Raw genomic sequence first — 243,793 nt, 5'->3', positions numbered from 1 at the left:
GAACTATGGCTACATCACTGAAACATGAACAGCACCTCTTTACGGGCGACTGCTGAGAGAAACAGCACACATTCAGGTAGCTACATAGTTGAAAAGTCAGTTTCATTATTTTATGATTATGTATCATATGATTTACTTTAATATGAAGAGTCCATGAAAAGGACAATTCCTCCCAATTCTATAGCATCTTAGGCTTTCTAAAACACTTGCACACAATGAAAGGATGCTACAGAGAAACAAAGAAGGGGAAAGAAAGCAGAAGAGGAAGAAAGTAAATTATTCTTAAGAGACTTTTTTTTTTTTTTACACTGCACTGTCAAGAAAGACAGGAAGTCAATATCTGAGTATATTTCAAGAAGTCAATATCTGAGGATATTTTAGGGAACTCATTGTCAGAGGTTAGGAAATTGAAAACCATAATATTCAGTTAACTTACAGATTTCTGAAAGGTTGGATCAGTCAAGGTGATCACAAAATAACACTTAGCACCTACCAGTACAACTTGTTTTTTGCTTCTAGGGTAATAAACATACCAACGGTAGCACACACGTTTGGTAAGCCTGTCTAGCATTCATTTTCCCCTTCTCTTTCTTTCCTCTGCTGAAAAAACAATCCTTTTAAAATACAGGCGGTCTTTTTGGGGCGCCTGGGTGGCTCAGTCGGTTAAGCGACAGACTTCAGCTCAGGTCACCATCTCCCAGTTCGTGAGTTCGAGACCCCTGTTGGGCTCTGTGCGGACAGCTCAGAGCCTGGAGCCTGTGTCTCCCTCTCTCCCTCTGCCCCTCCCCCACTCATGCTCTGTCTCCCTCTCTAAAAAATAAATAAACATTAAAAAAAAAAGAGAGAAGAAAAAAATACACGTGCTCTCATTCTTTCCCCACCAGCTTACGTGCTTTAAGGAAGGCTGATCCCACCCCTAGCTCTAGAGCTCTAGGTATGGGTCCTGACTGGCAGGTCATCCGCACATGTTTGCCACCTCAACCAAGTGATTGGTTCCAGGGTGAGCATGTGATCCAAGCCAGCCCAATCAGAGGAATCAGAAGATTCTTTCTCAGAATAGTGGCATGAATCTCTTCTTGCTCCCAAACCCAAAGTAAGCTAGGAATGTGTAGTAGGAGGGGCTGTTGACAGCCATCTTTGACCATTAGAAGAGTCAGGTTTAGATTGAAGCTTGCCAGGCAGAAGAAAGAATGGAGCCACAGAAAGGACCTGGGTCCTCTAACTGGATGGCTTAAACCAACCCAAAGGCTTAATCTGCACTTGAAGTTTTCGGCTCTGGGAGCCAATGTAATCTCCATTTGGCTTGCCAGTTGGAGTTGGGTCTTCTTTTTCTTGCACTGAGAACCTGTGGGATATCAACAAAAATATTCTTCTGGAATGAAAATATTGCTTGTGAGAGACACGACTGCCTTTATGCAGCATTTATTGACCCCTGAGGCTGCCAAATGTTTTCCACGTACATTGTGGCATTGAAGCTCGCACACCATCCCTATTTTGAGTTGAGGAAACTGTGACTAACACTTGCTTGAATAGTCAGGGTAATTAATGCTGGTTGCTGTAACAAATAACCCTCAAATCTCAGTGGCTTAGCATGTATAAGTTTATTTCCTGCTCACATCACAGTTTGAAGAGAAGCAGGTGGCTCTCTTGGGCAAGTGTCCTTTAAGTGATGATGCATGGGTTTGGCTCACTTCCCCGGTGTGCCTCTGGCGTCCTGGATTGCTTTGCTTCCAATGGTGCGGATACAGAAACAGAGAGTGTGTGAAAAATTACTAGAGATGCTTCTGGGGCAAGGCCTGGAAGTGCTGCATGACTTCTGCCCACATCCCATTGGCCCACATCCCATCCCACAGAACTCGGTCACATGGCTTCCCGCTGCAAGGGCGGCTGGGAAATACAGTCTTCCTTGGTGCCCAGGGGAAGAGGGAGAGTGTCTGTCTGTCACCCTTGTGGAGGGCCGTGTGAGGATGCTGCCTACACAGCGTGTAAGCGGAGCCTGGATTCTAAGCTAAGCATTGCATTCCTATGGTCTTCTATTTCTCCTGCTCCCCACCCCCTTTCTCCCCTCCCCCTCCCCCTCCACACATTCATGTTTCTTTAATACCCTTGGTAAGTAGCTACCGTGCTTATGTAAAGATCAATTTGTATTTTTTGCCCAGTATCTTCTTAAGGAGGGGAGAAACCTCCATCCTCCCTGGCATTTGGTAGAACCACAGAAGCTCTTACAAACTCACAGACGTGTTCACGGCATGATAATGTATATGAGGGATTGATCATTCACTTATCCTCAAAGCAGATGGACTTTATAAGGAGAAGTGCTCTGTAATTCAGACATGACTGTGAAGAATAAATCAAATTTCTCTGTGTACTTAGGGGAGAAAGAATTACTCCAATGCCGCGTCTGTGGCTTCAGGTCCATTTACTGAGCCCGCAATCCTGCGCCATGACCACCAGGGGGAGCGCTAGGCCTATCGCCGTGCAAGCAGCTATTTTTAGAGGCTGCTTCTAGCCTCAAGGAAGGAGCCAAAGAAATAAAAGACCATGATATATATATTTTTTTCAAACCGGACCAACTTATAAATTATTTGTGAGTCCAATAAAAGGCAATTATCAACATTTCCTACTATTTCAAGAGTAATATATTCTACGTTAGAAAAAGATTCAATTTATTCCATGGCTATGATTCAGACAATGGAAACTGGAAGCAACCACAACCAAAAAAAAAAAAAAAAAAAAAAAGATTGTAATCCTGTGTAAATCTCTGTCTTTAAAACCCAAATCAGAGGATGTGAATTCTGGCTCTGGTGGGCATGAGATACTTGCCCTGAGGCCGTGGAATGTGATGGGCTCGGTCGAGGTGTCTGGAGAAGGGGGCTTGTGTGCCTGTGCGTGCCTTTCCCCAGCCCGAGGGTGGTCAGTCAGAATGATCTGGCCCAAACAACTGAATAATGAACATTATAAAATTATTTTAGGAAGTATAGTTTTGTTATTTTCAGCTCTACAGACATACAGTATAATGGGGCTCAGAAGATCCTGGCTGCCATCGCCGGGGTTGCTGTGTTTTTAAAAAGAGCCCTTCGGCCCTCCCCAACCGGTCCACCAAGCGGCACTTTCTTTGCCAAGCAGCAGCATGGTATCATGGGACAAGCGTGGCGCCTGGTTCCAGAGAGTCAGAGCCCGAATCTTGCCTCTGTGAAGCATTAAATGTGAGAGTGTGGGCCGATTAACCTCTCTGCTATTCAGTGTCTACGATCCTCATCTCACAGAATGAACATCAAGATGAAATGAAATGGTATACACGAGTACCTAGCAGATCACGGCTAGCCAATAAATGCTACGCTCGTTCTTTGGTTAAGTTCTCCTTTTGCCGAAGATGGCAACACACATACATTTGAACTGAGCCTGGGTCTACATGTTCAGAAATTCTGAATCCACGAGGCTGGATTCAGGAGGAGGTACTCTGCACCCACGGCAGGAATGAGGAGTGGGTGGGTGATGGCGAGCCTACATGGGTGTGGGAGTTCTCTCACTGCATCCCTTAGCCCTGAAACAGGCAGGCTGTTTGTGGAGGTGCGTGGTCTCCAGAGAACCTGGGCACCTCACCGGGCTAAGTGTTTTCTCAAGGACAGGGGACAACGCCGGGGGCAGCGGGAACGAGAACCCGCAAACCCCGAGCTCTCCATCAGCGGAGACGACCACTTACACACCCTTCCCCTGAGGGTGTGAAAAGCCGACCAACGGAAGCTGATCAAGTGGAGGGCCTCGGCCGGTACCTGGGGAACTGGAAGCACATGGGCTTGGAAGGAGGGTGGACCGCGGGCCTCTTGCCACCAGGACTGCCACTGAGCCACATGGGGAGCTCAGCGTCAGCCCTCCATCTATGAAGTTGGGCCTGAACGGTCTCCTCTCGCCACTGCTGGTCTGATCCCTGTCAGCGACCAGGCTCAAGCCCGGAACCTTGTGCTCATCGCTGCTGCCTTTTCTCAATCCCCGGCCTGCACACACCATGCCCCGCCTCTCGCAGCCTTTCTCTGAGCCCTGGGAAGCTGCCCCCGCACACACCTCACAGCCTGGAAGGCAGCTATCCTAACCCCTCCACCACCAATGCAGGCTGTACCAGGGGACTTCCTTGCTGCCTGGCTCAGGTTGCAAAGCATCAGCAGGAAGTCCCAAGGGGAGATGAAAAAGGGATCGGGGAACTTCTCCCCTGACCCTCTCTCTCCCTGCTTTGGAGTGATGTGTCCGGCAGCACCTGTATCCTTCCATCGCTGGGCTCCCGTCACCCTCGTGGCCCAATACCCACCGGGCTCTAGTCTTCGTCTTGCCTTCCCTGTTCCTCCAACCACCTGGATGATAATGAGCTCTTGCTCATTTCTGGGCCCCTCACCATCCCTGGCCAGTCCCTTCAACCTCGCCCATAGCTCCATGAGAGGTCCTGTGCTCAACTCTCTCCTTTTTATCCACCTGAGGGGGATTCTGTTTCCCAAGGGGCCCTGACTGATCCCTGGGTGAAAATTTATGTATACGTTATCTTCTTTAGAGAGGAGCTTATCACGATATATCAAATGTGAAATCACCAAAGGTAAAAGTGGAATTAAAAAACGGGAACAGGGGCACCTGGGCGGCTCAGTGGGTTGAGCGTCCGACTTCGGCTCCGGTCATGATCTCGAGTTCGAGCCCCGCACCAGGCTCTGTGCTGACAGCTCAGAGCCTGGAGCCTGCTTTGGATTCTGTGTCTCCTCCTCTCTCTGCCCCTCCCATGCTCATGTTCTATCTCTCTCTGTCTCTCAATAATAAATAAACGTTAAGAAAAACAAAAACAAAAACGGGAACAAAAATATATGCAGTGGCATCAAAGATAAAACTAAGAAAACTCCACAGCATCACAACCTCTGCACCTGATGACTGACAGGCCACACACGTAAGCCCCTTGTTTTCCAAATGCCTGCAGACGCAGTAGGGCATCCATGAAGGTCAGAGTTTATAAAATACAAATAAGCCCATCCCCCCTCCCACAACCACAAATGTGTGCAGATGAAGTCTTGGTGAGAGTCACTTAGTTGCGGTGCAAGGAGACTTATGCAAACAGCACTGGAAAGAAGGAGGAGGGCAGGGTGTCACCATAAGGATGGCCTTGGCAGTGAGCAAGAAGGAGCTATCCCAGGAGTCCAAGAACAGGAACCAGAGCGTGGCCAGGCCTCCCAGTCAAGGCAGCTGGGTCCAGGGCAAAAGGGCTTGCTGGATTTCCCTCCCAGCTTCGGGAACTGGCACAGCTGAGCTCTACACAAGCACTGCCTTCTTTCTGCCTCTCTTGCCACCAACAACTGGTTTCCTCACATGACCTTGATCTTCCTCCTTGCTTGGGTTTTCATACAGTCACCCTAAGAAGCAACTTCTGCTTGCTTGGGTTTTCATACGGTCATTATTTTTGTCTGCACATCACATTAATTTATTCAGGCTCTCTAGTCTATTTTAAAGCCTTTCTTTGGGCACCCAACCAGCTTCAGTTTCTGCTACAAATAACCCGATTTTCCTTCCATCTTTTTTTTAAGGCTTATTTATTTTGAGACAGAGAGAGAGAGCTTGCAGGGGAGGGACAGACAGAAAGGGAGAGAGAGAATCCAAAGCAGGCTCTGTGCTGTCAGCAGAGAGCCCAACGTGGGGCTTGAACTCACCCATGAACTGTGAGATCATGACCTGAGCCGAAATCAAGAGTTGAATGCTTAACCGACGGAGCCACCCAGGTGCCCCTCCTACATCTTTTAATTCAAGTTCCCTGAGTGGAAATCTGACTGTCCAGTTCACCCTTCTCTGGACAGAGGTATTCATGGTGGACCACGTTACAGCTGGCCTTGGATCAGGTGTCCACACCTAGCACAATCTGGGGCTACCAGGGAGTCACATGCTAGCTCAGGGGCTGTGGTGTGTGTGGGCAGGGCAATTGCCTTTAGAAGAGGACAGTGAACAAGGAAAATCCTGTAAATCGTGTTTGCTCTTCACAAAGACCTTGTGGATGATTTGTGAACATCTGTGTATTTCGGTCCCTTGAGGTCCCTGGGAGTCTCTATCATGGCTCGATCCTCTGTCAGGAATTCTGCTGACCTACTATAGCCTCCGTGCAGGACCCAGACAGCGGAGGGAACATAGCCTGGGACAAAACAGTGGGCATTTGAGTTTGGTGAGGTCATTGGTCTCCAAGCACACCAGAAAGTGAGTTGGAGGCTGCAGAATAATGGACGCCATCTGCTGGTGAGGACAGAGCAGGATTCTGGCCTGCTCTGAACTGACTCAGCACATGGCAGAAAGTGAGCCTTGGATGGAAGTCCTTCAGCTGAGCATGGCTGGGGAAGGCTTAACCAGGCTGGATAGCACCTTCCTCTAGAGTGTGGAAAGACATCTGAGAACCTTCCCCAAAGAGTTGAACAATGGTCAGTGATGGCAGGACTGAAATTCTGACTCTGCTTTTTCCAAGAGAAGACATCCGGATGGCCAACAGACACATGAAAAGATGCTCAGCCACATTCATCATCAGGGAAATGCAAATCAAGACCACAATGAAATACCACCTCACACCTGTTCAACAACACAAGAAACAAGTGTGGGCGAGGATGTGGAGGAAAAGGAACCTCTGTGCACTGTTGGTGGGAAGGCAAACCGGAGTGGCCAGTGTGGAAAACAGTAGGGAGGTTCCTCAAACAATCAAAAACAGAATTACCATAGGAGCCAGAAGTTCTGCTTCTAGGTGTTTATCCAAAGAACGTGAAAACATTAACTCAAAAAGCCATATGCACCCCTCTGTTCACTGCACCATTGTTTACATTAGCCAAGGTAAAGAAGCAGTCCAAGTGTCCATTGATAGATGAATGGATAAGGAAGATGAGGGGTACACACACACACACACACACACACACACACAGGAATATTACTCAACCATAAAAAAGAATGAAAGCTTGATATTTGAAACAATGTGGACATAGAGGGTATTCTGCTTAGTGACATAAGTCAGAGAGAGAAAGACAAAATTATATGATTTCACTTGTATCTGGCATCTAAAAATAAAACAAACCCCTAAACCCCAAAAACAGACTCATAGATACAGAGAACAGATTGGCGGTTGCTGGAGGGCAGGGCGATGGAAGGATGAGTGAAAGAGGTGACCGAGATTAAGAGGTCCAAGCTTCCAGTTATGAAATAAACAAGTCACGGGGATATACTGTACATCATGGAAAATACAGTCAATAACACTGTAACAACTTTGTAAGGTGACAGATGGTAACTAGACTTCTTGTGGTGGTCATTTCACAAGCTATATAAATATCGAATCGCTATGTTGTATACCTGGAACTAATACAATATTGTAGGTAAGTTATTCTTCAATAAAAAAATTCTAACTCTGCCACATATTAGCTGCGTGGCCTTAGACAACTTACTTGGCTATTGAACCTGTTTCTGCATATATGAAATACATACAGACAATAAGATCTGCCTTTTGGAGCCAAAGCAACAAATACACAATATAGCGGTTATTAAGTCCTTGGAGACTAAGCTCTCAAAAACAGATAGTAATTTTTATGATTATGATTACTGGTGGGGCTGCTGACCTGTTTTCTAACATTTGCGATGGGACTCAAGCCACTGGGAGGAAAGTAATCTTTCAAACCAACGTGGGGAATTGTCGTCTGTGACAACACAGCCACAGCATCTCAGGATAGACGGGGCTGTTGGCTGTGGGCTGAATGATCTATTGCAAGGCCTAGATTTGAAAATAAACTTTTTTAAAAAGGCAGTGGTACAAGAAAAGATAACAGTTCTCCCCAGGGGCCCACGGGCTAGAAAGCATTTTCCTGCGTGGAGATGTAAGGGTAGCTCCATTACAGCATTACCCTGCCTCTGAAATCCAGGAGGTTGTGAGGCAAAACGCAGGTGACCTTGACCTCATATTGCAGAGGCCATCTCTCAAGATGGCCCTCCCCCACCCTGCCCCTTATCTGAGATCCTTTTTCAAGTGAGAATGTGAGTAAGTGATGAGTCTCTGAATTCCACCTGCGCTGTCTGGGGGAAGGCTTCCTGGGGTGGGAGGCTTAAGATCTCTCTCCTCTACCTCCCTAAGGAAGAGACTGCTCCCCTTCAGTCCAGGAGAGAAGGGAGGGAGTCCCTGCGCGCTCTTGTTGCCAGGCGCAGGCTGAATTATCTTGGAAGAGCAATTGGTGTCTACCTTGGTTGAAGTCAGTGAGGTTGTAAAATCACTTCCCCGAGGCACTCCAGCACCCAATTTGGAGATGAGCAGGGATTTACATGATTCGACAGAATGTTTGTTTCCAGTTTCGGGGCTCAGTCAGTCGTGAAGGAGGAATTTGTGAGCAAAGCTTACTGGCCGTGGCTTGAGCTTCATTCTTGTCCGCAGGGGATGCCGGAGTGGAGGCACTAGGGCTGAATCTTTGAGGAGGTTAAAATAAATGAGGCTCAGGGGTGGGATGCATCTGTTTCATCGTGACCCCAGGGAGCTCTCTCTTTAGGGTCAGGGAGGAATAAGCAAAGAAAATTCTTCTCTCTAAGTCCTCAAAGTTAGGGACACTCAATGTATCGAGTATTGATTTTGGGCCGGGTACTGTTATTTACCAATATGTACTCATTTGATCCTTAAAACAACTCGGTGAGGCTGATATTTTTGTCCTTCTCTTATGGATGAGGAAACTGAGGATCAGGGAAGTTAGGTGATGACCCTGAGGTCACACAGGCAGAAAGTTGCTCAGCTGATCCCCTACCCCTTGGGGCTGCTCCTTGGAATTGTGCCTGGAATTCAAACCTGGATGCATTTGTTATTCCCAAGAAGGCATCGTACAACCTGAAGGCAGAATTTGCTGGTATGCTTGTCTTACACTCACAGTCCCCGCAGGATCTTGCTAGAAAAAGGTTAGGATAAACAGGTGGTTAGGATCTGGAGACTGGTTGTCTCTGTCTCACCGCCCCATGGTTTAGGGGACTGGAGGATTTATCTAGAATGAATTCAAATCCATGCTGATCCACTTACTAGATATGGGATCTCAAGCGAGTTATGTATCCCTTCTGAGCCTCGGTTTCTCCATCTGTTTAAGTGGATTGCTGTAAGGATTCAAAGTGACTGTCGGTGGAAAGGCCAGGTTCCTCTCTTCAGTTATCCATTGTTGTGTATCTAAGCACCCCAAAACACAGTGGTATAAAACTACAACAGTCATTTATTTTGCTTATGAATCTGTGGTTTGCTCAGGGCTCAGCAGAGACATCTCACCCCCTGCTCCATGCTGCACTGCCTGGGCCAGCTCACCTGGGGGACCCTCTTCCCAGACAGCTCGCTCCCATGGCTAAGAAAGCTTCTCGTCAGCTCCTCCCCGTGTGGGTCTCCCCGCAGTGTGGCTTGGGTTTCCTCACAGTGTGGTGGCTAGGTTTGAAGGGTAGGTGACCCAAGAGACAGCAAGGGAAAACCATCCATTCATTAAGTCCCGGGCCTGAAACTAACCCAGCACCACTTCTGTTATAGGCTATTGGCCAAGCTGTCCCAGAGTCCAGATTCAAGGGAGGGGACACAGACTCTACCCACTCCTAAGGGAAGAATCTCAACAAGCATTGGGATTAGGTTTAAAAACAGCCACGCCACACTCTGCCCGCTGGCAACAAATTATTTACTAATTTCACCCAGCACGTCCTAATACCCCCCTGATGTCTTACACCATGGTGGCATTAGGTTTGGGCTCAACGTTCAGGGCCTTAACATCTAATCCGCCAAGATGTCAGTGAAGCTCCTTGGATTCAGTTCCTCAGATGCGGCGCCTTCTCGATCAGAAGTGGTGTCAACTGCACGAGACAAGTCGTCTACTTCTGTACACAAGAGTGAGACAGACAGACTGAAGCCATCAGCACAGCACTGCTCAGCAGAGGCCAGGCTGCTGGGTCAGAGCCTATGGGCAACGTCATACAGTGGTCTCGGGCCGCGGACTGAGCACAGGTGTGATGAAGGATGATCTGGGCTCAAACACACTGACTTTATGGGTGGAAATGAATGTGTCACACCATCACCCAGATCCTCAACTTCCTTTTCTTCAAGGTGGAAATAATGATCTCTACTTCAGAGGCACTTGGTGGGATTTAAATGAGGTCTTGTACGAGAAACTGCCCAGAAAGGTCCCTGGCATACTCTAGGTCTCCACTAAAGGAGAGCAGAATATAACATCTGAGATGACAAATGCTTTGGGCAGAATGATATCTATTTCACACAGTGGATGCAAGACTCAAAATGTATAAAAGGCACTTGTAAACTCTCAAGTTTTGTGAAGGAAAGAATAATGTGTGTTTGTTTCTTTGGTTGACACCCATTGGCTGCTTCCCAGTCAAAGGTCTCCCATCAGCAGGGTGGGTCCCCTCTGCCTAGAGGCTGGTGGCAGTTTGGTCTCTGAGGCAGAAGCAAGGAGAGGGAGCTGCCAGATGGACAGCAGCTGAAAGTCGTTAGACTTTTCCTCGCCTTTTGTGCTGGCCTTTGCCCTGGTGTCACCAGATTTCATCTACACGGGACTCCACTCAAATCTTGGCATTGCCAATTTTGGTGCTGGAAAAGATTTCTGGAGTAGATGAGCAAACCCATCTGGGTTGGGGAACGGCGGGTCAGAGTAGTAGAAAGGCAACATGGTCTCTGTTTCTGGGAGACCATCGTGAAGCAGAGCAAACAGGGGTTTAGAACCAGGCAGGCCAGGTTCAAGGCCTGACGCTATTTCTTCTCGACTGTGTGATGTGAGAAAGTCCCTTCAGCCACTGGATCCTCGGCTTGCTCATCTAACACATGGGAAAATAACCCTTCCCGCTGTCAGGGCTGTGAGAAGGCATTGAGGCAACGCATGTGAAGAGCTCACTTCCACGCCCGAAGCAGCACCAACCATGTTGCTTTATTATTACTGGAAGAACACGGGATAACCGTACCCACCTGATCAACTGGTAGGAGGATTGGAGAACGTGCATGCAGAACATCTCCACACAGCTAGGCTTGCAAAAGGGCTACAGCCATTAATAATTTCTATGTTAGTGATAACGGTGTTGATCGCCCTTGAATAAATTCCTAGTATTCCTTGGAAGTTTCTATAAGCCTGGAGACCAGGTTTACATTATGTCTATATTCAGACATCATTTGGAAGATTACTCGCACAAAAGCCAGCTATATACACAATAGATGGACACAAAATAAGACAATAAAATATAAACAAAAAGGGAGCCATTGTGACACCACTGTCCACACTTTTATATATGGTTTAGATGAAAGGGCGTGGCACAAAATTGCCACTTTGACGGTGACATTGATTTCTTAGGGGAGAAAAATATTGAGTGGAGCAGAATTATTGAACAATTGGAACTTGAGGTATAAACCTGGTATACTTTCACCTATTTTCCCATCCCTGCCTTCAGCTACGTGCTGCTTAGATACAGTTTCTCGCATCTGATTGATTGGTAAGTCTATAGCTTTTTGGTCCATTTCAGCAATTAGGATAGACTCGATCCAGAATTTTAACTTATTTGTCCTAACCATACTGCTCCACGGCCCCTACTTAACCTTGCTTATGTGGGTTCCTCTGGTTCCCCAACACCAGGGGCAAAAATTTCCTTATTATGTTCTCTTCTGTATCAGGGTGGTCCTGGACTGAGACTTTAGATTCTGCAGCTCAGGTGACGGCAGACCGGGGAATACGATGCCTTACTGGTTAGCTGTCGCCAAGTGACACTGAGTAACAGGTATTCCCCAAACTCAGTGGTTTTCTCACGGATCTGAGGTCAGCTAAGAAGCTCTGCTTCAAGCTGTAGCAGCTAAAGGGAGTCTGAATCTGACTGAACAACTTGGTTTCAAGTTGAAGGTCCATAGGCTGCTTGAGTTTTTCAGTCGATGGGCCTCTTTTCCTCTGGGACTAGAGGGCTACTGATAGGATATGCTTGTCATGCCATGGCAACACAGGTGTAAGAGGCATCTCCAGGTATCATGCCTTCATACAACTACGTCCCAAAGTAGGAAGGAAAACAAGGATTACCCTGGCATACCTTTTTCTTTTGACCAAGCGTAGAGAGTCTTCCTCAGAAGGCACCCAACTGATTTGCTGCTCCTTGGCATCTCATCTGCCCCAACTGGGTCCCACGTCCACCTCCAAATGAGTCCCTGGGAAAGGGAAGGAGAGTGCTGTGATGGGCTTAGGAAAATGCTTATTGAGCGAACGGATTCTTACAGAGACGACTCATTCTCCTTTCCATTCCAACATCACTTTTAGGAATAAGTGAAAAGTATACTCAGGTTCAGGGACACCATGGAAAAAAGAAAGGAGTAGGGGAAGGGGAGAAAGAGGGATTCATCCTCATGTTTTGTTGCTGCCTCAACTACTCACACATGATTGTGCAGCTTCAGTAATACAGAGGGTTAATATGCTCGGAGTTTGAAGGATATACCAAAGCGTCCCTAGCATGGGGTCTTTTTTCATTCTCCAAAAAATAAAGGTAGTGGCAGCAAGGAATTTAATAATAATTATGGCAATATGCTATAATTAAGATTAATAATTATTAGCTATCACTAATACTTAAGTAGTACAAACTAAGTGCTGCTTTACATATATAAGTTCATTATCAAGTGCTGCTCAGGAAGATTGGTGTGACCAATGAACCTCACTTCCTGGTATTCACAGCCTTGTGTGGTCCCCTCCTGCACTGATCTGGACTTGGCCATGGGACTTGTTTGCCAATGGGACGTTAGCAAGAGTGACAGAAGCAGAAGCATTCTCTCTGGGAAGTTAGCTGATAGGCTGTAAAGAAGCCTAGGCTAGACTACTGCCTGATGAGAGGCCATGAAGAGAAAAATCCGGAGAGATCAGAGACCATCATGCATGTTCCAGCCCCAAAAGTGACCTCCCACAGGATCCTGAAAAATAATAAATCAATGTTGTTTCCAGCCGCTGAGTTCTGGGGTGGTTTGAAACACAGCAATAAAAGTGGAAACAATTGCAAAAGAAAAAAAAAAAAACCAGAAACAATCGGTACAACAAATGTGAGCAAATTCCTTGGACAATTTCCATGAAGGATTTGCTTCCCCTTTCTTACTGTTTGTGATCAGCCAGAAAAGCCAAGGGGTGACAGTAAGCCTCATGCGGGTGGTTCATTCCTTTGATAGGTATTTGCAGAGGGCTTGTTCCATCCCAGGCAGTATTCCAGGTGCTGGGATGTTGTAGTGAGTACGGCCTCTGCCTTCATGATGCTTAAGGTACATGACATGGACCGATCCTCCTTTATGCCCTGTGAAAATACTCCCCCAAATATTTGTGGTTCTCCCCCAAATATATCATTTGTGTTTTTAATAACCTGCTACATATCTGTCCTTATTTTTTAAACAATGTTTACTTATTCTATGTACTTATTTTTTTTTAAAAATGTTTATTTATTTTTGAGAGAGCACAAGCAGAGGAGGAACAGAGATAGGGGGACACAGAATCCGAAGCAGGTTCCGTGCTGACAGCAGCGAGCCTGATGTGGGGCTCGAACGCATGAACCATGAGATTGTGACCTGAGCTGAAGTTGAACGCTCGACCGACTGAGCCACCCAGGTGCCCCTGTCCCCATTTTCAGCTGACTCTAAGCTGCTTATAGTTTTAGAAACAGGGAGCCTAGGCAGACTTACTGTCAGAGCAACTTGTCCTCAAGTCCTCTCTCCCTCCCATCCCTTTTTACTGGTGTCAGCCCCCAAGTTTGGACTGGAGGCTCATCTAAAGCTAACCGGAAAGAGGGGCGCCTGGGTGGCGCAGTCGGTTAAGCGTCCGACTTCAGCCAGGTCACGATCTCACGGTCCGTGAGTTCGAGCCCCGCGTCAGGCTCTGGGCCGATGGCTCGGAGCCTGGAGCCTGTTTCCAATTCTGTGTCTCCCTCTCTCTCTGCCCCTCCCCCGTTCATGCTCTGTCTCTCTCTGTCCCAAAAATAAATAAAAAACGTTGAAAAAAAAAAAATTTAAAAAAAATAAAAAAATAAAAAAAAAAATAAAGCTACCGGAAAGATTATAAGAGAGCATAAATGCTTATAAACATTAGCACTCTTTCTTCTACCCCACATTAGGTGAAAACCTACATCCAATTTCAGGGCAATTTTAAACAAAGGGCAGCTCAGGAAGTATTGGGTCTACCCCCCACCCCCCTGTCCTCTAGGACTCTGATGCTGATGAGAATTTGGAACCTGGCTCTCCTGCATGCTCTGTACCTACCCTGACTCCCTGACCCTTTGCACCGGAAAGCTGAGAGTCATCCTTGACGCTGGCCCCTCGCCTGCAGAGCTTTACCGAAAGCTCTCATGTACATTATCTCAATTACTCTTTCCAGCAGGCCTGCGAGGCAGGTGTTCTCAGCCTCATTTTACAGTTGAGATACCTGAGGCTCAGAGAGCTGAAGTGACTTTTGCAAGGTTACAAAGAAAATTAGCGGCTGAGCTTCCCTTGAAACCCAGGTGCCCATCTCCTGCCTTAGGCTCTTTCTGGTTTCTTTGCACTGCCTCTTGCCCCCCGGTGCCCCATGCTATGTCACCGAGATGCTCGAGAAGCGTTCTCAAGAAAGGGAGGCACACGTGATTGTTTTCTTGCAACTGTGTACGTAGGAGGCATTAACATTCGCCCAGGAGCTGCTGAAATCCACTCAACCAGAACCGAGACTGGAGAGAAGGGGACTGACCACATTTGTTTACAGTGGGCTAATCCAGCTCTGTCTCTCATTCCACACAGGCTGGCTTTATGAGCAGGAGAAAGTCTAATTACAGACTGACAGCCCGGAGTGTCTCATGGGAAGACAAGTCCTGAATACAAGTATTAAGAGAGACTTGACTGGTTTGGAAACAGATACATATTCGTTTCCTAGTCCTGCAGTTGTAGGGGGAGTGTCTTAGATGAGGACTATACCTGCGTAAGATTTCAGCCTGGAGGAGGCAGTAGAGATGAGCCGGCCCTCGGGCATTGGACACGGAGGTCCCGGGAAGTCACGGGACTGTCCCAAGGTCGTGCGGTGTGATCCTGTAGAGGCCAGCACACAAATCAGAGGCCTGACTCCGGAGCTTCTGAATTGTCACTGCTCCCTTTTGTCCTCAGTCACTTCCCCTGAGTGTCAGGTGCGTGGAGTTCCAGTCCACGGGAGCCAGTCTCCAAGCTCTCCCTCCACTCCTGATTCCTCAATGAGGTCATGCCCACCTGCTGAGAGCACGCTCCTGAGTGGCCACAGGAGAGTGTTTGTGGAGCACAGGCCGTGAGAGGGCAGGGAGTGAGGGGATTACAAAGAGAAACAGTGCACATGATGATTTTGCCTGCAAATACCTGTTAATTCAGGCCAATTCAACAAATCTTTGTTAGGTATGATATGTGTAAAGCTGCAGTTTTCCTACTGGGCTTGATAACACAAGTATGAAGCACCTACTATGTGCCAGCACTGGAGTATGAGTCACTTTAAACTGGCCCCTGCCCCCGTGGAAGCTCCCAGTGTAGTGGGGGAATAGACAGTATCCAGATATCTCAGTGTGATGCTGTCGGGGAATGGAGAATAGCATCGTTTTTAATATGTGTGCACACAGTGCGGTCCCTTATTGTCTGCTCATGGGGCACATGACCTTGGCCTGGCTGTGGAAAGCTGGTTCCACTCACTGACTCTTATATCTGGTGCACAGAGACTCTGGACCAACACAGCCTTGTCTTCCAGAGTTCACAGGAATCACAAGTGGGATAAATCCCCAACCACCAAGTTGGTGGTCTTTCAGAGAGAGAGAGAGGTGGCCAGGGTACTGTGGGACTCTGTGAGTGAAGGCATCAGAGAGAGGACAGTGGATCAATCAAAGAAGCCTGGGGAACTTGCTCAGGTGTAACAGGGACTCTACTCTCGTCTTTATTGCAGCCAAATTCTAATAGGAATTTCCCAAAGGACCACCCAGATTTGGCCTGAGGTGCTTCTAATGCAGGATGCCTTCTTTGAGAAAAGGTCTTACATTTCTATGCTAATGAGCCTGAAGCTGGCTTCCTCCCATCCTACCCCTTAAATGCAAATGCAGAGCTTCAACGTGAAGCGGGGAGCAGTAGGCGTGCATTAACCCATCCATTGTAAAGCCTCTGATTGAGATCAATTACTTAAACCAGCCCCGCTTCATTTCTAGCTGAAAACCCACCACTAATGTCTGCTGGCTGCAGCCGTGGCCTGATGAAGCTATCAGTAGGAAAAATCAACATCACAGACAAAAGGTTGAGAGAGGAGGTAGGGGAGGGCAATGCACTGGACTGGGGAGGCTCATTTACTGTCTGTGGACTTCGTGCCTTGTGTTGTGCTGGATATTGCATAGGAACATTTTGTAGGGGGAAGATCATCACATACAAAGACACACGCACGCACGCACACACACACACACACAGACACTGGCTTCTGAAGAGACACCACAAACTCACAAAACTATCTGCTGTGCCATCCATATGGACTGTCAAACAGTAAGATGCTGGGAGAAGCTTCCTTTGCTTCTGGCCATCTCAAGATTGGGCATGTCCAAGTTAAACTTGCTACTCTGAGTTGCTCCCCAAGTTTTCAGCCTTTGAGCTGCTGGAATGGCATAGGAACCTGGGCAGAGATGGGAAAGCGGGTCTTTCCACCACCTTGTCACCTGGGCTCTCCTTCCAGAAGGCCTCAAAATCAGCCCAGGGCACTTGAATGGGAATCTCCCACCTTCTACCCTCCTCCATTATTCTCCTTGCTAGGCCCCTCCTTTCTTCCACTTTCCCCTTCCATGTTTTTGAGAGGAGACCAACAGATGCTCCGAAGGAGAAATCGAAGCAGAAGCACTGTTGAAATACACGAGCCAGAGCTGTTCAAAATTCCCAGGGGAGGCTGGATTTCCTGGTTTAGTCTTCAGTTCTCCAACCCTATCCTGATCAGTATTATTTTATCCATTTCACAGATGAAGAAACTGAGGCTAGGAGACAGTAACTGATCAGTGGCACTTTGTGACCTACAACTGTGTTCTTCCTGTGCTAGCAAACTGCCTCCAATTGCATGAGATTCGCAGAATTTCGAACTGCTATCTGCACTGGGCAAGCCGCAGGCCCAGCACAGGGGCAGTGTGGCACTGAGCTTCCAAAGCTTTTCAGAGAGCACTGACCTGGGTGTCGCCCTGTGGTGGCAGTCTGGGCCAACCAGTGGGAACAGGACATGTTCCACTCTGAGGCCGTAACTCACAGGCTGATTTAGATAGTAGAAAGTGTTTCCCTGAGATAAGCAATGTGTCTTCAGAATGAATCGCCATCTTGCTTTCTCTTCTGCATGGTATTTTATAACTATCCATCTTTGATAATAGAATGCCATAATTAAGGTGAAATCCACATAGACAAATATAACAATATTTTGGTGTTTCCCATTCACCTTAGGACATTTTGGCTGAAAGCAGGTGAGGGCCGGGGCAAACCACACACACATACACACACGCACACACACACACACACACAGTCACAGGGGCACGACATGATCCCATATGACGTAGCTTGTCTCTTGCTTCTGTTCTGTGATTACCTCTCCATTCACTCTATTTTGCTTTCTTTGTTCCTGGGAAATGATACATTCTCTCAGCTAAGGCATAATGGACAGAGAACTGGACCCAGAGCTGGAAGACCCAGGCCCTGTCTTGATATGCTTTGGTATATGTGTGACCAGACCAAAAATGGTCTCAGGTTTTGAAGTTGGACACATTATCAATCCATGACTCTGAGACTCACCAGCTGTGTGACTGCAGGCAAAACACTTAACCACTCTGAAACTCGATATCCTCATCTTCAAAATAGCACTATGACTACTGGCCTTGCAAGATCAGTGTGAAAATTAAATAGATTGAAAAAGATTAAAAAAAAACATGTAAAGTGGCAGGCACAGGGCTTGGTACTCTATACACCTTGTTTCCATCTTCCCTCTTAATCACTGTGTCTCTGACTGTCAGGATTCCCTTCAGGATAATATTCATCTCACAAGATTCTTTTAAAGATGAAATGAGAAAATATACCTGAAAGTATTATGAAATAGTAAACTATTTTTAGTTAGCTCACTCACAGATTCACTCCATCAAATTATATTTCTTATGAAAGAGTCTATGTTGATGTGGGTGATTTAGAGAAGAATCAGACACAGAATTTACCCTAAAGGAACTTCCGTTACTGAGATATACCCCATTCCCCTAGAAAAATATAGTACAAGGCAAAAATGAAAAGGGCTGGTATGTATTTATAAGGTTCAAAGATAACACGGAGGGACCTTCCAGATGGGGCCATCAGCCAAGGATCCATGATGGACTTGCTGTTTGAGAAGACACGTGGCAGAAGGGTAGGAGATGATGGATAAAGGTAGCTGAGGTAAAGATCCAGCAGGGGTGAAGTCAGAGCACTGAGCAAGTGTGAGAAGATAAGGGAACCCAGACTATAGTTTCAGGGATCATTTGAGGGTTGTGGTTGATGAAGTGTGCAAAGATGGCTTTGGACCCACTCGTGGAGGCATTTGGACTTACGATGTTGTGGACAATGGGGGAGCCACTGAAGGCTTCTGAGCGGGAGACTTATATGGTCAGAAGCTGTCTTCTTGAAGATGAATCCAATGGTAATGCACAGGCAGGTTTGACGTGAGGAGAAGCCCGCCCGCTTAGGAGTATGTCATGACAGTTTCAGAAAAAGCCCAGACCCTGCATAGTTCAAAGGGGATAATTAAGGAGGAAAAATATTACAGAGGAAATATGATCGAATTTAAGGGACCATGTCAGGGGTGGGTGGAGGGTGAGAGAGCTGAGGTTAAGGAAGAGTCCTGAATGCCACTAATGTCTTGGATGAGGAGAAAAGGCATCAGGGAAATCTCAAGAAAGAGCTGGACCAGGAAGGAAGAGGATATTCTCTCTATGTAAAAAGAAGAAGGAAATTAACTCACCAGAATCCCAGGCATCGGGGGAGGGCAGACCAGCTTTTTTGTGGGGCAGTGCTTCTCAACCTTGGCAATATTGATATTTGGGCTAGATCATTCTTTGTTGGGGGGGGGTGGTGGAGGGAATGGGTCCTGCCCTGTGCATTGTAGGATGCTTCGCACCTAGTAGATGCCAGTGTCACAACCTCCAAAGTTGTGACAACCATAAATGTCTCTGGACATTGCCAATGTCCTCTGAAGGGCAAAATCACCTCTAGTTGAGGCCACTTTTATAGGGGGGAGGGGAACACAGAAATCAGGGACTTCAGAGACTTTCTAGGATCCAGAATCAGTCTTTGCTTTTGTCAAATGTTAACTTAAGTCTCTGAAAAAAAAAAAAAAATAGAGGCAGTAACAACTGGGCACCTTACTAATATCTCCACATTTAATTCAGATACATATTTCTTAAGCATACAATTTGTTCTTTAAAACTTTTCATAACTGTATTTGAGATTAATAATAATTTGAGATTAATAATTCTCTCCTGCTAATGAGAGAATCTAAGTGTTCCCAAAGATATTAAGACAGCTGTACAGGGGCACCTGGGTGGTTCAGTCGGTTGAGCATCCGACTTCAGCTCAGGTCATGATCTCGCAGTTGGTGAGTTTGAGCCCCGCGGTGGGCTCTGTGCTGACAGCTCAGAGCCTGGAGCCTGCTTCAGATTCTGCGTCTCCCTCTCTCTCTGCACCCCCCCCCCGCCCCCCGCCATTCACGCTCTGTCTCTGTCGGTCTCTCTCTCAAGAATAAATAAACATTAAAAAAATTTAAAAAAAAAAGACAGCTGTACATCCTTGGCAAGTTACTTAACCTCTCTGAACCTCCATTTGAACTGCAAAATGAAATTAATCATTTCTATCTTGTTGACTTGTGAGGATTCAGTAAAATAAGACATATGAAATGCCTGCCACATGTTCAGTTATTTTCTGTCTCTCCATCTCTACTTATTTAATTAATTTATGAATATGTCTGGAAGAGTAAGAGGATGTATATAGGTATGATATCCGTGCAGATGTGTGGCTGTTACTATAATTCTAGAGAATGCTTCTGGAGATGTCTATTGAAGACATCTGGTCCCCTCAAGACACAAATATGCTGGATCTTAATGATATCTAATGTCTAGATGAAAAGCGGAAGGTCCATTCAATTACCACAGCTCTCAGGCTCCAGATGTTTGGCAATACATTGTAGAATCTTTATGTAACTATCAGCATCTCCTATGTTTTGGCGGCTGTTTACAAACGAGTTCATATACCAGTATTATCCTTGTGTAAGTCTTGCAAAACAAATTGATCTGACTTCACAAGTTCCAAGAGCCACTCAAAAAGACCCACGAATTCTGCAACTGTATCTTGATTTGGCTTTGCCTCATTCCAAAAAGAAGACTTCCTTGCTAAACTGGTATTGGCTAAAAATCCTCCTTTCCTCAACCATATGGATATTACTTTTCAAAAGGTTTGAAAAACAGTGACCTTTGGTGTCCTGGATTTTAGGGTGTTTGGCTAATCAATACCCTAGTCACTAATTAACCACATCTCAATGAGAATTGAGTGAATTCTGTTAGTTCTGAACATTCGATGGCTCTTACAGGTCCCGGCGCAAAGACATCTTTCACTCCAACTCTCTGACTAGTTTTATTCCTTCTAAGTGATACAGGGTGGTTGAGATGCTTGCTGCTGCTGTTTTCATCCTGTCTTTGATGACTTGTCAGCCTGGGGCAACTATCCAGGAGAAGGTGAACCGGTGAGTTGGCCCTAAATCTGCAAAATTTGCACAGAGGGATCACCTAGTGGGGAGCTAAGGCACTTCCATGTTTGCAACAAGTTATGCTAGGATAGAATGTGACTTCTTTTCATGTTATCACGGGTCCAGCGAAGGAGTGCAGGACAGTGAAAAGAACATGCCCTTGGAGTCAGATGGATCGGTCTACAGACCACCGATCTAATACTCAAGAGTTGGGGAATCTGGAGTGATCATTTAATCTCTTAGAACTTCAATTCCCCTGTCTGGAAATGAGGGTAATGCTGCCTTGTCTATAAGAGTCAATGAATATGAAATAAGGTCCTAGATATAAAATATACTCATATCACTCTAAATATACTCAATAAATAATAATCCTCTTGAGTAATGTTGGACAATGAACCCCTACTTATCCATTTGTGAGTCTTACAAATTCCCTCTCATAGTGTTTCAGGGCGGATACAATCAGATAATGTTAATAACCTCATCCTGGGAAAGCCAAAACTGTAGAGATGCTGGGTCATTTCATTCTTACAATGAGTTTACCTTTTGCTGTAGGGAAATGGATGAAACTGATATTTTCATACGTACATTGCAATTTTGCCCATTTCATTTCCTTGAATCGTCCAACCCGGCTTCAGGTTTTTATATCTTAACATCAAGTATTTTGTGGTGCTTAAAGGGTCCCTTATTTCAGCTCTGGGATAGCATGAAAGCAGTCTTTGTCTCCCAAACACTGAAGATTTTAAGTTGAGCTATTTTAGTCAAATTCTTATTGAGTGATTTAATTTTGAATCATTGCTTTTAAATGCTAGAGCAAGAGCGATTTCCTTTACATAACAGTTCAGAAGGGGGAAAGACATTTTTATAAGCACTTAATTTGCAATTTGTATTTAAAGCAAAAACACCTTTGAAAAATCAGAAAATTTACCTCTAAGAATTAGGAGATAAAAGGCAAGAGAACGGTAGTGAAGGAAATCTCTGCTGAGATACTCTTAATTATAAAAGCTTCTCATTGTAATCCTTTTTGAAAATGAACAAAGAGTCTTGATGTTTGATGAACTTATCAAACAAGACAGACCAGTGAAGAGGCAAATTTGAAGTCAAGGCAAAAGAGAACCAATTAAATACTTTACAAAGTGCTGAAGTAGGAAATCATGAGGTCTTTGTATCTAATGCCAGTATATCTGACCCTTGCTTTGAAAATGGAAAACTACATGGTGAAATAATTTTGTGGGGTTCAAATTATGGCCCTGGTATTTACTGTCTGTGTGATCTCAGGCAAGTTATGTAAGTGTTCTGAGCAGTAAAATGGGAGGAAATTAAGAGAAAAAAAATGGATGAAGGTACTTAGGACAACGCCTAGTCCTGAGGAGGCACTCAGTTTAATGCTGGCTATCGCGAGCAGTTTTGTGTGATTGTTATGGTCACATTTTGTTTTTGTCCATTCTCTCTGTTGGTTGACAAAAGTCAGACAGAACAAATGTATACTGTGCCAATTGGCATGGATCTTCAAGACTGGTCAGTGATTTCAAAACATTTAAAAAATTTAACAGTGGCATTCTTTTTTCCCCCAATAAAATCTTATGTGAGCCCTCACAGCGAAAACAGATTCTATACATTTATATTTTAATTAATTTAATTTTTTCAGTAAAATTTATTTTATTTTTAAAATACATTTTATACTTTGAAATAAATTATACTTCTTAAATTTTATATTTTTAAATACAGTTTTATACTTTTATTTTTATAAGGTCTTCTTTACCATTTGCTTATTATAAACTCAAACAATTTTTTTTAAATGTTGATTTTTTTGGGGTGAGAGAGACAGTGTGTGAGCAGGGGAGGGCCAGAGAGAAACAGACAGAATCCAAAGCAATCTCTAGGCTCTGAGCCGTGAGTACAAGCCCAACACAGGGGCTCATGAACTCATGAGCCATGAGATCGTGACCTGAGCTGAAGTCAGATGCTCAACCAACTGAGCCACCATAGTGCCCCTATTATTAACTCTTAATAGAAAAATTGAGATACCACCTCACACCAGTCAGAGTGGCTAAAATTAACAACTCAGGAAAGAACAGATGTTGGTGAGGATATGGAGAAAAGGGAACCCTCTTGTATTAATGGTGGGAATGCAAACTGGTACAGCACCCTGGAAAACAGAGTGGCTCAAAAAATTAAAGATTGAATTATCTTATGAGCTAGCAATAGTTAGGAATTTATCCAAAGGATACAGGAATGCTGATTCAAAGGGGCACATGCACCCCAACATTGATAGCAGCATTCAACAATAGCTAAATTATGGAAAGTGCCCAAATGTCCTTCAACTGATGAATGGATAAAGAAGATGTGGTATACACACACAGACACACACACACACAGGAATACTACTTGGCAATGAAAAAGAATGAAACCTTGCCATTTGCAATAACGTGGATGGAACTGGAGGGTATTACACTAAGTGAAATGAATCAGTCAGAGAAAGACAGATATCATATGTTTTCACCCATGTGGAAATTGAGAAACTTAACAGAACACCATGGGGGAAGGGAAAGAAAAAAAACTACATAGTTACAAACAGAGAGGGAGGCAAACCGTAAGAGACTTTTATATACAGAGAACAAACTAATGGTGGAAGGAAGTGGGGTAGGGAGGTGGGGAAAATGGGTGATAGGCATCGAGGAGGGCACTTGTTGGATGAGCACTAGGTGTTTCATGTAAGTGATGAATCATGGGAATCTACTCCTGAAGCCAAGAGCACATCGTACGTATGTTAGCTAACTTGACAATAAATTATATATAAAAACAAACAAACAAATAAAAGAATAACAAAAAATGGGGTTGAGAAAAAACATTTTAAAACAATGGTGATGAAAATAAGTTGTAATATCCAACCTCAAATATTTTATATAAATAATACATTTAGCATGTGTGTTGCTTTAAAAAGTTTAAACAATTTTCAATCCTTCTAATTTATTGAGATTTGTTTTATGATAAAAAATAGGATTTCTTAGTGAATATATAATGTGTGCTCAAAAGTGTATATTTCTTTGTTGTTGGGTGTAGTGCTAAGTCATTAAATCAAGTTGGTTGTTAATGTTGCTCAACTTTTCTTCTCCTTGTTCTATTAATTACTGAGGAAGTGATATTGCAATCTCCAGCTATATTTGTGGATTTGTCTACTTCTCCTTTCAGTTCCTTCAATTTTTGCTTCATGTATTTTCAAGCTCTGTTATCTACATCTATCTATCTATCTATCTATCTATCTATATTTAGAATTAGTATGACTTCTTGATGATTTTCCCCCTTATCATTATGAAAGACTTTCATTATCCGTAGCAATTGTTTTTGGTCTGCAGTCTATTATTAATATCATATTCTTACTTTCTTATGATTATTGTTTGTGTGGTGAGTTTTTCCCCAAATTTTATTTTAAATTATCTGACTCTTCATACTTTATTTATTTATTTTTAAAGTTTATTTATTTTGAGAGAGAGAGAGAGCAGGGGAGGGGCAGAGAGGGAGGGAGAGAGAGAGAATCCTAAGCAGGCTTTGAACTGTCAGCACAGAGCCTGATTCAGGCTCAAACCCAAGAACTGTGAAATCATGACCTGAGCCGAAATCAAGGGCTGACACTTAACTGACTGAGCCACCCAACTGTAGTTAAGTTTTGAAATCGGAAAGTATGAATCCTCCAACTTTGTTCTTTATTTTTAATGGCTATTCTGGGTTGCAATTTCATATGAGTATCAGGATCAGTTTGCCAATTTTGCAACAACAAAAACCCCTGGGATTTTGAAATTGCATTGCATTGAATTTACAGATCAGATCAGTGTGGGGAGTGTTTTCACCTTAATACCAAGTCTTCCATTCCATGAATATTGGCTTTCTTTTTACTTAATTAGGTCTTCTTTAATTTTTTCCTATGATATTTTATACTTTTCAGTGTATGTCTGATACTTCCTTTGTTAAATTTATTCCTAAATATTTTTGAGGCTATTGTAAATGAGATTGACTCCTGGATATCATTGTCAGATTGTTTATTGCTAGTATATAGAAATATAGTTGTTTCTGTACATTGTTTTCATATCCTGCAGTTTGCTGAAATAATTTATTAGTTATAATATTGTTTGTGGATTTCTTATAATTATCTATGTACAAGATTATGGCATCTGCAAAGAGAGATACTTTTACTTCTCCCTTTCCAATCTGGATTACTTTTACTGCTTTTTCTTGCCTAATTGTCCTGGGTAGAACCTTCCGTTCTATGCTGATAGAAGTGGCAAGACTAGACATCTTTGTCTTACTCCTAATTTTTTTTTTTTAATTTTTTTTTAACGTTCATTTATTTTTGAGACAGAGAGAGACAGAGCATGAATGGGGGAGGGGCAGAGAGAGGGAGACACAGAATCCGAAACAGGCTCCAGGCTCTGAGCCGTCAGCCCAGAGCCCGACGCGGGGCTCAAACTCACGGACCGCGAGATCGTGACCTGAGCCGAAGTCGGACGCTTAACCGACTGAGCCACCCAGGCGCCCCATGTCTTACTCCTAATTTTAAGCGGAAAACTTTTGGCTTTGACCGTTAAGGATGATTTTAACTACAGTTATTTTGTAGATGCTCTTTGTTAGGTTGAAAAAGTTTCTTTCTATTTCTAATTTTTTAGTGTGTGTGTTTGTGTTTTATATAGGGCAATAATGATTTCAGGAGTAGAATCCAGTGATTCATCCCCTACATATAACACCCAATGCTCATCCCAAGTGTCCTCCCTAATGCCCCTTGCCCATTTAGCCTTCTCCTGACCCACAGCCCCTCCAGCAACCCTCAGTTTGTTCTCTATATTTTAAAGTTTGTCTTAAACTTTAAAGGAGTTTGTCTCCCTCCCTGTGTTTTTATATTGTTTTTGCTTCCCTTCCCTTATGTTCATCTGTTTTTTATCTTAAATTCCACATATGAGTGAAAACATGTGGTATTTGTCTTTCTCTGATTGACTTATTTTGCTTAGCATAATACCTTCCAGTTCCATCCACGTTGTTGCAAATGGCAAGATTTCATTCTTTTTGAGTGTCGCGTAATACTCCATTGTATATATATACCCACATCTTCTGTATCCACTCATCTGTCGATGGACATTTGGGCTCTTTCCATACTTTGGCTATTGTCAATAGTGCTGCTATAAACATTGGGGTGCATGTGTCCCTTCAAAACACCTGTACCTTTTGGATAAATACCTAGTAGTGCAATTGCTGGGTGGTAGGGTAACAATCTATATTTTAATCATAGTGTTTACATATACCATTTATATAAAATGTTATTACCGATATGTTTGGATTTATCATCTTTTTATTTGTTTTCTACTAGTCTCATTTGTTTTTTGTTTCTGTTTTTTTATCTTTTAGATCGAATGTTTTTTTTTCTAATTCCAAATAATTTAGTAGCTATTCTACTGTTTTTTTCTTGCTGTTGTTATAAGATTTATAATATACATCATTAATTTATCACAGCCTACCTTCAGGTAATATCTTATCACTTCTGATATCATTTTTATTCTGCCTGAATAACTTCCTTTGACATTTCTTTCAGTGCAGAATGACTTTTGGTGATGAATTCTCCATTTTTAGTGATCTGGAAAAGTCTTTATTTTGCCTTTATTTTGAAGGATATTTTTGTTGAAAATTAAGTTCGAAGGGAGTAGTTTTCTTTTCCTGCTACATTGCTTTAAAGATGTTGTTCTATTATCTTTGGCTTGCATAGTCTCTGAGGAAAAATCTGCTTTCTTCCTCTTTGTGTAATATTTCATTTAAAAAAATTGACTGCTTTTATCATTTTCTCTTTATTATTGATTTTCAGCAGTTTATGATGTACCTTGGTATGGTTCTGTGGGTTTATAGTTCTCACAAAATTTGGCAAAAAAAGTGTTGCCATTATTAATTCAGATATGTGCTCTGCCCCATAATCTTTCTCTTTACCTTCTGACAGTCCAATTTCAGATAGGTTAGACAGCTTGATATTATTCCACAGGTCACTGAGACTCTGTCCTTTATTTAATTGTTGTTGGCAGTCTTTTGTCTCTTTGTTCCATTTTGGATAGTTTCTATCACTGTATCTTCCACTTTGCCAATCTTTTCTTCTGCAGTATTTAATCGGTTGTTAAACCATTCAATGAATTTTCATTTCTGTTGTAAGGATTTTCAGCTTTAAAAGTTTCATTTGGTATTCTTTTACATCTTCCACTTATCATCGTGTTCATGATTCTCCTTACATATCTGGATATATTTGCCGTAACTCTTCTAAAGTTCTTGATGGCTGCTTCCTTCATTTCTATATCACAGGTCTTTAGAATTAGGACTGACTCAGACATCTGGTTTAATCCACTTGTGTTGCAGGTAACGAATCTGAGCCCCAGAAAGAGAAGGGGCATGTTACATAACAACCAGACTTCTCTGCCAGGCATTTTAAGAATAGGACCGATTAATCCTCATTATGTCCCTTTAAGATTGTTATGATTATTATTCCCTGAGAGCCAGAAAGGAAACAAAGCAGTTTGACAGGCTGTACATGATTCAGCCACCCAGTGGAATTGTCAGGTCTTCTAACTGCCAGATCAGTGTTATTACCACCATTGCTGCTACACCTGCCCCCCAGAAAAAAAAAAGTGTTTTTTTTCCCAAAACTAAACACATATTTTGATAAGCAATGTAAATATAACATTTTCAACCAAAAATGTCTATTGATGGAGAATGAACAAAATTCCTTAGGGTGACTGATGAAACACGAGTGAGGATTCCAAACATGGAATGACCACAAGGGTTTGTTCCTTTCCTTGGTTAAATAGGTCATACAGGCAGTGGACCCTGAGAAGTTTAAATCATGATTCTCCTCTTTATTTTGCCTATTTCATGGGCATCTCAGTGTGTTTACCTGACTATCCTGGGCCAGGGCCATGTGAATATTTTCAAAGGTTGTCCAGATAACTGGAAATCAGTATGTATTAGAGCTACATGAATTTTTAACTCATATGAATAACTGGAGTAGTGGATTCAACTCAGAAGCGAGTCTTGTGAATGTGGACACTTTTGTCCAGGGTAACTAACTATTAGCTATACTTCACATGGCATTGGGTATGGGCTATGGAGTGAGATCAACCTGGGTTTAAGTCCTGGCTTCACCACCTAGTGGCTATAGAACCTGGACAATAAACTCTCTAAGGCTCAACTTAGTTATCTATGAAACAGAGATATGTATTTCATTGAGCACTTTACAGGAGGTAAGAGAGTTCATATAAAGTACTTAGCACAGAACTTGGCACATGGTAAGCTTTTAGAATATTGTTTTTATTACTCTCTTTCCCTTTTGTCAGAAACCCTTCACAGTATATCTTGGAATGCTAAAACAATGCATATGTTTTAGTGTTAAACAGCCTTCATCAGAATCCTTGCTTTGCCATTTTACTATCTATATAACCTTAAGCAGGTTTATTTCATCTCCCCATGAATCTGTTTTACTTGCCTATAAAATGGGTGTAATAGTTCCCACCCCACAGTGTTCTTATAAAACTTAAATGAGATAATATAAGATTAAATGAGATAATATACTTATACTCAACATTGGTACTGAGCTCCTACTAGATGCAACCTACTAGATGCAAAGTACTATACTTAGCACTAGGCTACAATGGTGAACAATGTAGTCATGATGCCTGCCTTGCAGAATGTGCCATGTAGGAATGGAGATAAAGTATGAGAAGTTCTATGTAGGTGGCAAGATGTTCACATAGGGCAGGCAGGTCAAGGAAAGCTAACTGGAAGAATAATAAGCCTTAGCTGAACTGGGAAGTTTTGGCCAGATGAATGAGGTGTGATTATTCTGTGTGGAGAAAAAAGTATTACGCACATTCTGTAGGAAAGCCTGGAACATTCCTAGAGCTAGAAGTTCTGTGTGGAATTCTGTATGTTGCCAGCACACAGGAAATACTTTTCTTCCTTCCTTCCTTCCTTCCTTCCTTCCCCCCTTCCTTCCTTCCTTCCTTCCTTCCTTCCTTCCTTCCTTCCTTCCTTCTTTCCTTCCCCCCCTCCCTCCTTCCTTCCTTCCTTCCTTCCTTCCTTCCTTCCTTCCTTCCTTCCTTCCTTCCTTCCTTTTTCTCTATACTCCAGGTATGCTAGGTACTAGGTGGTGAACTAAACAGATAAATGTTCCTGCCCTCACGGACTTTACAGTGTAGCGATAGAGTAGATTAACATGTAAACAAAACATTTCAGTAAAAAACTGTGATAAATACTATGAAGGAAACAAATAGATCCTTTTGACAGAGGATATTAGGGCAATTGAAAGACAGCCTGGTGGGTGGGGTTTCTCTGGAGGTGGTATTTAACCTGAGAGATGTAGGATGGCCAGGAGAAGCCATGTGAAGAAAAGGGAGAATGGAGAGATCAGCATGTCCTCAGTCCCTCCAGTGGGAAATGGCCCATCATGCTCATGGCACTGAAGGATGGCAACAGCGTGAGAGCAGGGAATTGTGCCCTGACAGGATGTCAAAAAAGTGGGCAGACACCAGATCACAGAGGACTTTGACATCATGATGAGGATTTTGAACTTCAGTCTATGGGTACTAAAACCCAACCAACCAACCAACCAAAAAACACCGGAGGGTCTTCAAAATGGGAGTGCAGGGGAGGAAAAATCATCCTGGTGGCTGTGCAGAGAAGGGATTGGAGGAAGCTCAAGTGGAATGTCTTGGCCCACAGGAGGCCACAGCAGTGATCTCATGATAGATAATGGTGCCTTAAATTAGGGTGCTGGTAGCAGAGGTACGCAGAAGGGAAGATATTTGAGACATATCTTGAAAGTAAAATGGACAGACATTTCCAAAGCACTGGATATGAGGGCGAGCGAAAGGAAGGAATTAAAGACCATTGCTAAGTATTTAGCTTGAGCAACTGCGTGTTATGATGGCTCTACTTTTGGATGTGGGTGAACCAGAGAAGCTGGTTAGTAGAAAAGGAAGAGCTGAGGTTTGGAGCCATTAAGTTTGCCATGCCCCAGGGGCACCGACCTAGTGGAGATCTAAAGTGGGGCAGCTGGATAAAGAAAAGAGGATTTCAGAGGAGTAGTCTAGGCTGAAGATTTACATTTAGGAGGTATTAGCAAGGGAATACCTTGCAAGGGGAAGCCAAGGAAATGGATCTCACCGTCCTAAGAGTAAGGGAAACAGGAAGAGAAAAGAAATGCAACATTGGGGACTGAAACATTCCAGTTTTTGGAGACGTCAAAGAGAACGGGCCACAGAGGGAGGGAGGAAACAGGGAAGTGTGATGCTGAAGAAATCCCAGACCGGATGATTTCAAGAAGGAAACAATGGCTAACAGAGGGGGAAGTTAAGACCAAGCCGGAAAACTTTCTACGGGATTTAGCAACATGGAGGTCGCTGGAGACTCAGCAAACTTTCAAAGGCCATTTAAAGTACCTCAGTTTCATGATGTGATTTCCCTGTAAGAACTGAATGGATCTGCCTCAAGATTATATAATCAGTGACAATCAGCCTTAAATATAAGCTGAGTCAATTTATTAGGATGATCCTCTGGCAATAATCAGGGTTAGGCCTTCTAATCTTCTAGCCTAAAATTGGTAGCTGATTAATCATTTTTTGATTTCAGTTGCTGTGGTGGCCACATTTTGGGGTTAGGTATTTGACTCGCAGATTCCACGTTTAACTCTAGGTTTTAGGCCAATGTGCCATTCTATTTAAAAAAGCAGATGGGTAGCATCTCACTAACCCACAGCCCTATGCAGAGTAGACATTCAATACCTTTTTGATGAAGGTGGACAGTTTTGATGAGCATGTACAGGGTTGAGAAGATTAGAGAGTAGAAACTGACATGTACATCAGGCTTGTGCTTGGGGCTTTACATACATGATTTTACTCCATATTCAAGACATAGGTTATTATACTATTTTTCAGTTATAATAAAATGAAAGTTCAGTAAGGGGCAGAAACTGGGTTGCAATGCATGTTTGGTAGACTCACAATCACTTGGTGTTCTATCAGTGTTTCCTCAATTGTGTTACACAATCTTATAGACGTTACCTGAAAAAAAGAAATGATGTGTTCAAAAAATTAGGGAAATGCTGGGTAGATTAGAATGCAGGACGTCTCAGGGCCTTTAATATGTTGCAGTTTAAATTTCTGAGAGTAGCATGTTGTATGCAATTTATCTGAATGTATTTGACCATGTCATTTTTCTTCTCTTCCTTCTCAACCCTAGGTTGAGCACTCCACAGAGCACGCTTTGAGAAATCCTGCAATAGTACTATATTGACCGGGGGTGATTCTATAGATTAAAAAATCTAAAAGCCAGATGGTTAAAGAAACTTGCTCATAGTAGATAGAAAAGTAGATATAAACTAAAAACTAGAATCAAAGACTCCTGACTCCCAGTGCTCTGTGTTAAATGTGTTATTGCTTGAGTAGATTCTCAGCAGCTAGGAGACACTTCTTTTATTTTTTTGGAGACGGGTTAAAACTATTTGCCAAGATTTACTAGACCACAGATTTATTCATGGTTCCCTAAGTGGTTGAAAAATGATACAATTATTTTGCAAAGCCATTTGGCCGTAAGTGTCATAAGCCTTCAAATCACCTGTATCCTTCAACCTAGCCATCCCACTCCACAGGATATATCTTCAGGAAATAAGAGGATATGGAAACATTGGGTGCCCAATAATCTAATTGTTTGATGTTACAGGAATGGAACCATGTGTAGTCATCATAAGTAGTTTACATTTCTGCTATGATATTAAGTGGAAAATCAGGATGTAAAATGTAATACTCAGTATGACCTCAATTATATTATGAAAATAAAGCAAAAGGAAATATAACAAAATATTAATGGTGGCAGGGTTGGGGGCATTTTTTTTCTTTTATAATCTCTTCTATGTTCTCTTTAAAGAGAATGTATTACTTTTGTAATAAGCAAAAAACAAACTACATTTAAAGATTCACTGCACTGATAAGAGAAAATGCTGGACATATTGATATTGGCTAAAAGGTTGGAGCCTTGTAATGACTTAATGAATGGTTCTGTGTACCTTCTGTATTCTTGCTTCAGTGATAGCATTACTGTATGTGCTTCTGTCTAGACATCATGTCACAAAGCTTTTAAAACGACAGCAACACAGCATTGCTCTGTCTAGGCTTTTGCTCCCATCCATTATTACTGTTTCCTTCCATTTTGACATCATAATGCAGTCTCAGTGGGCTTGCACTGACATTACCTTGACAATTCCATAGTGAGAAGCAAACTATTGCTTGAGTCATTTTCTGTTCCCAAACCTTTACTCTGTACCTTCTCTCCCACCTTTTGATGATTAGAACCCTGTCTTTCTCCATGTTCCTATACCTTAAGCTTTTATTATAGGAAATCTATCAGAAAAATGACAGATGGGCAGAACCTTGAGCCATTTGAATGTCTAGTTACCAGAATTATTTACTTAGCTTCTAACCGGAAATCGAGTTCAAACAAGTCTCTAAACAATGTCATTCTATTTCCCAGAAATTGGTTTCCTTCTTTCCCTTCTTTTCTTTCCTTCCATCTCCTCTCCCTTCCCTCCCCCCTTCCTTCTTCTCTTCCTTTTTTCTTCCTCATCGTCCCTGCTTTCCTCCCACCTTCCCTCCCTTCTTTCTTCCCCTCCCCCCTTTCCTAAATATTCACCGAATACTTTCCTTGTATCTGGCACCATAATAGGTGCTGGAATGTCAGCAGCAAATATACAGGCAGTATCTGCCTTCATAGAACTTATAATCTGGTGAAGACAGAAACTGTACAAATATTACAAGTGTGATAATTAAGTTTTGAGAAAATGGGCAGAAATTGACCACATCATATGAAGGCAGGTATATAACTTATCTGGGTCTTGAAAAATACTGCCCTAGGAACTGATATTTATTATGAGATTGAGTTAACCAGGTAATGAGGTCGATAGTTCATTCAAGGTTGGGTTTTACAGGTGGGTGTGATCAAGGGAACAGTGGAGTCCAGGAATTTAGGGCACAGTTATGATTTCAAAATGACAGACCATGGAATCAAAACTCGTTATATAGAGAGAAATGAAAATAGGAAAGGATCTTCCTGAGAGAACGCTTAGGTGTCAAGAGACTAAAAGCCCCAAAGAGGTCCAAATAAAAGTGCACTGGGAATCCTCGAGCATAAAATATAGAGGGAGAAGAGACTGTGGAGCCCCCAGATATTCACAGATGACTGACGAATTAGTGATTTGGAGGAGGAGCTGTTTCAGAGAGTGAGAAAGACCAGGATGTGACCATAGAAGACAGTGGAGTGAGGAAAAGGTCATTGGAGATGAGGACAAGGAGTGACTGAGGGGCAGAGTGTTGGATAGCTCATTTATGGGGATGATGAGGTCTCCCACGGCGATGGAAGGAACTGCGGTAGAGGGAAAGATTGTGAGCTGAGCACTGAAATTTTCTTTGGAGGGATAGTACCACCAGTTTTACACACTAGTGTCATTTGATAGATCAGAGTTTCTCAAAGTGTGGTCTATAGACCCCAGGGAGTCCCCAGGATCTTTTCAGAGGGAGTCTGTGAGTTCAAAACAATATCACAATAATACCAAGTCAGTTGGCCTTTTCACCGCACTCATACTTTCACTGATGGTGCAAAAGTTATGGTGGATAAAACTACTTTGGTCGTGGTACAAATCAAGGCAGTGGCAGCAAACTCACAGGAAAGAAATTAAGTTTTCCTTAAGAAAGTCCCCCCTGAAACAGTAAAAGTTATTAATTTTATTGAACCTCAATCTTTGAATACATGTTATTTAGCTGTTCTATGTGACAAAATGGGAAGAATGCATTAAGAACTTCTGCTGCACTGAAGTATGATGATTGTCTTGAGAAAAAGCAATTGCTGGAATAGTTACATCAGAGTAGCCACTTGGTTCCTGCAACATTGTTTTTACCTGACAAGATAGCTGCGAGGCTGTGGTTATTCAGGCTTAGCTATTTGGTAGACATGGAACAGGGAGCCCATCACTTCATGGAAACCAAATAACCAAATAACAACTTGTGAGCTTTCCAACAAAAATTAAAAACTTGGAGGGACGCCTGGGTGGCTCAGTTGGTTAAGCATCTGGCTTCAGCTCAGGTCATGATCTCGCAGTTCATGAGTTCAAGACCCACGTCAGGCTCTGTGCTGAAAGCTCAGAGCCTGGAGCCGGCTTCATATTCTGTTTCTCCCTCTCCCTCTGCCCCTCTCCTACTCACACTCTGTCTCTCTTTCTCTCTCTCTCTCAAAAATAAATAAACATTAAAAAAAATTAAAAACAAACCTTGGAAACCATATCCACTACTATGAGCTTGATGAGATCACTGGTGATATTAATAAATTTGACGTTTTTATACTGTAGAGTGAAATGTGTTACTATTTTTAAGATATGCATAGTGAACCATCAGTTTCCAAGTTTCCAATGCCTGATGTTAAAAATCATGTGTGAGTGACAGGTCCATTCAAGGTACACACAGACCAGTGGACTTTAATGCAACGGGGTGCAAAAAAAAAAATTCATTGACATGCTTTCAGATTCCACATTGCAACCAACATTTAAGAAATTACCACTTGTCAGGGTATCTGGGTGGCTCAGTCAGTTAAGCATCTGACTTCAGCTCAGGTCATGATCTCGTGGTTCATGAGTTTGAGCCCCGCGTTGGGCTCTGTGCTGACGGCTCAGAGCCTGGAGCCTGTTTCAGATTCTGTGTCTCCCTCTCCCTCTGCTCCTTCCCTGCTCACACTCTGTCTCTCTCTCTCTCTCTCTCTCAAAAAATAAACATTAAAAAAACAAAATAGAAAAAGAAATTGTCAACTTGTCAAGTTGTAGTGTAGTATGAAAGAATACCCACAATTACCTAAAGAGTATGAAAATTTCCTCACCCATCTAGAATTTTCAGCTCCATAAATATATAAATATATGAGGCTGATTTTTCTTCCTAAACCTCAACAAAAGCAACGTAAAGCGACAGACTGAGTGAAGAAGCAGAAAGGAGAATCTAAGTGTCTCCTACTAACCTAGACATAAAGACATTTGCAAACGTGTAAAACAATGACACGCGTTTCACCAATTATTTTTCTTGGAAATGTGTTTTCAAATAAAATTATGGCATATATTGTAATACGTAATGGGTTTGTTATGATAAATTTAAATAAGGACATTGTTATATTTTCTGTTTCGATTTTGAATTTTGAATCAGTAGATAGCCCACTTAAACAAAGGCTCTTCGGAGTCCTCAGTAATACGTTAGAGTGTAGAAGCGTCCTGGGATCTAAGTTTGGAAACCATTCTTAAAGATGAACATCACTTTCCTGACTATCCCCTGGATCCTTGTCTAGGGTTTCAGACTGGACGCCATCATTCATTCTGACTAGTAGCTCATGGAATGATTAGCGTCAGATTTGGAGCACCTTTTTTTTTTTTTTTTTCTATACTAGGGTGATAATTGTGCCATTTGTCACCGCAGAGGCTGCCTGACTCTCAGAAGTTATGATAATATTGGTGGTAACAGACAATCTTCCTACTTTGCTCAGTGGGCTGACCAGGCTGTGACACTGTGGTAGAAGCAATGACGCTTCTAGCCAGGCATGCTTGTGGCTTGTCCACCTTACCCTGTGTGACCCGGGTAAGCTCTTTAACCTCTGAGGAGGCAGCAGAGGGTAACAGAAAGAACATGGCCTTGTAGACAGGCCAGTGTCTACCTTTTACCTCCGTTACTCCAGGCAAGGCTCTGACTGTCTCAGTTTTGTTGGCTGATTTATAAAATGAGGAAGCAGCCACATTATGGGGAAATGAACATGGTCTTTGCCATCAACCTGGGTCAAATTCTGCCTTTGTCACCCTTGGGCTATGATTTCTGGGGCTACTTAGCTCTTAGAAATCTCAACTCTCTTCTATACAAGTAGGGCTAATAATATATACAGCCTAGGGTCGTTGTAGATATTAAATGAGATAATCCATGGGACATCTTAGCATGTAATAACAAAAGCCAACCTTTAACAAATACTTCATAAGCATTTTAACATGTTTTCAATAACACCATTAGGCAATGTTATTTTTAACCAAGTTTTACAGATGGGAAAACTGTAGCTCAGAGATGTTAAGTAACTTGCTCAAATTTTCAAAGTCAGCAGGTGGCAAGATTCAAAGTCAGTCCTCTTACTCTGAACCCCATGCTCTTAACCACTGGGCTTTCTGCGACTGACTCTTCAGAAAAAGTTAGTTCTCCTGGTTCCTTGAAAATATAAATAAAATTGATAAACTTTTAGCGAAACTCATCAAGAAAAAAAGAGAGAGTAGTATTCCATTGTATATATAGAGCACGTCTTCTTTATCCATTCGTCAGTTGATGGACATTTAGGCTCTTTCCATAATTTGGCTATTGTTGAAAGTGCTGCTATAAACATTGGGGTACAAGTGCCCCTATGCATCAGCACTCCTGTATCCCTTGGGCAAATTCCTAGCAGTGCTATTGCTGGGTAATAGGGTAGTTCTATTTTTAATTTTTTGAGGAACCTCCACACATTTTCCAGAGCAGCTGCACCAGTTTGCATTCCCACCAGCAGTACAAGAGGGTTCCCCTTTCTCCACATCCTTGTCAGCATCTATAGTCCCCTGATTTGTTCACTTTAGCCACTCTGACTGGCCTGAGGTGGTATCTCAGTGTGGTTTTGATTTGTATTTTCCTGATAAGGAGTGACATTGACTATGTTTTCATGTGTCTGTTGGCCATCTGGATGCCTTCTTTGGAAAAGTGTCTATTCATGTCTTCTGTCCATTTTTTTTCACTGGCTTATTTGTTTTTCAGGTGGGGAGTTTGGTGAGTTCTTTATAGATTTTAGATATTAGCCCTTTATATGACATGTCATCTACAGCAATGGTGATGGAACTAGAGGGTATTTTGCTAAGTGAAATAAGTGAGACAGAGAAAGACAGATACCATAGGTTTTCACTCATAAGTGGATCTTGAGAAACTTAACAGAAGACCAGGGGGGAGGGGAAGGGAGGTAGAAGGTACAGAGAGGGAGGAAGGCAAACCATAAGAGACTCTTGAGGACAGAGAACAGACTGAGGATTGATGGGGGGTGGGGGAGAGAGGGAAGTGGGTGATGGGCATGGAGGAGGGCACTTGGTGGGATGAGCACTGGGTGTTGTATGGAAACCAATTTGACAAATTATATTTAAAAAGAAAAGAAAAGAAAAGAAAAGAAAAAAAGAGTACCAAAATTGATAAAATCAGAAGTGAAAGAAGAGAAGTAACAGCTGACACCACAGAAATACAAAGGGTTATAAAAGGCTACTACAAAAATCACATGCCAACAAATTGAACAGCCTAACAGAAATGGAGACATGCCTAGAAATCGGCACTCTTCCAAAACTGAATCAGGAAGAAATAGAAAATCTGAACAGACCAATTATTAGTAACAAAATTGAATCAGTAGTCAGAAAACTCCCAACAAGCAAAAGTCCAGGACCAGATGGATTCATAGGTGAATTCTATGAAACATTTAAAGAAGAGTTAATACTTATTTTCCCTAAACTATTTCAAAACTAGAAGATGAAAGAAAGCTTCCAAATACATTTTACAAGGCCAGCATTACCCTCATACCCAAACCAGACAAAGACACTGTCAAAGAAGAAAAGTACAAGCCACCTCTGCTGAACATGGATGCAAAAATCCTCAACAAAATATGAATAAAACCACATTCAACAACACAATAAAAGGATCATTCACCATGATCTACTGGGATTTATTCCAGGGATGTAAGAATTGTTCAACATCCATAAATCAATCAACATGATACACCACATTAACAAAATGAAAAATAAAAATCATATGATTATTTCAAAAGATGCAGAAAAAAGCGTTTGACAAAATCCAACATCCATGCATGATAAAACCTCTCAACAAAGTGGGGTTAGAGGGAACGTATCTCAACATAATAAAGTTCATATATGACAAACCCACAGCTAACATCATACTCAATAGTAAAAACTGAGACCTTTTTCTCTAACATCAGGAATAAGACAAGGATGTCCACTCTTACCACTTTTACTCAACATGATCATAGAAGTCCTAATCACAGCAATCTGACACTAGAAAGAAATAAAACACATCCAAATTGGCAAGAAAGAAGTAAAACTGTCACTATTTGCAGATGACATGATACTATACATAGAAAACCCTAAAGACTCCACCAAAAAACTATTAAAAGTAATAAATAAATTCGGTAAGGTTGTAGGATGCAACATTAATGTACAAAATTGCAAGCTCTCCTCTGTACTTGTCTCTCTAAAATTAGAATAACTTGATCCACATAGGACTGATATAGATTTAAAAGAGTTAATTTATATAAACCCTCCGCATCACACCTGCATACAGTAGGAACACAATAAATTTTCATTCTTCATTTCTCAAAACTGTGATTGGCTGGAAGGAAAACTTGTACAGCCTTTTCCTTTGCTTAAATTTTGCATCTCAAAATTAATGCAGGGAGATGAAAAGAGTTTTGGAGACGGACAGTGGTGATGGTTGCACAAAAATATGAACGTACTGAATGTCACTGAACTGCACACGTAAAAATAACTAGGATACTCGCACTTACATAATGTGTATTTTACTTCAATAAAAAAATAGAAGAACAGAGAAAGGGCACGAGGCCACATATCTTTCATTTTAAAACCAGGACACTTGTTGGGATGAGCATGGGGTGTTGTATTAGGGGATGAATCACTGGATTCTACTCCTGAAATCATGATTGCACTATATGCTAACTAACTTGGATATAAATAAAAAAAAAATAGTACATGCAATTCTTTTTTTTTTTTTAACGTTTATTTATTTTTGAGACAGAGAGAGACAGAGCATGAATGGGGGAGGGTCAGAGAGAGAGGGAGACACAGAATCTGAAAGAGGCTCCAGGCTCTGAGGCATCAGCACAGAGCCTGACGCGGGGCTTGAACTCACGAACCGTGAGATCATGACCTGAGCCGAAGTCGGACGCTTAACTGACAGCCACTCAGGCGCCCCAGTACATGCAATTCTTAAGAAGGAAGATAAGATCATGCAAATGTTGGAAGCGCCCTTACTGCCAAGCCTTCCAAGTAAGAATCCCTGTGTTTGTTGACACACCCTTCCTGCTCTATCCCCACTCCCACCAGGTAACCTGAAGGGTAAGGGAATATAGTGTGGCACTGTTGTACATTCTGCAGGTACCTAGATGCCCAAATCAATGGGCAAACATTACAAATTAAAGAATTCGGCATCTGATACAAACTGGTAAGGAAGAAGTAAAACTCTCACTCTTTGTGGACGGTGTGATAGTATGTATGGAAATTCTGAACGATTCCCCCCGAAAACTACTAGCACTGGTAAATGAATTTAGGAAAGTTGTAGGATACAAAATTAACATACAGAAATCTGTTGCACGTCTATACACTAATAATGAAGTGGCAGAAAGAGAAATTAAGGAAACAGCCCCACTTACAATTGCACCAAAAATAATAAAGTACCTAGAAATAAACTCAACCAAGGAGGTAAAAGACCTGTACTCCAAAGACTGTAAAACATTGATGAAAGGAATTGAAGGTGATGCAAACAAATGGAAAGATATTCCGTGCTCATGAATTAAGGGAATCAGTGTTGTCAAAATGTCTACATTACCCAGAGCAGCCTACAGATTTAATTCAATCCCTATTAAAATACCAACAGCATTTTTCACAGAACTAGAACAAATAATCCTAAAATTTGTATGGGACCATAAAAGACCCTGAATATCTGAATCAAGCTTGAAAAAGAACAACAAAACTGGAGATATCATAATCCCAGATTTCAAGATATACTACAAAACTATCGTAATTAAAACAGTATGGTACTGGCACAAAAATAGACACATAGATCAATGGAACAGGATAGAGAGCCCAGAAATAAACCCATGCTTTTATGATCAGTTAATCCATGACAAAGGAGGCAAGAATATGCAATGGAGGAAAGACAGTCTCTTCAACAAATGGTGTTGGGAAAACTAGACAGCCACATGCAAAAGAATGAAACTGGACCATTTCCTTACACCATTCACAAAAATAAACTTAAAATGGATTAAATATCTAAACGCCATACCTGAAACCATAAAATTGCTAGAAGAAAGCATAAGCTGTAATCTCTTTGACATCACCTGTAGACACATTTTTATAGATATATCTCTTTTGGCAAGAGAAACAAAAGCAAAATTAAGCTATTGGGACTACACCAAAATAAAAAGATTTTGTGCACCGAAGGAAACCATCAAGAAAACAAAACACAGTCTACTGAACGGGAGAAGATATTTGCCGATGATACATCTGATAAAGGGTTAATATCCAACACCAACTCAACATCAAAATACCAAATAATCCTATTAAAGGTGGGCAGAGGACATGAACACACATTTTTCCAAAGACATACAGACTACATGAAAAGATGCTCCATATCACTAAAAGGAGGCAAATGCAAATCAAAACCGCAATGAGATACCACCTCACACCTTTCAGAATGGCTGAAATAATTACCGCCAGAACTAACAAGTGTTGCCAAGGATGTAGAGAAAAAAGGAACCCCAAGCACTGTTGGTGGGAACACATGCTGGTGCAGCCACTGTGGAGAACAGACTGGAGTTTCTTCAAAAAACTGAAAATAGAATTACCATAGGATCCAGTAATCCCGCCTCTAGGTATTTACCAAAGGAAAATGAAAACACTAATTCAGAAAGATATATGCACTCCTATGTTTATTGCAACATTGTTTACAATAACCAAATATGGAAGTAACTCAGGTGTCTGCTGATAGATGAATAGATAAATATGTGGTATATATATATATATATATATATATAATGGAATATTACTCAGCCATAAAAAAGAATGAAATTTTGCCATTTGCAACAACGTGGATGGAACTAGAGAGCACGATGCCAAGTGAAATAAGCCAGACAAAGACAAACACCATATGATTTCACTCACATATGAAATTTAATAAAACAAAACAAATGAACAAAGGAAAAATGAGAAAAAAGAAAAAAACAGACTCTTAAATACAGAGAACAAATTGGTGGTTTCCAGAGGGGAGGTGGGTAGGGGGATGAGTAAAACAGGTAAAGAGGATTAAGATTACACTTATTCTGATGAGCACTGAGTAATGCATAGAATTGTTGAATTATTATATTTATATACCTGAAACTAATATAACACTGTATGTTAATTATACTTGAATTTTAAAATGATAAAAAAAAAAAAGATAAAAAATTTCAACATCTGTTTAGCCCTCTTTAGGGCGTCTTCTTTAAGATGGAAATCCTGTCATTTGCAACAACATGGATGAACCTGGAGGACGTTATGCTAAGTGAAATAAGCCAGACAGAGAAAGATAATATTGCATGATTTCTCTTCTATGTGGAATCTAAACAAGTGTAACTCAAAGAACTAGAGAGTACAATGGTGTTTACAAAGGACTGGGGACATGGGGAGGAGTTGGTCAAAGTGTACAAATTTATAAGATGAATAAGTTCAGGGGATCTAATGTACAACATGGTGACTACAGTTAATAGTACTGTATTGTGTACTTGACATTAGCTAAGAGAGTAGATCTTAAGTGTTCTCACACACACACATACACACGTAACTATGTGAGGGAATAGATGTATTAATTAGCTTGATTGTGGTGATCGCTTCACAATGTACATCAAACCATCACATTGTGCATTTAAAATATATACAATTTTTTTCATTTATATCTCAGTACAGGTGAGGAAGAATTCATCTGTTTTCATATTATTAAGATATCTTCCTATGAAAAGACCTTTTTGAGTTTACAACAAAAATAAAAACTACCGTAATATAAATCTTAAAAATTGAAGTAAGGGTCTTTCCTCTTTACAGGAGAGTAAGTCGGGCCGTTCAGAGTTCCACCTTGACAGCACTTAACTGCCAGCTGAGCACCTGGTCTGAGTGGACAGAATGCTTTCCATGTCAGGACACAAAGGTAAGACATTTTTAACCAGGTTGGGGGCATTCGATATTTGAATGGTGAACTAGGCATTTAAAGGGAGACAAATAGGTCTATAAATCTGAGGTCTGGGTCGAAATCAGGTCTAGAAATAGGTATTTGGAAGCCATGGGGACACAGATGGTGGAATTTTTTCTGCTTTTGTTTATAGGTCATTATGGGGTGAGGCTACATAAGATGTATATGTTAATGGCTGATGTGCAGAGGGGGGCCATTCAGACATAGGCACACTGATCCCCGTGCCTCTCTGGATCCTGGTCAATCTGTTGCCCTCCGGTGAAGGTCATTTAGAGGGGCTAATAACCTGTGGGGAGCTTAGATAAATCAGAGAATGTTCCTGAGGATTCTACTTTCATGCCTTAAAAAGGCTGACACACCCAATCAACAGACAAGAGTCTATCTTGCCCACCTAAGTGGTTTTGAACGGTCCAAAATGGTCACTAAACCCAGTGTCATCTCAAAGAAAGGGGGACTTTGGGAGCACCTGCTCTGCTAGGGCGGAGTATTAAAATTCTGGCCTTGTTCATAATTACTGGCTCATGGTAATAATAAAAGGCAGAATAACTCCTGTTTTATTACTATTTTAAAATCTCTACAGACAACACATGCCTTTACTGGATGTACCCAGGGTAGGATGTCTCCAGGCTCCCACCTCTCCCAGTTGGAACACCATTGCCTGAACATTGTCTATTGGTACATTACTGTCAAGTCTAAGTGGTTAAGCTACCACTCGGATTCTGACTCTGCATCTTATTTGTTATGTTACTTTGGGCATATATTTTATCCTCTCCATGCCTCTGATTCCTTATCTATAAATGGAAGTAGGAATTGTACTTACAGCATAGGCTTATGAGTATTAAATGAGTAAGGTATGCACAGTGCTTTCCATGGCACCTAACATATAGTAAGTGTTCAGTAAATGTTAGCTGTTTGTATAATTACTACACATGCCTCCCTCTCCAACCAGCTGCCACTGCCTGAATCAAGACTTGTTCTTCTCTCCCCTGAGCTTCTGAAGAGTGGGCCTCCAGACCCAGTCTTCGGTGACATGCAGGGCTACCTTGTGAATGAGTTGTTCAAAATCACATGGAATTCAAAATCATTACGGATGGGAACACAATTGGGACTTCATTTATTCAGCTTCAAAGCCTGAAATTATTTATTTTGCCTCTCCTGTCTCTGAGATATGCCAAGGAATCCCAGACTGCCCCGTTCAAAGATATCTGGCTCCCAGAATCTCATTTTGCTTTGATATCCTGTGTTACTTTTCTGAGTCTGCTGTAACAAACTGGGTGGCTTAAAAACAACGGAAATGTATTCTCTCACAGTTCTGGAGGCCAGAAATTTGACAGGGCCATGCTGCCTCTAGAGGCTCTAGGGGAGAATCTGTTCTTTGCCTCTTCTGGCTTCTGGTGGCCACCGGCAATCCTTGACTTGTGGCCAATCTCTGGGCTCTGCTCTCTACCCCTGTGGCCACATTACCTCTTCTTCTTCTGTGTGTCTCCTTTGTGTGTCTGTGTTAAATCTTCCTCTGCCTTCCCCTTATAAGAACACCATGATGACCGTTAGGGCCTCCCTGGATAATCCAGTGTAATCTCTTCATTTCAAAAACCTTAATAATATCTATAAAGACCCCTTTCCCAAATAAGGTAACATTTACAACTTTTAAGAACTAGGACTTGATTTCTTTGCATGGCCATTATTTAGCTTATTACATATCCTAAACTGCGTTTTCCCCTCATGTGTTGCTGTGTAGACAGCAGAGAGCACAGGTGAATGACTTACTATTCAAATTAGAATTGAACTTCTCAAAGTAATGACTCAAAAAGACATATGTGTCTTTAAAGTAATCCTTAAAACAAATTCTGTTAATTATGTAAGGGAAAGACCATCCTAGTTTCTTCTTATTCATATGGTTTTTATTCCTCTCAAAATCACCCAAACAAAGATGTGCATTTCTGGAAAGAAATATTATCGACTAGCTAGAAAAGAAAATGATATCTTAATGATACCAACACAGGCACTAGCATGGAGAAATCCCTAAGGGAGTATCTGCACCAACCTTTCGGCAACACAATGTCTTCATTATTTGATAACGACCTAGAAAATGGGGAGTCAGTGGGAATGAACCTCATGACTGCACCATCATTCCAATACAGGAACCAGGGGAAGGTGATAATGTCATTTATAGTTACCATTTATTAAATCATTTCTATATACCAGGCACTGTGCCGATGCTTTAATAAATTCTTAGCTGACTTTCATAGCCAACTGTAAGTGACGGATAGATACCACGGTCTTTGGTTAGGTCACCCATAAAGAAAGAGGCACAGCCTAGATTTGACAGTTGGTCAGTCTGATTCCAAAATGCCCATGTGCCTGATCACTTCACTCTCCTGCTTCCCCCTCCACTCTGTGGAGAGTCATAAGCGATATTAGTGGCCATCTAATCCAATTCCCATTCAGTCATAAATCCTTCTGGAGTAGCCCAACAGCAGGCTAAAAAAATGATATTGATGTGGTAACTCTTATTACTGAGTATATTCAAGACAGCAGGCAAAGTGCTGACTTCTTTACATGTATTATCGCTAATGTTCACAAGACCCCCATATCTCTCATTCTATAGATGAGAAAACTGAGGGTCAGAGATGTTAAGTGATTTACCCAGTGACACATACACAGTAAGTAGCAGAACTGGAATTCTAACCCAGCTTAAAATGGGATTCAGAATAGTATTTGATCTCCTAAAGTTGTGGGGATTAAATGAGATAAAGAATATGAAGTATCCAGCTAACAAAACACACTCAATAAATGGTAGTTACCATCATCATCGTTGTGTTGGTAACTGCAGGTCTTAAAACTCTGACGGACTTTTTAAAGAGTGAGAAGGAGATTTGGCTGTATGTTGGTACGCTAAGCACTTCTTTATGTACTGATTTGTGGGGCAAGAGGTTGGAAGAGAATTAAAATGTCCTCATATTTCCAAACCAATTGTTAATCACACTCTCTTCCCATTGAGTTTATAAATCCCTATCACTGTTATTAACTGGGAGGTAGGAAAGGCAAATGGACAGATTTACTCTTCACCTTTTTTGCTACCTCTGTCTCTTTGCCAATGAGCAGTTGTGGAGGCAGAAGTAGACAAGAGGAGGGAGGGGGAAGCTGCAGCTCCACATGTACCCACTGGAACCTTCTGGAAAAACTCCACTGATAATGATGTGGAACCACTTCTGTTTAATGGGCACCAATGATATGTCAGACACAGGGCCAGGTGATTTCCTCACACATTCTCTCATTTAATTCTCACAACACCCTTTCAAAGTGAGGAGTCATCATACTTTACATATTAGGAAACAGAAACTCAAAGGTAAATGAACACAGGTGAAAGAATCATTAGTAGCTATACTTAGTGAGGTCACCTAGGTCAACCACCTCATTTTACAGATTTGGAAACTGAGGCACAAAGTACCAGGCACTGATACTTTACATAGCAAGGAAGAAAGAGATTCAGGAATAAAAAACAAACACCAGAACCAGATCTATAAATACAGAGAACAAACTGATGGCTGCCAGAGAGGAGGTGGTAGAGGGATGGGCAAAATGGGTAAGGGGAGTGGGAGGTACAGGCTTCCAGTTATGGAATGAGTAGGTCATGGGGATGAAAGGTGCAGCACAGAGAATGTAGTCAGTGTTATTGTAATGGCATCGCATGGTGACAGATGGGAGCTACACCTGTAGTGAGAAGAGTGTAACATAAAGAAGTTGAATCACTCTGTTGTACAACTGAAACTAATGTAATATTGTGTATCAGCTATAGTAAGGAAGGAAGGAGAAAGAAAGGGAAGGAAAGAAAGGGAGGGAGGAAGGGAGAAAGAAAGAGGACGAAAGAAAGAAAGAAAAAAGAAAAGAGAGAGAGAGAACAAAAGAAAGAAAAAGGAAGAAAAAGAAAGAAGGAAAAAGAAAGAGAAGGACAGAAAGAAAGATGGAAAGAAAGAAAGAAAGAAAGAAAGAAAGAAAGAAAGAAAGAAAGAAAGAAAAAAGAAAAAGACGAAGGAAAGAAGGAAGGCAGGAAGGAAGAATTAGGCCAGGAACTCACTTTTCTTGTTGCTCAAACCTTTGCTTTCCTACTTATTTATGAACCTTCTTGAAGGAGGGGCCTGTGGGCTGAGCCAAGGCAAGAGGCAGCAGAAACTATGGCACCGCACATTCTCTTATTGGACACTTTGCATGGAGCTCTCCATACAGCATGTTTTCTATTGTTATCTATTTTGTCTCCTCAACTAGACTCTAAACTTCTTGAAGGTGGGAATGGAACCTCATATTTCTCTGAATATCCTAGTGTTCAGCTTCTGCTTTCTACACTAGTGCCCAAAGCTATACACCATATAGAAAGCAGTATCATGAAATCATAGAGCTCCAAGATTGGTGTGAATTTTATTCTTTCCATACTTCCTTCAACAAGGATTTATTCATATGCAGTCAAAGCTGAACCCAGGGACTGAGATCATGTCTTCATTTCTTGGATGGTCTCTTTTTACATAAGTAGGCTAGATGACCACTTGATGCCCACAGTTCCCAGCAAGTTGGGCAAAAAGAAATGGTCTTTTCTAAAGTTCTAAAAGAAAATCTTCAGAGAGAATAATGATTGCCCTAAGGCTGAGCCATGAACCAATCTCTAAATCAATCACTGTAATTTGGCATATGGTGCCCTGGTTGAGTTGGCCTGGTTCATACCCACACACTCCTGTGATTTGGGGGGTGAGATCATCCCCACCTGAGCCATATGAGATATGTTCCAAGGAAAGAGAGGATGCCATGACTGGAAGAAATGGTACGGAGGGAAAGCAACAAACATCTCATAAAAGTGCCTCCTGTGTACCTGACCCTAGATCAAGTGCCAAGTGTATGAAGTCAAATAAGACGTGGTCCTTCCTTCACCACTTCTCCTCACCATGCAAAAGGTTCTTAAACTAGTAAGAAAGGTAAATGAATAAGCAGACAAGGGATCACAACCTTATATGACAAATGGGAAGAGAGAAGGAGGTGCAGGGAACTATGGAATATGTTACTTAGGGAAGGCTTTCAGAGGAGGTACACTGTGAGTCATGAAAGATGAATAGGTACTAAGTGGTTGAAGAAAAGGGAGGGGAGAAGGTCCTGACCCCAGAAATATTTTGTTTGAGTCTTTCATTGGATGCTTGAAGGCCCTATTCAATATCTCTGCTGATGGTTGAGGCACCTCTGGCTGAATACCACCAGTTATGAACATCCCCTCCAAAGACAGCTTTTTAGGCACCTCTCAATCACGAGACAGTTATTCCTTATGTTGAGCTGACACCCGCCTGCACAAATCTTGTTTGATTGATAGACAATGAATGTGTCTGGTTCAAAATCTGATTTAGTACCGATTCCGGAGCCTCCTGCAGCCAAACAAGTTTGGGGGAACCATCTGCAGTGGTGATGTCTGGGATCAAGCCAGCTGTCAGAGTCCCACAGCTTGTCTAGAGCAAGCACAGTGTGGACAGGATTTCCAGTGTAAGGAGACAGGTGAGTAGCGTTCCAGTGAGATAACAGCTGCGCCCGTCAAACTTAATGTGCAAAACAGTCACTCAGGAGCTTGTGAAGATGCCGACTCCTGAGCCCTTCCCCTAGAAGTTGGCATTCTGTAGGTTTGGGATGGGGCTCAGGAATCTGCATTTTAAGCCGACAAGTAACCCAAGTAATTTTGATGTAAGTTTGTAGGAACATCTGTTGATTCATTTAGAAAAGGTACCATTCATTCATTCATCCATTCATTGGATAAATATTGACTGGGCATGTATGTCCCAGGCAATGTTCTACCTGCTGGGGATACAGAGATGAAAAGATGATGTGCCTGACCTCGAGGTACTCCTAGTCTCTTTGGGAGAGAGACCTACAAGGAGTGATGATAATATTGTATGATAGCCAGCGTAATGGGTGTTTGCTCATGGTCCAAGGGAACTCTCTGGCAGGGGATGCTCAAACCTGTGCTGGGAAGTCAGAGCAGGCTTCAAAAGGGCACTTGAGTTGGGACTTAGAAAGGAGCAATGGATTTGCTAAGAGAAAGAATATGCAAATCACAGGGATTTAAGGACTGGCGATAGTGCAGAATGATTGCAGGTCAGGGCTTTGGGAAGAGAGGTAGAGGTTGGGCCAGGTAGGGAACTGGGGGCTAGACTGTGGCATTTGTTAGAATGGGAATATTTAGGAGCCACAGAAGGATATAGAGAAAGGTCACTGGAGCTGCATATGGAGGATGAATTCTAGAGGGGAGCCTGCTGCAGGGCCTGAACAGGGGGTGGGGGCTACGGGTGGGAGACAGCGAGGCTCCTAGGAGGGCAGAGGCGGTGAGGACAGAGACAGGATGCGACATGATGAAGGTGGGGGAGGGGCTGTTTCAGAAGTAGGGGGCGCTTGGTGACTCTGGATGTGGGTCATGGGAAGAGGGAGGAGTCTGGGAGGCTCTGGAAGCACCCACAGCCTCTCCTCTCTCAGGTCGCTGCCTGAAACGCCACCTTGTGTGTAACGGAGACAAGGATTGCCTTGATGGCTCTGACGAGGATGACTGTGAAGATGTCAGGGTCATGGAAAGCGACTGCAGCCTGTATGACCCCATTCCAGGGTCAGAGAGTGCGGCCTTGGGGTGAGTCCTGCTTCCTGGCTGCTTGGGCCCAGGGAATGGCTTCTCTTCAATCACGAGTATTAGCTTTAGCAACACAAGAGGGTCTTTTAGGAGAATTGCTCTGCCGAGTGTCCTGTGAGGCAACTCTCTCTGTCCCCCTAAGGTGGCATATTGGTCCACTCAGGCTGCAATGGCAAAAGAAATGTATAGCTTATACAAAACAAAAATGTATTTCTCACAGCTCTGGAGGCTGGAAGTCCAAGGCCAGGTGATGGCAGAATTGGTTTCCTCTGAGGCCTCCCTCCTTGGCTTGTCGATGGCTGCCATTTCCCTGTGTCTTCACATTGCCCTTCCCTGTGTGTGTGTCGGGGTCCTAGCCACCTCTTATAAGGACACCAGTCATTCGAGATTAGGGCCCACCCTAATGGCCTCATTTTAACTTAATTACCTATGTAAAGACCCTCTCACCAAAATAGTCAATTTCTGAGGTACGGAGGTCCAGGACTTCAACACATAAATGTCAGGGGGACACAATTCAGCCCCTAAGACTCATCAAAGGGGATTCTTATTGATTTTGATCATGACTGTGAGATAAACAGAGTGGAAGCATGAAATAGTGAGGTGTTAACTTGAAAATGAATCCCTGCTTATTGGCAAAAAGATCACAGACCATGACCTTGCTCTCGTGTGATTCAAAGGAGCATTGAAATACACTTCACGAGTGTGCTTTACCTACACGGAACACTGAAACCAGCAGAATGGCCCCACTCCCACTCCCAACAGCTGGTTTTTTATTCTGTTCAAGATCTCAGAAGCTTATCCTGATATCTATTTTTTTTTTTAATTTAAGCATTTCCCAGTTTTTAAAATTTTAATTTATTGCTACAGAAAGAAAATATGTTTGAGGTAAAAAAATGAAAGTCTTCCTTCGTCCTCCCCGACCCGCATCCCACCCAATCACCCTCTCTCACTTCCTTCTCTGGAACTGACCCCTGTGTAACAGTTTGGTGTAGGACTTTCAGATCATGTAAAAAATGCACCGAAAATATACATTGTATGGAAGCTGTGCCTATACGTATTGTGCATGATAGACATAAGCATATTTTACATAAATGTGACCATATTATACATATTGTATGTAACTTGCTTTTTTTAACTTAATATATTTGGAAGATTTCCCCCATATTTTCTATTGTCTTTTTCTTTAAAAAAATTTTTTTTTAACGTTTATTTATTTTTGAGACAGAGAGACACAGCATGAACGGGGGAGGGGCAGAGAGAGAGGGAGACACAGAATCGGAAGCAAGCTCCAGGCTCTGAGCCATCAGCCCAGAGCCGGACGCGGGGCTCGAACTCGCGGACCGCGAGATCGTGACCTGAGCTGAAGTCGGACGCTTAACCGACTGAGCCACCCAGGCGCCCCTCTATTGTCTTTTTCTAAGCAACATAATGTTCCATAACAGGGGTCAGCAAACTATGGCCTGAAGACCAAATTTGGCTTGTTGTCTGTTTTTGTAAATAAAGTTTTATTGGAACACAGCTTTCACCCTACAGTGATGGAGTTGAGCAGTGGCAACAAAGACCTATGGGCTGTAAAGCCGAAAATAGTTCATGTCTGGCCCTTTATAAAAAAAAGTCTGCTGATTCTTCTCCCATAGTATCACTACATGAAAATTTATTTGACTATTGAAAGATGATTATATTATTTCCCATTTTTTCCCTATTATAAACAATGCTGCAGTGGACATCCTTGTACATGTATCTTTGTGCATGTGTGTATTTCTGCATAGATTTCCAAAAAGTGGCATTTCTCTATATCTTTTTATTTTCATTGAGGTTTCTGCAACCACCTTGTCTAAATACAAGTAGTCTTAGTAACCTCTTATGCTTAGAGGTTATAGTATGTCTTAAAACTAATTATTCTTTTGACTTTTTGTTTGGCTCACCGGAGAGCCTATATTTATAAGCCAAAGGCAGAAACATGTTCAATGGTCGAGAAGATAGAAAAGTAAGCAGAGAAGTAAAGGGAAGGAACACAGATTTTAGTGTCAAAAAATTTTATCTGTGACTATAGGCAAATTGCTTAATTTTTCTGAGCTTCAGTTTCTGCATTTGCAAAATTGTCAGGAGGTTGAAAGTTAACACATGCTAAACGTCTGGTAGAATGTGTATTCAATTCACCATAGCTATTATTACACCACTTCCATTAATATGAAGGAAGAGATGGAGAGAGGAAGGGAAGAAGGAAGTTAACATACCTTGAATTTCTACTATATGCTAGGTGCTCTATAATTACCCATTTATTTCTTCAAGACAGGTTTTATTCATAGTTAACCCCCTGCTCATCTTCTGCCTTTGTGTCTTTTCATGGAGGGAATGAAAAAATATGACACATGTTATGACAGAGGTAATCACTGACTGCCATGGGAACACAGAGAAAGGAATAGCTGTCTGTCCAGGATAATCAAAGAGGGTCAGATAGAGGGGGCAATGTTTGAGTTGGGTATTAAAGGCTGAATAGGAGCTTGAGAGGCAGAGACAAGAAATCATTTTATTATCTATACCATAAGAGGTTTCGATTGTTAGGTCCTGGATCTCTTAGCCAAAGTGAAATGTTTTTGTTCCATTAACTTTCTCTTTTTCTAGAAAATTAAAGCTGTATTTCATCTATGTAATGCTGTTTATGCCTATGTAAGGTTCTACCGTCTGTGGCTTAAAATGCAGTGCCTAGGCAGAGGGATGTGAAATGCCCCAGAGAGAAAAGCAAAGGAAAGTATTTCTGGGAGGGTACTGGGCTAGGGGAGAGGAAGTATCCCTTGTTGAGTGCATAATATGGACTATCAACTGGACTTCCATTTTACTTTAATGCTCTCATTTAGACGCCCCAAAAACCATGAGAAGTGGTTTTATTCTGTCTGTTCTTCAAACGAGGAAAATGAACTTCAGAAAGCCATCTATAATGTATCCAAATTCACAGAGCTGGTAGGTGATCAAACTGGAAATTCAACAGGAGTCTCCATGATTTTCAAATTGTACCCTCTGACATTCCAGGCCGCCCTGAAAACAATGGCCTTTCTGAGGGTCAGATTCTCAACTTGGCAACGTGAGTTACACCCAATATGTCAAGTCCATTTTTTTTTTTTTTTACCAGCAAAGCCTTTTTCCTGAAACACTACAAACAAAACCCACAATGGCAGCATTTACTTGCTACTTAATATATGCCAAGTACTTTATGGCTCCTTGTATGTTGCAACTCATATTTAACTCTCTGAGGGCAGTAGTATTGACTGCTCTTTACAAACGATGGAACCGAGGCACAGAGAGGTTAATTGATTTGTCCAAGATCACACAGCTAGGTGTGGCAGAGCTAGGAAGTGGGCTCAGGCTTCCGGCTCTGTGCCTGGAGTTTTGATAACTGCACATATTACTCTTTAACTCAAACACCCGATTTTTAGGAGTGCCTTCTCTGTGGGCGCCCTATTCTAGGTGTTGATGGAACCTTCAGCTGCTCTGGTGAAAGGGAACCTGGGGGCCCAGCTCCGCCCACTCTGGTTCCCTGTGTCACGCAAAGTAGCCCTTAAGACACTTTGAGGAACCCTAGGGCTCCAGAGAACACAGTTTGTGAAACCATCGCTCAGACCAGCAACAACGTCTTCCAGGGGATATTTTATGCTCTCTTTGCCTTTTCAGTGCTCTCTCCCAGCAGCTGCCTGCCTTTTCACTCTAGGTACAATATCCTGACCCAGCAGGAAACTCAGAGCGTGTACGATGCCAGGTATTATGGGGGCCAGTGTGAGACAGTATACAACGGGGAGTGGAGAGCGCTTCGCTATGACCCTGCCTGTGAGCGTCTCTACTACGGAGAAGATGAGAAGTACTTCCGGAAACCCTACAACTTCCTCAAGTACCACTTTGAAGTAAGTCTGAACAGGGTGCTCACAGGCCGCTATGGGGTAGGGAGGGAGAGGCCTGTTGATGGGGATGGACGCCTTGCTTAGGAAGACTCTATTTCCTGGAGAGCTCATTGGTGTCCGAAGGCCCCTTTACGTCTGCCCCCACACATGTTCTGTGCTGAAGGGCACGGACAGGCAAGGGCAGGGCCAAAAAGAGGCACAACATGAGTGTGACCACCCACCTGCTAGATCTTGGCTCCATTCCCAAACCAATGAAACAGATTCGAGGTCCATTTCTCTGGGCTGCTAGTCAGAAGACTTATTACCAGGTTGTAATCTGTTAGAATGTAAGTATTTGAGACCTTGAACAGCTCACTGCCCCTCCCTAGGCCCAGTTTCCTGCCATGTAAATTGGAGGTCAGGACAGGAGGTGGCTGGGCAGTGTTCTGAGTCCAAGGCCCCTGCTTCACCAGGAGCAGCTACTCACTGATCGCCTTTCTTGCTTTCCTTCCTTCCTTCCCTCCTTCCCTCCTTCCTTCCTTCCCTCCCTCCCTGCCTCCTTCTTTCCTTTCCTCCCTCCCTCTTTCTTTTTCTTTTCTTTTCTTTTCTTTTCTTTTCTTTTCTTTTCTTTTCTTTTCCTTTCCTTTCCTTTCTTCTCTTTTCTTTTCTTCTTTTCCTTTCTTTTCTTGTCTTTTCTTTTCCTTTCCTTTTCTTCTTTTCCTTTCTTTTCTTTTCTTCTCTTCTCTTTTCTCTTTTCTTTTCCTTTCTTTTCTTTTCCTTTCTTTTCTTTTCCTTTCCTTTCTTTTCTTTTCTTTTCTTTTCTTCTTTTCCTTTCTTTTCTTTTCCTTTCTTTTCTTGTCTTTTCTTTTCCTTTCCTTTTCTTCTTTTCTTTTCCTTTCTTTTCTTTTCTTCTTTTCTTTTTTTCTTTTCTTTTCTTTTCTTTTCTTCTCTTTTCTCTTTTCTTTTCCTTTCTTTTCTTTTCTTTTCTTTTTTCTTTTCTCTTTTCTTTTCTTTTCTTCCCATTCCAGTATAGTTAACCTACAGTGTTGCATTCATTGCAGGTGTACAATATAGTGATTCAACACTTCCATATATCACCCTGTGCTCACCATGATAAGTGTATTCTTAATCCCCTTCACCAATTTCCCCCCCTACCCCCATCCACCTCCCCTCTGGCAACCACCAAATTAATGTGGTTCTTAAATGTTCTCTGCATTTAAGAATCTTTTTTTTTGTCTCTTTTTTCCTGTGTTCATTTGTTTTGTTTCTCAAATCCCACATATAAGCTAAATCATATGGTATTTATCTTTTTTCTGATAGTTTTCCTGTCTTGATTTTCTGTAGGTGATTTTGTGTACAGAGAGGGTTCTGCTGTTGAAAAGTGCTTGCTTGCAAAATGCTGACAATCCCTAAATTCTCTCTACCTCCAAAACTGTGTGGTTCCCCAGTCCCTTGGAGCACCACATGGCTCATGACCAGCCCCAGCGCCTACTCCCAGGTCATTCATTTCTGTACCCTTCACCCTCTGGGTGAGATGTCTGCACCTCACTGGATGCTTGCCATGCATCAGATCTTACGCTTGCACACAAATTCTCTCACCTAAGCCTCACAACACCACAAAGGGGTAGATAGTATCATCGCCCCATTAGATATGAAAAAGACTCAAAGACTTAGAGGGATAAAGCGTCAGGCCCAAAGCTGTAGGTGGCAGAGACGAGTTTCAAACCCAGATCTATCTGAACTAAGCCCGGCTATATGTCATTTAGAAGGCAAGACAGATCACACACATTCTATCTATATAGTCCTATGCATCCTGTCTTTACAGAGAGATGTAGGATCCAGGGATTCTGATCCATTATTGGTCACATCCTCCTCCCCCAAGCTTATGTGTCCGGCCAGATAGACTAGGCTATGCTGTGGCAACCAAGGATTCTGAAATCTCTGGGCTTTCAAAAATAATGCCCTATGCCACACGTCCACCCTAAGTCGTCTGTCACAGACACGCGAGACCCAAACTAACAGCGACTCCATCGCGACACATACATGCTCTTGTGACTGAGGAGTGAACCACCCACGTGCTCTTAACCCTTGCTTTCTCGGCTCAGGCAAGGCGCGAGTCATGACTCTGCTCCAGTTGCCAGAGAAATGCAACTGTGCTGTGTGCCTGAAGTGAAGTAACCTGACATTTGTGGGCGCAAACCTCTGCCTAGAACTCCTACCACCTGCTGGGCCCCCTTGCCCCTTTCCTCCCAGATCCAGGCCCAGATGCGGCTTTTTGGGTATCCCTGTTGTAGGGAAAGGCAGCCTCTTGGACAGGAAGGAAAAGTCAGGTGGAAAAAAAAATCCATACTCAGAACAATACAGCATGTTATGAGAATCATGAGTGTGTGTGCGTACTTAAATAAATATTTTATTTTTATTTATTTATTTATTTTGAGGGGTGGGTGGTGGGCAGGGGCAGAGAGAAAAGGAGAGAGAATCTGACAGTGCAGAGCCCCAGGCGGGGTTCGAACTCACAAACCAGGAGATCATGACCGAAGTAGAAATCAAGAGTTAGACGCTTAACCAAACGTGCCAATGCGGGTGCCCCTTAAAGACATATTTAGCACAACCACTAAATAATAACTAAACTAACTGCTATGTTTTCAGAATTTTAGTGAGTGAGGATCAATCTAATGCCTGGAGTAGCCTTTTAAAATAATGATAATAATCTGCAGGGGCACCTGGGTGGCTCAGTCAGTTAAGTGCCCGACTTTTGATTTTGGCTCAGGTCATTGTCTCATGGTTCACGGGTTAAAGCCCCACATCCTCTCTGCACTGACAGTGTGGCCTGCTTGGAATTCTCTCTCTTCCTCTCTCTCTGCCCCTCCCCCCACTCTTGTGTGTGCCCGCATGCTCCATCTCTCAAAATAAACAAACTTAACAAAATTCTGCAACTTGAAATATTTTACGGAGCAAAGACTTCAATATTAAGTACAGATTGAGATACAACTCTGGCGCACAAAGCTAACATCTGTTTGTTTCTTTTCAGGCCCTGGCAGATACCAGACTCTCCTCAGAGTTATACAATGATGCAAATGAACTTCTTTCTAAAGTAAAGAATGACAGGTCTGTGTCGGCAGGAGTGGTTGTTGGTGTGGGCCCCGCGGGCAGCCCTGAAACAACAGTGGATGTGGGTTTATCCGGGTCACGAGACTCTTCGTTCGTGAATAAGTTAAACAAGTACAATAACAAGGTATTAAAGCATAATGCCTGTGCCAAACAGTATTCCATAATCTACACTGAACATGTATTACCTTAATTGCATTAAAAAAGTACAGTAGTAATTGAACCTTCATTTGCTTGTGTAATTGGAAATGTCTGATCAGTGGTAATCATGTTTGTTTTTCTTATTACACTTTTGCACACAGAATTACCACAAAGGGAATAAAATTGAATGATAAGACTGGAACTCTTCTCGCTTCACCCCATTCTTTTTCATGGTTACCTGGAGTAAACAGGGGAATACTTAGAATAGGAATGCCTTCAAGAGAAACAGCCAGGCCCTCTAAACTAGCTTGGGAAGAATTCGAAAGCCAGCCTTGCTTTTCTGAATAGATCAGAGGACTGGCACACACAAGCATTCATTTATCCATCAAACATTCACCACTAGCTTCCTTTCAACTTGAGCAGCCAGGCAATGCTTCCTGGAGGAAGGGACATCTACCTAAACGGAGCTCTAAAGACTAGAACAGGTTGTCCCGACGAAAGGAGGTAGAAGTGAACGAAGGGTGCTCCGGGCCTGGGAAACAGCATTGTACAAAGGTCTGCAGAGGGCAGATTGCCTCCCACAAATCTGGGATTGCCAGAACTTCAGCCGGCACAGGGTGGGAAGGGAAAAAGTAGGGTCTAAGGAGGAGAAGCCATCAGGGGCCAGAGAACTCTCTCTCTGGCCAACTATTTGAGTTGGTTAAAAGTTTACCAGAAAGCCTCAATAACCCTGATACCAGAACTGCCGATTTAGTTGGGGCTCAAAAAATTATTCTGGATGATGAAAATACAGTTATGAAAATTCTTCAACAAATACAAGGTACATTCCAGAGCGTTGCCTTAAGTCAGCTATAGCTCTGAAGGGAAAGTGTTGCTCTGAGATCTGGCGATCACATGGTCATGTGGACTTTTCTCAAAGCAGGTGGCCTTTTCAAAATTTCACTATTGCTTCAGAGCAAGTGAAGTAATGCCCATACATGATCCTCTCCCTCTTAAACCAATCCAGTATGACCCCTGTTATCTCAGGAGCCTGCCTTACTTCATTACTTAACAGTACAAGATTACCACTAGAATGTAAGCTCCATGATGGCAGGGGCCGGTCTCATCCAAGATTGTGTCCTCTGCTCCAAGCATAATGCCAGTGACTACAGACTCTTACAGATATGTGTTCAATAAGTTACATAAATAACTCATCTTAGAATTTCATGTCATCAAAACTACTCCTAAGCACAATTAAAAAAACATGAAAAAAAATTTTTTTAATATTTATTAATTTTGGGGAGAGAGAGAGAGAAACAGAGAGCGAGTGGGGCAGGAGCAGAGAGAGAGGGAGACACAGAATCTGAAGCAGGATCTAGGCTCTGAGCTGTCAGCTCAGAGCCCAATGAGGGGCTCAAACCCACGAACCGCGAGATCATGACCTGAGCTGAAGTTGTATGCTCAACCGACTGAGCCACCCAAGTGCCCCCCCCCAACATAATTTTTAATGGATACCTAATACCTGTGTAAGAGGCTTACATCATGCAGTGCTATAATTGGGGCAGGGAGATGGGCGGAGTTGACAATGGAATGGGGGCACAACACAGTCACCAGTACTAGGAAGCACATTGCAGTGACCAACCCAGTTGAGAGTTGAGGCAAACAGGACCTGAACAGGGTCAGTGGGAACAGAGATGCAGGCATGAGAGAGGCGGTCAGGCACACATGGGTGTTTAATATATGCCTGTAAAGTAGAATAACAGTCCATTGTGGGTATTGATGCTCACATGTTTATAAATACACGTATCTCCCACAGCTACTAAATGCTGATCTTTTGCGTTACGTCATATGGTAAAACGTGTACTCTCTTTCTTCTCCCTTACTCGACGGCGGTGATCGTTGGCAGAAATATAACTTCATGAGAATTTCCACAAAGGTGCAGACTGCTCATTTTAAGATGAGAAGGGACAATATTGTGCTGGATGAAAGCATGCTGCAGTCATTAATGGAGCTTCCGGAGCAGTACAATTACGGCATGTATTCCAAGTTCATCAATGACTATGGCACTCATTACATAACGTCTGGATCAATGGGTGGCGTTTATGAATACATCCTGGTGCTTGACAAAGAAAAAATGGAATCGCTTGGTAAGTAAAACAGAAGCTTTATGCGCACAGTGGTCAATGCACACACGAGGATGGGCTTTGCATTTTTCTGAGCACTGACTATGAGCCACGTACGATCTTGTTTGTGACAACCATATAAGGTAACATACCTAATACTCAGGGAGGAGGCTCCATTGTGCAGGGCTGTAATTAGAGCAGGGAGACGTGTGGAGGTGACAATGGACGGGGGGCAGAACAGGGTGAAGTGCATTGCAGTCACCAACCCATTTGAGAGTGTTATTATTTACAGGGAACTGAGGTGCAGAAGGGTGAAATCACTTGCTGAGAAGCATCACAAACAGGATTTGAACTCGGACTTGTCTGGCTCCCCAAAACTATGTGTTTTCTATTACATTCCAGTTACTCTTTGATAATAAATAATACTTGGGATTTTGTTACTTAAATTTTTTAAATGTTTGTTTATTTTTGAGACAGAGAGGGACAGAGCATGAGCGGGGGGAGGGGCAGAGAGAGAGGGAGACACAGAATCTGAGGCAGGCTCCGAGCCATCAGCACAGAGCCCGACACGGGGCTCAAACTCGTCAACCGTGACATCATGACCTGAGCCGAAGTCAGACGCTCAACCGACCAAGCCACCCAAGCGCCCCTGGGATTTTGTTGTTTAAAATGTTAAAACTTATTACAAATATAGATTCTTGGTTAATGGAACTGCCGTATAATCAGTCAGTGATGCTAGAAACCTGGAGTCATCCCAGATTCCTCCTCCTTCTTTACCCCTGGAGATCTCAACCTTCAGTTCTGACTCCTGACCAGCCCTCATCCCGCCACTCTCCTCCATCTGCACTGCTACAGTAGTGGGCTGGGTTTCCATCTTCCACTTATCACTGCATTGGCTCCTAAAGGGTCTCTAGGGGAAGGCTCACCCCTCCAATCCATGCTCAACAATTGCTACCAGAATAATCCCTCTACTTTACAGATACGCTGATATACCTTCTTTGCTTAAAATCCTGAATGGCTAAACTCCCTAGCATGGGGTCAACAACCTTCATGGTCTCACTCCAAAAACTGCTAGAACAGTGGGTTCTCCAAGTGTGGATTCCAACTGGTATCATCAGCATCACCTGGAAACCTGTTAGAATTATAACTTCTCAGGCTTCCACACCAAACCTACCAAATCAGAAACTGGTAAAGGAACCAGCAGTCTGTAGTTTGACAAGCCCTCCAGGTGATTCTGATGATCACTGCAGTTTGAGAACCGCCAACCTACTCAATGAGTGAGTGAGTAGAGGGTTGAGAGATCTATCCATATTCCAAACTAAGTTCAAATTCACCCAGTTTTAAGACGTTTCCCTGACTGCGCCAGCCCAGGCTGGCCATCTCTTCAGCACATTCATATAAATTCCACACTTATTTAGTCTTCAAAATATAATTTTCCAAATGCAAATATTTTCCTCCTAGATAGCATGATCTTTGAAAGCAGGTATCATGTCTGACATGTTATCTCTTTGGCACTCAAAACAACGCTCAGTATGTAGTGAGAGTATAAAACGAGACATAGAGTTTTAAAGAGGGCATTAATTTAGATTCCTGGTGAGGGCCATTCATTAATTCATCCATTTATCCATGTATCCATTCTTCTATAATTTCAAATATCTATTGACTATCTTTTGTGTGTTTATGCTAGGGATACAATGGTGAGTAAATCTAAATATGGTCCCTACCCTCTTGCAGCAGAGGACTTCATAAACTACAGGTTGCAACCCCATAGTATGGATCACAAACGAGATTTTGAACAACAACAACAAAGGAGAGAATAGAAAATATCATAGATTATAGGTAGTGAAAATAGGTTATTGTTTCAATAAATTTTTTTCCAGTTAAACAAAGATATGCATACACATATGGAGTCATGATACAAAACAAATAGTTTAAGATAGGTCAATACAAAAAAAGGAGTTTGAAAAGCTTAATTCAAGCAGGTATTTTTAGAATCATTCAATAATGTCAGGATGGAAACATAGTTAATATTTGTTGACGACCTACTAGGTTCCGGGTCCTGTTGTGTACAGCATCATTTAATTTTCTTGCCAATTTGGAGGTTGGTATCATCCCAGTTTTAGCCCAGAAATGCTAAGGCTCCTCAGGGAGGTTAATTACTTTGCCTAGGGCTACAGGAAGCTGGCGTCAGAGCCCTGGACCTATGGTCTTTCCACCATGTGGTCCTGGGTAAAGCCTTTCATTTGGGCTCTGTCTTTGGTGTTGGATTACTAATTAATTGTCTGGGGTGTCTCATAGCCCCTCCTCTTTAAAATCTGCGAGGCAGAAATGGGCTTCCCATGTGGTTAATATTCAAAAGGAGCCCACCAACAAATTGTCCCAGGGATAATTACCTCAGCTCTGTTTATAGAAAACCATATGTCGATAATAGCACAATTTGCTATTTGTGAAGAGCTGATTTTCTATAAATCCGGAAAGTTAGTGTTGCTTTTCTATAAATATGGAAATGTGCTAATCATCACCTCATCTGCTGGAGACCGCTAATAAATCAGAATTCCATTTACATATTAACCTACAAAGAACAAAAATATCTACCTTCTTTCCCTTTGACAAATAGAATCATGCACACCCTTCTCTCCACGTTTGATGTTTGTCTAGTTTCTTCTCTGTCATCGTCTCTCTCTCCCTTTCTCTTTGGATGCCTTTCTTTCTCTCTCTTTCCTCTTTGTTACTGTCTTTTTCTATGTATCTTTGATCCGTATAACTTTAATAATATTTATATTCTACAAAGTGCTTATTTCTAAGAAACATCCCCTGTTGTATATGTGCATATCCTCAAAGAGCTGACCTTGGTATGGAATGATTTAAATGAACGCACTGGCTGGTTTGCTCTGGAGGAATTTTTTGTCCTTGGGTTTGCCTCAGATCCTCTCTGGGTTCACCTCAGAGGATGCACAAGGCTGTTTTCTTCTAACGTGTCCTTTAGATAAAATGCTTCTCCCTAAAAGACAGCATGAAACCATGCATCGACAATAAGAGGATGTCTTATAATTTTCAGTGTACAGACCTTACAAAAGTCTCTGAAATTATAAAACACTGATGAAAGAAATTGAAGAAGATACAAATAAATGGAAAGATATTTTGTGCTCATGAATTGAAAGAATATTGTTAAAATGTCCATCCTACCTGAAACAATCTGTAGATACAATGCAATCTCTATCAAAATTCCAATGACATTTTTCAGAGAACTAGAACAAATAATTCTAAAAATTTTGCAGAATCACAAAAGGTCTTGAATAGTCAAAACATTTTTAAGAAAGAAGAACACAGCTGGAGGCATCAGACTCCCTAGTTTCAAACTACACTACAAAGCTATCGTAATCAAAACAGTATGGTATTGGCATAAAAAAAAAACCTAATTGGCATCAATTAGGTACACTAATTGATGGAAAAGAATAGAGAGCCCAGAAATAAACCCACAAATGTGTGGACAATTGATATATGACAAAGGAGGCAAGAATATCCAATGGGTAAAGGAAAGTCTCTTCAATAAACGATGTTGGGAAAGCTGGACCATTAAATGCAAAAGAATGAAACTGGGTCACTATTTTATACTATATACAAAAATCTATTCAAATGGATTAAAGACTTGAATGTAAGACTTGAAACCATTAGGCTCCTAGAGGAAAACATAGGCAGTAAGCAGTTTGTCTTGGCAATTTTTTTGGATTTAACTCCAAAGGCAAGGGAAGTGAAATGAAAATAAACAATTTGGACTACACCAAACTAAAAACTTTCTGTTCAGTGAAAGAAACAATTAACCAAATGAAAAGGCAACCTACTGAATGGGGAAGGTATTTGCAAATGATACATTTGATAAGGGGTTAATACCCAAAGTATATGAAGAGCTCATATAATTTAAGAACAAGAAAATAAACAATCCAGTTAAAAAATGGGCAGAGAATCTGAAGACATTTTTCCATAGAAGACATATGGATGACCAATAAGCACATGAAAAGATGTTAAACATCACTAATTATTGGTGAAATGCAAATCAAAACCAAAATGATGTATCACCTAAGCCTGTCAGAATGGCTACTAGCAAAAGACAAGAAATAGCAAATGTTGGCAATTGTAAATAATGCTGCAATAAACATAAGGGTGCATATATCTTTTTGAATTAGTATTTTCATTTTTTTTGCATAGATACTCAGCTGTGGAATTGTTCTATATTTAATTCTTTGAGGAACCTACACACTGTCTTTGCATATTTACCTTTTTTTTTTTTTTTTTTTTTTTTTTTTTTGGTGAGAACATTTAAGTTCTATTCTCTCCGCAAATTTCAATTATATAATATAGTGTTATCAACTACAGTCACCATGTTATACATTAGGTCATCAGAACTTATTCATCGTATAAGTGAAAGTTTGTACCATTTCAACAACGTCTCCCTATTTCTTCTTCCCCCAGCCCCTGGTAACCATTTTTCTATTCTCGGTTTCTATGAAGTTGATTTTATGGGGGGAGGAGGTTCTGCCATGCAGTATTTGTCTATGTCTGGCTTAATTTACTTATCATAATGCCTTCCAGGTTCACCCATTTTGTCACAAATGACAGAATCTCCTTCTTTTTAAAGGTGAATAATATCCCATTGTATATCTATACCATACTTTCTTTATTCGTCCATTTTTTGACTTACTTTGTTTCCATACTCTGGCTAATGTGAATAATGCTGCTATGAATATGGGAATACAGATATCTTTTCAAGAGAGTGATTTCATTTCCTTTGGATATATTCACAGAAGTCGGATTGCTGGATAATGTGGTAGTGCTATTTTTAATGTCTTGAGGAGCCTCCATTCTGTTTTCCAGAGTGGCTATACAAGTTTACATTCCCGCCAACAGCACACAGGGTTCTCTTTATTCTATATCATCACCACCATTTGTGATCACTTATCTTTTTGATAACAGACATCCCAACAGGGGTGAGGTGGTATCTCACTGTGGTTTTGATTTGCATTTCCCTGATGATTAGCGATGCTGAGCACCTTTACATGTCTGTTGGCCATTTGTGAATCTTCTTACTTAATCTTCCAAAGATCTGTGCAGGAGGAAATGTTTCCTTACTTCTACAGATGAAAGAACTGAGGCTGAAAAGCCCTATCAGTAGTAAGTGAAAAATAGACAATATATTCTGAGTTATAGTCCAGGTTTCTTTCCCTTTTATCCCAGCTGCCTTTGTCAGGACTTACATCCTGGGAATAATTCTGACTTACTCTCCCTCTCCCCACACATCTCATTAGTCTGTACCTACAATCTGTGCTTTTCTCTCCGTTCCCATGACTATTGCTCACCAGGCTGTGCCGTGTTCTCACTGATGGTTCCCTCCAGCCACACTGACATGTAAAATGAGAAAAGTATCAGAGGCTAGTGGATATTCCATAAATATCTTTAGGACAAAGATGATAGTGGCCTGTTCTGGATTCCTGGTTTTGGGCTAATGTAGATGAATCCTGACACATCTGTTTCAGCTTCTGTGCCCTCTGTCTCTTACAATGCAACATAAAATAGAGTTTCCTATCAGAATCTAAGAATCTAAGTAACTCTGACTGGATACCTTATTCAGGGATGCTTTAATGGAAACCATGCATGGAATAGAAAGTAAACAAATGGTCCTCAAGACCCCAAACGTTCATGATTCTATGGGTTTTGGCCATATTGAAAGAAGTCTGTGAAGACCTTACAGAAAATAATTCCTATTGATGTTTCACTTGTGAAGGAAGCACTGTGTGGTCCCACAAAAACCAGCAGGCAGTGGGGGGGGGGGTAAAAATATTTTTTTCTGAGATATCTTTGCTCTTCATGAAGATGCTTCCATCTAAACACTAACACTTTATGTCTCTGAGTCTCAGTTTTCCCGTCCCTAACATATGGATAATAAACTACTTCAAAAGGCTGTTAGAAGAATTAACCAAGATATTTTTTGAAAGCGCTGTGATAGGTAAAACACTGTCAAAACAGCAGTTACTATTCTGGATTACAGTTTTAGGTGGGGTCAGTAGGTTGTAAAATCATTGAAACGAGGACTATAGAATGAAGATATATGCCAGTGATGTGGTAAAAAGGAATCCAAACTTGGGAGTCAGACCTAAAGGGTGCTCATCTTGGTTCTACCATCTAGTAGTTACAGGGCCTTGATCAGGGTACTAAATTTCTCTAATGCTCAGCTTCCTCAAGACCCAAGTAGGAACAATAACCAAGTTTTGTTTGGGAATAATTCACCCGCATCTTGTGTGGTAAATGTTTAGATATTTTTTCCCCTTGAATGCAAGATATTAGTAATGTAGCACAGCCGTTGAAAACAAGGATTGTGTCACTTACTACCTGTGTGATAATGGGCAGATTATTTAATCTTTTCAAGTCTCAATTTCCTAACCTGTGAAGCTGGAAGTATCCACGGCGTTCATCACACAAAGTGGTTATAAGGAATAAGGGGACATATCCACAGAAAATATTTAGCACCCAGTAAATATCAATTGCTGCGAAAGGTTCTGAATCAGATTGCCTGGATTCTAATCTCGTCTCCACCATTTATTAGCTAAGTGACCTTCAGGCAAATTAGTCATCCTCTTCATGCCTCAGTTTTCTGTTCTTCTAAATGAGACAACGATAGTCCATACTTCATAGGAGTCTTATGAACATGAAATGAAACTATTTATGTGAGCGTGTAGCCCAGTACCTGGCATGTATTAAGAGTTAAAACATGTTACCTGCTGTTGCTGCACTATGGTTGTTTTATTATGTCTTATTCTTAGCCACATGTCTTATTCTTAGCTTTTCTGTTATTAACTCTATAATGTTAACTGCCCTCTCATCTGTAAAGGGAGGATAACCAGACGACCTATTTCACAGGGCTCTGCAATTGGTCAGCTCTGAAACAATGTTCAAATGGAAAGGAAATCATTATCATTGTGCTCGGCCTGCAGTGGCCAATGTTTTTGCTGTAGACTTGGAGCCTCAGCAATCATGCCTTCTCCCCCACCTGCCCATTTTATTGATCAAGGTCATTCATTTCTGTCCCTGGAGCTTCATCCAGTTTTGGAGGGACTGCTTCTCCCATTTATCAAGGTCACTGTGAATTCTCATCACTATCTTTCAAAGTGTTAACAACTCTGCCCAAATCAGTGCCTGTGTTCCATCATTCCTCCCCCTGATGGATGCCAGATAAAAGTGACCCTGGGAAAGACCCTTCCAGCCAGAGCATGGTACGTTCTGCCTGTCATCGATCATCACCTTCCAGCTAGGGTCCTTGGACCAGCTAGGCTACCACCTAACACACAGGGTAGAAAAAGCCACAGGAACACAGTTAAAACCTCAGAGAAGTTGATGTCAAGTATAGTTTTACATTCTCTTCCTTCCCCTTTCTTCCCTTCCTTTACTCATTCATTCCTTCAGCTTTTCATTCAACAAATAGAAACACGGTCAGCACCGTCTAGGTAACAGTGTGGTTCCTCTCATTGAGGGGGAGTAGAAGGTAACAGGGGTTCTCTTTGCCATAATCATCTGATAATAGTCAGGAATGATTTACTATGTGGAAAACCAAGTCTGTTACCACCTAAAATGAATTAATTTTTAAAATTCACTGTACTTAAAGATAACGGAAATACTTGGTTTTAATAAAATATATTTGCCTATAGTAACTCCTAATATTGCTCATGTACAACACATTCACCTCTAATATTCCAGATAATCTTTGTAATACCTTTGTTTTAATCTTTGTTGGCAAGACAAGCCAACATTTACTGAGCATTTACTATGTGGCAGACACTGGGTTAAACATTTTAAATATACTATCTCCTTTAATCCTCCAGAAAGACCTGTGAAGAGGGGCACTTGGGCGGCCCAGTCGGTTAAGCGTCCAACTTCGGCTCAGGTCATAAACTCACGGTTAGTGGGTTAGAGCCCTGAGTCAGGCTCTGTGCTGACAGCTCCGGAGCCTGGAACCTGCTTCAGATTATGTGTCGCCCTCTCTCTCTCTCTCTCTCTCTGCATCTCCCCACTTGTGCTCTGTCTCTCTCTCTCTCTCTCAAAAATAAACATTAAAAAATTTTTTAAAAAAGACCTGGGAAGAAGACACTATACTCCCCAATTTACAAATTAAGAACTGAAGCTCAGTGATGTTAAATAACTTACCCAAGATCACGCTGCTATTAACTGGTGGAGCCAGGGGTCAAACTCAAGAACATGTGATCTTACCCCATGAGCTACAATGTCTTAGAGATGTGTTTCTTAGGATTTTCCAAACTACAGGGCATGGCCCATTAGTAGATTGTAAAAGAAAGTTATTGGGTCATGACCAGCATTTAACAAAATGAAATAGAATAAAACAAGATGGAAAATACCAGAGTGCATCAAACAGAGTATGATGAAGTATGGAAACTGATTTTATCTGGATGTGTGTGGGCTGCATCATGGAGTAAAGTTTATTGCTTAGCTTGGGGGGGGGTAGTAAAAAAAGTATTAAAAATACCATCTAGTGTGTTCCACTGAATATAGATATGTATTTCATCACTTTAAATAAAGGAAAAATCATCAGCTGCCATAAGGAAAATATTTGGAGGTATATTAGTTGGTATTCTAACTAACTGGTTTCAGAGAACCAATAGGATATAGAGATTTATTATAAGGAATTGGCTCACACAATCATGGAGTCTGGCGAGTCCCGAGATCTGCAGTTGGCAAGCTGGAGACCCAGGAGAGCCGATGGTTTAGTTCCAGTCCAAAGGTCGGCAGGCTTGAGACCCAGCAAGAGCTGATAGTTCAGTATGAGTCAAAGATAGGAAAAAAGCTCAAGTCCCAGCTTGGAGGCAGCCAGACAGCAAGAATCCTTTCTTACTCAGAAGAGGGTCAGCCTATTTGTTCTATTTGGGATGTCTACTGATTGGATGAGACCTACCCACATTAGGGAGAACAATAGACTTTACTGAAGTCTACTGGTTTAAATGTTGAGCTCATCCAAAAATACCTTCACAGAAACACCGAGAACAGTGTTTGATCAACTATCTGGACACGACTATGGCCCAGTCAAATCGCCACATACAATTAACCATCACAGCAGGGCAGACAAGGTAGAAAGCTAGAGAGAAATGTAATTAATAACTGCCAAGACTGGCCTGGAAAGTCTCATCTAATGAAACTGTTTATCCAAATGGAAATGAAAGATGGAGTGTTCACTGCGTTCTACCTGAGCTCTGTGTGCTTACGTGCGTATCACGGTACTCAGGCCTCTCAGCACTGCCATGAACCATCTATGGCTGTCCCGGTTTACAAACAAGGAAAACCAGGCACTGACAGGTAAAATGGTGTGTCCAAGGTGAAGGCATTGGCTAGAAGCAGGGTGAGGTTTGACACAAGGATTTCTAACTCCCAGCTCAGTGCTTCTTGGGGTATATCTGGATATATATATTTTTTAAGTTTGTTTATTTATTTTGAGAGAGCACTAGAGAGGGCGGGGGAGGGACAAAGAGGGAAAGAGAGAATTCCAAGCAGGCTCCACACTGTCAGCACAGAGCCCAATGCAGCGCTCGGACGCACAAACCAAGAGATCGTGACCAGAGCCAAAATCAAGAGTCTGACGCTTAACTGACTGAGCCACCCAGGCGCCCCACATCTGGCTATTTTATTTCACTTATCTTTTTATTTATTTTTATTTTTTAGAACTTATGATCTTAAAAAAAAATTAAACCACTAGTGATAGCTTTGAAGGTGGCTAAGTTAGGTTTCAAAAATAACTAAGCGAGAATTATACTCAATATTCTTTTCTAAATGAAGTCTGGGATCAGTTCAACCCACTGATTGGGCACTGTAATTGGGAGAATTGTTAATGGTCAAATTGCCCAGATTGTGGCTGTCTGTTCTGAAACTTAGGTGCAGTCACAGAGCCAGGAACCAGCATGATGAGCTGGCACCCACAGCAGTCAAAGAGGTGAACCTCAGAAGCTTGAAGGTCAGAAAAAGTGTCTAAGCCAGTGATGGCAAGTGAAGTTTCTATAGCAAATGCTACCCAGATTATGACACGAGACAGGGGCTCAGCCCGACCATGCTGTGATCAATTAGTAATGTCTGTCAGAGGCAGCAGAATAGAGGAATGAGGGCCCCTGGGCTGTGCATTTTTTATTCCTTTACAAGAATGAGACAGAGGCAGCCCAGATGATTAAGCTGTGTATGGAGAGTAATTGGGGTGGGATGAATGTGTAATTTAAGTCCCTCAAATTCTCATACTTTCCATCACATTTATATATTATTGCCGTTGCTTGCTTATAATTCCCTTTCAGGAAGGTTCTGAGTAGAAAACAACATTTTTCCTTGTTACCCAAAGTAGGAGGCAGGAAACACTTAATCTCTGAGGAAAACACTTCTCATAATCTAATCTGCATCCATTCATCCATCTACCCATCCATCCTTTCATCCTTCCAACCACTCATCCAGTCAATACTCACTGAGAACTCACATGATTTCCAGGGACACAGAGATGAAACACACAAATCCATGCCCTGGAAAAACGTGCAGTCAGTTGGGGGCTGAGAATAATACAACGTGAAAATGCTCAAATAGAAATAAATATAGTAGGAGCGCAAAGGAGGGAGCAGCCACCCTTTGTGACCCTCCCCTTTTCTAGACTCTGAACTTCTAAAAATCAGGCAGAGGAGCTTGCCTGATGGAGAAGGGAGCTAGGGCTTTCTGGGTGGAGGGCCTCTTATGACAGTGGCTGAAGCAGCAAACGGGTGAGGGTGAGTGGTAGGAGATGAGTGTCTAGGTTCACCCAAAGGCCAGACTCTGATGTAGAGGGCTGGCCCCTGAGGCCAGTGCATTAATGAGAGCAATCCTGTGGCTGAGCTATGGCAGGAAGAGTGATAACAACGCTAACCTGGAAATGGAGTCAGTATTGGCCTCCAGGGAGCCACAGAGAGGATGACAAGTAGCCGAATGGCAAGCTGCTGGAGCCATGCAAAGGTGACCATTGAGAATGGGAGGGTTCCTGCCACTAGATAAGATGGCTGGCCTTCAAGGGAGCATGCTGTGTGGCCCTGCTCAGCCCATTACTCAACACTGGGCTGTGCCGCACTATTTTCTGGTCTCTCGACTTAACCATACACCCTTTCTCCTTGGGGCTTTACAAGAAGTAACGTGCTGTTTCCTCTACCTGGATTTCTGCTCCCCTCCCCATACCCTTTCTTCTTTGCCTGGCTCATGCTTATCCATTCTTGGTCTCTGCTTAGATAGGACCCTTCCAGGCAGTCTTTCTGTCTCCACAGTTTTGGGTTGGGCGTCTTCTTCTTTTTTTTATTTTTTATTTTTATTTTTATTTTTTAACGTTTATTTATTTTTGAGACAGAGAGAGACAGAGCATGAACGGGGGAGGGTCAGAGAGAGAGGGAGACACAGAATCTGAAACAGGCTCCAGGCTCTGAGCAGTCAGCACAGAGCCCAACGCGGGGCTCGAACTCACGGACCACGAGATCATGACCTGAGCCGAAGTCGGCCACTTAACTGACTGAGCCACCCAGGTGCCCCTGGGTTGGGCGTCTTGTTAGATGCTGAACCCCAGTGCACCTAGGATTTACTAGCTACATCACACCATTGCAGCTGCCTGTTTCCATTATGCATCTTGTTAATGATGCGTTTCCGGAGTCTTGTCCATAGGCTGAAGCTGGTGCACAGTAGAGGCTCAGTGTCTTTCTAGCAGGAGAGGTTCAGAATCCAAGCCCATATATGCTGGGCCTCCTCTGGAGCTTTCCTTTACTCTGCAGTGTTGGGGTAGATTCCTAAAGAGTCTGGGGCTGGACTGGACAGTGCAGAGGGTGAGGTGGGCAGGAATCTGATGGTGAAGTGTCTTATATTTTATGGCTAAATAGTCTGGGCTGGTCCAGAGGGTCTTTTGCTGTGCCTGCTAACCAACCAGTCACCCTGAACAGACAGGCACAAGATTCTAACAGGCTCCAGGCTTTATCCCCAGTTACCATGACAACCAGACTGCACAGTGATGGATGGTATTGATTGACTGACAGACTCCTGGTGTCTTGGCTTTGTCCCCATCCCCCCAAGTCATTTGCATACACATGGACTTAAGAGACCCTCAGCACCATTCTCCTGATCTTGTCCTGATTTTGAGTTTCTAGCTCTATCTTTGAGAGAGCCCCAGCTTTAAAGGGGAAAAAGGTGTGATGATGTCAAAATTACTCCCCAGCGCCACCCTTAGCTCTCTCTCTCCCATAGGTGACATAATGTGGCATGGAGGACATGGGCTTTGACATAGACTTTGGTTCAACCCCAGTTCTACTATTTACTTACTGTAGAATTTTGGGCAAGTGACTTAAACTATCTAAGCCTCTGTTTACTCATCTTAAAAATGGGAATAATTCCTACCTCAGCTCAGGTCACGATCTTGCGGTCCGTGAGTTCGAGCCCTGCATCGGGCTCTGGGCTGACGGCTCAGAGCCTGGAGCCTGCTTCCGATTCTGTGTCTCCCTCTCTCTCTGTCCCTCCCCCCGTTCATGCTCTGTCTCTCTCTGTCTCAAAAATAAATAAACGTTAAAAAAAATGGGAATAATTGTACCTGTCGTGGAGAGATGTGTGGTTATGAAATAAGATAACACATGGGAAAGCTTTACCTAGCACATAACAGGTACTTGGCAAATGTGGGCGTCCTCTCGGTCTTCACTCATTCAGAACAGTTTATACTGCAGAAAGCTTGATTAAGAAAATTTCTCTTGACAAACGCCTCGGCCTGCATCATTCTCTGATTTTCCAAGCTTAGCATCAGGGACCACGAGCCCAGTCTGGGTATGCTGTAGCATTTGTTGCGATAGTAATCACAGGAACACTTGACCATCATGGCTGGTTCTGAGCCAGGCACAATCCCAAGAATTGGACTTGGTGCAGCTTAGCTCACTTAACCATCACACACAACCCTATGAGGCAGACGCTACAAAAGCCCCCACCTTCCAGATGGGAAACCATGGCACACAGAGGTTCGACAATTTGCTCAGATAGTTGGTGTGCAGAGGTGACTTTGAGCTCAGGTGGTCTCCATTCCAGAGAGACAGAACATCTCTGCTATACTCACTCTCGTCATGGCCACCTCAGCCCCCTCCGCCATACTGCCTCTTGCGTATGGCCAAAATTATCTAGAAGGGCCAGAGTCCCTGAAGATAGCTGTTGCCAGTCAGGAGACAGACCTGAGGTTGTAGTCCCACAACACCCATGGGGAGCACAGATTGCCGCTTTGTAGAATGAGGTGTTCAGGGAATGAGGGGCTCGGTAAGGCCACTGCTACTCATGCCACATGAGGAACATTTCTCTGCACAGTTAACACGAATGTGATGAAAGGAAACATGCAACCGCATTTGGAGGTAACACACGTTACATCACACCCTGATTCCTGGGCCTGTTTATTTTGGAATTTGGGGCAAGTAACCTAATGAAAGTAGCTAAGATCTGTTGAACACTTAATTGTGTCAGACACTGTTTTTAGGGACTCATGTGCGGAAACTATCACCCCCGTTTTTACAAACGGGGAGAATAAAGCCCAAAGAGGTTCAAGTAACATATCTGAACAGAGTTCACATTCTTCACCACAATTACTGCTTTTTCCAACCAGTGAGCCTGCAAAATGGATAAATGCTCCCAGCTCCCTAAGACTGTTGCGAGCCTCCAATGAGATAACACAGAGTGAAAGTGCTTTATAAAATATCATCTCTTAATCAGGTATGAGATGTTACAAAGATGTCGTGTGTATCATCAACCAAAAGGAAGAGTTGTGACTACCGAAACGTTTTAGAGGTATTGTCTAGATTGGCTGGAATCAGCCCATCCCTGAGCAATCCTGGGGGCTTGTCACATGCCAGGGTCTGTGCCAAGACCTGTAAAACCCAGAAGACAATTTTACAAGTTTGCGGTATAATTGGAAGAACAGACCAAGAAACTGACAATTGCTAGGATTCGCTAAATACTATGCTGGAGGGAAGCACTGGGATGGCGTGGGGGACACACAAGGAGACCGTGGAGACACAGATTTGGATCCCTGGGAGAGAAGGAAGGCTTTCTAGAGTCGAGTGGGAGAGGGAACAGCATGTGAAAGGCACAGAGGGACTTACACTATTATTCTTAGGTGGTTGGGAGAAGCTTGAGTTTCAATGGATAAACAGCACAGAGGGGGCAGGTAGGTTAGTCTATCCTTCCCAGCTAAACAATCATCTCTTCTAATATTATCACATGAACTGGACCCTATGAGGCTCCCCTTTCCTTCCGAGGCTGTCTTTGGGGACAACCGATGTAGCAAAGCAACACAGCAGACAGATGACAGCAACCTGAATGGCATTTGTTTGTTGCAAAGGGATAAATAATGTCTTACACCTGCTGTTTTCCACCTGATGGTTTTCATCGGAAGAGTGACAGACTTGCTGTGTTCTGCCACCTCAGAAGTCAAGCTGTCTGGTCCTGCCTTTGAGCCACAGTGATACAGCCTCTCCGTGGAGGTGTGAGAGCAGCTCCCACGCCTGGGCCACAGTCAAGACCAGGCTGGGAAGACGTACTCGATGTGGCGGCCAGGGACATGTCCCCTGGGCTCCTGGCCTGCAGGAGGTCACCACAACAGCTCTTCTTGAGGCCAGATCAGAGCGGGAAGGAACCCAGGGGCTCCCAGTACTTCCTACACTGACCTTACCTCTCTCTCTTTTCTGCTCTGGAGTTTAGGTCAGGGTGGCTTTTCTGAGCAGAATCTTGCTGCTGGGGATGCAAGGCCTGCACATGGTCTCCCTCTACTCCCAACGCGTCCCCACTTTGTCTGGCTAATCCCTACTCATCTTTTCAGACTGGCCTCCGATATCCTTCCTCTGACCTCCAAGCAAGACTTAGTTCTGACTCTGTTGCCTTCTTCTGCGGCCCTCATCACACAGGGCAATAACTCTTTCCTTCCATTTCTTCGCCCTTGGCTGCGAGCTCACTGAGAGCAGACACTCTTGAGTCCTCCTTATTTCCAGATGCCTGGCACACAGCAAGCAGTCATTAAGTACTTACCAAACTTGCTTCAGATGTTCCCTAGGTGTTCTGGTATGTTCTTAAAGTTTCAGAATCATGGCTTTGGAAGAGACCTTACAAGACCACCGGTCAACTCTTCAAGCCCTTCCACAGTGCTCCTTACAGACAAATAGTCAGCCTGTGCTTAGTACCTTCTTGGTATGGGGTGCTCACTGCCTTATGAAACAACTCCTATCTCCTTGATCTGTGATGATGATTTACCTGACGTTGAGCTTAAATCTGTCCTCCTGTAACTTCTGTCCTTTTGGCCCTCGTTCTTGCCCTTCCAACCACACAAATAAACTTACTTCCTCTTCCTCAAGATAACCCTCCAGTGAGCTGAATCTTGTTTTACTTATCTCTCTTAGACTTTTCCTCTCTTGTTCAGGTAAACATCCCCAATCCCCTCAAACATTCCCAAAGGATGTTCCCTATTTCTTTTGTCCTCCTTTTTCGTTTTATTATGGTAGGAACACTTAGCATGAGATCTACTCTTTTAACAAAGTAACAAAATTTCAAGTGGACAATACAGTCTTCTTAACTATAGAGACAATTCTATCTCTAGAATTTACATAATTGAGACATTATGTCCATTGATTAGAAATGCCTTGGGGTGCCTGGGTGGCTCAGTCGGTTAAGCGTCCGACTTCAGCTCAGGTCATGATCTCACAGCTCGCGAGTTCAAGCCCCGCAGTGGGCTCCGCGGCGGGCTCTGTGCTGACAGCTCAGAGCCTGGAGCCTGCTTCAGATTCTGTGTCTCCCTCTCTCTCTGCCTCCCCCCACTCACCCTCTGTCTCTTAAAAATAAATAAACATAAAAAAAAAGAAAGAAAGAGAAATGCCTCATTTCCCCCCTCCCAACTCCTGCCAACCACAATTCAACACTCTGGTTCTATCAGTTTGACTATCTTATATGCCTCATATAAGTGGAATCATGCATATTGGTCCTTCTGTGATTATTTAATTTAGCATAATGTCCTCAAGGTTCACCCATGTTCTTGCATATGGCAGGATTTCCTTTTTTTTTTTTTTTTTTAAGGCTGAATCATATTCAGTGAATGTCATATTCTCTTATTTCCTTTAAAATGTGGATGCCAGACTTTTGTGCCAGGTTCTGGGTTTCTCTAAGCTGCACAGAGAGAGATGCTCCCCTCCTTTACCTAATTGATTATAATTTTCACCTGGCATTTCACCTGGCTTCATCGTCCTCCTGAGCTGGAAGTTATCCCAAACTCTACAGCCTTTTTCTGCTTCCCTAAGCTGTTCCCATTCCCTGTTGTGCTCGTGCATGGTATTTTCTCCCCAGCTTTCTCAACTGAGTCTCATTTCACTACGCTTGGTCTGTCTATCCTTCCAAACCTTCCGAGGGCTTTTTGAATCCTGATTCTTTATCTGAATGATCCTTGGCTTTTCATAGTTACTTCTTCTGGGTACATATGATGAGCCTGGCTGCCAAGTCCATATCCACGGCATTGACAAAGGCATTGACTGAGACAGGGCACAGGCCAGCGCTCTGTGACAGGCCACCAGAGTTCTCTGTAAAACCGTGGTACTCAACATCAGTTCCCAGATGCACTGAATAGGAATCATCTGGGTTATTTTTTCAAAGACAGAATGCTAATTACTCAGAAATACAGAATTAGAATTGATACAGATGGGATGCAGGAATCTGTATTTTATTTTTTATTTATTTTTTTAAATTATTTTTTTTTAACGTTTATTTATTTTTGAGGCAGAGAGAGACAGAGCCTGAAAGAGGGAGGGGCAGAGAGAGAGAGGGAGACACAGAATCGGAAGCAGGTTCCAGGCTCTGAGCCATCAGCCCAGAGCCTGACGCGAGGCTTGAACTCACGGACCGTGAGACCGTGACCTGAGCTGAAGTCGGACGCTTAACCGACTGAGCCACCCAGGCGCCCCAGGAATCTGTATTTTAAATAAGCACTCCAAACCATCTCACTATGTAGTCCAGTTTGGGAAACATCAACTCCAGGGGTCCCTGAAGTTCAAAAACCGTAACAAATGCCAGTACGGTCCAAAGTGGATATCTAGGGAGTCCAGCCTGATGGGATGGGGTGAAGCCATGGCAGATCATTGTTTGGTTCCATAAATACTGTTGGCCATTGAACAACATGGATTTGAACTGTGTGGGTCCACTTCTAGGTGGATTTTTTTTTCAGTAAATAGAGTCCAGGACTGTAAATGTATTTTTTCTTCCTTATGATTTTCTTCAAGACAGTTTCTTTTCTCTAGCTTACTTTATTGTAAGAATGTACTCTATAATATGGACAACACACAAAATATGTGTTTATTGACTATTTATGTTAACGGTAAGGCCTCCCATCCACAGTAAGCTATCAGTAGTTAAGTTTTGGGGGAGTCAAAGTTACCCATGGCTTTTCAACTGTGTGAGGGGTCAGCACCCCCAAGCCCCATGTTGTTCAAGAGCCAGCTGCGTCGTCAGGCCACCTGTGCCCACACCCATCTGGGCAAGTGCCGCACGATTCCAGGCCTTTATCTGCTCTTTCTCCCCTCTCCCTCCTCTGTTCTTTGCTTGACGGAAGCAAGACACCTCTGGCCCTGTGTCTCAGTTCCCAATACGGCTTTCGAGTGGTTTCAAGTCCTGGATCTTGGCCCTGCATTTGACCTCCTCTGCCCCCCACCTCCCAGCTTACTGGGCGTGGTTTCCCATGGGTGTTCTGTAGATAGCTCTGATTGAGCAGCTCCTACAGTTGCTGATGAGGCACTCCATTCCCAGCCCTCGTGTTCTGGAACACGCAACTCTCAGGAGACACCTTCGCTTTTGTTTGGTATATTGTCCCAAACCTGCTAGCTTCTCAAGGACAAAGGCTTACTTATTCAGATTTGTATCGTACTCCTATTACTTTAGCTCACAGTGCCTACACTGCCCAACACACGATGTGCTGGGGATGGTACGCAGTTGGTGTTTACTAAATTTTTCTAACAGCAGAATTCTTTAGTCTGATGCGATAATTGGAATTAGTGAAAATACCACCGGCTTCTAAGCGAGCCAGACTTGAGTTTGAATCTCAGCTCCACCATTTCTTTTTTTTTTTAATGTTTATTTATTTTTGAGACAGAGAGAGACAGAGCATGAATGGGGGAGGGGCAGAGAGAGATAGGGAGACACAGAATCCGAAGCAGGCTCCAGGCTCTGAGCCGTCAGCACAGAGCCCGACGCGGGGCTCGAACTCACGGACCACGAGATCACGACCTGAGCCGAAGTCGGACGCTTAACCGACTGAGCCACCCAGGCGCCCCTCAGCTTCACCATTTCTTAGCTGTATGACCTCAGACAAGATAATTAACCTGTATGAACCAAGGGCGTCTCAACCAGAAAAGAGAATGTAGCTAGGTGTCCAAGGATGCTTTCAGCTCTCATGTCGTATGATCCTTAAGTCACAGACCTTCCCTTGCTGGCTGGTACCCTACATCGGTGTCCCCGGAAGGCAAATCTTTGCAGTGAGGCGGTGCCGCTTAAATCGAACTGGATTTCTCTTTCCCCTGTTGCACATGGCAGGCTGTGGCAGACCGTGCATGAGCAAAAGGGCTCTGCAGACAGCCTCCAGCCTCCCCCACTCCGCCCCATCGGCCTGCCCTGGCACTGTAAGCCCACAGCCCTCCACCATCCCCCACTTGTAATCACTCTGGCTTCAGCCTGTGAATTCCTTTCCCCCGCTTTTGTTGATCACTGGGGAAGCATTTTTTAATCAAAACAATTAAATATGCTAAATCTTCCTCAATTAGTAATGCATCAACAATTAAAAGTGCTTGAATAGAAGTGGCCGAGGAAGCCTTGTGCTTGGTGCTGAGTGCTGGTGCTCACAGCGTCCAGCCTCCCAGGCACCAGGAGCTCAGCCGTGATTCAGAAACACGTGCCCACAGGCAGGGGGCTGTGGCTCAGGCGGGCCCGGAGATGGGCAAATCCAGCCGCTTTCTCTGTAAACGGGAAAGTGAGGCCCAGTGCCATCACCGGCCTTTTCTCAATGCACACAGGGTGCCTATGACTGGGATTGGTTTCATTTTACTTAAAAAAAAAAATGTGCGTATTTAAGGCATACAACATGACGATTTGATATATGGAGTGAAATTATTACTACAGTGAAACTAATGTTTTTATTTATTTTTGAGACAGAGAGAGACAGAGCATGAGCAGGGGAGGGGCAGAGAGAGAGACACATACAGAATCCGAAGCAGGCTCCAGGCTCTGAGCTGTCAGCACAGAGCCTGATGCGAGGCTCGAACTCACGGAGTGTGAGATCATGACCTGAGCTGAAGTCGGACGCTTAACTGAGCCACCCCGGCACCCCATACACTGAAGCTAATTAACATATCTTCTCCTCACAGAGTTACCTTTTCCTGTGTGTATGGGATGAGAGCACCTGAACTCCACACTTTCCAATTTTTCAGTATTTCATACGTATAATTAACTATAGTCATCAGGCTGCAATTAGATCTCTATACTTACTCATCCTACAGGACTGCAACTTTGTTCTCTTTGACCAGTGTCCCCCCCACCCCCAACCCCACCTCTGCACCTCCAGCAACTACCTTTCTACCTCTGCTTCTGTATATATTTATTTGGTTGTTTTAGAGTCTACATATAAGCGACATCATGCAGTTTTTCTCCTTTTGTGCCTGGCCTACTTCATGTAGCATAATGTTCTCCAGGCTCATCCATGTTGTTGCAAACGATGAGATCTCTCTCTTTTTTTTTTTTTAAGGCTGAATATCATATATATCACATATGATAATCAGATGTATGTAATAGTCATACACACATATTTATACATACGCCATAATTTCCTTATCCACTCTTCTAAGTGACTGAGATTTAAATTCAGGATTCCTGACTTTTGAGATTCTTTCCATCAGAAGCCCATACCAAAGGACTCATGGCATATATTTATTTATTTACTCACCTTTTTCACCCATCAACCACTTATTCTGAAAGTAGTTACTGAGCGCCTCGTCCACAACAGACACTGTGCCGCTATGCCGACAAGAGAGTGGTGAATAAGGCACAAATCCTTGACCTCTAGCCACAGATAAAGCTGGACTCTGTAGCGATGGCCGGTATCTTGCTCTAGTTGACTTTTCTAGCCTTACCTTGCCAGCCCGACCAAGGATTGGAAACTCAGCTCTATTCATTTACAGATGGAGGGCTTGGGACAAAATGACTTTAGTGCTTTGAGAATTATATGCCTCATCTAGAAGACTCAGATTCCTCCGTGGGTCCTCAGATGTAAACAAATATGGAGACAGCTAATGTGGGACTCACAGTTCTTGTGGGGTCAGAAGGCAGGCCCGACTTCCCGTGGAGATCTATCCATCTTCTAAAGGCAGTCTGGCCTCTCCAGGGTAGGAGGAAGACCTGGGCAAAAAGAATTGTGCAAATATGATCATTCATGCCCAAACAAACACACTGGTAGTTCTGAAGAAGGAGGGAAGTATTCTGATCCAAATATGCTTCATGGAGTACATGACATTTGAACTGGAGCTTGAGTAGACTTCGGAAAGATGGTGAAAGAGAGAGGAAGGAGCAACGAGTGCAAGATGGCAGCACGAAAATGGTGCCGATCACGGGCCAGGTACTGTGTGAGGCACAGGCATTTATGGAGATGGATGAGACAGAATCCCTGCCTTGAGGAGGCTCAGTGGAAAATGTGCAAAGGAAAGGGAACTAGCACTTTTGAGCAGCTAGTATGTGCAATACATATTCCTTCTCATTACCAGAATTATTTGGGTTTGAATCACACAGAAGGGAACACTGAGATTGGGTTAGAGGATTGGGATTTCACCTTAGCTCTCTGAGACTCCAAAACCAAAGCTAGCTTTTCCTGCTGTGAGCTGGTTGTTACGTATTCACAGTCTTTAAGGATCTCAGCATTTTGTATCTCTCTGTCTCCCTGTTACAGGCATTACCAGCACAGATATCAAGAAATGCTTCGGAGGCTTTGTGGGCATTGACTATGATTACACAGACAGCATAAAAACTGAAGGACGTTTATCAGCAGAACGTTGTGAAAAAACTGGAGGTGGCAATACTAGTAAGTATTTAGTAATGGGTCCCTAAAAGAGAAGCTAGACTTTTCCTTGGACACACACTCAGGGCACAGACACTATTTTCCCCTTCAACTGGTTCCATTTCAGTCAATGGTCATGCTGTATAGCTGCTAAATACCCCAAACCAATAACCGGTTGTGGCTCTATTTTGAATTCGCCATGTACTGAGATCACCTTAGAAATATGTGACTTCTAGATTTCGAGCACTAGACAAAGATCTAAGTAAGAACTGGGATGAAGGGAATGTATAGACAGGACCTGGACAGTTGACTGTTGAGATAAAAGCCCACTGGGTCATAGTCTGCCGAGAGAGGACAATATAGTTACCAAGCTCAAAGAACAATTATTAGAGAAACTTGTATACAGATATTTTTGGCATTTCCTGAATAAGTCAGTGAGTGTTCATTCATTCATTCATTCATTCATCAAATGTATTGGGGTTCAGGTTACTCCCACTGTGTTGGCTATTCATGCCTCGGGCCTTAAGTCAAATACTTTCTTCTCCGCGATGCCCTTCCCTCCTCTCTCCATTTACCTGGTCATTCACTTTTCTAGACAACTCACCTTTTGTCCTGACAATCCTCCCTCCCCGCTGTAGATCTAACTGCCTTTTTCTCTATGCCCCTTCTATACCCCATAGAGACATTTGTCACAGCACCTGTGATACTTAATTGAACCTACTTGGCAGGTAGCAGGCACTGAGTACACATGTGGCATATGAACGAATAAATGCGTGCACGAATGAATCCTCATCCATTTCCCCATCCTGTCCCTCCGCCATGCGGGTCTGGTCTGGGCTGTCCTCCCAGTGTCTGCTCTAATTCAGAGGATGGGTCTAGTTCTAGGTCTTGGTCCTTCCCTTCTGGTTGTCCTGCCAGTTCACTGAGCAAGGTGGAAGAACGGGAGACAGCTGTAAGGGGAGCACATAAACTGTCCCAAATCTCATCAGTGGAGCTTGCCAACCAGTCCTTTGGCTTTTTGGAAACTGAACTAATGCACTTATCTTCTTGCTGGCAGACAAAGACAGGCTGGCCATGGCTGTGGAAGACATCATTTCTCGAGTGCGAGGTGGCAATTCTGGCTGGGGCGGTGGCTTGACTCAAAATGGGAGCACCATTACGTATCGTTCCTGGGGGAGGTCATTAAAGTATAATCCTGTTGTTATTGATTTTGAGGTAAGTCTTTTCGCACTTGAAGAAACTCTACGTCCATGAGGAATGAAAGTGAAGCAGACCAGATCATTTCATATTTCTTATTATGAGCCCATCAAAGAACAAGATTAAATGTAACGGCACACTGATCTGGTGGCCTTCCCGCCGCCTGACTACAGGGAGCCTGTGACTTTAAACCCAGGCCACACGACCTCTGGGAGCAGAAGCTTAATATCTGGGCAGAGCCTAGTTTTACACTAGTGGTCCCAGAATTTCTTCAGAATTAGGCCACATTAAAAATAAGAACTTTCATTTATGCAGAAAAGACTTTAAAGTCACATTCGTTCAGTCGAGGGTTGGCAAATTTTTTCTGGGAAGGAGCTGATAGTAAATGTTTGAGGCTGTGTGGGCCACAGACAATCTCTCATACAAATTCTTCTCCTTCTTTTTTACAAACTTTTACATATGTAATAGCCATTCTCAGCTCAAAGGCCATACAAGAACAAGCTGGGGTACCAAGCTGTATTTGCTGCCCTTGCTCCAAGTGATCTCATCCCCTTATCACAATGAACCTCTGGTCCGGAAGTGAGTCTCACTATTTAAAAGATTAGGAAACTGAGGCTCCAAGGAACTAGTGATCCATTTATAGTCACAAAGCTCATATGTAGCAATACTTGATCTCAGACCTTTGGACTTCATGACCAGTTTCTCACATCCCTCTACCCTAGCACCTTCCTTAAAGCCATGGTTCTCAACCAAGGGGGGCGACTTTGCTCCCCAAGGGAAATTTGGCAGTGTCTGGAGACAGTTTCAGTGGTCACAGCTAGAAGGTGCCAGTGGCATCTAGTGCGTAGGGACCATGGATGCTGCTAAACACCTCACAATGCACAGACAGCCCCCATAAGAAAGAAATATCTGACTTCAAACATCAACGGTGCTGAAGTTGAGAAACCCTGCCTTAAATCATTGACTTCGGAAAGGCAGTAAAATTCTATTCAAATTGCAAAGGAAATGGATTGGTCTACCAGTTGTCAAACTATTTCTATTCATACGCAAGGATAGTCCATTAAGAAAAGAGTTGTATTTTGGGTTTTTATGATTACTTTCTCGCCCATTTTCTCTTGACTCTTGTCCATTTTCTACATATATTTAAAATCCCGGGTATGGATACATTTCTCTTCTTAAAATATATACCAACAGTTGAACCTAAAAGTCTATTATAACACCCTGCTCTCTATGAAGAAAGAGGTCAGATGGATTAACCCTGATCTCATTTCTTCTCCAATAAGTAAGGGACCATTTTCACGCACCTGTAATTCACATAGGGTCTGAAAATTGCTATCATCAAGCTATTAGTCATTTGGTCAAAAAGTGTAAAATTGATATCAGGAGCAATATATAAACTTTCACGGACAAGAGGTGAACTTTGTGTTTGCCTTGAACAAAGCTCCCAAGGGGAAGTCTGATGTTAATGATTTGGAGAAGACCGAATACCATCTTGGGGGAAAGAGAGCCTAGGTTTGGGATGAGAAAGATATAAGTTGGATCATGGCTCAGCCACCTTTTCAGTGTATAGCCTTAGACAATTTACTTCATTTTCTGAGCCCTAGTTTCCTGGTCTATAACATGGAGATAATAACATATTACATCACAAGGTTAGGGAGAGAGTAGTAGGTATTTAGTAAATGACAGTTGAAGAAACAAGCTGATGGAAGCTAAGTAAGTTGGCCAAATCTCATAGCTGGTAAATGGCAGAGACCAACTTGAGCTCTGTCCCACAGACTCTAACATTCACAATCTCTTCACAACACATTTTGGCCCTGAGAAGTTTGGATTTGATGCATTAAGGAGCTGGTAGGTTGTGGAGCAGGGAGGTGACAGCGCTAAAGCTGTATTTTATATATTTTACTTGTATTTTTATTGTGTGTTTATTTTTGAAAGAAAGAGAGAGAGAGAGAGAGGATGAGTGGGGGAGCGGCCAAGAGAGAGGGAGATACAGAATCCAAAGCAGGCTCCAGGCTCTGAGCTGTTAGCACAGAGCCTGATGTGGGGCCTGAACTCAAGAAGCACAAGATCATGGCTTGAGCGGAAGTTGGATGCTTAACTGACTAAGCCACCCCGGTGCCCTGAGCTGTATTTTAAAAAGAGGATGCTTACAGATACATGAAGGATGAACTGAAGGGCTGGGAAGAGAGAGAGACAGATAGACAGACTACAGATAAGGAGGTTAGCGAGGGGATTATTTGGAACCTGATGCTCAGAGAGGAGACAGTGTCTTATTTGCATATCCCCATGGTAGCTTAGCAGTGATTATTTATGGCAGGTACTGAGACTGAGTGAATTTGGGAATTATGTTATGTTATGATGCTATGTTATATATTATTATGTGTTATGTTACATCATGTTGCTAATATCACACCACTTGCCTTCTTGGAATCTGTTTTACCTATAAAATGGGAAGAAGATCATGGCCAATATCTTTCCAAGCTCAAAGATTCTTTTTATCTACCCCTCTTCCCTTCTTTCAGTCCCCACCTGCCCTTCCCAAGGAGTCCCTTTCCTCTCCCTGAAGGGTCTGGGATTGAGAAGTAAGAGATGGGGGGCTGAGTGCTGAGCCCTGCTGGAAGGTCACAGGGAAGTTGCCCAATGGTCCTAACCTTCCCTGAAATTAACAGTCATCTTTAACTAGGGCCACAGGGCAGCCCATTCTGCATGCACTTCCTAACAATGGGGCCAAACTTTCTGAACTTCCAGTAAGTGGTCGCCTGCCTTGGCTGGCCGCCCAGCCAGTCCTGACATGACCAGCCTGGTGACCTCAGCTGCAGCCTGTGACCACAAGCCAAGGTCTGTTTGTCACAGATCTTTCTGTACACATTTCCAGGAACCCATTCGAGGCCACTGTGAGTGCCCTCCATTGACTTTTGATTCTGGAGGAGGGAGATTGCCCCAGTGTGGCTCAGTCCCTACCTCTGAATTGCCCTGCGACCTTGGCAAATCGCTCCTCTCTCGGGGCCTCAGGTTACTGTCCTATAAAATGAGAGACCTGTAAAGGAGCTCTCACTTTTTGATTGTGTGTTAAAATATATAGCCTTAGAAGCATGCTGATGACCACCATAGGTACATGCAATTTGAAAAATTTCAGCTTTTATCCCCCTATCATCCCATCTAACTAATAAAAACGGTGCTTTATTTTATATTGTTTTTCCCTTTCATGATGGCATCTCTCATTATTTCTTTAGATCTTCATAAGAATTCTAGGAAGAAGGTTATTATTCCCATTTCATAGATAATGGGGCTCAGGCCTAGAGATGGACAGAAAAGAGTTCTAGGCCGCATAACTAGGGTGTGAGCAGCATTTATTGAACTTTTACTCCGCGACAGGCTTTTCCAGTCTACCAGCTTTCATCATCACAGTAAACCTGGAAGGCAAGAGTACTGTTCTCATTGTAGAGGCAAAGAAGGCAGGCTCCCCGTGTCACCTGACAGATCACATAGCCTGGAACCAGTGGAGCCAAGATCCGAAGACAGATTTTCTGTCTCCAGATTCAGGGCTCTCACCTCCATCCACTACTTCCCAGCCAGGGGTCGATTTTGCCCCCCAGGGGATATTTGGTGATGTCAGCAGACAGTTTTGATTTTCACAACCTAAAGTTATGACCGGCATCTAATGGGTAGAGGCCAGAGACACTTCGGAACATCCTACAACCCACAGGACAGCCCTCCTCTGCCAACAAAGAATTATCCAGCTGGAAATGCAGTAGTGCTGAGGTTGAGAAACCCTGGCCTGTAGTCATTCCTGGAATAGGTGGCCCCAGAGGCAAAGGACCCCTACCCCCCACCCCCCACATACAACCATCACACTCACACCAGTGTGAGAAGTATTCTGCACTGCCAACTACCTATCAAGGACTTTAATAATTCCTGCTTTGGAGGTTACGGATTAAAAACCAAAACCAAAACCAAACCAAAACAAAACAAAATACGCGCTAAACACACATAATACTTACACTCTTCCTGCTTCCTTTAAAAGTGCCGGAGGGGGGCCGATGAGTTGGCGCAGATAGCTGCTGAGTTCTCTTCTTCTTCTGGGACTGGGGCGGGGGTGGGGGCACAGGTTTCAGAGTTAAGGAGGCCCATGTTCAGAATGGCTCTTGCACTTAATTGGGTGATCCTGAGCTAGTCCCTCGAACACTCAGGGTCTCTGGGGTTTAGTACCTGCTTTGCAGAGTGGCTGTGAGGGTCCAATGCAGTAAGTTCTAGAGTTCTAGGTCTGTGCCTCGCATGGAGCAGGCCTGGGAAGGCCTGATGGCCAGTTTGTGGGCTCTGGGAAGCTGGAAGCCCAGGGAAGGGCTCTCTATTTTTTTTGAACCCATAGATGCAGCCCATCCACGAGGTGCTGCGACATACAAACCTGGGGCCCCTGGAGGCCAAGCGCCAGAACCTGCGCCGGGCCTTGGACCAGTACCTGATGGAATTCAATGCCTGCCGCTGTGGACCCTGCTTCAACAATGGGGAGCCCATCCTCAAGGGCACCAGCTGTGAGTGCCAGTGCCCACTGGGTCGCCAGGGCCTTGCCTGTGAGCAAATGGAGCAGAAGGGTAAGACCCACGTACCCTCACTCAGATTCAAGCCTGACCTAGCTCAGAGGCGCCAGTGCAGAAGGGACTGTTGGGGTTCCCAGCACCCCCCTTTGTGTGTCCTCTTGCCCACTACTCTGGCTACAGCACTCTGAGCTTTATGGGCGACTGCTCCTTCCCCCTTCAATGCTTCTTATGCTTTCTCCCAGCTATCAAGACCCTCTCTCAGATGAGAACTATTTTCGTTTGTTTATTTTGTTTTGTTTTGCCAAGGTGTACATGGACAGGACAATTCATTTCAGGAGGGATATATCAGTTTCTTAGGGTTGCCACGACATATTACCACAAGCTGGGGGGCTTAAAGCAACAGAAATTTGTTGTCCCACACTTCTGGAAGTTAGAAGTCCAGAATTCAGGTGTATTGGCCAGGTTGGTTTCTTCTGGAGGCTCTGAAGGTGATGTGTTCTATGCCTTTCTCCTAGCCTCTGACGGTTGCTGGTAATCCCTGGCATTCCTTGGCTTGTAGATGTGTCATTCCAATCTCTGCGTGTCTTCACGTGGTGTTCTGTACTCTACATCCGTTTTCTTTTCTTCTAAGAAAACTAGTCATTGGATTAGGACCCATCCTAATCCATTGGGATCTCATTTTAACTTGACTTAATCTGCCAAGACCCTACCTGCAAATAAGGTCGTGCTTACAAGGTAATGGGTGTTTGGACTTGAGCACATCTTTGGGGGTCAACTACAAGAGTTTACTCACTGTCGTTACAGTGCAAGGAGCTATGACTACAAACAAAAGGGTTGTGGCAGGTAAGATTTAAGTGTATAGTCGCACAGCATGAACTCACTGGTACCAGGGAAGAAGGCTCTGAAACAAGGATGAGAAATCCATATCCTTAAAGATAAGAAGTCTGAGGACCTGGATATGAGCCCCAACTACTTCACTAACTTACTGTGAGACACTGGTTAGCCATTTCTTTTTTCTGGGGTTCATCTTTCTTGCTTGGGTTTCCTTTGAGCTTCAAGAATCTCTATACATGCTCAAATCCCCAAGCTTTCAATTTTCTGCACATACAAAACTACTTATATTACACATGGAATGATGGCCAAAACACATGGGCTACCAAATCAATGTATAAATCAACCTCAGTTGGCAACTGCAGTGAAGATGATGTGAAGAAAAGGAGAAAAAAAGAAAGTCTGGATGGGTACATCTACGGTAGCACTACTCTTAACCCAAACCATTGATGCCCATGGTAGGTGGGGTAGGAGCCTGGTTGTAAAAATGAGCTGATGGTGGGTTATAATCACCTCATTGGTGGAGTAGTTCTCAAGGGGAAGCAGGACGGCAGAGCTCTGGTGGCAGAGAGGCCTTTGAAGGCCAATGTTGTCAATTTTCATGTGAGAATTCCCCATAAAACGAAGGATAAGAGCAGTACCTTCATCACAGGTTGTGTTGATGTTAAACTAGCTAACATGAGGCAGGCTCTATGATTACAAATAAGAGGAGGAGATCACTCCACTGGCAGAGGATCTATCTTGGTTTGGTGTCTTCTCTAAATCCCTCTTCTACTGCTGAAGGGAACACAAATTAAATCTTGGCAAGCTTCTTTGTATCCTGCAGGAGGAATTGTGACAGGGGTGAGCCAATATGGTGAGTGAATTCCAGGGTCTTTATGAAGGAGGATGCAGGGGATAGAAAACAAGTAGACTGGTTACCAGGGCAAAGACAGGCACAGTTTCCTTCTGTAAACTGAAAAAAGGCACTGCCCGATAGGTGGGTAAATTGGGAGAAAGACAGAAACTTCTTAGGGCGGATACGGACAAGCTCCAGGGCCCAAGGAATTCTTGACTTTTCAAGCAGAGTGTGGACTGGGTTTCAACCCTCATTTGCCCCATTGGCTAGGCAGCTTTTCCAGGGGACCAAAGGTCAGTGAACAGGAAGAGTAACTAACCCTTATTCTTTGCCAGACACTATCTCAACACGTCATGGGCATGAATTCATCTCTTCCCCCCAAACAATGTTAGAAGTACCATTATTAGCCCCAATTTACAGGTAAGAATTGGGGTAGGAGGAAGGTAACATACTTTGCTCAAAGTCACCCAGCTGGGGAGTGTCAGAACCAGGATTTGGATCTAGGGGTTTGGACCCACCCTAGGACACAAGCTCTTAACTGTTACATTCTACTGATGTATATACTAAGAGTCAAGAAGTTTCAGAAATGAGGGCAGAGAGTCTGAGATGATTATATTGACTATTATCTTGGAGAGCGGGGAGGGAAGATGTGTTCATGGTTATCAGCCTGACCTGGCTTAAAGGGCCAAACGTGAGTCCTGCCTGGGTAATCACAATTACAGCATGGGCCCCCAAATGAATGACTCATTTGGACCCTTTACATCCCTGTCCAATATTACAGAGGTAGAGAGACAGGGAGTGTGGATTACCTAGATATGCCTCTTCAATGGTCCAACGCCAGGCTCAGTTGTGGCCATGCTGAGTCATATGTACAGACAATGGGCACCGGAGAAAGGGGGCATGATGCCAATGATCTGGGGGTGGTGGCAGGACCCAGAGGATGGACCCTCCTCCTCAGAGCCCATTTAACCTACAATATTACATTCAGTCAATTGCAGGCAGTTCACAGGTACCCCACTGACCTTGTCACAAGCACAGTGTGGACATCAGGTAGCCTTGGGGACATCAGACTGAGCGTTCAGCCTGACAAAGACTAATTTGGTAAGGAAATCTAAGAGTGGGAAGTCAGCCCCCATGGGAACCCACTGACGTTGGTCCCTAAGTATTTTCCCAGCAAACCTTTGCCTGTGGAGACCAAGTCACAGAGGTGGGAAAAATAGAGACAGAGAAGCCTGCTGTGGCTGTCCCACCAGGGAGTATAATTACAGAGCTGGAAGGGGCCTGAAGATAATCTAAGCCAATGATATTGACACTGGGATCTGAGGAAACTTGGAGTCTTAGGGGCTGCCCCGGGGGAGCAGGGCAAGCCAGATAGACACCCCAGCTTCAAATAAAACAGCTCTACTTTCATCTGGTGGCCATATTGGGGCTCACATAAGATTTCATTTAAGGGAAAAAAAACACAGGAATGAAAAAAATGATGGAAAAACACCAGTGGATTAGTCCATCGTTTTCATTTACAGAGGTGAAAACTCAGGCTGAGAGAGGGTCTGCCCAAAGACCCGGAGCCAGTAGGAGGCAGCAGCCCCAGGCCAGGGGATTTTGCATGAGCTGGACTTCCAGAGGCAACCCTTGATCAGTGCCTGTGTTCTGATGCTCTGTGCAGACCCTGTCACCCACCGTGGCCCCAGCATCAGAGTCTGAGGGGCTCTGATTTGCAGACCCTCAGTCAGAAGCCCTCGAGCCCCTCCAGAGGGCTGTCAGGCTGGCCCTTGTCTGTGAATCCTTGGCTGGGCTGTGCTCCCTGCTCTTCACACCCTCCAGTGGCTCCGTGTCATTCTTCCGGAGGAACGTGTCTTCCTGCTTCACTCTGCTATCTATCTTGCATGCAACTGTGGATTCCAATTTCATGAGATGGGCTCTCAGAAGAGGCTCTCGCTCCATCCAGAGTTTCAAATTAAGTGCAAGGCGGTGAGCACAGAGGTCTTGGTTGGCTACGCCAGGCATTTCCCCAAGGAGAGATTGCAGACCACTCTTGGGCAACGGGATGGGCCTCCCTCCTTATAATCCGAGCTGCTTCTTGTATGCTAACCTCCTCCCCTGGGAAATTATCTGTGCAGGAGTCAAGGCGGATGGTCGCTGGAGCTGCTGGAGCTCCTGGTCTGCTTGCAGAGCGGGCACCCAGGAAAGGAGGAGAGAGTGCAATAACCCTGCACCCCAGAATGGAGGCAACTCCTGTCCAGGGTGGAAAGTGCAGACCCAGGCTTGCTGAGGGCCTCTGGGCACAGATGCAGCGGATGGCACCCCCTGCATTGACCACTGGAAAAAGACTTCTTTCAGCTGAGGGGAAATGCAAATCAGCGTGGACTTTTTCTTTGTCCCGCCAACTTCCAGGAGTAGGACCAGCCTGTGCCGTCTACAACTAACTGTCCTATTACCCACAAGATGCAGTCATTCAACAACTGGGCACTGAATGTCAACTAGGGCCTCAGTCCTGCTCACAGCACTTCAGATCATCTGAGAGAGAGAGAGGGGGGGGGGGGAAGGACAGAGATATTTCAATCCATGCCTTAGAGGGACTTATAGGATGTTAGAAGTAGGAGGCAAGCAGATCAATGGCCAATAAAACAAGGTATGATGAGAATGGTCTCAGTTCTTTGATCACAATATTTGTTCATTCACAGAACCATTACTAGTTGGTAGAAGCAGCAGATACACTGAAATAATGAGAAAAAAAGATTGACTTGGGTTCCGTCAATTTTCCTTGATCTGGGTTCAACATTATTTTCTTTCATTCCCTCAATTAATCTCTTCTGTTCAGGTTCTTACCACAAATAACACGTTTCCCCCAGTTATCTTCTCAGGGCACTCTATCCTTTTCCTTCATGGTGTTTTTCACAATTAATAACTGTGTACTGGCTGCCATATCTCCTGTGACTATTTATGATCTGTCTCCCCTGAGATGCTAATTGTGAGGGCAGGGATTAGGTTTGTTTGGATCAGCAATGTATCCCCAGAGGCCAACGCTGTTCCTTGAAATGGGGGAGACCTAACAAGGATGAGGGGAGGGACTGAACTCAAGAGTCAGTTCAAAAATGTGGTTCCTATGGGTGAGCGCCCCAGACTGGATAGTAGAGCCAACAAATGCTGATCAGTGCACCTTCCCTGACCACCTGCAGGAGAGCCAATCACACCGGCCTGCCTCAGTATCCCCATCATACTCTAGTCATGTCTCAAATAGAGAATGTGTTGTGTTGCACAAACTTTTCCGTTTACCTCTAAGTTTCTCCTAGAGGTGGGTAGCTCTTTGGCAGTAGAATCTGCACTTCCAGTAGGGACAAAAAAACACCTGTTGATTGATATATCCTAGTGCTATCTTTTCAGAATCCTCGATCTTTTTAGGGTAATAATAAGACATATATACGTGAAACACTTAGAAGGGATTTTAGGAATACAGAGAATTAATTGTTGAGTTAATGCCAAAGGAAGGGCCAAAGGAGGCCAGGTGGGACAGAGGTTTATGTTCCCTGGTGTGTATTTTACATATGGGATGGGGCTTGACCCAGACCTTGAATGATTTCTGAACGAGGCAAAGAAGGAAGAGGCCTTTAGGATAGAAGCTCAGCACGTAATACAGTTTGAAGGTGAGAAAGAACCTTGGGGGTGTGTGCACATGAGTTGGGAATGGAGAATGGGGGAGAAAGTGAAGATAAATATGTCATATGAAACAGCACAGTGCCAGGGTGGCTCTGTCAGTTAAACGTCCAGCTTCGGCTCAGGTCACGATCTCATGGTTCGTGAGTTCCAGCCCCGCGTTGGGCTCCATGCTGACAGCTCGGAGCCTGGACTGTTTCAGGTTCTGTGTCTCCTTCCCTCTCTGCCCCTCCCCTGCTCATGCTCTCTCTCTCTCTCTCTCTCTCTCTCTCAAAAATAAATAAACATTAAAAAAATTTTAAAAACCCCAGCCCAGCGCCTGTCATATATGGAAATATTAGCAACGCCCTTATTATTACTATTGTTACCAGTGTTCATTAAAATTTATAGTTTAGCAGTTTCATTTCTAAAGTCATCAGATCTTCCATCTAAAAGAAGACAACTCCTTTACTGCTCCTCATCCTGTCATGAATTTGTTTTTTCTTTCAAAGTTGACTTACATTAGTAATTAGTTTCTATTCATTACTTACCGGGCAGCGGTGCTTACCCGCTAGCACCTGACAGAGGCCGAGGGGGCAATTTACAAGAGGACATTCAAAGGTGGTCTGAAAGCTGTAGTTTTCAGTTGGGGAGTTTTAAAAACCTTGCTGTCCAGAGGCTGCACCCCCAGACCCATTAAATCCAAATGTCTGGAGGCATGAGCCAGACATCAGTAGTTTTTAAGCTGTTATCAAGTCCACTTCAATTAAAAAAAGAAAGAAGAAAGTAGTCAAGGCTGAGAATCCTTGATCTTCAAGGATTCATCACACGTTCATGGGAATAGGCATATAATAAAAGGACAGCCAATATACGGTTTATCTCTGTTATCTCATTCAGCCTCATCCAGGACCTCTTCAGATATGTTTTAGGAGTCCCATTTCACTGCTAAGGAAACTGAGTCTTGGCAAGGCTGAGCCTCATGGTCAGCCAAGGTTTGAATGTGCTACATCAAGCCCACGCCCCCCACCTTTGCCCTATGCTGTCTACCAGGGACTGGTAAGACAAGGCAAGGACTTGTAGGATGGTGCAGGGGGCATGGGGAGAGGCAAAGAAACTCCTTAGGGGGCAAATGTAGGCATCTAGGCGGGAGATGACAACACAGGGATTGAGCACCTGCCTGGATCACCTGCCTGGATCATTTTGGCTGGTGTGAGCCAAAACCACCAACTGAGCAATGCTGTCTTCAGTCACCAGAGCCAGAGAACCACGGCCAGCCTCTGCCTTGCTCCTCGGGGGATGCCGCATCCCCAGCAGTTTCAGAAATCACAATTCAAAGGCAGGGGCGGTTTCAGAAGCAGCGACCCTCCCCCAGATCAGTGCCTTTCCCTCTTCAAAAATGCCTGACTCTTGTCAAGCAAAGGGCATAAAGCTTATCAAACGTATTCTACCTCAGGTCCTTTCAGGAGACCTATAATCTAAGGCTTTATAGGTAGTGGATGTAAAAACACGGCTTAAAGATATAATCTTCAGCCTGACAAGGTGTCTTTGGAAAGTAAATTAATGACAGAATGAAAAGCAATAAGGAGGGGCTTTTTTCCTTCTTTGAGATAGAGGAGGATCTAAAGAGTTGACTCAATGAATCTCTTCTGAACTATATGCCTTTAGGGTGAAGATAATGGACAGAGAGAAAGGGTAGGCTTCAAAAACCACGCTGCAGAAATGAGAGATGGCAGAAGGAAGCTGTCGGGAGCCATGGTAAAAAGGGGATGTGATGTGCATTAGCGGAAGGATGCCTCTCTTCCCTAAAGACATTCAGGGCTGCTACCCCTGCACTTGGGAAATGGGCAAAGCACCATGGTGAGCTCTTGTGCCAGGCCCTGAGCCAGGTGCTGGAGACACGGAAATGAATCAGATGTGGTCCCAGCCCTGCAAGAATGCTGGTCGGGTACAGGAGGCTGGCAATGGCAATAGGTCCGATGCCAGCAGGATATCCAGAGGGCTGTGGGGGCTAGGCCAGCTGGCGGGGGGAGGCAGAGAGGACAGCCCAGAGGAGGAGAGGATGGCCAGTGGAACCTAGGAAGTGAGTGTGGATTAGACAAGGAAAGAAAGGTCAAGAAGGGGCAGAATAGCACAGAGGAAATAGCATGCAACAAAGCTACGGGGATGGGAACCCACGAGGTGGGTTGGTGGGGGTGGTGATTACTGCTCAGCTCCTTGGTTTGAGTGCTGGTCCTTCTTAGGCTGGGGATGGCTGAGATCAGACCTTTGGTTTGCTCACCGAGCCTTTCCTGAAGGCAGCTGGTGCTTGGTCCTGGGGAAATTTCTACAGATGGTCACTTTTCAGCTCATTTCCAGTGTTCTTGGTGGTTCAACACCCCACAGCCATTGTTGTAAAGCTCAAGCGTTTTTAACTGGATTCACAAGGTTCTCTATTATCTGATGCCAATGTACCACTCCATCTTCGACTCCCTTTTCAGATTCTATGAGGCACTTGTACTAAAAATCTATTGCCCCAGGGCACCTGGGTGGCTCAGTTGGTTAACTGGATTGAACTTGGGCTCACGTCATGACTTGGGCTCATGTCATGATCTAGCAGTTTGTGGGTTTGAGCCCTGCATCAGGCTCTGTGCTGACAGCTGGGAGCCTGGAGCCTGCTTCAGACTCTTTGTCTCCCTCTGTCTCTGCCCCTACCCTACTTGCACTCTTTCTTTCTCTCTCTCTCAAAAATAAACATTCAGTAAAATCTATTGCCCCTAACAGGATGTACAAAGCCCTATATGTCTAACTGTTGGCTCTCTGACTTCATTACCTTCTAGTCACTCCTTCCCTCAATCATGTTGCTCTAGCCATGAAAGCCTGTTTGTGGTTCCTCACACATGTCAAGCTCTCTCATGCCCTAGGACCTTTGCATCTGCTATCCCCTCTGCCCAAAATGCTCATCTCCTAAATCAGCTCATCCAAGACTCATGCCCTTGTTTCACTGAAGTCTCTGCTGAAGTATTTCCTCCCCAAGGGCCATTTACCCTCATTTATTATTCTTATTTTATGGCACTTAGTACTACTACTAAATAGATTCATTTAGTCTTCTGTTTTTCTTGGTATGCCTCCTTCCATTATGATGCAAACCTTTTTATGGCTAGACCCCCAGTGCCTAGAATAGTATTTGGCCTTAATAGGGGGTCAACAAATATTTGTTGAATGAATGATGTCCAGTTTAGTTCCTCAAACAGACCAGGCTCTTTGTCGTCTCCAGGCCTTTGCACACACTACCCAGAAGCCCCCTGCCCGCCAGCTCCCTCTTCTCCTGGTTCTTTGCCAGTACTCTCAGGGTGGAGGTTAGGTTCAACCCTGACCTCTTCCACTAGCCCACACTTCATTGGGTGCTACTCCTTCATATGGCTCTATATTCCAGCATTTTCTGCAGGCTATAACTGTAGCTTACTCGTCTGTCTCCCCACACTAGTGACTTGTTGCAGGGCAGGTGGAAACTCATGTTTACCTTTGGAGCCCTTGTACCTGGCTAGCTTAGTGCTGGACACATAGGAGCTTCCTAGTAAAAGCTTGTTGGATGCTGTTCTCTCTCTGGTCCCTCTGTGCTGTCGTGTCAGGAATTTGTGAGAGAGAACCCTGTAGAAGACATTTTCACAGGACTTCCGGATCCTGCAAGCTTCCTGGAGCATCAAGGGAGAGCCCACACCATCCCACGAGGCTGGGTAAACTTCAGAAAGAGAAACCACCTTTTCCACTTTAGTGAAGGAAAGCCCATCAAATCGAGTTAAAAATTCTGCATTAGTGGCCTTGGGGTTTCTCCCTCCCCTGGGAGAGATAAAGGAAAACATGTTTCCCTTCTATATTAGCAGCTTAAAGTGTGAGATAAATCCTCTCGCCTAACCAGTTTTTAACAAATGGACTTTGCTGTCCAGTGGCATGATACATGCCTGATGGATCTATTTATCCATTCTATTTCTTTAGAGATAGCAGCTAAGAAGTTTTATCTATTATTTGTCTCCCTCCCCCATTCCCATTTTCCTAACCAAGCATAGAGAGCAAGCGGTTGATGGATGGATGGTGTTTGGGATAAAAGGGACCAGAATCAGATAGTTTTCAGGATACGAACACACCGGCTTATTAACAAGGAGGTCCATCAGGCAGGAGGTGGCGGGGGGAAGGGGGCGTGGGTACCAGACAATGGCCAGTGATGGATGAAGGAACACTTGGGGTTGCAAGGTGGAGACGTGAGATAACGGGTGGGTGCAGCCAGTGATAATGGCAGTGCCTGGGCTCTGGAGTGGGCTCCTGCCCGGAGGTGAATGTCAGACCAGCCACTCGACTCCCTCTGACAATCCTCCAAGAATTTCCCCCTGCAAACGCAATCCCTATTCCTTCTCCTTTCTGTAAAATGCGGTCGATATGCCCCCAAAGAGACAGATGCTAGGCAGGGGGGAGAAGAGGCAGATGGAAGGCAGTGCTGGTTCATTCTGCACCCAAGATTGGAAAGGCAGTTGAGTAGCCAGCATGTGCCAGGCACTTGGGATGGCGGCAACCCCTCTGCATGTCATGCCGTTCAATCCTCACACTGTGCCATCAAGACGGCTGGCCCGAGACTCTGATGAGGACACTGAGGCACAGAGAGGTAAGTGACTTGATCGGGATCACTCAGCTGGGAAGTGATGGCATTGGGTCCTACATCTCTGTCTGTCTGCCTGCAAGCCCTTTGTTTTCTTTTGAAATTTGTTTTGCGTTTGTTTACTGTTTGAGAGACAGAGAGAGAAAGCAGGAGAGAGGCAGAGAGAGAGAGAGGGAGAGGGAGATTCTCAAGCAGGCTCCACACTGTCAGCACAGACGACGCGTGGCTTGAAGTCATGAACTGTGAGATCGTGACCCGAGCCGAAAGCAAGAGTCAGAGGCTTCACCGAGGGAGCCACCAACGTGTCCCGCCCAGAAGCCCTTTGGAATGCAGGGCTGCTTCTCCACTGCAAGGATGCCAGACCACGGGCCTTTCTCTGCCTCTTCTATGCAAGCGGACAGGCAGGCAGGCACCTGCTATGTGATGCCACTGCCGTTGCTTCCGCTGCAGCGGGATACGCGGACACAGCCCTGGGACTGGGGCGGTTTGGCCACTTTCGAGCTGTGTGGTATTAGGCAAATTGCTCAGTCTCTCCGAGGCTCCTTCTCACCACCTGTCAGGCAGATAATACATCCTCCTCTTGCAGACATCGAGAGGATTACACTGGATTAGGTATGTGAAAGTTCTTTGTAGCTGGTAATGCCCTCTGCAAATATTAGTTATTATGCTGTTACATTTCCCCTTAATAACCCAGAGCTTGGGCTATAAAAGCCTTCCATGTCCTTTATGAAGACATCTCCTAGGAGCTAAGCTATTTTATGTCTTTCTTGTTCTCATGCTTATGGTAGGTTTAGCACTAAAATATTTTTTTTAAATTTTTTTTAACGTTTGATTTTTTTTTTTTTTTGAAACGGAAAGTGACAGAGCATGAGCAGGAGAGGGGCAGAGAGGAAGGGAGACACAGAATCCGAAGCAGACTCCAGGCTCCGAGCTGTCAGCACAGAGCCCGACGCGGGGCTCGAACTCACAAACCGCGAGATCGTGACCTGAACCGAAGTTGGAGGCTTAACCGCCTGAGCCACCCAGGCGCCCCGGCACTAAAATATTTTTAAAACAGTCTTAAATTACTTTTAAAAATCAAACAAACCAACCACTGTTCTTGTTGATGTTTTGAGAATCCCCAGAAATAACAATGTCAACGATACAGCTAACTAAGGAGTGCTGACTTTGTCTGGGCGTTCACATATGCTCCCCAAACTCCAGAAGGTTTGCTACTGTGACCATCCCCATCTTACAGATGAGGAAATGAACGCACTGCACAAAGCCTTGCACAAAGCCACACAGCTAATAAGCCACAGAGCCAGACAATGTCACAAATGCAGGCAGTATGGCACCAGAGTGCACACTTCTAACAACTACACTACTCGGCTTCTCTTCATCTGTGTTTCCATCTCCGCCTACGAGGTTGGGACTTTCCCTGGGTTTCTCAGTGAACCCTGAATTTCCAAACACCTCAATATGGAAAGATGACTCAAAGAGGAAAACACTACACAGAAAAATCTGACTTCACGATAGCATTCGCTGAACAGGGAATCTCAAAGACGTATGGTATACTAGGCCAATGTGTTACTGTTTTTCTTTTAAGTTTATTTATTCTTAAGAGAGAAAGAAAGAGAGAGAGAGGAGAGAGAGAGAGAGAGAGAGAGAGAGAGAGAGAGAGAGGAGGGGCAGAGAGAATGAGAGAGAATCCCAAGCAGGCTCTGTGCTGTCAGCACAGAGTCCGACATGGGACTCAATCCCACAAACCATGAGATCATGACTTGAGCCTAGATCAAGAGAAGGACACTTAACCTACTGAACCACCCGGGCGCCCCCAGTGTGCTGCTGGCTTTAGGTGGGCATTCTAGGTTTCAAACGAATCCATAGATGAAAAAAAATGAGGTAGAGGCAGAATGCTAGAAGATAATGTATTTTCTTTTTGGTTACTCTCTGTTCATTTTCTGCCTCTGCCACATACGGGGCGCGGGCCTTTAACCCCTTGGAGCCTTGGCTTGGACAGCCACCTGGAAATGTGCTTCTCAGGTTTACCCCCACCAAGGGTTACAGCCTTTCCCACTCCCTTCCTCTGTAAAGGTTTCCCGGAGATCTCTGGTGGTCGCGAGTGGGTGTCACCAATACCCCTACCTGAGTCCCAGCAGCCCCCATCCGACATTGACTATTTCTCTGCCTCTTTCGTTTCGATCTTTTTTGCAGCGCTGCCCACAAAGCTGGCTGAACGTGCCTCCCCCAGCCACTCCCATGTGGGTTATCCCAGGGATGCCCTGTACCAACTTTCATGAGGCTACCATTACGTGCCACTCATTCATGAAAGTTTCTCACTGGCCGAGGAAGGTTCTGGCCCACTCCCATTCCTTTTCGTTGCTTAATTAATTCATGCAATAATGATTTATTTTTGCCTGCTGTGCCAGGCACTGCACTGGGTTCTTGAGATACAAAAGAGCAGTAGGCACCATCCCTCCTTCATGGACATTATATTTGAGGAGGAACAGGAGACGGTAAATGAGTAAATTATAACACAATGTCCTTAAAGCCTAGACATGCTGGCAAGTAGACGTGGTGTCATTAAGGACATCTTCAGTCCCTAAAACAAAATCTTTCCCCCCTCAAGATGCTAATCAGAATGTCCCCAGGGAGTCCTGGCTGGTGTCCCAAGGGCTTTCTCCTGCAGGCTCACTCTTTCCTGAGAGCTTTTCTTTTTTTTTTAAATTTTTTTTTTCAACGTTTTTTATTTATTTTTGGGACAGAGAGAGACAGAGCATGAACGGGGGAGGGGCAGAGAGAGAGGGAGACACAGAATTGGAAACAGGCTCCAGGCTCCGAGCCATCAGCCCAGAGCCTGACGCGGGGCTCGAACTCACGGACCGCGAGATCGTGACCTGGCTGAAGTCGGACGCTCAACCGACTGCGCCACCCAGGCGCCCCACCTGAGAGCTTTTCGAGTAAGTGCCTGGGAACAGCCCAAAGTTCTCTTCTTTAAAACAAAGATGGCATTCTCCTCTGGATTCTGTGCCAGGAGATGCTCTTTCTCCCAGCCTCAGCCACCCACCTTGATTTCCACAGGCAGCCCATTCGTGGTAAGGATCCTGTTTCCCTCTGAAGCTTTCTCTACCTGTCACCTGATGATTATATTAATATCTACCCCATCAAACCCAGATAAAGATTAACTGAGATAATGTAGGTTAAAAGACTTCATAAACTGAGCAGCTCTCTATAATTGGCAGCTATTATTATTATCACTATTGTTAAGATAATTATCATCATTATTATTCCCACAGAAGTTATGTTATTAGCCCAAGGTCACAAAGAGAGGAAGCAGAGCCCGAGAGCCACCCCTCCCCCGTCCCCACCAGCCCCAACATCTAGCGCTCGGCGAAGCTCCCAGCGTTTCAGAGATTCACGTTCTTGGATGCAAAACTCTCCCACACCCAGGTATACTGCGCTGTGTTCCAGCTTCCAGGACCACTGCCAAACTACCCTGCCCGGACTGGGCCCCACGGATCTCGTGCCTCCTTCACAGGTATGTCCGTGTTGGCTACGGCAGCCAAGGTTTGCCAAAAGCACAGTTTGCATTTATTTTGTTTAATTCTTACATTATGTTTCAGCCTCCTCCGAAATGCATTTGTTTGCAAGAAGAGTCACGAGGGGAAGTTCAGCCCACAAATAAGAATATAATTATTACACAGTTTAGCGGTACCTAGGCGTCACCTGGGTATTCACCGGTGCTCCGAAATTCAATTGTTTCTCCTTCAAGACCATATTTAATAGGATAAACAATTTCTGCTAAATGCAATAAACGTGAACCTGGGCTGTCATCTCCATAATCAACTTAAATTTCCCATTAGAAGCGGTGGCTGTGATTGAGATTCAGAATTTAATTTGGCGGTGCTGGCTTCAATGTGCTAGTGTGGGCTTCCTGGGAGTTTCCCATCAACCAAAGACAGAACCACTCTTTCCCGTCTCTGGGGAATCTTAAAAGAAGATAGATTATAACTCAAGAAAATTATACAGCTTCGGTATAATGAAAGAGATAAAACATTATTGGATTAGCCTGTTGAAATAACAGCAGACGGTAAAGCAATAATATCAAGCCAAACAAGGGCCCAGAGCCGTCAGCTCAATTGCAGGGACATAGGGATGAGAGAGGGCAAGGCAGGATCACCACACTTGCTACAACAACCCCCTTCCAAGAATCGGCTCCTTCCTGTGTTTGTTGCATTGACTCAGTTCCAGGTAGCTGGTCAGGCCCGACTGGTTGTTGGTGCTGACCCATGCTTTGGTGTCATGAATGTGTGAAGGTCTTAGGCCCCAACGCCTAGCCCAGAGGCAAACTCAAAGCAGATGACGTGGCTGGAAACAAATTGATTGAAAATGAGACGGATTAACCAATTCACCTTCAACCATTTCCGGCCCCTCCGTTCCCCCCCCCCCCGCCCCCCCACCCCAATGTGATCTCAACAAATTCACAGGAAGTTCTGCAAAGACAGGGAGCATCCAAGAGTAAACAAAATACAAAGGGATGTTTTAATGTGTTGGAATGAATGAAAGCGATAGAGCCTTAATGATCACTTGACTCAATCTAAACAATACAAATATTCTGGTTTTTAGTAACCTAAAGATCAATTGACTGCCCTCAAGCAACTTCCCCCCCACGCTCCAGATGGGATTTGCACAAAATCATGAGTGAGCAAAGTGAAACATACAGAGGTCGGGGAAGGTTCACACTGCACACTGCCCCAGAGCCATTAACTGGAACTTCTTCATGTGTCTCCGTGTTCTCTCTTCCAGCCACCACAATATCTCTCCCCTTCCTCCCTTCCTCCCTCCTTCCCTTCCTTCCTTTCTTCCTCCCTTCCCTCCCTCCCCCTCCCCCTCCCCCCACCTCCTACCTGCATTCCTCTCTCTGTCTCTCATTCAGTTATCAATTTCCCTTGCTCTTTTCTCCAGCTCAGGGCCTTCTCTAGGCACCTGCTCATGTCACAGCAATTCAGCTCCGCCCCGGAACTCTGCTTCTGACATGCACAGCCTTGCCTCTCCTTTGCTCAGCATCAAAGGGAGCTGAGGAACCAGGATCCACTCTCCGCGGGATGCAGGGGGTGGAGACTCAATAACACAGGCACGCACACGTGCGCGCACACACACACATCCCACTTTCTCCTACATTTAATTTCGGAAAAAAATTCATCGTCAAGAAATGCCCATGTATGGAGAGGAAGGGAGCATCACAGTTAAGAGTCTAAACCTCTGGAGCCCAAGTGCCCGGGTTTGTAGCCCAGCTTTGCCACTTCCTAACTGTGCAACCCCGGACAAGCCACTTAACTGTTCTAAGCTTCAGTTCTGCAGCTGCTGAATAGGGCTAACACGGCATCCACCTCATAGGGCTGTCATGAGGATGGAATGAATTAACACACTGAGCACCGAGGCCGGCACAGTAATCATTCGATACATATTCACTGCTATTGTCACTGAATAAGACCATGCAGTCCTCAAGGGAGGAAAAACTTAATAGCTAGTCACTGATTCATCATTGGGTACCTACTATGTGCCCCTCACACAGTGGGACTTCAGTGTGAACAACTGCTAACACAGTTTCTGGCTGATAATACACGTGACTGGGATAAAATTATACAGACGAGCAAAGGGAGGATTACCGAGATTCTTAAGCCCTTAAGCAACGTGTAGTTGACGTTGAGCTATTTGTTCAAATCAACGTGCGTTTTGCAAATAACATCTTTATTTCAAACGCTCTGAGTGGCACGGCCCTCTACCCTTGGGATGGCCCCAGCTGGGAGCTGGTATGAGGTAACCTGGCCTGAGTTCCTAAGGGCTCAGAGCTCTCGCAGTGTGCAGCCCACAGTAGTAGGTGCTAGAAGCTTTTCCTTCCTTAACAGTTAAGTGTTTCTGAAGCAGGGCCCACGCAGGGGCTGCCTCCATTCTGAGGAGGTGGATGGTTACACTGCCTTTGTCTTGTTTTCTGTCCTCCAGAACACGGAGACCAGTCTGACCAGCAATTCCATTTCCCATCAATGGGGACATCTGTAAGGAAGAAGGTCATCAAACGTTAATCAACCCTTGTTACACCCTAGTGCCCTCTGGGGTTGGGGGTGGGGTGTATAAGCCAAAAGGCTTGGTGAGTGTGCTCAGATCTCCTCTCTCCAGTCAGCTGTCCTTTTTGCAAACCGTGGTACTCGCCATATTCCCTTCTTCCACAGAGCTTTTGTAGATGCTGTTTCCCTGGCCCAGTATACTCTTCCCTCCTCTGTTTATCTGGTTAATCCTATTCGCCCATCGGATCTCAGTTGAAGGATTATCTCTGCAGGGAAACCTTCCCTGACCTCTAACTCCCCACCAATCCATCATATTTTAAGCTCTTGGAGCATTTTATAGCAGTGACAATTACAGCTTTAAATGTATTTCTGGGACAATTCAAATGACGTTGGTCTTTCTCTCTAAAGAGTAATCTCCACGATGACAGGATCTATATATGATTTGCTCGCCACTGAACCCTAGCACCTAAGCTGGCACCCAGGGGGTCTTTAGTAAACATTCTTTGGATGAATGCACGAGTGCTTCCCAGCTGGGTCACCTCCCAGGTATAGGATGCTGCTAGTTTACTTGTTGTCAAAGTACGAAGCAGGAACTCTGTTATATACCGTAAGCACTGCGTGTTATATGAAATAATAACAAATAATGCACTCTCCCCTCCCTGACATTTGCCTTTCCCATGAGGATTCTGTGGTTGTTGATGAGACTGACAAGTAACCGATTCCATCCACCCTGATACATCAGGTGTCTGGTCGAGCCTCTGATGGGCAGTATAGTTCTGCATACGTCACCTAGTATCTCTGGGCCTGCCCCACTGGTGAAACGAGAAGGCTACAGCAGGAGATGTCCAGTGTCTCCTCCAACCAGGAGAAATCCTGTGGTTGTGCGATTACACACTCACTGGGCACAGGACCGTGTGGGCTTGTGCTGGTGGTGGGAGGTGAGCATTTCACTGGGGAGGAGAATGGATAGTGCAAGATCCACTGAGCCCGAACCTGGGCTCCTACACTTACTGTGTGACCTCTGGTCAAGTTAGTGACTCACCAAACCTTAGTTTCTTCATCAATAAAATGAGGATATTGATGGTACCTACTTTGCCATGTTGTTGTGAGGATCAAAAGATTTAGTGTTATGTAAAATGCACTTGATTTTGCTCTAAAACAAACTAACCAACACTTATTTTGCTCTTACATGTGTTAGGCATTATTCCAAGCGCTTTGAGGTTTCATGAGAAACTCAAGACAGTTCTAGGAGGTAGTTAATACCACCAGCTCCATTTTACAGATGAGGAGACTGAGGCACAAAGAGGTCAAGTAAATTGCTCAAGGTCACAGTTACTGATGAAACTCAAGCACAAGCTGAGTCCAAGCACTCATCAAGGTGCCTGATACGTAGTACAGTGCCTCGCTGTTTTTCTGTTTGTTTTTTATTTTTATTCTTTTGGGCGGGGGAGGGAGGGAGAGGGAGATGCAGAAACTGAAGCAGGCTCCAGGCTCTGAGCTGTCAGCAAAGAGCCCAACACAGGGCTCAAACCCACAAACTGTGAGATCATGACCTGAGCCGAAGTCGGATGCTTAACCGACTGAGCCACCCCAGGTGCCCCATGCCATTTCCTTTTTTAATGATATCATCCAAAAGCCACAGAGAGGAAAGGAAAGGGAAGGAGGAGTCAGGGTGGGGGGCATATTCAGAACTCTTAATAATAAACTGGCCAAAGAATTTGAGGGCTGGAAAGGATCCCAATGATAGTCTAGTCTTTCCTTTGTTAATTCAGGCCAGAGCACTGAGCACCAACTAGGCTGGGCCATGGGGACTCAGAAACAAATGGCACATGATCTCTGCTCACACACACTGGGGAGAAAGACACACACAACCCAAAACATAATGTGCTAAGAGCTATATTAGGTATATGTTCAAAGTGCTACAGGAACACATAGGAAGAGTTAACTAAATTTACTCAGGGGTGGAGGCTTAGAACTTTTACAGAAGAAGGGGCATCCCTGCTGGATTTTGAGGACTGAATAAAAGTTCAGTTAAAAAAAAAAAGCAAGAAAAAAGGTAAGCATTCCAGAAGGATTCAAAGAAATGACTTGCAAATGCCGTGCATTAACAGTCCTATAACATGAAGCATTCTCAGGTGTGAAAATAATGAAAGATAAAGTCAGGAGCCAGGATGGATCTCAAATTTCATAGCACCCGGCCCCCAACCCAGCATCCCCTGTGCTCTTGCCCTTTTCAATTATTCTCTAGAACTGCCTAGATTTCCCTTTTCCAACCGACTCAAGATTCCTTACTTTTCTCAGAGGTGACCTCGCAGGCTGGGCCCTGGAATCCAACAGGACAGATGCACTCACAGCGGGATTCTGAAAAGACAATGCAGACAGAGTGTGAAACAGAATTCCTGGAGTTCAGCCCTCCACATCACTTTGCCATTAGGTTAAAATAGGGGAAACATTTAGTTGAAGGGTTTAAGATAAGAAGGTTCCATGCTAAGAATACCTACTCCTTCCCTGAGGGTCTTTTGCTCCTGAAGGGTGGTTACTGCCTGTCACGGGGAACCATACGGAGTTGCTGAGGGGAATTACTCGTGAGCTCATGTTTGACCCAGCGGTGTGAGTTTCCAGTGTTGGAAGCTACATTGGTGGTCGCGGAAGCCAATGGTCACTGGTGCTCAATTTCACCCCGAGCCATCTAATTGTTCAGCCTCTGCTCGAACACTCCAGTGATTGGGAACTCACTGTCCTCAGATGTCTCGTCCCACCTTTGGCCAATTCTGGCCCTTTGGAAGTTATTCCTTAAGTTGATCTGTAACATGTCACCTTGGAGTGACATCTGGATCACACAGAGTCCCTTCACAGGATTATCCTTTAGAAGTCAGGCCCATGAACAACCCTGTCTCTGGCTTCGTATTCTCTCTCACACTAGTGCACATCCTTAGGTGGGTTCAAGTTTCTAGGTCCAAATTTCACATGAAGGCAAGGGGAATTCAGCAACCCTGGATCACGACGTTGAGCTGATGGGCAGATGCCATTTCTTGCTAACTTCCTCCCCACTTCGATGTCTCTGTCCTGACAGCAGAACTTTCCAGCCTTAGGCTTTCACTTATGTCTCCGTTGCTCCCATCCACCCTGTTCAAGAAGCTAGACACATACTCCCCAACCTCAGTTGGGAACAGGTCTTCTCCTGTCTCTGCCCGTTTGAGCTGGCTCTGTCCACAGAGGTTCTGCCCTAACTCCAGCTGGCTCCCTCCCTGGGTGCAGATCTGCTGGACCCAACTGCACCTGACACCCTCTTTTGGCTTCATGCTGGACTGGACTCTTCCTTGGCCATCATGACAGGAACACAAGATCCCAGGCCTCAGCCAACCCCAAATTTGCCCTGCTGATTGCAGTGGCCCCAGATATGGCCCTTGAAGTTAGGAATCAAGTTCAAGGGGCCCATCCTTGCTGCTGCTCCCCCATCCCCCCATCTTCTCACCATGCGTTGGTCAGGATGTGCACAGCCTAGGCCTGCTACTTCAGTTGCGTGATGTTGCCACCTGCCATGTCCATTGTGGCTGGAACCAAGGCATTCCGGCGGCCAGGGTAGCATGACCTAGTTGCCTACACTCTGACTTCTTGGGAAACAGGCTAACACTTGTCCTACTGGTCAGTACACTTCAGCGGCAAAGTCCAGCTTTCCCACTGGCTTGTAAACTGGTGGAATCATGGATCCTGTCTGCCAGCGGATTAAGCTGTGGATCAGCTTCACAGCCCTGATGCCATAGTGCAATCATCTGGTAGGCTTTTTCAAAGGCCGATCCCCAGTGATTCACTTTAACTAGTTCGGGCTGAGACCCAGGGCTCTGTGTTTGTGCAAAGCACCCTGGGTGATTCTCACATGCAGCTCGGGCTGAGATTTGCCTTAGAGGAACATCGTGCTATTTGCCCATGAGCTGCACCTGAGTAGGGGTGGGGGTGGGGGGCCTCTGTCCAATCCCACCTCATTGTGCTCCAAGGAGGCGGAGACTTCAGCAGTTGTGAGCCACACCCTGGCTGCAGATTAGATCTACCTGGAGAGGGTTTACCCTTCCCGATGAGGAGCTTTCTCCAGATTCTCACACAAGGATCCAGGTGGGGGCCCGAGCATCAGTAGCTCTGGGTCTCTTGAATGCCTGTTCAACATGGAGAAGCTCAGTTTACGAGGCTCCAAATGGCCAGGGGGCTCTTTTTGTCCCCCTGAGAAAGCAAAGAGGACTTCATGACAGACCCTGGGGCCTCAGGAAGAGGACCAGGGATTGATCTAGAACTCTTCTTGAGATACTCTGGAGGGCATATGGATTTGATGATGTGTTCTGGCCACAGTACCAGCCCCTCCAGATAATGTCTTTCACAAGGACACCAGCTGCCTGGAAAGGGTACCTTTCAGGACAGGAACTCCATTCCCTTGGCAAGGAGCACAGTGGCAAGAGCTGACTTCCTTCTGAAACTCCTCCAGGGCCCGCTTCATGTTTTGCCTTACTGTGCTGGAGTAGGCAAAGTCTGTGGCCGTCACCAGTTCATACAGAGGCTCTGCCTGGGGAGAGGAAAGGGATGTATTTCAACAGAAAATATTCACCAAATAGAAGGATAACGCAGGGTCCACAGGAATGAGCAAGGGGTCGGTGCACGGAGACAGGTGGATTCATCTGGAACTGGATGGATGCCCCATCCTCTGTTTGAACCATCCTATCCAATATCCACAGATAAACTCATCTGAGATCAGGTCAACTCTTACTGAATACCTCCTAAGTGCCAGGCATGAAGCATGAGTAATGAGTAAGATAAAATCCACACTCTCAAGAAACTCGGAATCCAGAGATAGAGACATGGTAACAGATTCTTATAGCACAGCAGGTCCGGAAACAGTGGAAACGTGGAATGCAGGCAGAGGAGAAGCTGGTTAACCTGCCTGTGGTTGGGGAGAGGAGGTGACTTTCAAGCAGCTCTTTGAAACTGTTCTAGAAGTTTCGTCCCAACATGGCTCCCCCATCCCAACTTGGCAAGAAGCATTCATGTCATGCAAGAACCACCATCACGAAGCCTTTCCCCAGCTCCCAAGTTCACAGCATGTCTTCCCACTATGAAGTGCTCAGAATACTGTCCAGTGCTCATCTGATACAAAGTCTCTTTACCCAATACAAATTCCATCTCTTTGCTCCTTTGTGGTCATTCATTATTATTATTATTATTATTATTTTATGTGTTGAAATCTCTTTTCCTTCTTGAATTAAGAAGGTAAGTTGCTGGAGATCAGGACTATATACTGCTCAGCTCTGGGGTCTAGAGTCTAGGGTCTAGCCCCAAGCTTAGTGAGAACAGCTAATAAAAGTGGATGGTCAATGAAAGGGGGTGGGAGGCTTCATCAGGGCAAAGGCAGCTGGCTGGGAGGAGAGGGGCGGAAAACAGAAACCTAGCCACAGAGAGCGAGCCGCTGGTCACCAGCGAACCTGGCAGTGTGCGACCAGAGGAAGCCACAGATGGCTGTGGGCTAGGAAAAGCCTGGGAAGAAGTGCAAAGAGGTAGTTAAAAATGTTTGGAGCCTCTGGGTCCTACTTTCAGCTCCAGGGCCAGGTTCCTCTCCAGATTTTGTCTCTGTTCCTGCCCTAATCCAGCTCTGGAGAGTTTAGGGTCTAAATGCAGGCAATCATACCTAATAGAAGCCTCCAGTGGGAAGAAAATTGCTTCCATTTCTTAATGCGTCTGATGCTGACCTTCGCTCCAGTGGGCAAAGCAAGGCCCCTCGGTGGTCCCATTGTCTCACCGTTTTGTGGTCAATGAATTGATCCAGAGGCGGTTTGCAGAAGCGTCCAGTCTGCTGGCCGCACGTGGGGGAGGGAAGGGGGGTTGGCTGTATACCAGTATGAGCTCCTCCAACAATCCGTATTCCCTGTCAGAGCACCTTGTAAGGCTGCCTTTAACCCCCCAGGCCTTCTCCTACCAGCACGGAGATGCGCTCCAGGACAGAGAGCAAGTCAGTGGCAGAACCCGAATAAACCTCCTCCCTGTGGTGTGTGCCAGAAGCTTTGCTGATGGTTCACAAACGTGAGCCCACTCCGTCCTCACAAGGTAGCAATTATCAGCCCCGTTTTCAGATGAGGTTAAGTGACCTGAACAAAGTCAAAGAGCTCATTAAATAGTATTTCCAGGACTCTAACCCAAAGCTTTTGTTTTTCTTACGAGCTCGTGATAATTATTGATAAAAATGGCTTCATTATTCCCATTTTCCAATTCCTATACCAGCGTTCCCCAAATTTTGCAGACTGGGGTTTGCCTTGGAACTGAGAAGCAACTCCTAGGACTCTATAGCTCCCTTTTAATTCTAAGTTAATATGGCATGATTGTCCCTTCTTTCGTTCCCTGGTCGTTCTTCTTTCGTTCGTTTCTCTCTTTTCTCCTCTTCTTCCTTTCTCCCCCATCTCTCTTCCTTATTTCTTCCCCCAAAACACAGTCCTAACTACTCATATTGACCACTGGGTCCTACGCACACTTGCCCTTGTGAACATTTTATTTATCATATTGCTGCAGAGAGATGGTCCTCGCTGTTTATTAAACTCCATGCCCTTCCTTGTGACGGACCCTGGTGATCACCATTCTTTTTTTCAACATTTTTTTTTTTTTTTTTAATTTATTTTTGGGACAGAGAGAGACAGAGCATGAACGGGGGAGGGGCAGAGAGAGAGGGAGACACAGAATCGGAAACAGGCTCCAGGCTCCGAGCCATCAGCCCAGAGCCTGACGCGGGGCTCGAACTCACGGACCGCGAGATCGTGACCTGGCTGAAGTCGGACGCTTAACCGACTGCGCCACCCAGGCGCCCCTCACCATTCTTAATGATAACGAAAAATTACTGGAATGGTAGCAGTAATCCGGTGCTGAACTAAATACATACATTATCTAATTTAATCTTTACAACAATCCTATTGAGGCAGACAGTCTTCTGTATCCCCGTTTTACAGATAGATGAAAAAGCTGTGGCACAGAAAAGTTAAAAAGATGGACCAGAGTCACACAGCCAGTAAGTGGCAGAAAAGGATTCGAACGGTCAGCATTGCGGTTTGTGTCCTTTCAGTGAATATTTTTGGATAGTTCAATGGACAGGTATTTACACCAAAGCAGTGGCATGAGAAAAGTGCAGTTTATTTTCCACTTGCCTCACTTAATAGCATATGATAGGCATTTCCCCATGCTGTTCAATATTCTTTGATACAAATATTTTCCTAGGTATAGATGGTTATATAAAGTGTTGTTTCAATTTATATTCTCATCTCATTTTATGAAAGTGCCCATCTCATTTCTCTCAATGATATCGAGTATTACAATTTTTTTTTTTTTTTGAGAGAGAGAGAGAAAGAGAGAGAGAGAGAGGGAGAGAACCTCAAACAGACTCCACTCTCAGCACAGAGCCCTACACATGGCTTGATCGCATGACCCGGGGATCATGACCTGAGTTGGATGCTCAACCAACTGAGCCACCCAGGCGCCCTGTTGAATATTATAGATTTTTAATCATTGTCAATTTGATAGGTAAAAAAATATCATGTTGTTACTTTTTCATTTCTTATTCCTAGGAAAGTTAAACATTTTGCATATTTATTCGTCATCTTAGTGCTAAGAGTTGTCTATTTCCTTTGAAATGTGTCTTTCTTAGAAATTGTATCATTCTTTATACATTTAGGATTTTGTTTGTGGCAAAATTATCTTGTGGGTGTGTTACCTGTCATTTAATTACATTCATGGTTTCCTTATTTGACATCCAGAATTTATTTTGGGGGGTGAGCTCCAATGGCTTGAGTCTGACATTATCTTACCAGGCAATGTTACCACAACATCTGTATTTTAACCCTTCTCTTGGTCAGAGTAATTTGCTGTTAAAGAATCTTTGAGTACGGCGATTTAGAAAGGTACGGTGGTCACACCTTCAGAAAGGTGTGATTATCACTGCTTACCAAGTGATCAGCTGCTTTTCTTTCTGGATACATAGCAGGGCTGCAATTCCCTGACGTTCTAAAGGGCAGGTTTGCAACATGACTTGTTTTGAGCAGTGGAAAGAGAGCAGAGGGGGCGTCCTTTCCAGGGTGAAGCCTTCAGGACAGAGTGAAGGGATATATCCCCTTCCCTTACCAATGCAGCGGTGATCTTCAGAGCATATGACCACATCAAGCCTCCGTGGCCCGGATCCCTGAGTGGCAATGCAAAAAGCCCCCTCCCCAATATACTTTGGGCATGTTGTGTGATTGAGAAATAAACTTGTGTTGTACTCAGTCCCTACGATTTGGGAAGTTTTTTCACTGCAGCATAACCAATGCCTTCCTGACCTCTGTGGGAACACCATTCACAACTGTATCTTTTCCTTCTACTCTGGGCAATGCCTGAGCTCTATACAGTAGCTTCTCCATCAGCTTGGACCTCAGACGACAACCTAGCCACCCTGGCTACTTACAGAAATGCTCACGAGTGGTTGAGTTTGTGACTAGGTTTGCCAGTCCAATACAGAATCTCCCCAGTTACAGCTGAATTTCAGATAAACAACAAATAATTTGGTCATACCAGTATGTCCCATGCAATATTTGGGGTATGCTTATATTAGGAAATTATCCATTATTCGTCTGAAATCCAAATTTAACTAGACATGCTATATTTTCCATTTGCCAAATCTGGCAATTTTTATGTGACTCCTTTAATAATGCAAAGTGTCTTTGGGACTTTTTTTATCCATTAACGACCCTAGCTTCTCCTTCAAGACATTGTCACTACACTGCCTTCAGTTACTTCATGTTGCAAAGAATTCTAAGACCAGAACCACCTTTATTTTTTTTTAGAATAGGTTTGTTTCTAGAAGTTAAAAAAAAAAATCACATCATAGGATGTGTTTCTGTATTGTTTTGCTCTCAGTACTTTTGCCCACTTTTCAATGAGTTCTGCATTTTGTGTCATCTGCTCAGGGACATTTCCCTTATTATGTCTGTGATGAATGCCATCTTCAAATTTAATCTTGTCTCTTTCTCAGGAAGAAGTCCTTGAGTTTCAGATTTCTCCTTCTGTACTCTCTTCCATCATATTTCTTTTACGTCATTGTTTTAATCTCTTTGTCTTTCGCTGCTACATTATGAGAACGTTTTTATGGCGCCTTCCCACATCACTGACTCAATTTTCTGCAGTGTCAATTCTGTTCTTTACAGTTTCCACTGTAGGCTTTCATCTGCTCTTGTGCCTTTGGTTCCGTGTAGTCAGCCACTTCCTTTTTCATCTGATGAGTGTCTAATACCTCAGCATCTCTTTTTTCTTTCCTGAATTCCTCATTTGCTTAAAGCTTACGATAAAAAGGCAAATGCATTCCAAAATTTACCTCTATTTTTCCACTTTTAGATGTAGGCTTGTCTTCTGAATCTTGAAGGTAATTTCAATCTTTTGCGTTTGGAGTTCTCTTTCTGTGTCCACGGCTATTTGTTAACTCTGGGCAAAGAGCTGTTTCTCTGTGTCGAAAGTCTATCAGTGAACAGTGCGAGGGGGCTCTTCGGTGTTCTTCTTCCCCGCCCACCTGGCTCCTACGCCAATCGTGTTTCAGGTCTTGATCCTCAAGAATGCTTTATGCATGCGACCCCTGGCCAACACTCTGTCTAGGAATTGCCTGTCTAGTGGCTTCTGCCGTCCTGGAAAACAATCGCCGCGCTAACTACCTGGCGGGCTGACTCTGCAGAGAAGAATTATTGTGAGATAATGTGGAGGCATCTGCAGTTTTCTCTTGCTGGAAAGAGTGCATGGAAGAGTGGGATGTCCAGAACATACATTTCCAACTCACGGCAGGGACTTACAAAAGGTAGGGCTTAAAAGTCTTCAGTAACCTCACCTCCCCAACTCCTGAAAACATCTCTGCTTCCTTCACCTTTTCCCCCTTTCAGCCCACACACCTGACAGTGTGATACTTTCTACTACATCACACACATGCTGGGCCTCTGTGTCTTTGGTAAAGTGCTGCATGCCTAAGACCGTGTTCAGGCCTGAGATACTTAGCATGCTGGCCTGCCCTACCTGTCTTCCTCTCTTCCTTCCTCTCTCTGTCTTTTTCACACACACACACACACACACACACACACACACACACCAGATCACATCACATGCCTGACACTTGACATTCCCAGTGCCCGCTCTGGCACATCCAACCCATTCAGGTAGGTGACCAGGGAAAACTCCATTAATTCTCGGTTTTGGGGAAAAAAAAATTCAGGTAAGGTGTAAGTGACAAGTAAAGACCAGGGATCTATTTTCCCCTGAGCTCTGTTCACTCCCATGCCCATCCGTGATACCAAGCAATGTCACCACACCATCAGCCAACCCCAGAGTTCTCTGGAGCTGCCTACAACCTACAGCTGACTTTATTCTCCTTGATGCTTGTCAGCAGCTGTACCCTAAGTGTCACTACTGAAAACAGCAGAGGACAGGATTTGAATGGCAGCCTTCTGTTCTGCAGAAACTATGCATTTGACATACAAATTAAGACACTGGGCAACTGCCAGGATTGGGAGCTGCAGAGCATCACGTGAAGAGCTCCGGTCCCTCGTCACCCCTCCTTGGCGGCAAGACTAAGTCCCGGGGGTGGGGTGGAGTGGGTGCCAAACAACCAGTGAGTGTACAGACAACAGCAAGGAGAGGATGGCCCGAGATGGAGCACGGACCCCGTGCAGAAGTCCCCACAGGCAAGGACCTACTACTGCTGATGTGTATGACAGTCCTGTTCTAGCAAACGTCCTCTTAGTTTAAGGTTGCAAAACTGCTCTTGTGTGGGTGACAGTTGGTTGGGATCATTAGTTTTTATTCACCAAACCCACAGGAAAGTCTGGAGGGGAGGGAAGAGGTCAAAGTCTCGGGCCCAGACCTAACAGAGACTCTTGAGCAGCCACAGATGGATGCTCCCTCGGTGACCTCGATTTTCATCAGCCACAAAACGGAGGTAAGCACACGCAATTTGAGGATTAGATGCAATAACATGCCCAAAGACCCTGGCAGAGTGTCAAGAATATAGTAGGTGCTCAAAACGTCACTGATCACCATGAAGTATTACCCTGTCCTGTACGACCGTCATGGCTGCCCGGGTCTTACCGGTTAGCACAGAGTGTATGTTTCACACTTGCATCTTTCTGCCTCTCCTCCAGCGGCTTAGTTCCTCTCACTGTGCAGGAACTTAGCAACTATTTGTTGGTTGAATGAATGTTAAAATAGGCAAATAGTGCCTGGAGAGAATCTCTGACCAAATGGAAACAGTATCAATTTAAGAAGGCTGGAACTAGAAGCTGATGGTTGATTTCCTTTAGCAACTTGGGAGCCTGAGTGGGAGGGAGTCAGGGGTCTCTAGCTGGTGCCCAACAGTTATTTTGTAATGGGTCCACTCCAGATACATTATCTACTATAATGTGTGTGCCTTGAGATTAGGGTGTGGGTCTTCTTGAGCTCTGTATCTCCCAGCCTGGCTCCTAGTAGCCCCTCATAAGCTGTTTACTAAATAGAGGAAAGGGTGGAGAGAGCAGCTCCCCAGATATACCTTAATTTTGATGATGTCTGGGTTGTACTGCACGGCGTCTCCCCACTCCTGCATCAGGTCCGCGGTCGGCAGCTCCTTATACGCCAGGGCGGTGATGTGCTCACTTGCCCCTCCTCGCACAAGGACCACCAAGTCATCCACCATGGTGTCTCTCTTGTTTCTGTCTGGAATCAACACAGAGACCTGGCATGTCAGGGGATCCACTTCGGCACCCTGGAATTTGCTGCAACCCAACCTAGTTACCATGATATTCACTAAGCTCATCCTGGAGGTGCCAGTAGACAAGATGCAATCCCACCAGCAAAGAAGTCACGACGCAAAGGGCAAAAGGCAACTCACCCAATCAAATAGGACACAAGTTGGGGGCAGGATAAGGAGGGGACATCTATAAATGCCAGTCACTGAGTCTATGGAAGATAGATACCTGATGGATATTCATATATATGGAGAGATTGATAGGTCATAGATATGTAAATAGGTTGATAGGGAGATAGGTTATGGATCATTAATGTGTCAGCCAGTAATCTAAGTGTTGTATTAACTCACTTAATCTTCACAATGAAATAGAACTATATAATCCTCATTTTGCAGATAAGAAATCTCAGGCACTAGGGGTCAAAAGGTTTATCCAGGTAGCCTTGCTGAAGCTCTAAGCTACATCTCTTCTTTGTATGGGATAACAGAGGCGGGAAAATTTGTAAAAGCTGGGCTTTGTGTGTGATAGATATCCACTAAAGAGCGTCTACTATAACATGATTATTATTTTGATCTATGTAGAGTTTCCCAGAAAGCCCTCAATCATATCAGTGAGTCCTGCCCATTCTAATTTGTCCATTCACCCCATGCCAAAAGAACTGTGTCAAGTGACCACTTAGCTTTGATCCCGCAACCCTGTGCACCATAGAAAGGAGTCTTGTATACTGCTGGTAGGGGGACAGCGGTACAACCGTTTTGGAAAACAGCTTTGCATTCACTAGTCCAGAAAAAGTACACAGTCTACAACCCACCAATTCTACTCCTGGGTGCATTCCTTGCAAAATACTTGCATGCGTGTGCCAGACAAGCACAGAAGAATGTTCTAGCAGCAGCGACTGCACTTGCGTGAAACAGGAAATAACTCAAATTCCACAGTGGAATGGACAAAGTATTATATTCATACATTAAAATACTAGGCAGCAATGGCAACTAGCTGTAGTTATACACACATGACAGTGAACGAAAACACCACCACCACCCAGAACTGAAAAGAGTATATTCCATCCATATAAAGTTCAAAAACAAGCAACACTGAACGGTGTTGGTTAGTGATCCGCATGGTGGTAAAACTATTAAGAAAGGAAGGATGTGTTTAACACAGAAGCAAGGATGGTGTTATCTCCAAAAGGGAGGGAGGAGTTTGCAAGTGATGAGGGTCCTGCCCAATATCCCATCTAGTGACCTGTGCAAGGGATCGCTTTACAAATCTCCTTTATTTCCTTTTTATTTTTTTAAGTTTATTTATTTTTGTGAGAGAGAAAGAGAGAGCAAAAGTGAGAGAATGTACACATGGGAGAGGAGCAGAGAGAGAGGGAGAGAGAGAGTCCCATGCAGGTTCTGTGCTGTCAATGCAGAGCCCAATGTGGGGCTCGATCCCACAAACCATGAGATCGTGACCTGAGTCCAAATCAAGAGTCGGACGTTAACCAACTGAGCCACCAAGGTGCTCCCTATGAGTCTTCTTTAAAGAGTACCTAGGGGCACCAGGGTGGTTCAGTCGGTTAAGCATCCGACTTCAGCTCAGGTCATGATATCACAGTTGGTGAGTTCGAGCCCCGCGTCAGGCTCTGTGCTGACAGCTCGAAGCCTGGAGCCTGCTTCAGATTCTGTGTCTGCCCCTCTCTGTGCCTCTCCCCTGCTCATGCTCTGTCTCTCTCAATAATAAACTTAAAAAACAAAATTGAAGAGCACCTGTGTTCTGTGCATGTCTCCCTTATGGGACTTATCTTCCAACCCAGCCCCACCAAAATGAGCAAATAAACAGTATCAATCACACATCAGTCAAAAGTGCAAGGGATGGTTCTAGACCAGCAGTTCATTTTGGTCGTTGTTTTATTTTGTTTTCCTTCAGGTGTTGGAACTCTTTCTCCGCGTATGATCCCCAGTGCAAGCTTAGTAAAGTGGAGCCGGTGGGGACTGCTCTTTGAGGTGCAGCAGAGGCCGGGGCCCGGGGCCCTGCTGATTGGTCTCTCTTTCCTACTCTACTTGCTGGGTTGATTCCCAGCTCCCTGGAATGACCTCCAGGTTCCCTGCTCCCGGACACTTGGCTTTGATACCTGCCCCCTCCAGTCTGGTCTCCCCTGCCGTGCGGACTCTGCTACATGATTTATGGCTTTGCCTGCTTCTCCAGTCTCTACCCCGCCCATTGTCTCGGAAGGACCAGCCTCCTCACCTGCCTCCCCCGCCTTCTCCACCGGCCTCCAGCCAGGCCAGCTCCTGGCCCCCAGAGTAAATTTCCATTGTCATTTTTTTCCTGCCTTAAAAACAACCTTGCCGCTTTACTCCCTGAGTGACAATTCCAACGTGCCCTCCTTTAGGAAGCCGGTCCTGATTCTCCAAACTGGGTTTGGTGCCATTGCTCCTTTAATTGTTTGCCTACTTCATGTGAGCACCACGAGGGTGGGAACACAATTTCGTTCACTTTTGTATGCCCAGCACATAGTGGGAGCTAGGTAAGTTTTTATTGAGTGAATTATGATTTTAATTGAAATTCCTTAGAATATCCAGTCTTTAGCTTGAAGAAAGATTCGGTTTGGGGGGATGCTAAGAAGGGAAAGATAATGAGCACAGATTTCACATGCCCCTGCCACTTACCTTTTATTTCCCTCAGAATACCCTGGCATGTGCCCACGGACACACCCAGACTGACGTAGACCTCCTCGATGGCAGCACCGATTTTGAAATCATTCTTGGCACAGGCTTGGACATCCTTAAGGGAGTAATCTGAAGGAAGCAAGAAAAGAGGCCCATGACCTAAAGGTAATTCACCCTGTCACCTTTTCCTGTCATCGATTCCAGAAGCCTTGCCCTTCCTGGGTGTCACGTCGCGTGACTCAGGTTCAAATCAACGGGTGGCCAGCCTGATGACCAACAACGCAGGCAGCCATGACATCAGGGGGGAGGCCTCATGAGAGGGCGACAGAACCTTCCCCTTTCAGGGTCCTCAAAGGCTCTGAGGGTCTTTGCTGCCCTCTCGAGAGTGGAAGTGCTCAGAGTTGTTTTCTGAGCCTCTAGGGGTCGATCCAGTAAGTACAGTTTGCTGTAGTATGTCCTCCTTCCCCTGACCCACTCTTCTTTAATCTTTGCTGGAGTAGAGAGGGCAAGTTCATTAATTAATTGAGGTGATATATTTAAAGTGTCTGGTCTAGGACCTGGCAAAGAGAAGGGGCCGATTTCTCTTATTTCTTCTTCATTTTTGCCTCATTCCCCACTTGTTTCTCCCTAATTCTCCCCAAGGCAAGCTCTCCTCCTGGGCTTGCTCAAACTTGGATGTGACTTGGTCAGCACCTTCCGCGGTACACTGAGGCCAGGCAAGGAGAGGAGAGCAGTCCTGACTACGGAGTTCTCCAGTGGTGTTAAGTGTATATCCGTTTTCCCTCCAAGCATGTTCCTGGAAATATGAATTTCGTGATAACATCTCTTGTAATTTTTGCAATAGTAAGTATTATAAGAAAATGTGCTTCCGTGGTCAAGTAAGTGTGACCAGCGTTGTATCAGAGGAGGTGGACAGGTCATTTTATGGCAGTAGCCTCGTGGGATGCTAAAGTGGGATTCATTATATGTTTCCCCAGTTTGTTTGATAACAGAATCCTTTTGCAGGAAGCAGTTTGAGGAAATAAGAAAAGTGCTCTGGAAACCAGCGGTATGGAGGAAGGTATCCTTGGCCTTAGTGAGAATGAAGCCACACCGGCATAAATTTATACACATTACAGACCATGTATCCTCTTGCAAGTGCAATGGCCTTATAACCAAGCCCTGGGTCCTCCACTGTGAACGGTGTGGCCCAGGGCAGGTCACCTAACGTGGCAAGTGCCAGAACCCTGGACTGGGAAGCAGGAATCACACCTTAGGCCTGCAGATGGTTACAAGTGGTAAGTCCTGTAATTACATCCACAGGGAGAAGAGATTGCCAAGGGGCATCAGGAGTTGGATGTTGGTTAGGTGGCTGTGGTAACAATCTGCGATCCTGCTACTTAAAACGGGGTTTACGGATCAGCAGCAATGACGTCATGTCAAAGCTTGTGCAGAATCTTGGGTTTCGCCTCAAAGTTACTGAGGGGACTTGCTAATCAATGAGAAGGAAAAAAATATAGTCAAGGTTGACTCCTAGGTTCTTGGCTTGAGCCACTGGTTGGATGGTGAAAGCATTCTGAGATGTGGATGACTGTGGAGGACACAAATTTGGGAAAGGAAAGCAAAAGCTGACTTTTGGGACATGGTAAGGTTGTGATGTTTGTTGGGCATCCAAACGGTGATGTCAGGGGGACATTCTGATGAGAGCTCTTGGGTGCTGGGAAGAGATCCAGGGGGAAACATACACTGGGAGTTCTCCACATATCGAAGACATTTAAAGCCATGAGACTGGATGCTGTTGTCTAGAGGAAATAGTTGTAGAAAAGAGGACTGCCCAGACAGAGGGCTGGGCGGAGGAGGACCCACTAACAGGTTACAAAAAGGAGAGATCTGCAAATGACACTACAGCCAGGGAGGGAGAAGGGAACTAGGAGCAAAACCCGTAACTCTCCTCCCACCACCTCACAGAGCTTGTGTGTGCCCCGGCAGGAGAGCCATAGTCCCCTGGGCAGCGTACCTGCTCTCTCCATGGCCTCTTTGTTCATAATGAGTGTGTATTCGTAAATGCCCCCCAGCACGGCCTCTGTGATGTAGTGGGTCCCGAAATCACGGAAGAGATCTCTGTACTCCCCGTAACTGTACTCCAGGGGCAGCAGCTTGACTCTCTGAAGGAGTTCGTAATGGAGCATGAGGCTTCTGGGCTTCAGCTTGTAACGTGCTACTTCAAGGTCAGAGCGCGCGTGCAGAAATGTGCTTTTCTAAATGAAATACCAACATGGGAAAAGCAGACCTTTAAAGTTAGGAATCTGGAACAAGAGGATGAACTTTACAAATACCATCCGATGTTCCTGGCCTGGGGTCGTCACTCTTATGATTCCTTTAGGATACTTGGGGGAAGACGGTCTCTTTGACAAACTTTCATTTCTCATAAATATTCCGATGTCCTTTCAGCTTGGGAGAGTTTGCTCTTAACTCACCTCCTTATGGCGGCAAAGAAGGAACGAGAAGGGTAGGTGGCCAGAAGCAGAGATGGCAGGGAGCAGCAGGAACACTTTGGGACCACTCTGGTGGGATTCAGGGTCTGCCTGCCTGCAAAGGCAGGCTCTTTGTTTGGGCTTTTTAAATTCCAAAGAAAGGCCGCTCAAGAAAGAGTGAAAGTGATGCCTTAGGAAGGCTAGGCATTATAGTGCATGGCAAGAGTCAGCCAGCTACAAGCCTGCACGCCACATCAGGTGCCTGGTGTTATAAATAGAGCTTTTTTTTAGGAGGCAGCCACGCCCTGTCATTTGTGCGCTGTCCATAGCTGCTGTCACCCTACCACGGCAAAGCTGACTAGCTGTGACAGAGACCCTATGGTCCTACAAGGCCTAAAGTACTTACTATCTTGACATTTACAGAAAAAGTTTGGTGACCCCTGGTGTGGGGGATAGGCTGAGAGATGGCGATGGGAGGTGATGTGCAAACATCCTGATGTGCAAGAATAATCTGAAGTGAGAGTTTCCTATCCTTACTCTCACCTCATTCTAGTTCTGCCCCAGAGACTCATGACTCTCCCTTCCAAGCTAAGCAGTGCTCTGTTCACGATTTTTCTAAATACTGTAGGTTTCTTTTCCTGCTCGGGTTTGGATAAAACCTTCCCACTCATCTCCCTCTGTTCTCTAGCCTGCCGTCAATGTTCCAATCAGAGCTGGCGTCTTAAAACCCTGATGGTATTACAGACATGCCTTGTTTTATGGCACTTCATGGATACCGTGATTTTTAGAAAGTGAAGGTTTGTGGCAACCCTACGTTGAGCAAGTCGACTGGCACCATTTTCCAATAGCATTGGCTCACTTTGTGTGCCTGTGCCCCATTCTGGTAATTCTGGCAATACTTCAACTTTTGCATTGCTATTATATTTGTTATGGTGATCAGTGATTATACCCTGCCGAAATCTCACATGATGGCCAGCATTTTTAGTAACAAAGTATTTTTAATTAAGGTATGTACATTGTTATTTTAGACATAATGCTACTGCATGCTTAATAGACTATAGTGTAAACATAACTTTTGTATGCACAGGGAAACCAAAAAATTCATAGGACTCACTTTATTGTGAATTCACTTTATCGTAGTGTTCTTGAGCTAAACCTGCGATATCTCTGAGGGATGCCTCTATCATAATGCCCCTCTGGGCTTAAAACAAAAGCCTGCATTGGCTCTCTATTGTCTCCTGAATAAAATCTATTCCCTTACGGTGAATATAAGAACTCACGCCCTGTCCCCTGGTAGTGAAGTGTTCCTCCCCATACCTTACCACTTTCTGCCCCCCACACCACACTCCAGCCCTAATCCAACTTCTCACTGTTTGCCAAATCTATTCTTTTCATAATACAATTTTGCACATGCTGTTCCTTTTGCCTTAAATGCTCTTCTCTCCCTTTTCGGCTCGACACGCGTCTACTAATATTTTCAATACTCCTTAGCTGTTGCTGCCTATGTGACACCATCCCTGAATTTCCCAGACACACACACACCATTTTCTAGGACTGCATTGCACTTTGCTTATATTTCCTTTATAGCACAAACCAGGCTGCATTACAACTGATATAAAAAAATTAAGAATTAGTTGACTGCATACACGTTTGCCTCTCCTCCTAGACTGTGAGCTCGAAGGCAAGAATCAGGTTGTATTTGTCTCTGTACCCCAAGCCTACTATAGTGCCCAGAACACTGTAAGCACGCTATCACTGGATATTTGAGTCAGGGAGGCAGGGAGGGAGGGGCTAAGCAGGAGAAAGGGAAGGAGTAAACAGATGGCATTTTCTCTTTTCTTCATTTTCTCCCCAACAAAGTATGATCCTTTTCATTAATACCACCCTTCATCACTGTATTTCAGTCTTAACCACCTACTAGGTGCCATTCTAAGTCTAAAGATGGAAGAAACAGCCTCTGCCTCCAAGTTGCTCAGAGCCTAGAAGGAAAAACCAAGACAGTAACAGACCCATTAGCATTTACTACTCATTTTCTCCTGGTTGGTATTTCAGCAGCAGAGCCCTTTCTGAGCCCCTCACCACTTTCTCCTCCTATGAATCATTAGAGACGACCTGGTCTCCAGGTTCCACTCAGATTAATTTTCTAACACATTTCACCCAAGTTGAAAACGCTTAGTGGCTGGAGAATAAAATGCACCTTCCTTGCTCGGGAACTCAAGGTTCCTCAAGGCTGCCTGTCACCTGCTTCTCTAACATCATATCCCAATACTTCCCAGTCCAATTACTCCTCTTCTACCAACTCACGGGCTTTGACCTTCATCTTACGGGCCAGGGGGAACAGGCGGCATGATTAGATTAGTATCATGGAAACGTCTTTCTGGCAGCACATAAATCTCAGGGGCAAGTTGGGAGACAGGAGAGCCCTAAGGCGGGGGCCATGCAGGAGGTGCAAGTGTCCGGGCTACTTAAGATGTAATCACAGTTAGATTAAGAAATATTGGAATGTGACACTGAAGGATCTGGTGGCCAAAAAATGTGGAGATGAGAAGAGAGCGAAACAGGATTCTGAAATGCTTAGGTTGGAAAACCAGAAGGAAACAAATGCTATTTAGCACAGAAAATGTAGGAGGAAGAGCCTGCTTGGAGTGTCAGCGAGGCATCCAGGTAATGATGCCCATAAGAGTGTGCTGTGCAGGACAAAGTATAACAGAAAGGTCAGAAGCAATAATGAAGGTGTGTGGCTTGCCCTGGTGGCGGGGTGGGGTGGGGGCAGTGGGGGGTGGGTGGGGAGGGAGAATGAACAGAGGTCAACTGGGGTAGCTGAAGGGTAAGAAGAGAAGATGGTCACGAATTAAATAAAGAACAGGTGGGGAGATTAGACCCCAGAAAGGAAAGTGATGAGGAGCAGAAAGCAAGTGGGAGGAACAGGTGAATGATGGTGTGGCCGACTCCAGCAGAGGCCCCAAGCCATCCGACAAGAAGGGTCTTGGGTGACATCCTGGAGGGGGAACTTCAGCTGAATGTTTAGGACAGAAGTTAGAGGCTGAAACGTCTCCAGAGTGGATATGGTCTGGGAAAGCTACCTGCTCAAGTTTAAGGAAAACCACAAGATAAAGCTCATTGGAAAATGAGAGAATGTAAACATAAAAGAAGAAAATAATGATATGCCACACTGCCCGGCCTTTCTAAGAAGTCAGTTCAAGGAAGACCACCCTGTTTTCTGGTGAACAGATTTTCAGGACCACGGAAATACAGGCTGGTTGCTAGGCCTAGCAGTAGTGGGGAATACAGACACAGCTGGGCATGAAAATCGACATGGATGCATGGGAACTGAAGGCCAGCAAAGGGTACTTACGGTGTGAGAGAATCGTTTGATTCTGCGAATAAAATGTTTGCCGTTAGCACTCGTGCTGCTAATGCCAACTTCAAATATTCCACGTATTTTTAAACCAAAGCCGGAACTAGACATGCTTTTTTCTCTCTCCGTGATGCTACGTTCAAAATCTGAGTATGACTCATATTCTGTCAGCACAAATTCGTATTTGCCTTGGGTCTAAGGGAAGAAAAAAGAAAAGGTTTCTTACTTGCTTTGACTCACCTCAGTTCCGTACAAGTCAACAGGTACCCATTGAACTCTTAACATGTTCTGGGCTCTCAACTAGAGCCTCTGGATACAGGAATCTCAGAGCCAACTGTGCGCCCAGCCCCAGGGCTCCTAATCCAGTAGGAGAGTCAGACTGTGGGTGATACTCAGAGGTGAGTGTGTGATTTGGGTTTCAACTGGCAGAAATGCAGGAGGGCGTTCTGGACTGGGGACTCGGCTTAGGCAAAGGCACACGGGTGGAAAAGAATAGGATGTACTCTACGAAGTAAAGGGATTCTAGGGTAGCTGACCACGAAGACGCAACAGTGAGGGGAAGGGACAGGGGTCGTGAGGGAATGTGCTGTCATCAAAACACTGAGGTTTCTGTATTACTTGGTCCGAAATTTGGACTCAATCCAAGATGAGCCAACATGGATGTAGCTGAGCCTCCAGAAGATCATTCTGGGACAGCACGGTGGTTGGACTGGAAGGGCTGAATCTGGAGTCAGAGAGACAGGCTGGTGAGAAGATTGTAAGGGGAGAGCAGCTGACAGCTGATGAGGTGTGGTCAAAGGCGGCACAGTGGGGACAAAGTGACAGGGGCAGGGAAGTGCCTCCCGGAGAACTTAGAACTGTTTGCTCAAAAATCAGTTCTCGTTCTGTGTCCAAGGTACTGCCTCGATGTCCTTGGAGGGACCAGTCCCAATGGTCTCTGCCCCCACATATTGGCTTCTGATTGCCTGCAGTTCCCATAACACTAAGCTGCTGAGGAAGGGAGCTGAGGTGAGTCTGACTGTGGCCTGGGGTAAGGTTGCCTGAGGTGGAACGCACCCCTGCCATTTTCTAGTTGAGCAACCTTCGACAACAGGCTGAACCTCTGTATGCTCAATGTCTTTTTTTTAATTTTTAAAAAAAAATTTTTTTTAACGTTTATTTATTTTTGAGACAGAGAGAGACAGAGCATGAACGGGGGAGGGGCAGAGAGAGAGGGAGACACAGAATTGGAAGCAGGCTCCAGGCTCTGAGCCATCAGCCCAGAGCCCGATGTGGGGCTCGAACTCACAGACTGCGAGATGGTGACCTGAGTCGAAGTCGGATGCTTAACTGACTGAGCCACCCAGGTGCCCCTCTTTTTTTTTTTTTAAGTTTATTTTTATTTATTTTGAGAGAGAGAGAGAGAGAGAGAGAGAGAGAGAGAGAGAGAGAGAGAGCAGGGGAGGGGGAGGGAAAGAGGGAGACAAACAGAATCCCAAGTAGGCTCTGTGCCGTCAGCCCAGCACCCGATGCAGGGCTTGAACCCACGAACTGTGAAATTATGACCTGAGCTGAGATCAAGGGTCGACGCCTAATGGACTGAGCCGCCCAGGCCCCCCTGCCTCAGTTTCTTCATGTGTCAAATAGAGACGATGTTTGTCCCTTCCATTGGACTTGTTCTGAGGATTGAGTCTGTATGGATACAACATCACACAGGGCCTGACACAGCACTCCAAAAGCACTGGCTATGCAGAGAGACTTACGATGTATGTCCTGCCAGGTCAGGGGCTATTTTAACTGGGATGGTAACTCAGCTGCTCTGAGATCCTCCCTTGAAGGTAGAGGCCCCAGGGGTGCCAGTGGGCACCGCGGGGGAGGTTGTGTTTGTCCATGGCTCATTTATTTTTCTTTTTTCTTTTTTAGCCAATACGTACATGTGGAGAGAAGAAGGGGAGGAGGAGGAGGAGGAGGAGGAGGAGGAGGAGGAGGAGGAGGAGAAGGTCGTAACCTAACCCTTGGAACTGCATAATTAATGACAGAGAACAAACTATGGGTTGACAGAGGGAGGTGGGTGGGGGGATGGGCTAGATGGGTGATGGGTATTGAGTGCATTTGTTGGGATGAGCACTGGGTGTCACATGTAAGTGATGAATCAATGAATTCTACAATATTGCAGTGTATATTAACTAAAATTTAGATTAAAAATAATAAAAAATGTGGGGTGTCTGGGTGGCTCAGCCGGGTAAGCATCTGACTCCGGCTCAGGTCATGATCTCATGGTCCATGGGTTCGAGCCCTACATTGGGCTCTGCGCTGACAGCTCAGGGCCTAGAGCCTGCTTTGGATTCTGTGTCTCCTTCTCTCTCTGCCCCTCCCCTGCCTGCTCATGCTCTGTCTGTCTCTCTCTCTCTCTTAAAAATAAATAAACATTAAAAAAATTTAAAAAAAAAAACCAAAAACTGAAGCTCGAAGAGAAAACAGCAATACATCCAAGCTGATGCAGCGGCTCACAGGGTTGGGCCTCAACTCCGTGCTAGCTGGCTTCTTAGTGTGCGTTCCCCCCGTTGCCCTGCAGTGGCTTCCTGCCTGCCACATACCTGTGGGGTGTAGCTTTCCACATTGTATGGCTTCCTAAATCTCGTGTTCAGTATGTAATGGGGGGAGCATCCACCGGCGTAATACCTGTGATCGAGGACAGGGCCCTCGAAGCTGTTTGTGAACAGATTGATCCTGCAGGGAAGGCATGGACAGGGGGAAGAGGTTAGGGTGATCTCAGTTTACGTAAGCTCAGCTGGCAGACCCTAATGAGTGGAACCGAAGCTCCTGGGTACAGTGTCCAAGAACCTGAGTATCTGGTCCAAAACAGCTTTTCAGCTTCCTGTGTGGCCCTTCCGGACCACAATCATATACCTAGTCCGGCACTGGGAGATGCTTGTTCCCTTCCAATCTACTCTGCTCCTTCTCTGTTGGGTCAGTGCTGTTCCCCGTGCCCAGAATGCCATTCCAGCCACTCAGTGTTGTATCTCTTTTTTCCTTATCTTCTTTGTGGGAAGCCTTCACTAGCATTTGCATGCTAAGCTAGAGGCCCTCCTAAGACCCCTTGCTTGCCCCTCAAGTAGCTACTGTTCTCTATTTTCACAGTTACCTTATGAGAATGGTTTAGCAAAATAGATAAGAAAATAGACTCTGGAGTCAGATGCCTGGGGTCAAATCCCTGCTCTGCCATTTACTAGTAATGCGATCTCAGGCAAGCCAGCTTGCCTCTCTGTACCTTGGTCTCTGCATCTGTAAAATGGGGACAAGGAAAATTTATTCTTAATTTCTGTATGATCTCCATCATGAGACACCAAATAATTGTCATTTGCTGAGACAGACTATGTCTAGACTATGTCTAGAAACAGAGCAGGGTGTGACTCCACATATGGATCACCTTCTATAGCATCCCCCCGCCCCCCAATCCCTGGGCAGTAGATATCACTGTGTGTATTTAGAAGGGATGAAAATCAGTGTGTAGCCTTATTTCTCACTGCCTCCTAAGGCAGCCTTCCGTTCCTGACCAGCTCTGACGACTACTGAAAGCTCTTTTCTTGTTGAAAGGAGCTCTGTGTTCTCTCAGCCTCTGTGCACTGGCCTCAGTTCTGTTCCTAACAGAATTGTCATAGGCTCTCTTTCCTGTGACAGAGGTCCACGCATCGTAAGAACGCCTAAGTGTTTATTTTCTTTAACCAACGCAATGTGGTGCTCACTTTGCGGAGGCGACTCTTCTTATCGATTTACACGTATTGGCTCATGTAATCCTTAAGAAGATTAATCCTTGAGATAGCTATCATGGTGATGATGTCCACTTTACGGAGCAGGGAAGTAAGGCACAGAGGGTAACTGACCGGCCCAAGGTCTCACTGCCAGTCTGCGTCCTTTCCCCACACAAGCTGCCGCCTACTGGCTTGTCGTCAGTAATCATATTAGCTTATTTGATCCTCACAGAACTCGAGAGAAAGTTATTATTCACTGCCTGCTACAGATGACAAAACTGAAGCCCCACATAGATACGTGCCTCACCGGAGGTCCCACGACCAGCGAGCTGTCATTCTGTCCCCTCCTACAGGGTCCAGTCTGGCCCTACTGCTGGCTTGCAATGCCTACTCAGTCACCCTCTTAGCCCTGTGACCCCTAGGAACTCTCTTAACTTTTGCAGACCTCAGTTTCCTTATTGAGGAGGCGGGGACTATAATAACCAGCTTATAAAGTGGTGCTGAGAGCAAGTCTTCCTCGCATGAGAAGTCTCTTTCCTTAATGACAACCTTTGGGGAGCGAGATTTGATTTTGTGTGTGTGTGTGTTTTTTTTAATTTTTTTTAACGTTTATTTATTTTTGAGACAGAGAGAGACAGAGCATGAACAGGGGAGGGTCAGAGAGAGGGAGACACAGAATCTGAAGCAGGCTCCAGGCTCTAAGCTGTCAGCACAGAGCCCGACGCGGGGCTCGAACTCACGGACCGTGAGATCATGACCCGGGCTGAAGTCAGACGCATAACCGACCGAGCCACCCAGGCGCCCTCAGAAACCCACTTTTTCACTAACTACTTAGGAGCCTACCCTCTGGGCCAGGCCCTATGCTGGGACCTAGAGCTAGAGAAGAAGCTAAACCTCCCCCGCAAGTTGTCAGTAGGATTCAGAGGTAATGCCGAGAAAGCACGGAGAACAGTCACACGGCAGGTGCTGAGTAAACATGCACCCCCAGCCCTGCTATGAGGCCCGTGTGGTCTCCGAGCACAGCTCCGTCTCTAGTGTTCCTGACCCAGCCCTCCGCACGGCCCGTGTCTAGCCACAGGACATGTCCCTGGAGCTCCCTGGAGCTGTGTTCAGAGAGTAGCTACAAGCATCCACTTACGTTACGTCTTTTTTTTTTGGAAAAGAAGAAAGGAGCCACTGTGTTAATATCAGCTCCCTTCCTCTCCTCCAGAATTTCACTGAATTCTGTGCTGTCCCATCTACACAACAGAAGGACAGTAACTCACCCACTGGCCAGACGGCCAATTGCCCAGTACTGGTCCATTTCATGCTGACATTTTTTATAAATCCTCCTACAGTTGGCTTCATCTGACTGGTCTCCACAGTCGTTGTCCCCGTTGCAGAGAAGCCTGCGGTTTACACACCTCCCTGGAAGGAGAAAGGGTGTTACCCTTAGGCACGTGGCTGCCGAGAGGGAAACGACGGGGATGAGCACCTACTACGTGCCAGATATTCACTTTATTCCCCCAAAGAGGCCAGTGTTGTATTTCTGAACCCACTTTGAGGGGAGGTTATTAAGGGTGGGGAAAAGGGAAGTGTCTACGTGGCCGGGGTCGAAGTGGCCAGACCGGAGGCAAATCTAGACTTCTCTCCCTGAGGCTGGTGAGGAGAGGTGGGTTTGGTGGGTCCTGTGGGTAGCACTAGCTGTGTGACCTTCCACGGGCTACCTAACCTGCCTCGATCTTCTTGTCTCTAAAACAGGGAAGTCATCTCCTCTTCCCTTCCAGGGCTGTTGACACTTTTGCTTCCTTTGAATGCTTTCCCCTCTGACTTGACTCCCTTTCTTGTTTGCATATTCTTAGGGGTTAAGCCTATAAGACAGGTGACCCTGTTTCCTTAGAGATGTCTGATCATTTTTAACCAATATCAAAAGCAGAAGAATTCAATTTGGTCTTCAAATGTTTCTTACAAGGCACTTAAACTAAAGCCTGCCTGAATGACCATTATGGTTCTGGTCGGAATCATGGAACACTGGCCATAATGAGTCCATGGACACACTATAAAAGTCTTTCAGATTTATTAGACAGAATTCTTGCATTTGCAATAAGCCCTGGAAATCGCTCTGAAAATCTCTAACCCATTCTTAAAAAATCCTGAAGCACGCCCGGTCCACATGGGTACAGAGAACATAGAGAGGTTGCAATTCCCATCTAGATCATCTTGGGTCAAAATACTCTTACGTTTGCTGGGGAAGTGGCGAAATAGAGAGACATGTGCTTGCTTGAATTAACTAGATGTGAGTTGAAAAGACAAGTGTTTACTTAGTTCTGCAGTAGATGAGTATTGTACGCTCCTCCCTTCATTCCCTTAATCAAAACTTTTTACTGACTCTCATGCATTAGGGGTTCCACTATACTTGGTTATGCAGAAATGCAAACGTCAAGAGCTACTTCTGCAAACATTTTTCAGAGGTAAGTGGCCTAAACACCCGATGGAACGGCTGTAGGCTTTCCATGTTGTCCTCAGTCCCAGGCCTCTGAGAGCCAGCAGGGCTCAGAGTCTGCAAAGAGCTTTCATTCCCACTGTGTCACCTGATGCTTCTAGTATGCTTGTAAGGTATTAACGTCACTTCCGATTTTCTGTTACGAGAACCGACGTGCAGAAAGGCTAAGTGACTTCTCCTAGGTCACAAAGTCAAAATAAGACCTGGCTCGAGGTTTCTGATCCCAGCACACGTACGTGTTTTTGTTGTCCTTAATGCCTGTGAATGTGATTTGCATTTCCAAATTTCTAACTGCCGCTTTTCTACTTGGCTGCTGCGTGATCTTGGGCAAGTAACTTCCCCAAGTCTTAATTTGTCAATTTGTAAAATGGGGATAATATTGATGCCTATTTTATAGGGCTGTTTTTGTGAAATAATACACGGGAAGAGAGGACAAGGAAGGCTCCCGGCCTGACCCATGACCCTGACCTTGAGCAGCAGGTAATGGCCAGTGCCCCCATCACCCCGTTTGCTAGATATCCCCTCCCACTCCTGCATCCCTTTATACCTGTCTGTGCACACACAAAGCCTTCACATTGCACTTGACTTCTGCATGGTCTGCTGGTAACACAGTCTTCAACTTCCTTGTCAGAGAAGTTACATGGTTCCCCATTGAACTGAGAGGGCCGGAGCAAGTAGGCATGTCTGTACTGTGGCAGAGAGGAGGAAGGTGAACCAAGGGTGGAGCCTCAGGGACCTCGGGAACTGAGGGATATACACTGAAGGGTTCATGTTGCAAGTGCCTGTTTGCTCGACTATTTCAACTAGACTCTGAGCTCTCTGAGGGCAGAGACCTGGCCTTTGATCTCTGCAGCTGCCGTGATCAATAAAGATTTGCTGAATGTGGGAAAAGCTCGGGCTTCAGAGTCAAAAGGTATTAAGTAGACTGATGTGGCCAGTTCAGTAACACAACACCACAATCTCTCAGCTTGATTACTCCAATGGGTTCATTCAATTATTCTCATTTACTCACTATCTTATAAATCAAAAAGCAAGCACATTGGAGACACATCTGACTCTGATACTTTCTAGTTACGTGATGTTGGCAAGTTACTTAACCTCTGTGATCTCAATTTGGTAACCTATGAAATAGGGGTAATGAATTAACCTAAATGTACGGTTATGGAGTTTCAACTATATAGAGGATCTAAATATGAAATCTCATGTTGTCCGGTACCTAGTAGGCACACAATTTCTTGTACTTATTTTTCTTTATTGTTATCACTTTTAAATTCCCGTTGGTTGACATATAGTGGTATTTTTATTTTTAATTTTTACCAGGCAATATTTCTCTATCTCTAACTTCCTATTTGTTTATTCCAGAAATATTGGATTTCCAAAACACTGAGCCACCCGATGTTGAACAAGGTCGGTACTGATGCTTGCTTGGTTCTTTTTTAATCGAAGTACAGGTGACACAGTGTTACATTAGTTTAGGGTGCACAACACGGTGATTCCACAGCTCTGTACATTATGCTGTGCTCACCGCAAGTGCATCATACCACAAGATGACAATACCATTGACTATATTCCCCAGGCTGTACCTCCATCCCCATGACTTATTCACTCCATAAGGGCTTGCTTGTGTGTTTCTAATCATAATCGTGCCCTCTGGCCTGCCCTCAAGGAGGTCGCTGCAGATGGTGGGGGTGGTGATGGTGAGCCCCAGGCAGGGACAACGCAGTGTGATGGCCGCCATATTGAGGAAGGACACAGTGCTCTGTGAATTGATAGAGGCCTCACTGATACAAACTTGGGAGCCAGTAAGTGACAAGCGAGCTGAGGTTCCAAAGGTGAAACGAGGTGTCAGGCAAACAGGAAGAGGCGGCGTGAGGAGGGCAGAGAAGAGTAATCTGTGGGGAGAAAGTTGCTCTACCAAACCTGAGAGACTAGCAAGAGCGTGCCTTGTTCCAGAAAACAAAAAGATGTTCATCTTGGCCAGAGAGAAGAATACAGGAGGGCGGTGGCCAGAGCTGGAGGGAGACATAGCCAGGGGCAAGTAAGGGAGGGCCCCCCAGGTCTCAGGCTAGATTTAGTATTTTACTATGAGGCAATGAGAAAAAATTATAGGGGGGAAAGTGATCCCATCTGGGTAGCTTCCAAATACTAGTTGTAGGCAAGAGTTTGGTGCGACAAAATCATACAAGCCAGGGTAGCAGGCCCTTTGCAGAATGACATGTTAACCAACCATAGTTATTATTTGTATGGCATCTGGACACCCCTCCCCACCTCTTCCTGCCAAAAAAAAAAAAAAAATACAGACAACCATTCACCCATGCTCCTTTGCATGGGACCCCAGAGGGTCTTTTGTCCTGAAAGGCAGAGACTGGCAGGACAGGGATGAGGTCTGCAAAGAAGATCGTTTGAAGACCAGCCCCAGGCACCAAAGACAAAATGGGATTGAGGGGTGTGGAAATGATGGGAGAGAGGCATCTCAAAATTCCGGTTGAAAGGTTTTGATAACCCTGCAGCCAGTGACCCTGCAGAGAGTGATGATGTCCACTGAGGGCCAGTGCGTAACAAACTCTGAGTGAAGAGTGCTGGCTGGCTGGCTGGCTCATGCTGAGTCTTCCTGGTTTATGCTGCAGATGAAACAATTGTACAGATAATTGGATCAATGCTGATAATTTCAGCAATAAAGCTCACTTTGGGAACTGAATGATCCTGCTTGGCTCTCCACAAAGATCCAGTTAACTGTGTAAACGTCCTGGGTCCACTTTTACAGCCTCGTTAGGGTCTTAGCCCGTGGCTGCTTTGATATCCTGAGGAGCTGGGGAAATGGCAACCCTTTTCTTTTCTCTTTTCTCTCACATACCTGCTGTTCTCAGAGCTGGGATCCCGCGTCAGCCCTCGTATGACAGGGGAACCTGAAGCACAAATACGGCAGGGACTATGGTGGTTTTTGTTTGTCTATTTGTTCGTTCGTTCGTTTGTTTGTGGGACAACACTAGACAAGAAGCCAGCAGCCCAAATTCAAGGCCTTTATCTGCTGCTAGGTGAACCTGACAAAATGCCCGCTCTGAGTCTCTGTTTACCTATTTGCCTAACAGAAAGTGCAACTGGTCCCTTCCCTTCCTTATGGAGGTGCCAGAAAATATCACACGATCAAACAATACCTATTTATGGCGCTCTTGTTATGTTCCAGAAATTGGCCTACATTGTAGGTACAGAATTGAATAAACCTTCAACAACTTACCACTTAATGGAAAGGTAAGTAATTAAGGAAAAATGACAGGAAGGACAGGGAGCTATTACAGGTGTTGGAAGGTTGGCTATCTAATAGCACATAGGGCTGAGAAGTCAACGAAGGGCTCCAAAGAGGTAGCCTGTAGGCAGAGTTTCAAATAATGAGTAGGTGTTCGCCAGCAATGCAAGTGGGAAAGGTCACTCCAGCCTCAGAAAGCAGCATGAATAAAGGCAGAGAGAGAGTGTGAAATGGTCAGAGAGAGACAAGTGTTCTGTGGGCCAGAGTGGGGGATGCCTTATGGAGATGTCGGCCAGGTCAACGTCATGGGGGCCTTGAAGACCGTGAGTCTGGATCTGATCTCAAGAGCCATGTGTAGACTTTGAACGGGTTTCAAGCTGGGAAAAGACAGGCCACGCTTGCATTTTCAATAGCTCCCCTGGTTGTACCATGAAGATGGACTGAAAGAGCAAGTTTGGAAGCAGGAAGTCTGATTAGGAAGCTATTAACCTGAGCAAGGATAAGTATGCTAGGCAAGTAGCTGGAAGGTTGAAGAAAGGATCTACTACGTGGAAACACTGAGGAACAGACTTCATCAAGTGAGCCAATGTTCAATGAGATCCTACTATGTGCCAGGCACTGTCAGCAGTGCCTTCACCACTCTTGCTGAGAGTTAGGGCTTCTGGAAGCTTAGAGCTCCCCCAAGGCCAGAGTACTTACCCTTTTCTTCTGACAGGGATCACACGTGGTCCAGGAGGACCAGCTGGAAAGTTCACAATCAATAGGCATCAGTGAGACATCCACATTCCGTGTGTGTCTGCTCTTGGCGAGGCTCTCATTGACTGCATTTGACTCAAGAGACTGTGGCCTTTCACCTCTAAATGGCCATCATGAGAGAACAGAATCAAGTGTCAAAAAAGAATTAAGTATGCATGCAACCACCTACCCATCCGTTCAATATATATATATATATATATATATATATATATATATATATATATATATATTTGCTCATTTGCGTGAGGCTATTAGTTTATCATTCAAGTATAGGTTAATTCATTCAGCAAACAGTTATCGAACACCCATAAGTGCCTTCCATTTTGGCCAGCTATCGTCGAAAGAGTACCGAACTCAAAAGCAGAAGACAGTCCATCGGCACCTGGGGGATCTGACTTGCCTTTTCGACCTGTGTGAGTTCCACTTTTCTCATCCATGTAATGGGAGAATCATGCCTCCCTCCCAAGGCTATTCCTGGGATTCACTGAGAAAGTACACGTGAGAGTACTTTATAAACGCTAAACTGCTACAGATAAGCAGGGAATATAACCACAGCTAGATGTACGACTTGAAGCAATTCCTTCCTCACCGGGGGCCTCTGTGTTACGCCCAGGGAAAGGAGAGGTTTGGACTAGATGGTCTTTAAGGCACTCTCCCATGTTAAGAGTCCATGAAACATTTGCTGAGAACGAACAACATTCAGGGTACTGTGCTACAGGGGATACAGGGAAATATAAAACATAGGTTCTGCCTTCTGGAGCTCACGTCTATCTTAGAACAGGAGAAGAGAAACATGTCTCATATCTTAGCTCTTTGGGACTCATCCACTAGGCAAGGTTTGTAAGCACGCAGGCTCCAGGGCCAGAGTTTGCCTTAGGACGTCACTGTAGTGTGGAGGCTGGGCCAGGGTGAGGAGAGCCTGGAGGTGGGACAAGCAGGCAGGAGCCTCATGCAGTAGCATCAATGAGTGATGTGAACTTGAACCATGGCAATGTCTAGGGGAGAACACATGGCGGGGGGCGGGGGGCAGGCATACGAGATGTTGCTCCAGTGGAACGGATAGAAAATGAGAGGAAGAGGTTAGACAGGAAGGGGTTCAGGTTGATGCTTAGTTCTAGTTTGCGTGTGTGCGTGAGTGGGGGACACAGGAGAAAAAGAGCTTGTTGGAGAGGATGTGGGCGGGCATGCTGAGTCCCAGGAGCTCACGGAACACCCATGTAGAGTATTCAGCAACTAGTTCCTAAGTGGGTTTGGTACTCCGAAGAGAGATTTTCGCTAGAGATACAGAGCTGATCCTGAGAAGCTATGGGAAAGCATGAGACTGTTATTGAGAGGAGAAGCAGGCCAGACAGAAGTCCTTGAGGGACAGCAACACCACCAGCAGTCCAAGAGAGAATGGTGCCCTGCCAGTCCAGAGCAGACAGAGAATATAAGGGGATGTAGGTGAGGGCAGGGCGGGTGGGTGGAAGGGGCAGACAGTGTCACATCTATAGAGCTGTCAAACAACATGAACTATGTGTAGAAAGTAAGGTGACGCTTTTTGTGGAGTTCCTGGCATTCAGTGGGATATTCAGTAAAAGAGTGGATAAACAAACGTGGTATTGAATCTGTCTAGGCCTCCAGTTAACTCCGTGTGTAACATGACGGGTGAGGGGGGTGGGAGGGAGGGGAGAGTAGGTGATGGGTATTGAAGAGGGCATCTTTTGGGATGAGCACTGGGTGTTGTATGGAAACCAATTTGACAATAAATTTCATATATTAAAAAAATAAATAATAAATAAATTAAAAAAATCAAAAAACAAAACAAAACAAACAAACAAACAAAACCATGACGGGTGCATTTAGATTTTACCCTTCCTCCACCGGCGAGAACATAATCTTGCAACCTGTGTTCCTTTTCAAGGCAAAAGAGATGAGAAAGAAAAACAAAGATTTTCTGAGCACCCAGGACATGTCAAGCTCCGTGTGAGGTGTTTTACCTGGGCCATCTCCTTGAATCCTCACGGCAATGTGAGAGGACATTGCCACTTGGGCAGATGAGGGAAATGACTGAAAGTCACATAGCTGGTATGCAGTGGTCCTGGGGGTCTGAGCTGAGGTCTGTTGGACTCTAATGCCTCTTTATCCATTTCCCCCATGCTGCCTGGAAGGGTGCCAGGAACAGCATCCACTCTACCAGTGCCCTCTGTCTCTATGCAAGGTCTCTTTCATCTCTGTGTCCAAGATTGAGTCATTAGGGAGAGCATCACACTGTTTCCACTGTCTCAAATACATAGTACATCACTCCAGACAAGGGCATTAACAATACATTCTCACTTGGCAAAAGTCCTAAAAAGAGGATAATATTAACTACAGTGAAATCCATCTCCAAAACCGCCCCAGAGACCAGCAAAAATCAATTGCCTAGTAAAGTTGGATCTTTAAGGAAAGGTCAAAGACTCTCCTGGAAACCACAGGTGGATACTTTTAAAATGGTTACTTGAGGCAGGATGCTGCACCCCAGGAGCGGGGCTCAGAATGTGTTCTTATATCTACTAATTTGCTGGGGTTTGACAAAACAATATTGTCTGTGATTCGGCTTCTCCTAAGTATATATTTGACAGCTCGGCAGGGTACCCTCTTCCTGTTTCAACTAAGAAACGGTTACATTGTGTTTTTAGCAACTATCAAGGCAATTCTGGGCACAGTTGAGACTGAGTGGATGGGTAATGTACACGCACTGTATTAAGAGTCACAATTATTTTCTTCTCTGAGATTTGAAAGCCTGTTAATAGGTGAGATGATCATTTACAGAAGGAACTTGGTAAAAAGTAGTTATAGCCACCAGGTCTCTCATTTTTGCACCCCATTTTCATTATGGAGGTGGCAGTATAATGAAGTAATCAGCTGAATAAATAGTATGTTTGTAAATTACATCAGTTAGGATGTGTGTGGTTTATTAGTACTACAAAATGCAAATTGGAAAGAAAGGCTGGCATTAAATTGCATCTTTAAATCCTGGCCTCTGTGTAGGGATACAGCACATTCATTTCATGCCCACGGATTTTTACGGAAACAGACCAGATGGACCTTTTGACCAACTGAAATGACTCTGTCATTCAAAATCCTCTCTATATTTTTAAACATGCCCGGAGAAGTACAGAAAGTAAAATAATAAACACTCATGTAGTCATAACCCATGATTGGCAATTATTAACATTTTGGTATATTTCCTTCAATTTTTTTTTTAATAGAAAATAACCCTATACATTACACATCTGCATTGGATACCAGCCCCAGATACATTTCCCTCTCCTCCTTCTCAGAGGGAACTATTGTCGGGGATTTACATGAATCCCTTGAGCCCTTTAAATATTTTTACATATTATATACGCACAACATATAACATTGTATCTGTGTGCTTTACTCATACTATACATATTATTGTGCAACTTGCTTTTGTCAATCAATGCTCTACTTCTGAGCCCTCTCCATGTTGATTCATAAAGAGATCTAGTTCATTTCTTTATCTCTGATGTCCCATCAGAGGACATAAGTTGCATTCAATGTATTCTTTTTCTTTTTGAAAGACATTTATATTTTCCCAATGTTTTGCAATTGCAAAGAACGCTACAATAAATACGCTTCTACAAGTCCTTGTAACATATCCCTCTACATAAGGAATGGCAAGGATGTGCCTTTCCTTGAGGTGTACAGAATGCAATTGCCAACATCAGGATATATTTCACTGGGTCCCTGTCTCCTACTCTCTTTCTAACAGGAGTTTCTGATCAAAATAAAGATGGATCCATCGAGGAAGGCAGGATTAGGTCAGCAGTAAATTGCAAGCCATCAACTTATAGAGATGGGGTGTGTCAATATATTTTGGCTTTCTGTAGAAATGCCCTGACACAACAACTCTCTGTCACACACAATTTGTTAGGCAGCTACATTCCCTTTGCAAATAGCATCCTTCCTCTTTGCTGGAAGAGGCAGCTTCTGGGTGGCAGATTTTCAATTTCTCCTCTCTCTGTCATTTGCTGTTATAGACATAAAATTTAAAGCAACATCTCAAGGCAACAAATGTGTGGCCCAGAGATAGAGAAATGACATGGGGGCCCAGCACGTCAGATACACAATGCAGCTGGAGAGGGGATAATGCATTTGAGAGGCAGGATAGTACAGGGATACAAAGGAGCTCTGGAACCAGAAAAAAACAAAACAAAACAAAACAAAACAAAACAAAAAACAATTGGATTTGAATCCATATTCTGTTACATAGTAAGTGAGTAGCTTTGTGACATTTACCTTATCTACCAATCTTAGTTTCCCTCTCTGTAACACTGTAAGCAATAAAACTTACCTCCAATAGCTGTGAGGGCTTAGAGCTAATGCATCCAAGTGGCTGGCACAGAGCAGCGATAAATAAACAATAGGTCTTAGGACGATGTGATTATTTCATCTGACATGATTATAAGAACTAAACAAAAACCTTTCTTGGGAGCTAACATGGGGGAGGTCTCAGTTTCTCCTGTGCCAGAACTGAAGGCTGTTCATCCGCTTCAAGTATGGAACTCAAATACCTGCTGTGTTCAGGACCGCCCAGTGGAACTCACGGGTAGAAGCCAGAACACCAAATCTGGTGGGGGTTTGAGACTGACAACATGAGTGAGTCTCTTCTCCTCTCTGAGGACCCTTTTGCTTTTCTACATAGTGTGAATAAGAGATAATATCCATCTCATGGCATGGCTGGAGGATTAAACAAGACACTCTACTTATCTACCACGCCTACCTCCACTTTCCATGTCGGAGTGAACTTCCGAATATATAAATATGATCGTGCTGCTCCTTGGCTTAGAACCCTGCAATGGCTCCCCATTGCTAGAGGGTAAGGTTCAAGGTCCTTAGCTCCCACCCTAGTGCTCCTCCACTCCACCCACTCTGATCCTGCTGACTCCCACTTGATCTCGTCTCTGCTAGTGCCTTGCCTTGGCCCGTGCTCGAGGCCTCCTGAAATAGATTTGAAGCTTCAGGAACAAGCCAGGCTTCTCGTATTTCCATGCCTTTGTCTATGATGCTTCCTTTGCCTTGAACACCCTCCACCCCCTGGGCCATTTGGCGAACATCTATTCTTATATAAAGATTCAGCTCAAATACCACCCTTTTCTAGAAGACTTTCCAGACTTACTGAATGCCCAGTAGAGCTGGTCACTCCCTCTCTTGCTTCTTACCTGTCCCTGTATCATCTTTTGCAACTGTACCTAGAGTGTGTGCCCACATGGTGGCTTTTTCCATGAGAACACAAGCTCTCTGTGTCTTACTCATCTCTGTATCCTTAGAGCCTGACAAGGGGTCTTGCAAAGGGGTCACTCCTATTTGCAGGGGGTCGGGTTGCTATGAGCCCCTTCAACCTCCATTCCAGACACATATCCCTGGGTCTTTAACCCTTCTCTGTGTATACATAGTACATGCATATAAGGCAGGCCTTGGCAGCTTGGTTCTTCGTGGGGCCAAGTTGAGATTCTTGATAATCATAATAGCTATTATTTGTTGAGTGCCCAATGGGTAGTGAACCTCTCCGTTCTGGTCTTAGGGGTGGTGCCCAGTGGCAGCTGAGTGGTGGGAAGAGGTGAGACCGGGGGGTGTGTCTAATGGGCACTGGTACTCCTCACATTAACTGGGAGGTTGTGCTCAGACAGCATTTATGGAATCAACAAAAGGAATGGCACGAACAGCCCTTCTTCCCACAGGGAAGGCCTGCTCACAAGGAGGCCTGGGATACCTGAGCATTTCAGCATCATGGAAGGGCTTCTCACGTACCAGGAGGATCTCCTAATTGCCAAGTCACTGGCACATCTTTCATCGGAGCCCACGTTTGAGCTTTCACTAAGATATTTTCTTTAGCCTGCCTTGTATCCTATTAACAATACCAAAAATAATGAAGTAAATCAGTTAGAACTTAACTGCTGGGAACATACAGGAGTGTGTGTGTGTGTGTGTGTGTGTGTGAGAGAGAGAGAGAGAGAGAGAGAGAGAGAGACAGAGACAGAGAGAGAGAGAGAGAGAACCTGAGAACCCACAGAATTTGGGTTGATGAGCAGGTAGAGTGGGTCCCACTCAGACATTAAAGTCACGGATGTGAATTGGCTCTTTTTTCCATACATGACAGGCCTTCTTTTGCGCAAAGAAGCTTTGTTCAGAACACAGAACAAGTATCCTATTCTCAGCGTGACAAAATACATTTAAACATGTCAGTTTCTCAGGGGAACTTGTGTTGAAGTCAGACGCTTGGTTCCATAATAATCTGAAGACAGTTGTTGATATTATTTTATCAAATGCATGCAAATTGCTCGAGGAGATGCTCCTTATTCAATAGACGCATGACAAAGAGGCGGTCAGCATTTTGTGGCTTCGTACTCCCTGTCACATTATTGACTGGCAAATCACTTGTCACCATCACTTACCTGGAGCCGGGCAAACTGAGGCAGCCCAGGGCAGCAGAGAGAAGAATCAGTTCTAATGGTGTCCTCCGAGCCCACGGCACCGATATCTTCATTGTCTCTACGTGATGGAGCTTCAGCTGAGGCTCCGAGGTCCATGAAAAGTCTGCACAGGGAGCTTCTGTCCCCACAAAGCAAACAGTTCAGCAAAGTAAACAGAAAGCCAGTGGTGCCTGGAAACCCCTTAGACTTTGCACAGACAGAACCGTGCCTATGACCCCAGACACCAATGAGAACAGTGGAAAACTGTGCAGCACATGACACAGACTATCTGGGGAAGCAGCCGAGAGGACAGGCTATCAGTGGGGACGGTGGGCTCTAGGTCCAGACTGCCTGGGTTCAAATCCTTTCTCTGCTTTGTCACCTTTGGCAAGTCACTTTACCTCTAGGCCTCGGTTTCCTCGCTTGCAAGGTGGTGAGGTTTACGGAAAGTAACCTAAGTAAGGCAACGAGGACAGGCCCATGGGAAACACTCGCACGTGGGAGCTATTACTATGAAGTGGAAGGCAGCGTGGGAAGTCAAACCAAGCTTTGCGTTTTGCCTCTTTCTAGCCGTGTGACTTTGAGCAAGTCAATGAGGGGCTGCTGAGCTCTAGAACCTGTCTACCCGAGTTAGAATTCTCTTGGTATGTTTCACTAGTTGTGTGACCCGTGGCAAGTCATTAACCTCTGGGAGCCTCTTTCCTCATCTATAAAACGAGAATAATAGTGCCCAACTCACAAGGCTGATGTGAAGACCAAATCAACTGACATATATAAAACACTTTGAAGGGTGCCTGGCACGTTCTACGTGCCCTCTCTGTAAGTGACCTGCTATCTTTTATTGACTTTCTCTGATTCTGTTCCCTTGTCCACAAAATTTGGAGAGTTAGGCTTACCCGTCACTCAGGGTTGGGAGAGTCACTGGGCTACTAACTGTTAAAGTGCTTCATAAATAGGCATCGTAAAAGCAATAACTGTAGGGGCACCTGAGTGGCTCCGTTGGTTAAGCATCCCACTCTTGATTTCGACTCAGGTCATGATCTCAGAGTTTGTGGGATTGAGACCCACATCGGGCTCTGTGCTGACAGTGAGGAGCCTGCTTGGGATTCTCTCTCTCTCTCTCTCTCTCTCTCTTTGCCCCTCTCCTGCCTGTGTGCTCTCTTTCTCTCTCAAAACAAACAAATACACTTAAAAAAAATAACTGTGAAAGAGTAATTATCCAAATCTGTGTTGTTTGTTATTATGTAACTTACATGGAACTTCACCACGGTTTGGGGAAAAACAGAGAGCTTTCCTGACCTTGCCGGAAAGTGTACTAGGTGATTGGTAGTGGTAGATTGAACATGCGTCTCCCATATTTGCTAGTGACCCTACAAAACCCCACGTGGTAGCAACCTGAAAAGAGTTCAGTCAACACCATTGCCTTCCACCTATGTCTCCCACATTGCAGGTCAGAGGGACTCTCTCTTTCCTCTAGGGGTGAACACAGCAAAGGCAGGTGCCATTCATGTATGGTGAATAAACTTGAGTCTGGAAGAGGGATTTTCCTTCGACTTTTCGTTATTCTGAGTAGCACGCCCATTGCCCTGCCATTTCGATGTGGCGTCCCCCTTAAACGGGATTAAAGGAAAATGTCACATGAGACTCTCTTGCAAGGGCGTAATCCAAGCAAATGTTCAACTCATTACGTCTAGAAATGATTCCCAGAGGACCCGTGACTGGGTGTCGGATGGACGTGTTCACATTTTCAGTTCCAGCTGACACAGTGTCAGCCCCACTTCTCAGCTGGAGACGGCACCTGCCGTCCCTGTGGTGGGGGGCACTGGCGTGGGGTTGGAGGAAGCATAGCACAGACTCAAAGGCAATGTGCAAGTGGCCAAGGATCCCAAACACACCTCTCTGCAAACCACCACTGACTCCTCAGAATCAACAAATTAAAGTCCAAACTGCACTAACCTTGCATTTATGAAACCAACCTGCAGGGCATTAAGGGCTGTATAAACATGGAGGAAGACAGTCCTGTTGCTGTTAATGCTGCAGGTGTAGACGAGGCGACCCGGGGTGGGGGGAGGCAGCAGGCAGCTTGGCGATGCGTTGGGAGGAAGACTGCATAGCATTTCCTTAAACAAGCGACCTCATTTCTCTGTTTTCTATTCTGAAAAATGGAGATAACAACTCATCAAGGTTATTTTGGGGAGTGAATATAGAACACATTAAGCCCTTAACCTAGCTCCCCTCGTAGGGTGGAGTACTCTTGAGTGTCAGCTGGCACCCCATCCTGCCACATGTGCCAGAGGGGCCGGGCTAGGGCTGGGAAGGCAGATAAGCAAGAGCGGCAAGGGGATGGATGGAAGGCCATGGAGGGCGGCCATCCCTTCGCGTTAATTGGGCCCAGAACACAGAACACAAACTCTGCTGTCAGACCATCCTGTGTGCATCCCAGTTATCATTATCCCAAGCACAAGGCACTATCTCACTGTTGTCCCAAAGGATGCAGCAACCTGAACTTTGCCACAATTGATTGTGGTAGTTAATCATTTGTAAACAAGCAGAAAATTGCATTTCAAGAAAGATCCATGTTCTCTCGCGCGCCTGCGTGCGTTTAAGAGAAGCCACATCCTTGCAAGACAAGGCCCCCCTTCCACCTCCTCAACCCGATGGACTCATGGAGGACCCTGCAATTTTTAGCGGCCAGTTACATGAATGACTCAGGTGCTCTCTCGCCAGATTTTTTGCGCATGCTGTTCTCTCTACCCAGAATATGTGCCACTTGGTTAAACAGAATTCGTTGTTTGTGTTTCATACTAACGTTACCTTCCCAAATGACTCTCCTGGGGTCCTTTGCCCCCTGGTGGCTTACAGTGCTGCTCACCTGAGGTTATGCCAGGAGGACGGCAGCCTCAGGCAGCAGTGATAAAACAGATTTTTCGTGGGAATTCTTAGCAATTTAACAGGCTTTCCCATATGTCATCTTGTTTGATCTTGACGATAAGCTAATAACTGTAATTTTCCATGCCTCTGACATGGGGTTCCATAACTGAGTCCACGAGGAAACCTACGATCAGGTGTGGATTTTATGTTGTTATTTTTTTGTTTTTTTCCTGACTCCCAAAGTCTTCTGTTTGTAATTCCAAGGCTTTACCCTCCTTTTAGAAGTTCCAGGATGGATTCAGGTATAGCACAATTATCACACCTCACCACTCTCTGGCCATAGCTCTCTTCTCTAAGAGTAGGTTTTAGAAAATGATCATATGTCTCCAGGCCTTTAAATTGTACAAAGAAACTCATAACTGTACGCCTATGGATCCACCAAGAGTGCATTGTTTTTTTCAGCCTTTGATAACTAATTTTCTATCCTCCATTTCCATAATTAATCCCACACATTTTAGGTTTTGTTATGGCAATCAATACTCTCCCCCTGGTACCTATTTTTGTATTAGTTAGCTTTTGCTGCATAACAAAAATTCCTAAACTTAGTAGTCATTTACTAACTCAAAATTCTTTGGGTTATCAAATAGGTCTGGGCTAAGTTGGGTCATTCTGCTGGTCTTGCTGGGTTCACTCATGCAACCTCAGCCAGCTGGTGGGTTGGGAGGGGGCTGGCTGATACAGCATTGCCTTGTCTACTTGAGGATTCATTCTGTCTATCAGTGCTGACTGTTGACTGAAGCGATGGGGTCAGTGGGCCACAGTTCTCCAAACAGACTCAGTCTTCTTCACGGTGATTTCATGGTTCCAAAGAACAGCAAGAAAGGACAGGCTCCTAGGCAGAAGTGCCTTTTAAGCCTCTGTTTGAATCATGTTTCTTAATGTCCCACTGGCCAAAGCAATGGCCAAACCCACACTCAAGAGACAGAGACACAAATCATACCTACTGATAGAAGGAACAGCAGAGTCCCTTTGCAAAGGGGTGTGCGTATAAGGTTGCAAGGAATTTGTGGGTATTTTGGGATTTACCACAGATATGCGCCACTTTCACAAAAGCAGTTAAAGCTCAGTGTGCCTCCTTCATTTCTCTCTTCTCCTGTCCTTGTGATTTTGTAGTGTGTGTTGAGATAATAGTGGCTTATTGTCGATAGAGCCTATAGCTCTGACTTGCTGGATGGAGAACAGGCCCTGCTGGGGCTCCTGGGTGGCTCAGTCTGTTACGTGTCTGACTCTTGATTTTGGCTCACGTCATGATCTCACGGTTCATGAGATCGCGTCCCATATCAGGCTCTGTGCTGACAGCATGGGGCCTGCTTGGGATTCTCTCTCTCCCTCTCTCTCTCTGCCCTTCCCCTGCTCATACTCTCTCTCTCTCTCTCTCAAAATAAATTTAAAAATTCTTTAAAAAAAGAGCCCCTGTGGACTCACAGAAAACTTTATATGACTAAGAATTAAACTTTTGTTATGTCATTGAGATTTTGTGGTTTATATGTTACTGCAGCAATAGCTACTCTATTCTGACTAGTTATATTCTAATGTTTCACACAAAATTTGTTGTGTATGTACATGTTTCTGGGGAAAAAGCCCATATTTCCCCTCAGATTAAAAAATATCTGCGATTCAAAAGAAGTAAAAACAAAAGGAAATGGAAAAAAATTCCCTCAGGAGATGTAACTTTTTCAGCTCACAGAATTCTGGGTTTTTCGCTTTGAAGGTGGTGTGGAGTAGTTGGAAGTGTCTGAGGCATCAGACAGACCTAGATTAGCATTTCATTTCTCCCATTTATTAGTTTATATCCTGGACAAATCCCTTAAGCCCTCCGAGCAGTAGTTTCCCTGGTTTAAAATGCAGGCTTGTTGAAATAATGCTTCAATAATCATTTATTGCAAGCCTACTACATGTCAGGCACAATGCTAGGTGCCGGGGTATAAAGATGAATGTGTAATAAACCTTCCACATAAGAGCGGACAATCTGGTGAGATAAACAGACACTATAATACATCATGGCAGTACAGTGTGGTGAGTGCAGTGATGGAGCCTTCAGAGCACAATCTGGGCACAGCCAAATGTGTGTGTGCATGTAAGTGTTTACATGTGTGCATGCACATGTCAGAGTGTGCACAAGTATGTGTGTGTACAGTGTGCGCACAAGTGTGTGTATGTGTGTATGCACACGCGTGTGCACGCAAGCACAAGAGGGCGTACACTGTTGTGTTGCACACGTGTGTGCACAAGTGTATGCGTGAGTGTGCACGCACATGAGTATTGTGTGTGTGCGTGTAGGTGCACAGTTGTGTGCAGCTGCGAGTGCACACATGCGTGTGCATAGTGTGTGCACAAGTGTATGTGTGAGTGTGCACGCATGACTATTGTGTATGTGCGTGTATGTGCACAGTTGTGTGCAGCTGCGAGTGTGCACACATGCGTGTGTGTGCATAAGCGTGCATGTGTGAGTGCACATGCACAAGCATGTGCACACAAGCACAAGAGTGTGCGTGTGAGCATCCTGTGTTGCACACGCGTGAGTGTGCACAAGTGTGTATGTGAGTGTGCGTGCATGAGTACTGCATGTGCGTGTGTATGTGCACAAGTGTGTGCAAAGTGTGAGTTTGTGCACCCACGTGTGTATGTGCACATGCGTGTGAGTGTGCACACAGGTGTGTGTGTGTGCATGTGTGTGTGTGATCATTGGGAAAGGTTTCTCAGAAGTGATGCTCGAGCTGGCCCCTCAGGGGTGAGGAGGAGTCAAGAAACCAAAGGACCAAAGGGAGAGCATGTGCTATCACTGGGACAGGGCAGCAAATTCAAGATACAAGGGTGGGACCCTGCACAGAAGTTGGGGAATCGAAAGCCATTTGGTATTTCAGGGGCACAGAGTTCAGCATGAGTAGTGGGAAGAAATGGCACTGGAGGCAGGCAGGAGTCATATCATGAAGGGCCTGGTGGGCAGTGCTAATGATCGGGACTTGTGTCCTAAGTGCAAGGGGACCTACTGAAGGCTTTGGAGGGGAAGGGAAAGGACAGCTTTCTCTGTGGGAGAGACTACTCTTGCTGCAGTGTAGAGGATGGACCGGTGGAAGGGAACTTGGAGCAGAGAGTCTGGACGGGGGTGTGTTCCAACAGTCCACTGAGAGATACAGACGCCCGAAGCAGGGTGGTGGTAACAGAGAGGAGGCATGGACACAATGTGTGCATTCTGTTGTGGAGAGAAGTAAATAGCACACTATTTACTTTTAAGTTTTAAGTTGATTTATTTTGAGAGAGAGAGAAAGCACAGGTGGGGGTAGGAACAGAGAGAGAGGGACAGAGAAAGAATCCCAAGCAGGCTCCGCGCTGTCATCGCAGAGCCCAGTGCAGGGCTCGAACTCACGGACTGTGAGATCATGACCTGAGCTGAAATCAAGAGTCGGACACTTAACCAAATGAGCCACCCGGGCGCCCAATAACACACTATTTGTAAAGGACTTTGTAAACCATGCTGCTGGGCACAAGGTGGGGTCATTATGACGGAGATTATGGTTCTGTGTTAAGGAAGGTATGTTAAGTCCCCTGGGCTGAGCTTGTCAGCTGCCCAGAGCGCCCTGGCTCCACTCGGCATCCATTTCCTTCTTTATCACTCATGGTCCTGTGGATTCAAGGGTGCACGCTTGGCTACCATCAGGTGAGTTCCTTGTCTTCCAGGCTCACCTTCCCTGGACCCTGGGGATGGGCGAAGGAAGACTTTATCTTCTCCTACTGTCCCAGAGTCCTAATCAGTGTCTGATGTCCAGGGTTTTCCCTGAGGCCCTGGAGGCCTGATTTAAAAGACCCTTGGCAGACATCTGTGGGAAGTGCATCCCTGGAGGAGGTTATGCTCCCTGGAGCTCCTTCCCCACGGCAGGGTAGGAGCCCCACCAAGGTTCAAAGGTGGACCAGAAAGAAGTGCAGCTGGGCAGTGAGGTCTCTGGAGGACTGCCTGGGGACAAACCACCCGAAGGAGAAAAGGAGATGGCTCTATTTCCAACTAGAAGAATAAGGAAAGGGAAAAAAAGCTAGCTAGCAAAATGAAGAGTCTCATCCTTTTGTGGCAAAGAGACCAGCTGTTCATGGATCCCTGTGCCCTCCACGGAGCACCCAGCTATGCTGCACTTCCCAGCACCTTTGTGACCCTGCTTGGCTCTGTGACTAAAGGCACATGGAATACAGGCGTACCCTTACACTGTCCCACGTGCAATCTGACCTGCTCTCCTGCCCCGCATCTGCCTGCTGAATATGACCTTGGAAGCCACTGTTGAAGAGGGCTGCACAGCGGGCAGCCTGGGCTCCCGTGTGACCACATGGAGCAGAATCTTCCACGCTCCCTGCTGATTACACTAAGCCTCAGTGAGAAGGAAACTTCTCTTGGGTTCCAGCTGCTGAGATTCCAGTGTCTTCCTGTTACCGTACATAGGAAGTATACCAAGAACATCTGGGCAACACTAATGATGAAGGCCAGTGCTACAAAGAGCAGGTAGGCAGATGTGGCCCGCGCAGTGCTCCAAGGTGATGGTCGGCCAGTGTGCCGAGAGGAGAAGTGACTTTGCGGGTTTTGCCTCCATTATTTGGGACGCAATCGCCAAATACAACCAGGAGACCGGGGGGAGAGCCCTTTAGGAACAACTTGATTTGGTTCTAGCGATTTAGGGCCGAGAGTGGGCATGTTGCTCGGCTCCTGGTCACTGACCAGAGTGCTGATCAGAGAGGACCCGGCAGTGTGTGTGAGGAGAAGAGGCAAAGAAGAAACGCTAGAAGATGGGTGGGCCATGGCAGTGAGGAAAATTATGCCTTTAGGGGAGTCCCCAGTTTGGGAACACTTTCAGACAGGGACCATGAAGCAACAGCGTGTTGAGGACTCACAGGTGGACAAGGAAGATGACTTCTAGGCCAGTCAGTGATTCCCAGGGTCTGTGCATAATTACCTGTTTAATAATGGAGCATAGTACATCATACTTTTTCTTTCTTTCTTTTTACTTTTTTTTTGGGGGGGGCGGGGCAAGGGGAGGGGGAGAGAGAGAGAGAGAGAGAGAGAGAGAGAATGTTAACGCCATGCTCAGCGCAGAGCCTGAGGTGGAGCTCGATCCCACGACCCTGGCATCATGAGCCGAGTTGAAATGAAGAGTCAGATGTTTAACCAACTGAGCCACCCAGGTGCCCCCATTGTATTTTCTCTTAGACTCTTTTGAGTTCCCATAGTCTTAGGATATTTTACTGACCTCACGATGCTCATTATCATCCCTGGCACAGGCAAGGAAACATCTGGAGTTCAACTCAGAGCGGCTCGTTTTTATAAATGTTTTTACATTAAAGTACAGGCAATTCCTCAGAAATAAAAATGTTGAGTATTCCTTTTCTATGTCAGATATTTCCAGGAACACTAGAAATGTGTGAGGAGGGGAAATGGGATTCCACCTGGCAATGTGCCAGGGAATGAATTACCTGGGGGACTTTTAACAACTTGACGGATTATGTAGTTGCATTGATATTGTGGATTAACTGTGGCAAACAGGAAATCTAAGCCACCCTGCTCATCTGTTCATTCACTCGCAGTGGATCACATGTAGACTCCTCACCCTGCTACATAAGTGATTTCTAAATCTGTCTGCTTCAGCTACTCTGAACTTCACAGAATTCATTTATTCAAATATATATATATATAATATATATAATATATTATATATATATACATATATTATATATATATGTTGTGTATATATATATTATGTATATATATGTATATTATATATATATGTATATGTATACATAATATGTATATTATGTATATATATATATGTATATGTATATATATATATGTATATATATATACAATATAATATATTGTGTATATATATGTATATATATATACAATATAATATATTGTGTATATATATGTATATATATATACAATATAATATATTGTGTATATATATATCATATATATTATATATATCATATATTATATATATAAAATATATATAATATATTATATATATATAATATATGATATATATAATATATATGATATATATATATACAATATATTATATATATATATATTTTTTTTCTTTTTTCTTTTTTTTCAATGCCTAGTGTGCTAACGTGGGAGACACAGCAAGCAGTAAATACAACTCTTGGCTCCCTGTCCGTGTGGAGCTTCCGGTTTCCCAGAGGAAATAAACACAAGGAATCAATTACGCTTCTGTCTACCATGATGATTTGAATACCTTTAAGTAGTAAAAGCATATACTATTCTGAGGTCATTGGGGGTTGGCTGGGGGCGGGGAAATTGCCCTGAGCTTGAAAGCCGCAAACCAGGGGCGCCTGGGTGGCTCAGTCAGTTAAGCATCTGACTCTTTTTTTAAAAAGATTTTTTTTTTCAACGATTTTTATTTATTTTTGGGACAGAGAGAGACAGAGCATGAACGGGGGAGGGGCAGAGAGAGAGGGAGACACAGAATCGGAAACAGGCTCCAGGCCCTGAGCCATCAGCCCAGAGCCTGACGCGGGGCTCGAACTCATGGACCGCGAGATCGTGACCTGGCTGAAGTCGGACGCTTAACCGACTGCGCCACCCAGGCGCCCCTAAGCATCTGACTCTTGATTTCGGCTCAGGTCATGGTTTCACGGTTTGTGAGTTCGAGCCCCACACCAGGCTCTGGGGGTGGTGGACAGGGTGGAGCCTGCTTGGGATTCTTTCTCTCCCTCTCTTTCTGCTCCTTTCCTGCTTGTGTGCGCGTGCTCGCTCTCTCTCTCTCTCAAGGATAAATACATAAAACTTAAAAAGAAGTAAAAAAAAAAAAAAAAGAAAAGAAAAAGAAAAGAACGTCCCAAATCAAAGGGTGAAGCGACTGAACTGTCAGACGTTTGAGTTGCTAATGCGATACCGATGCCATGCAGTATACCACAGCATTTCTGCTATCTGGTGTTGCCACAAAGAACCACCCCAACACTAGTGGCTTAAAACATCAATTATGTTACCATTACTCACAAATCTGCAGGTCAAGAATTTGAAGGGACGCAATAAGAATGGCCAAGGTGACCACTCAGATGTTCGTTGACTCAGCTGAAGAGCTGGACAACTCGGGGGGTGGCTGGGACCCCGTGACTGCCACCTTGGTGCTCCGCAGGGCCTCTTCCTTTCCAGGTGGTCACTCCACAAGGCCTCTCCACAGGGTGGCTGCACTTCTTACATGGCAGCTCAGGGCTCCCAAGAGCACAAAAGCAGAAGCTTCCAGAACTTCTTCAGGCTCTAGCCTGGAGCTGGAGGGAGTGTGCTGCTTCTACCACATTCTACCGGTTGAAGTGAGCCACAGGGCCAGCCCAGAATATCACTGTAGTACTACCCACAGGGAAGCACCGTCTCCAGCCTCATTTGGGACCAAGCCTCAAGACTTACAATGGACTTTGAGAAGCGGCAGGTGCAAAGGCCAAGATATTCCTTCAAAGGGTTTAAAGACCCCGATACGTGGAAATGATGCAATTTTGAGACAGGGCATGAGAGAGAAGAACAGGGACATTCAGAAGTGGATCCACAGATTGCAAACAAAGCAAGGCAAGAGACCTGGTCCTACCTGGACAGAGACTATCCCCTTGGCCGAGGAAGATGTCAGCTCTGACATCAGAACCCCAGCCTAGCATTCCCATAGTTTGCTCTACATATTTCTTTTTTTTTTTTTTTTAATTTTTTTTTCAACGTTTTTTATTTATTTTTGGGACGAGAGAGACAGAGCATGAACGGGGGAGGGGCAGAGAGAGAGGGAGACACAGAATCAGAAACAGGCTCCAGGCTCCGAGCCATCGGCCCAGAGCCCGACGCGGGGCTCGAACTCACGGACCGCGAGATCGCGACCTGGCTGAAGTCGGACGCTTAACCGACTGCGCCACCCAGGCGCCCCTACATATTTCTGCTTAACTGTGTGGTAGACAAAAAAATATGACACTAGGCTCAGCTTCTATACATGTTAAGAGAGCAGGCTCTACAGTCAGAATGTCTGATTATGATGTCTGCCTCTTCTACGTGCTAGAAAAGTGGCCTTACTTTGGGTCAAGTTACTTAACTTTTCTGTTCAGGATTGCCAAGGTACTTAGCACAGGACTGCATATGCACCAGGATTTTGAAAATGTTAACTATTAATAACGTTAATGCTCTTGCTCATATTGTTAATTTCATAATTTCCCATTTATACATCTTTCCAGCTCGATATTTGGCTTGGGTACGGGCTACCATATCTGCCTACTGATGTGAGCATTTTGGCAGCCAGAGGGGCAAAAAGAGAATAATAGCCCTCTTTCCAGGAGGGACCGTTAATATCTGTCAATGTGCATCCAGTATACAACCGTGTGGCCTTTGCTGGAGAGGAAAACCCTGGCCTCCTGAGCTTGGCTTGCTGCACAGGGTTGATAAACAGCAGCGTCGATGTCAAGGCTGAATCACCTGGGTATCTAAGTCATACTGACTGATCAACCCACGAAGAAACATTTTTTATGTTGTTTGATGTCCAAACTGGATATTTTAGGAGTCCTACGTGAACTCAGATAGACAGTTTTGACTTTTATTCAAGATATTACTTTGCAAGTTTCTAGGTTTCCTGAGTGCATTAGTCTCTGAGTTCTGGAGCCATGTTTGAATAAGTTTATCTGCTGAGGTGTGCAATTGCTCCAGGATCTCTTTATCCCGGTCGATGATGTCACAATCTCTGCATGTGAGCCGGGTCTGGGGGCATTTCCTGTCTCCCGCGAGGGACGTCAGTGGGGCAGGGGGATGGGAGACTCTGCAGTACCTCTGCCTGGTGCAAAAGGAAGGGGCAGGTCTCTGCCTGGTGCAAAAGGAAGGGGCGGGCCTAGTCTATTCGGGCTGCTCTACGCTGATACTACAGCCTGAGGTCAAGTGGTAGCAGATTCAGGGGCTGATGAGGGCCCCCTTCCTGGATCCCAGACTGCCATATTCCAGCTTCACGGTCCCCACATGGTGGAAAGACAAGGAAACCCTCTGGGGTCTCTTTTACAAGGGCACCAATCTCATTCCTGAAGGCTCCACCCTCGTGACCTAACCCCCCTCCGCCCCCCAGAGGCTCCAGCTCCAAATACCATCACACTGAGGATTAGCTTTCGGCACACGACTTTTTGGGGGTGGGGGGCACAAACATTCTGCCTGTGGCAGTGGGCTCTTGAGCTTACAAGCTATGCCCCTCACCTTCAGTTTTCCTGTCTGGAATATGGGGCTAATCACATTTACCTCATAGGGCTTTTATGAGGGTTAATGAGTTAAGATTGCAGAAAATATTTGGAACAATTCATGGCACATGGGGAGTAGCTTTTATAGACATTAGTCACTATTATCAATCAGTTTCTTTACCAAGTATGGGGGTTTATTCCAGGTCTCACACCTCCCCCTTTCTGGACCCTGACTCTGACTGCAAGGACTTCCCTGGAGAAGTGTGAAAGGGACAGAGTGGTGGCCTTTTTCAGGATGTAGAGTTCCACTTGATCCCTAGAGGCTGGCTGCAGTTTTGAGACTCTTCTATGAGGCAGAATGGAGTAGGAGGGAAAGTCCTGGGATTCCCACTAGAAGATGGGGCTCAGGACTCATTCCTGCTACGTGCATGCCACTTTTGTGTGTCCTTTCTGAGTCTCAGGTCCTCACCTGCAGAATACATACACATGTCCTATGCACAGGGCACCTGGGCTTTTCAGATCCAGGCAGACTCGCTGAGGTGGGGCAAGCCGAGGTACCCAGGCATTCAAGTCAGAGTCCCCTGGATTCCCTTAGAAACCTGAAGGTAGGTGATGCCTGGAGCCCAGCTACTAGAAACAGGGCACAAACTCTTAAAGAGGCTGGCCCCAGTTGTCTTGGGTTCAGATGCTTGCAGAGTGAGTGGCTGGAGTATCTTATACCACAGCCTATGTTCTCAGAGGCTGGGAGGGCAGCCTTTGATGGGCTCTGAGGGACACTAACCCGCCCCCTGAGTCTTCCCTGTCCTTCCCACGCAGACCTTGCCGGTAGAGTTTCTTTCCAAGCCCACGAGAACCTTCCCAGGTCTCTCCAGCGTCTTCTGATCCTCTGCTCTTTTTGGTATCTGCTCCTGTTACTTCCATGCTGTCCCTTTGGTAGGAGGGTAGTTCTGCCCGATGTTTGAAGCCCCACCACAGCCCTTGCTTCTGTTTTGTTTTTAAAAAATTTTTTTAAAACATTTATTTATTTTTGGGGCGCCTGGGTGGCGCAGTCGGTTAAGCGTCCGACTTCAGCCAGGTCACGATCTCACAGTCCGTGAGTTCGAGCCCCGCGTCAGGCTCTGGGCTGACGGCTCGGAGCCTGGAGCCTGTTTCCGATTCTGTGTCTCCCTCTCTCTCTGCCCTTCCCCGTTCATGCTCTGTCTCTCTCTGTCCCAAAAATAAATAAAAAACGTTGAAAAAAAATTTAAAAAAACAACAAAAAAAACAAAAAAAACACATTTATTTATTTTTGAGACAGAGAGAGACAGAGCATGAGTGGGGGAAGGTCAGAGAGAGGGAGACACAGAATCTGAAACAGGCTCCAGGCTCCGAGCTGTCAGCACAGAGCCCGACGTGGGGCTCAAACTCACGGACCGCGAGATCACGACCTGAGCCGAAGTCGGACGCTTAACCGACTGAGCCACCCAGGCGGCCCCCTCGCTTCTGTTTTGAGGATCTGTCCTTTTGAGAGGCAATGCCAAAGAGTAGGCAGAGGGTGGGTATCGGAGGAACAGCGGTCTGAGCTTGAACCTCACTTCTATCCCTTACTGACTATGGGCAGGCTTCTTTGTGTCTCTGACCCTCTCCATTATAAAGCAGCGAGGACAAGTACAGCGGTTGCCAGGATTAGAGGCAATACGCGTCAACTTCTGCACAGTGCTCTACACGCGGCAGACATTCAGTACCCTGGAACTATTACTGTCTCACCCTCCACAATGCCTGTAGCTTGTCCATGGCCGGGCCGTGGGAGGGCACTCACACAGATGTGGAATCATCAAACCATGTAAGTTAATCAATAGGTCATTCGATCTTAGGGTACCCCAGGGCCAGGCTTCAATCTGCCCTGAGTCAAATCTCAAACTTTTGTCAGGAAGCCTGACCAGAACACTCACCAGAACCGTGTCTTCTCCTGACATCTCGAGGCATCCCTTTCTGGCTGGGCAGGAAGAAGAAACCCTCTGAGGAGAACCCACTCACTGCTTTGCGTTTCCAGCCATGGCTCCCAATCCCACAGGTGTCCGGGAAGAGAGTCGGCATCCTATAAATGCTGAAGAAGAATGACAGTGATCATGACCAACAAAGCATAAGGATAATCACAGCAGGTTTCAAAAACTAGGCTTCGTGTTGACTACAAAAAGGTATAATCGCACGGGGCCCCCACAGTGCTTCTGAGGCTATCATTGTTTTTCAAGCAGCTCTGACCCAATTGCAGAAACATTGGTGCTGCAGAACTTTGGCAGAAGGAAAAGCACCCCTCTCCCGAACCCCCTCCCTGCTCCCCCAAGTCCCCTCACTGCTCCACCTTCTCGAATTCCAGTCTCCGGTTGCCAGGAGGGCGCTAGAGTGAGGGAGGCAGCGGCTGAGTCCCGGCCAAGCCTTGCCAGGTTTCTTGTCAATACCTGTTGACATTTCTCTGAGTAATCGGTCCAGGCGCCTCAGGTATATTTCTTCCTATCACTGGATGGATTACGGGGGCTCTATTGATTTTGTGGTTTCATGTGTGAAAGATCTAATCTTAATCCTCCGTTGTTCATTTTCCTTAACCTTTTAATAACATGATAGGGAGGCAACCCATCAGAATGGAAATTGTTTCTTAGGCATGTTGTCATAAATACATGCCAGGGACTGTTTTATTGTATAGGAGAAGCCATATTTTTTGGAAATAATAATAATGATAAAATTTGTATGGTGTATTGCAGTTTACAAAGCACTTTCCCATATCAACTCATTTAATTCCAACAGCAACCCTGATAGGCAGGAGTTATTTTATTTACTTTGATTTATTTATTCTGTGAGTCTTTCCACAACATGAATTTTTATTATTACCCACTGTGTCACAGATGAGGAACCTGTATCGCTCAAGGTCACACAACTCTTAAAAATAAGGTGTGGAGTCGGGGTGAGCTGTACTTAAATCCTGAAGTGGTCAAGTTGCCGCTGTGTAACCTTGGCTGAGGGGTGTACGCACCCCACGGTCCTTTTCTTTACAAACAAAACAGATGATGCAACCTTCCTGAGATTTTGTAAGGATTAAAGATGAGGTGGGTAAACCCCCTGAACTGTGCCTGGCACCAAGGAAAGGTTTAATAAATGTTAGCTATTATAATTAATAATAATCTTAGTTATATGATAAAGGGAGGATTTACGCCAAGGGCTTTATGCCAAACCCTAGTTCTCTGCTGGTGGGAAAATTAGGGTCTGCCTTTTCTTTCCCTCTCTCTCATTCTTTCTCTAAAGTTTAAAATCCCAGGGAATGACACATAAACCAAGGCTGTTCAGGTGAACACTGGGAAGTCTCTTTTAAGGCTGAGAGTAAAGAGTGAGAGCCTCATGATAGCAGCACTCTTGAGTCTTTCTAGAGCAGGATTCCAGCCAGTGGTGTGGAAACTGGCACACGGTGGTACAGTTCCAGACCCTGGAGGCATCCTGCCCATACCTGTGTCCTGCTGATGAAAGGCCGATGGGTGGGCATGCAGATGTTCTCACTGTAGCTTGGAAAAGTTACCCGGGTAATTGCCTTGAGACCAGAAAGCGGAGGGACTGAGACTTTATTTCCAGCCATGCCACTCACTAGCTCTGAGGCCTTGAGAGAGTAATCTCCTTTACCCGGGCCTCAGCTTTCTCATTTTTAAAATGAGAGCATTCAGGGAAGTCTAGGTGGCTCAGGTGGTTAAGCACTGGACTCGATTTCGGCTCAGGTCATGGTCTCACAGTTTGTGAGTTCGAGCCCCACATCAGGCTCTGTGCTAACAGTGCAGAGCCTGCTTGGGATTCTCTGTCTCTCCCTCTCTCTTTGCCCATCCCCCCCTTGCACTCTCTCTAAATACATACATACGTACATAAAAAAACTTAAAATTTAAAAGACATAAAATGAGAATGTTCACCTATAATTTGTGTTCCCCAGCCCAAATTTAGCTAGAAACTAAAAAACAAAAACAAAAACAAAAACAAAAACAAAAACAAAGACAAAAAAACCAATTTAAATTCCATACCCCATTTCCAATCTCAGAAACGAGAGTGGGGAAGAAGGAAACAGCAGGAGGACGCATAGAAGAAATGCTCATGTTACGAAATCTTAGTTTGGATGATTCTGAAGTTTCTTCTGGAACTCACATTCTATAGCTGTAGCACTCCAGAGCTGAAACCCACTGCCATGCTGTCTCACAGCTTTTTGTATTCGCTCTGAAGCTTACTCAACAACGGGGGTCAGAAACAGATGTATCCCCAGCCTCAAAGTGCATTTCCTTTCCCCTGCCCTCCTCCCATCTCCCCTTCTCTCCTCTCCTCTCCCTTCCTTTCCTTTCCTTTCTTTCTGTGAGAAAGGCATTATCTTCTGGGTCAAATCCTGGGTCTCCAGTGATAAATCCTACGTTTCCTGACTTGTAGTACTTGGTACATGTCATTCCTGGACTTTCTGCTCAGTTCTTCATTCTCTGTCTGGGGAACTTATGTTCATTTCTGCATGATCCACCTCAAATGTCACCTCCTTTGCAAAGCCTTCCCTGACTATCCCAAGAAAAGAAACCACTTCCTGTTCTGGACCCACAGCACTATCTCTACGACAGAATTTGTGACACTGAATTATAATTCCTTGGCTACCTGTTCCCTCATCTTCCTCCACCTGTGCACACTTCCTTTTTTTTTTTTTTTTTAATGCTTATTTTTGAGACAGAGAGAGACAGAGCATGAATGGGGGAGGGCCAGAGAGAGAGGGAGACACAGAATCTGAAGCAGGCTCCAGGCTCTGAGCTGTCAGCGCAGAGCCCGATGCGGGGCTGGAACTCACAGACTGTGAGATCATGACCTGAGCCGAAGTCGGACACCTAACCGACTGAGCCACCCAGGCGCCCCAGTGTGCACCCTTTCAAGGGGAGGGCTGTGTTATTCATTTGATATCCTGAACACCTGTAGAGAAGTCCTATTTGGATACCGTCTTGTTGGTAAGAATGGTAGTAATCCTGTTAAAACAGCCTTTATTAGTCACTGATTTACTTATTCATAGACTCGTATTATTTTACAGTATAGGAAAGACATTACATTTATCATCCAGCCTCTTCACTTAAGTTAGAAACTGGAGCTCAGAGAGGTAAAGTAATTTACCCAAGGCTACCCAGCAATGCAGACCCACTCAACTCTAGGACTCCTACCTCAGTCCTGTGCTTTTCTCTCAGTCCTAGTTGTTCAGTAAGGCCTTGCTCCTCACCGACTATGTGCTGGGCACTGTGCTTTATGCAGGGAAATGGGATTAGCATGCCATGGTTCCCACTCTACAGGGGTTTACAGTCCGAGTAGGAAAGCAAAGACATTTATCCACATCATCTAAGCCACCCATGAGAACATAAGCCCCACTGATTCACTAGGGTACCGACCATCTCCTGAGAACGGGTCACAGATGCCAACTAATGTTCTTTCAGGAACACTGCTCTGTTCTCACTTGCATTGAGCTGCCTTATGCCCCTGATTCTGAAACCTACGCCTTGTACTCTGGCTTTGACAGATGTTTCTGTCCACATTCTGCCCTCTGCTCACCCCTGTTTTGGAGTCTGTCTGACTCTTCCTCCTGGCATTTTGTGCCCAGGCTTTCTGTTTTTTTTTTTTCTTTTTTAATGTTTATTTATTTATTTGAGAGAGAGAGAGAGAGAGAGAGAGAGAGAGAGAGAGAGAGAGAGAGAGAGAGATGGAGACACAGAATCCCAGGAAGGCTCTGCACTGACGCAAGTTCAAACTCACGAACTGGGAGATCACGATGTGAGCTGAAATCCAGAGTTGGATGCTTAACTGCCCGAACCGCCAAGGCGCCCCTGTCCTCAGGCTTTCTTGTGTGATCTTGAGGCTCTTGTCAATCTGTCTCTTGCTTTCTTGATAGAGACTCCCTACTCTAGTTTCCAGGCCCACAAATCCCCGCTGCCACACTCCTCACTATTCGTTGGGTTAGTGCTAGCATCCATAATGAAATTAACTTGAATCTGGCCCAATTACAGAGATATTTCTATTGGCCCCTTTCTTGGGGCCTCTGGCAATGCTAGCTTTCTTTTAGTGGAGAACAAATCTGCTAAAGCACATTTTTCTTGAGATGATGGTTTCCAGTGCAGCACTTGGTTTGCAAATTATTGCACCGTTTGCAAAATGCAATCCTTGCTCTACCGAAAATGTCATCAGTATAGAGCATGGATGGCTTTGTAGAATATTATTTTTGGGGTAAGCTTATGCGGAGCTTGATAAAAACCTGTTCCTCATGATCCATAAGCCAGATGTTTCCATTGAGATAACATGGCATTGTTAGTGGTGAGTCTCACACATTAATGTAACAGATAATTATCTTTCCATCCTCTGCTCAAGTAAACAGGGAAAGAACTAGAGAAAGGTATCATAGCCAACTGTGGCCTAGGAGCCTCCTGAAAGTCAGGTGGGTCCCAAGTGGAAAGGGGAGGACAGTCACCCCACTTTCACTTTCTCCAGGAAGCAGAGAGTAGAGAAGGAGCAAGATTTGGAGTCTGTGGGTCAGTGTTCAAATTCTGGCTGCCCTATTTATCTGGAGAGTGTGTTTCCTGCCCCTGAATTTCAGTTTCTTCTTCATAAAATGCTAGTGAGAATACTTATCTCATAGGGCTGTGTGACAACAAAGCAAACATGCGGATAGGCTAACCCCCACCGCAAACACCAGCATCTGTGAAAAGGACCTGGTCATAGGAGAAGTGGAGAAGGGGGGCCTGGGGAAAAGGGAGGAGCTCGAAGGGCCTGGTGGCCAAGGTCAAATAACCATGTCTAGGGGGAGTGGGCAACTGGGTGTGCCCTAGCTCAGTAATGAGTCAGAGGGAGATTTCTGGGAGACTGAGGAGAGACTTGAAGCAGGCCTCCATCCTGATAGGATGGAATCCAGAATCTCAGGGGGAAATCGGAGGCCTGGCTCAGGTAAGCATGTCAGAACCCCAAGCAGGCCTGCTGGCACTCTGGCAGGACCCCAGTCTCCTTGCAGCACTGGGATAGCCACCAAATACTGGAACTAAAACCCGAATACTGGGATTGGGTGCTCCCTGCCAGGATCTAACCAGAAAGGGGCTGAGGAGATCCATTCTGACTGGGACAGCAAAGTCAGCTTGGAACCCCGCTTGCGGGTGGGGACGTGACTGCTAATGAACTGCCTCTGTGGTCAGACCTAGCTCAGGGCCGAACAGGGTGGTGCTGACTTTGAGGAGGCTTCCGGGACCTCTGGAGGAGGCTCAGCAACCACTCAGGGTGTATCTTCATGATGAAATTCCAGAAACCTTGCCACTCATTGTAAGTTTAAGCCTTCCTTGTCTGTTTGAAAGCCCCGGGGGGGGGGGGGGGAATATTCGAGTCATCCAGACTTAATTCTACAGGTAACATGGAACCATGGAAGCTCTTAGAGGAATGGAGTAAGTGCAGAGTTGTGTTGGATATTTATCAGACATTGTTTAAAAGGAAAGTCAAGGTGACCACTTAGAAGGCTTAAGCTGCAGTAGCAGTGGAATGGAGAAGGGACATACGTGCTCAAGGTGGAATTGTCAAAATTGTCTTGTAAAGGCTGGGGAAGGGGGGTTGGATGATGGATCGTGCGGCACTTCTTCCCTTGCCCCTTGAGTCAGGTACTCGACGGCAGAAAGGCCGGGATACTACACCCACCTTACTCTTCCCTGCAATGGAGAAGCCCACTGGGGTTGGAAGAAAGGGTGAGACACTCTAGCCATGTGGGGTGGCTCAGGCAGAGCCTTGGAAGGGAGGGAAGGAGAAGTCCCACCAGCTCATTCCAGAGCTGAATTTTAAGCCACTTGTCTGTCGGGTCTCTGCTTCCCATTGGAAGGGTGGGCTGGGTGACCACTCCTGCTTCCAAAAGAGGATTTTGATGGAGCATAAAGAGCACCAGCAGCCACGTAGGCCTGCCAGAGAAAATCTGCCTCGGCTCCTCGGTGGCCATGGACCTCCAACATGTCATTAATACTTAACAGACACGAATGCAGAGTTTACGTATGCTAGGCACTTTATGAATGCTGGCTCATTTATTCCTCATTACAAAGATATTCTCATCTGTGTTTTACAGATGAGCCTATGATAGCTCAGAGAAGTTAACTCACCCAATGTCACAGAGCCAGGAGGTGACAGAACTGAGCAGCTGGGATTTGAATTGCACACTGAAGACTTGTGCACTCTACTGTAGGGACACTGTGCCTCTGCTTTAGAGACACGCACGTATGTACACATTTATCTATATCGATCTACGTGTACATGAAGGGTGATATTCCAAATCCATGGTTCAGTGAAGACAAACAACTTACATGCCCAGCATACTATTTATGTATTAAAAAAGCAAACACCAAGAGATAAAACTATGTATTCTTGTAGTAAACCTTTGTGAGTGTCAATACCTAGAAGACTCTAGGAGAGTAGCCTGAATGCCTCATTGGTTTTCTCTAGGAAAGGAACAAGGATGGAAGGGCACGGTCAAGAGTTAGTTTTCTCTGTAATATTAAAGTTGTCATATTAACACTGTATTTATAATTGCTATGGTATTGCTATTTATAAGTGCTATGTTATAGCTTAGCTATACAAGCTGTGCTTATAAATAGCAAATATAAATATAGCAAATATATTTATAATTGCTGTAGCATAGCAAGATGATCCAAAAACGAATGGCAAAACGGGGTAGCAGAGATATCAGAGTTAGAAGCAAGCTGAGGAAAGCTTTATATTTATATATTTTACCTTTTATATTTTATCCCCCCCCGTGTTTTTAATTTTTATATTTGCTAACATAAGAAGTATATGCTAAATAAAGAAAGTGTCGTTAGAAATTGTGAATCATGAATTATGGGTTTCATAGACTGACTTAGATGGTTTCCCTTGATCATGGCTTTTTGAGGTAAGGGGAGGCGGGTGGTGATGGTATTGCCATAGCCGTGAGAAGAAAGGCAGATTGCGGCTGCTTGGGAACAGGAACCCGTGGGCCCTCTTTCAACTCCCCAGCTGCTGCCATCTCTAAAACGTCTTTGGTGTTCCCCAGAGGAACGTTGTGCCCGCTGAGCCAGCATGCACTGGCTGTGCAAGATGCACCGTGGCCCAGGCCTCCCCACGCTGTTCCCACCTTTTCCAAGAATGCATGCGGGGCAGGGTGCCGGGTCTTTCCTAAGGCCTCTGTGAACCTGTTTGGAGGATGATAGCGACTCATTCAAAATGGGTCCAAAGACTGGCTTCCTTTGAGAAGGGGATCAAGAGATCTCTAGCGACTGCTTCACCAGGGTTGTTTGAAGCATAGAGGGAAACACTACTTACGTGTTTGAGCCCGTTGTGTTCATTCCAAACCCTCTTCTCTCTCTCCGTCATCCAACATCACCAAATCACCTCTGGAAGGTTCAGTGGGCACTGTACTGATGCTCAGTGTGGAGTCAACCTGGTGTAAGTAAGAACCCAGGTTCTGGAGTCAGACCGTGGTGTCAATCTCGGCCCTTCCAGCAGCTGCTTCTGTGACCTGGGTGCTTTCTAAACCTAGTGTCATAGTTTGCAAAATGGAAACAGTAACAGTTTGAGCCTCACAGAGCTGTAGTGAGGATGATGAATTGAAATGATTTAAGTAAAGCATTTCACACAGTATCTGGCCACAAATGAAAAACTCAACAAATATTATCTATTATGATGCTATCTGCATTGGACATATGTGTCTAATAGCTCCTTGTTTCCTAAAATAAAGTTTATTTCTTTATGCCTAAAAAGGTAATAGATATTAGGGTGCTTGGGTGGCTCAGTTGGTTAAGCATCCAACTTCGGCTCGGGTCATGACTCACAGTTCGTGGGTTTGAGCCCTATGTTGGGTTCTGTGCTGACAGCTCAGAGCTTGGAGCCTGCTTTGGATTCTGTGACTCCCACTCTCTCTGCCCCTCCCCTGCTTGTGCTCTCTCTCTCTCTCTCTCTTTTTCAAAAATAAGTAAATATGAAATAGTCAATAGATATTCATCATAGGGAAAATTTAAAACAAAATAACATTCAGCACAAATAATAAAATGGAAGTCATATGTAATCCTATTTCCTGGGTTTTGGTAGGTTTTTTGTATGAATGTATGTGAATGCATATATTTATATAACCAAATTAGAATCATAATGTATAGATGACTTTACATTCTGCTATACTGAATTGTTAATAAAAACGTGGCATGGAGATAGGGCTCCCGGGCAGCTCAGTCAGTTAGGCTAGCGTCCAACACTTGATTTCCGCTCAGGTCATGATCTCACAGTTCACGAGTTTAAGCCCTGTGTAGGGCTCCATGCTGACAGTGAGGATCCTGCTTGGGATTCTCTCTCTCTCTCTCTCTCTCTCTCTCTCTCTCTCTCTCTCTCTCTCTCTCCCCCTTACCTGCTCATGCGTGCTCTCTCTCTTTCTGTAAATAAATAAATAACTTGAAAAAAAAAAGTGGCATAGGAAACCCTGGGATAAAATACAGGTTCTACAACATTATTTAAAAAAATTTTTTCTTTTTAACGTTTATTTATTTTTGAGAGACAGAGAGAGACAGACTGTGGGCAGGGGAGGGGCAGAGAGAGAGAGAAAGACACAGAATCTGAAGAGGCTCCAGGCTCTGAGCCGTCAGCACAGAGCCCGACGTGGGGCTCGAACTCATAAGCCGTGAGACCATGACCTGAGCCGAAGTCGGACGCTCAACCGACTGAGCCACCCAGGCACCCCTACAACATTATTTTAATGATTGCATAGTTCACATTCATAAATCTTACTTATTGCTGGCAAAGATAAATATGAGAAATATGGCCCCTGTCTTCAAGGAGCTTATCATTGGGCATTTGGGAACAGCATCCCATTCTACAGATATAACATTTAGACATTCTCATAGCACTGGTAATTTAGACTTCCAGTATTTCTCTATTATACGTTATATAAGTGAAGGGCCTATTAATATCTATTTGTTCACTACTATGGGAATTTTCATCTTAAGAATTCCAGTTTTAGGCATGGAATTACCATGTTGAACATTATGCACTTTTTAAAAGAGATTTTGATTTAAAAATATCTTTGAATCAAATACTCCAAGTATTTGAGGGTGCCCGCATCCTCATATCCTTACCAGCCTGGGGATAAATACATTTTTGTCACTGCTAATTTGAGAGACAAAAATTATCTTGTTTTCATGTGAATTTATTACAAAAATGTATGCATTTAAAAAATGTTTGGCCACTAGCAATATTGCAAATATAAAGTGTGCAGCAACATTTCAAAAAGTGCAATTAGGTTTAGATGAGAAGTTTGTTTTCTCACCCCATTCCCTCCCCCCCCCCCCCCCCCGGCCCCCCGCCCCGGGTTAGCATGTGCCTAACACCGATGGATGGGGGCAAAGACTTCGCTTCCCCAGCATATAGAACAATGCCTGGCACATAGCAGGTACTCAATAGATATTTATTAAATGAATGGGAAGTTTCCTGAATTCCATAATAAACATTTTCTATGGATACATAAGCACCTAGATGCATACTTTTTATATTATTAATAGAAATGGGAACTTACTTGGGGCACCTGGGTGGCTCAGTCGGTTGAGCATCTGACTTCAGCTCAGGTCATGGTCTCGCCGGTCCCAATTTCAGCTCCCACGTTGGGCTCTGTGCTGACAGCTCAGAGCCTGGGGCCTGTTTCAGATTCTGTGTCTTCCTCTCTCTTTTTCACTGCCCCTCCCCTGCGCACACTCTCTCTCTGTCTCTCTCTCTCTCTCAAAAGAGAGAGGTGCCCATTAAAGGGGCACCTGGGTGGCTCAGTTGGTTAACCAGCTGACTTCAGCTCAGGTCATGATCTTACGGTTTGTGAGTTTGAGCCCCACATTGGGCTCTGTGCTGACAGCTCGGAGCCTGGAGCCTGTTTCAGATTCTGTGTCTCCCTCTCTCTCTGTTCCTTCCCCACTCTCACTCTGTCTCTCTCTCAAAATAAATAAAGATGAAAAAAAATTAAAAAAAACACATTAAAAAAAACCCCAGGAACTTACCAAAACCAGTCTTTTTATGTACCTTTGATATTTTTTTATTTAAATTATTTAGACTTGTTCCATTTTTTTTTTAAACAATGCCACATAATATCATCATTTAGTTAACGGACTCCCTATTGATGAAACATTGTTACTTTCTGTATGGAGCTATTATTTATGAAGCACTTTGTATTTCTCTTTTAGGAATTGTTCATATTGTTTACTAATGTTTCTATAAACTTTGTCTATAAGCTTTTAGGAGCTCTCTGTATATTCAGGATAGTAAAGCTCTGTTTATAAGGTATGCTATACATATTTTCCTAATTTTCTAAGGCCTTTTAATGTTCTTTGTAGCATTTTTTATGTAAATAGGGCTTTTCATGAAATTAAATCTATCCAAATTTTTAGAAATATATATTTTCTGTATATTTAGGGGGGGGCTTTTTACACCTACATAAACATTCATTAATATTTTCCCCTTAAATACACTTTCATGTCTATTTGATATTTCATTTATGTGGAATTTAATTAACAATATGGTGTGAGGTAGGAATCTTTTTCTCGCAGTTTTTATTACCCCCGTTCATTTATTTGAAAAGTCTTTAGCTCCACTGATCCAAATACTTTCAAGTACACATTAATTAATTATACTTTAGTTTCTTGGGCTTCTGTGTCTTACATTCCGTTTCATTGATCATTCTATTTTTTTGGCCCTTTAACAATAATTTAAAATTATTTTGTCTTTATATTTTGAGATCTTTTTGATAGTATGAGTTTCTTTCCATTAAATTAACTTTTTTGGAATATTCTCACTAGCTCTTCTCTTTCAGAGACACATTAGAATATGACTGAACATGAATATGTGATTGGAGATATAGAATTGAGATTATGTTTGGAATTGCAGTGTTGTAAATTACAGATCTTCCCTCATTTATACGTACCAATAAACCCATTTTTTAAAAAAGTATTTTTTAAAAAATGTTTATTTTTGACAGAGAGAGAGAGACAGAGCATGATCAGGGGAGGGGCAGAGAGAGAGGGAGACAGAATCTGAAGCAGGCTCCAGGCTCTGAGCTGTCAGCACAGAGCCTGACGTGGGGCTCGAACTCACGGACCATAAGATCATGATCTGAGCTGAAGTTGGACGCTCAACCGACTGAGCCACCCAGGCACCCCCTCCCAATAAACACATTTTAAGTTGAAAATATCATAAGTGAAAAATGCACGTAATACATATAATCTGCGGAACATCATAGCTTCGTCTAGCGTACCTTAAATGTGCTCAAACACTCACAGCAGCTGGCAACTGGAGAAATCATCTACCATAAAGCCTATTCTATAATAAAATGTTCAAAATCTCATGTAATTTATTACATAACATGCTGGACACGAACAACAGGATGGTTGTACGTGTATTGGTTGTCAACCCTGGTGACTGTATGGCTGAGCTGCCCAACATCACGGGAGAGCATCTTACAGCCTATCGCCAGCCCAGGAAAAGATCAAACCTCCAACTACAGTTTCTAACGAATGCGTACCGCTTTCTCGCCATGGTAAGCTTGAACAATCATAGGTCGACCCGTCAGAAATCAGGCACCATCTGTAATCAGGGAGAAGTGACATTTTTATAATGTTGAACCTTCTTTCCTCAGTTTGTTTAGTTACTTTGTGCCCGCTGACAACATTTTGTAGTTTTTAAAAATCCAGACCTTATATCTTCAGTATTAAACTTATTCTTGGGTAATGGAATCTATTTATACCATGGAGTGTTCTAAAAGGCCATTTCTAGCAATATAGAAAATATTGATTTTTATATGCTTACTTTTAAACTAACCCTCTTAATTCTATTAGTTTCTTATCGTTTCTGATATTTCTCATTAGAAAGTATAATCCGCAAACACTGATAATTTCCTCATTTTTTTTTTTTTTAATTTTTTTTTTTCAACGCTTTTTATTTATTTTTGGGACAGAGAGAGACAGAGCATGAACGGGGGAGGGGCAGAGAGAGAGGGAGACACAGAATCGGAAACAGGCTCCAGGCTCCGAGCCATCAGCCCAGAGCCTGACGCGGGGCTCGAACTCACGGACCGCGAGATCGTGACCTGGCTGAAGTCGGACGCTTAACCGACTGCGCCACCCAGGCGCCCCAATTTCCTCATTTTTAATACTTGATTTCCTTTTCTTATATTAACGCATGCACTGATTGAGGTGATAGAAGCTGACAGTTTGACCTCCCTTTGATTTTAATGGGAATGACTGCAGGTTTCGCCGTTACATTTCATATTGGTTGTTGGTTTGATGTAGATGTTCTTTATCATGTGAAGGGAATTCTTTAATTCTAGTTCCCAGTGGCAGAGGATAATGAATTTTATCAGATGCGTTTTTGGCATCCACTAAGATGAGACAGGCTCTTTTGACCTATTAATTGCATTCCAAGAATCAACTTTATTTAGTCATGGTTTACAGCTGGGTTTAACTTGCTAATCTTTAATTTAGGAATTTCTGATGATTCATTAGAAAGATTACGCTATAATTTACCCTACTTTTTGATGTTTTATTATTCTATCTTTGAAATATGAATTGAGAAGCTGCTTTTTTTCCCCATGTCATTCAACAGCTTAGATAGTGAGTCATTTTCTCCGTTCACTTGCAGCCACTCCAGGCACCCCATGCTCATTGGCCCTGCCAGTTCTTTTTGTTTGTTTGTTTATTCTGAGAGAGTGAGAGCAAGAGTGAGAGCAAGAGAGAGGGAGAGAGGGAGAGAGAATGTGAGCGGGGGATGGGCAGAGGGAGAAGAGATGGAGAGAATCCCAAGCAGGCTTCACCCTCTGAGCACAGAGCCCTATGGGGGGCTCAACCCCACGAACTGTGAGGTCATGACCTGAGCTGAAATCAAGAGTTGGATGCTTAACTGACCGACCCACCCAGGTGCCCGGCCCTGCCAGTTCTCCTAAAACTTTCCATCCGCTGCCAATGCCTCTTGATGGACTCCTACTCATTTCCTAGGACACAACACAGCCATCAACACTTTTATACAGACTTGCCCCACCACTCCCTTCATGTTACCAAGTGCCTTTATTCCAGCACTAATCCTACTATAATTTACTCATCTATTAACCTACTTTTCCCGTCAGATTTTGAGCTTCTGGAAGCAGGGACAGCCATGTATGCATTTAAAAAAGAAATTTCTGAATCTCCAGGGCTTATCCCAGGACCTGGCACACAGCATGTGCTTAATAACTCCTTGTTACATGAATACACCCATGATACATTTTGCTTCAAATGTTGCCAGTGAAAAAATTTCAAAGAGGTATGTGTATGCTCCTTTGCTTTTCTTTGACAATAAAATAGAGATAATAATCACTCACTGCCATTCTGACACTTAGCAGAGCGCTGTGCTGGGAGAATGGATGTGAAAGAATAAAGGATGAAGTCAAAGAATTAAGTACAAAAATACACAAGAGCTTTCAGACCGTCTTTGATAATAAAAGGTAACGTGCACTGAGCATTTACTATGTTCCAGGTACGGAATTATCAAATTTATTTCTCATAACAGCCCAATAAGGTAGATATTATTGTCTCAATTTTACATGTGAGCGAACCAAATTTTAGAGAGCTTACATGATTTGTCTGAGGTCAAACAACGGGCACGCCTGCAGCCAGAACCTTAATTCAGACTTTCCGAATTCAGGGTCAACTCTGCGGAAGATGCCCTATCTGGACTCATCAGTAAAGACAACGTGCTCCACTTATGTTAGAAAAGAGACAAATGATAAGCAAAGGGCGAAGATTTCGTCAAATTCTCTACTTCCTCAGTTTACCTTTGTTTAGTGCACAACAGAGAAAAACAAAAAAACAGACTATTGAGAGCATTTACCCGATTGCCTTTGCTATCATTTGCCTCTCTTCTGATGAAAGGGGGCTAGCCATCAAGTAAGGTTCCCTTTACTTTTTAGTTTATGCTACAATGCTGCTTTCTCCCCAAAGGACATACGCTGGACCGTGGGATCATGGACCACCTTTCTTTTTCCCTCTATGAAGGGGACAAGACAGGCAAGAGGAGACAACTTTCCTTAATTATTTAAGTAATTAAGTTCCTGGATTCTTTTTTTTTTTTTTTTAATTTTTTTTTTTTTAACGTTTATTTATTTTGGAGACAAAGAGAGACAGAGCATGAATGGGGGAGGGTCAGAGAGAGAGGGAGACACAGAATCCGAAACAGGCTCCAGGCTCTGAGCTGTCAGCACAGAGCCCGACGCGGGGCTCGAACTCACGGACCGTGAGATCATGACCTGAGCCGAAGTCAGCCGCTCAACCGACTGAGCCACCCAGGCGCCCCAAGTTCCTGGATTCTTAAGCTCATGGCCTTGAGCTATAGGTGAGTGACTGTGACCTATAATCTGAAATGAGACAGATTTCAGGGTTCTCCCCATCCCCAAAGCGGAGGCACCATAGAAGGGCTAAAAGCAGAGCACATAGAGGACTTTAGCGCTTTACTGTGGACATCTCCAACCTCGCTTGCTTGCTCCCCGCTCCAGGCTGCGACCCCAGCGTGAGTGACAGGAGTGGGGAGAGGTGTTCAGGAGATTAAAGGCCCAAGTCACCAGAGGATGCCATCTCGCAAGAATATTTAGACATTTTCCACTTGGCAGTCATTAATATTCTCCGGCAAATGATAAGCAGAAAACCTGTTCAAAAGGGCTCCCTCTTCAGATCTTGGTACCCTGGAAGATAAAGTGAATGCTAGGGTTTTGTTTTGAAATTAAATATTCATTGGCTTGGGTTACAGCCACTTACAGTTCTTGAGAATAAAACCGAATTTTTCCTTTGTTTGAAAACAACGACAGTCATTTCACTTTTAAGAATCAATTTCCGTACTGCGTCAGTCAGGGTAACGCATGGTGTGATTCTTGTAATAAAACAGTCACTACTTAGAATTGAATACAGAATGGCTCCAAGGATTTCATCGCTGGTGCCTGGGCATTTCGACATCACAGAAATCCTGAAGCCAGAAGCAGCCATGGACTAGAGGAGAGACTTGGGAGTTGGATCCTGGGCACCCTTCCAGCCTCTGGGTGAGCTCTTGGCTCTATTAGTCGATAGCCGCTCCATAACATTGCGGACTTTCAGTTTCCTAGACTGTAAAGTGGACCGCATTATTTCTTCATGCGGGTTGCATAAAGATTTAGAGATAGGAGTTGGAAAATGGGTGACACACAGTAGGAACACAAGAATGGCAGCCATCATTCATATTTTAACATAAATACTGAGAACAAGTCACTAAATGGCTTAAAAGCCATGGAGATCTTTTTTTTTTTTTTTTTTAATCTGTCAGGCACTGTTGCTCGCATTTGCCTTGAATTGAAACACCTTTTAAAAGCTTTCAAAGCTTTGAAGGTTGATTTCAATGAAATCAGTTTTTATTCGAGGCGTTTCTCCTACTGTCATTCTGAGTAAAACAAAAAAACACTTACTGTCAAAACAACAAGGGCTTGCTCTCAAGCACAAAATGAAAGCAGATATATCTGCCTGATTTATTTTGGCATCCGCCTAGCAGTTAAATAGGACACCTTTTAATTTGCCACCTCTTTAGGATTCATTTAGATTGGAAAGGTAAAGCACCAGTGCTTGGGTTCAGGTAAACTTGAACTAGTTGGACTAAAAGGTGTATTCTTTACCTCTCAGATATGTACCCTTTTAAAAGGGCCAATTAAAGAAAAAACTGTGTATTTAGCAACATAAGATGGTAACATCTAATGGGGTTTTCTTTTTACTTTAAACTGGATGAACTCAGAAATCTACCTTATTACCAAAGATCAGCTGGAGGTCTGGGAAAGAAAGTCAAAGCTGTCAATGAGTTTATGCAGAACTATTAAAAAAAGTGAATTTTTTTTTTTTTTTTTTTTACAATTAAAAACAACTATGAGTAAAGAGACTCAGAAGTCAAGTCTCAACGCTACCATTTGCTGGCTGGAAGTTATTCAATCTCTCTGTGTCTTTTTTAATCTATAAGTTGGGGAATATATCTACCCATTTGTTAAGGAAATTACCTGGGGCAATGGACAAAAAGCTTATAGCACCTGCTGGGCACATAATTGTGAGCCACAGCTATTATTCACAAGAGCCTGTATAATATTTTCTAGCAATTTGATCCAGGAGTGAGCATTTCTTACTGTATGAAAGTTGTGTCTTCTATATGCCCCAAATTTATTTTGCTGGAATTTCAGCCCATTCCTTCATTGTCTCAGTGTGGCAATAACATCTGTTTAATACTTTCTGTGTAACGAGGTCATACGAGGGCACGTGGGTCTGCAATTATTAACATAACCATTCCTAAACGGAGGTGTTACTTTCTGTCATGTCAATGATCTAACTGCAATCTGTGATCTGGCTGATCAACTAATTTAGTTGTAGAATGAAATGAGAATCTCACACATATATACACATACATACATACACACGCATAAACATCGATATGCACACATAAACATTTTCTGTTCTTTAATACACATACAAGTCAAGGTCCAGCTCCAAACCTGAGTTTTGTCTTATGTTGTCTCATGTTTGTTGATGTGGACTGCATGGGGGAATGTGAAGAAAGATAAATGCTTCCTCTTTGGATCTCTTAAAGCAGACGACATTACACTGAACTACGCAAACTCTTTGAAGGTGTTGATGAACCTTGGTTTTCACACCAAGAGTTTATCAGGCTTTTTTTTTTTTTTTTTTAAGGGGGAGACACAACTCACAGACCTAGTCATGGGGTCTTTCCCAATTTTTTGACTACACACTCCTCTCTCTTCACTGCGACTGCTTCTCCAAGCATACAAGTGCCTGAAGTAAAGTGAGGATGAGCTGATCTAACTCCTCAATGAAGCTTTCCTCCTCTTTCCGCCAGGAAAACAGAGGCCTTTGCCTGGTCAGATGGATGCTTAGATAGAAGCAGTTTTGTCTTCCAATCCTTCGTCTGAGTATCCAGTAGAAACTTGCAGAATAAAACCAGGCTAAGCTGTTGTTCTCAAACATGTTTATTTGTTAACAGTTATACATGGCGTGTTACAGAAATTAATGGAAAATTTCTAAAAATTTCACTGTTGCTGAATGTATTGTACATAAAGTTAAAAATAATGTGTCCATATATGTTAACAAACTGTCATCTGAGGTAAAGTTAAAGTAGGTCTAGAAATGTACTGAAACAGTCACTTTCTCTTTCTCATCTTTATTAAAAAAATATGTGTCAGAACGCAGAAATTGAAATAAACCAAACCCACAGAGTAAACATTTTTTTTTTTTTTTTAAAAGAAGGTGCCCGGTACATGACAGGATGGGGTTTCAGGAGACACTGGGATGAGGACGAATTATAAAAAAAGTCTTGCGGCATGGAAAGATTGTAGAGCTACGGGGCATGGGGACAGAAGGACAGGTGGCGTTTCCCTGGTTTCAAAATTTAAAGTGACAAATTTAGTGCTAGTGAAGGATGAGGAATTAACAGTTGTACACATGGATTTTCTATCGGTCTAACCGGAACTGGGCAGACTCTCCAGGGCCTTTTGGTTTTGGCTCCTCAGCTCTTATTTGGAAATTCCACTGTACTCTTGGGATAGGATATGGTGGTTCTGAGCTCACCAACCAGTGCTTGTTAAAAAACAGAATTCTGCCAATGACAACGTGGATGGCAGTTTAAAATCTTGACCTTATTTCCCTCACTGCAATGCATCACATGGGCCTCTTTGTTAAGTTCAGAGCCAGTTACACTTTGGGTCACATTCAGTGAATGATGACAGGTCCACTGGGCTGTCACTCCCTGCTATGGAATGAACTCCAGAAGGTGTAACTGAAACAGCAACACTGGCCAGGCTGGCGTTCACTTTGAACGTGTCACAGGCAGCCCAAAGCATCAGTGTAATGGCGTCGTGCTTCAGGACAAAGTCAAGACAGCCATATTGAGGGAGAAGATATAGCACCACTTGTTAGAATCAGAATCATGGACAACGGAGCAATTGAAGCCATTTCCCCCATGGGAACTGCCTAGTGTATCAAATCCCCAGGAAACAGGATTGAACCGGTTTTAAGACGACTCTCATGGTTACCAGACCTTTCCCATTTTCCCCTTTGTGTGAAAGGATTATTTAATTATAAAATGGACGTGCATTCCTGGAGAAATCATGTGGACCGATAGGTGACAGTTATGGGGGGAGGGGGGTAAACGGCCCTTTTCGCTTTTCTGGTTCTTTGGACCTTCCACATTAGGATGACGTTGACATATATTCTGTACGGACATTTGGTCAGTTTACCTAAGTGGGAAAAAATTACGTTCCAGCCATCTGTCAGTGTAAAATTTGGGCCTTGAGCAGTGACAATTACCTTGATTTTCGATTTTCTCTTTGTGAGCCAAGTATTACCTTCTTTCAAATCACTTTTGTTTCTGTTCATATGAAGAACCAAGATACACAGGTACTGAAGTCAATCATATCAATGCCAATTCTACTTCCCAAGGTTTAAAACCAAGTAATGATAGTTAACCCCAAATCCAGTTAACCGCATGGTCCTCTAAAGTTTTCTCCTTAGTGTTAAACCACTAAATTCAACATACGGGAACTGCATAGGAACATCGGGAAAACACACTTGACCTGTAGACAATTCTCTGTAGGGCAAAAATAGAGAGATTCTTTATGAAAATCATGTGCTAAATGTATGAACTGAACACTGTACTTTTTGTCTCATCAATGTAAAAAAAAGGAAGCTTAAACTCTTCTGTTTCACATACAAACAGTTCAATGATCGCTATGGGGGTCGGTGGGCGTGAAGAGATGGGAGGGAGTTTCAGAATCTAAAGGACAGGCCTTCAAAATGTGAGCATTGTCTTGTGTTCTCCACCGAGGGCGGGTGTTCTTGTGGAAGGGCTGGAGTAGACGGTGGGGTCACGTGCTCCCTTCTTGCTCACTAGCTATGGATTGGCCAACTGCTCTGCCAGCTGTCCCTGAACTCCAGCTTTCCCCCATCTGCTCCACATAACATCTGGAGAGGGAGCCCCATCCATCAAGTTTGTCACATCCTGCACTCAATCTGCTACCTTCTCTACAGTGTAATGGCATTATTAAAAAGCATTTTCATTAACATTTATATTTACAAAGAAAAAAAAACTGGCATTTTTTTTCATTAGAACTCCTTAAAGCCATTTCCCTTAAATATTTAAAGAGTTTAATGGTAAGGTTTTTTTTTTTTTTCAAGTTATAAAATAAAAATCCCATTTGAATTTTCTGATGTACAAAAAGAGATAGCGATGAACAGTTGTGATCCTGGAATCAGTTTGTTATTCCGAATATTCGTGTCACCATTGTTCCATTAGAAAGTCGGTTTTAAGATCCAAAACCGCATAACCAGGACTGTACCAGAATTATTTGGCAAATGACTTTTCTTTGAAAATGGCACGTGGAGAAGACACTTGTCTGCATAGCATCACAGCAGCAAGATATCGGAAAAATAAAAAATATCATTTTATTGTACTTAAGAGTTTAGAGCTTCTTAGAAAACCAGATGCATTTTTTCGTCTTTCTCATCAATGGGATTCCGATGTCCTTTCCTACTCGCAGAATGAAGATTCGAACCGAAAGCCGTCTGTCTTCACCAGAGTGCAGAAGAACTAAAGGGGTGTTTTGGCAACATTCTTGATCATAATCAACCACTTATCTGTCTTGTGATTTTCAAGTGAATTCCTTTCATATGAGGCTTTTCTTTTCCAGTTAGATTTCCTCACCCATATCTAAAAAAAGTCAGAAGCGATACAAAAATCTTTACACCCATTAATTTTTAAACATGACCAAGGAAAGGGGACAGAATGGCAGACCAGGCCCTGTGGAGTGATGAAAATACATCATCATACGTCAAAAGGCAAAGGGATGACGATACTGTTGTCACGAGGACATCTTGCTCATGTCTAAAAGAAGTCAGTGCCAACCCTGCTGTCACTCTCTGAGGCCTGTAACTCCACATTTGATGTCTTTACAGTGGCCAACAGGTTGAGAAATAAAAAGAGAATTATGATTTTGCGTACTGGGTCATCTTAAACCCATGCTGAGAGAGCTCAGAATATTTGTCAGGTAAGCATTGGCTTGATTTGTGATTTAACGTTGGGTATGATTTTTTATACTTTTGTGTGTTTTTTTTCCTCTTGTGCTGCCATAGTTATCTGCCATTGTTGCCATGAATTCCTAGTTCCCTCTTCCAAATGAGTTCTGTTGGGCAGTCGTGAATTTCTTCATGGGATGAGGTGAGGTGAAAGAATACAAGAGAGCCTGTCACGATGCCGATTTCCATGCCAGTCTTGAAGCACCTGCCATAAGCCCACATCGATGCTATTTCTTAGGTCTGTTGATCTGCGCATAGAGAGGCTCCAGCTCCTATGGACAGAAGGACAAAGTGAGACCTGATCTTTTCCAGTTAGGATTTCCTGACACAGCTTGGGAAAGAGGGTTTGGGATGAGAACAGAAAGATGACAGTTTATGATGGATGACCTTAGGTACGTTTTGGATTATTTGATCATGACGCATGTCATTTTAGCAACTTTGTTTAATCACTAAGAATAACTACTCACCCAGGTCTGTCCTTGGTTTTCAAGCTGAGACTGGTTCCCCATTAGGGGAAAAGGAAGGTATAGCAGAGAGAGCTGGACGACCTGTGTGAGGTGGGCAAGATACTTATCCTTGCTGAGCCTCACTTTTCCCAACCATTACATAGGAATAATACTGTTTATCCTACAGGGTTCTTGAGAGAATTCGAGATAATCTATATGTAAAGCGTCCAAGCACAGTGCTTGGCAGGAAGAGGTCTTCAGAAAATAACAATCATCAAGAGTCGAGTCGAAAATTTTCCAACATAGTTTTATGAATGTCTACTTGAAACCACTGAAATTCTATTTCAAACTGTCTTTGGTTTCTGCAGGCAGTGAGGACTGAGTACGCTTTTGAGCAGGAAAAACAGCGATTATGCCTTTAGCTCTTAGTGAAGAGCTTCTGGGACTCGTTTCCACTAAATCTCCTGCTTCAGGGTTGACCAGTCATCCGCCTGCACCCTGGAACTGGCTGTCCTGAGACACACACAGGGATTTTGACCTGTATGTGACAAAGCAAACCTTCAGTCCAAAGGCATATGGGAAATGGTGTTTAGCCTTGTTGACACTACCTGAGACTTCATGTTGAGACGGCCCGGGGTGCACTGGCCAAGCAGATCAGATCAAGACACTGGTCTTAGGCATATATAGGCCCTTCCTTTACACTTGACCTTTTGCTGTCCACTCTTGGATATTTGCGCCAGAGTTAAAAGGAAACAGTGACATCTTAATTCTGTCATATTTCTATATTAGCCTGCCTGTTGCCATGTGGGTATAGATCCTTTCTATTTGCTTATTTTCTTCAACCATCAGATTGAACTGATATTCTGGGAGCCCTGGCTATGCGTCTGGCACCATGCTAGGTATCTTTAAGTACGGTGTCTTTTTAGCTTATCACAACAGACTTGTAAAGCAGATGTTTTATCTCTTTTGCAAATGGGAAATCACGTATAAAGCAGTGAAGCAATTTTCCATGCTCCTACAGCTAGTGAAGTTTGGAACGTGAGACCTGAAAGTAGGGTCCAGTGCGTTTTCTAGGCTACTACAGCAACTGCCGTGAGAAAAAAAAGAGAGAGAGAGAGAGAGAGAGAGAGAGAGAGAGAGAGAGAGAGAAAAGACCAGTCCTTCAATCTGTAGTGTTGTAGAGTGCTTCGCGGTTTACAAAGCACCCTCCTGTCTTATTTTATCTGCTTAACTGTCCTGGGAGTGGCTTTTATTCTTTCCATCTCATTTTGCAGATAAAATCTGAAGGTCACAGAAGTGGCATGATCTCAAGGTCATCGAGCTGTACCTCATGCATTTAATAGATCACATTGCTTGCTTTTATTGTACGGTGGGAATGGACTAGGAGATAGTTTTGTCCAGATCCATCATTTTATAGGTGAAGAATGTGAATCCTAGAGAAGGGAGCTTTTGTTATCCTAGAATCACAAAGTTACTTAGAAACCACATCCTGAACAGAATCCAGGACTCCTGCTGTCAAATCTAAGATGTCTTCTTCTAGACCTCACTACGTCTGTATTCTTCCAGGAAAAAGCATCCGTCTATCCTTTGAGACCCCCTATTCTATAACAGGAGAGAATACCAATTTGTCCCTCCATGCTTCCCACCCATGGGACTTCATACTGCCCTTAGAAACATACAGAGTAAGTGTAATCTTTCTCCCAAATGTCTCATGACAGAAAACAGGGAAGCCCATTATTCCATATCCTACCTCTGGGTTACTGCTTGCTAAGTTCTTCTGCTATTTTACACGTGTGGACCCAGCACAGTAGGTGCTCAATGAATGAATTTGATGGATTAATGAATGACTATGATACAGCTTCTACTCTCTCCTCTGTGCTGATCACTTTGTCCTAAATACAGTCCAGTTTGGCTTAATTCTCTCAAACTCTCAAACTCTAACCCAGCAAAATCGAAAGCAAGAGGATTTGTTATGCACCTCATCTCTTCCCTACCAATGCCTTGAAATGTTTCAAATACCTACTGCAAGGCTAACCATGCAACCTTACCGTGTTTGTGTTTTGGGGGTGGGCGGGGTGGAGCAAAGGGAGAAGTATTGAAGTCAAGTACAAGTTCTGGGGAAAAGACATGTCCCGTCTATGCTGGGCTATAGGATGTATCTTCATCATTCCTGGGTAGAACTTCTCTGCCCACTCTTCTTTTTGGATATCCTAAGAACTCAGGCCGCCTTGATCTCACCCTACAATTTGCTCTATTCTAATTTTGGAAACTAATTTATTCAACAGAGAATGACACCTAAAAACAGAAGAAGACAGCAGGCTCAGACAGGGTAATTAATGCCACACTGCATTAACTTTCTGCAGCTGAGATAAATATTCACACATCTCCTGCTTGCCGGAATTTAGTTTCAAATACCCATCACAACAGTGGTAAGGACTGCAGTCAACTCTCAATTATCCCCACTAATGAAGGGGAGCAGTGGTGTGGAAAACCCCAAGCAGCAGATAATCCCAAAGTCTGACACTGTGATGCATTATAGGTTTTGGCAATAGCTTTAACTTCCTTGTTACAGAATCTTAGACTGTCAGAGCTGGAGGGGAGTAAGAAATCATTTGATCCAGAAATTTCTGACCTGGCTTCTGGCAAGGTCATGATGGGGTCTTCAGGCTATTTTCAATATTCCAAAAGCCTAAGTGGAATCATACATTAACATAGCACACCATTGATATTTTTTGTTTTCTTTTGGCAGATCTGACCACATCTCTGCCCTCCTTCAAAGGCTCCCCAGTCACCCACAGGGTAGGGTCAAAGCTCCTTAGCTGGGCACATGAGACCCATTTGTCTCTTAGTCCATTAGAGCTAATAAATGCCCCTTCCAGACTGTGAATCAAAACCCAACCTTCAGGTCACGTAAATCATGGTTTTTTTGTTTTTGTTTTTTTTTTTAAATGTCTTTATGCCTCTGCCAGAATGATCTTTCTGCAATGGATTTGGTCATGCCATTCTCCTGCTCAAAACAATCCTCCTGACTCCTTATTACCCCAAAGAAAATGCAAACCCCTCAGGATGGCACCTTTCCAATATGGCTCCACCTTCTTATCCAGCCTCATCTATTTCCATTCTTTTTTTTTTTTTTTTAAATTTTTTTTTCAACGTTTTTTATTTATTTTTGGGATAGAGAGAGACAGAGCATGAACGGGGGAGGGGCAGAGAGAGAGGGAGACACAGAATCGGAAACAGGCTCCAGGCTCCGAGCCATCAGGCCAGAGCCTGACGCGGGGCTCGAACTCACGGACCGCGAGATCGTGACCTGGCTGAAGTCGGACGCTTAACCGACTGCGCCACCCAGGCGCCCCTCATCTATTTCCATTCTCTCTCTTATGCCCCACCTTCTGCTCTTCTGGTCACCCTGGTCACATGACAGGATTTTCCCATCTCTGAGACTCTGCTCGGGCAGTTTCTTCTGCCGTTGGGGCCTCTCTTTGTCCTACAATGGGAGTTTCTACTTTCAGACCCAGCTCCGGTAGAAAGACTTTCTGGACTCTGCAGGTGACATGGGCCACTCTGCTCCCACTCAGAATTTGGGCACAGTGGAGCTCACTGTGTAGAACATACTAGAAGATAACATGATGCAGTGTGGACAGAGGTCTATACAGGTCACGGCAGGGGACTAGGACTGGAGGACTCTGTGCGGGTTACTTTACCCCTCTGATTTCCAGTTTCTTCATTAGTAAAATGAGCCTAGAAATCCTCTCTGTGAGAGGTGCGGTGAGGATCGGAGGAGGAAATATACATTGATTACCTAGCAGAAAGCCTGACACGTTAAGAGAGACTCCGAAAAGGTTAGGTCCCTCTTGCCTGGGGATGTGGTTTTATCCCTCCTTTGTAGAAGGTAGTTTTAGGCCTCACAATCACCTGTAGGTGGCTTCTCCTTCAGAGCACATAGGAGCCACTGTAATGGGGCTCTGTTAGGAAATCTAATAATGGCACTGGACTAGCCCAGGGAAATTGTGCGGAAAGAATGTGGGGTTAAATCTATAGAATCTGGGTGCAGGGTCCCGTGGAGAAGACACTTCCACATATTTGCAGATGATGCCCCGTACGAATTATGTGTTCATGTACAGTAGCCATGGAGAATCACAGAATTAGGGTGATAAGAGCTTATGTTTACAGAAACATATACAGTCTGCAAGGACTTCCTTAGCTCGCAGACACCATCTCACTTGGGCTTCATAGTGAGGCTGTCCCCTGGATATTCCTATCTCTACTCATAGCGAAGAAGCAAGTTTCTCAGACCCTGGGGACTCACCCAAGGTCATTCAGGCAGCACGGGCAGAGCTGGGATAGAACCAGGTTTATTTGTTTGCTTGTTTTTTAGCTTTTTTTTTTTTTTAAATTGCAATTAAATATACATAGCAAAGCATTTGCCATTTGAATCATTTTTAAGTGTGCAACTCAGTGGCATTAATTATGCCTGCAGCATTGTACAACTCTGTCATCACCCCAAACAGACTGCACCTACTAAGCAGTCTCCCACAGCCCCAACCCCTGGTAACCTCGAATCTGCTCTCCATTTCTGTGAGTTCACCTATTCTCATCTTAAAATCAACTTCACTGAGGTGTAGTTTGTAGACAATGAAATGTTCCTATTTTACGTGTATAGTCGGAAGAGTCCTGAAAAACATATCCACCCGTGTGGCCCTCGTCACCCCGATCAAGCTACAGAACTTCCACAACCTTCCCTGTGTCCTTTTCAGTCAACCCCTCTCTCCAGTGCCAGCCACCAGCACTGATCTGCTTGTGACCACTATCAACAGATTTGTCTTTTTCTAGAGTTTCATGGAAACGGACTCAGGTATCCTTATGCCCACTGTCCTCTCCACTACCATGTGCTCCCTCTTGTAGAAGGTCAAAGTAAGAACGGCTTGTGGCCTGACACCTCTAGCCTACAGGGAGAAGCTGAGGCCTCAGGCTTGAGGGTTGTTTTTCCTGAAGTTTCGGAAACAGAGGAGAGCAGCCCAGGGTGTGGTCTCTCATTTCTGTGTCTGCTTCCTCACTTCCCCCAGTTGGCCGCCCCATTTTGGCTTGAGGTTTCCTATCCCGCCTTATGACGAGCCCCTTTCTGAAGCCACCTAAATTATGCTTAATCCTTTGCACCCATTTAATTTTTATTAAGTTTATTTTCGGAAACCTTTTTTAGCTACATCTACCAAAGGATACGTCCCTTGAAAAAATTATGGGTGGAGAGAAGACAGGGCATGCTGAGAAAGGTGGTCTCAGAGGAGAGGTCAATGTGCACCATGCAATCAGCTTGCTGAGCAAGCCCATCTATGTCTGGGGTCAACACTTAGCCAAGCCAGGGGTCAGACCGGAGCCAGACAGGAGCTAAAGCTTGAGCCCCTCAGCACCATCCTGCTGAGGCAATAACCAGCCCCAACACTGGGGCCCAGCTAAGTGGGGTTTTTACATTTCCTGGCTTTGCAAATGAAAAAGGTGGTGGTAGCCAGGGAGTGGAAATGAGGCTGAAATGAATCAAGTCCTATCTGAAGACATGAATAGAATCATTAAAAATGCATGGGTTTTAGAGCCAGAAAGACCCTAGCAATCCTAACTTCCTGTATGAACTTAGGCAAGCATTTTACCTGGGCCTCAGTTTCTTCATCTGTAAAATGGGGCTTGTAACATCTACCTCAAGGGATTGTAACAAGTAACAAATGAGCTCAGATAACATAAAATGTTTTAACAAATGCTGGGAGTCTTTGAACAAAAAGGAAGAAAGAAAACCCCACAAAGTTTTCTGATCACTTTCAGGCTGCATGTTTGCCTTTCAGGGTAGAAAAGTCTTTAAAATACAGGATGGATTTAAGACAAATACCTCAGAGATGGACACTGCTGCCCAAATGCACTTGCTCCCTGGGATCTTGAGATGTTGCAACACACTTGGTGAATTCCAGAGATGCAAAATCTGAGTTGGGGGGGGGGGGTTGTCCACAAACATTTTGATCAATTCTACATTTCTCCAACAATGATGGACACAAATTATCTGCTTTGCACGGGTACATCATCTTTCTTGCTGTTGTCACAAAGTAGATGAAGACGCTGAGGTTGTTGATACCAATTCTCTGCCATGAGCAGAGGGTCCTGTCCAGAGTAAAGTCCTGGTCATCAGGAGAGGGTACTGGATCTCAGGCTGGAGATCCAGGCTGGATAGTCTCTGGGAACCCTAATAAAGTCAGCATATTTAAGGGGCTTCAGTCCTGTCCTTTGTTAGAATAAGGCAGCCTGGGGGAGGGGTGCTGTTAAAGATCTTATGTGAGGAGTGGGTCTTCCATCCCCTGACTGGGTGAGCCGGACAAGTTAGAAGGTTCTAGAATGTCAGCTGGAAGGATATGGGAATTGTTTTACAGAAGAGAAGACCAAAGGTCAGAAATGAAGCCATCTACGTCAAGTCACACAGCTGTTAAGTCAAAAAGAAGCTGCTAAAAACCCATGTGGTCCTGGTGGGGTTGAGAGCTCTCGAGCTATATAATGTGGACGTAGGTTCAAATCCTAGCCCCATTATGTGTAAATCTTGTGATTTCAGCAAGCCATTAACCTGTCTACTTGTCTTACTTGTCATATCTGTGAAATGGGAATAATAAAAATACTTGAGAGGGTGACCCTGAGGATTGAATTAGGTGATGTTTCTGGAAGGGTTATAAACACGCTAGTAATTTTGAAATATATTTTATTAGTAGTAGTAAATGAAAGGCACGGTGATTACCTTCTGCAGAGTGATTCTAGAGACAGTGAGTGGGATCTAAATCAGAGGTCGGCAAACCATAGCCCGTTGGCCAATTTTGGTGGCTGCCTGTTTTTAATAATTAATTTGATAAAGTATTTTAAATAAAGTATTATTGGCACTCAGCCACATTTGTTCCTTTATGCATTATCCCTTGTTGTTTTCTTTCTCTAACAGTAGAGTGGACTTGTTGTGACAGAGACCTGGCCCACAAAGCATAAATGTTTAATTTTTTTTTAATGTTTGTTTATTTCTGAGACAGAGACAGAGCATGAGTGGAGGAGGGGCACAGAGAGACAGAGACACAGAATCCGAGGCAGGCTCCAGGCTCTGAGCTGTCAGCACAGAGCCCAAGGCGGGGCTCGAACTCACAAATCGTGAGATCATGACCTGAGCCGAAATCGGATGCCTAACCGACTGAGCCACCCAGGCACCCCAAAGCATAAACGTTTATAGAGTTTGCTGACCTCTGGTCTAAACGATCAACATATTCTACTGGTGCCCATCCCTTCAGTGGCTTGGACCCATAGCGAAATCTTGCTGTTTAGTCTGGTTTTCTCTTTTGACCTCCAGATTCTTGAATCCAGCAGCCTCCTGCATCTCTACTTGGCTGTCTCATGGGCATCTCAAGTTCAACTCAAGTTCCAAAGTAAACCCACCCTCTCTCTGCTCAAGCATGCTGTCCTGTCTAGTTCCCCAAATTAGGAATGCGGGGGTTGTCCTTGGTTATGTCCTTGTCCTCACCTCCCACTTCCCTTCAGTCTTAACGGTCTCCTGATTTCGTCTTTTAAATATTTCTGGGCACCCAGCCCACCTCTCCACCCTGGCCGACATGGTCCTCAGAGGGGCCCTTCCCATCTCCTAACTGCATGACTCCAACGCCTTGGGGTTGGACTTGCCTCTGACTGTTATGTCCAAGAGACAGACAGATTATTTTCTGTTTTATATGGTTCTTTGGTTTAAGGCTCTGTTGTTTCATTGTATTTAAAAATAGAGTAATAACAATAATTCCAAATACATGTATTCTACTTCCAAAGCTGACAAAGCACTTTCATGGTCATGATTATTGATGCTGGGGCAGCCTGGGGAAGGAGCTGTTATAACTAATTACCCATATTTATCCACGTGAGGGACCAGGATACAAAGGGGTTATGTGCTTGCCTAAGGTCACCAGCTTTGAAACCATAATCCAGACCTAAGTCCCTGACTCTATGCACTTCTTTCTTTCTTCTTACAAAGCTTGTGTTTTTATTTTTTTATTTTTTTTAAAGATTCTTCCACCTAAAGCATCTGAAGTTCAGCTTTCTTTTCCCTTGAACACTAGAAATCCATCAGGTAGTATTTTACATGTCTTGGATTCCCACTATGAAGATCGGTATTAAAAACATGACAACGACTTATTATTTATGGCAATATCTATTGTTACTAAGGGAGACAGACCAAACAATTCCCCATTGTTACAGATGCAACTTCGATTTGACAGCTGGGAAAGTCTGATAGGCAGTTTATTTACTTAGCCATTTAACCAAATAAATGTTTTCATTTTCCTTTCATCTCCTCAAAAGCTAACATTTCGCCCTTAAAACTGCTCCAGAAACACATCAGTGAAGTATAAATTACCTGCCATTCCCACACCAGCCATTACAATATTATTTTGGTTCTTTTTCTTTTTTCCCCCCCTGTTGACCCAGTCTTTCAAAGACACGGGATTGTCCCAGACGGGAGGGTAAGGGGAAAAATGAAATAACTGAAGATATTTCCCTTTATTGCTAAAACAGAACTGGTGCTTGAGATTGGTACTGAAGCTTCCACCTGCGAGGGCTGAGTCCGTTTGTTCTCTCTTACTATGGTGTGACGGTGTGATATGGCTTTCACTTATTAACAGATGTTACCCCCACCTACTAAGAACCGTGTGGGTATTTCTAATCAGAAGCAGCTGGAGATAAAATGCAAGGGTGATAAGAAGGACAAGACTCCTCCTTTCCAACTGTACAAAAACAGAGGGGAAAATAGAGCCACGGATGTAACTTTCTCTTCATAGTGTCCCTTCTCCAAATGTCTGGAAAGGCACTAAGCTGGTGCAGTAAGTAGATTTCTAATTGTGCAGATGAGCGGATGTGACAGGGGCGGAAAGATCACATGCAGCTTGTATTGCTGTTGATGGAGGGGCCCAGAAAGGCTCATGTGGACTTCAACTGTGGGTGTCTTAGGGGATATGTCTGCAAGGCTGGCATCAGCCTCTTGGCTTGGGATTCTCAACAGGCAATTGTGATAATGCCAAGTGGAGTGTTCAAAGGGAGAAAACTGTTTCATTGAAGATTACAGTCCAGCCCTTTTGGGGTTGGGAGCTATTTATTATAATTTATATGTGAATGTAAGCCTGCTTACTTTTTGGAAGTGAGAGGTGGCCTGTGAGCCCCCAGCTGGCATCATTCTGATTATGGGACTAGGGAAGCCAGAGAACTAAGAAATCACATTTTCCCATGGCATGGGGTTCTGGATGGAGCATCAAACATGGAATAGACTGAAGCCCCAAGACACAGTTCAGCTTGTTGGACTGTCTCAAGCTGAGCGGGCTCATAAAGATGAGGGTTTGATACATTGATCTGCAAATGGTGTAAGTCATCTTTGTTTTCTAGAAGAACTTCAATTTTAGGATGATGTTAGCTGTTATACTGATGAATGGCTCTTGTCACCTCTGGTTCATTCATCAAATTTTTCAAAAAGGTTGAGCGTGTGAAATAAAACATACACAAGGGGGTAGAAAACCTCTTGGGGAATCTTTCCAAGGCATCCACCCATAATCCTCAGCTCTCCTCTTTCCTGGAACATTGACTTTGCCTTAAATTCACCAGCTTCCCAAAGAGCTTTGCAAGGCTGAATTTTTAGACGGGTATTTTGCATGGCATATGTGTTATTATATGCTACTGTACTGGTATAAAATGTAGCAAAATATACAGCATGTTGAGCTCTTTCATCATAAAATCTATTAACAAAATGCACTTCCCAAACACTGTTTTAGCTTTCAATAACTGTCAAAATAACTTACATGCGAACTGAGGATTTTGAGCCTCAGCACCGAGTTATGAATGGTGAAAACGATTTACCATTTTAATGGTGCTGACCACGCTGTTCAGGACTAAGGAAAGGAACTCTGTGGGTACAGCCTTGCAGTCCTACACATTTGTGGAAAACTAGGCAGGTATCTGAAAATCGAACACATTCGTCAAGGAGCGACCTGAGAAACCACGTCTGGGCAACGAGGTGTACTTCTGTCTCCTGAGAAGGTTTGCTTCGTCAGCTCCTCTTTCTTGGGACCAAATCAGATGTATTGAGATTCAAGTGCCAGAAGCCACTTCTAGTGAATGTAAGGACACTTCTCTCAAAGTAGCTGCTGATGGAAATCTGAAGTGGTTCAGTACCAAACCACATGCTGTAGCACAGGTGCAAACAGCAGTGCCTCAAGCGAATGCTACGTGTCTCTGAGCTTCGCATTTTGCCTTTACGTTAGGAAGGGCGAGGGGGTCCCTTGTGGCAACACTAAATGGGCTGCTGTGAGCTTACGTCTCAGTCTCATTCCAAGGCTTGTTCTTGCTTCTTCGCCTGGCTTCACCGGATGTTTGGTTGGTGACCTCTTTAGGTCTGTGGAGTGTAGGCAGATGCAGGGACACTTTGCTTCAAAGGTTAAAGCATTTGGATCCCACTGCAGTGAGAAATTATCAGGGTGGGCAGGATGCGTCCATCTCAGAATGCTGACGCTTTCAGAAACTGAATCCGTGTTAATATTGACCATGCCTCATTCTATCACCGCCATCCACTCAGAACATATCATTACTAAAAGAATGGGACCGATCCCCACTCCTCACCCTAACCCCTACCTAGCAGTATACGTCAAAGGTCATGCATCCATGAGGAAGAACAAGATGGCAAATAGACACGACGCAGGGAGAAAGGGTGCAAACATCAGGAATACGCTCAGGCAGGGAGAAAGGGTGCAAACATCAGGAATATGCTCAGGCAGGGAGAAAGGGTACAAACATCAGGGACGTGACTTCAGCAATGAAGAACAAGCAAAACAGAAAGCAGATAGCTTAAGGGTGAAGGAGATAAAAAGAACAGATACCTACCCAGACCTGTGCTATCTAGCTACTGGCCTGTGGACTTATATTATCACCACTGGGCTCCCCACTGGGCTCCCCAAATGGATCACTGTTGGATGAGGCCTGTGATCCATCAGGCTAGAACACAAGAAGATAACACTTTTTTTTTTTCTTTTCAACAACGGAAAGCATTAGACAGCTGGGCACATTTTCATGCACACGTATAATCAGTTATTTTCAAGGAGGCAGCACCTGCGGTTAGCGGGTGCCACACCCACAAATGCGGGACTCGCGGGAAGGACTTCATGAAAGGAACATGGCTTTCAGCTGCTCATTTGAACGTGAAAGAAAGCCCCTCTTGCACCCCGCCTAGGACATGAGAGTCTACGCAGGGCTCCTCGCCCACTGTCCATTTCAGATACAGAGGTCTTAATCTTAAGGAACAACAAAACCAGAAAGAACAAGGTGGTCACTTACAGCTTCTTGCTCTTCGCTTTTGCTGGGACTTTCAAAGCCCTCCTCGAAGATGTCGTCTGTGGTAGGATCGCTGGCGTGGGATGCAGATGATTTGGACGGAGAGCTCTGTCTAGGGGCTGGGGTTGGAGCTACACAGAGACCATGCACAGAGAGGGAACATCATTAAGTGTCTGGCTGCAACCATTTACATCCCACAGGGGCCTCAGGGATCGGCTTATATTCGAGTCAAATCCAGCACTCTGCTTTCTATCCTAAGTCAGGTCGGTTGAACAAGCAAACATCTCCTCTGTACGTATTTATCCTGGCCCTCTCACACACCTGATGCTCAGGTAGGAGCAGGTGCATATGGGCGGGTCGGGCAGTGGTTCTCAAGGAATGGTTCCTGGCTCAGCAGCAGGAGCATATCTGAGAACTTGCCAGAAATGCACATTCTTAGGCCCCCACCCCAGACCTACTGGTTCTGGACCTACTGGTTCAGAAACTCTGCATTTCTACACACTCCAGGTGATAAGCACCGACCAGATTTTTCTTTCTTCTCTCTTCCTTACCGTCATGCATTTATTTCTATAATAAATAGACTGGAGGATGGTGATGCCCATGTATCGAGTGCCCTCTATGTGTCAGATGCGGCCAGAAACTTCACAGACAGGATCTCCAACCCTCCCAAAGCCTCTTTGAGGTAGGAGTTATCCTGATTTTACGGATAAGGGAAGTGAGGGTGCTAAATTGCTCAAGGCCACACAGTTGGTGAATGGTAGAACCTCGCACGCGGCAGGTATTTGATAAACACGTGTTGCACGAAGATAGCCTCAGTGAGGTGGGGGGATGGATGGAGCTGCTGGCAGGTTGACAACTAGCACTTTACTTCTCACTGCGTAAGGCTCTGCGCTTTCTGTCCCGGCCTTCCCACGTTTTCCTCATCTCACTTGTTCCAGAGGTTCTAACAAATATGCCAGTTGAAGCCATTCTTCTTTCAGCGATTTCTAATTTGGCCTGGAAAACACCAGTCACTGGCTCAGCCCCAAATGAGGAAGTGGTTATGGCTTGATTTAGTAGCTAAATTCCAAATGACACGGATAAGGCCTCCCTACCATAACTGCCCAGAATTTACTAAATCTGGCTGTTTGTCAGATAGTGAGTGATTCTCAAACTTGGTGAGTGCCTTTTGCCTTGATGGATATGTATTTAGAATAATGATTCTCTCTACTTTGTGCCAGCAAGCTGGGCACCGCATTCACGGCATTCTCTAATGCAAATGCTGCAAAGTGCTGTTTAGCTATTGTTCTTTTCTGATGAAGACACTGAAGCTCAGAGAGGTGAAGTGACTTTCTCAGAGTGAAGAGCGCCACGAAACAGGAGTGCTGGGATTCAACGTGGGCCGGTCTCCGCTGTGCGGCCAACTGTGTGCTCCATTTCCCTCTTTTTTTAATGTTTGTTCATTTTTGAGAGAGAGAGAGAGACAGAGCATGAGTGGGGGGCAGGTCAAAGACAGTGGGACACGCAGAATCTGAAGCAGGCTCCAGGCTCTGAGCTGTCAGCACAGAGCCCGACGCGGGGCTCGAACTCACAAACGGCCAGATTATAACCTGAGCTGAAGTCAGACCGTGCGCTCTATCTCTAGTTGTGGTTTACTTTTGGTCCGACTGATCCTCCACTCAAAACATTCTGAAGGTGATGCTTCTGCATAAGAGGATATAAAGACTGGCTTCACTCTTTTCTTTGAAAGAAAACACTTTTTTTTTTTTAATTTAAAAGGAAATCTGTTTTGTTTTGTGAGACGATTATGGAGCAAACTAGTTGTAGTGAGTTTAAGTGAGATGAGCTATCTGGAAACACCCTGATGTGTGATAGCTGTTTAATATATGTTAGTGTAACTGGATTCTGAATTGTGTTTGGAAGTGGCTCATTGCTGACTAAAGGCTGAGAACCCAGGCTGAGCTGCTGTCTGAGAGGTAGACTGCTCCCACTTACCAGATGAAATTGATTGGAAGCATAATCAGGCATTTATTGACATGTCTCAGGCTGCAGAAGGTTTTCTAGAATACCTCTATAATCTACAAGAGTGGTTCTAAATTTGGGGCAATTTAAATCCTGGGGAACGTCTGGCAATATCTCGGGTCATCTTTGACTGTCATGACTAGGGGCAGAGGATGGGTGCTTCTGGAATCTAATGGGTGGAGGGCAAGGGTGTTGCTAAATGTCCTATGAGCACAGCACAGATCCCACATCAAAGGATGATTTGGCCCAAAATACCAACAGAGTCAAGGTTGCAGAACCTTGCTCTAAAACACAACAGTAACTGAGCGGCCTGTTTCCTTCATTTCAATCTCTATTGACCTTTCGCAAATGTCTCCCACGGGCGAGATGCTATGCTAGCATTATGAGAAGGGTACGAATGATTAGGACACATTTCCTGTCCTCAAAGAATTGAAACTTTCGTTTTATTTGTGGCTGGCACACAAGCCTGTTGAAAGAGAGCGCTTGTCGTCAAGAGAAGCTTATTTATGCATGACTCTCATTCTTCGACCATTTCATTTTTTATTCATTATTCTTCATTGAAACCCTATGAGTTAGAGTTAATAGTGAGGCCCCTGCTATGTAGATCATACGGCCTGAGTGGAAGCGTGTTGTTTATACACACTGAAGACATTCCTTTTCAGAACAGCCTTCCAAACCTGGCTGAAATGACACTATCTAATTGTGTTAGCATTAGATTTTTTCGACAATTCACGATATTGGCCAAGCAGTGATCCATATCATCTATGACAGTAATGAAAACGCCAAACTCATTGTTCCATGAGACTTTTCTTTTCCCTTATCAGTTGTCAAGGCACAGACTGAATCGGCAGACACCTTTGCGAACGGCGTTGACCAAGCATATCCACGCTCAAGTGTGTCTGGATTCTGATTGGCTACATGGGTATGGTTTTCCGGATGCTTGCAGTAGAAAAGTGAGCTGGGACAGAATCACTGAATGCCTGAACTAGGAGGCACATGGCTCATCCAAGCCAACTCGCATATTTTACCCATGATATAGCTGAGGTGAAGAAGAAAAGTCATACGTTTACCCAAAGACACAGCTTGTGGTAGGAGAGCCAAGGTTTGGAACCCTGGTCAGGATTCTGCAGAAAACCACTCACTATGCAACAATAATGGTGATAAAAATACTTTAAACTCCGTGAGGTATACAATGCTTCAGTAACTGTACCACTGAATCCTTTTAATATCCCTTAGCCTAAGAGAGATGAGGCAGTTGAGGCTCATGGAAATAAAATCACTCGCCCATAGGCACAAAACTACAAAGTGATCAACCTGGTCCTTGGTTCCCAGTCTAGAGGTTTCTGCAAGGCTACCGATTTTTCTCTTTGCCTACCCAAAGCCTTAAGCCCAAATCTGGCTTCTACTACACTAGTTGCACGAGACTTACAGCTGCTCTTTCTCTCCAAGTTTTCTCTTGATCTTAATTTTCTGTTCTAATTTTTTGTCCTTGTCCCCCAAACATCTGCGGTTCCCATTCACCCTGCATTTCCATTTCAGGAATCTGTGTGTCATAAGCAGGGATCATGAGCGAATGGATGTGAACAAATAAAACTTGAGCAGCAGAGTGACATGGTACAAAAGCGACAGGTTTGTATTCGATGCTCCCCTTCTGCCTACCCTCCTGTTTTTGAACTTCGCTATATTGGCCTAAAAGGTCTAACAAAACCTGTAATAAGCACTGTTATGAGTATAAAAGTAATCAAAGCCATTATACGAAGTAGGTATGTATATTATTGTTGGTACCTCGTACCGGGCAGCTATTATTATTGTTAGTAGTGATGTAAACAAGGAAGCCTGCTGCATGGGAACCGAAAGGAGTTCACTGACTCCAGAAGCAAGGCGTCGCTCTCACTGGATTTATGTTTCCAAAGACAGGCACTCACGTGAGTTGGTTGATGGCGTGGTAGAAGTCACGGGGGTCAAATTCAACTGGGAGATGTCAAAGTCGTCACAGTCATCTGTATCCTGTGCCACCCCGACTTTGTTGAAGTAACTGGAGAAGGCCTCTGAGGTACAGGTGAGGGAGGGTTGGTCGGGTTTGCGGGAGGGCACGGGTGGAGGCTGGGCCATCTGGAAATCCTTAAACATCTCTTTCCCCATTTTCTGCCTGGGCTTCTCGGTCTGTGGACTTGACCTGGTGGAGTCACCCGTGGTTGGGACAGTCGCAAGCGGGGTGAGGGGACCTTGGAACATGGCGGCTGGCAAAGGCATAACAGTTTGTGCGGGCATGAAGGCGGCTGGCGGAAACTGCCCGGCCACAGCTGGCCAGGGCTGCTGAGTGGCAGGGAAGAGACCCGGCTGGCCCCATGCGATGGGCTGAGCCCCCGGCATCACCTGAGCGACTGGTGGCTGAGCACCCATGGCGATCTGCTGTTGGACGAGGGGCTGCTGGCCCCAGAAGGATGGGAGGACAGCGCCCATTGCAACATAACCTGGAACGGGTAGAAGAATAGTCAGGCACCCTAGGAAGGAACAATCCACGGATTCAAGGGATAAGCAGAAAGATAACGGAACAACCATTAAGTGTCAGGCTATGTGCAAGGGACTGGAGACACAAAGATGAGTGAGACAGAAGCCCCTACTCTCAGGGAGCGTTCTGTCTAGAGCAATGGTCAGGGGAAACTTCTCCGAGGAGGCGATTCATAAGAGGAAACCAGAATGCAGTGAGGGAGCAAGCCAGGCAGACATCTGGGGGATAATGACAATACTGCTAGAATTGCTAAAGATTTCTGACACCAGAGCCTCGAGAGCCGGTGTGTCCCATGGGAAAAGGCAGACAACTGGACATCAGGCACATGTGGGTTTCAATCTTGCCTCCCCTTCTTCCTAGGCCTGGGACATTCTCAATCGCGCCAGTTCTCTAAGCTAAAAGTCAGGCTCCTTGTTGGAAAGCCAGGTAGGAAGATCTTCCTTCCAGGCATCGAAGCCGTGTGCCAAGGGAAGAAGAACCAGAGTGTCAGTTTGCGAGGCACGGGTTAAAATTCAGACCGCCACTTCTTATCTCTGAAATTTAGGGAGCGCTCACAAGCTCTCTAGGGCTCTGCCTCTTTATCTGAAAAGGGGACGTTAAATACCTTCTGTCACACAGGTCTAGTTTACAGATAAATGGAGATGATGTATGTGAGGTGGAGTCCTACACCAGACACAGAGTGAGCATTTGGTAAATGTTAGCAGTTAGTAGTATTTGAACCAGATAAAGCCTTTGAAGTACTTAATTCCTTGCTTGTATACAGCAGCCATGCAATAAATGGTAGCTACAGGTATTATTACACACGATTTCTGTGTTATGATGACGATGTCAATTTTAGGTGACTGTCTACTCGGGGGCACCTCATACAGTGGCATATGTTGGGTACTGCGAAACTCCAGGGCGTCTACTCATGTAGGTTGCCATGAGAATTGTTGGCCGTACTAAGTCCTTTCAGGTGAGATATAGCCATTTTAAAAGCAGCACAACTGATACGTTCACATGGACAAAAGTAACATGAATCATTTCCACTTAGAAATGACTGTAACATTCTAGGTACAGCATTAGATAGATGCTTTACATCTTCACAAAATCCTCGCAGGGGAGGTGTTCTTATTATCTCTATTTTAGGGATAAGGAAATTGGTGCTCAGAGAGGGAAAGTACTGTGCTTGGGGTCACACAGTCAATGCCAAGTGGGATCAGGATCTGAACTGAGGTCGTCCATCCCCGAAGCTAATGTTCTTCCCTCTGTACCACAGTGCCCCACGCAGACGGCCAAGACCAATTTCTGATCTTCGCACGGTCAGTACACCTGGTACAGTCACCCAGGGTTTCGGCAAAGTGTGGGCGGGCCCAGAGAAACCCCCACGTGCTTCCGGTGGTCCCTGCCCTTCTCAGGGGGCCCAGGGGCCATATGCATGTGCTGCTGAGCCTTGGAGACAGATGCCCCGGCCAGGCGGAGTAGAGGATGGAGACGCCGACTTGGCCTGACTTCTCAAAACCAGCCTTTTCGTGGCTGTCAGAAGGAGTTTGCAGGTGTGCAGCAGTGAGGCCAGGAAAGGAGGAGTGGATGCAGGGTATCCTAGCAATTTCCAAAGGGAAGGCAGGCAGGCGCTGTGGTGCTGGTCGGGTCATGGGTGATGTCAATGACCCCGGGGAGCCCAGAGAAATCGCGTACAGAGGGCGTCACTCACGCTCCAGCCTCAGATCCCTTCAATGATGGATAAGGAATGGGGGCAGCATTTAAAGTCTAGCTGTTTCCTTGCAAGGTGACAGGAGGTGCCAGAGAGTCACAGACAGGACACACGGGCTTCTTGCTGATTAATCCAGCAGTGTGCAATGCACTTATGGAGCATCAAGGAGCAACACAGACAATATCCTTATGAGATCCCCTGAGCCCTAGCGCACTGAACTAAGAGGGGCGAAGACACAATGACGTTGACACTCCAAACCTGACAGCCGCTTATGTTGATTTTCACCTCACCTATCACCTAATAAGGCTATGAGTTAAGCCCACCAACAGACCAAGAATTCTGCAAGTGTGTTTCTTACTTTCTGATTTATTTGGTGGGGCCCAGGGGTTCTCAGTTGGAGGGCTACCATCCCTTAGGAGGTGACCAGGATATCTGGGGCGTGTATTTGGGTGTCAGGGCAATTGGCTAGAGGGAGACCCTACCCGCATTTAAGAGGCGGCGAGCGTGGATATCCTACAATGTCTGAGACCAACGTGTGCAAGTTATACCACAGTGTATCTTACAACTGAGTATGGACTGGACTTTGAATTACATGGAAAGGCAAAGTTTCATTGCACAGTTTTCTAGGAAGGTCACAACTGTGTACTCTGAGGGCAGACTGTATTTTGTTTTGTTTGAAACACTGTTAAGAGCTGCTCCCCATTTGGGAAAGCCGTGGTCCCGACAGAAACACTTCTCCTGGTGTTTGAACCAACACCACGTTCATGCATCTGTCTGCACCTGCAGTGCCTCTCTATATAGGTATGCACACCAGGCCGCTTAGTAGGACATCTAGTGTGCTCGGACCTGGGCGTTTTCCGTATTCAGATACGTATCTTTTTATTATAAGTTAGCTTTTGAAAAGTTCCTCCTTATAATGCAGGCTTCATATTGACTTTTTAAAAAGCTGTGTGGGTAAGTTATATTATCGATGAATTTCAAGAATTTAAAGGTGACATTACAAATATTTGTCATAAAAAGGGGGCACTGGGTCTGACATGGGGGAGACATGGATCTTTCAACTACCTCAAACTTGCTGCCCATTTATTTTTAAATGTTTATTTATTTTTGAGAGGGAGAGAGAGAGAGAGAGAGAGAGAGAAGGTGGACAGAGGATCCCAAGTGGTCTCTGCACCAACAGCAGAGAGCCTAACGCGGGGCTCAAACTAACGAACCATGAGACCATGAGCTGAGCTGAAGTCGGACACTTAACGGACTGAGCCACCAGGGCGCCACTTGATGGCCATTTTGATGAAGGGATGGAAGGTTTCAGCCTCCAGCCAGGCTATTTTTTAGTTTGCTTCCGCTCCACCCCCCTCGTTGCCCCTGGAGGACTGTTCTAAAATGCAAATACAGTGCTTCACGGTCTTGAGTATAAGGTTCAGATGCCTTAGCTTGGCTCAGGAGCCTTTAGGGGTCAGTCCCCTTTCCCACCTCTCCATCCCATTTTCACCGGTACCTTTCCCCACAGCAGCTGCAAACAAAACTCCACCTGCTCTCTCTCATCTCTGCTGGTGCTTCTGCCCGGAAAGCCACCCCCTCCTTCATGTGGCTACTCCTTACATGCTCTCTGAGAACCAGTTCAGCATCACCTGTGCTGGGTACTTTCCCTGCTCTGGGGATTCGGCTGGTTCTCCTCCTCTGGGCTTCCGCAGTCCTCAGTGTTCATCTCCGTTATGGCACTTGTCACACTGTGTTGTTATCGCCCAGTTACTCTGTCCTCCCTCATTAGACAAGAAACCACCTGCTGGCAGGAACCCTTTATTTTCTCTCTCCACCTCCTCTGTGTCTACCACAGTTGTGGGCCACATCGATGGCCCCCTAAATGCTGGAGACTGGAGAAAGTCTCTTTATAAAGGTGAATGAGTTACAGTAGAATAAATGCCTCCACTGCATTTTTCCAAGTGTACAATTAAACTCCAAGATCTGTAAGTACTGTGATCTCTAAAGATTCTACTGTTGGTGGCAGGTTTTTCTTTCACTCTGTCTTTTTTTTTCCCCCCACAAGGAACCAACAGATGGGCTGTGCACACTTTTCTGGAGAGAGCTATTAGCATGTCTCCCTGGCTTCATGCCATCTGCTTCAGACCAAAGTACAATATTCAAAAGAAAAAAAAAAAGCAGCACGGGGTAATTGGGTATCATGTTTGGGAACTCGCAGGTCTGACTTGCTTCTCCTGGAGGGGGGTGGTCTCTGCAGCCTGGGCTGTCCCCAAATCTGTGAGCTAAGGCTCTCGGGCCACATGGCATTGTGCATGCCCGACGGCACACCTCGGTAGCAGGACTGTGGTAGCAGTGGACCTGGGGAGCCACTTGGTGTGTGCCACGGCAGCCACTTAACTGCTTAGTAACATTTAGTCATTAATGTTCGACAGTGGAGGGAGGAGGGGCCGTGGAGCATCTGTTTATGCCACGGAGTGCAGATCAATCATAAATCTCCTTACTGTGAACTGAAAGGAAACACCTGCATTACTGCCTTCCAGTTAGATTTTTAAGAAGTGTTGAAAATTGCAATTTACAACCAGATGCTTGCACCTGGGGATACCTCATTATTTGGATTAAAAAAAAAAAAACAGACTAAAATATGGGAAAAATACAGGAAACGAAGGTACGCCCTGAACATTTATGCAGAACTTGTATGGTGATGCTTATTTACATTAGCACAATCGTTCGTTCATTCATTCGTTCGTTCATTCATTCATTCATTCATTTATTCATTCATTCATTCAAAAGTAGCCCTATTGGATGCTAAGCACTATTTCGGTCTCTGGAGATGCAGTGAAGAACAAAACAGTTAAAAAAACATCCTTGCCCTCATGGAGCTTACTGATCCTAGCAACAAGCCTCTGGCATAGCTGTTTTCAGTATCTCTTTACCCCGTACACGAGAAACTGCAGCTTGCTGAGGGGAGGGCTTGTGGCAGCTGTCACAGAGCAGGGGGTGGGGGCCAGGGCCAGGGCTCCTAATGGACAGGCTAGCAAACGTGCTGACTGCTTACTCATGTCAATGCTGCCAGGCACTGTTTTCAATGTTCTAGTACATGTATTAACTTGTGCAGTCATCAGACCAGCTCTGTAAGGTGGAATTACCGTCCCCATTTTACAGACAGGTTCCCTGAGGCTCAGAAGACATTTAGCTGAGTATTACACAGCTGGTTAGTGGCAGGGCCTGTATTCAGACACGGGACATTCTCTGAGCCCCCAGGCCAGCTCTGCCACACACAGGAGGCCAAAGACCTAAACTTTATTGCTGGGATGTTTTTCTAAATGTTCCAAAAAGGTAAATATAAAATACCTATAAAAATATAGGTAGGACAAGACATTTTCTTCTGCTTTAGACATAAGAGTAATAATAATAATAATAATAATAATAATAGCAAAAACAGCTGCATTTCCATGTGAAGCATTAGGATGCTAATAAGTTTCAAGGCGCTTAACTTTATTTTCTCACTTAATTCTCAAGATACTGTTGCAAGGCAAGTGTTATTTTCAATTCAGGTATAAAGATGAAGAAACTCTGGCTCTGACACATTAAGTAATTCACTCAGGAGTCTAACACATACATAAATAGACGAGCCAAGATTCAAACGCAGCCCATCGGACGCAAATTCCTCCAGCAGCCCATCTATTGTCCTGCATACCATAGTTCATGTCCCCGGCTCCCTACCACTGGCTGGACAATGAGGGACAGGCAGATGGAGACCCAATGTCTGCAGAGATTTTTTCTTTTAGGGCGAGTTAAAGGAGGAAAAGGCTGACAGGTGACCACCAACTGAAGTCTATTTTTGTTCCTCAGCATATCTGAAGCAGAAGCAGGCACTTCAAGAAGCAAAAATGTGCTCACTGAAATTAATTTTGCACTTCCATTCTAAAAATTGAAAATTGGAACATAATCTATTAATTTTATATTATTTTATTTTATTTTATTTTATTTTATTTTAGCAGCTGTAGAAACTGAATCTGGATGTGATGTGGCTTGTCCATAGTTTGCAACACGGCTGGTCAATTAGCAAGTTGAAAACCCAGGTCTTCAAAGCCCTAATGTGACACAGGCTCAGGAGGAGGCCCAGAGCAGTCCTGTGCAAGACCTGGGCAGGTCCTTAGGTGCTTTTACTGAAACATTAGGGTCGGAAGACGTGTGATTGCATTTTGTCCCACTCTCACTTACACAGAGGGGAATGGAGACTCCTTGACTAGAATACTCTGCACTCTGACATCTTCTTGGCTTCCTCCCTCACCCCTTCTAGTCTGCTCACATCTCACCTTTGCATGAGCCCCACCTGACCATAACCAACCTCCATTTACACCTGCTCTCCACATGCTCCAAAGCTCCCACACTTCACTCAACATTTTCTTCTGCCTGCACCACTTACCGTTTTTGAACGTATTACATAAGTTACTTATTTTTATGTTGTTGCCTGTTTCCCCAGTAGAAAGGAAGCTCTCTGGAGGCAGGACCTGTGTCTGGTGCATTCACTGACATACCCCAGGCACCTAGAACAGGGCCCGGCTCATGTCGGCACTCAGTGAATGTTTGTGGAGTGAACATTTCTGCCAGTTTGTTAGTTTGGGGCCTAAAGTTCCCATCACCTGTTCCAGCACATCTTCACGGATCAAACAATGAGGATGAAGCATGGGGATTCTCGACATAGGAAGGCGATACATTTCTTACGGAAAACTGTTACTCTTATTTAAGACAACATATTCTATTACACTATTCCCAAGGAAATTTTAATATCTATTTGAGGTAAGGAAAACTAGTCATCACCACAGTCCCATTTTAGAGAGGAGTATAAGAGATTTGATTGGGAAGCTGGTCAATTCAATATGTTTCCGGGTTACTTGCATATTCTACATTTTAAGTTAGTACCGATCTCTGCTGCTTCTGAAAATTTCATACAACGACCTCTGGGCTCATGGGGAATAACTGTAACTATTTCATAAGAGACTGTGAATTTTTACTTCACTTTGAGTAGCAGCAAGGTTCACATTCGGTGGCAAGAATTTGCTTCTAACACTATATAATTAAAATTATTTATAGAAAAAAACGCAAGAAGATTTGTATTTGAAAATATTCAGGCTCTATTTGCCATATCTAAGAATGAACTAGAAAGCTGAAGCCACCCAGATGTCAAATATGTAGCTAAAGAAAGAAAAAAAGTCTTTAAGGCTCTCATGTATGTAAAGAGCAGAATATCATCTCTGGCCACATTCAAGTATACTGCCCTGGCTACGTGGAGTGCCTGTTGCCATGGAAACAAATTAAGGTGTCTGAGATCCCACCAGTTCATACCATACCTACAATACTGTTCCTATATATATATATCTTACCCTGTTGTAAAAGTAGTATATATATTTTAGAGAATGTTTGGAAAACAGAACAAATACTTTCAAAATCACTAAGAGCTCCATCACCGTCCCAATTCACTGTTGGCAGTTTTCTCTGCCCCTCAATGTCCTGTATACATGGAGAACCTCCTGGTTCTTGAGTCTCTACCAAATGAGGCAGACACCTATCAATCAGATCTCAAGAGGTCTGTAGAGAGCTAATATCCCTCACCTGCCACTTTCCTCTTTCTGGCTGAGATGGATAGGAGGAAATGAACTTGTACTGATTTGCACGGCTCTGTGTGCAGAGGGCTCCCTAGCGCTACATACGTGAATCACCTAGAAGCTTGACCTTTCCAGGTGAATTCATCTACAGCAGACTACAGATTTGTAAACACTCCCTCAGCCCCCACTGGCAGCCTCTCAATGTCACTTAGAGAGACCGGTGGTTCCACAGGTGTTCTGGCATGATCTGGCAGCTGTTCAAGTCAACCCTTTCTCTTTCTTGATGAGTGGAGGCCGAAGGAAAGGAAGCAGGTGGAAGACAGCTTACCTGAGGGTACAGCAGCAGTGCCGAAAGGTACAGAACTAAACATGTCTGCACTCGCCGGGAGTGTCTGAGATGAAGACGGGATAAAGGCATCACCTGGAGTTGCAGGAGTCTGTCAGACAGAGAGAGGCAGAAGGTGCAGCATGAGGCTCCCAGGAACCCTGGTGCAGCGGCCATCAAGGATGGGGAGCAGCAGGTGCAGGAAATAAGGGGCAGGGGATGCTGCAGAAGCAAGCCACGGTCCAAGCCACGTATATGGTATGCAGACCATGAGGTGGTTGTACGTAGCAACCACAGAACAGGAAAAATGATACCTACCTATAGAGCAACTGTGATAATTAAGTGGGACCATGCATTTAAGTCACTGAATGCTGAAGCAATAGCAGGTGATCAGCAAAGAGTGGTCAGTACCATGACCCTTTAGTGTGAGACCCTGCCCCCTGCGGGTATTTTCAGGCCATCGCATTACTCCATAATATCTGGCTTTCATCCTTTAGGGGTGGTCAATTTAAATTGACACGCGTCCACTCAGGACCTACTATGCGTCTCGTTCGGGGCTTGTCACTTAATACATGATAAATAAACAGCTTGTCTAAATGAACAATCAAGCTTAGCGACTAGAGCAGAGACCCTTGTGTGCTGGTGCCTTTTCAGAATTCTGCCTGAATCTCCACGTGTAAAGAGAAGTAAACATTTTCAAGAAGATGATAAAAAAAAAAAAAAGAAACAAAAACAAAAGCAAAAAAACCACAAAAAAACCACCACAACAACAATGCCTAAGGGGGTGCAAATGCTCAAGTGCCCAGCCTATGCTGGCATCCGAGAGAGGTCTGGCGCATGAGCTGCTGGCTAAGGTGAGGTGTGCTGAAATAAATCAAATAAATCAAGTAAATCAAAGGGGTACTGAGGGGTACTGAAAGAAAAGCATCAGCCCTCAGGGTTTTAAAGGTCCATGCCCATTTGCTGCAGCCTTTTGCCTACAAAGTATGCCTATTCCATGCCATGACATCCTTATTTTTCTTTTCCCCTTGGAATAGACTGGGGCAAGCAATTAATCCTGAAACCACAGCAATTAGACAAGGCCATTTTTAGAGCAGCAGCCTGGGGGAGGAATGGCATTGTTCTGAGGATTCTTAAATACCCATTTGTAACGCACTTGGGTTCGGGGCCAGAAACATAGCCATGAGCTGCTGCAGTAAGCACTTTTGAACACAATCAACGCCCTGCTGTTTCCCACACGTGACCCTGGGCGAGTCACATGTCCTTTCTGGGACTCAGTTTGCTCATCTGTAAAATGAAGGGAGGTTAGAAGATCTCTTCAGACCTTTCTGGCTCCACAGCTTGAGTCTCTAAGTGCCCAAGATGCAGCTGTTGCCCCTGGGATGGAGGAGAGGAGACTGCCTCCCTGGAGACAGGAGCTGCTGTCCCCACTGTCACGGCTGCTCTGGACATCAGGTATCGGGAGCAAGGCAGCTGTGTCTAGAGTCCCAGGCGGCAGCTGTGGGCAGCAGAGTCTCGTGCCATCTGTCCTCAGTCATGAGGGTACATACAGCCTCTTCTCTGAGGCACATCTTGCCAATGAACCATAGCACCATCCCTCCGGCTGTACGACCGAGCAGCACCCAGAGGAGCTGCCCCCTCCCAGCGGCTGCTGCTGGTGCAGCTGTGGCCGACTGCCTTCTGCCCACCTCCCACTTCCGGGGAGCGGGCAGGGGAGGCTCTGGAGGGGCCATCTCAGCTCTATTCTTTGCTATGGCCACAGGGTTGCCTTTGAATGCAACCGGTTCTCAAAGCACTGGGATTCCATTTTGCTTAGGTTTTCATTTTCAAATTAGGGTTCCCAGCAGTCTCTGTCCCATTGTAAGCAGTGACAAGCAATGGGAGACACACCCTGGTTGAAACTAGAGCTGGGACTCCAAAGCTTCATGAGAAGCTCCAGGAAGCAAGAAGGCAGGTGGGAAGTGGAGGGGCGGGGGATGAAAAGAAGAGGCAGAGCCGATAAAGGAAGAGACAGGAAAAGACAGAAAGGGCCAGGGCAGAAGGTGCTTCTTTTACTGGGCTGACCACCAGGCTGTGCGGGCTCTGGGTTGGCGCTGACAAATGCCTCACTGTGTGTGCAGTCCTGTGGCCTTTCTTGCCCGTATTTCAACTAGAGCATGTGCCCCGTGCAGGCAGGGACTCATCCCGCTGACGCTGACGTCTTTCTCCACTGCCCCGCAGGGCAGCAAGTATGCGCGGGGGGGGGGGGGGGTTGGGGGTGGGGTGGGGGGGTTGGGGGGGGTGGGGGGGGTCCTATAATCGCTGATGCATGGTTTCACTTATTTCTCAAAATAGACGCATGTATCATAATTCCTTTAAAAAGCAGCAGAGGAAATTGAGGTTTAGAAATGCTGGTTTTCCCAAACCACACAGCTAGAAAGAATCAGAGCTGGAACCCACCTGTGGCCCTCTTTTACCCAAAGCTCATATTCTCCTCACCATGCAGCTGAAGGAGGGAAGGGAAGGGACGGAGGGCTGAGCGGCTGTGAGTACTTACAGGGGGAGAGGTTATATCAGGAGGGGTGGACATGTCCCCAAAAAGTTCTAGTTGGGTCACAGCCTGAAAAGATAAAAAGAGAATGATGTCACCACAAGGGAAGCCAATGCTGCCGGGCGCTGCTTTAAAATGGTATGACATTTTCCATCGCGGCTATATCAACAGTAAATCCAGCTGGTCATTACAATACCTCATGACCCTAAAGACAATGTCTGGGACGCAGCCAGAATCAATTCCTGCTTCAGGGTATCTGGCAGTTTATCTGGGGCTAGTTAAGGAGACTCAGGCTTAGCACCTCCCATTACCAGTAAATACCACCTCACGCTGACCTCCCATCAAGTGCAATGCTCTCTCTCTTCTCCAGGAGATAAAGGCAAGAAGGCAGTACCCTCAGTGCTTGTCTTTTATGAGTGCACACACGTACAAAGTGCCTTCGATGTGCTAAGGATAGTGAGACATGATTTTGTGACCACTTCTCAGCAAATGTTCCCCCAAACGCTAACCTGAGAGGTACGAATCATCATCCCCATTTTTACTGATGACTCAGCTGAGTCTCACAGAGGTGACCCCGGGGTCACCCAGGGCCAGGACTTGAATTTTCTGCATATAGAGCATGCGGTCAAATGACGGTCCCTGAAAGAGTCAGCCTTTAGGATAAAAAATGTAGTTGGAAGAAAAGAAAACATATCATTTAATACCAGGAAGGGCATCGAAAACAGCCCAGTATATACACTATTAATCATTGCTACCAACTCCATCACTGTAGACACTGTATCATCTATATCCCCATCCATCATACAGGAGTGTCTGAGCAAGGCCAGCCACAGCGGCAGAAGAAACCCTTTAAGATATGCTTAGAAATTAATCTGCATACACTTCCAGCTTCAGAGACCTAGGGAGTCTGTGGCCAGGAACCACACAGCCTGCCTTAAAGTATACAATCATATGCTTTGTGCAAAACCTGCCCACTGAGGAAAAAACTCTTTTGGCTTCTCTCTGGATTTTAAGTGATAGTGACTGAGGGACCTAAAAACATCACTCAACAGAAAGGACAGGAAGAGTCTGCCTGCCTGCCATGCAGGAAGCCCGCACTTGAATTCTTCTGTAACCAGGCATGGCTAGGTCTCTACACTTAGTACAAAAAAGGATAGTTCTCTCCTACTGACGAGTGAGTGGGCTCTGGGCATTGGGAAAGGCCCCACATCTGGAGGTATATTCACTTCCAACCTCTGCAACTCCACAGAGCTGTAGTTCCCTCATCTGGATGGCAGAGATGATAATATCTCCTTTGTGGATTTATTGACAATACTATTGACAAGACTTTGTTTGAAGTCTGTCTAAGCCTGGTTAAAAAGGTACATCGGGGCACCTGGGTGGCTCAGTCGGTTAAGCCGTCTGACTTCAGCTCAGGTCATGATCTTGTGACTCATGGGTTTGAGCCCCACGTCGGGCTCTGTGCTGACAGTTCAGAGCCTGGAGCCTGCTTCCGATTCTGTGTCTCCCTCTCTCTTTCTGTTCCTCCCCCACTCGCACTCTGTCTCTTCCTCTCTCTCTCAAAAATAAAGATTTTAAAAAAAGGTACAAAAGGCTCTTTTTGCTGAAAGCAGCTTAGATCGGTTAATGTACTTTCAATTCTTCCCTTTAAGCTTTCAGACAGAATAACGGTGCTGGGCACATAGTAGGGCCCTACACACACACTCATCTCCTTCCCAACGACACAGTGCTTTGTCCATACACATTAAACACCTGTTGGGCGCTGGGAGCTGTGAACAGAATGATGAGAAATGCCAAGTCCCAGACTGCAGGGAGTTTGCAGTCTGGTGGGATGTTCCAAGGAAGTAGGTAATTTCAAGGTAATGTGTCAGGGATGGTGACAGGGGTCTCTGTGGGAGAGCAGAGAAAGGGAATCAGCTAGCTTTTGGCAAAGAAGCTTAAGGAGGGTTTTCTAAAGGGAACAGACCCCATCTGAATGAGAAAGGATAATCCAGGCAGGTGAAAGTATATGAGCAGAAAAGGAGAGGGGCCTGGGAGGTGTGAGCAGGTGGGCAGCAAAGCAATTTGTACGGAGTGTGAGAACGGAGAGCAGCAGGGAAGAGGCCAGCGAAGTGGACAGGACAGGGGTAACGTTGTGGTGGGACCGGACCCGGCCAGACTCTAGATACTTGCTTGTCTTCGGGAAAGAGGCTTTAGCATGTTTACAATATTTTATGTTATTTGGCAAAACTATGCCAATCCTTATGTTCCCTCCCAGATTCAATAAAGAAATACTTGTGTTTAATCAATTCAAATGAAGCTTCTGGGCTTCCTCACAATTGGGGCTCAATGCTTTTAAAATGGCCTACAACTATTTTCAGTGGTAGGAAAATAATAAAATGAAGTTAATAATTAAGTCACACAATTTACATTTCAAATGCGTTTGAACTCGTGGCACACTTTTACTAACATCATAAATATAATTTATTGGCTAATTTTCTCCTTAAGCACAACTTTTAAAATAACCTTCAGTCTTGAGATATAGACTTTCCTCTTGCCAGATGATTTTCACTCAAGGATTAAACGAGAAAAACATGCAGGGGCATAAAACATAGATTGTTATTTCATTCCATTGGATTTGCTGTTTAAATAGAAACTTGAGTTAATTAAATTTTATAGAAAAGGGGGATTCTTATAGCCATAAAATTAAAAATAATTCTAATAACCATATGTGATTGAGATCTGGAATCATATCTATTTTCACCGCCCCCCCCCCGCCATGTTAGCCCCAGTCCTTTTTATTTGTAACCTAACAAACCATGTTCCATCTGATAATATTGTTGTAATTAATCATTTTAATGACCTCAAGAGAATTAAAACTAACCATTCACATTTGTAAAACATTTTATAGTTTATAATACATTTTCCAATACATGACCATCATGTTTGACGCTCAGTGAGCCCCGTGGTGTTGCACTTTGCACGTAAGCTGAGACCAGGAGGTGACACGTCTCGTCTGTGATGTGGGAGTTAAAAGAAGCTAGGCTTGACCCACAGGCCACGCAATGCCTCGTTTGTCTGTCGCTTGACAAGCCCTAGTTAGGTGGCATCCTAGATAATGGGAGTGTGGCCACAATGTTCTCTAACCAGAAGCTGCGGTTCCTAAAAGGTCTGCCATGATGGACATCCGCCTAAGGGCTCTCAACTGGAAGGCCAGCTCAATATGCCCATTCCCCTTTCCATTACCAGCACTTTAGACATCTTCAGGTAGAGATGTGGCTGTCGACGGCAGATTCTGTGGTCTTCAGGTCCCGGGTATTTTCCAGGGTAAACAGATTGATACTGGAAGCTGCCAAGCCCAGTGAAGGGGACAGGGATAACTCGGTTGTTGAGGAGGAAGCCCCTCGATATCTCCCGTGGGCCAGCTACTCCACAGCCTTTCTTTGATATGAACAAGCAATGGTTTCCGAATAGTATCTAGAGTGCTGTGCCACTGCTGTTTCAAGATGAGTCCCCTGGTCCCTCGTTCAACTAGACGGCTGCAAGCAGACTCCTAGGCCCCTCCTGCAGACAGATTCTGAAAGCGCCATTGATGAAGGCGGAGATGTCCTTGGCTGACCCCCAAAACACATTCTCACAGACACACTCCTTATGTTTTGGCATCAGGAGCTCCTTCATGCAGGAAAAGTTTGGAGCCCCTACTGTTCATCAGCTGCTGTACTGAGAGCAGGGGATATGGGCCTGCTCCCATCCCTATTCTCAGGGGCTGGTGGTTGTATGGAAAGACAAACCTATGGACAAAATCAGGGTGGTGTGATGGAGAGGACAGATACAGGGTCACAAAAGGAGGGGCCATCTCAGGCTCTTTGCACATGCTCTTCCTTTTACCGAGAACATTCAATTCCTTCCCCAATTGCCTTTCCCACCCATCCTTCCGGACACAAATTAGGGGATTCTTCTTTTTCTGGGCAGTGCTTCCTAACTCAGTTTGCACCCCGTCCCACCATCCAGAATGGCTTATGTGACACTCTTAGGTCAGGCAGGGATTCTCAACCTTGGATGTACTTGAGGGAAAATATTGATGCCTGGTTCCTACCTCTAGAGATTCTGAATTAGGTGAAGTACAGCCTTGTAACTGGGACTTTAAACTCTCTCCTGGTGATTCTAAGTGACAGCCACGGTTGAGGACCCCCTGTCCTACAGGCTTCCCAAACACCCTATTCTCAGGGGTGATAATATGCACTGGCCTATGTATCAACCGATCTGAACAAACATCGGCAGCAGACCAGTGCCCCTAGTCCAGGGTGTATCAACTGAACAGCAGCCTCGCCTGGTTTTTATTCAAGTGGGTGCACTTTGCACATCCTGTTTATGTGCCTGACCCCCTGCTATACTACATTGTACTACACTACACCAGGCTAACCTGCCCCGTCTTTCCTATGCTGTGCGGTGTGAGCTCCTTGAGGACAGAGTCTGTGCCCTCCTGCTCTACCGAACCTCTAGCATCTATCAGAGTTCCTGGGACATTCTGGGAGCTTGAAACATATTTGTTGGATGAAAACAAGAGCGTGTCAGTTCCTCTGCAACACAAGCTCAGCACGCACACACGTATCAACATACACATGCCATCTGACCTCATCACAGAGCTCACCTGTGAACATTAGACTAGACACCCCCGGAGCACAGCCGGCACCTGCCATTCACGCAGGCTGGATGAGAATATGGAAGGCATGAGAATGGCCAGAACGACCCTCATTTAACAAGAGCCCGGAGGCCTTACCTTTGTTGCCTCTAAAATCTCATCAAAGTCGGTCGGCAGGTTTCTGTTCTGTAACCACAAGGCATGACTTATGAGCATGAAATGAACAATGGGATGATGACGTGGAATGGTTAACTGGGCAGGGCCCTCTCCTTCTTACCGGGGTGGCCGCAGCAAACCGTTCTTCAAAATCCTCGAATGGATGGCCATTCTGAAAGGGTAAGGGATGATGAATGAGGACGAAGAGCATGACACACAAATGGCATGGATTTATGAGTGAGGATGATGGCATCTGCAGTTACACCAGGCAGGAGCTGTGGCCAGTGTACTAGGAAAGCCCTGGACGTGTTCCCAGCAGAAGTGGGTGATACAACACGGGCCTGATTAGGAAACACAGCAAGGGTAAGTTTGTAGGTTTCAAGCCTATCTTCCTGCGATTACAGACATTACCCAGCCAGCCTCCATGGTTGGGGGTGGGGGGGGACAGCGGATAAGAGCACGATGTTTAGGGGCGCCTGGGTGGCTCAGTCGGTTGAGCGTCCGACTTTAGCTCAGGTCACGATCTCGCGGTTCGTGAGTTCGAGCCCCGCGTCGGGCTCTGGGCTGACAGCTCAGAGCCTGGAGCCTGTTTCAGATTCTGTGTCTCCCTCTCTCTCTGACCCTCCCCCGTTCATGCTCTGTCTCTCTCTGTCTCAAAAATAAATAAACGTGGGGCACCTGGGTGGCGCAGTCGGTTGAGCGTCCGACTTCAGCCAGGTCACGATCTCGCGGTCCGTGAGTTCGAGCCCCGCGTCAGGCTCTGGGCCGATGGCTCGGAGCCTGGAGCCTGCTTCCGATTCTGTGTCTCCCTCTCTCTCTGCCCCTCCCCCATTCATGCTCTGTCTCTCTCTGTCTCAAGAATAAATAAACATTAAAAAAAAAATTAAAAAAAAAAGAGCACGATGTTTACGCTCAACATTTTGGTTTTACAAATTAAAAATACTACCATGTGCTTTAGTCAAACTCTTTGGAGCAGTCTGTGACCAGCTGGTTTTGTAAGTGCCCTGCTGCATGTTGCCCCTATGCTTGAAATGCTCTTCTTCTCACCTCTGCAAGCTCAAAGCCCAGCTGGAAGGCCACCTCTTCCATGAAGCTTTCCTTGATCCTCTGAGCTGAAAATCATCAGAGGGATGGGACATCCGTTGCGCTTCCTGGAGCAGGGACCAAGCTGTATTTATTCCTGAATCCTGGCTGCTCACAGAGGAAGTGGCACATAGCCATGCTCAAGAATACAGGAATGAATGCACGTTGTAGAAGTAGCTGGCAGGTGACCAAATCTAATCGTTTTGTTAATTTTCTCATTTTACTGTTTACGATTATTGAGAATTTGGCTAAACCACCTGATACTGCTGCAATGGCATTCATTTATGTGGCTCAGCTGCAGGGGCCTTGAAGGGACACGAGCCTCTCCCATGAGGCTATGAGGCAGGATCTAGATAAACACCCTGCAGAGTCACAAGTAATTCTAAGCTCCTGGAATGCCTCCCTCAGTAGCCTTGTGGTTGGCAGTCTCTCTGGCTTCCCAAGGCCTTAAGGTCCCTGTAGAGCTTACCAAAACCTTGCTCTTTTTGGTGCAAATGGACCACTCTGGCCTCAGTCCAGGGAACCCAAAGCACTTCACTGTGGGTCTTAATAAAGGCACGTGTCTTCGGTCCTGCCCTGCTTTCTCTACCTGCCCCCTGCCTCGACCTTTCCCAAGTGATCTCCCGAGGTGCGCTATGTACCTCCTCCAGGACCTATAGTAATAAACTTCTCTAGTACAATTTCCTTTCAGTCTTTTGTTGTTCTCTCACCATCTGATACCTTGGTGGTCTGCTAAACAAATATTAATTACCAAAGTCGCAGTGATAATATATATTATAGATAATATACATAACATCTATTATATATATGTTTTTAATCATCATGTTTTGGTCACTATGTACAAGCTAATTACATTTTGGATGGTATCCAAGTAGTGCAGCATTAATATAAATCTGACAATATTAACACTGAAATGGAGTTATTATGCATGAACAGAAAGAACTGAATCATTTCCCACTTTGGAGGAGAGCTTCCTGTTGGCAATGAAGGAGTGGAGAAACCATCCCCCATAATCATCTCCATCCTGTCTGCAGAAAAGGTGACTGTTAGGTCAGTCAGCCCCATTTACAGAGAAGCAGGGCCAAAGACCCAATGTGGCCGTGCCTACCACAGCCACCACCACTTCTGTCCTCAACCACCTGCTTCCATCAGGCCCTGGCTTGCCAGAGGTCAACGGTGGCAAAGAGGAGAGGAAGGGCAACCACATCAGATAACCACATAAATTATTGTGATGATGATTCTATTTGGCCAGAGGTGGAGAGAGGTAGTGAGACAGTATTAGCCTAAGTGATCCTGTAATCTATGGTGTGGCCTAAAAGGTTAAGGTTATGTCGCTACATCCTTTATAAATTCACACACTTCTAGGGATTTATGGCACAGCCCCTACCATCTAGCTCTGGGTCATAACTTTTAATAAAAACATTTTTTAGTGTCCAAAATCTCATTACATCTGTCCAATATAAAAAAGCAAATGGCTTCAGAGCATGATGGATGAATTAAATAAATTTGAAAAACAGCCTGTTGTAGACTCTCATAAAACCCCCACCATATAATGAAAATGTGTGAGGATAACCAGCACTGGTGTGAGTCCGTCACTTTCCTGGTGACAGAAGAGGTGGCCTTTGGTGAGGTGTGGGGCTGCGGTGTGAGGAGGCCATTTCTATCCATTCAGACGAAGCTCGGTCTGGGCGTGTGAGGTGAGCAAAGGCATCTGTCAGGAGTCACGCAGATGTGGGCTGAGCCCTGGCCGTGCCACACGTGGGCTGTGCGATCCTGGACAAACCGGTCAGCCTCAGTTTTCTCGTCTTTAAAGTGCGGATGATAATGCTAACATTGCCTCAGGTTTATCGAGAGGATTACTTGAGATGTGTGTGTGAGGTCTCGTTTGGTGCTTGGCACATGGTAGATGTTCAATAAACAGGAGCCGTTCCTAGTATCGTCTCAGCCTGTGTCATTTGGCCCGCTTTTGGGATGCAGAGGCACACATTTTTTAATGTTAGGAAACGACTAGTATATGACATTTGGAAAATGAAAGAGGAAGAAGAAGAAAAATCTTAAGGGAGGCCCCTCTTTAGAAAGTACCCCTGCCTGAGAGCCCAGACCAGATCCCACGTAGAAGGATGCCCCACATGTCCTGGCCCTCATCCTGATCCCCTCAGTCCATTCTTGACCCTGCCTTCTTCCTTGAATCTCCTTTCTGGCCACAGTCTTGCCTGATCATCCTCCTGTCCTGTCACCACAAGCACCTTCCTGTTGTGATCCTGGCTCAGTCATTCCTTGGACCCCTTTCTTCCCGTCTGGGGCAAGCCTCAGGGATAGTCAGAGCATTGCATCCAGCCAGTGGGGAGATCGTGCCATCCATGCACTTCCTGCCCGTTGAGTCTCACGGCCAGGACCTGGGGTCCATTCCCAAGTCCTCCCAACTCACAGCTTGCTTTACCCACAATTACTATTAGAGTTTTCATTCACTCATCTTCAAGTCTTTTCCCCACCTTATAGATTTCTCACACTTATTATGGTGGCAGGCATGCAGCTTTGTATTCTACTTTTCAAGACACAATACCAGCTCACATTTACTCAAACCATCCACTTCCAGTGAGGATGTAACAGAAGAGGCTCTCTTGTGTTGTTTCAAGACAGTTCTAGCCTGAATCTTCATGAAGACATGGAAGTAAAGCCTCCACCGGGAGTCTATCTTCCCAGAGTCTCTGTTGGGAGCAGTGGGGACACTGTTGTCCCATAACTGAGTAAAGTAACTATTAAGACCAGACTCACGTTATTAATCTTACAGCCAATGTGACAGTCGATGAGATGGGACGTGAACACGTCAAAAAGGACGAAAGTATATTTACGGCTGCCAAATCAGAACCTCGTGTGGTTCTCACCCCTGGCTGCACAAGGTAATCCTTTAGGGGAGCTTTCTCCAAACTATTGATGATGCCTGAGCCCCGCCATCAAAGATTTGGTTGTAATGGTCTGGGGTGGGACCCCGGCATCAGTCGGTTCTAAGAGATCCCCAGGTGACTCTAACGTGAAGCCAGACTTGGGAATCACTGTGCTGGGGAATGAACTCTCTGTAGGAATAATTAGTGAAAGTCCTACTGGGAAAACTGAACACATCTTGATTGATTATATAATTGATTAATTAATTTCTTTAACAAACACTCACTGGGTACTTTTCACATGCCAAACTCTGGCTAGGCACTGAAGATACAGAGACGAATAATACATGGTCCTTGTTCTTCTGAAGCTCTGAGCAGAGCAAGAATATATAATCATTCTAGTTTGGGAGTGGGGTAGGAGTGGGACAGGGAGGGTGCAAGGCATCTAGATCTAAACTCAGAACTCAGGCCAAAGCTGCAAAAGAATGAATTCAATTACCCACTTAGAAAGCTCAAGAGAAATGGATTAACCTAAGTGAGTTGTAACTACACCAAAGTGGCTACTATTAAGGCACCTAGTGATTCCAGGCATTCGAATGCATGTGCCTTTTCCTGGTGAGTGAGCTAACAAGGAAGACACACGCTAATGAAGACGAATTCCTGCTGTGGTATCTAGGGATTTAGCTTTTTGTCACCTTTAGCCAAGAGTAAACAGCTGTTTTCCTACTTCCTGACAGACAGACAGGCAGACACAGGCAGATAGACAGACAGACAGACACAGACACACACACACACACACACACACACACCTCTGTTTGGCAAATGAAGAACAAAGCGGGGGTGGGGGTGGAGTTGAGATAGGGAATGGAAAATTTGATGATAATAAATGATTTCTCCCAAGAGCAGCCATGTCCCATAGAACTTTCCGTGTGATGGAAATTTCTATGTCTGCAATATCTAATATGGTAGCCTATAGCTCCATGTTGCTATTGAGCACTTTAAATATGGCTACTGGGACTGATGAACTGAGTCTTAAATTTTATTTATTTTTAATTAATTTCAATATAAATAGCCACATGTAGCTAGTGGCTACTGTATTTACAGTTCGGCTAGCTCTCTCTCTATAAATATACGTTATTTATTTAAATTTATTTATTTTTGAGAGAGAAAGTATACAGTACAAACAGGAGAGGGACAGACAGAGAGGGAAAGAGAATCCCAAGCAGGCTCCACACGTCAGTGTAGAGCCCAACTTGGGGCTCGATCCAATGAACCATGAGATCATGACCTGAGCTGAAGCCAAGAGTCAGACATATAACTGACTGAGCCATCCAGGCACCCCAGAGAATATATATTTATAAAAACAACTTCCGGATGACTGAGGACGTTCTAAATCCTGGACATATTGCTTCCTTACACAGTCTCCTCTGTTCTTTTAAACAATATCCCTACTTTTGTACTAACTGAAAAGATTCTGTTGGAGAACTGAATTCTTTACACTGTCTAGATGGTACCATGAAAACAAATGCATTTTACACAAAACAGCAGCCTTCTTCTGGTGTAAAGGACTTTTTCATTGACTGAGCCAGATATTTGTGGGGCTTTTTAAAGGAAATTAAGATTCATGTTTCAAGAGGAAATTCATGAAGGTTCATTATCATTACAACAGCATGGAGTGCCATTTAATGCCAACATTTTCCAGGCCTACTGAGATTTGGGGCCCAGTGGTCTTCTGGACCCAATGTCTTAATCTAATAGAAGAATCATGCTGCTTTGAGGATATGTTTCTGTAATGACCAAAAAATTGCCTAATTACTCAAAGTTGGAACTCATTTTGGCAGGTAATGGCCCTCCTTTCCACAGCTACCATTTTAGGAGCATCCCAGAGGTTGTCTGGAAGGTTAGAGGGGCAGAGAAATGCTTAGACCTTACGATGAAAGTTACGTCTTCCTGGAAGTGCCTCCCAGCGTAATACATCTGTAAATCCTTGGACAATGAAATATTTATATCTGGCTTCCTAGAAATTAAGTTGGTCTTTGAAACAGCCTTCCCCACCCCCACTTCTTTTTACTGTGGCAAGAACACTTAATGTAAGATCTACCTTCTTAACAAGTTCTAGAGTGTATAATACAGTACTTTTAATTACCGTCACAATGCAGGCTCTAGAACCTAGTCACCTTGCATAACTAGAACTTATACCACTGAATAGCAATTCCCACTTTCCCCTGCCCCCAGCCCCTTGTGACCACCATTCTACCCTCTGCTTCAGTGTGTTTGGCTGTTTTATAGCTCTCAGATTAAGTAGTATCATGCAGCATTTGTCCTTTGTGATTGGCTTATTTCACTTAGCGTAATGTCCTCAAAGTTCAGCCAACCTGCCACATATGGAAGCATGTCCTTCCTTATTAAGGCTGAAAAATATTCCATTGTGTGTTATGTACCATATTGTCTTCATCTGTCTATCCACCCCTCCCTCCCTCCCTCCATCCATCAGTGGACATTCAGTTTGAAATGGACTGACTATGCAAGGAGAAATTCAGGATGGGGACTGGAGGTGAAAGGCGTTTGCTAGTGCTTTATTCAGGTGGCATGAGAAAGGTGGACCTCTTGGAAGGTCAGTGTGCTAAGTTGACCTGACCAGGCTAATGTGCACAAACAGGGGGCAGCTGGGGCTCCAGAATCTGACTCTTGACCGTTAAGCTTCCCAACTTTACCCTAAGGTCAAGAAAACCCATTTGCTTGCATTTGAAAATAAAAGGTACTTCTAGGGTGAAAAGTTTGATGTTTTTAGGCCAGGCAGCGTGGGGGAATGGAAAGAGGGATGTCTGAAACAGCAGCTTTCAGTTCAAACTGCTGCCTCATCGTTGGCATTTCCCTGAAAACATCCTTCCTCACTCCAAGTCTCAGTTTTCTCCTTGAAACATAGGCCAATGTAGGGTTGCTGAGAGGAAACACCAAGAAGGTTGATGTATATGAATAAAATTAGCACAGTAGCTGGCAGAGTAAAATCTCAATGGATGACAAAACTACAGAAAGGGAAGGGATGATTGGAGGGAGGAAGGGAGAAAGAGGCAGAGGGACGAAGAGGAGGGAGAGATGGAAAGAGGGGGGAGGAAGGAAAGGGATGAAGAGAAGGAAGGGAGGGAGGGGGACCGAGGGAGGGAGTAGGGCGGAAGGAAGGAGGGAGGGAAGCAAGCAAGCAAGGGAGGATAGCCATGCGATATTTGCTTGGTAGGTGAGGGTAGACAGGTTCCAGGACATTGCATAGGTTTGGTAATACTGATCCTGGGAAGGGGCAAAGTCACCTCGAGGAGCTGAAGGTGCGACATGGCCTTCCTAGAACAGACAAAGCCCCAGCGGGCTCCTCCTCCGGCACCTTTCCCCCAGTGTTAACACTGGGGAGGCTGGATCATTCCGGGGGTCAGCCCCATCATTCATCCCTCCTACCGCATGCCCTTCTCCTCTCTCCTTCTCCATCTCTATTTCAGGATTCAGTTGGCAACACTACAGTTTCAAGCCCAGGTATTCTAAAACACAGCCATTATTTTGTTGAGAAAATGCATAAGGATGGGGCTGGTGGCATGAGTTGTAGGCTGAGGGTGGCGTTTACAATAAGATACTCAGAGCTAAGTAAGTTTGATCTCAGTAACAGTGATGATGGGTAGGAGACATGGATTGTGATTCCTACAAAATGGCGGGTGCAGTGTCTGGGGTGCAGTGGTGATGCCATTGGTGTTTGTCATAGACTCTGATAGGCAGTCACTAAGTCACTCCACATCTATTTGTTGAGCAGCTAGGATAAGTCACAGTCCTTGACCTTATATCATCTGAGGGAGATGGAAAAGAAAACAGACAATTATCAAATGATTGGTGTTATGGGGTAACGTGCAACATGCAAAGCCTTCAGTATACAGCGCTTGGTTCACAGTAACGAACTGATTCGTGCCAGTAACCGCTACCACTGTTGTCTTTGTTAGGAAACATATGGCATCCGACCCAATCTTCGGGGGTCGGGGAAACTGGAGGCAGCCGACATTTTGAGATGGAGGCAGTGGTGGTATTGGGGATGTGACAGTATTAGTGATCATAAAGAGAGAGATGATGGTACAGGAATGTGTCTGGTGATAGCCAAAATGGGGCCAGTGATGGGCATTAGGGAGAAATGCTGAAAACACCATCCTGGCCATTAAGTTTCTGTAAGAGCACTGCGATGACTTCATGCATTTACACTTGTGGAAGCTTCCTGGGCCTGACCCAGGACCTCATCCCAAAGCTCTAATAGTTGACAAGGAGAATTTTAGAATGTGGAGTCCCCTTTCTTGTTTTAGCTCCTTTGTTAGGCTGCAAGATGGCTTTAGTATTTGAGCGGCTGTCAGAGTGCAAACACAACTGCGTAGGTAGAGAGGTACAGAGAAAACCGAAAACCGAAGGGGAACAATTTCCCAAAGCTGGTAATTACTTGTTTTTAATGATCTCTTCCTTTATGGCATCTCCTTTTAAGAATCTATTATTCTAGTTCTACATTAGCAAAAACTCAAGGATTTTTCAAAACTCCTAACAAGACTTGGCATCAAAAAGGGAGTGAATTAGAATCACAGTCATGCGAAATTGGCTCCTGTCAGCAGGATGACAGGATCTCAACACGAGAGTGGGGAGGAGGGCAGGGGATCTTCTCCGAGAGTCAGTCATCTCTTTCTTTGCTGGTGTGTGTCTCTTGGAGAGGCTACTCCCAGGATCCAGATGGCACCCAAACCGTAACAAGAAATACTGGATGCAGTTGAAATCAAGCGAGAGTAGCGGAGGCTCAGGCTGAGTGCAGAGCAAATCAGAGGAAATCACAAATGGAGAGATGTCACAGCAGAGGAAAAAATAGTCAGGAGGGCTTTGCCTGCTGCTCTGACAGCCGTTCCGTGCAACATGCTTTTCCTCTTCTTCTCTGGAAGAATGCAGATTTTATGTGCTCAGGCATTCATTTCCTTATTCACGTCTTCATTCCTGGATTCGATCCTCAAGGAATTCATTTAATAATTAATAAACTTCCTGACTGCTCACTATGAGCAAGGCCCAGTGCCAACATTGCAAGGACTGAGATGCTGTCCCTTCTCTGAGCTGTAACAGCCAAGCTACGGAAACTGGAGGCTTCCAATTCAGGCTGGAGCATGAGGAGTGTCACAACAGGGGTACCTCACAATGAGCAATTTCACAGAGGGTGTACCATTTTCACTGCTGCGATGCCATTCACAGGACTGAAGACATGGCAAACAACCAAAACCCGACGTCTATTTTTGGGCGAATGGAATTGGACCTCTTTACTCATCTCTTGAGTTTTCTTCGTTGTAAGATCTGGGAAATATCCATCTCACAAGACTAGGGGAAGATTAGCTGGGGCAAGATTTCAGGTAATAGCGTCACTAGCATGGCACCTGACCTCCAAATATGTGTAAGACCTCCAAATATGTGTCTGCGTCTTTGGGTCAAATAGGAAGTCAACAATTCAGTGGAGTATTCTTTAGGAATACGATGATTCGTAGCACCTTTTGGATGGCAGTTTGAATAGATTCAGGAGTTGAAGAACTGCAGAGTAGCTGAATTAGAAGAGATTGAAGGGATCTCTGAGTCAACTTAACCCTGTATTTTTTTTTTCAGATGAAGAAACTGAGGCTTCCAACTTTTTCAAAATCATGACGTGAATGGCAGAGCTGAGATGAAACCCCAAGTTCTGACTCCTAACCTAGTTCCTTACTACCATAGCACAATTCCACTCCTAGGTGTGCACACTAAGAGAAAACAGTAAATAAATCAGAGCAGAGAAACCTGGCGCACATTTTACAACAAGAAAACTAAGGCCTCAGGGAAAGCCCGGCTTGCTCATATGTAAAACAGCGAGGAAAATGGCTACTTCATAGATCTCCAAAGATCAGGTGAGGCAGTGTTCACCTATAGAATAGACATGGAAGGCAGCCCAAAGGTTTGGAGTCAGGAAATCTCGAAGAGCATTATCCGGCACTATCTGATTGGTTGTCCAACATACAAACAGTTTGCAACTTTGTGTCATAATTTCACATGCCCTCCTAACAGATCTCTCAGTATATTTCTCACCCTCAGGCTCTGGTACAAGCTACTCTCTGCGACTGGCTACCCTTCCCATCCTTGTTCATCAGGAGAACTGTAACACATCCCTAGAGACTTGGGTCTAGTTACCTCTTCCAAACCTTCCTCTAAAGTCCTAAGGATGGTGATTAGATGATCCTCCCCTGGGCATCATACATGTCAAACTTCACTGGTTCTCACTTTGCCACTATAGACTAAGACTTTGTAGAAACTAAGTTCCTTTTATGGGAAACTGTATATTATTCATTTTTGTATTCCTAAGATCTAGATATCCCAGTGACTAGCACACAACAGGAAATTATACTGAATTGACAAATTAAAAAAAAAAAAACAGAATGAGGGAATGGATGAACTTGTTTATATAAGAGAATAGGAAACTGAACAGAAAGAAACTTGGTTATAGCATGACTTACTAAGCAGAGGGTATGGTAGTCCATATGGTGTTTCCAAATGCTCGGCATGTATGTGTGTGCACATGTATGCACACACACATACACACACTTGCTCGCTCACAAAGACTTGGCATTTACTATTATAAACTCTAGAAAGGATCTCATATTCACTCTGTCACTTGACCCAGTGAGGCTTTGCAGTCAGGGTAAATGGCCTTTGTTCTGATTTCAAAGAAATAGTAAGGAGATGTTCCAGAAAAAGTTATAAAAAAAAGAGATAGGCTATCCTTCTAGCCCTTCTAGAATCTGGATGGCATTTTTATCTGAATTCTTCAAGTCCTCCCCATTAGTGAGATCCATTGGTTCTCACCACTAATTGACCTTGACTAATAATGTCAATCTGTGACATTCCTCACTACTTGAAGTGGAGCCAATATCTGATCTTATCACCCTCCCCCTTAGTTGCTAGAAATTGTATCCCATACTATTTGGCCTCTCAAGCTTAATACGTCCAAAGAACTTTGGATCTTTTCCAACACATTCTTTCCTTGTCTTTCGATGTCTGTAAAGGCCACCAACTCACGCTTAGATGCTTAAGCCCTAACATGTACAAGTTACACTTGACACGTCCTCTCCCACACCCGGACACCCAACCATTCACTAAGAAATGCTGTCTCCAGGCTCTGACTGCCTCTCTTCATCTTTTCTGCTGCCTTGTCTTTTGCCTAGGCTTCTGTTTTTACTCTTGCTCCTTAAGTTAATCTCTAATACATCAGTCACGACAGTATTAAAAAATCAGATCAGGCTTACTTCCCTGCCTAAAACACTCCACTGTCTTCCATTATACTTGCAATAAAACCCAAACTTTGCACCACTGCCTGCAGGACTGTCCACACCTAGTTGCGACCTGTGTTTGAGCTCACCCTCCACTCTCCCCTTTCCCACTGTGCTCTGGCCAACACTGGTCTTCCCTCTGTTCTTCATGGACCGCTGGGACATGCCTTTGCCCGTGCCTTCTCCTGTTCCTGTTTCACTGGCTTCTTCTCATAATACAGATCTCCGCTCAGCTGTCACGTCACTAGGGAGACCTCCTCTGACCATTTCTCCCCAAGTAAAAGAGCAGCCCCACCTCTCACCACATTATCCTGTTTGGTTTTATGGCTCGCACTCATGCTCTATTAGTATTTTAACTTGTTTGTTGGCAGCCTTCCCCTGTGGGGTGTGAGCTGGGCAAGGGTTGGGACATGGTCTGACTTGTACAGCACGTGTGCCTAGCACAGCGCTCAACACGCGGTGACACGAGACAATTATCAGTGGAATGGGTGAGGAGTGGATGCCTGAACACAGCAATGCACAAGTGACCAGAGATTGGTTCTAGCAGGTGCCGTCCAGTATTGCAGAAACGATGCGCCGAAAGCAACAGGGCCACTCTGTGCCTACTACTACAGCAAAAAAACCAAAACAACAACAAAAAAACTTCCTGTTTGTTTTCCGGTGCTGGACACCCTATCTCTGAAGACTAGGGAGCTAGGGTAAAATGTGGCATATGTGAGGAGATCCTACAATGACCTCACAGGCAGAGACCCTCTTTACCTGCATGTTGGCTATGTTCTAGGAAGGACCTTTTTAATTTGAACTAGTCAAGATACTCTGGATTAGGTCACAACTGGTTGAGATCATTCTTTCTGGTTTGGGTAGATCCATAAAGCCCCCAAATGTACAAGTGGCTCTTGATTCGTCTCTCTCCCACACCCTGACATACAATCATTCATTAAGAAATGATAATTCTACCTCTGGAACGTATCCCAAGCAGTCCATTCTGGTCTGAAGAGGAAGGACAGGTTTTAATATTAATATTAAGACCTCATCCCTCCTTGGCCAGGCAGGGGTCATGCAGGACAATAATAACAACAGTTAATGTTCAGATGGAGCTTCTTCTGTATGTACAGACACTATTCTAAAGTGCTTTTACTTATTAACTCATTTAATTATTGCAACGGGTACAGGTGCTATTGCTATCCTCATTTTCAGAGGAGGAAACTGAGGGACAGAAGGATTAATTAACTTACCCAAGGTCATCCAGCTAGTAAATGGTAGAGCTATAATGTTCACCAAAGTGGGCTAGCTTTGGAGTGTGTGCTCTCAACTACTCCACTATGGTGAGGAGAACAAAGGGTGTCAGACGATCTGTGTTTTAAGACTAGGGAAAGAGGTAAGGTCTCTGGAAGGAGCAACCACAGTTTAGGAGCCCGCCCTGCCACAGTGCACCCCAATCTTGTCTGGAGGACCCTGGTCAGATCACACTGCAAATGTCATCCCTATAATTCTGACTGGGGTCATAGGGGTAGAACCTTCTAGGTGACTATGGGACGAACAACAGAAAAACAGCCAGAAAGACAAGGCTAGGAGATTGAAAACTATAGGAAAGTGGGAACGAACCAAGAGTATTGGGCTGGCAGCATACAATGGTGGGAAAGAGGAGTAACAGAGACAAGGACAGCTGCCAACATCCTGGGGAGAAGCACGGTGAGGCGCTGACAGAGCCCCGTGAGAGGTGGGAACGAGGGCTGGAGCAGGGAGAACGTGTACCAAGTGAGTCAATGTCATCTTAATAGGAGCCGTTCTTCGCATACAAGTCAGAGGCAAGGGATGCTTCCCTCAGAGCCAGACTTTATTTCCCTCTCCCCGTAGCGTCTCCACCTCAGTCTTCTGGTCCATAAAGTGGGGCAGATCATAGATGCTTTGTTCATTAAACCAGATAAACTTAGCGGAGCATCAGACTGCATTGGGGAGCTTTATAAATCTCCCTTTACATACATACACATGCACACGTGAGCCATACAAAAGCAGATCTAGGGGGTGGGGCCGAGGAAGCTGCCTTTTTAAAAGCATCACAAATGACTGCTGGGCAATGCAATGTTGGGATTCACTGAACCACATACAGCTGGCCAAACAACGCGTGTACTCCCCAGCCCCCAGTAAGTGCTCAGCTAATGTTCATTTCTTGCCTCCTTTCTAAGTCATTGCAAAATCAGGTTTTGCCATGGCTGGGTACTGTCACCAACATATATTTTTGTATTCTCCATGATCATTCATCTCTTTCTTCTTTTTTGCAACCAGAATTTGCTCATTATTCTTGTGTAACCACTAATAATGGCAGTTAGGGAGAAAGAGAGAGCCTCTGCATGATGATTTATCCAGAAAAGCTGAATTACTGTACCAAGAGAGAATGAGTGTCAGCATCAATGGATATTTATGGGGAAACTGTATATTATAGCTGTGCTCATTAGAGATGCTGTAGTTAAGGTTCTGTGAATGTTAATGGTCTGTATTAGAGGAATAATGATAGACTCACAGCAGCGGCAGTGAACAGATACCCTGGACTACATTTTTTCACCACATAACAGATCTCCAAGTAATCTGATTTATTATGCCCACTGAAGGAGCGAGCATGTACCAGGGCACCTCTGTCTCGTGGGTAGTACTGGGCTTGTTTCCACACAGGGACAAAACTGGTACGGAGTGCCAAGAACAAGATGGACAGATGCTTCCTGCCTTCTGTTTGAAATCTCCTGTGTTGTGGTCTTTGAGACAGGGTAGCCCAGTTGGGAAGGACATTCACTGGCTTTGGGTAAGGTGGCCCTACATCCTGGTCCGCTTAAGACAGCTCCTGTTCATGTCTATTGTCCTGATGTCATTGTTAATAGCACACCCCTTTTTTGCATTCCAAAGTGACCCACTTTGGATGATAAACTAGGTCACCCTCATTTTAAGTTCAGAGAGAACTAGCTTAGATTCTTAGGGATGCCTCTTCTAGCTGTGCTAAGTGATTTAACTTCTCTGATCTTTAATAACCTTTACCGTAGAGAAGAGACCTACTTCTTATGGTTGCTTGGGAGAGTCCTGAAGTAGAGCATTAAGTGCCTATCTCGTTAAGTGCCTTGCTTTCTTTGGTAGTTACAAATGTTGGTTATCCCTGCTCTATAGCCATGAAACTCTCCTGTAGGTTCAGCCCTACCCCAGGCTCTCAGGTTACACTTGATCTTGTTGACATTGCTGAGCCATGGAGAATTAAAGGCACTCTAGCCCTTCACTCTAGATACTGAAGTCACTCCTACCCATAGACCACAAGCACCTTCGGGGCTAGGCCACATCTTATTCCTTCTCCTATCTCTTGAAGCGCTTGGTATAGTCCTAAGCCCATATAACAGCTCACGATAATAATTACGGCTAACATTTATTGAGCACTTACTATGTGCCAGGTGCTACTCATATAGAGTTATACATGCATCACCTTATTTAGTCCTCAGGAGAATTCTATGAGGTAGGCACCACAGTCATTACCCACGTTTTATGAGTGAACACACTATCCGCGGTCACGCAGCTGGTAATTGAGGGAAAAAAATTTAAGGCCTACGTAGTCAGGCTGAAAGGGTCACACTTCTGTTTTTTGTTTGTTTGTTTGTTTTTAAATTTTAGGATGAGAGAGAGCAAGAACGTGTGAACAGGGGAGGGGGTAGAGGGAGAGAGAATCCCAAGCAGGCTCCACGAGAGCCCAACGTGGCCCTCAATCCCATGACTGTGAGATCATGACCTGAGCCGAAATCAAGAGTCAGATGCTCAACCAACGGAGTCCCTCAGGTGGTCCAAAAGGCTCAAACTTCTAACTGTGATTCCACGTTGGTGCCAAGTAATCTTCCCCAGATGCTAACTGGTCATTCAGAAGAATCCAAAACATAAAGCACTTTGCTGAGTCATACAGCTAAGAAGTATAAAGCTCTGATTAACTTCAACTTTTTAAAAAATGTTTTTAAAATGTGTTCCTTTTTTTTTTTTAATTTTTTTTTTTTTAACGTTTATTTATTTTTGACACAGAGAGAGACAGAGCATGAACCGGGGAGGGTCAGAGAGAGGGAGACACATAATTGAAACAGGCTCCAGGCTCTGAGCTGTCAGCACAGAGCCCGACGCAGGGCTCGAACTCACAGACCGCGAGATCATGACCTGAGCCGAAGTCGGCCGCTTAACCAACTGAGCCACCCAGGCGCCCCTTAAAATGTGTTTCTGAGAGACAGAGAGCAAATGGGATGGGCAGAGAGAGAGGGAGACACAGAATCTGAAGCAGGCTCTAGGCTCTGAACTGTCAGCACAGAGCCCGACGTCAGGCTCAAACTCACGAACTGTGAGATCATGACCTGAGCCAAATCTGGATGCTTAATCAAATGAGCCACCCAGGTGCCCCAAACTTCAAATTTCGTGCCGTTTTACTCCCTCCCAAAGAGCAGGCTCCCAATCTGTGTTTGCAAATTCAATTATAGAAGAACAAAGCTTCTAATGGAAATAATGTGAAGAATCTCTTCATCTAAACACCCCACTGCTCCCACCCATGGAATTAGCCAGTGGATTCTTTTGACAGTGGTTTTCACACTATCTTCTCTGGATCTCTTCCTTTCCAGAATCTTCTGTGCTTCAGAAAAGGATTCCAGGTGGGTAGGCCTTGAGGCTTCAACCCAGCTTCAACCACAACTCCTATTCCCATCTGTTTATATAAAAGGCTACTGGGCACAGTTCATTGCAATGATGGTGCCAGGATTTCATAAAAAGTTTGGAGACCATTCCTGCAGGAGACCGGTGGCAGGAATTTGAGCACAGCGATGGACTGATCATTGTTTTATCGAGATGTGATTTTTGCCAACACACAACTGAGCAAACAGGACACCAGGCAACTGCTTATGCAAGCGCTTATCCCCTTCCACATTTGCATTTGTAGAAAACAAGTTTCGGGAATGATTTAACAGCGAGCTGTCTACAACTCTGCTTGATTCCTTCCATTCATGACAGCCTGGTTTTTCAAACGGGGAAGAAGGAGCCAGATATCATTCAAAGTGATAATGTGACACTGCCCAAATGTGAGGCATGGACTGAGAACAGAGAGGAGGATGAAAGGGATTACTACTGTCTTTGGCAAGGACCTGAAGAGAGTGGATGGAAAGGCTGATCTACAAACACCCTTAGAACCTGGACACATAAAACAGCACGTATGTAAATGGCAGAGCTATAGGACAGGAGACAGAGCACTCAGTCCCTATTGCCTGCTTACCCGACCTGCCAAAGCTTGCCACTTCAGAAGGAGCTTAGACCTTGTGTTTCTCTTACCCCCTCCCCCCACATCAGCAAGATCTTTCTAGACCTACTACTTTTTAGACCTACTTTCTAGATCTGAATGTCATTCATTCAAATTTACACATTTCCCTCCCTCCGTTCCTCTCCCTGTCTGCAGGGTGTCACCTGTAGCCCAGACCCAAAGTAATCCTACTTGCCTACCCTTTGACCACTTTGCCCTCAGACCCATTCATGCCCTCCCTCTGCTCTGTGTAGTAGGACAGGGGGGTGACCTTGTAAATTACATTGCCTGAGCTCCCTTGTCAACCCACTTTCACTTCGGTTTGGCCAATGAAAGGGGTAGTTGGATGCTGGATGGTGGAAAGAGGGGAGAAGCACTGAATTTCTCCCTGGCTCTCTTTATGCAGTATTCTGGCAGTGAATCTGGCCGTGAGTCTCCCTCACGGTTCTACTTTCCACCAGACAGCCAGCCCCTCTTGCCAAGGTCCCTGCGCCCTCTGCAGTCACAGTGCCCACTGGCAGCCCTGGTCCCTTTCTTTGTCCTTCCAGTCCTGGGGATGGTAGCAACTTCTGAATATTACTAATTTGGGTTGCTCCACTGTCCTCTGTTTGGCTTGTCAGCTCTTCTAACACCTTTGTAACTAGTTCTCCACATTAAATTCCCTCTATGAAATTACCTCGTGTGGGCACTGTTTTCCTGACTTCATCCTGATAGATACACATGGATAATCCCATTAGCTTCTTAACGGTCTCTCCAATAGCCAAGCCACCTGTCGCAGGCCACCAAAGTGATGCTGAGAATCACAGCTCTAATAGTGCCACTCAACACCCGGCAGCACCAGTGGCTTCCCAGCCAATCTGAGTTTCTGAGCATTGCATTCCAGATCCTTCACTCCGTGGGGATGGCTTCCCTTCGTGCCCTGTCACCTGCTCACACGAAGGCATCCTGCAGTCCCACCACCCCAGACTCTTCATCAGCCCCCGGGATATGGTATGTTTTTCCATAGTTCAGTGCCTTTACACATTCAGTTCCCTCTTCCTGAATCCCGTTCCACTCTTTCTCTGTGCCAAGTTCCTATCATCTTTTAAGACCCTACTTCCTGGGTGAAGACCTCACTGAACTCCCTTGGGCAAAGTTTTCGGCCTCCCCACTATGCTCCCAGAGCATATTGTAGACAGCTCTTATGGCCTAGAGGATTACACGGGTTGCAACCATTTTTACACATCTACCTTCTTGTGATCATTAAAATTCTCAAGCAGCCATCCTTATTCATCTTTATATCCCTAGTGAGTAGGCCACTTTATGGCAGATAGGAGGTCCTTAGTAAATGTTTGTCAAATGGATGGATGGATGAATGAATGAATGAATGAATGAATGAATAGAAGCTGTAAGGGAACTTGAAAACAAGGAGGGCTCTCCAGCAAATGGAGCTGTGGGATCACAAAAGTCATGAAGGTCTGTCACTGCGGGCATGTGGGCCAAAGCCAGAGTCAGACACATTCATCTGTGCTCATCACAAATGTTCTGGAGGGATCCCTGGATTGGTGAGAAGGCTGACCCAGCAGCTTTTAATGTCCTCACAAATTCTGAGATTCCAGGGATTTAGGATTCTATCTCAGGACAGTTTTGTTAACCACTGCAAACCGAAAGCCTGTCTAAGAAAAGCAAGACAGGGCAAGCTTCTATTTCCTTTGTGGAATATGCCGATGCAGATTCCTTTCCCTTAGTTCAGGAAGACCTCCTCTTGTGTGACATCTATGTTAACGGCATTCCGATAATTATAATTTCTCTACAATGTGGTGCTTAATGAGGAAGTGAAACTGACAAATGTTCAGACTAGATTTAATTCAATTATGAAACATCTTGATCCAGATTTCAGACTAAAGGAAAAACCAACTGCTGAATTGTGAATGAAAATTTATTTGCCATGAAAGACGGGGGCTGGTGGGGGTGGTTAGGAACAGTTGTCCAGAGAATTTCTGTAATTCTTCACTTTAATGGATTGACTCTTCCTACATTTGCAGCAGGGAAACTGAATTAAATCTAAGGCAAGGAAAATCAACTGAATACTGATTGTTGGGAGACAGGGGTCTTGCACAGAAACATAGATGTTTGGAGGGTGGGAGGCAGGGGAGGCCAAATGAGCAGCTCTCTGATTTTTGATTCCTTGAGATTTGTTCTTTGGGACCCACAAATATTTTTTTCAATGTCAGGATACAGAAAGCAGTGCATAGGCAGAGTGAGGGGTCAGGAACGAGTCAGACATGGGTGTGCCTCATGGGACTCCGGCTGAAGGGGGAGAGAGGTGTTCATAGCCACCCCCAGGGGCTAGCCTCAGCGTTATTAATAAGGACTCAGAAGCAACGAATAATGGGAGACAGAAACTGGCCTGAGTACTGACTCCAACCAGGGTGAGGAAGAGGAGATGGGGGCTTGGCATTTTCTTGAATCCTAAAGGCAGTGTGTTTTAGTGGAAACTGTGTGAATCAGAACAGCTGAAGGTTCAATTTCGGGCTCTGTCACTTACCAGCTTTATGACTGTATAGGACCTCTGGAAAGCCTCAGCTTCCTCATATGTAAATGACATCTACCTTCCAGGTGTGACTACTGAATGAGATAGGCTGAGACCACAGTCTAGGCTGTCCATGGCACACAGTATCTACTCAGTAAAGTCTACCTGCTTTTTCCCCAGCTAAGTTAGCTCAGACTCTCAGTGTGCAGGGCTGGTGGCCTAGCACTGTAAGGCAAAGAAAGGAAGTGAAGGGAGCCTTGGACTTCACATGCGATCACTGGGGTTTTTACCCGATTCTCCCAGTGTGGCTCTTTTCCAGGACGCACCAGAGAGACGCAGAGCACTGTCGTCCAACTCTCCAGGAGGAAACTAAGGAGGGACCGATTTTCTAAGGACCTACTCTGTGCCCAGGGCTTGCTCAGTGTGGTGCCTTGATTACAGCGCATAGTAAACATGTTTCCATCCGGAGCACCGACCTCACGGGGCAATGCCATAACTTATTGCTGCACGCTTCACCGTGGGCAACTCTAAAGCCAGGGAGAGGATGGTGGAGATAGTAATGGGGCCTCTGGGGTGCCTGGCTTCGCAGCTGAGACACCGGGAACAAGATGGTGAGGTAAACGCTAGATGTTATAAACACGGGGGAAAGTGGATGAGAGAGTGGGTGGACGGCTCCAAGGTCCACTAGTGTGGTTACCTTCTCCACGTAAGAACCCCTGCAGAACCATTCACCTGCTGCTTGAATACTCCGGGGGCCAGAGACCTCACTACTCTTTGAGAGCTGTCCTTCCCTCTGAAAATCAGCTCAGATGGTTTCAGATTTCTTCCTGACAGTGAGCCCAGATGTGCCCTCTCTTGTCAGAAAACTTGAGCCTTTCTCGTAATCTTAAGATAGTCTATCAAATAACTGGAGGAATGAGTGCACAGCATCCCTTGGTCTTTACGTCCCCAGAGACCATGAAAGCAACCCCTCATCTTCATAGACAATGCTCTCACGTTGCTTCATGAGTCTCACAAAAGCCCTGAGATGTTGGCATAGAAGGGTCATCATTTCCACTCGAAGAGGAGTCTCAGAAACTTGAAGAGATTGGCAAAGATCACACCCAAAGGGAGGAAAGAATCTCAGGGGAGTCTGATTATTCCTTTCAATATCTGAATCCATGTCTTGTCCCCCAGAACTGAATGTGGAGTCCAGCTGGTCAATTCCACAACCTGTGTCCTTTCTATTTGCTGCTAAGCCAAACCTTTAAGACTCTCTTTCAAAGGCCGAAGAAAGTTCTGCTAGAATCCACTGACGGGTTAGTACTGATAATTATGTCTAGTACATCCACATAAAAGGATTTAAAACCAGGCAGTTACAGGGTGAAGGGTAAAAGATCTTTTTCAGCCATAAGAATATATTTTTTTTAATGTCTATTTATTTATTTTGAGAGAGGGCGAGTGTGACAGAGCTGTCAGCGCTGAGCCCGACCCGAGGCTTGATCCCATGAACTGCGAGGTCATGACCTGAGCCAAAATCAAGAGTTGGACGCTTAACCAACTGAGCCACCCAGGCGCCCCTCAGCCATAAGACTACTACATGAGGTGGGAAGGAGGGGAGGGGAGAAGACAAGTGCTGGTATTTCTCATGTGACAATGACATAAGGCATGCTGAGGTTTAGGTCTGTTGACCTATGAAGGTTAAGCCTCAACCAAGTTGAGCGTTGTGGGGTGTGACCGGGTCCAAAACAGGCACTTGAGCAAACTGTGAATGTGTGAGTCCACTGGGTCCCCCTGTAGAGCCAGAATCATGTTCAAAGGCTAACGGAGTGCAAAAAGCACTAAATAATGGATGCGGTAATGGGCTACTTAGCTGACGTTTTCCTCTCCACTCAGGGATGTGCCTTCCCGACAGCCCCAAAGAGGCCAGGATATTTGTCTAAAGAACACCAGAAGCATTATCATCTGGCAGAAAGAAAGGCTACCCGTTTCTGAGAAGGAAACTGATGATAAATTCATCAGTTCTGAGTACCACCTAGTAGAGGAAATAAAAACTCAGGAGCCAGAAGGACCTTAATGATATGCCCAGAAGGGGCTGTGCCCATCCAGGTCCTGCTCATCCTTCAAGGCTTTGCCCAAGTTATACGCTCTTTCCTCCCTGCCTCTCTAGTCAGCTAATATTCCCTATCAGCAAGCATCAATTCTATGCTTGGAGTTTGGAGACCCTGGCATAAAAATAAAGCCCGTGTACAAATCTTCTAGCTGCCTTGACCAGGAAGAGAGGAAATGTATATTTCTGGGAGCGAATGGGATTAATCCTTATCTTGTCTCAGAGTCCTAGGTAAGAGTGGAGGGGAGTGTAGTATGACCCTAAGAACAAATCTGTTACAGGAAGGTAACATTATAGGTCTGGATTAGGACAAGCAAAGCATCCTAACACATTATTTGTGCAAAAGGGAACAAGAAAGGGGCTGGTAGAGCTTGGCTCCCCAAGGTTATGGTGCCTGGTGGTATAAACTAGGGCGTGGATGCATGATGTCAGAGAGGAGACTGAAGACAGAGAACTGGCTTTCTGTCTGGACCAACATCCCAACTGATCGAGACAAAACTGTGTCCCATCAGGTGACGCACTGGGGTGGGCAAGACCCAGAAGAAATGCAACGACTTCTCAAACTCCAATACACCAAATGTGACACCTTGATGAGGACACCTCTGGCCATGTAGGGTGACAGTGAGCCACCCTAGTCCAGGGGACTGAGACTCCAGGACAGAGGTTTTAGAGCTGCAATCAAGGATCCCACTGGCTTCAAGGCCTATAAAAATTTACTTGGGCACATGAGACTCCCGCCAACCCACGGGGAAACAGTATACCATCAAAAGCTCAAAGGGAGCAGAAATCCTCAGAGGAGTTACTTTAGAGAGAGTGATGATTAAAAGCGATTCCTGACCTCAAGGAGCTCACAGAGCAGAACAGTAACAGCTCACAGCTGTTGAATTCCTACTCTGCACCAAGCACTGTGTTGATTCATATTCTTCAGCTCACTTAGTCCTTAACACAAAAAACTCTAAGGCAGGTACCATTAACCCTGAAGCCAAGGCCTTTAAGAAACTCAAAGTCCAATGGCTCACATGGATTCATTAAGAAAAGGTAACAGTGCATTGTGATCATTGCACAGAGAAGCACAGAGGTCTCCCGGGGGAGCTGTTTACTCTGGGGTAAAAAAAAGGCTTCCTAGAGGAGGTGTGCAATTACCTAGCCTCCCTGCCTCAGTGTGCAATCCCCGCCTCAGTGTGAACTGTTGGCTGGTGGATTGCTCGTGCCGACAACCGACGGTAATGTTCTCCTTTAATCTAGTCCATATCCCCTGTTAAGGTTTTACATAAATGTCTCCTTTAGTCCTCCAAACAAAGCTACAAGGCAGGCATTCCTTTCTCTTTGCAGGTTACGACACTGGGGTTTAGAGATGGAAAAAGATGCTCAAGGACCCTTAGTGGGTGGCCAGGATGAGAGCATACCCATGTCTGATGCTGAAGATCAGGCCATTTCTTCTGGGGCTGATGTGTGATCTTCCCCAGTGACAGCCCCAAGCTGAGTCTCTTACTGGGCTCTGGGCAGACTGGGCTCTGGACCCGAAGAAGAAGAAACCGGTGGTTCCTAGAGTAACAGGCCACTGGGCAGTTTCCCTTCTTGTGGGAAACTTGTGGAAGCTGTCAAACTGGCTTGAAGCTGCTTAATATGCACTGACTTGGCTGTCTTTGGTTTATTTGTCTTTCTGGTTAAGGAGCAGGTGGTGAGGGAGCAAACAGCGAGATCACAGCAGAGATTTTCAGGGCACAGAGGTATCCCAGGGAATATGCGCTCATCAGGGAGGCAGGTCTACAGGGGCCAGCCTGGAGGACAGGAAGATCCCAGAACAGTGAGGAATGTGGGCTGTGGGATATTTAAAGTACCTCTGGGAAGTTTAGGCAAGTGGGATCAAGTTTCCAATACACATGTTGTTTTCTCCTCAAAATCATTTAGTAAGTTGAGTTTAGTAACTCCTTTGATAGATGAGAGCAGGGAGGTGTAGAGAAACAAGGGAACTTATCAGAAGTCCTACAGGTAGTAAGAACAGGAGTTGAGATACCAAACGCAAGCATCTGCCCCTCCACTAGAGTTGATACGTTTGACTTGCTACCTCTCTCTGGCTTTTAGAAATGTTGAAATCGTTCACAGAAAAGCCCAGATGCTTCTAGGACTCTATGCGAACAGAGGGTTGGAAGCTACTGCTGGCCGTTCAGGCAGCCCAGATATTTCTCAAGCAAAACATGAGCATGTTTACTTAATGCCTATTTCAGAGTCAGATAACCAGGAAATTCCCTTTAAAAGAAAGTGTAAGGATTTTCAATTCTTTCTACAGGCAGAGTCATGTGTATATTTATGAAACACCCCTTGAGCGGCTGTGTCATCCCTGCCTTTCACATGCCAGACCCCGGGCTTGCTTCTGGTAATCCAAGGACCTCAGGAAGTTCCTGGAAGTAAGGAGCCAGGAGAAGAGTTGGGATGCTGTGTGCTACGAGCTGTTAACAGAGGAATGATAGGGAGCGGGGCACAGAGGTAGGGGTGATCTGCTCACACTTAGCAGAAGACCACAAAGTCTCCCTGAGTCCCCATAGCCTGAAGCTAAGCTGGGCTATTAGGGGAGGATGTGGCTCCTTCAGAAGCTTCAGTAGAGCTGGACCAGAGGGAGGTAGACCAGAGATCCGGGCTGAGGCTGGCATCTGAGTGCCATGCATGTCAGGCTAAGGAGATTGGGATTTTTTTTGTTTGTTTGTTTGTTTGTTTGTTTTTTTCAGCTATTAAGCATGGAGATGGTGTGGCCAGATTGGTTAATAAATTCACGAAAACCAAGGCGGCAAATGGAGCATGTTTCCTCACGTATCTAAACCTGTTAGGGGCAAGCGAAGCAATTTAGGCACAAATTGAATTGTAGGGAGCTGTGTGATGGCAGCTGAACCAAACGGAAACACGAACGGACCAGTGTCTCCGTGACAAGAAGGCTTGACAAATGCAAAGGCCTCAAGGAGAAAAACGGCTTTTTCTCTGCGCGACACTTCACTTCATGTTCTCAACTACCTTGTAGACTCAAGTTTTTGAGGACCCCATTCAAATATGCTGTCTCATGAAACCTAACATGCGTTGGCTTTTGAGAGCAGGATTTAGGTGGGGTCTGGTGGATGCAGGATATTGGGAAGAGGAATGGATGCTGATAGGAAAAGGAAGAAATTTCACCAGGTGAAAAGAGAACAGGGGCAGAGGAGGGTAAGCATGAGCCAGAAAGACTCTCAACTCAGGACAGAAGGTCAGGTTTGAAAGGGACAACAGGAGCTCCTCTTTCCCCTCTGCCCATTCCACATTTGAATCCTCCTATAGTTTTTCTGACAGGGGGTCTTTTAGGCTCTGCTTGCACCAGCTCCAGTGATGGGGAGCCCACTCCCCTAGGTGCCAGCTGTTCTAACTCTTAACAGCTCTGACCACTGCTCAGGAAGGTCACTGTCACTTTGGGCTGGCCAAATCAGAACAGTGTAAGCCCTCTTCCAACCGGTAGCCCTGGGGACTCCCATCTCCACATTTATGGTTCCTTTTCTCCAGGCCAAGCATTTCTAGGTCTTTCAGTTGCTGCCCTAGGAATGGGGTTTCAAACTGCCCTATCAATCTGACCTTGAAAAATGCGGGGGTGTCTTTGTGTCTCTCACAGGGTGGGGTCCAGGACCAACAACAACAGCCCAGAGAGTCATCCAGCCTCACAACAGTCCTGTTAGGGTCAGAGCTGGAGTTCCTGGGGGTCTGTTTTCAAAGCCTGTGCTCTTTGTACCCATCACTGAGCTGAATGAGATCAGCGGTGACTAAACATCCTAGTTCTGTTTACACAGGCCGCGGTGAAGTCCGATGTCCCTTTGGGCAAGAGTTCCCCAGTGCTCCTGAATCACGTACAGAGGCTGCCTTCCGCACGCTGACTGGATGGGGGGCCGAAATCTGGGCCTGGCCTAGCACTGGCTTGTGGCAGTGTCACACAGCTTGATATTTTCCATTTCCAGGAGTCCCACCGGCCGATGGGGTCCAGATGTAGTGGACCTGCCGGGTTCTTTGCAAGCCCACTACACGTGGCCTTTTTCTTGGTGGTCTGTCCACTGGCTGGACCCTTATACACTCTAAAGGCCCTGGCCGGCTCTTCTATGATCCCTCTGAGACCTGTCAAGCACTTTTAAATCGGATGGGCAACTCTTCCCAGGATTGAGACACTGCCCCCTATTTGATCAGGTATAATTAAGTCTTTGGCCGGAGACTTTTGTCATGGAACAACTCAGACCTTGAGACCCCTGGACATAGTGGTTTGTGCAATTTAACTCACCGCCACGCGGGGGGCCAGACCTCGGTCCAGGTTGGCAACCCTTCCTCAGCCTCACCATTTCCGCCTTATGCCCCCTTCCCTCTGACTCACTGAGGAGTCCGTGCCATGTAGGCCCTGGTAAAGCTAAGTTATAATGCCTATCCAGAAGAGGGGTTCCCTTCCTCAAGCTGTAGACACAGCCTCGTAGGAGTGCAGATCACGGGAGCCTGGCAGAAGAGAGAAGATTTACTTACACTTACAGGTTGACTTTTTGGCACATCATAAACACCTTCCTTCTTTTGGCTGGTGGGAACCTATGGAAAAATCAAATTCGACACAGTCAAAACACTTTGATACTCCACTTTCAGAGAACAAAGCCATCACACTTCAACTTCAAGCTGGCTTAAGTGTGTGTGAGAATGGCCCCTGAGGCCTGAGGGTCCCAAATCAAAGGGGCTTCCGCTAGTGTAGAAGCAGGAGGCCAGGCTCCTTCCCTGAGGAAAGCTGGATGAGGGAGGAGTGTGTGAGTCACTTAAATGAGTGCAGGGTGTCTCTGCCATCGGGCTTCTCACGGAATCACAGGACAGATGGCTGCAGGGACCTCAGAGGTTATGTGGTGGAAAAAATAATCCTCATTTCGCCAAAGACAGAAATGAGCCTCAGAGAGGTGCTCTGACTTGTCCCAAGTGATTAAAATTAGTTTGCAGCTGAGTTTAAGCTGAGAGTCAGGTTATTTACAATACAGCAAACATCAAGGTCTCAGTATAAAGAACGGCTTCTGCTGGGATCATGGACAAGCCATCTGATATTTACCCAAAGTGTCTTCCAAGAAAAGGGACCGTTAATGGCAGGGAAAGCGCAAGACAAGAGTCGAGAAAATTCCAATTGTTTTTTAATATGTATCTGTATTTTCTTTCCTCCCTCTCTCCTCGTACTCCTCCATCTGGTCTTATCGGGCCACTTGGGAACTGTCACACCCTGAACAGGCCACAGCCCCTCGGAGCATCACGATCCTAAAATGGGTGTTACTGGCTCTGCTTCTGATTTGGGTTACTGTGGGAATCCAACAAGAAAGTAGACAGTAAATACAGACGATTAGGAGCTGTGATAGTGTGAAGTGTTAGAATGAGAGTTTCTTTTACTGCTGACACATCATATAAATAAGGATCAGCACGTATTTTATAATATTAACAACAGTAGATAGGTTGAACGCTTTTCTAATGGGCCAGTCACGGTGTTACACTGAAACATTCCGGATGGAGAGCAATCATGTGTGCTTCCCAGAAACTAGCACAGTGTAGCTCCTACCCCCATCGGAGGCATCAGCCTGCAGTGGTCTTCTGTCTGCTAATCTGTGTTTCTTTTCACCAGACTGGGAGCTCTTTAAGAGCAGGCACAGTGCCCAATGCTCAGTAGGCATCTGGTAGATGTCTGCTGCGTAAATGTTTCATAAGAAATGTGGGGAACAGTGAAGGAAAAGAAAAAGTGTCTTTTAGGCTTGGACCAGCTAACTATACAATTAACAAGAAGGAAGAATTTGGGCTCATTCCTCGAGACCCTGTGCTATTTCCACACTCATCAACTTAGCTTAAAATCCTTCTAATAATCCTAAGAGCTCGGTGTTAGAATCTTCACTTTAGGTGGTGAAAAACTGAGGCTCAGAGATGTCAGGGAAACTTTTCCAAAGCTTTAATTTTTTTTTTTTCAACGTTTTTTATTTATTTTTGGGACAGAGAGAGACAGAGCATGAACGGGGGAGGGGCAGAGAGAGAGGGAGACACAGAATCGGAAACAGGCTCCAGGCTCCGAGCCATCGGCCCAGAGCCTGACGCGGGGCTCGAACTCACGGACTGCGAGATCATGACCTGGCTGAAGTCGGACGCTTAACCGACTGCGCCACCCAGGCGCCCAGAAACTTTTCCAAAGCTTTAAAGCTAGTTAAGCGGTGAGATTCGAACCCAGCTCTTTCTGGCTACCGAACAAAACATTTATTACTAACAGCCCGAACTAACATTGACAGGGCACTTCTTATGTGCCAGCCACTGTTCTGAGTATTTACATGTATTTGCATGCAGTCCTCAAGACAAGTCAGTCGGGCAAGGATGACAACTGTCACAATGTTGCAGAGGAGGAAAATGAAGCCCAGAGAGCATCCTGCAGGTGAGGGGGGGTGGGGCTAGAGCTGGAGTTCTGGCAGTTCGCGTTTTAACTACTACGCAGTATAGACAGTTGCACCTCACCCCTGGTCCCACCATTCCCTAGCTGTTTTTGATTGCACCCTTTTCTCTGACATCACATCCTACACTTGCAGAAGGTTGTGCACGTTCCTGCAGAAAACGGGAGGTCCATGGCGGAGCACGGACCATGCAGAAAGATGCGCTTCCTGAGCTGCTCTCGCAAACCCTAGTTTGCAGGTAGCCAGTGACGAATGTAATTTCTTTGCTCCTGATAACTCAGCTCCCTCTAAAAGGAATCCTCTAAGAATGCCTACAGAGTCCTTGTTAACAAGGGCCAATAAATTACCAGCCCGCACTTGTATTTTTACTGGCTCACCCTTTCCTGAGCAACACGAACAGCATTTCTGTTCCTCGTAATTCACTGCTCACTATGGGCACTTAGCAAGTTGAACCGCAGCTGACTCTCAATTATCCCTGCAAATGGAGGAGAAGCGGCAGGATGGATAAACCCAAACTGTGCATAATTGAAAAAGCTTTGCTACTTGGTTCTCCCATGGGTGACATATCAATCTGCCTGTTTGTCCTTAAAGATTTATGTCGGGCAGGATACGTTCTTGGGAGCCTTGCCTGGCTCTCTACCTGGTCGGAGCCTTCCTCTGGACTCTTGTAAGCTCTGGTACATTCTTCTACTAAAAAATAAAAGTGGCCAAGAACCTACTATGTATCAGGCTTTGTGGTTTGCCAGGGACAGTGATGGCAAACAAGCTGGATAAGGCCCCCGAGTGAATGGAGCTCCTTGTTTTCCTGGGAGGAGTTGAGAAAGTAATTGGGTTACTCACACGAGTGTCGAAAGTGCTTTATCTTATATAGGAGCTATCGACCCACACTGCAGCTGCCTGTGAGCTTGTGCAGTGCGGGGCAGGTATTTTGCTAACCTGTTCCTCATCCCGTAAATACTGGTTACACAGGAAATGTTTAAGCACTGAACATTTACCATGTATGTGTTAAGGGCAGAAGTGTTTAAGGGACAAAGACCAGAACGTGCCTCATGTGCTGGTTCTCACCCCTGCCTGGCTGGTCCACTCTGCCCGCAGACCATTTCAGTAATAGGACAGTGTAGAGTGATGACAGTTCTCAACCAAAAGGAAGCGGGAGATCTGTTTAAATTTTTTTTTAACGTTTATTTATTTTTGAGACGGAGCATGAACAGGGGAGGAGCAGAGAGAGAGGGAGACACAGAATCTGAAAGAGGCTCCAGGCTCTGAGCTGTCAGCACAGAGCCCGACGCGGGGCTAGAACTCACGGACTGTGAGATCATGACCTGAGCGGAAGTCGGACGCTTAACTGACTGAGCCACCCAGGTGCCCCAGGAAGCGGGAGATGTGGTTCCTAATCCTGGCTCTGCCACAGGCTGTGAGTCCTCAGAGGGCCCCTCTGTCCTCTGAGCCTCCATTTTCTCAGGTAGCTGTGGTGGGCAGGCCAGGGGGTGCCTAGACACGCGTTGAGGGTGGGGACCACGCTGTGGTCTATCACATCCCCGTGTGCCTGGCACACACTAGGTGCTCCGTACACAATTGCTTCTTGAACAAAGGAGTTAACAGATGTCAAACTACTGTAAAAGCTATACATTAAGCACTATATGTACAGAAGACATTTTAGCTCAGTGACATACTAATAGTGTTAGAGAGGCAGTTTCAGGGTTGAGTGACATTGGAGCAGAGAGTTATCATCTTAAAATAACAATACTTGACACATCACGGGCGATTAAAAATGATTTTCAAGCCAAAGGACTCAGAGAATGTCTGTGTGCAAAGCCGCAATCTCGCCCGTGTGTTAACGTTAACGTACTAAAGAATTACCAGGTCTACAGCTGAGGCTCTGGCCTTGGGCGCAGCACTCAAACTGGAGGACTTGATTTTCTTCCATTTAAAACGATAGCCATCGTAGCTGTGCTTATCTTACTGAGTTACTGCAAGGGTCAAAATCAGCTGAGGTGTAAAAAACCCTTGTACTGCAAGGTTCTGTGTTGCTTTAAAAAGATGACTGATAACTTTTCCTGATGCGTGCAAAAAGAAAGACAATTACTATTGTTAATCCGGTTTGGAAAATGAGACTACTGATCCTCAAAGAGAGGTTCCGTTTACTCAAGAGTCTCTCCCTCTCTCATGCCGGAGTTATAAACAGCAAAGTCAAGTGAGGCTGCAACTTTCCGCTAGGCTCTCTGACAAGACAAAGCGACCAAGTCATGTTCTGCTTTACTTAATATAACATCCTAAAACCTCGTGAACAGCATCTGATACTGACAAAGTTCTCAGGAAGTAGAGGAACTAACATTTACACAGAACCTACTACGTACCAAGAGCTTTACACCTTCACATCACTTCTAGAGGCAGATAATGCAGCATTCCTAATTTTACAGCCTGGGAGATTGGGATACAGAAGTTATGCACTTGATCCAAGGCCACAAAACGGCTAAAGGATCAGGCCCCAGGTCTGTCTGCCTCATTCCTCATTCTGGAAAGCAGGGGATGGGATTAAAATCTGAGACTACCCTGGGCCAAGCTGAAGACTTGGAGATACTGTAGTCTCCTCAGGATGAATAGCTGTGGAATAATCAGAGGCCCTCAAAACACAAAGAAGAGTGCGGCTCCCTAATCACAGCTCCTTAAAAGCTCAGCTTTATCTTTGGGCCCAAGAGCTTATCTTGTGTTGAGCAAATTGAGGCCCAGCTGACTGGCAAAGCAAGAGAGAAGAGAGGGTGATAAAATATTCATTTCCTTAAACGGTACCTTCCTGCTAATGATAGACAGCCGGAAAGATCCGGAGGTCACAACTGTTAAAACAAGTGTGATTTTTAGATAGTGACTTGGAGCCTACGCAGAATCTAATCGTGAAACTCTGCATCAGGATATTCTGGCTGAGAAGAGCCCGGGGATTCATGCATTTACTGGGGTCAGAGAGACTTGGCTGGGAGTGGGAGTTCTGCCTCTTGGAGCTCTGTGACATTGGGCAAGACATCTTATCTGTGTGAGCCTCAGGGTTCCATCTGTAAGGTGGGAATGAGGGTTCAAGCCATACAATCTTGTTGTGAGAGATAAGATATTGCATGTAAACCCCATTCATGGAGCCCTCAATAAATGTTACCCCTCTCCCCTCCCCCCCACCCCCCAATTTCTAAGTCTTGTTGCCCTGTAAAGCAAGCGAACATGTTTCTCTAAAGAATCGCTGTCCTCTGATAGGCACTAGCTGCAAAAAGCAGCAAAGGACCTCGCCTAAGAGACTCTTCAGTCTTAGTCGCTCAGTTTACAGGTGAGTAAACTGAGGCTCAGAGAAGGAAAAGAACTTGAGTTGGTACCTGGACTAGGATTCCGAATCCACACACTGTGTGACTCAGGATGAAGCCTCTTCTCTACATCCTTCACACGAACTTGCTTCATTCTCATGCCAACGTGTGAGTTACAGGGAAACTAGTTCCCTATCTTACCACTGGGGAAACTGAGGCTCATAGAGGGCAAGTGTCTTGCACACTACCACTCAGCCAAAGATAGTTGGTGACACAGCCAGAACTGGAACCCAGTTCTCTGCTCACCTAAACCAGTTCTTCCCACACATAGGATGTCCCACACCCCCAGCCGTCCCCCATGGGGGCCCGCAGGTGCCACTAACTACGGCTTGGCTGGGATTCAGAAACTTTGCACTGAAAAGACTCATTTTGTCTTACAAGGTGCTTTTTCTTCAGGGGATGACTGGTTAATGGTTTCTTTTGGCCTCATATTCAGACACCGCAAGGTTGTAATAATTTAAAATCTGAGGGGGGCCATGGTGGCTCAGTCGGTTGGGCATCCAGCTTCGGTTCAGGTCATGATCTCACGGTTCGTGAGTTCGAGCCCCGAAATGGGCTCTGTGCTGACAGCTCAGAGCTTGGAGCCTGTTTCAGATTCTGTGTCTCCCTCTCTCTCTGCCCCTGCCTGCTCACACTCTGTCTCTGTCTCTCAAGAAGTGAATAAACATTAAAAATCAATCAATCAATCAAAATAAAATCTGAGAACAAAAATGTAAGTTTTCCATTTAAAGACAGAAACTGTGTGAGCGCTGACTTTAAACAAGACTTCAGAGCATAACTTTACACTTGCATCCAATCTAGACCGATCCAGGGGAGAGAAAGACGATTATCACTCCATGGGCCTGGTTTATACTGAGCTACTGGTAGAGCTGATGTTATACTTTGGTCATTTACAATTCTGTGCATTTGACGGAAACTGAAAATCTATTTTACTTTCATTACATAAGTAATGCGTGCCCAAGGCAGAATAGCAGACCACATAACTGAGTGAGTTAAGGAAATTAAAATCACTTATTAAATACATTAAATTTTTTCCCCTTCTTCCATGATGTTTATATTTCAAATTAAGGCTGAGTTTCTAATTAGTGACAAATTGGATGCTGTCATATTTATCTGATGTGTTGCTATGGTGCAGTTTCTCTAACTCTGATGCGCAAGCATGGGGGAGGTCTGGTGAGTTGTGCCTTCACTCACATGGGGTCTGATCGCTGCTCTAAATGGCTGTACAGCCCCCGGGAAGTTACTCAGCTTCTCTGGGCCTCAGTTCCCCCTCATAAAAGTGGGATTAGATACCTACTTTATAGCATGTGCGCGAGAATGGAGTGAGTCAAAATGTGTGTGTGAGGTTTTCCCAGAAGCAGACACTGAAGAATATTAATTTACCTTCCCTTCAGGAGGGGTGAAACTTGGAGCTGTACTTTCTTTTATTCAATTAATATTTCCAGTGCTGTGTTCCAAAGGTGTTTGCTTTGGAGTTTGTCCTTCATTTTCAGTAGTGCTTTTAAAAGAAATGTGATGAACACATTCTTTTGAGAAGCGAAGGACCCTTCTGTATCATGGACAACAACCCTCCAATGGGTTACTTTACTAAAATGGAATGTCTGATTCTTGAGTCAATTGAACATAGTTAAGATCCATTAACAATTAAAACAACGCACTCAACTGGCCATTAAGCATTTCCACAGCAAGGTGTGAAAACTTCTGGTCAGTTGGTAAACGCCAACCACATGAAGTTGTCTTCCATGAGCCTGAATGACAGAAAGAGCTATGTGACCATGAGAAGGGAGCGCCCTCGGTTCTACAGGCCCTTCAGAGCATTTACTGGTATCGGTGCAATGGTAAGAGAGAGAAGCGATTTTATACCTGATAAATGTTTTCTTCCGTTTCGGGATCACGGATTGGCTCGTGTCCAGCCTCAAACACAATGTACTATTACGGAGCGGCCAGAGAGGAAAGGTCAGAGGGGAAGGAGAGAGAGGAAAAAAAAGGCATTTGGAATTCAGGATACAAATCTCAGTGAGCATTAAAGAAACAGTCACAACAGAAAATACCCTCAAGAGACAAGTGGATTACAGAAACACTATGGGTACCTTGCACACCTCTGCCTTTTCTTACAAAAACGGCAAGGGTCTGATGGTCAGTGGTACAGGAGTGATTGCATGGGCCCCTGCACATCTCTGGGGAGATGTAACTTCTTCGTTCAATGGCATTTTATCTCAGTAAGGTCTGCAAGTGCTTCATTGCTGAGTGGGAATGACATCTCCTGGGAACATCTGGGATCCCAACTTCATAATCTGGGTTACATCTGCTGCCCCTCTTTGCTTCCCTAAAGCTCCTCACTCATCTTTGAAATGCTCAGAAACCCCAAACCTCCGCATCCCATAAATAGCACCTTATTTTACATTCTTAGTTTTAAATACTGAAACTCAATTTCTTTTCCCCTGTGCACGTTTCAGACTTTAAAGGACTGAGCCATTTCAAATAGGGCGATATTCTTCATTCCCTGTGAGCCAGTTGGCCAGGGCAGAGCTCACATTCTAGACAAATCCTCGCCCTCAGCATTCTATAGCCAGGGCATGCCATTAGGCGTATCTTTGGCTTTTTTTTTTGTCACATATGCTAGAAACCTCTACTTTGTGTTACTCATATTATATTACTCATTTTATCCATATGGTTTTATTTTTGTCATAGCTGTACCAGCTTTCTGTGTGGAAACAGATATGTGTGACACACACACATATAACTCATAAGTTTCAGGTTTTCTTTTATGTGCTGCAAGAGTTCATTTTCTCACTCTTTTCTCTCCTTGGGAGTAAGTATGAGTGGGTTGGGGTTGGTGGTGGGAGGTATCCTCTTCCCTTTTCTCTGCATCTGTTTGTACACAGCACACACTTGGATCCAAGAGAAGCCATCTCTCTAGCCACACCTGGGCTGCAAGCTTGAGAGTCCAGGGATAGTTACTACCTGGGCCATCTCTAGGATCTCCCTTACTCTCCTCCCAACAGCCCCTATGGCACGATCCAGACAATCAGAGGGGCCAGAGAGATCTCTCCCCACAGCCTTCCCAAAGCTTACAGACTGCCCTTTGGGCTTGCACTCAAATGTCACCCAAACTCACTCCCCATCCCCAGTTCCTAACTCAGAGAAGCCTCCACACGAACTTGGAATATACAAGAGACTCCTGATAACATCCAGTTCTGAGAATCAAACTTTTACAGATAGTGGAGGGGGCTGGGGCAGGGGCAGGAAGGAGGAAACCTATCTCAAGATCCCATGTTATGGATGCCAGCCAAACTTCTGTTCATTTTTTATGGAAATTCACTCCTGGAGAGGCTCGCAACCCGCACCCTTGGAAATAATCTCGGTCCCTCCTCCAGGCTCTGCCGTCAGGGGATTCTTCAGGGCTCTGACAAAGTGTCTGTAGCACAGGCCTCGCCATTCCTGACCCTAAAACCCCGATGGGTTTCAGAAATTACCTGGTATACAGGATCTTCAACATCCTCTTCCAAAATTGTCTACAGCAGAGCGAGTGAAGGGAGGTTGAAAAGCAGAAGATATAAAGGAAGAGGTGTGAGATTGTGTTCAGAAATCACAGGACAGTACAGAAACCAGCTCTGGGAAGGACAGGCTGCTGGGTCATTTTAGGGAGAAAACACACAGGGAAAAAAAAAAGGAAAAGAAAACTCTTGCAGCCACCCCCACCCCCATGCCCACTATCAACAGCAAAAGCAATTGCATTTCTTCTGTTCTCCTGCCCAGAAATCTTCCTCGGGATTCAAGATTTCACTTTCTCTCACATGTTCAGGATTTCAGAGAATAAAAGATCATCTCTAATGGCTTGCTTTCGGTGCCTGAAATTTACACGGGAACCTTTCATCTTTGTTTATTTCTACTTGGCAGCGGGAGGACAGGACCTGACTGTCAGTTTTCACATCTGTTTATTTGAAGTCCTAGTCTTCCCTGGTACTCGGGTAAATTCACAGGTATACCTGATACACAGCTTGTTCACACTGCTTATCCTTTTGTGCCTTTTTTTCCAATTCTTCTCGTTGCTTCAATTCGTAAATCAGTTGAAAGAGATCTCTCAAGTCCAGAATAACAGGTTCAGCCTGCAGTAGAAGGTAGGATGAAGCGCATTAGTAAGGGAATGGTATAAAGGCAGAACCAGCCCGGCCCACTTTTGCCTTTGCCTGGTACAACCCGCAGCCCTTCCCTTTCCTATTAAACTGAGAGCATTCTGTCTTTAATTAATTCTACCTTGTTTATATTGGTTTAGCAAATTGCATCTAGGCTAAAGTTCATTTCTTCGACTAATTATATTTGCAAATTCATAATAATCATAAGCATAAAAGGCACTGCTTTTATTTATTAGTAATTCTAAATACAATAAAATTAGGGTAGGCCTTATGCAAAACAGCTATTTGTTTTCTCTTATTTTCTTTTTAAATGAGGCTATGAACACAAGGAAACTTATTTGTGTAGTGTGCCTCCATCCAGCTTAATCAGAAAGGAAAATAATTAGTCATTACGAAATACCCATTAGGGAAAAACAAGACCGGATGGGCTGGAGCAAGCTTCCTTGCTCCGAGGCTATCTGAGCATCAGCATCACTCCGTCTTACATCAGAGGCGGCCTTCAAACACCAACAGTGTGACTGCACGCGCTGTCCCCTAAAGCTACCAGGAAAGGCGCCCTCCTTGGATGGGGATACTCACCGCCTGGGCTGTTTTTATGGCGACAAATCTGTGATTCCCTTCCTTCCCACAAACGTATCCAAAGGCCCGGTGGTCTGTGATGTCCTTTGCAATGTAGGAAATTTCATGAACAGCATGATGATGCTGAAGGGCCTAACAGAGACAAAAGGAAGAACATATTTCATGGGACTTTCCCTTCGAGCTGTTGATCAATAAGAGATGCGTTTCAGCTACGTGTGAACAGGCCCGAAGGGCTTTGGAAAAGCTGTTGGGTCCAGATGGAAGGAAAAAAGAGCTGCGCCTGCCCTTGAGGGGTGGAGGCTTTCCTCCTTGGTCTTAGTGCTGTGACCAGGCAGACAAACAGGACTGCTCATATGCTGAATGAGCGTCTGTGGCCGTGGCTTCCATTAAGCTTGCCAGGGCCAGTCAGTCTAGTTCAAGGTGCAGGCTTCTGCTACAGCTCTCTTTGTGACATAGCCACGTTGAAGTTCCGGCTTGATATTTAATACATTTACATCCCCAGGGCCTCTGCTTGCTGTGGTGGAAAAGTACAGGGAGTACCGTTCAGCGTCACAGAACTATGCACTTATATGGTTACAACCCTTTTTTGACCGATGGTGACAGAGTGTCTCGGGGAACAAACACCTTCTTCTATCTTGTCCAGAGTCACCATCTGGGCTAGAGGTAGATGCCCTTAGTTCTCAGGCTCTTCCTGGGCTGGTCCCTCTGTTTGCCATGCCATTCTTCTACCCATTTGCCTGAGTCCTCCTATTCCCTTTCAAAAGAACATTTGAGGGGCGCCTGGATGGCTCCGTTGGTTAAATGTCCAACTCTTGGTTTTGGCTCAGGTCATGAGGTCACGGTTTTGTGGGTTCGAGCCCCCGGTTGGGATCTGTGCTGCCAGCTTGGGATTTCCTCTCTCTCTCTCTCTTGCTTTTGCTCGCACTCTGCCCCTCCCCCACTCGCACTGTGTCTGTCTCTCTCAAAATAAATAAATAAACGTAAAAAAAAAATGATATTTGAATAGCACCACCTCTGTGAAATCTTCCCTGAATAAGGCTTGCTTTTCCTCCTCTGCAGAAATAATTCCATAGAACTTCGGTCTCTACTGATACGGCAATTCCTAATGGAGTCCTCACACACAGCCTCCCTGGGTTCTTGCTTTCCAGACCTTCCTACTCTGATATATTTACCTGGCTCCTTGTCTGTCTTCACAAGATCCATCTTCCTCAACTCTGTCTTCTTAGAACCTTGTGCTATGTTTGACCCATAGTTCCTGAACTCAAGTAAATCAGGATAGTTGATCAGTAATTTGGTAATCTTTTGAAGCTGATCTTCCCACCTTTATTATCTAAGCTTCAACAAATAATGCTTGCCATCCTATTGGTGATGGCCATCTGTAGGACCATTTTCCTATATTAAACCTACTCAAAGCAACACTTAGTACTCTGTGTAAAGGCTTGCGCAGGTAGCTGGGCGTTATATGATGTGCTTAAAGTCCTTATAAGGGGCCTTTTCATTAAATTACATATTAAGAGACTTGTATTCTGGCCACTTTGTGAGCACAATGCACTCCCTGCACCTCTCTGGACCTTTGCTTCTTCTTCTATCCAATGAGAAGTTTGTACCAGATCAATGGCTCCTAACTCAAAGCCCTGGGTCTACTTGCTTCATTAAAGGTAATAAAAAGAAGTCCTAAGCAGTTTTCAACATTTCAAAAAGCTAAGCACAAATTTGTAACTACTCTTAATTAAGACTACACATGTGCATGCAAATGAAAATGCCAAGTTCTTTTCGAAATGTATCAGGTTTATGTTGTACTCCTTAGAATCATCTCTGAGGAGATTCTCTTTGGCATTTACTTATGGGTTTGAATAATTCAAGTAGGAAAGTGAATGATTATAAATACCCTTTTTTTTTGGTTGGACAAAATCTTCCCCGTTACCGAGTCCATGGAAGGAGGGAGACATGTAACACAAAGGGAACTTAATCATGAACATGGTAGGAATCACTGGAGTAGATGTTCTGGAAGGTCTGGTCCTATCACCCAAGATCCTTTAGCCATTAGGACCTTGAACCACACAGCCAGTCTCTTAGGTCAGTGGACATCTAGTCTCATGATGGTCATCACCTTAGTTCCGGACTACTGGCCCTGGCCTTCCAAAACACCCATTCCCACACTGCTGCGATCTTTCTAGGTTTCTGACCTCATGAATCATTTCTGCAGTAGAATTTGCTGTTGCACCTTGACCTTCTAGACTCTGTTCACTGACCTTCTAGACACTGCTCACTAACCTCTCTGACTGCTCTTGTGACTCTCCCTTCAGGTCGTGCCTTGCCCAGGTTGTCCACTGACCGCTGCACATCATGCTTGGTGGGTGGTGTCACTGTCTAGTCACCTAACTGGCCACAAGACAACTGTGTAATTCTAGTGAGTTCTGACCCAAATAAAGTTGGCGGGGAAGGAAATGTTTGTTAGTGGAAGACCAAGAATCCATTTATTCTTGTTTTATTAAGTGGACATGCTTAGCTAGTGGAGGAAAATTGCTCAAAGAGTGGTAGCTTTTTCATAGCGTTAATGATGTAAAATTGATGAGATTTATATTCACACAATATGGATGTATTGATTTATAGGCTTTTGTGAACTAGAATGGTATGCAGCAGGGGAAAGTGGAAGACAAAGACATTCTCTTTCTCCCCCTTTCCTCAAAGTATTTCTCTCTCTGCATAACGTGGAGAATGTTATCCACGTTTCCTATTAAATCAAAGTTTGACAACAGTACCTTATTGATTGCCAAGTAGAATATTGCTCTAAAATTAAACTGTGATTAGAAGTCTTCCTGGTGGAATTAGATTTGGAGATGACTGTGCAAGGGTAAAATATCACCTACTATGCAAGACAGCAGATGGAGTTGCTTTAATTTATCTGGGAATCCTCATTAAGTGTTTTAAAATCAAAACATTTTTAACGCCTGATGATACCTAATATTGCCTCGCGAAGTATAGCTCTGTGCGTGCCTGAAGTGCCTAAAGATGTCTGTAACATGATCTTTTCCCATAGTTAATTTTATGTTATGTTAAATAGGATTGCTGTGAAAGTGGCTCATTTATTTGGAAACCAAGCATCATTGAGGGGATATGTCTCCACTTTCTCCAACCTCAACTGTGCAGATATAGCACAGATAACTTGGAGATACAGACACATCAGAATCCTGATAATCCCTATGGTCATATTACTGCATTCATCGTGGCAACTGCAAGAATCTTGCAAATACTTGTTCACTGAGGCTCAAAACTGCTCCATGTCTTCTAGGAGATTTTATGAGCACAGTCAAAGCCAAAGGAACCTTGAACATCTTATTGTTTGGCTGCATTTATGAAAGGACTCAGGGTCACAGACAGTTCTGGAGGGACCAGTCCTGAATGAAGCCCTCATTCTCCCTATGAAGGATAATGGAGCATTGATAAGAGGAAGCAAGATCATGTAGAATCGAGGTCTCCACTCCTTAGAATCCTGCCTCCCCAGTCCAACAACAAAGCCATGGTCCCTGAAAAGCCTGGATGAGGAAGGGGAGAGTTGGCCAAGGAGGCAGAGTTGAAGCTGTTCCAGATTCTTGCAGGTATCTGAGGTCAGAGAGGGTCATAAATCAGAAGGTTTGGAAGAGAGGCTGGTTTGGGATCCTTTGCTAAGGATCTCAAAGAAAAAGGTCAAGACAGCATGTTCTGGAAGCAAGCTCTCATGAGCTTGTGACTATCTGTGATGTTCACTGAGCAGTCAGGCTGGAAAGATGTGGTGAGACCATTGGCCATGGGAAATAAAGATCGTTTCATCCCAGGAGGGTTTCTGTGGGGAGGTCCTGGGCATCACAAGTTGTTCTGGAGGGCATAGGGAATACTGGGCCAGAGGAGGAGGGAGCGGGGAGGAAAGGGAGAGTCTGGTCTTCCTTCTTCCACATTTCCTTAGGGAAACTTAGTCTAGATATGGAGGTACTGCCCCAAATCTAAGCAGGTATTTGCTTTTAAAAGTAGTCTTCAGCGACACCCTGTTTCTCTGCTACCACTTTATTCTTCTCCCATTAGGAACCCTCCCTGTCGTATTACGGATGAAAGTTGTTACTGAAGAATTCTAAGGATAGACCAGAGATTAGACTCCTCAGTCTGGTCTGATCTTCCTCCCATCACTGAACTTCAGGGGAGCCAGGCTACAGATAGTCTGAAGAGCCCATCCCTGCCGCCTTCGGTCCTGTACTTCTGGGCCTGTATGCCACTGTTCACATTTTCCCTGTCGATCACCCTCTTCATCCCCATCACCAATCCTTCAGTGACTCCATGTAACCAAATCATACATATGCTCCCAGGCTAATTCCAACAGCGTGCTCGTCCAGGGAACCTTCCCTGACCCCTCCATTTCCCTCCATTTCCCAGTGATAATTCCTGTCCCTAGACCTCAGTGCCTTGTATTTGTTCTTCTGTCTAGGATGCTTCATTTTGTTTCACGTTTACCCATTCATCCACTTCTTCATACCATGTGTATTTACTGAGTACCTGTTATGTTCCAGGTCTCATGCTTAGTCCCACATCCATCTAGATTCTTAAAACATAGTCCCTTCCCTGAGGACCTTGCAATCTCATAAAAACATGCAGGATAAGAAACCAATGACCACAATATAATAAGATGAGCTTATAGTAAAGGTGTGCATAAGGTGTTACATTGGCTCAGAGCAGGGATGGGGAAGGGCGTCAGGAAGACTTGACAAAGCAGCTGGCCTTGAACTGAATCTCAAAGGCTAAGGCCAGTCCCCAGAAAATCATGGGAAAGGGCAGTCTAGGCAGAAAGAACCGAACATTCACAAGAAAAAATATCCACCAGGATTCAGGGGAGTCAACAAACAAAGCAAAACAAAACAAAACCTCTGTGCACCTGTTTTCTCTCTACTTTGGGGTTGTTAGCTTGTTGAGAGAAAGATCCGTGTCTAATTCTTCTCAGTCTCCTCCCAGCTCCTAATACTGTTCCTTTTGAACAGTAAGTGCTAAATAACGTTTGATGAGCTACAGAAGGAAGGAAGAGCCACGCCATCTGAAGACACGCACTGCATGAGGTAGTTGCTCAATAAATGCTCGATGAATGACTGAATCAGGTTAATTCATGACATTTCACACAAGACTCGTTCTGTGAACAGAAGGTTTCTTATCTGATCATCATTAAATCTTTTTTTTTTTTT

The 243,793-nt window shown here is 44.8% G+C and overlaps 3 protein-coding genes and 1 long non-coding RNA gene across 24 annotated transcripts in view; 2 read left to right on the top strand and 2 right to left on the bottom strand.

Annotated features, from left to right (window-relative positions):
• Positions 1–20,541: 20,541 nt before the first annotated feature.
• Positions 20,542–88,767, top strand: C8A (complement C8 alpha chain). The gene is made up of 11 exons (XM_058717267.1): positions 20,542–20,723; positions 41,686–41,788; positions 47,215–47,359; positions 48,329–48,476; positions 52,183–52,372; positions 55,380–55,583; positions 57,483–57,723; positions 78,713–78,844; positions 79,878–80,035; positions 84,387–84,609; positions 88,345–88,767. The coding sequence occupies exons 1-11, from the start codon at positions 20,647–20,649 to the stop codon at positions 88,494–88,496; spliced, it is 1,773 nt and encodes a 590-aa protein (XP_058573250.1). The 5' UTR covers positions 20,542–20,646; the 3' UTR covers positions 88,497–88,767.
• An 11,430-nt stretch (positions 88,768–100,197) lies between these two features.
• On the bottom strand, positions 100,198–137,582 carry C8B (complement C8 beta chain). Its single transcript, XM_058717265.1, has 12 exons — positions 137,400–137,582; positions 130,900–131,056; positions 127,504–127,645; positions 125,740–125,881; positions 123,320–123,452; positions 120,741–120,938; positions 116,929–117,169; positions 114,933–115,061; positions 112,083–112,246; positions 104,927–105,080; positions 102,821–102,889; positions 100,198–100,517 (listed from the first exon to the last, which is right to left on the bottom strand). The coding sequence occupies exons 1-12, from the start codon at positions 137,489–137,491 to the stop codon at positions 100,366–100,368; spliced, it is 1,773 nt and encodes a 590-aa protein (XP_058573248.1). The 5' UTR covers positions 137,492–137,582; the 3' UTR covers positions 100,198–100,365.
• Positions 137,583–157,485: 19,903 nt separating this feature from the next.
• LOC131504670 (uncharacterized) lies at positions 157,486–164,798 on the top strand. Its single transcript, XR_009258097.1, has 3 exons — positions 157,486–157,781; positions 162,945–163,098; positions 164,680–164,798. It is a non-coding gene; the product is annotated as an uncharacterized LOC131504670 (long non-coding RNA).
• A 3,757-nt stretch (positions 164,799–168,555) lies between these two features.
• Positions 168,556–243,793, bottom strand: part of DAB1 (DAB adaptor protein 1) — a 1,141,854-nt gene continuing 1,066,616 nt past the window's right edge. For 7 of the 21 annotated variants that reach the window (XM_058717244.1, XM_058717247.1, XM_058717248.1 and 4 more), the window contains 13 exons: positions 238,593–238,724; positions 237,867–237,986; positions 237,354–237,392; positions 235,741–235,806; positions 228,612–228,671; positions 203,025–203,075; positions 202,886–202,933; positions 198,133–198,195; positions 195,600–195,708; positions 187,401–187,949; positions 183,478–183,605; positions 183,028–183,138; positions 168,556–171,945 (listed from right to left, as the gene is read on the bottom strand). In XM_058717244.1, the coding sequence (XP_058573227.1) occupies positions 183,043–183,138; positions 183,478–183,605; positions 187,401–187,949; positions 195,600–195,708; positions 198,133–198,195; positions 202,886–202,933; positions 203,025–203,075; positions 228,612–228,671; positions 235,741–235,806; positions 237,354–237,392; positions 237,867–237,986; positions 238,593–238,724 (1,461 nt within the window). In that variant the 3' untranslated portion in view covers positions 168,556–171,945; positions 183,028–183,042. Of the gene's footprint in view, positions 171,946–180,297; positions 182,604–183,027; positions 183,139–183,477; positions 183,606–187,400; positions 187,950–195,599; positions 195,709–198,132; positions 198,196–202,885; positions 202,934–203,024; positions 203,076–228,611; positions 228,672–235,740; positions 235,807–237,353; positions 237,393–237,866; positions 237,987–238,592; positions 238,725–243,793 lie in introns of those variants that run through there. The other 14 variants (XM_058717252.1, XM_058717251.1, XM_058717264.1 and 11 more) reach the window with 14 other exon arrangements.

This window comes from Neofelis nebulosa, chromosome 2 (genome assembly GCF_028018385.1).
Source record: "Neofelis nebulosa isolate mNeoNeb1 chromosome 2, mNeoNeb1.pri, whole genome shotgun sequence".
Classification (NCBI taxonomy): domain Eukaryota; kingdom Metazoa; phylum Chordata; class Mammalia; order Carnivora; family Felidae; genus Neofelis; species Neofelis nebulosa.
Note: the sequence above shows the minus strand (reverse complement) of the source record. Positions and strands in the feature narration are given on the sequence as shown.

What these genes read in the sequence shown, in the direction of transcription:
- C8A (XM_058717267.1), top strand. Translation starts at nt 20,647, where the DNA reads ATGCTTGCTGCTGCTGTTTTCATCCTGTCTTTGATGACTTGTCAGCCT. An exon ending in TCCTCAAGTACCACTTTGAA is followed by an intron (nt 52,373 to 55,379) that starts GTAAGTCTGAAC and finishes GTTTCTTTTCAG; the next exon opens with GCCCTGGCAGATACCAGACT. An exon ending in AACTGGAGGTGGCAATACTA is followed by an intron (nt 78,845 to 79,877) that starts GTAAGTATTTAG and finishes TCTTGCTGGCAG; the next exon opens with ACAAAGACAGGCTGGCCATG.
- C8B (XM_058717265.1), bottom strand. Translation starts at nt 137,491, where the DNA reads ATGAAGATATCGGTGCCGTGGGCTCGGAGGACACCATTAGAACTGATT. An exon ending in TCAAACGATTCTCTCACACC is followed by an intron (nt 117,170 to 120,740) that starts GTAAGTACCCTT and finishes TATTTCATTTAG; the next exon opens with AAAAGCACATTTCTGCACGC. An exon ending in CGAGGTCACCTCTGAGAAAA is followed by an intron (nt 100,518 to 102,820) that starts GTAAGGAATCTT and finishes TCTTCCTTACAG; the next exon opens with ATGTCCCCATTGATGGGAAA.